The sequence below is a fragment of the Taurulus bubalis genome, assembly GCF_910589615.1.
Source record: "Taurulus bubalis genome assembly, chromosome: 11".
Taxonomy (NCBI): domain Eukaryota; kingdom Metazoa; phylum Chordata; class Actinopteri; order Perciformes; family Cottidae; genus Taurulus; species Taurulus bubalis.
The window spans coordinates 5,802,164-6,090,521 of record NC_136599.1 but is presented as its reverse complement, the minus strand read 5'-3'; the positions used below and the strand labels follow the sequence as shown (position 1 = coordinate 6,090,521).

The 288,358-nt window shown below is 44.6% G+C and overlaps 1 protein-coding gene across 1 annotated transcript; it reads left to right on the top strand.

Moving 5' to 3' along the window:
- Nucleotides 1-55,606: 55,606 nt before the first annotated feature.
- On the top strand, nt 55,607-276,840 carry LOC306743584 (cadherin-4-like; the record flags this gene model as incomplete). The annotated part of the gene is made up of 17 exons (XM_079226112.1): nt 55,607-55,663; nt 56,987-57,098; nt 157,382-157,405; nt 212,257-212,483; nt 220,694-220,894; nt 240,292-240,447; nt 245,308-245,452; nt 248,460-248,632; nt 252,608-252,745; nt 256,727-256,912; nt 260,221-260,477; nt 266,779-266,921; nt 271,448-271,687; nt 272,309-272,545; nt 274,161-274,300; nt 274,405-274,569; nt 276,637-276,840. 17 exons carry the CDS (start codon nt 55,607-55,609, stop codon nt 276,838-276,840), a joined length of 2,805 nt encoding a protein of 934 aa, XP_079082238.1.
- Between the last annotated feature and the right edge of the window lie 11,518 nt (nt 276,841-288,358).

Here is a 288,358-nt window from a genome sequence, read left to right as displayed (position 1 = left end):
ATCACATTTCATATGCACATTGTAGCTGACGGTGCTTCTCATTTACTTCTTAATTAAGCAGCTTAATACTTAAGACCTTGTCGTACCTTGTTTTAAAATGTCAACGTTTTTTGTTGCAATTCCAGCGAATTCGTTGGGGAGAAATACATCTCCACATCTGCACATGCGACACATTTTTGCGTGTAGTTCAACCGTGGCATTCAATTTGTACCATTGATCAAAGAGCAAATTATTTTGACCTTTTGAGGGAACAGGGAGCCAAAGAGTCCAAAAATGGAAGAAGCTGCGGTAGCTGATATCTATTCATCCCTCCTCTGTCTGAATATGCTCCACAAAAGATGAATGCTTTGCAGACGGTTATGAAACAAGAGTCAACGGTACAAATATGGCTTTTGAATAAATTGTATCAATTGCAACTGAGATAAGTTACTGAATTTGCTCACTGGCAGTGAGAAAGCTTTTTGTTCTCTTTTAAATAGTGCCTTATTGAAGGAAATGATGTTCAATTGTGAGGGAAAATTTAGGATCTGGTACAGAGAAAATGGAGTAACTGATCCTTACTTGCATGTTAGGGATTAGCTTGCCAGACCAAGCAATTCATCAACTAGCTCTGCGACAACAAACAACAAAAGAGGTTGCATTACTTAGTTTATGGACGATAAAAAATATACAAGTAACAGCAGGTAGTGGGATAAGAAAAACAAGTGATTACCTATATAGTTCACCCTACGTCCAAAGTGGAGGGTTGTTATATTAATAAACATGCACATATGGTCCTGCCCCACCTTCAGGGAAATATGTATGTTTTCATTTCAAAAGAATTTAGCTCAAGCTCTAATGAAATATTCCCCAATCGATCCCCCTGCGGCTGCACCAAGCTTGACATATGGTCATTGTTCCTCCTCCCCCCAACCCCTCTCCTATACTGTAGTGCTCTGCTTGAGCTTTAGATCCTCTAAAATGGTTGAAGGAGACACAAGGGGCACCTGTGAATCTTGCGTATATTTTGTCTGTGCACAAAATTAGCCATTTCTCATCAGCCAAAGTTCAAGTAAGAGGCGAAGGGCACCTTGGAGCTCATGATCCCCTCCGTTTACAGAGGACAATGGCCTGGACGCACCTTTTCAACTGTTTCTTTCCAAGTGAGCTGGTCATCTCTCCGTCCATTCAGAAGGTTTCATTTTCATGGCCTTTTCATGATTTGAAGAAACACTGCGATATCATGAGTCCAGTAAGAAATGCAATAAAACGTGATGATCTCCAGACAACTGACCTGCCAGTAAATCTAAACGTAATCACTCAGTTTAAACACTCATTTTCCCCGACCTCTTTATAGTCCAATATCCATTAAAGCAACGTTCAGAACATGAAGTATGAATCATACTGTTTACAGTGCTTAGCCAACAACAGCATCGTGATATACTGTTCAACAAAATATTGTCCCCGCGGGCGCTCTTCAAACCCTCCCCTTCTTTTTCCCCCCCTTGACTCACAACACTACAGTGTGCGGAGCACAATCTGCTTAACAGTATAACCACTTTCACATTTGTAATGATCTCCACAACCATTAAGCCTATAAACACACACTTTACGAGGCCATTATATACTCAGGTGTTGTGCACGCTGGAAGCTGACTGGACAGATTTCATTGAGCCGGAGCCTGATGCTGGCGAAGATAGGTCATTTAAATAGGGTAAATGCCATAAATGGGGGTCTCTGTAAGAAAGGCTGTAATGCAGCAGCGTGTTGATTAAGTGGCCATGTTCCCTTTTATCTAGATTGACAGGACACATCTGTGGAAGGGACTGGGTGGCTCCGAGCAGGAGCTGACCAGGTGTGAATATTTCAGGAGGTACGTGGAACATCTGGACAGTTGGACGGAGGGCTTGGGGAGGTGAATAAATACAGGACCGGGGTAGACTGCTGTATGTGCACTCAAATGGTCGAGGTTAAGGTCTGCACTACGATGCGTGTTTCTACAGCTCTTCCCCCAAACACATCAAATGTTTGCGGCTCCGTTTGTCAGCCCTGTTTCCGCCTGTTGCAATGCGATCTGTATGCCTGGATATGTTATCTGGATATGGAAAAATGCATTTTAAAGCTGTAAATACGTCACGATTGGAGTGTGATCACATCTATCTGACCTATAGGCAGCATCCTCCGGTTCTTCTGAGTGAAGCCAATGCGGAAGATGCATTCTCTCTACTGGCCGAACTCCTCCGGTTTCAAAATGTCTATGATTTATTACCTCAGTAAACATTGTGAACATGAGTTTATGGTCTCAGTCGCTGGTTTCAAGTCTTCTTCAATACAGCGGGATGTTCACTTAGTAAATGATGGTCCCTTTGAGAGTGCGTTTTTAATATTTCAAGCCATTACTCAGAGACGGTGTCCATGTGAATCCTTTCTCTCTCAGCAACAGCAACTTGAGCCATATCTCAACCATTTTCCTTTCACCTCAGTGCATGACTGCATCTCTATTGCCCATTTAATTGATTTGTTAATAAAATAGCATTGTACAAGATGGCGAGGAACACTTTTCTTTTTATCCCATTAATAATCAATTAGTAATGAACAACAGATTAATCGCTATACAGTATAGTTGTAACTTTCAGCCCTAATCTGAAATTGGCTAACTTTGATTTTGTTTACAAAATTCATCCGTTGAACAATGTAGCTTTGCTCAATCTGCGAGTGAAAATGGACTATACGAACTTATTTAAAACAATGTGACTGTCACTCCCTCCAGGAAATACACGACACCTTGGTTCTTCTGTTACTGATGGATTTATTCGTCTTACGTGCGCCTCAGTCAACGCCACCGTCATCAATCCACCGTCGAACTGTTTAAATACGTTTCAACATACAAAACAAGTTGGCGTTCACGTTACACAGTAAACAGATTGGACGTAAATATGGCTGCTCACAACCGAGAGGGAAATGAGTCCACTTGGATAACAATATTCTTCGAAAAATCAACACTTTGTTGTCACTTTAACTTATATCTTTTAGCGGAGTAGAAACTTCTACCGTTGCACTTGTCTTCAGGAGCTTGTCACAACTAAAAGCGTCCCAACACAACATAGGACGTAAAGATGGTTCCTATCAAGTGTAAATACAAACAGAATCAATATTCAAGAAACAAGTTGTACAAATAATAATATGTACACAAGCCTATAAAATAATGACATACTTAATATTTATGGCAGTAAACGTGACATATTACTGTTAAAGTGACAACATTTTCAACATTGACGTTTGTCGTAACAATGCAGAAATTGCGTCTTACGAGCTCGGCGTCCTGACCGTGTGATTGGTCACGATTCAGGTTCAGGACGAGGCTTCGAGAGCTTACAGGGGGTACGCTGCCACTCACAGATGCATGATGGGGACTGATGTGCCATGAATGTTGTGGGTGACCTAGAAATGTACAACACACACACACAAATCTGTTTTTCACACATCTATCTATAGATGTCTTATTGATTATTTCGGCAACTATATGATATTTCCCAGGCTGCCACTGCACAATTTGGATTAAATGCAGGTACCTGAAGGTAATATAGCAACTTCCGTACATGGTTGGCATCGGGAATAAACACAGATGAAATGGTGTATTTAAAAGCTGCCGTCAGTACGAGCAACCAGGGACACTTTACTTTCGGAAGAGAGTCGGCAGTTAACACGGTCACTCATTAAAATGAAACACCGCCGGTGTCTTTGGCTGCAAGCTCTTAAACTTGTTGATCCAAAATGCTCATGATAGTAGCGCTCATTTTTTTAAAACTTAATAAACAATTTCCGCTATCATATCAGCATCAGGCTGGTGCCTAAAGGATAGCGATCTTTTCAAAGATAAGAGAAGTGATTTGTGATGTGTCACTCCAAATTAATGTACGGAGATAGGAAGAGCCAGACAAGGTTCTCTCAGTAGAACTAGTTACTTCTGCCACCATTGTTGGGGGAAAAAATAAGCAGACCAGATGTAGGATTTATTTAACATAAGCTTTTTATCTTTAACGGTCTCCTTTGTGCGGCATTAAACACATCTTCTCTTAGCGGATTCAATACCTCATCCACTTGATAATTACACTAATTAAATAATCAATTTAAACTCCTATATAAGGTTTTTCTTCATCTGCACTCATGCTTTTATTGAAATTCTCAAGTAGTTTGAGGCGTACCTCCCACTCACACAACCTGCTGCACGCCATTGATGATTACTTATTTCATACAGTATGCTGTATATCACAGCAGGTGTTCGTCTACAGTTGTTTGTATGCCCATGATTTTGTGATGAGTAGGTGCTTATGCATTCACTTGCTGCATAAAAACTGTTATTGTGTTCCCCGTCATTGCCTCCAGCTGCTCCAGAACAACACAAACAAAATGCTGCGTGGGCCCCCCCAAAACCTGCCCACCTCCCTCCCTCCCTCCTTCCCTAACTCCCTCCTTTCCTCCCTGGCTCCTTTTTCAGACACAAACATCGGCCCCCTCTGGGCACTAGACGCCGCGCTCATTCATTAACAGAGATATCAAGGCGAAAACAAGCATGACCCCAAGGAATCGGAGAAGAAAAGAAGAAGAGATGATGAGGTGTTTAGCTGTGGTATCCTCCTCCACCTCTTTTTCTCGTGTGGTCCTAATTACCTAGTGTCTGATGTCTCTCTCATCTCCCTGTCTGTTCCCGGCTACAATGGGCCCTCGGTGGGCTGAGGAAGCTATCATAGCGCCGCGCTGACCGCGCCGTCGGGCTAAAAGCCTTCCTCCTCGTCTGCCGGGCGCAGCGATGCTCATTAAAAAGAGGACACCAGAGGGACTGGCCCTCGATCCTCGTCTCCTGGCCTACATTACCCCCGCTCTCGCTTTTGCGCGACCCGGCGAGGAGTCGCCAGTTAAAAATGACACAAATTCCCCTCCAGCAACACCTGCCCACTCACCACATCCCTAAACTCTTAAGGGGGGCACGAGAGACGCCGGCTCACACTACCTCACTCCCTGCCGGGGTGGGAACGTGTGCAGCCTGTTGCCTCCCCGGTTTAAGTGCTTTTTATCCTCCGCCGAGGTCTTTATCGTCGCTAATTTTTTTCCGATTTTGATGTCCTCTACTTTGACATTTCTACTCTCATCAGTCATGAGCACATTCAGCGTTTCATTCTTCAGTCAGCCAGTCCTTTGACAAAAGTTTCAAACTTTGTTGGAACTTTTTTTTTTTTTCTGTACTATTGATGCTGGCAGTTTCGAAGTTTTGGAAGGCGAGCAATACGAGCCAGACAGAGGAGAGCGACTGAGCGTGATTGGATAATGATCCTCGGACAGAGCTTTTAGCAGAACTCATCTAAAGGAGACAACTTTTCACGAGGCAAGCCACTGTTGTAGTATATATATATATATATATATATATATATATATATGTTTTTCTCTCCCCAAAATAGACTTTTTTATTGAAACATATGCCGGATATGTCCCTTCCAGAGCTATTCCTCAAGATAATTTACCACCATCCCCTCTGTTTATTTGACTTCATTCAACCGCGTATATGCCCTGACCTGTCGCGTCCAATTAGCCTAATTGGGAGAATAATTCTCCATCTGTCAAACGCAGCACTCGTTCACCTGTGGGGTCACATTGACGTTAGCCCTCACTTCGGCAGTATAACGACTCAAGACGCCGCCCCGGCAGAATACAAATGTAAAAAAAAAAAGTTCCATGCAGTACATCGCTGTCTTTTATGTGTAATAGCACTACAGAGAAGTTTGTGTCACATGGTTTGTCCCCGGAGGGCAGAAAACATACCCTCTCGCCTTCCGAACTGTTTGGATGACACTACATTGAATTCTTTTTTCCTGTGTTGTATTTTCTAATACATGGGCAGCCAATAACGTGGGTGTGCTTGGCCATGAATTATAGATCTGTTGTTGGCACCGGGTGTGTGGATATGAACCGTGCATGCCGGGGCCAGATAAGGCCAGATTAATACCTTTAGCTGCCAGGCGCAGACTCGGGGAGCCAGCTCTCAAATTAAATGGAAATTGAGTTTGAGGGAGCTAATAAAACAGCTGTAGCGCCCTCATACAACACCGTGTCCTCTTTGCATACAATGCATGCATCATGGAAGAACATGCTAAATGATTGCTGTGGCTCTTGATCAGCTTTGTGACTCTTGGTCTGGTGTTGGCATTAGTACATTCCTCCAGGTGGCTGGAGGCTGGATGTGGTCAGAGGCAGCGCAAACACTTCGCTTCATGATTATGAAGACAAATCCTCTGTCAGGACTCTTCGAGCCGTTTGGCCTCAATTTATTTAAAAACTTGTTTAAAGGATCCATTTGTGCCTATTACACAAAGAGCACCATCTATTCAATGTGCTGCTAAAATCATACATAACTGAGAAGGGACACGCTGTTATTACTTTTGCTTACTGCTCTCACTTATTTCGATGGCACTTTCATATTTTTTAGTATGTCTGGCTATTTCTCATGTGGTGGTTCTGTGAATCTTTACACTGAAGGTTGTAAATGATATTTAAAAATGTATATTCCAAAGTCTACACCGAGCTTTTCCCGTCCTTGTCTTTAATCTCATTATTACATCATGCACCAGACATGCTGAAGAAGTTATTGATTTACTTTGTGGTGGGAAGGCGTGCAATTTCACAGATGACCATGCTAACATATTTATACTCAGAAAGTCAATCCCTCTCTTTTGATTATTTCTTTATTAATTTACATTCATAGTCGTACAGTTTCACAGTTGATTCAAAGACTAGCATCATTCCACATTTAAGTTATTACTTTTTATGATAACATTCTGAAAGCCAGACATTGTAAAAAACACAACTCACGGAAATCGAAATACTTCACTCAAATAAAAAGTGCCGCAAATGTTTATTGTTGAAGTATTTATTAGATACCGTTAACTCATATTTAATGACAGAAAAAGCTGAGAAATTGTGGTCCTATATTATATTCAGATATCAAATCAAGTTGCAGTGTAAAGAGGGAGCTAAGCGTGAGTCAGTCATTGTTAAATCCCCTCCCCTTTTTAGACCTGGAAGCTTTTTTTGATATCTCCAGGATTATTCTCTCTGGATGTCTCTCCGCTCCACATAAACCCTCCTCTTCCTGGACAGAGATCTGAGGAAGCATAGGGTGCCCCTGGAGGTCTCAGCTTGGACATTTTGTGTTGTTGTTGTTAATTAATTACCTCCCTGAAGTCTGACTGGGCATCCCATGCCGAAATACCACCCAATGCTGTGTTCTCATTTTTTGCTGCTCTCTCATTGGCCTCTTTTCCATGCCAAGAGCCTGGAGACGGGCCCCAGGGGACCGGGCCTCACGCGTTTCTGAGTGTCATGGATAATGTATGGTACTGTCTCCAATTTATTTATTTATATATGCTTTATATATGTATGTACACTTTTCCTTTTTTCGTTTGGGAATCCAGCCAAGTACATTAATAATTAGGCAAAAATTATCACAGTCTTCCTTGAATGTCATAAAATGGAGGAGAAATATTAAATCTAGACGTGTTCTCATTCATAACTAATTGATGATATTCAGCCAATCCCAAGGGATCCTTTACCTCTCTTTAAGAATTTAAGTGTTAAGTTGAATGGAGACGTGACTTCAACTGATTTAATAGGAATGGATAAACAGTAAGCCAAAATAGCTGAAAATCAACCGAGATCCTGTTTCTAAAGTCCTATTCATCAGTCAATTCCAGAAGTCAGCAACTCTAATGTGCCAAGTCTAAATGTACTTTATTTAACTACAAGCATGGATGCGTGTTTTTAATGCTCTTCGTTTTAGAAAGCAACATGTTTAAGTGGTAGTTCATTGGTCAAAATGTCTGGATGGCTCCGAATGGTAACGCGGCAAAGTAGATTAGACACGAATGAGCTAATTTAAATGGTTTGATGTTCATTTACGCAGTAACTTCATCAAACTTAAACACCCATGTTAAGTTTAATATAGGTGAATTAGCAACTTGTACGTTTTACGGAGCGTTTTTTCCACTTCATTTCCATATATGGCACTGACTCATATGGTAAATTAGGCTGAAATCCACTATATCATACAAGACAACATACATAATATGACAGTTTAATCCATTGCACCTGGAAGTAAAAGTGGCAGGAATATGGTCCTGCTGTTTGACTCACTGATATTTATCCATTTAAACATCATCTGTGGCCACATCCAGAGAATATCTAAATTAATTACTTTGCCTGTGATGCTGAGTTTTGACGTGACATCGCTCAATGAAATGGGTGTGTCTGAAATAACAAACGGTTCCAGTTGAATACACCAGGTGGCTGTCTGAAGAATGCCTTCCGGCCCCGAACATTTGGTTGTAATGATGGTCTGTGCGTTTTTGTTATTCATCAAAATATCCTATACAGGTAGAAGATCTGCTGCATGGCTGGCCATAACGGGATGAAGAAACACTTACAGGCAGTAATGTGCATCAGGCCAATGAGCCATTCATGGGCCTGGCGCCATCTCATTAGTCTTCCAATGACACCGGTAGAAGCATGCTTAACGTCCCATTGTCTGCAGCAGTCAGTGACGGGAAGGGAGACAGCCCGGGTTAACGTTACAGAGAAAATCCTCTCCAAACCCATCTGGTTTTCCCTTTTTCCTCCCTCTTCCTTGTCTCCTTCTCTTTTCACTTGGCATATTCCTGTGGGGTGCCATTTTTTTTTCTTTTTTAAAGCTGCCTTTTAGCGCTAATTTCTGGTGACTTTTTTTTAAAGCGGGCCTCTATTGTTTGGTCCATTACCATTATAATAGACTTTAAGTTCAGATTCTGACTATGAACCTTTATTCGGTCTTAAATGAGGTCCCGATTATCATGATTTTAAGTGAGAATTGAGTCCATTGTATAGCAACCGGCCTACACACTGTACACATCCCAATAATACCAGCCCCTCCCTTCCAACAGTAAGTATAATCTAAGCATATAGCATTGTCCTTATAACAAAATAACATGTTCAGTGTTTCCTTCACATGTATGTTAAATGTCCTCAATTGAGTATTACAAAACTTACCGGCATATACCCCTGTTGTTGTGACCATAGCCTGCCGTTTCAGGGCTTTGCATTTTGGGATACAGTATGGGGGAGATAGACAGCCTGATGCATATCGGAGACTTTTTCCAAATCAGTTTGACATCTGGGTATTTGTACAGGGTTACTCTTGTTGAACTAACATGTTAACTGGCTAGCTAGCTACAACATGTTAACTGGCTAGCTAGCTACAACATGTTAACTGGCTAGCTAGCTACAACATGTTAACTGGCTAGCTATCTACAACTGATACTAAGATTGACAAGCCTGCTTTTTTCTCACTGTCTGGAATCATGAACTAAAAAATCACCAAAAGTTTTGAGTGTTAAAGCCTGACATCATACATTCATGCAGCAACAGTAACTCAGGTGGACGGGGCTCCGTGAGGAGACAGCTACTCAGATCCCTTTCTTTGTTCAGATGAACAATTACATTTCCGCTGTCATTGTCTGACTCACGCGCACAGTGTCCACGCACTCCCGGATAGCGTGCAATCGAATATGACAACTGCCCTCCATTGTGTCAAAAAGCTTAATGGACTGTGTACTTAATTATTCCCTCGACTTGAATGTGCTTCCTTAACTGCGTCACACGAGGTTCAGAAAAATCACCCCAGTGGTGACGGACTCCTCTTAGACACACAGAACAGCCTTGATGTTTTATATGAGACTCTGTGCATCACAATCATGAATTGCCTGTGGCCTCTGCCAGCCACCTGCACTTCCACTTGCTGAATAACAGTAATAAGGTTAACTTGTGGTCACAGCCTACAGACTGCCGCTCTTGCCCTTTCGCTCTGTCGTCTACGGCAGAGCGAATTGGCTCAATTCCAATCCTACAGCCTCCCACTACGACTGTGTTTCGTTACTTGCATCACACTCGCAGCTGAATGAACCTTCTTTAAGGCGTACAGAATAAATATGGCTGTGTCTCCATTAATTGTCTCGACTGCGGCGGCCTGCCAAAGTCTGTTTTGTCCCGCCATAGGTTCATAATGAACCGAAGATATTTTTGACACTTCTCAACCGGTAGGCTGTCTTGCTCTCTCAGGATGTTTTTCCTCCGCACCATAAGCACTCTCTGGGTTTGTGGTTTAATTAGTGACAATATGACAATATTAAATGTCTAGATCAGTTTTTGCAGTTTACGAGTCGATGTTTGTTGCACATGGTCAGTTGGTTAAGTCAGCGTCGATGTAGATTCGCTGTTTGAGGGTTTTCTAAGCCCACTTCCACTCCGAAGCCCCACTAATTGGATTGGGATGACACTAATTATGGCAGAAACTCCACGCAAATGCAAAAAGAGATTGTATGTTGGTAAGTCTTGGATTTGCTCAGTTCACACTCTGTTTTAAAAATGAAATAATAGATTTAACACTTTATCATTTCATCATACAGGTTTTTACATGCTTGAAAAGGAAAAACTGTACACTCACTCTCACCAAAAATATTTAAGTCCTTTAATGATAGTACTCTAAGAGATAAGGCCATTTGATTTATTCATATTTCAGATGATATATTGGATATTAAATGACCTTTTTGCCAGGTTCAAAGGCAGGGCAGTCTGCATGCGATTTAAAAGCAGGGTTGCGATTGGCTGCAGTGGATAATAAAGCTCCTGGTCAGTGATTGACTCGGGGTCACCCGTGAATACAAGGTGAGTGGGAGGGTCAGCGTAATGACGACTGAACCTTGACATTGCTTTTACTGTCGGTACAAATCTGCTTTTCCTTTCCTCTCGCTGCAGCCATGGATCTGTTGGGTAATGTGCTGCAGCATTATGTTAACCGGAGTGTCAGTGAGGAAGGCGAGGGTGTGGGAGGAAAATGGATTTGGGTCATTTGAGCTTCCATGAAACGGAATATGAGTGAGTTGTTGCTAGCTTTGCGAGCTTTAAACCAGAAATGTTCAGCCATTAGATAAGGATTTTGATAAAAAGCCATTCTGTGGGCGGATGATAACGGCACAAAGGCAATTAATTTGAACCCAGCATTCAATTTGGTGCTCAAAAGCTACAGTATGTGAACCATTGAGTGAAATCATTTAACTGATGATGATGTGAACATCCTCACCTTTTTTTGACACGTTTCTGTCCCACTTTCTTTTAATGCTCCAGTCAAAAAAGTTGACAAACTGAACAAAAAACTTTTTTTTTAACCGTTTTGAACCAAAAAACACTTTCCAAAACTCCAATGAAATTGATAATCACCTCTCAACCAAAGTATTATGTAACAAACCTAAATAATTCATGTTTTATGAAAAAAATGTATAATAATTCCAACCCAAAAGAGTCTCAAAGGCAGCCCACAAGCCACTGAGTCACTCCATGTGGGAGGGACGGACAACAAATAGTGGGGAACATCAGAAGAGGTAAGCAACGGCTCCTTACAGCGTTAAGCATTGAACACTATTTTAAGCATGTTGGCTTCAACCTTCAGCGTTATCATGCTGGACCATATGTACATTTAACACACACACTTACCCAGCGCGAGTGCAAAGAAGCACACAAAGGGGATTTTCATTGGGAAGCCTGGACTCTGTGTTTGGTGCTGATAATGGTGCGTCGGTCTTGAGCCGATCGTCTTTACGTGTCCAGAGCTGCGGAGTTGTCGGCTGTAGATACATGATGATAAAGGCCGCTGTTGGGTGCGACGGGCGTGCCAGAAGGCAATTGTTTCTTTATTAAATAACTTGTGATTGGTAGAGATTGATAACAGGGGGGACATAGCTGGGCAATTAATATCCTGATTGAGCGGCTATCGAGAGAGGTATCAGAGTGCCGTTATTGCCGCAGCCTCCAGCTGGCTCCGTAGTTCAAGGAAAATAAATGACTTGGATGATTAACATCACATTGATGGTCCTTGCTCACCGTACAGAGAGAATTGTCAGTCTTTGCACTTAGTGGCACTGATTTATATAATGAAAATAAAGGAGGAAAAAAAATGATGAACTGAAATCCGGCACCAATCGATATATAGTTGAAATATCGTATACTCTATTTGAACAGTACAGAAACAGAAGTCACAGTAGTACACCTGGAATTCTGGGTGGAAAACAAAGAGGCAGGAACGTTGTTCCAGGTGAGAATTAAAGGGTAAGTTGGTGCCAGTGGAAAAACACCCATAATGGTGAACACATGGAAACTACAACATGCTAGGAAGGACTCTCTTCTTCAGATACTCTCTGGATTTATCAGCCTTTTGTTTTCAGGAGTATTTCACCCCGAATAATTAATTCAGCACCCTTTGTGTGTGAGTATGATATTTCGTTATCAATAGACTAGTCGAGAGGAATCTCTATCCACTGCCAAGAATTTGTTGATTTTTTTTTATTCTCTTCTGCGACGGATAGCGAGCCAAGTGCTGTTGTAATTGCATATTTCACTTGATACTTGCATACTGTGGGAAACGTTTATCACAACAGCAAACAATTTTACGCCCTGCTTTTTTTTGCTAATAATGCAAAATTGAATACTGTCAAGTCGTGGCTTATCTTTTGCTTCACTTTCCCTCTTGTGTATGTTTGTTTGTCTGTCTGATGACAAAGACACAGATGCACTAATGGAAAAAAAAAAAAATCCTCAAGCACAGTTGAAATGACCCGTTAGTTTGACAACGTTGTTCACGCTTCACTGTGCAAGGAAGAAATAAGTAGGTGCTTTTTGAACGGTTGACTGTCGCTCAAACAGAAATGGATGACAAGTCATCCGTACAGACATGTTTGTGCAAGCAAACTTCAGATGATGGTTACCCTGACAACAATTAGCTTTGATTTGAGCCGTTATTTACCTCAAGGGCAGCACATGACAGGCACCAATTCACCTGCAGCTGAGAGTCACTAAATATATATGTATAGCAGCGCCGCGCCGTATGGAACACGTCAAACACACTGCATCAAGCTTATGCCGTCAAATTGTTTTCCCCGTGGTTGATATATCCGCTAACGGCGGCTATGTTGAACATTATTGTAATTCAGGTGCGATTTCCCACAATATCGTGTTCAACGCAATTAAGTACACAACTGGCAGCCCAGTTATGCTTTTTGAAATACCAGATGTGAGTCTTTTGCGATTAACACCAGCAGATGGCCACCTGAGGAAAATAAAATGAAAGAAATCCGCCTTGTGGAAGTCTCATAGTAAATAACGCAGCGAGATTGTCTTGAGGCGACCAGCAGCAGGTGTTCCTCAAGCCAATCTCAAGGGAAGGCGAGGATGAGATTGAGGCAGAGCTCAGAAGCAACAACTTCAAGAGGGCCTCGACCTGAATGGGAACTACGACGGAATCGCAGGGGAGGGCAACAGGTGGGTGGTTTTAGTTCAATAGCGCAAAGAAACTATTAATTAGATTCACAAAACGTCATATTTATCGTCAACCCAAATAGTACTGAGCGATATACCAGTTTGATCATATACTCTTTAAACTATAATGTACTGCCAGGATCATCCACTGCTGAAGGAGTTCTCACCTTTCGTGTTGCTCGACTTATTGTCGTCTGTTTTTGTTGCGAAACCCCTGGCTGCAAAACAAATTTCTCGCAGCGGGACATTAAAGAACATATGCTGCTTTTCATCTCTGCTCTCGGAGAGACATTTGGATTTATCTGATGAAAATACTCAACTGACTGAATGCACACAAAGCGCCGCGTGAAGCAGGTCAGAGACCCGCTGCGCACAATTCCATTCATCATAGACTAACGCACCCGACCGCCAGCACGCTTCCATTTACCTGTCTACCCTCTCTTGCTTCTGACGAGATGAATGATGCGCAGTGGGTTAAAGAGAGAGGGCGAGAGAAGGGAGGGAGCCACAAGGACCGCGACAAGGATCCACCTCCAGTACCCGGCTGCACCGAGCGTCGTGAGCACAGCAATACATTGTGCTCATAACGTCTCATTGATCCCTCATGCCGGACTTTGCAATAAGGCAATGAGAATGCAATAAGGCGTGATGAAGCGCATGCGTCGTCAAGAAAACGCAACGTGAGGCGCCATTTTATCTGGCATTAGCAGAAAGGGAGATGAGGCGTTGAAGCTACCGGGTAATATGGATATCTCTGTACGAACGGTGCAACGCTCACTGGTTCTCAAGGAAGTGGTCGTGCAGCGTCGAGGAGCTGGACTGGCTTCAGTGTTTGGTAGAGGATCCTGTCTCACTATGCTGATGACTAGGCTAGGCTGATGACATAGAGATGCATTAATAGAAGTTTTCTTGGACAATGCTAACTTGCTGATTCCGAGAAAAATATAAGTTCAAGCGTCCTGGAGTCCCATAGTCGTTATTTTCATAAAAAGACACACAACTCAAGTGATTAGGAAATACATGATTGTGTTTTTTTATTTCAATATTTGCTTTGATTAGAAACTAAACTTGGAATTAATAGTTTGAATTATACATTATGATCTGCTCAGAGTTAGTGTTAGGATGTTAAACATGTCATAATTCCATCTATAATATCTGTTTTCCATTGCAGTAAAACAACTGTATTATTTCAAGTTTCTCGACTAAAACTAAAGATGAGAAGTCTCATTTACATTTACATTCGCTCAATACTCTCTTTTACTGAGTAGAACTTGAAAGCATCATAATGCAAGTCAGAGGAACCTCCGTTAACGTTGGCTGTTAGGCTAGTTTAGTTTGACCAAATGTGTCGAGTATCTGGATGAATAGTATACTGGCAAGTTTTTTAAGAAATATTGAAGAAGAAAAAAAGTTCAGTTGTGTACAATTACTTCTGCTTCCCTCCGACTTCGGCTGGACAAAAAAAGGGGGCTGCGGTTAGAAGAGAACAATTTCAGAGTGTTATGATTGTAAATGGACAAATGCCTTTGTGATGATAAAAAATAATCTTTCACATTCAGAAGTTGTTAGTTGAAAATTCTTTCGCAGCAAAAGTAATATAATCTTGTTCCTCTTGGATCACTTATTTTCCACTCGCTATATGGCCAGTGCCTGTTATCTGTGTCAGAATTGGTGTTGTTGTGTAAGTTGTTACAAACCTGACCATAACTATAAAAGATACAACTCAGGTTGTTAAAGAAAAGAAATGTGTATGTGTGCGCATGCAGACATACATTTGTGTCTTTCCATTTCATGTCAATTAGCAGGACTTTGCATGAACTTACATTTCAATGAGAAGGAAGACTTTGGCGATTAGGCCCATCGGTGTGAAGCTTCTTCATTAGTTTCGAGCCGATATGGAGATGAGCGCCAGGACGGGACCCCCCGGAATCCAGACGCTGGTGGTGATGGAGTGAAGCCAGCAGGCGGTTGATTCACCTTTCAAGTTGAATCTCCTTGAACATCCTGGGGGTAATGACGGGGCGGCGGTCTTGTAAGCTGGCTGGCAGACGAAAGCAAAGAACGAGGCATCCAAAAGCGGACTGGGGCAAGGTAAGATCTTTTTTCCCCCCCAAAAAGTCTGTAGCTTAATAAAACAAATTAACCCGGCTGAGGAATTAGAAAGTAAAGCGGTCTGTTTGCATCAGCGGTAACTAACCGTATAGAGTGAGGCTGAAGCCAATGAGATGAGAATTTGTTGAATGCCGACACGCATCATCGTTTTGGAGACTTCTAAGACAACTAATACAAACAATCTAGAGAGATAATTACTATAAATACATTGAATGCTTATTGCAGAAAAATGCAGATTGTAACTTCAGCAATAAATGTAACTCCAAGACCAAGAGCCTAGAATTAGTTTACCTTAAAAGAAAAGTGTGTTTTTTGAGTGAGTTCCCCTATAAAATGACGGCATTGAACAGATCGTTGTCTTTGCAAGGTGATTAAAACAAGCGCACATGTTGCACACATCTGGTTGAATGCCCACTGAAGTAGTCGTGTCACACATTGTGCTCCTGAAGCCGAGTTGTTTTTTTTAGGATAAATCAAAGCACAAGAAGTCCATGATGTACTCTGTGGTAATGGACTGCATTGCATGCGCAGTTCACAACTTCCTCTGTGATTTACACATCTTGTTTTAATTTTGGGCGTGTGACTTTTTGCGCGGTCAGCTTTTTCCTTCCCCGATATTTTTGAGAGAAGCAAGTGTGTCCTAAGTGCCGATGCTAAATCCTCTTGTTTAATAGCTGCTGCTGCTTTTCACTTCCCTTAATCTTGGGTGTAAATATTGACTTGAAATCAAAGCTGGCAGGAAGCTGTTGCATCCCTGATTCATTTGGCTGTTAAAACGTTTTATCCTCCAGGGCAGAGGAGGAGGAATACAAGTACATGGCAACCGTCCAGCTGTGGTGGGATAGATATGGACATACAGTACACCGCCCACGAAAGCTTTAAATTAACTATGTTTGGCTTTTTTTTTTTTTATGAAGCCAATCCTGTATATAAGCAAATAATCATTAAGGATGATGGAACGATCCAAGCAATCCAGGAGGTTTTGTGTGAACTCTATCTCACCAAAGTTTAAAAAAAAAGAAGCTTAAACAGGCCACTGTTTAATTTGTACATCCAAATCAGGCCATTCATTTTACTTGGAGGTCATTTTAATGTCCATTGAGGTGACAAACATGTGGGGAAGCGAGGGGTTAACATCCAAAGGGTTTTATGGAGAAAGTTAAATGTCAGACGAAGTGTTGCATCTTTTTGACGGGACATGTCAAGCCAGGACTGTTTGAGTTATGAGCTATTAAAAATATGTAGATGTGACAGGGCTCCTCAAGAGGAGGGCTGATGTGAATTCTCTGTTGGTTGCTTAGCCAGATCCATAAATAAATGAACACATCAGTGAATGAGTGAAGGGAATATCAGAGGAGACACGCTCCGTGATCATAGAATGAAAAACAACCTCAAACTGTATTATTTCTCCAGGCCTCGGCCGACGTTCCTCCTCTGATTGTTTTGCAGCAGACGTCCCTCATTGAACAACGTCAGCTGGGACAAAATCAACTTGACAGCGGTCTTGTCCACTGGAGATTCTTGATGTCGCGGTGATAAGTAGCCAATCAGACAGCTGCTCCTTTGTGTGCATGAGGGACCTCACTGACAATGAACCCGTCTCCTCAATAGTCAGTGACCGTGTTGGAGTTTTTCGCAAGTTGGATCGATGAGTTCAAGGCTACATAGTTGTTTGATGGGTGACGATTTTAATCTTTAATCATCAACACTTACAGGAATAGTTAGCAATTTGGGATAAAAATGCTTATTTGTTTTAATGCTGAGCGTTAAAGGTGCAATATACAGGATTCAGAGCATTAATATAGAAGTACGCAACGATTAGCTATGTAGAGAGATATTTAAAAACATGCTTTATTCTGTCTGTATATGCCCCACTGCGGGACTAATAAAGGATTATCTTATCTTATATTATATAGTGGAGTAATGTCACTCTCCCTTTGTCACCATGTTAAAAAGCCATTCAGAAGGACATAGAATTTCCACAAAGGCTTGATTGGAACTGGAATACTCTACAGGGCTCTCAAGTGTCACGCATTGAGCGTGACTGTCACTCATTTCGGTCTTAAGTCACGCCCTCCTGCCACAGATCGTATTTCTCACGCTGAAAAAAAACTCTAGGCTATTTAATGTGCCACAGCGCGCAAACATGACCTGGTCGCGCTGCCCTCACCGTGGAGGAATCAAGCACGTCTCCCCCGAATCCCCTGGAGTTCTGCCGTGAGGTGCCACTCATCAGCCAATCAAAAAAAAAGAAATGGGCTACACAAATAGCCAATCAGAAAAACGACTCTACATTTCAAAAGGGTCTTTTATGCTATACGATTTTAGAAAGTCCTTTTTTTTTTAACAAATAGATGTTATTTTATATGAAGGGTTTGCAAAAAAGTACCGTAAAAGTCGGGTTACAAGCCGCTAATGCGTGCGGTGGGTGTCCCCGCTAGTTCCCTGATGTAGCCAGCTAGCGCTGCTGCTAGTTCCCCGCTAACTTCCGCTAGCTCTCGCTACCAAAGGTAGCAGGACCAGCCCCGGCTCGACGCCCGACTCAGGCAGATGGGACGTGGGCAGTAGCAGCAGCAGCGGGGAGCTAGCAGCAGCAGTGGGGAGCTAGCAACAGCAGCGGGGAGCTAGCAGCAGCAGTGGGGAGCTAGCAGCAGCAGCGGTGAGCTAGCAGCAGCAGCGGGGAGCTAGCAACAGCAGCGGGGACAACAACCGAAGGTAGTAGTGGCTTGTAACCCGGCTTTTACGATAATGCTTTGCACGTGGAGAACAAAATGCTGTACATTGGGTCAACGAGACCGACATTTGAAAGGGAAAAAAAGAGGGGTAAGAATTTGAGAAATCTTCAGTTGTTGGTAAAAATACATTGGAAGCTCAGCATAGAGATGTGTGCAGATTTAAATAAGAAAAAGTTACTGTTTAGAGTCAAGTGCACACTAACTATAACAGGGCTCTCAAGTGTCACGCATTTCGGTCTTAAGTCACACCCTCCTGCCACACATCGTATTTCTCACGCTGAAAGAAAACTTTAGGCTATTTAATGTGCCGCAGCGCACAAACATGACCTGGTCGCGCTGCCCTCACCATGGAGGAATCAAGCACGTCTCCCCGAACCTCCTGGAGCTCTGACGCGAGGTGCCACTCATCAGCCAATCAAAAAAAAGAAATGGGCTACACGAATAGCCAATTGGAAAAACGTATCTGTGGGGGGGGGTCTTTTTAAAAAAAGACAAAAAAAGACAAAAACAAACAAACCTGAGAGCCCTGCTATAACGAGCTGTAAAGCGCCAGGGAAGTAACTTTGGAGTTCAGGGTTCTGCGTGGGGGGGGGACACGTGGGCAGCTGGTGATCGAACCGCCTTGTGGTTAACGTTCAATCCGCTCTGAAAACTGTCCGGGCCGGAAGCAGATCGATCGGTGTATCTCTGAATATATCGTTACTTATTCATTTGTATGAATTTAATCGTGTAATGTGAAACGAGCCGAGGCGAGTGGTTGATGGCATACAAAATGGATGGGGAGGGGGAACCTGCACATGAATGTGGCGAGCAGAGTCAAACTTTAGTGACGAGAGATGTCATGGCATTGAGCTAGAGAAACGCTCACCTGGAGATGGAACATGGATTTACTCCACACACACACACACACACACACTCCCACCCCCATTCATTTAGAATGACCGATAAATATTGATCGGACGCAGGCCTTGTCGCTGCCTGACCTGATTCTGCGGTTGGCTCCCTGATGTACTCTGAGAAAAGATAATCCACTGCAACATTCAGCACGGCGGCCTGCAAAACAATCTGTTTTCATACTGTAGCTTAAAATATGATCATGTGAGGAGGAAGCTAGGACATGATTTCACTCTCACCACCTTTCCTGTAGTGGAATCACAGCTACTTAACCTTCCCTTCACTATCTTTTTAATTTTTTCGTGCTCGTTGCTCGGCTTCTTTTATAAACTTTTCAACCCAATGCAACAAGTACAAACAGGCAACTGCATGGACTGGGAGCACTTCACGACAATGTGTCAGATTTTCAAAGAGATGCCAATATAATTACTTTTACTCCCACATTAATAGTTTCTGACAAGCAGCTACCTTACCTTTCATCTTGCGAGCACCGACAAATATGTGTCTGTGTCCGTGTCCGTGTGTGTGTGTGTGTGTGTGTGTGTGTGTGTGGAAGTCAAAAAGATTACGTGCTAAAAAGATATGAGTTTGGCTTCAAAGTGAATTTACTTATGCAGTTTATGTGAGAAGTTTAAATCTGCTTTCCACTCAAATGAAAGCCGAACCTCTGCTTATAATGAACAATAAGCTTGAGCTATTAACGGTCGAAGCTGACAGAACAAAAAGGGGAATAATTGGAGCTCAAGTATGTTGCCGTATGCTCAATTAAGCTATCCTCAGATCTCTGTATGAGTGTCGGAGGGGGCGAGTGAGCAGTCAGAGGAATCTGGTTCTGGGGTGTGCGATACAACATATTTTATTTCTTTAAAAAAACGGCTTCACGGTGCTCTCTAGCTCAAGCTCTGGAAGATGGGCTGATAATGTCTTCACGGCCAAACACATTTGCATGTCGAGCATCGCACAGAATGTTCTGATGTCGGAAAGATTTATGCCCCAAAAAAAAAAACCCATGCCAGGGGTGAAAAATCCATTCCGGGCTTATTTGATGTCAGCCGGTTTTATTATGTACCCTAAAATAATGCCTCGCCCCCTCGTTAAGAGGGCCGGTCCTCGATTCCTCGGCACAACTGCAGTAATTTGAAGATATTTCTCAGACCCATGCTGTTCACCCTCTCCTTTGAAGCCGGGATATTGATAAGCCTCTCAGTGGGCTGTGATAAGATCCTCTTTTTAGCCCTGATTAGAATGATTCATATTCATTAGCATACTGTACACATCGGAGCATCTTCCCCACCAAAAGAAGGCAGCGGCTGTAAAACCAACACTCAAACAGTGTATACAGTCCCTACAATGTGTGTATTTAATTGCTCTTGTTCACTCTGGCAACAACAACATAGAACAATATATAGTTTTTTAGTTTCTGTGCTCCTAAACTAGTGGTTCCTCTTATTTTTTACTTTTACTTGTTCAGTTTCTGTGCTGCTGTAACGCCTGGATTTCCCCTCTGGGGATGAATAAAGTCTTGTCTTATCTTATTTTTCAGTTGTCTTTTCTCCAATACATATTACTATATAATGTGCATTTGTTTGCTTTAGGCTTGTCAAGTCCATATTGTGCTACACACCAACAGCAATGTACACATTTCTCTCTGTGCACTCTTGTTTTTGTTTCATATGGATGACTCATAGACTTTTGACCAAACAGAAAGTGTCTCTCCAGCCCAATCTCTCCAGAGCAATGCGCAGTACAAATCAGTTTGAACAAGCCTCGGGACAAGAGTTGTTCAAGTCACACAGCGCTTCGTAATCTCATCCCCTCCCTTTTCCCAGACAATGCCGATGGCTTCAGCTCTGCTCAAATAATATCCAGTTTCTCTGAGAAAGCAAATCTTACGCCATCTCCCCAATTATGTCCTACTGAGACGGGAGCAAGGAGGGAAACTGCTGCTAAACAACAAAGTCAATAAATGATTAGGGACGTCTGAAGTTTTTGGATTGGGTGTTAAAACTAGGCCTCTCACGCCGACTAGGAGCTGGCCTTGTCATTGGGGATTTTTTTGGGAAGGTGACAGCGCAAAGCTCTGGCATTAAAGTCCCCACCCCACACATCCCTTTTCTTTTTCTCTGTAGTGACATTAGTTGTGGAGTGGCTGCCAGACTGAGAGTCACCAGCAAATAGGACTATGAACTGGTGGAAATTCAAATTGGGAGTTTGAAAGCTGCACAGTCAAGTCAAGGTCAAGTCAAAGGGAAGAGGTTGTGCATTTCTTCCTCGCGATTTGAGTGTTATGATCCATAGAATGTGTGGTTGCTTAGTCTAACGGGTGATGCAAAACTATAACCATGTTTACGCATTTCCCAAAAATGTGACAATTTATTTTAGTGTGAGCAATATGGCAACCAAAAGTCATTAGTGGACAACATTATTTCATTGGTGGATGGCATCCAATTCCTTGTATTTTGTACATTTATTGCTTTTTAATATGTTGCATTTATATTGAACATCAGTACAAGATAACAATGGCTACTCAACACAAATTATTTAAAGGGGTAGTTTGGATAATGTATTATATGGGAGGGGTATTTGTTTTGTGTTTATTTTAAATCTACTTTGTATGGTTTAATATGCACATGCATTTGCTGATTTATTTGCCAAATAGCAGACATCAGGCAAAGAAAGCAGTATATATATATATATATATATATATATATATATATATATATATATATATATATATATATATATATATATATATATATATATATATATATAAAAATATATATATATATATATAAATATATAAAAATATATATATAGTTTAAGTATATTATTGACATGATATATTGTAATCACACTTTGGAGAGCTTCGTCCCGGTACATGTTGCAGGTGATCTCATCAGGAGCCGGTCACTTGTCATTGCGTCACATAGAGGAACAGATGTATGTTCACTTCTTTAACTTTCCCCTGAGGAAGACCATCTGTGGTTGAAGTAATTCATATCCATATCAAGTAGAAGACTCAGGGGGGACAAAGACAGTAGTGTGCTGGTGTTTTTCTTCTTTTCTTTTTGTATTATATTTGAAGTTAGTCGCTACTCAAGTCATATTACTAGTTAATACTTTTGTACTCTTACTCAAGTAGTTAGTTTGATGACTACTTTCACTTCTACAGTACTTTCTATCGACTTCTCTGCCCACCACTGATTATATATGTTATATATATAGCATTAGATTCTAATAAATGGTCAAATATGCATCCCACACTCCCACCCCCTCCACCCTCCCCACATGATCACCAGCATAACTGACAATTGACATGTGGCGTCCAGCGTGAACCCGGCGTTGCTCTCCATCTCGAGGAGGCCTCATGCAGCCAGGAGTCGCCCCGGGGGATCTCGGGCGATATCCAAATGACGGGTACATTGTAAAGAAAAGTGCCACTTTGATACAAGTCTGCCATTTTTAAAAAGATGTTGCCGCTCGGTGCCATGTCTTTAAGGAGAACACCAGGTTGTCAACAAAAGAGGAAAGACGGAGAAAGAAAGCAAAAAAAAGAGAAAAGAGGACGCATGAGAGGAAAAGAACTCTCGCACAGTTCTATGTCTAGCTTTTGATTAGCCTCCGCTTCTCCTAATTGGGAGTGTGCCCATTAATGAGGCAGACGCATCAGCGAGTCTCACCTGGCATGTTCACAGGAGACATGAGAGGGTACCTATTCTCCTCTGTTCTCTCCTCTTCCTGTCCACAGATGAAATGGATAAAACAGATATAACAGGTGCACTTAGATGGATGTCTCATTACGGGAACCATCCTCTCACTCTCATCTGAGTTTCAGGACGGTAATACTCCACAGCGGTATTAATCTAGCTAGCAGGCTAATGATTAAGACTGCCCTTTTGAGTTTGCCTGCTAGGATCAGAGATGAAGCGCACAGCCGCTCGCTACGCCGGTGTTGAGATCAAGGATTAGGAGCACGGAGTTATAGATTTACATTCCAAGTTGAGATGAGAACTTGAAGAAGCTGAAGGAATTGTTGCATTTTAGGCTTTAAAATAATTACAGCCTTAGCGAAGGAAACATTGTCCGGGCCCGTCGTGAGCACATTCTGACTCTCAATGTAATTCTCTAAATTAAATGTCAATGTTTTTCTGTATCTGCCGGATGTGTAAATAAGCAGTTTGCTAACACATTGGCCATATCGGCTTCATGAGGTTGTAATGACCTGATTCCCCCGTCTAGGAATTTACATAGTCGGATCTGATTGGTCAATTCTTCCCTATAGTGACTGATCGTCCAATTATATGTATTTCCTCTTGCTCATGGATCCCTGTCTGCTTAAGCTTTATATATTTATATAAAAACAGTAAAAGCAACATTAATGGCCTGAGATACCCGTTACTATTGCTCAGCTGTTGTTTCAGCATAACGATGGGCCGCGCTGATTGTTTTGTGTAGCGTGACTGTGTGTGTGTGTGTGTGTGTGTGTGTGTGTGTGTGTGTGTGGTTGCGGCGCTGTCCGTAGTGCTGAAGGAACGGAGCTCATTAAGGCAGTGAGGCCCGCTTTCTATCCTGCTCGCTGTCCTTGGTGGTAAAGAAAAGTTTGGGAACTGTCCTAAATTCACCCATTTCTCACATTGTAGCAATGGAAGTGGAACAAGAGGAGAGTGAAGGGACAGTCAACAGACACACACACACGGCTGTTTCCAAGCGCCTCCCCAAGCTGATTATAAAGAATCGTTCATAAATTCAATGAATACCTAGCGGCCCGTTCTTTTGATTTTGTTATGAATGATCCTTTGGTTTCGTTAACACATTTTTGTGGCGATTCCACTGTGAGCTGTCGAATCCGGCTCCTTGAGATCGAATCGCTGTGCTCCCTAAGTGGCACAACCACTTTTTTTTTGTAATTTAACATATTTTAAACCATGTAGCAATTTCTCAAAACCTATCTATTGTTAATATGCTACATACTTTCAAGAAAAAGTATGACATCACACCTTTTTTACAGGTGCTATAGTGCAACAATTGCTCTGCAATAGCAGTGTATTGAGTCCTGCAGAGAAGAATCTCTGCAAATGTAAAGATGGCCGCCTCTACTGATTTCTTTTTTGCATCCCTTCATCTTATACACCGCGGGTCGAGACGGATGTCATTCACTTCGGCTGCTCGGCTCGATGATCAGATATAAAGATGGAGTGTTCAGTAATCACCAGCAGCCTCCTGGAGTGCACCACACACACACACACACACACACACACACCAGACACAAGATAAATGGACGTGTGTGTGTGTGGCGGTACTTGAGAAAACGACTGCTCTTCAGGAGTGGCAACAACATCACGAGCTTGGTCGTCAGCCGAGACAAGGGTTAACACTACCTTTTTTATTTATGACCTCCATGAAAACAGGAGATTCTTCTTCTTTTTCTTTTTTGCAGTCGAGGTCAATCACCGTGACATGCTTCCAGGGTGGAGTCAGTAAAAAATATACGAGCATGACGCTCCCCACCATCCAGGTGTGTCAATCAGAAAGACACTGATGTAAGTGAGATGTCAGCTCATCTGCTTGGTATTCATGGAGCCCCTCCTCCAGACAGTATGTTATCCAATTGCTTAACATCACTCAGAAGGTGAAAGCCATCAGCACCCGCTACACCTTCCTTTGGTTGTCTGCACCATCGCCAGCCAGGAATACATACATACTTGCTTTGAGTGATTTTTTTCTCTTTTTTCTTTCCTCTGCACCGAATAAAAATGCTTCCATTTCCAGTCTGAGTTGACTGTGTTGGACCACATTTTCTTTAAGCCGAGCTGACTGCTGCGTAGCTCTCCCTTTGCTCCTCCCGGCTAAAGACAGCAATCTGTAATCTTTTGTTCAGTCACCTGGGAGAGATTAGGGAGACGGAAAAAAAAACAGAAAAAAAAGGGCAACAACAAAAAACAAAAACAAAGCGAGGCGATGTATAAGCCAGCTGTGTGGGGAGTGCCTGTGTGTGTGTGTGTGTGTGTGTGTGTGTGTTTGTGTGTGAAGGTGTGCAGAGGTAGATGGGGCTGATGAGCATTATGGTGTGCTGAGAATAGCCCTGAGAGGAACACCACAAAATTATTATTTTCTCTCTCTCTCTCTCTCTCTCCCGGCTTTTTTTTTTTGCTATTCATTCAATTCCACAAAGTACAGTGAGTTCCTGTTAAGCCTCTCGGACACAGCAGGAGATCATCACGGCAATGGGCAGATGCACACAAGCATTATTATCGTCATGCATTGTTTTGTAAGGTGGCTGTTTTTTCTTCTTTTTTTTAAATCTGTCCGTTGTGTCTGCTTTTTGGAGAAAAAAAGATGATGTTAATTGAAATTCAGCAACATGTACTCGTCCAAAGAACAGCATGTTCTACTCCAGTCATACCAGCAACGATACACAGGCCCAATCCCAGTGACGTCACCAGGTAAGTGCTTGAGTGAGGCTCGAAATAGGAACATACGAAGGGGACAGAACTTTGCGACTTATCACAGTACCATGACAACACCGAGACACGGGAAGTGTTGGGCCTGCAGGTCGAGGTTTCCCCCGGGCAAGATACCCGAACCCTTAAATTACTCCCGAAGGCTGTGCGAAGGATTTAAATATTTGTAAATAATCTATTTACGTACAAGACATTCAAACATAGCCTTAAGAAATGGCTTGTTGCCAATCAGGTGTGCAATCAATAATGCACTGTCTGTCCTGCCTGCTTATTTGGTGTATGTGTGCATTTGTCTTGCTTTAGTGTTAATGTTTTTTTTATGTGCCTCCAGTGTTTTATATATGCATCTATTGTGGATACACTTTTCTTTGATGTGAATCAGTTGTGTCTATATATTACTATGTGTCTAGCTTAGTTGCATTGTGTTATTGAAAATGTATTTTCAGGCTGCCATAAAAAAAAGAAAATCTGGCCAGGGACAGCAGATGAAAATTAGCCTCTCTGGCTAACTCTGGCTCACTTACAGTTGTTCTGTTGATTAGTGTGCATTGTCCCTGTAAAAATAATTCGTGAATCAAGTCACCAGTGCACCCAGTACGCCCAACTAAACACACGTTTACTGGGTTTTTCTTAATAACCACCCCCTTAATAGCCCCCCTGTTGAACGTCGCAAACACTATTAATTGTGGGTAATCACCTCAGGCAAAGTCTGCAGAAAATGCAGACGCATGGAAAGCGTGCATAAAGGTCTCAAGGTGTTTGCAGGAGCGCCCTCATGCACTTGACGGTTTGACAGCACGAGTCCGTAAGTGTGGACGCCGGTATTGGGCCACATACTGCACATACTGTAGTTGTGACCTGTACTTAAGAAGAATTATAGGTCTAAACGGGCGACGGTGTTACTGTAGCCTCTGTGCTACGAGGTTGAATGCTAACTCTCTACAGATTTGTATGTAGCCTTCATGTAGTTATGTGCCCTATCATCAACAAGACATCTGCTGTCAGAGAGTCAGCAGCATTTGCAGTAATCAGTGAGCTTCCTTTTCCACCTCTCTCTGGGCAACCTCGATAAGGGGAAGGAAAAATGTGGTGTCATATTTATTCATGACCAGCTTTTCAATTCTACATTCTTCGGTCCTCCACTGAGGCTCTGCATGTACAGCCCACTCCACAGCCATCCCGAAAAAACAGACTTATAATAAATGGCTTTCTGGTTATTCTCTCTCTCTCAAAAAAATGGAATCATCATCATTATTGTTTTTGCTTTGGTCCGTTGGAGAATACAGCAATAATTCAACCTGACGCTTTTTTTTCCACCTGTGTAATTAAGAAGATGTGGATCCCCTCTGTGGATAGCCAATCATTTTGTCATCATCACAGGAGAAGACAGAGGGACTAAAAGGAGATGGGGAAATTGAAAAATGCAGAAAACTGGAGAGGATATTAACAGAAAATAGAAGGATGGAATGAAAGACCAGTAGGAATTATAAATATAGCTAATAATAGGAGAGGGCCAGGGAGAATCAAGAGAAGACGAAAACAGGACATTGTAATGTGAATAAATATAGTTTTAGTTTTATCTGGGCAAATGTTTTGGATACACATTAGCATTGCTTTCCGACAGCGACGGCAGTAAAATACATAGCTTCGTGCTGCAGGAGGTTAATATTCATTAAGCAATATGTATTCCTCTGCTTCTCTTCTTTTGAAATGTGGGGAAACTCATACGACCAATGAGAGAGAAGTCTGAGGCAAATTCCTACCATATGGTATTCTATTATTCATTATTTTCTAACGTAACCCCCAAAATGACATTTGAACCGAGATCATGTGTTTGTTTTCCACCCTCCCCGCTGCTGCTGGAACTCCAGCCAATCGGCCGTCTGAAATGCTCAGTTAACGATTCGGTTTGCGGGTTACTGACTTAGCATTCTTCAGTTTTGGCTTTTTTTTTATTACATCCTGGACATTTTGCTAAATAGTTGGAGTGTATGTAAGAGGGGCTTGAATAATGTAGTACAGAACTGCTGTGCTGCGTTGCCTGCGAAAGGCACTGCACTCAGAATGATTAGTACAACACACTGAAACACAACTACTTATTTCCCTGTGTGATTATACCGGGTAAACAACTTAATCTGCATCCGTAGTACACATTTATTTATTTAAGGAACAAACTGCGAATAATTTATGACAATATCAAGAAAGGCGTTGTTGTGAAAACACATGGCTAATGGACCTAAAAGTGAAATAACTGAGTGTGTGCTCACGTGACTCATGCATATTGTAGCGCTCCGTGCACCATTGTCTCCATCGCTTGGTTAGTCGGACATAATCGCCTCTCCCTCACTTTAACACTCGCTAATCCACACAAACACACAACCACAGTTGCTTACTGAACAGCCTCGTCCACGCTGTCCCAAGTCCAAGCCATAGGCTGTATATATAGAGACATATATAAGAAGTGGACAGAGTCGTCGGTTTTGTGGACTGCCGTTTTTGAAGCCTGGCGTTCGGCGATTTGTCCGTCGCCATCTTGGCTTCTTGCAACCACTGAGTGTCCGTGTTTGGACTGCGGAGTGACGTAGAGACGCCGTCTACGGCTCTGGTAGAGGCGGCGACCTGTCAATCACAGTAAGCCCGCCCTAAAGCATACTCTTTATGGACTATTTTACTGTGTACGGGACCATAATTTACTACATTAACATGTTGTATGGAAGGAAACTCAAAACTAGAGATTGAGACCATAAACTCATGTTTGCAATGTTTTCTGAGGTAATGAATCTAGTGAGAAGTAGAGTCATTTTCTCATAGACTTCTATACAACCAGACTTATTTTTGCAACTGGAGACGCCCCCTGCCGGCCAGTAGAGAGAATGCAAGTTGAAGACACTTCTGCATCGGCTTCACTCGTCAGAACCGGAGGCCGCCGCCGGGTCCAACCAGCCGGTGCCAGATGAAGCAGACACAAAAGAGAGCAGTGATAAAAGCCCGTCTGCAGAAGTCGTTCACCAAAACCACTTTGGATCTGGACAGCGCTGACGCGACGATATCCAGCCGCCAGCTTTTATCTCGTATTGACTCATCGCCTCTCCTGCATTCCTTCTACTTCTCTGCATATCTGTGATTCCCACCAAGTGAAGACCATCTTTTATTTTCTCACACGGAACAATGTGACACCATATTTTATTACTCCTCCGTTTGATAAACATTAATCTGTTTTTTTCCTTTTAAGTGTTGAGACTGTTTCTTTAAACCTGCCTTTGTTCTTTTCTCTAATGGCTTACTCCTGTAAAGGCTGAGGAAGAGGAGGGGTGTTAATTGCTACACATGCAGTGTCTCTTTCCACCTCCGTTTTAACAATAAAGCATTCACGTGTGACACAAATTCTCATTCACCTCAAAGCGAGACATATGCATGTCACTCCTGTTTACGCGCACTACTTTCCGCTGTGTCTATAACGTGTTTACAACTCCTGGAATCATTTTTGATTTGTGTGAGCTTGACAACAGAGGAAATGCAATTCCACTGCAGCAGTTGCGCCGCGTTATCGTCCTCACGGTGAACGTTTTAATGTTTGTTTCTTCTCCTTGACGCGTAGTTCTCAAAGGGAGCGATGAATGGTTCCGCTCAACGGTGTTTTCAGTTGGCTCCTTTAAGTCATTAGCCGAGATCAGACTTGAGCAGGGGAACACTGTTAATGAGGATTAAGATAAGAGAGCAAATTTGACATTAAAACGAATACAAGGGAGTAAAGCAAATCGGTAAGACAAAAGGCGTTTTTCTGACGCATCTCACGCTCCTTTGGAGGAATTGTGGAGTGACTTTATTGGTCCTTTAAACCTCTTCCTCTTTTCTGGAGTTTAAATTGAACATGCAGCCTTTTTTTCTTCTTCTGGGCCACAGTTTAATTTCCTGTAACGTAATAAACAGGCAATTTATTACAGCCGGCAGAGCGGTGCTTCCTCGGGAGAGAGCTCCTCGCTGAATGCTGCTGCAGTCTCTTGCTTTCTGCTCATTTCCCAACAGCCAGTGGAAGACCGCTATCATCACTATACGATTCTTTTAATACACGTTTATTTAACTGCCAACAGTATTAATCCAACAGAAATGAGTTAGAGCACATTCTTGCTTTGCGTTGTTAATACCTTGAGTATGATGAGAAAATGGAACAGCATTTATTTGTATTCTCGTCTTTCATTGAAGGCTATCACTTTCAGCAGGAAACTATTGTAATAATGAAATCCTCACATTCTACCTTAGGCATGGTATTTGAAATGACCAGAGCATGAATGCATACAACACATCAGTCAAAGTGCACGTCTACCGTTAGTAACTTAAACCGGCATTTTCTTTACTGGCCATTAGGGGGCGACTCCTCTGGTTACAAAAATAAGTCTGGTTGTATAGACGTCTATGAGAAAATGACTCTACTTCTCACTTGATTTATTCCCTCAGTAAACATTGTAAATATGAGTTTATGTCTCAATCGCTAGTTTCAAGTCTTCTTCAATACAGCATGATGTTCATTTGGTAAATTATAGTCCCATTTAATAAAAGAGTAGACCATAAAGCAGGGTATGCATTCAGGCTGGCTTACTGTGATTATCAGGTCTCTGCTGCTGCCAGAGCCGATACGGCGTCACTACTCCGCAGTCCAAACAGCGTCACTTCCGTTCACTGGTTGCATGAAGCCAAGATGGCGACGGGCGTAATCCAAGATGTCAGCGGCCAAATCGCTGAACTCAAGGCTTCAAAAAGTCAGTCCACAAACCAAACCAACGGGGGACATCATAACGGCAGCGCTTTATTACCAGAGCCGTATGCTGCGACTCTACCACAACGTCACTCCTTCGCAGTCCAAATATGTCCACTTCTCATCACTGGTTGCAAAAAAACAAGATGGCGACCGCGCAAATGCCAAACTCAAGGCTTCCAAACGGTAGTCCACAGACCGAAGGAAGGGGAACGTCACGACGTATATGGCGCTACATAGATTGTGTCCCGTGCAAAACAGGCAGCCCTCTACTGTGGAAATGTAGGAAAAAAAGAGGAGGAGGGATTTCAAAAATGAATTCCAAGGTGACACCGAGTGCACCCAGGTGTGAATGCTGTGTGCGATGTTGGGTATGTGGAGCTTTCATGTGACAGGCACATACAAGGTGTAACCAGGGCAGAACACTGAAAAATCGAGAAAGGGAACTTTATTGTTCACGTTACTGCATGCTTAATTAAAAGAAAACACATTTCCCACAAATTAAATTCAGGTAAGTTACTCTATATGTAGATTCATAACACCTCTATCTCAAAAAGCAATCAAGCAGTTCAATGTTCTAATATGTACGTGTCATTGCATGTGCAGGAACACAGGGTCACAATGTATAGTGGCATTGACAGATGTTTGTGAATAGGTAATCCACACGTACTTTGTACAGGTTAAATTATTAATAGGATAGCGTTCATACAAACAGTGATTGCTTACATGAGTGCAACAGTATGTCTTTTCATTTATTTATATTTAATGATCTTGTTTTCACATTTATCGAATACATCACACTTATGTAAACATTCTATTGCTTAGATTGCAATTAATTTGAGAACATCACAAATATGCTACTGACGAAAGCAAATAATTAAATTAGAAAGCTAAATAATCAAAATTAATTGTTTTGAAAATGTCTTATCCAAGTGTTTGAGAGGGGATTACTTAAAATACAGTTATATTTTATATTCCTTGAAATATGCATCAAAACAGGAGGGGATCTACCTTTTGTGTAAATAATATGTTGCAAGCTCAGAGAATCAAATTGTTTTCTAATATATTTATAGTCTATCAGTATTTGTGGTCATATTCTCAGTCTCAAACTAAGCTTAACCATGTCGTGGGATATGCTTCGTCAGTACACTAAGTATACTGGAACCGTTATTACTGGGAGCACTACAGGAACTTGCAGATGGACATTTAATACTACTGACTATCACCTAAAATATTACTGGGATCACTACAGGAACTTGCAGATGGACATTTAATTCTACTGACTATCCCTGTGACAATTTGGCCAAAGTTTAGCACAAACGGGGTCACATGATCAGGGTGACACCACCTCCGCCTCAATACGGCAGTAAAGACCCAGCCATCATGTTGCTTTGTTTGTGTTGTGTCAGCCGTCGGGCCGTGTGCAAGTTCTGACCTTTCAAACCGTTGTCAGTGCATTCTGTCAAACTTTTGCTCAACTGAGTGGTTTGATGCATATGAATACAACCATTATGTAGCCAGGGTCTTTAAGTATGCCTATTTAAATGAAATCCTTTTTTTTTTTTAGCACTACATTTGTGATATTCAGCTACCGTCAAGGCTTAAAAGCTTGAGGCGTTCTGTGTATGACAGACTCAAAGAACTAAACACAGAATATTAGGAGAACATTTATTGGCAAGGACTGTTGCTTCATCTCGATGTACTCTTTCTTAAATTGACTTCCATTTACGTTGATTTCTTTTGGCTGAATGATTATGAAAAATGTGAGCTGTGCTTCTTTTTGTAGCACGCTTTATTTGGATGGAGGGCAGAATATTTTGTTTAAAAAAGACAGTGGTGAAGTAACCTGTAGTTTTGTAATTTAATGAAACTTAATGAAAAGTGTTTCCACTGCAGCTGCATTTTGGGTGTCTTATAAACCCATGAGGGTTGGGCACGATGTGCATGACACGGACATAAAGATATTTGTCTATCCATCCATCAATTCACCCATCCACAACTTGAGTATCCCGGAGTTTAGGATAATGTTGTCATTGGGTAACATGTTGAAGTTTGAGTGAACTTTATTCCTCATCCTACCAACTGGGATCCACACAGAACCCAGATGTATAGTTTCAGTCACATTTTACAGGTGCTTTATTGCAACTTTTAATGACTTTGTCACTAAATGTGTTCCTAATGACTTCATATAATTGTTTGCTGTTTTAATTAGCGCTTTACAAATAATAATTTAAAATATCAACGTATTGTCAAAAGCGCGCAATTGCAGCTGATGCAGTTTTAATAGATACACATTGAATAGATTAAATGTTTGCCATGGGTCCTAATTTAAAGCACCACATGATATCAGAGGTGTTGGCACAGATGACACAGAAACAGATTTCCCCATGTGCTTTTGCACATGGGGAAACATGCAATTCACTGTAACTTTCCTCAAAAAACAGATCTCAGCCAGGTGCGTCTGTGACGACCGCTGCTATAATGTATGGTTGAATGAACACAACCTACAATTGAGGTAACTCGCCGTCTAGACTGCAGGAGCAGACGTGTTCTTCCAATCAATGCAGATGTCTGCAGCAGCTCCGTGCAGACGCTCGTCTCAGCTCCGGCTCTCTATGGTCGCAGTGCAGCAGCGATGCAGTTAGCTGTGTGTGTGTGTGTGTGTGTGTGTGTGTGTGTGTGTGTGTGTGTTGCCGCTAGCTGTTAGCTCGTTGCCAAAGACACTAAAACTGAGAAACTGTCTTCCCCCACCAGAGAGTGAGTCAATCAATGGCAGTATAGAGCAGGCAATAACAAGTGTTTTGAGAAAGTGTCCTTGAGCATACAGCCATAAATGAGCACCCAAATGTTAGATGCAGCAGTAGCAGCGAGATTAGCGGATTAGCGGTGGACGGACAAAGATGCACACACACTTACTTACTCACTCACTCACTCACACACACACTCGCGGAATATTACATTTTCTCCTGGCAAAGATAAGGTTTTGGGAATAAATAAATTAGCATTTTACATTGATTTATTCTTGGGTTTGGGACCCCATCTGGTAATCCTTGTTTGTTAAATATGTCGGTAGGATGAGACTTAAGTACCATAGTCACCGCTTGGTATTGTTTTAAATGAAATTGTATTGCCATTCAACTCGTTCTTTCCAGATGATTTGATTATCAAGGTTAGGAGTTAGAGTTTTTCTTAAGCTAGGGGTTAACGCAAGCCATGGGCCTAAACCCTGTCATTGAATGTATTACTTTTTGCGTTTCCTATTCAATGATTGTCCTCAGTAAATTGTCTGATATTCAGTGGTCACTCTCCACTAATCCAGTTCCATCTGTCATTTCGGTAAACAGTGAATCTCCCTCTCTGATATGTTTCATAGCCAAATGAGTGGGTTTGGATTTGAGTAAAAAAAAAAAAAAAAAGAGGTCTTAGAAAGGCTGAAAAAAAAGGTTCATGGTCTTAATACCAAACGGTTTATCCCAGTGGGAGCATGAGTGTGGTTAGCAGAATTAATGACATGGTATATAGGCTGGTATTTATGTGATATCATGAAGTGTGCTGAAAAGGCTGACCATAAGTATCCAAGCTGAATGTGGTCGTCGGGGTGTTTTGTGAGCCACAAATGGTTGGGGCAGCCACCCAACTAGCTGAAATCAAAATCACACAAACCACATTTTGAAATGCGACGTCACAATAGTCATATAAAGCTAGACAATTCATACTAACGAGTGCATGTGCATCCAACAACGTTCGCCAGGCTCAGCAGAGCTGCTTGTATGCCATTGGTTCCTAATGTCTCCAATGTCTGGGAATTCCCTGCAATTGCTTTCTCAGACAAAACATTTTTTATCCACTTCACCAGACGAACTAATAGTCATTGTTGATTGCTCAAGTTGAGTTGGCCAGTCCTTGTTTCTGTGGTAAAAGAATTTATGAAGAAACCTAAATTATGAAGTCCTCAAATCAGTTTTTAAGAGTCAAAGTAAGCCACACCCCTTTGTCTCAATTATTATTATTATAGTTTAATATTCTTTACCATGACACTTATAAGACATGTTTTTAGCATTCATATCTGCTGTACATCTTAATTAAATTACCATAATCAACCATAATACAATAAATACATGTTTACTCTAAACACATTCAAGCTTTTAATGATTAAGTACGCACACTATTTCTTGCAGCTACAGTATCATCAGTTGGTTTATAAATGAGAAAGTACAATATCTTTCTGTACCTCATCCACAGTCACATATCAATGGATGTCTGAGTGTCGGAGACGGTGTTGTCTGTAAGAATGTTCAATTTGACAAAATGAGCAGATACCATTTTGACCTTTTCACTTCTGGTTGTCCTCGGGCTTACACTGCAGGCGTTTGGTCAGTTTTTTGAAAGACACATATGAGTAATAAAGCTGAGTATATTGAATTGACCCATCTCTCATATTAAATGCACCTCTCTCACACAGATTTAACCCAAATGGACATGCTTTAGTAATACTTGGACTTAATCCAGTGGGTGATTTTCATCTCCCGCTCACGTTCCGTTGCTGTGATTCATGAAGGAGAGCGGCCTTAATGTTGGCTCGAGTCCGCACCTTCCCTTTCATCTCCTCTTAATGTCCGTCAGCAACATCGAAATCTGCTTCCCCTCCAGAGACTGTGAATATTACTGATTAGATATGAATTTTAGATATGATTTAAGTATGCTGAAATACTAGTTCTACTGTGTTTTATATGAATTTGCGGCGATTCGAGCTTGAAGAATAAGGTACACAATTACCAAAAGGTAAGTAAATAAATACGAAGCCAAAGTTGTGAAACTCTTGAGCAAAGTTAAAAGTTAAAACGTGAATAATAGAACAGGGGAATACAAAAGAAAAAGCTTGCATTATAGCAATCTCGATGTGAAAAGAGCTGCCACGGGAGCAGCCGAGTTGGAGCAGATCCCAGCCGATGGAGAATGAATATTTAATGATCCCAACCAAGATGCAGTAATTACAACGGGAGCGGACTGTCATGCCGGGGCACTTTGTGCAGAACACCCTGGCGTCTCCTGATTAGTGCTCTTTACGGGCCCTGTGCCTCAGGTGTGACGCCCCTCTCCGAGTTTGGCGGGAAGCGTATCTGGAAAAATCTTGTTTCGGGTAACGTAACGCGAAAAACACACTAAGATCTGGCAAGATAGGAAGTGAAAGGAGGGAGATGGCTGACTGTGTCGTGGCAACTTCAGTGTGAAGATGTGTTTGTTTTTTCTCCCGGCGTACTCTCACTTCAGGTCATGTGGTCATCGCAGGATTTATGGGAATTTGTTCTTCAGGGGCGAGGGAATAAATTCTAATCCGGTGTGAACACGTTTAAAGCACATTACAAAGCTGACGGGCTTCAAAGACATATTCCTGACATCAAAGCACGCTCACCCACACTCACCCTCTCCCCGCTCTTTATCTGCAACCTCTTGCAGCAAGACCAGGATAGCATTATGAGTATGACAGTAAACATATTTTTGTTTTCACAAAACGCTCAACGTATCGATAACAGATATAAGGCGGTAGCCCCGGATCTTCCAAAAGAAAAAGAAAACTCTACGGCAACAGAGAAGGGATCCCTCTCCTCGGGCGGACAGACATGAAATAGATGCAAACAGAAACATGTCGGACCAGAGGGACACAGCCTCTTCTACAGACTACACAAACAGAATAGGCAGAGCTCGAGCTCACCATTCACTCAAGGCAACAGTCAGAGAACTCACAGTATTCTTATGAGCATGACAAGTAGTACAAGAGCTGTAGTACAAGTACCTGGCCTGAAGGCCTGAAGGTATCGAAGTAGCTGAAAATTAGGCCAAAAATACAGGTTTTTTGTTTGGATTCAAAGGTCTCAAGGATACCGAGCTCATGTGGTCGTGCACGTGAAACTACTCTGTTACAACCACACCGGATACCACTTTACTACAATGTGCCGTTAAGCTCTCATCAGTTTGGCCGATGCACACGTAAAAAAGCCATTATTTGTCGCCAGCTGCGGAGTGTGTGCGCAGAATCGGGGGCAGCTGTCACCGGGTCAGCCATTCGGGGAAAACATCAAATTGGATGTTCAAATGTCAGTAAAGAGCATCGTGTTGTACATTTGATTTGTTACAGTCAGAGAGAGAGAGAGAAAGATTTGGTGGAAATGCAACACAAGACACTGTGAGAACTTCAAGCTCTCATATCCGTCTTACCCAAAATGTAAGCGCTTGTGCTTGTGCGGTGCATCCGGAGTCTCCACGGAGTCGGGCTGTCTGATATCAGCGGGGAGGTTATTCCAGAGTAAGGAGCCGCGATAGGAAAAGTCCCCGCAGCTCTCTGACTTCCTTTTTAACTCTAGGGACCGACAGGAGCCGAGTACCCTGAGAGCGGAGAGCATGGGATGGAATATTAGGTTCAAGGAGATGAGACGGGTATGAGGGGCCATGCCCATTTAGAAATGTTTAATTCAAGCTCAGCCCAGACTTCAGTCCGTGACTCTGACTACAGCACTGGTGCCAACATGGATTACGATGTTTGCTGAAGCCGGTGGTGGTGAGTGCCTGGCTGGGCGTCGACAGTAAACAGGCCTTGGTTTGACATAATAATGTGAACCAACAAATGCAGATAGCTTCCCCATCTTAATACAGTTTCCATCTCCTCTGTGTCAGCTGAGAAGCCTTTATTTATATTGCGAAATTAGCATTTGCATTAATTTTGGGCTTAATGTCGGCCTTTTTCGTCGGGTCATGGCCTTAAACTTGACTGCAGACACACTTAAGGGCGTTTTATTATACTGGTGGAGATTCTGAGGGGTCAAAACGTCATTAAAACTACATTGAAACTAACATCTTATCTCTTACATACATGTTCATGTATGTAAGAGATAGAATTTATACTCGTATTTAGACTACCGACACTAAACGCCACCGTTTTGACTATTTGGTACCTGCTTTATCATGTTTGTTTATTTTTATGTCAAGGAGGACTCTGATGTGATGAAAACACAAAATAAAAAGTTCAAAAAAAGAAACTAACATCTTCCTTCAGTACAATGCTCCATTTTTTATTTATGTTTTGGTCAGAACATAAAGCAACGAGAACAAAACATTTATCCTTTAGAGAGCGCATGGCTCAAGTAGACGGTGGATGTATGAGGCTTTTCATGAAGAATTGCATGCAGGGTATAAGGCCATTCTTACAGCTTCAGACATGCGTTAGTAGGAAAACCTTGAGGAGGCACTTATTGATAAATGCTGTTTTATTCTGTATTTATGAGGACCGTGACATATGAGCGTGGGCTAGATTTATTGGCCTTGCAAACATTTTGCACATTTAACTCCGGGGTGTAATACATTTCTAAAGCATAACCTCAAAAGGTGATGCAAATCACAGTTTATTAGTCATTTCTTTTTACTTTTTTCAATATATATATATATATTTGCACACCCATATTTGTCATCCCTCTGCAGAGGACACCGGAGGGAGAGCTGGTGTGTCTATATGTACGTGTGTGTATATTTTCCCCACCAGTCATTCGAGTGTTCGTGGTCGGAGCATGGTCATGACTTTTACAAAATAAAAGCGGCATAAAGGAGAAAAGACAAGCGAAGGCTGCAGCAGACCTGCCGCCATTAAAATAAAACATCCATTAAGGTCGTTTGACTTGTTTTGTAGAAATCTAACTTTTCATTTCAGGTGAGGAATTTGTAAAGATTAGGATTCATGCTTCACACGGCTGAAAATGAAACTATCAAAGAAAAGAACAGTACCTTTTCTTCGACAGTTGGATCAGATAGGTATGCTGCTTTAATTTATTTTGAAGTCCGCCAACTGTTAAGAATAAAGCGGGGAATATGGAACAATTCAGTCTTTGTGGATTCAGGTTATGCTTTACATTCAAAGGGTCTTCTCATATCTTCCTCATTAGCCCCAGAAATGTGCATTTGAATGACCTCCTGAATATCTAGAGTAGGAATCGACTCATATATTTGTGTTTTGCGTCCCGGCACTGCTAAGTGAATTACTCCAGCATCTGTATTTGTGCACATGGTCTGCTGATTTATTGCTGCACTCTCAGCCAAATGCCCTTTTTTTCTTTAATAGAGATGACACTGAAACATACATTATACTTATCAAACAGAATTGCAGTTGCATGTAATTTTAGAGAGATTCGCGAGGCCTCAGGTGCACCACCTTCTCTATCCTTACACCGGCCACCAGTACAGTTGTGTCCAGTCGTTTTGTCAGCTGGAAATGGCGGCACCTGGTTTGTTGTTGGCACGTTTCAACCACTGATGAGTACTGATGAGAACAATATTCCTTTTTCCGTTCACATATTTTTGGAAGAATCACATTGGAAAAACTGTGTGGAAATGGTCAAATGTAATAAGACCTACTTAAATATGGCCATGGGTTATGCAAACTTTCCTGAGTAAATTCTGACGTCGCGAACATTTAACACATTGAAGAACACATATGAAAGAACAATTCAAAACATGGCAAATTGAAAAATTATTCTATTTAAGTGTTTTGTTTGCCGGATCGCAATCTCGACCTCCATTTACTGGCGGATTACATTCACATGTAGCCTTCAACGCCGACTTTTGACAAAACAACGAATTTAGCCGAGTTCATTCACTCCAAACCAGGAGATTGAAAATGCGTCCAGTTCTTTTTGTGTTGCAACAATTGGATCGAAAACTGCAACTACCACCACCCACCCTTTCACATCCGATGCTCTTAAAAAATTGTAGGTGTCGAATAAAGAAATGTAAACCACAGGCCTGCTTTTCATTTGCAAACATAGATCCGTCTTCACAACCGCTGCAGGAAGCCGCCACAAAAGCAACGAGTTCTGCTGCGCATGTCCTCGTTGTAGAGCGCTGCTTTCATGTGGCTCGGACAATATGCATGAATACATAAAGATATCATTATGAAGCAAGCTTATTCTATGGACGACTCGTGTTTTATTCATAAGGGTGGCACATATTAAAAAGCAATAAGCAAACACCAGCGCTATATATTCACGCTACTTAACATTTATAACCTTATTATGAAAACAAGGGTAAACTCCAGATATTTTTCCACATAAAGAGTTTATCAATGCGGCCTTGGGTTTATGCACGTATGGGATTTATACACAAAGGCGTGTGTGCACACACGCAGGAGTTCACGCTTTGCATTCACTCACCTTGTCGGAAGGGAATGACTTCACGACCTCCGTGTTGAAGTGGGCAGCTCCACCGTGTGCACGTTGCAGTCGAGGTTCAACACGAGCCTCCTGGTCTCGGGGAGTTCTGTGGCCGTTAAACACCGCCTCATACATACGGACTCGTATAACGCACCGTATGGGGTCAGACTACCTATCAGGGCTACATGGCGGCACACCCAGTTTAAATGGATCTGAGACTGCCATTAACTGTCCGACTGACCCAAGTTCAACTTCCCAGGTGGGCGGCCGGGCACTAATAAGTCTCACCGATCCGAGTTCAAGCATTAAGTAGCCGGAGTCGCAGACACCAGCTGGGTTTACAATCCCAGCCAACGGTGTCACTGACCCGAGCTCAGCCGGAGTTACAGGTGCCAGACGGGTTAATCACACCGCAAGCGCAACAAAGAGACATCTTATTGACCCCGAGCACACCTGGCCTGTCTGCTCTCACGCTACGCTGCAAAAACATCAGCGACGACAGACCCCCGGCAGCTCAGCCGGTTTGTGAGGATCCGCCAAAAACACGTCGCCGTGTCGTTTCTCGGTTTTGTGTCCGTGTGCGCGGGAGGGGACACATTGTTGTGAACTTTGAGTATCACACGGCTGTGTCGATACGAGTCATGTTAGACCGCTGTTGTTGTACGAAGATAAAAAAATATGTCTTTGAAACTGCACTATAACCCCTCGTTGCTTTAAGCCAACAGCTTATATTTATTTTGCCAGCAAACTGCGGTTGTATGCCGACATAGAAGCGTTTGCTAATTGACGCATTCATTATCTTAATTACTGATTATTCATAACTGGCACTGTGTAATTGTGATTATAGCAAAGTAAAAGGAACAGTTTCTTTGCTGTTTTCCAAGGTTGAAACAAATAGTTAATTGGTTTAAAGTTTTCCTACGCAGTGACAATAGGTCAGCCAAGTTTATAAGAGCTTCTTATGCAGCGCACTTTGTAATTAAATGTGTCTCTGCTCTATCTATCAAAACATAATTCTCATATTGAGATGCAGGAGTGTGAGATGGAGTTGAGAGGAAAACCAGCCGGGTCCAGATGCTAAACTTCTCTTTGCTATCCCATAAAGTGCAGCATCACTGACAGTGCCCCAAAACAGCACAGCCGTGATGCATAATTCATAGGCATGGATCGGCAATATGTGTAAATACATTCCTGCACACATATATACGCACACGGATATGAGCAGAGGGAGCTTAGACAGGATATATCAAATCCAACCCAGGGCCGGGGCAAAGTTTCTCTTTAATTCCAGACGAGTGTGTTATCTGCCAAAGGTTAGAGAGGAGAAAGCAGAATCTCACCTCAAGGTGGCAATGCTGCAAAAAGTTATAATCCCAAGTTTTCTCAGGTGAAAATAAGACCTCCAGAATCTGACAGGAAAATAAATAAACCCCTCTTTTTTTTCCTTCCTTCCTTCCTTCCTTTTTTTAAATAACTTGATCTCTTCATGTTTTTCTGTAGCACTGACAAACAGTACAGCGGGTGTCAGCGTTATTGGTATTCTTTAAATGTCACTATTTTATGCGTTTTTAATGCAAAGCCCGAGGGGTGAAATAAAAACACAGAGACAGAAGATTATAGTGAGCAAACCTCCGATGTAGTATGTAGAGGAAATGTAAATGTGGACACAATAATACATGCAACTTCTTTGGTCTCCCTCAAATCCCGTTTGTCTTATTATGTTCTCTTAGGTTCCACTCTTAATTATCTGGTTCATGGTTGCCCTGATTTTTATCTAAATATGCCCATTTACAGACAAATGAATCCTGAAAATTATTACCTATCTACCTGAGAAAGATAGTTTTTTTAAATAACTAAACAGTTACTAGTTGATGAGAAGCATGCGTTACATTTAAAGGTAGGCATATTGTCTAGCTGCATCATGTGAGCTGAGCTGTGCATTACAGTGCAAGAGGAATGGCCTTAAACCTTTTAGTGAGTGAATCTCGAGGAACTGTTGCGTAATCTCTGTTTGCATCAGTTTGCTGTGTTTCCACTGAAGACGTGCCGTTTCCTTTGCCGATGCATGCTAATACCAATATTAGGGTGTTAAAAAAAAAAGATAAAAATGCTACTGCTACTACTACAACTAGATGAAAGAGGAAATTGAGAAAACTAGAAAAATTAGTAACATCTGCAAGATGGCCGCCTGGTTACGCTTCCCGAGTGCAGGCAGAGATTACGCTCACCCGTCGTAGCTATTTTTAAATAGCGTGTAGCAGCGATCCACAGGGTTTATTAATGAACAGGGGGAAATGATGGAATTAACTTTCCAGCAATATCTTTCACAAACTAGCTCCTAACCCAGCGTGACTCTCCTCCACCGTCAGCTCAGCTGTGATGCACACCCCGAGTGAGCGGTTTGTTACGTTAGCTGCTTTATGTTCGGCAATGCACGTGTTGCATTTTATTTGTGTGTGTTTGATAGTGCTATGTTCAGTTTACAGTGGTAACCATTAGGCTGTTGATGCTGGAAAGATCTGCTTCTTGTCTCTCATTCATCGTTGCTAGCCACAGTGTTACTAAGTGCGATCTGTTGTGATGACTATGTGATGACCTCATTTCTAGTTTTGAGCGAACAAATAGTAGTTGCAGGTCCAGACATTTTAAAAACAATATTTAGAGCGGCTTGTGTGTTTTCATGTGGGGGAGAGCAGTGTGTCGTGATCCATCAGGTAGATGCAGCAACACACATTGCAGTCGGTGGTGTTTTCACTCACAGCTGTGAAACGGCTCCAAACAACGCTCCTCTTTGCGGTCGGCCATCACAGATTAACGTAGTCGGGGTGTTTTTTTATTTTTATTTTTTGAGGGCACGACAACAGCAGTGCGATTCTCTCACGGGGACAACGGGGCGTTGTTTTTCCACGACCAGCTCTGCTCGTTGGTGAAATACAAAGGGCACAACATCGAAGAGAGAAATATGGACCCCCCCTTTTATGGTATCAATCATATTGATGCTGGAATTGATCTTCGAAACGTGACTCGGTATCGAGGTTTCGGTATTGATCTGCCCACCTCTGACCTTTTCTAAAATACAAAAGCATCTGTTTCTGCATTATCTTCATGAGTTTTCCAATCGGTAGTATCTGCAACAGACTCAAATCGGCCCAACAGTAAGTCGCTCAGCTCTATAAAACACACGTGTAATACTTCTCCAGTATATTTGTGGAACATGGATCGGCATAAATGCTACAGCAGTCTCGACACCACCAAGGCTTTGATGGCTCGGCTGATAAGCAAACCCAACAGTCCCAGCAGGAGCTACTGGGATAAAAGCAGTAAATTGAAGCACGTTCAAGTCAGAGTTGGAGAGTTGGGCAAATTGAATTAGACGCACGCTGTGATGTTACTGCCCAAGTTTCAGTCAGCCAGTACAGTTTACTGTGCAGGCGACGTGAGAATACCCAAACTCACTGAATCAACTGCAACCACATGCAACATGTGGTTTGTCGAGCTTTGTGTTATTTAAAATGTTATTTATATTACAGAAGGTGATATTCGCCCATGGGGCAAACTTCTCCACATTGCCTCTGTGAAATAGAGAATTTCAGAGAACCACGAAGCACGACTAGAAATGTATTCTTGATTCAGAACATAGGGGTGATAATGTCAGGGTCTGCTCCAGTCCGATGTGCGGCAATTAAGGCCCCATCGGCAAATTATGGCATGAGAGCAGAGCAAAGTCTAGATAATGGAGGGTTTATATTTGAATCAACTGATTGCAATAATGTAAAGAGGCAAAGTCTAAAGGTTGCACGAATACTTTTTACTTTTTCTGAAGAATTCTTTAAAAAAAATACCAATTTGAAGTTATACAAAAAAGTATCTTTAATAAAATGTTAGGTCGAAGCTAGCTGCATTTTCTATTAATTTTTTGTACACAAAATAATGCTATAAAACTGGTATTTTTGTGTGTTGTTTTTGACAAATCTTTGAATTTGACTAGACGTGTAGGATTGCTGTCCATCAGTAGTAATAAATACTTTTTAAGAAAAGTTTAAAAATCTCATTTATTTCCCGAAGTTGTGAATCGATTCAGAATCTCGGTTCTTAGGTAAAATAGATTCCCCCCCCCCCCCCCCCCCCCAAACCCTGATCGCTAACATTACCATGCACCGAGATGTGCAGGCCTGCGTCTCAGTGTTTACAACCCGGCAATATAAAGCACAATGCCGGCACTGCGCTCGATCGCCCCAATTCTACCCAAGGGTGAAATTGCCTTTTCATAATTTCCATTATACTTGGTGTTTGAAAAATGGCTCTCACGATCTGCGGTGAGACTGGGGAAGTTATTTTTCTTTCAAAGCGTGTTTTGATGATGTGCTGCTTGATGGAGTGTCTGAGCCCTTGTTTTCCAAAATGCTGGTAACAGTGCTTCGTTTTTTTTTTGTGTGTGTGTTTCATTTCCATGCTAGGTGGAACTGATGAAAGAAGGATCTTATTGTGAAGCGGCCTCGCTCAGAGACACCTGAGCCCCGTGATCTGAGAAGGAAGCGCCATCAAGAGGCGATGCCTACTGACGGGCCTTTTGTTCAGCGCCTCATCAGCTCGTTCAAGCTGCTGAGAACATTTCAGATTGGTGTTTAAAAGTGTTACATGGTTGCGACGAGAAGAAAAGAAAGGGCTTTGACTGAGCGACGCCATTTATTGATGCAACTTTCTCTCCTAAAAAGCATGTAAAACAAACTATTGTGGCTACTGGACAAATTAAGCAGTTCCACTTAATTAATTTCTTACATTAAGTGCCTTTTCCTGTCAGATTACATCTTTGAAAAAGCTTCACACAGGATTCATCTTGATCTAAGCCACACAATTTCAAACCAGACTATAAGTGCAGTAAAAAAATGTTTTTTAAAAGGTTCGCTTTTACCAAAAGTACTTGCAGGGAAGTAGAAGGGGTTGATACTGACTCATCCAAATCCCCAGAGAACACAAACACACATGTCATCTCTAATTCAAGCTAGTCAGTTTTCTGGGGGAAAAAATGGCGCCGTTTCCTTACGAGCGAGGTGCAGAGCAGCAACCGGCTGACCCGGTCACCTGCGCTGAAACTGCACTAAAGGCAACTGTGCAGCCGGCCGAACGAAGGAGAAGCTGCAACAGCGGCGGAGCGTCATCCTCCTCTCAGGTCGACATCGCTCCGCTATATCGTATAGGGCTAAATTGTTTGTTGCTATATTCATGTTGAGAATATGATCTAAACATCTCCTTCAAAGAAGCAATCATTGTATTTACACATTCCGACCAAAAAAACCTCTAATATTATTGACATGACATCGTTTGAATTCTTTGAATGTTCCCTTCTAGACAATTAATCTAGTCTGAATGCTCGTATTCATTGTGAGAAATCTGGTGAAATGTCTTTTTTTTCGCTGGCAAGGACATTTTATGAAGGCTTTTCAGGTCGAAACTCCTCTCACACAAAGCTAAATGCTTTTGAGACGTCAAGTATACTGTGTGTGTGTGTGTGTGTGTGTTGCCGTGTGTGCTAGTCAGGCGGTTTAGAGGCGAGTAGTGTTTGCACATTGCGGTGCCGCCATATGTTCACATTTTCATTTGGACCCTCCGGAGGGAGTGTGCCAAATCACTGAGAAGCGCTCCGCTGTAGGTCTGTTGTCTGATAGAGCTGAATCTGTGTGAGAGAGAGCAAAGAGTGATTGAGGTCATGTTGAAGTATGTACTAATGTGGTGGAGAACTCTCCCTGCCAAATACATTATGGTGGACGGTAATATACTGAAATCAGAAAGCTAATATCTCATCTCCTCTGACCCTGAGTTAAGAGGAAGCCCGAGCATTTTTTTTCTTCTTTATGTCTATCCTCGCTAGTTAGGCCTGGCCTGTTAGTCCAGGAAATGTCATAAACTGTTCGGGCAGTGGAAAGGAAGCGAGGGTCAAGTGGCGGTGGACCCTGTTTTCATGTTCCTGTTGGGAACCCTGTCGCAGCGTTCCAGGCAGAGACGATTTAAGTGCGTCTGACGACCAGAGGCTCGGTATGAACCCCATAAGTCTGCCTCATTTAAAGGGGAATGGGGACTCGTTCACTGGGAATAGTTTAATAATTTAGTATGGCCTTAAACTAATCTATTTCAAGCACCCAGATGGTATTTATATTGAGCAAATGCTCAGATAATTGAATGGAATAATTTACTCACTACTGTTGCTCAGTGTCAAGAGAATCCCCACGCTGCACCAACTCTGGAAAAGACATAAAGTGAACCACTAAACCAAATCCCTGGCAAAGCATTTCCATGAAAAATAAGTACGCTGCCGTGAAATCCAAGCAATTGAAACGTCGCATCGGACGGCACAGAAATCTGGAATCGGCCTCTAGCCGCCGCTCAGTATTTGTATTTGCCTTTGTGCGCATTAATCGTACCCGGATTGGATTATAGCGATTTATTAGCGTATGTGTATTGTGAGCGCGGGCCTTATTAACGCTGCCTGTCTTAGGGGTGCGACGGGAGCTCCATGGGCCATCTGCCCGGTTGCCACCGCCTCCCGCGAGCATCGCCGAGCCACCACCTAGGGAGCAGGGATGAGCTGGAGCATGATGGAAACTAGACGGCTGCTCTGACCCTTTGGTGTCTGTGCATGTGTGTGTGTTTCTGTAAGAGAGAGACACAACGTTAGAAAGAGGGAGATGGAGGAGAAGAGACTGAAGAGGTAGGGAAAAAATGTGCAAGGGAGAGATGTAAAGAGAGGAGATGGAAAGACGAGCGGTGGAGCGGGAGAAAGAGAGATAGAGAAAGAGAGGAATACAAAGAGATGGAGGGGGAACGGGCGGCTGCTGACTTTTAACAGGCGTGTCCCTCCATCTCTGATCAAAGCGTCCTATCAGCCTTCGGGGCATCTGCACTGAGCGCCTCCCGTAGCTGCTAAAAATTCTCCCTGCCTTGGAATCATTTCAGCACCTCTCCTCTCGTGGCCCGAACATATTTGTCCATTCATGGGCCACGGCACATGAATCATGCCTCCTGCACATGAAAGCACGGCGAACATGTTTCCAGGGTGCCCACACGGGCAACAATATGTGATAGGGCCTTTTGTTTATGAAAGAGAATACGAAATGCCTTGCAGTCGGTGGACTGGCTTGTTCCCTTATTCCTGAAGGTGTGAAAATGTGATTGGCAGATGCACATGAAAGCCCCACGCCAAACAATGGGAGATAAGACCGCACCGTTTATATCGGTTTCCTTGTCTCAGACCTCCGTTCTGATGCCTGTGGGATAGTAGTAGTGCAGGAGTTTCAGAGGATATAGGTGTAAAATATAATGCAGCTTGAATGTACAATTTCACACGTACAGGACCACACAGAAAAAAATTGGGACCTTAAGGCTCTCAAACACACCACAGGAATTGCAAGATTAATTTTAGAGTTGAATATGTTTTAATGGCACAATGCCACGTTCCCCTGACCGTTTTTATTCACTTGCCATGTGGGTTTCTCGGCCTCAGGACTCACCCGCCGCTCCGCATTGTTCAGCTGACCATTTTGCAGCTGGCTTTGTGATGTCTGAATATCATACGGCTTCATGCCGCTGTGAGGCCACTGGGGATCTTCAGCTGCATTTTTCCTTCCACTGTGTCTCCATCAAAGATGGGAAATCAAACAATAGTATTTTCCATTGCTCCAAGGCCAGAATTTCCCCCGATTCCCTGCCCGGGTCATTGTTCCAAAAGCTGTCAGCGAGTCTTTGAATCCGTCATCAACCTTTTTGAGGGCCTTGCCTCCTGAGTCAACCATGGGCAATACCACAGGATGCCGGGACGAGGAAACCCCACCGGCAACATTATCCAGAAGGAATGGGTTGGATCACATCCTTGTCCCACAAAAGAATCCAATTTTCCGTTAAAGACGAAGTAGTGGTATTTTCTGACAAGCGAGTCCAGCGGGTGACAAGAGGATCTCTGTGCCTTGAGTGACTGTTCGGACACAGAGGAAGGTCCCCGGTGGCACATGAGGAGAAGAATAATTTAATCGTTTTTTTGTATGGAAAGATTGATCCGGCACTCCATGGTTTTACCCTTTGCACTTTTACTTTTCTCAGTATAATTTGCATTAATGGGATCAGAGCGAAGTGGAGCCAGGAATACAAACGTTAAATCGAAACCGCGACAAAATCCCTTTACTGAGATGGAGAGAGAGAGGGAAACGGAGAGAGATCAAGAACTAATGATTTTAGTGTACAGGACATGCCATTCCGATGGCTAATGAAAGCATCGCTATCAGGGGAGGAAGATGACCGGGCTTCTGAGAATAGACCGGCAGCTTGAAGCGAGGCTGCCTTCCTTTAACTACCGTTAGACCCAGGCTGTCTGGCGGATTCCTACGACCTAAGTCTTGACATTATTGGAGTATTTTGAAGGCAGTGGATTAATATGAGATGACAAAATGAAGCACCCAGTACGCAGAACAGTGGCGAGCTTCAATGGGAGTTTGGCAGATGGATGCTGTTCCCGGGCTCCCATAGCTCCCATAGCTCCCATCGCTCCCATAGCTCCCATAGCCCCCATAGCTCAAAGTTCTTTGTAGATCTAGCATTATAATTTTGCTCTCAAAGTGCACCAGATTTATGCATTTAATGTACATTTTCTTTTTAACTATAGGTTTACAAAATCATTGAGTATTGTTGTTGAATAATCCTGATCTCAATATCGACCAAAATAATAGTAATTAGGATTTTTGCCACAGTCTAGCAGCCCTTGAATCTATATACTGAAAATGGGATTAATTCAGTTACCAAGCAGCAATGCTACTACCTTCAAACAAACAATAAACCTTCAAGCTGGCAAATATATCTTTAATTATAATACGGGTAGATCAAATCAAGCATTCTGATTGGTTGAGAGTGAGTCACAGGGTGTACTTTATTCAGCCATAAAGTACTGTACAGCCTGTTTACATTTAGAGCGTTCCATATCAGTGCGCACTTAAAATAACAGGTAGAAAGTGAGCAGTGCAAGGAGCAGCAGCAACGCTAAACTGATTGGAATACTTCTGTATATAGCACGAAAGACTATTCTTAAATTCTGGATTTCTACAGATTCCCCTTCTACGGACGACTGGTATAAGGGGATTATGGAAGTCCTTCCTCTGGAAAAGTTGACCCACACCCTCCATGACAATGTCAAGGGATTTGTCAAGACATGGAAACCGGTCTTAGACATGGTGGATCCTTCCGGACTGGACTTTGCTCTGCCGGATTAGAAATACTGGCACCGATGCTGACTTAAACTGACCAAGATGTGCTTATCTCAGACTGATGATGTGCAAATGTGTTTATTATTTGTTGTGGCTGTCTATGTATTCTTATTTTATTTGACAAATTATTATTATTTTTTTCCCTTTTTGTGCTGTTTTCTATTTCCATCTTTCGTTTGTATTGTATCCTTAAAGTTATTTCTTGCAAAGTTGTAAAATCAAAATAAATCTTAAAAAAATAAAATAATAACAGGTAGATTTAAATTGCGCAACCATTAGTTGTCATTTCAAGCTTGACAGTAACCAAACATGTTTTGTGTAAACTTTGATATTGTAACGTCCGCAGTAACGACTCACAGACGTTGGTTTCCTTAACTTGCAGGTTTATTGCTTGAGTGTTCACAGTATTGCAACGGGGCTCTTCGCTAACAGTAACGTTAGCTCAAACGGAACAGCTAACAAGCTCACTTAGCATCCCCCACACTAGCATAACGAACAACACACACGCCACTTCCTCCACACACGGCAAGTTCTCTAAACATCATGGAGGAGAAAAGACGGACAGAAGCAGCAAGAGCACTTCTTTATATCAGTGGCTGCGTGTCATCCTCCACCCTGCTTCCAACCGGCAGTCAGTTTTATAGTCCCGTACGTGCGTTCTGTATGTGTATTTTCTCTGTCGCTGAAATGCGATACACAACGTTTGGTGGCTACAACTATTTTGTGCTGAAAGGGAGCTTACTATTATTCTTCATAAAGTCGCAGGTACCCGTATTATAAAAGCAATAAGGTACTCGAGGCAGTACTGTGTCTACAATAATGTACAGTTCAAGGGTTTGCCGGCCATCCGCTGCGTGTCGGGCCTAACAACACCCTTGAACAGTACATTATTGCACAACACAGTACTGCCTCTCGTACCTTATTGCTTAAATATAAACACCAGTTCAGATTTTGAGAGATTCAAAGCTACCCAGAGTTGGAAAATAGTGCTAGATCGTACCAGTTTTTTCTCAGTTATACTGTGATTAAAATCTAACCATTTTCAGCATTATCACTGTATAATAGTTGTTTGGCTAACGCTCCATTAGCAGCCTAAACAATGAACAGTGTTACTCTGAAACTCTGCCAAAGACTTGCTGAAAAATTGCCCCTACTTAACATCACTGGCAGCGAGAAACGAGAAACGTGCTTTGACAGTGTTTGAAATCTTTTTATTTTTGCCGTGTTTACAAAGACCTATCCAGAGCAAATAATGCTGTAAACTCATCTTCATTTGGTATACTGTTATTGCAGATGGTGCACAAGAAATCAACACACACATCATTCTCTGCAAAAGAAATGTGACTTTGAAAAGCTACTGCCAATTCATCTCCACAGAGAGGAAGAAAACATTTTGTTCTCAGGATTTGTTTATTTTATATTGTTACATTGAGCAATAAGTTGTTTCTGGAAATGTCTCATCACCATTTTCAATTTATTATCATTTTTTTCAGCTGCGTCTTGATTTGTGCTATGCATTCTGGGACGTAAGTTGACGTCAACAACGAGCTACAAATTCGAGTAATTGTTGTTTATTAATGTTTCCATTGTGAGCCCGGGTTTAGTATTAATATGTACTATTGTATGGATCGGATCAGCACAAAAGGAAAAAAAAGCTACCTTTTAGAGATTGTCATAACAATTGTCATACACAATTCAAAGGAAATAGAGCTTTTTTTTATGGCAGACATTTTGACATGTCATCGCTGGAATAGCACCGGTTGAATGAGTACCGGTCCTTTCAGGTCCTTTACTTGACAGTCAAGAACATGGTGTACAAGCCACCAAACCTGTCAGCACTGGTTTAGATACTTTTACCATTTGGCAAATGGCAAATTAGTGCTATTGTTTGCTTCTCAAATCTGTCTTTGTTCAAGTCTGTTTTCTTAAAGCTGTTGTGAAATTTAAGCCGTTTTTTAAATTATGTTTTATTTACTCCACTCTTACTGCTGTCCATGTCTGTGTTCTGCAAATTTGTGTCGTGCTGTCTGTGCTTTACTTTTACTGCAAATGATATCTCTTACATCATAATTATTGCTTTAAAACTCATTCCTTGATTTGAAGCTTTACACTTCACACCTGGCCGGGAGCTACGGATGAAAACTAGCCTCTTGGCTAATTCTAGCACATTTACAGTTATGTTTATCATAACATGCACTCCATCTGAGAAATAAATTGAATATATGAAAAACATAATAATGAATGATGGATGCATTCCATTTTCAGGTTGTTGGACCCTTGTACTATGGTTGTTGGACCCTAGTTGGGATATTTAAATGTCACTGAGACATTGTTAATATTTTTGTTGACCGGCGCTTCGCCTGCCAGGTCGAGGTTGTTTTCTATTCTGCCGCAGGTACAACCAAAGGTAGTTTGGAAGTGCTCTACGTCGGGACTCCATCGTTCGCAAAAGGTACGTAGAGAGAAACATCACAGAACAGACACAAAAGAACGGCTCACTATTGAGTAAGTGAGCTAACGGTATTCATCAAACAATGTTACAACGTCGTCTTCTGAGCTTATGCGGTTACTAGTGTTGCTAACCTAGCTTAGGTAGCTGCTAACAGTCGCTAGTTTGCTGAGCTAGCTAGCTAGTTTGCTCGTTACTTTATCTGAAATGAAACCTGTAAAATATTTTTCTAATATTACAATTTAGAAAATTGAACATAAACATCAAGTTGAAGAGCCTTGCTGCGCTTCTGGAGACTTCTGCCTGAAATTTGAAAGGCTGGCACAGTCAAACGCAACCCAGTGTGCTCAGGAGTTATGCTCATGTTAAGCAGCTCTGCGGCGCTCCATTTCCATCCTGAGCCAACATTCAATATAGAGTTGTTCACTACGTGTTCTCACAAATCCCTAAACCGACTCACCTTTTGTCAGCTCGGTTGTGATAAACGGTGTTAACAACATGGTTAAAAGCATACTGCAAGTTATAAAAAAAAGTATTAAGCGATAACTCTGTTGCAAATAGGTGTCCGCTGAGCTATTAACCTTGAGAAAAAAAGTGCTTGTATATGCCTGAACTTAACCGACTGAATGCACAACTGAACTGAAGACATTCACAATGAATGATCCTAGCCAGTGACTACAGCAGCAAGCTAGTGGAGGTCAGGCTGGATGGACGGGCATGGAGTGAGTCAGACTTTCACAGCTGAGACCAAAATTGAATTTTCATCTCTGAGCTGTTTTTTTTTTTTACCACATGCATAGTGCGATGCTGCTATTTCTCAGTAGTGTTGTTGACATGTCTTTGCAGGGTAAACACAGGTGTAAACTGATGATGTGAATTATGGCCCCGTTATATTTAGTGCGTCACGGCCGTTCCGGTGATCCAGCACCCATAGCAGCGGGGGCCCTGGCCCAACTAAATGGAACGGGGCCATAGTTAATGTTATTAATTACACCTGTGTTTACCCTGCAGTGCCCTGTCAAAACGGCCGCTGTGAAAAGGGCCCACCGTGCCATGCTACGCCCCACCGTGAACAAGCGCTTTCCCTTTTGGCCTCATAGCAAAGGGGTGGTCCCTCTAACCTACGCCGTTGTGGTCTTGCTTGTTAGGGCCAAATGCATCCACCCTGACACGGGCGCTGCCCTCAAATCAAAGCTCTTTCTCTCACTAAACTAATTGGCTCAACAAATATGTGTCCATGCAAATGACTAGAGAGATGGTAGAGAGAGTTTGAAAAGCTCTCTGTGCTTTAGCTCTCAGTCCTTTTGCTGCCTGGAACTGAATTTCTTGTTTTTGGAGGTTTCGATTTTCAGCTTTATATCACGATCACATGCACATCGAAGCCACCGCCTTCTTATTCTTATTCAGAATTCGGTTTTACTTCGCTCCCCCCTCGCGTGTCACATCTGGTTAAGAAAAAAAAAAAGAACAATATGGCAACACCAAAAGGCAGAATTAAAGGCTTAAAAACCATTGTCAACCAACCAATGGGTGACGTCCTGGTGACTACGTCCACTTCCTATATACGGTCTGTGAGCAGAAGCTAGTACGCAGTGCTATTTCTCCATACAAACGTATAAACAACAAGATGTAAGCATATTGAACAATGCACCATTCGTTTCAGTGGATTTGTTGTAAATATCACAGCGGGAAAGTGCAAGCAGAGACAGCCACAGTGAATTTGGAAGAAAGGATGCAAATGACAGGCTGCACTGTAGTGTGTGTGAATCGGCACTTCTCCAACACGTCGTCAAGGTAAACAATGCCTTTTACCTGTGTAAACCCTTCCCACTGTGCCAACACAGCTTGAACGGTTGCTCACGGCTCGGCTCAGTGCGAATATCCCTACACTCAAACCACGGCCACATTCTTTTAATCTATCCTTAAACCGTAGCTTATCCCTACATTAACCAATGGCATATTTGCCGTTACCAGAAACTTCAGTTTTAGTTGCTGAACCTCAGCTACACACGGTGTAGTTGCCATGTAAAGACACGCAGGAATTGTCCAGAATTCATGTTCTCATGGGGGATAGCGTTGCACTGACAAAAACACATAATGAATCCTGCCACACACACACACACACACACACACACACACACACACACACACACACACACACACATAGACAGAGAAAGACACCTGCCAATCTCAGTGTTTAACGGGACCAAAAAAAAACCGAACCATGTCACAGAGCCCATCAGCAATAAAAAAAGGAGTAGATAGAAGTGTTGAAGCTCATCCTTGGGACCGAGGGATTGGGATGAGAGAGGTGGTAAAATGCCTGGATGTCACACAGAGGAAATTGGCTGAGCCGCTGCCCACTAATGCAGTCATACTCTTTTTGATAGGATTAAAACCCATTGGTTCACTAGGCATATATATATATATATATATATATAGACCAGGTAGCCAATCAGAGACAGGAGAATATAAGGGTCATTAGTCGCTCAAAAGGTCTAACAGTCAGGCCAACCTCCATGTTATGCTGCTTTTGTTCGGGGAGAGGTTTTTATGGAGCCACGAGACTCTGTTCAGGCACACAAACTGCTAATGGTCAGAGGTCCTTTTGTACTGCGTGCACACGGATGCCAGATAATACTCAAACGTGGCCTTCTCAACCCCCTTTTTAGTCAAACCGGACATTTTTGGGAAACTGAAGCGTTCCCGCTGAAAAGCTTCTGAATCGACCTTTTTGCTCAACTCGTCTTTTTGATGAAATTTCCCTTTTCTCAGTCTCGGACACAGTATTAGATTTGTTGCCAAAGGTATAGGCCGAGTGTTCGGGGGAGTTGGCCGAGGCAAGCCTGTGTGATAATCAAAATCCAACGCGATTAACTACGTCTCCGCAAGAAGAAAAAACGGCTGTTGAGCATGACTTGGTTGATAAATGGAAGGATCAAATACCAAAGGCCTATTAAAAGATTCAAAAGCTCCCACCAAAGCAGAACGAGGGGTCCACGTCCAGTTCTGTATTACTATGAACGTTTCAATTACACACACACACACACACACACACACACACACACACACACACACACACACACACACACACACACACACACACACTGCCCTTTTTGTAAATACAAATCCTAGTTGTGTGTAGCATGGGAAGCTGTGGGAGTTGCTGCAGCCTTCAAGTCAGCATATTTATCACAGAAAACCAGTAATCACAAAGTGCATCCACTGCTATACGATATCGCAAATCATCCGTCGGAAAATCCAAACAATTGGAAGTATGGCTCGTGATGCAACCACGACATCACAAAATGCTATTCATATACATCTTGTGTTTTTGTTGTGTGTTTTTTTTTTTCTCTCAGACAACAGATGTTAAATATGTCGGTGGGCACTCTATAGACTTATGGCATTATCACAGGGACAAGATTAAGAGCCCATCAACGTGATGAGATGCTTTGCTTTTGTTGTTGTCGTATAAGTAAGTGGTCTCTAGGTGATCAAGATGGGAGAGGAGGGGTGGGGATTATTATATTTTTGTTGTTGTTGTTGTTTCTCCCCCATCGCTCCCCCTTCTTCACCTGCAGGTCACGTGGTAACACCCAGCCGCAGACCTGACGTCGGCCAAGTTTGTCCAAATTGAAACTTTAAAGCATTCTAAAAGCAGAATAATGGAAAGCAGACACGAGCCCGTCAGGGTTTTTGAACGCTGCGCACGTCTGCCCGATTAGTTAACTGTCGAAATCCAATAATGCACATATCAGATGTGGAGGCTTGCGTGTGCCCGCGAAGCAGCGTCGGAACTTTCACGGCTGCACGGTTAACGACTATGACACACACACACACACACACACACACACACGCGCGCGCGCACATAGACGCGTATAGAGACTCGACTCGTGCTTAAAAGAACCTTTCATTCGCAGCCATAAAACTCACGGAGCCGTTTAGGTCGCCACGGGGAGAGATATTAGAAAAAAAAGGAAGATTTTTTTTATTACTATGTGAATATATATATCGGGGGACCTCGGAAAGACGTCAGTCTGCGTGCTCGTTTGATACAAAAAGCTCCAACGAGTGTTGCTTTAAGTGCGCGTGCGTGTGTGTAGTTTTCCTGCACCGGGTGAGAGGAGGGGTTGGAGAGAGTGACGCTGGCTGCGCCTCGGTGCTGAGCGGAGCGCTTTACCTGCAGATGAGAGAGCCGGGGAGGGGAACTCGGGGGCAGAGCTGCAGCAGCACACTCGCGGAGCGCCAGAGAGGGACCTAACGGAACAGTCCCGAGCCAACGAGGGGGGAATTAACTCGCACTATTACCGGAGAATCATTCCGCATCTGCCCTTTTTTTTTTGTATCTGGTTTTTCCTCGTCCAGGCAGCCCTGGCTCGCTCGCTCGCCACCATGAGAACCGACTTCGCTCTGGTCCTGACAGCAGCCCTCCTTCTGGACTCATTCTGGGTGAGCTGTCTTCTTCTTCTTCCTCTTATTACAATTATTACAGCTGGTTTGTAAGTTGTGAGAGCGCGAGACGCCGCAAATAGCGCACGGGCTTTGAGTAAAGTCATGTAACGGGGGGTCGGATGGAGTCCGGTTGTCGGTGCCGCAGCGGCGCAGAGCTGCTCCTCGCTTCACCACAAGTGCGCTAATTGGCAACGCTAATGAATTTGGGGACGTTTCCGAGAGATACATACATAACATAAATAAAGTCTGCGTTAACAACGTCCGCATATGAGCCTCTGGACCGCTGCGGGGTTCATTAGCGGGCTACACAATCCCACACAAGTTCAAATAACAGCGCGAGACGACACCTTTTTTTAATTCTGCTTCTTCAAACACATTGAGTCATGCCGCTTGTGTGAGCGGAACCTTCCTATTTGAGCAAAAAGCATCCGCCTACAACAAGTTAACCTTTTTTTTTTAAAGTTGTACGCTGCTCTTTACCCCCTTTCCCCCCTCGTCGGTTAATCGTCAGATGTGAGCAAAGTCCGCGGGAACGGCGCGCGGAGCAGCGCGCGCACCGGGTGTTCGTTCACGTCATGTGAACGGAGGAGAACCACACAACGATGTTCCACTCCTCCGTTCTTCCTCTCCCCGAGGAGGAGGAGGAGGTGAAGGAGGAGAGAGGGCCGAGTGCCTCCTCTCCATTCAGTCTCCTGCCCTGGCATCCACCGGTGTGTCTGGATGTGTGCGCGCGCGTGTGTGTTTTTTGTTCTTCTGGTGCGCGTGCACGTTCACTTGTGTAGCGGCTGCAGCGGGTCAGATGGTTCAATTTCACCAGCAGTGAGCACTTAATGTTGGGTGCAAAGTTGTTCTGCAGGCTCGTTCGAGTCCACACACACACACACACACACACACACACACACACACACACACACACACACACACACACACACACACACAGTACTCTTGACCCTGGCTCAGGATGAGACAATTCTGCTGCATTCACGCTGTTTTATTTTCTCTGTGTGTGTCTCACTTAACCCCGAGTGCAACACTTAAATAATCTCCTCATGTCATCACGGGCTGGCTTTCTTTATGGAGCGAGTTCAACAGAAACATATTTTCATCATATATTATCCGAGTGTGGGTATATTTAATCAGCTATGTGCCTACCCCCGGGGAGCATGCAGTCAATGAACTTGTTGAATATGTATAAATATATATTCCACTAACCGCTGTACACTATGCCGCTCTCCTCCCAGGCTCAGGGCCAGAGAAGGAGCAAGAAATCGATGGAATCCATGTTTATCGATGTCTTGCTTTGTATTCTCTCCCTTCCAGAGGAATAATGGCGAGCATGCTTCCAAAGGTCCCTGCCGACCTGGCTTCTCACAAAGCTTCTACTCTGTGCTGATTTCAAGGGATGTACTGCAAGGCCGGGGCATACGCAAAGGTAAGGGCTTTAATTGGAGCAGCCCGTCACCATGGTGTGTGTGTGTGTGTGTGTGTGGCAATGTGTTGATGGACGACACGGGAAAGAAAGCAGAGCGATTGAATACTTGTTCAAGGATCAACTCGGTGCTGTGGAGTTATTATGATCATCATCATCATCACTATCGTCATCATCTGTCACCTTCACACTACGTCTTCCCCAAGTTGTGTTGCACCAATTACACAGTGGGCCGACCAAGTTCGAGGGGCCGATAGTGCAGGAAATGGAATCGACATCCTGTGTCTAATCTGGCACAGCTGCTGCCAATGTGGGCTAATTGCAATTCTCTATTGATCCCAATGGTTGTTTTTTTCTTCTTCTTCTTTTTCCCCTCCCTCCCTCATAGCTCAGCTAAGCTGTATTGTTTTGCTGTGGGCGCACAATAGCTCTTTTGTGAGTCGACGGTGTCTTAGGCGGCTGCACAATATATATGTCTCCCTCTCCTTAGCAGTGAGAGACCTGGTGGGGATGCAGCTGTCTAGACTCTCTCTCCCTCCTTCTCTTTTCAGTGTGTGTGTGCACATAATCGGGTTCAGCATATTATTTCCCGTGTCTGTATTTGTGTTTTTCGTCTTTTCCCCCCGGAGTGACACGCGTTCTTGGAGGACGTCGTCGGCTTGATTGTAGTGTTTCATTAACTTCGGCGCGTTGTCGCCCCGGCTGCTGCTGAGCTCTCTCTCCGTGTGGCAGTGATGTCTTCAGCCCAGCAGGGGGTGTTCACACAATCACAAACAATCACAGAATGAGCCATCAACTGCTGCACAGGAGCCGCGCGTCTCAGAGAGCATTATTCATCTGGTTCGGTCTCTCCGAGAGATGGAATTGTCTCCGCGTCGCCGCTCTCGCTCACGCACACACACACGGAATAATCGTCGGGAAAGTCTCACAGGGTTGTTTTCAGTATTCATAATTCAGTTTACCGCGAACACACAAGGTTTTAGTGCGGTTCTTCCAACGTAACGCCTCGCAAAGTGTCAAACGTCGCTGTGGTGTCAGATCGAATAAACCTCGACAGTCCACACTCATAGACACGTAGGGACTTGTAATTAATCTGCTGTTTTCCTCTTAAATCACATTCAACGCGTATGCTTTTTAATTTGACATATCACCATTTATTTGTGTCCCCTGCGCTGTTTGGAAGGATCTCGACAAAGTAATATGTGCTCGTCTCTGCCGCCACACACTCACAGCTGCAATGTCATCTTCATGTGCATCCGAGTGCACAGCTGCAGTGGCCAGACACACACACACACACACACCCACACACACACACACACACACGAGCGCCTGCTGTATGTGATTTACAGGGCTCAGCCAGTTGATTTATAGAAGGTAAGGGTGTCACTGGAGGAAGGCAGGACTACTCTGGAAAGGCTTTAATAATAACATTGTTTAACCCAAAACCATCAAGTGGGGGCAGGAGTAATGACACACACACACACACACACACACACACACACACACACACACACACACACACACGGTATATGCCACTGGGGGAATAATGGGAAGGACAGAACTAGGACCTTGGCCATGATGGGGAGGATGTGTGGGTCTAGACAGGAGGTCGGCGGGGAGGAGGAGGGTGTTACATTTCACATTTTATTATTTTGAGTCACTCTGAAGTGCCAAACTTCATAAAATGTAGAAGTCTAGTGCAGTTATTGAAACCGCCACAGCAAATAGGAAAGCCAACAAATCCGAGGCTAAATATTTGACAATCTCATCCGGTGATATAAAAGTCGTGCGACACTGTTTGTGCATTTTGATCCGTGTTTTGACAAAACGGCGCCTCACTTTTTCATCACTTCTTCAGCCTCTCAATGCGTTTGTCATCTCGTGAGTCGCTTTCTGCCTTGTTTTAATCAGCGGAGATGCTTATTCAGATCACTTGCCGAAACGCTTCTGTGTGTTTAGGCCGACAGAGTTTCCATTGACAAACGCAGTGTGTCCAATGAACATTCCTCCGCTTAAAGTCTACACAGGGAATTATTCCTGCTGACTGAATTGATTTGCTCTCTATTCATCTGGGTAAAAACCACAGTCTCCACGGTTAATGACTTGCATATCCTACCGGAATTTAGGAATTTGGGTCAAACAGTGTTTTATATTTATTATCATGCCTCTGCGAAGGCCGCGGAGGCGTCGGGTTGTCCGTCCCATTCTTCAATGGAGGGCCTGGAAGGAATTTTTTTCCCTCTTCAAATTTGGCACAGATGCCCACTTGGACTCAAGGATGGACTGATTATAATTTGGTGGTTCAAAGGTTAAGGTCACAAAAAAAGTGCTTTTGGCCATAACTCAAGAATTCATATGCTAGCTATTATAATTTCACACAGAGGTCTAATAGGATGAAATGATGACATTCTGGACAGATACAGATGTAAACTTGACTGGCTCTGTGGCGGCATGTAGCGGTAATGCTAGTTTCACAGTTGTGTGTCTTTACATGAACTTAAGTAGAGAAACGTGGTGGGAGTGTATGTGTCATGTACGTACACGTGCTGTATGTGTGTGTGTGTGTGTGTGTGTGTGACACATTCACTGCACAGGAAACCCGCTGTGTTTCATGCCGGCCTTTTCACACATCTACGACTGCTTCTCTGCCACTGGAGCTTCGCCAGGCCCGGTTACCTTCACACAAACCGAACGGCACTCCAACGGCGGCCTCTGCGCCTCTGAGAACTGAACATTTTTGAGTGTTTTCTTGTGAGTGAGTTGGGGACTCGCCTGGATAAACAGAGCCGGCTAACGTGACTTCGTCCCGTGTGTCGTCCTTCGTCCCTCGGGGCGGATTCCTTTCTGCCAGGGAACGGCGGTTTCAGCTCAGCGAGCCCACTCTGCTGACCTTGGACTTTGTTTGGGTTACCGGTGGTTTTTGGGGCAGCTCTCACTTTCACTGTTGTTGTGTTTTCTTTTCTCTGAGTGTGTGTGTGTCTGAGAGAGGTAAGCGGGGATTGAAAGACAGATTTGGTGAATTCACCCCCGCCTCCCTTCGGACACGTCGGTACCTGAGCTACAACAATGCTGACGTCCACAGTGCGGCTTCTCCGATTTTCTCTGCAGTCATCACATTGTTTTTTTCTAGGAACTCCACTGATGCCTGGCTTCAGTTGGAAAATGTGATCCCCTCCGGTATCTCATCAGCCAGAATGAATGGCCCCAATGTCTGCATTTAAAGTGACCATATCTGGCCTCAACCCTCCGGGCCTGCCTCGGGATTGCTATTGTACTCATAAATGCATTTTCTGATGCACTGCAAGCTCTCTCTCTCTCTCTCTCTCTTACACACACACACACACACTCAGTGCCTATGACAGTGTCCTTATACACTGCCATGCAGTACAGATTCACGTTGCAGCGGATGGCATTTACGTCTCTGCCTCCCTGACCCAGATCCCGTCTCCCTCCCTTCAGTGCCACCTTGTTTCTATATTCACGGCATGGCTGCTGCCCACCGGCAGGATGAGCAGAAGAAATGGATGAGAGAGAGCGAGAGAGAGAGGGCTTTGCATTCTCAATAAAACTAATTGTTCAGAGCTGTAATTTCCTCCCGGATAATATTTCCAAAAGTCTCTTCCAGCGGGCACACACAAGGCCCCGGGGGTGGCGAGTCCCACTTGCCTCGGTTGGTGAAGCTTTTCTGCGAGGTTTTAGAGTTTTTTTTTTCATTTTTTTTTTTCCTCAAACTCCACAAGCCGGTCGGTTGCTCCTCTGCGAGCTTTGTATTCTGAACATAATTTCCGCAACATAAAGCGCAGAATTTGAATTCCAGTAAGTGTCAATTTCACCCCTAGTTTAACTATTTTCATAGGAGGGGTGAAAAAATGGCTTCATATGGCAAAATAGCCTCACAGGATCCTCAGGCCTTAGACGTTTAATAATGCACCAAGAATACGAGTAAAATTACCTTCCCCTCGTCCCCAAAATCCGAGCTGACGCACAGCCTTCAGTGGCTCGGCGTTCTGCTGACGAGGGGACCGGAGTCCACTACGAAGGAGGGACTCATAGGAGCCGGAATAAAAGACGGCGGTTCCTTTCACACGCTCCATAGGGATGGACAATACATCAATTTTCTCTTTCTCTTCACGCTCAAACAGAATTAGATAGTTTTGATTTGCTGTTTACCTTTTGCCCCAAATCTCATGATACACAGCCTGCAGTGTTATCTGGGTCGATAGCAGACAGGCATCCTGGTGGAGAGCAGGCATTGTTGGAATAGAGCCTCCTTTGTGTTGTTGTTTTTTCTTCCTGTTCTGCCTAAATAACTCTCATTGTTTCTTCTCATTATTAGTTTGGGATCTTGGTGTCTTACTTTATTCTAAGTCCTATCTCTCTATGATTCTTTCTTTCCGTTGTTGTCATCATTCTAGTCTCGTCTCTGCAGCCGCCTCCAATATAAACATCTAATCTGCTGTTATAATGCAAAATAACAGCACAAATCCGGATTTTCTCTCTCTCTCTCTCTCTCCCGCCGCCATCTGTTTGAACTATTGCATGCTTTATGGCTAATTTTTTGTGAGCATTCTCCGTCGCGGAGATGCATTCCCCCCTTTTTTTCTTGTTTTTCCCCCCATGGTTATTAATTAGAGAGGGAGCGGGAGGCTGACATTTGTTGGATGTCTCGTAAAGCGGCGAGACACTCTGAGGTGCTGCTTTATGCTCTTCAGGCCAAAGGCTAACCTGACCCCGGGGAGCTGTTACCAAACGCCAGTTGACACATATTTACTTAACGTGTAACCCCGAGCCTGATGTATGTGTCCAATAGTTTTCAAGAGTTGTGCGTGGATTTTCCAGAGAGGCCCATATAGATGATTTAGCCACATGGCGGAGCGTTTCTTACCCTGTTAAGGTCTAGACATGAGTGGTTTATGGGATAAGCAGGGTGGGGCTGGGGGGGCTCACACCTGCAGGAGTTCCTTTTGATTAATATTGTGAGTCTCGGGGGAGGCCGTGCTGCTTTTGTGCGCTTGTGCGTTTTGGTGGCTGAGTGCACCGAGGTAGTCGCCCGGCGCTCTGTCGGGTGCACGCCAGGTTTTTTTTTTCTTCTTTTCTCCAAGCCGGTCATTAGAAAGCCAAGCAGGACAGGATGAGAAAAGAAAGAAAGCAGGTGGAGGGCATTATCTTTAATGAGATTTTTGACATCTTGTCCCTTTTGTTTTGAGAGGAGAGACAGAGGAGAACGGGGAGGGAGGGACGGAGGGAGGGGGGCGAGTGGATGAACAAATGTGGGAGACTTCCTGCAGATTGAGTTACAGTGTGTGTGTGTGTGTGTGTGTGAACCCTGCATACTTGTCATCTGCTTGGTACATTAAGAGACCTCCTGCCTCGGCGTGATGGGCCTTCTGGGGTCCTGCAGGACCAAGGTTACGGCCCTCCTGAAGACATTAAACCCGTTTAAATACTTTGCTTGGGCTCCAGCTCTTTAATGCACAGATGGTCTGCACGGGCCGGGAGATGACACAAGGACCCTGCTAGCTCTCTCTCTCTCTCTCTCTCTCTCTTTCTCTCTCACATACACACACACAGTCACATTTTGTCTGAAGTTAGGAGTTTTTCTGTTGTTGTTGTTGTTTTTGTTGGCGATGTCAGATTAAGACTCCACAGTGGCTGCTGTAAGGTGTCCCTGCTGTCTTTGGTATAATAGTTTGTCAACAGGAGCAACAGCAATGCAAGGCGCTCCTCGGGCTGTTCTTTTTGCCGGGATGCGGCGGACAGGGATTACACCAGCTGGATAACGATAAGCCTACAAGGCTGTTTTCTACTTCGCTCGAGTGTCACACTGACCATGTCCTTCAGCGAGGCCACTGTCAGAGGGAGGGTGAAATAAAGGGTGTTGTGGAGGGAGAGAGAGACAGTTTCCTCTCAACGGGGTGGAAGAGGAAGTATGAGATAAGGCTTTGTCTCCCGCAGCAGCGAGCACAGCATCATAGATGTTGCTCTCGCCGCTTTTTTTGCACATCCGTGCAAAACAACACGAAGAAACACAGAAAGCCATTTTGGCTCGCGGAAAACCAAAAGGGATCGAGATTTTCCCCCCTCCTCCAGTGCAGGGTTGGCCGGGGCCCAAAACACTGCCGTGTCCTCCGTCTTCCCACTCACTCCGCCGCCGCCGCCGCCTGTGTTTTGTCTACGGCGGCGTTTTAATTACGGCCTAATTGATTACGTTAGGAATGAAGCCGCCGTGAAGGCGACCAATAAAGTGATGATTTCAATTTGCCGGTGTGCCCGGGTGACACCATTTTGAAGTTTGAGATTATCTTTGTCTTCCTATTTCAACTTTTCTATTCAAGCACGGAGCAAAAAAAATCGAAATGCATGAGCTCAGTTTTGGCAATTCTCCTCTTCCCTAAAATCTCAAAAAACATAATTAAAGAGGAGCGAACTAAAAGCTAATTTACAGCCATTGTTATGAACATTCCTCATAACAGTGATATATATATATATATATATATATATATATATATATATATATATATATATATATATATAAGGAATATAAAAAGGGCTTCAGCGTCCTCACCTCTAACCCAGCCCTCAATTATCTCCTCCTTCCTATAGTTTCCCCGGACCAGATCGTTACAGTTAATTAAAAGACTTCTGTCCATTTCTCAGACTTTGCTAATCAACCACAAGCGGTCCATGATCTCTCTGAGAATGTGGGCAGGACAAATCCGAGAGCATTACAGCCTCATATGCTATTCCTTTTGCTTGGAGATCCCTCGTCTTTGTGAAGGGAGGATGAAACGATGGAAAGGGAGCCCTCAGAAGACACGGCTGTCTGCTAATCACTAATTGTGTCCTGAACTCCCTGTGAACGTTCCTCCATTAAGTTCTTTTGGTTCAGCACACAATCGAACCGTGGAAGGAGCGCAGGGGAGGAGAGGAGGAAGGATGGAGGAGGGAGGATGGAGGAGTCGGGGGTCGACAAACAGTGTGGCGGTAATGTTAATTAATCAGAAGACAATGAAGGATCCCAGGGTGTCCGGGCCCACTTTATTAACCAGGCTAAACGCTAATAAGGGCCCAACAAAGGCGCTTCCAGAGGAGCTCTGATCTTTGCAAACCGCGTCTGAAGATCCGTGTCAAGATAGATTTTTACTTTATTTTTATTTGTATTGATTTCCCCAATGTTTTTTTCTTCTTTTCTTCTCCTTGTAGTTTGGGGCAGAGGGAGCTGGCTTGTCAAGTGATGGTTCAATCGTTGCTCAAGGACATATTTGGCAGAGTTGGTTGCCGGGAGCAATTAGGTGTAGACCTTCAAAGTAAAAGCTTTTTTTAATCCGCTAAACGCCATTGATGTCACTTATTGTCATCTAGGAATACGTCAGTTGTGTTTTCAATTGACAAATTGGATGACGATGGGTTGTCGGAAAGTGGTGGTAAGTTACTATCACAAGTTTTTTGGAGCCCAGAGCTACAATTGTTTTAATATAAAACGGCATCAAATCCTCAATTTTTAGAAGCTTGAACTGGTGGATATTTTTGCTCAATATTTGACTCAAAAGATTGATTGTTGTTCCTTTTCTGTTGATCGACTGATTACAATTGACTATTCGTTTCAACACTACACGTCATGTTCAAGGTCCTTATTTGATGAATGTGGTATTGTTTAAAGTGGTGTGTCCATCACTGTGTTGATGGAATTGTTTAATATCATGGCAGCGGAGAAATTAGCCACTGTTCAGAATATCAGAGTACGTTGATCACGCTCAACTCGCTCGAATCTTTTCAAAATGTTGAAACCTTGATGCAAATAACTCCATGTACTACTCTAAAGTATGTACGTATGTTTCGGAGCATGCATCCATTGTCACGTATGGCGTTGTAAGGCATGCTGGGACATTGCCAAAAATGGATGCACGTGCCGAACAAGGCTATTGGGCGGTTGAATCTGCATCATTAAAGTAAAAGCTGACGTTGGAATATTCAAGACACTTTCAACCTACTTTATCTCCTAAAAATCACTGTTTTTTGCAGCAGATCACCGTAGCTGTGGCAACGGTTGTCATGGAGTTTTAATAAATTGCACACTCTCAATTGCTCAGATTAAATTTGCATTGAGCAACGCAATTCATTCGCCTCTAAATTGAAGATGTCTATTCATGGTTCCAATCCAACCCCACAGTGTTGTAATTTCCACTGCACTGGAATCCGTTCAAATGCATCACTGTGATGTACCAAGAGCATCAACAGTAACTTTAACGTTACGGGCCACGGCATTGAGAGGCTTCTTATAAGAACCTGAAGAATCAGAGGAATGCGGAATATTCATAAGATCATTTCAATATCAAGGCTTCACACTGTTCAGTGCGGCGGGTGACTGCCGTGGAGAGGTTTCATCATACTTTGGCTGATATTCTATACAACTCGGAGCCAGGAGCTGAATGCTGCAGATGTGTATGTGACTCTGCAGCATTTCTCCGTCTGCAAGGCGAGAAGCGGCCTTTGTAACACTACTGGTCAAACTGCATGATTAAATGGAGGCCAGACCGGCCGTTTCAAGCCTCGGGACCGACACGCTTTTAAAAAAAAAGCACACTGGCCACAGTTCCTTTCTTCTCCCTTCTCTCCCTGTCAGTCTATTGTCTTTTCCTGCACATCAAGGAAAGGCGCCCGCTCTCCTCCTCCGGGCCTGGGAGAACGTAGAGAAGCAGATAAGTTGTCTCGCTCCCAATCTGAGGATGATCGAAAAACAAAGTGAATCCTGCGGCCGCGAGGGAACAAGCCTCCTGTGAGGGAAGAAGGGAAGAAGGGGGGAGACGGAGGAGGAGAGGGCGAAGGGCTCGAGGAGAAAACTGTGTTTGCCCATCTCTGTGTTCAGGACTACTTTCTCTGCTCTCAGTTCGGACTTTGACGGACAGAAGACGGGTTCAGTCCACGCCACTCTGCGCTTTATGGACGATGGAGCAGAGGGTTGGTGGTCGTGCACGATGACGGGCATGTTGTTGGCCTCAGTGCACAGTGGAGATAATGAACGCTTTATTGCCCCTTCTATGAACTCGGCTATGGGAGTGGTTAGTCCCACACAATTAGATATTGCACATGCATAGGCATTTACACCGCACACACATCACCGGCTGTCCCCAGAGGCAGGGCTCTGGTCTAAAGGGGGGTTGGTGGGGCGGGCGGGTGGATAATGCTAAACACAGAAATAAAGGGATTACAAAGCAATGGTGTAATCCAGCTGTCAATCACACCTCATTAGCAAACATAGGTTTCAGAAACAGCGACAGGTAGCAGGTTGGGGTGGGGGTGTGTGTGGGAAAGAGAAGCAAAGGAGGAATGATGCGGGTATGAGAGAGTGGGAGGAAGAGGAAACCAAAGAAAGCAGGGGAGGAGGAGTAGAGGTAGCAGCCTCACTATTCCGCTCAGGGGGCTCTGCGGAGAGTTTTTATTAAGCTTTCATCTGCCTTTCCTCTCCTCCTTTAACCCCCCCCCCCCCACACACACACACACACCTCCAAGCAGCAGCACTAACACAAGCAGATGCAGGGAGCCCTCGCCATGTCAGTCACGTCTCAAACCCACAGTTCTACTTGTAATTCCCTGATTAATTAAGAACAGTGATTTAATTGTAGGTGTTGGGTCGGTTTTTTTTCATTTTTTTTATCTTTCATTGCACTCTCTCTCTCTCTTTGTCTCTCTCTCTCTTTCTTCTGACGCTTGCTCCCTCTCATCCTCTTGGCAGGCTAATTTGCCCTGCAGCTTTGAGGAGGGGAAATGAAAGGTATAAGCAGAGGAAGCCTTCAGATGGTTTATTAAGAATTGATTTGCCACGGTGGCAAAGAGAGAGAGAGAGAGAGAGAGTGAGAGACGGACCCGTAGGGAGATAGATGCAGGCTGACGTGCCTCCCAGGCAGACAACCCCCGGGCTGTGTGGGAGAAAGACAAGCAAGACGGGGAGACGCAGAGAGGGCATGGGAGCCAAAACCGGATTAGTGTAATATTGCCTGGGCGTCGTCATCTCAAAACCACCTCCACAAACTCTGGATCCACCCGACTCGCATTCAGCTTGTGGCTAATGTCGCTCACTTGAGGAATTAGTCGGCGGGCTATGTGCAGGTTACTATGGAAGCCCATTTCCGTCAGTAAAATGAAAAAATAAAATGAAAATTTAGCTGAGATACAAAAAATATCCCCATGGTAAATCATAATTATGAGATAGAAAGTGGAAATATGAAATAATAAGTGTGCAAGTGTGCTATTTTTTCTTCTTCTTCTTCATGTTATCTTCCATGACCATACAGCGCAGAGATAACAGGAAGAACAAAAAGAAGGTACTTTTTTTTTCAATTTTTCTTTTAGAATATTTTATTTTTCAATTTTTTTTCATGCAGAGCAGACTACATTAAACGTTACAGAAAATTACACAAAAAAATACACAAGTAGAGGAAATAAAACTAATTAAATAAATAAAGTAAATAGATAATTCCCCCCACCCAAATAAAAATAAAAATAAATAAAAGGTTGGTGCATAGGATGACACAGCACAGAGAGAGATACCGCAATGACACAAATGCATAATGTTATTCAGAGCTCCAAATAGTTACAGTCCTATGGTACCGTTAGTGATGTACCCATGTACTCCAAATAAAGCTGCCAGATTTTCAAAAATAACTTATATTTCTTTCTGAGACTATATGTGATCTTTTCAAGAGGAATACAACTGTTCATTTCCACAGACCATCTGTCGATGAGAGTGGGGGAATCAGACTTCCAAGTCATTGGTATACATTTCCTGGCCACACATGAAGCAATTTCTGCAAAATTAATTTGGAGCTTCGTTAAAGACCCGTTGAAAGTTGTGAAGTTTCATTTTTTTCAAATGTATTGTCACAGCTACATTTTCCTTTAATCTTTTTTCTTTTATTGCCGGAAATGGGCTTTCACAGCATCCATTGGCAAATGAAAATGTGCTGCGTAACAAACAAACAAATAAAAAGCACACATACACACACATTTCATTTTTTGTTTTATGAATGCATATCGCTTCAGAAGCTAATCTGGGCCAAACGACAGGCGTCGCACAGCGGCCACGGGCAAATATTTGGCTGTCGCATAGGAACCATAGGTTATGTTTTTAATTAATTTGACATTAGCATAGCCTGCATGCTCCAAAAAGACACCTTTACCAACTGTGCGCTGTGGCGGTGTCCGAGACCGCCGGATAGCATGGGAGCAGAGAGACAGATGACTGATCAGAGGCATTAGCGCACGGAGAGAACAGAGAAATGGAATGCACCCCCCCACAGCTAGGAGAAATGGCTAAGGAGGCGGTGCGTCGTATCTTTACCCAGAAGCCCCCTGCACCTTCATTTGCAGCTGGCCAGACAACCGGAGCCATGTCAGGTTTATCTGCCTCCCTCGTGTCAGGTGGAGGTGGTTGTTTCTCTATTTCTAATCTTCACGAGTTGATTGGCCACTGCTGCGTTTTCATTTCCTCTCATCACAGAAGCGTGGCGTTTCTCATTATCCCCTCGCCTAATTTATGCACAAGTTATTCATAGTTTTTTTGGGAAAGCACTAAGTCTAGCGATCAACAATTTGACAGTTCCCCCGTTGTGCTTTAAGGAAACGGGTCTCAGGGACCTGCTCTTTGTTTCTACCTTTTATGCATCACTGTGTGTGTGTGTGTGTGTGTGTGTGTGTGTGTGTGTGTGTGTGTGTGTGTGCGCATACGTCGTTGTTGTTGTGTAGAATCAGGAGGTGGCGGTCGGTGAATACTGAACTCGAGAAAAGTTTGTTTCTCGCCTGGGCGAGTGAGACGAACAGAAGAAAGTGGAAGCTGAATAAAGACGCTCATTGGGACGACGATAAAAGACGACAACAACAACAACAACAACAACAACCGCGTCTCCATCCATGATGAAAAAGATTCCCGGGAGAGGAGCCGAGCGTAGTAACGCCACCTCAGCCGTGTGACAGGCGGACACGTATGAGCGTGAATTGGCTGCCAGTCAGAGAGGCTTTATATAGCTTCACACATCCTCATCGCCCATGACTTACATTACGAGGCACGTGACAATGTAAACGTGCGCACACACACACACACACACACACACACACACACACACACACACTCCCATCAGCCACGATGAAGGCAGAGTCGTCGGCGCTTTCTTCAAATGAAGACCACCGTTGAGTTGACGGGGCCCGGTAAAGATGCAGGAGCTGCTCGAATGAAAAGACTTTTCAAAAGCTTCTCGCCGGTTGATGCTCGCTTCCACGATGAAGCGCTCGTGCTTGACGTGCTGCCGGATGATAACTGTGTTAAGTAAATAAGCATCTTAGTGGGTTTGGTTTCTATGCCCCAGCAACCGGCAGCATTTTTGATCCGGAGGTTTTAAGTCGCTGCGGTCTTCTACCGTAACTGGAATCTCGCCTCGGGGGCCACAAAAAGCCCTGCAGGAGCGCTCGTCTTCTCAGAGAGAGGGTGCGTGGAAATGCTGAGTCGGGAGGATACAGGTACCCGCTGGACAGAGAAAATGGAGACAAATGAGGCTGCGTTGAAGGGCACAACTCTGTTTCTATTACAGCTAAGAAGGTAGAATATTCTCCCCTCCTTCTGGAGAAGACGTGGAGGCGTCCTTCATCCATTTGATCCACAGCTCCACTCGAGCAGAGGTGAGGCCGAGGCGTTCTCAACGGAAGCTTTGAAGCACACACACACACACACACACATTTGCATACACATGATTGCTGCAGTGTGCATTGCAGCGCCGCTTAAGCCGCGTAGAGATTTCAAGGGGAGCGAGCCGAAAAACAATTGACAAAGTTAAACGCCACGTCACATCGAATTCCTCAAATCGAATATTTTCCGGCCTTGTTTGTCGCATGGCGGCTCTCGCCAGGCATGATCCCGCTCCGCGCGTGTGCTGCTTTTTTTTTTTTGGGTATGTCAGCATCGGAGTAATTTGTCCTGCAGATGCGGACTAATGAATGAGGCATCCTGCTCGTGGGATGATATTAGCCCGGGTAGCAGTTCCTTTGATGTGATTAGCTCCATGCACTCTCTTGACAAATTGGTCTGTCCTTACCTCACAGCTGAAACACTAATCTATGCCAGAAACACAAAGAAACTCCTTCCGCTTAACAGAACACGAAGCATTATGTGTGTGTGTGTGTGTGTGTGTGTGTTTGTGTTCAGGAGAGATTGATGAAGAGGGATAAATGAAAAGATAGAATTGAGTTAATACTGAAAACAAGAGTCTGCAGCCACACTCGTGTCTCTGTGAGGATGCTGAGCACAATGTTTTGCCGTTATGGCCTTTATACTCCGGGGGCCACGACGAACAAACAACACATGCATATATCCGGCGGCGTTGTGAATTTGCCACACTTTTTGTTCAAGAACACGTCCCGATAGATTCGCCCAGGCAGAGCACCAACTACCAGAACCCTATTGACCCAGAGCAGCGTCTGGCAGTCCGTCTTAGGTAAATAGTTTTATAGCCTAAGCTACTATAAGCTATTTTATTGAGTTTCCATTTAATGAAGGGCTCTGAGTGAATTTGAGTTCCCTCTGGTAAACAATTAGGCAGTGTAATGTATATGTCCAGTAATGGCGCTTGCTGTCTTGGTTTAGGGCCGCGGAGCTTTACTGGCCTCTGTTCCGCACAACGTGATTGTGTTGATGCCTTTTTTTGTCTACAAAAGCCCAGAATAATAGACCTTCAAATTGTCGCTTTTTTGTGCTGTGATGTTTGCAGTCATTGTGACAGAAACGGCATTAAAATACGTGCACAATATTCACACGGAAAAAACGCTTCCGGTGTGTAAAGACCTTCATACCGCAACTATCTTATCATGTTCACACAGAACAGCTAAAGCACTGATGGACGTGTCTTTTGTTTTAGTACCACGGTACTGAATAAATAGAAATGTTAACCTGATGATAATGTTGCATTATATCATGAGGGGACCACGAGTGTCTGTGGGAAATCGTCTTACTCGTTGTCATGTACTGACACACACACACTGACATATTGGAAAGCTTAATCACACACGACATATAAACACTTAAAGTCGTATTTTTCACATCTGTAAATGATCAGAGCTGTGGAGAGACGATGTGTAGCTCAGCGTGCAGAGAGAGATCTCATTAACCTACTCTCACCAAGCTATCTTGTGACTTTTTTTTTTTATGAGAAACTAGTCTGAAAAACGTCCTCTGATAATTGATAGATGCCAGCAGCCAAGCCAGTGAGCAAGCTTTGGATCGTGGTTAAGAAATGAAAACATTTTTAACTGACTCCCCCACCTTTTCTGTTTTTTTTTTTGTATTTCTTTCCGCCCTAGTTTCAAAAGGGGAAGCATAACCCGAGGACAAACCAGCAAGTTTTTGTCCACTCAGCTGCCGCTTGTACTCAAGTGGGTGTTTCTGAGGAGGAGAACACTTGTTAGTCATCGGTAGCCGGGATAAATTCTGACCTTCTGGCCCGCGGAGTAATTTGGGTCTGCACGTTGACGGCACCCCTACACCATGCCAATGTCTGACTCTCGTCAGGCCGCAACGAGTAAAGCAAAATCTGTTGGCTCGCTGTGCGAGAGGCCATCAACAGCTGCCTCGCTGTCTCAAGTAAGGAGCTGGAAGGCAATTACGTGTCTATGACTGGAGGGTTTAGACTCTACCCGGTAACGAGAGTTGGCTCCTTCTGCAAGCCGGTCCAGCCAGTGTGAGCGTGCCCTTCTTCACTGGCTTTTCCGACTGTTTAGTCCAGTCCTCGTCGCATCCAAATACTTGGATCCCCTTCACATTCTCTGCTGTGGTAAATGTGTGTGTGTGTGTGTCAGTATTTGAATGTGAACACGTAGAAGCAGCATGCTCGTCTAATGTTTGGACAGAGAGCTAGCAGATCATGTCCTCAGTTTATCTTGGAAATAAACACATCCAACATGTCGTTCCATCCCTCCAGCAGCAGCTTTGGGGTGAGATTTTCTAAATATTTAACTTTAATTTAGATACCAGTGCACAGAGGTAATTGTATTGTAGGATTTGGTCTGACCCTTTTTTTTTTAAATAATGGAAGCCCATCAGTTCACCCACTTAAGATAGTGTTTAATGAATTAAGCAGGCTCTGGATGGGTGACCCGAGGTGGAAGACAAAAAGGTTGTATATATTACACCTATCTGATGGGACGTCTTCAAATTAAGCAGAAAGTATTCTCATGTCATCATCAGGGGAAAAGGGATTTGCTTATCTTGGAGGAATGGGCTCCTCTTCTCTTTGACATCTGTAATTGAGTCTGGGTCTGCACGACATTGGAAAAGACTGACATTGCAATATCTTTTTTTCCTGTGATATAAACACAGTATATATGGCGATATGAAAAATGAAGAGGCTGGATCTATGAAGAACCTTTGTGCTCTAGTAAACAATTCAACCATAAACACACTGGTTGTATTGACGTTAATTGGGATGACGGCAGAAAAGTCACACCCACAAAGTTTTGTGCAACAAAAATGCTTATAATAATCCTTTCTGTCTCAAGTCGTGGAAGTCGTATCAGGACGTGTTTCCGGTTCATTCGCAATGATGACGTCACGATGACGAGGATGAAATGATGCCCGTCGTGTTGATTGCGCCGCAGAGAGGACTTGCTCGGGACTAAAGCATGAACAAGGTGTTTACAACACTGGGCCTCGTGTGGTGACTTGGTATGCGGACATCAGATACTCCCCCCCCCCTACCTCAGTCCTTTACTGTGGCAAGTGGAGACTCTTATCATTGATTTTCTCTTTTTCCCTCCTCTGTTCACTCGCTGCAGCGCTTCCCAACTTATCTGGCTCTAACAGAACAATGCTGCAGTAGCAGGGGCACTCAAGGACAGATTAGATGTTTTGGGGATTCTCATTCCTCATTTCCCCCCAAACTCCTCGGCCCACGTGTTCACCGTTCTATCGCGCTTTCCTCCCCTCTGCGATATCGCGCATCGACCTCCTACCACCTGCAATTGCAACTACTTCAACTCGGCTTCCGCTCCTCGGCCCGGAGACTAATCGCCGCCTTGTCGCTGTATGTATTCCTCGCGTGACGCTGTGCGTTAGTTAAAAGAAAGGTTAACGTGCATGTGTGTGTGTGTGTGTGTGTGTGTGTGTCGGCTCATTTGCGTGCACTTTGCTTTTGTTCCTGTGGTGGCGGCGGCGCCTCCTCTGTCTGAGCCGTGGTAATTACTGTGCTTCACTGCCTCTGTAGAAGTCAATGAAGCTGAACTCATTGTCTCTCTCTACATGGAAGTCAACAATTGTGTGAATTCCCCAGCGACATCGCAGCCACGGCTAAACCATCTTCCTGCATTTTTTATCAGTCAGTGTGTCTCAGTTTGTCCTTTTGTCTATCTTTTCTCTCTCTCTCTCGTCTGTGCCTGTGTGTTTGTGTGTGTGTGGTTACTGTTTCCACATCCCATTGACTTCTAATGGGCGTAATTGAGCTTAAGAGTGTTGTGATTTAATTCCCATGTATGTATTTCTGTATTTAATTTGAGTCATGGAGTCTATTTAAGGTTGCTAACAGCATCATAATCTAATTTCCAAACAACAACAGCTAGAAGGCATCTCAGTGAAATTGTAATGTTTAGTTTGAGTTTTTTCCAAATGGGTTTTAGACATTTAAAGGGATATTTCCTTGCAGACTTAAAGTCACTTCCCCGTCTGTTTGTGTCGTTAAAAACATGGCAACCCACGCCACACTCTGCCTCCCCTTGGCTGTGTGTACAGTAACTGTGTCCCAGTGCTGCGGGAATGGAGAGAACATGTTATCATTAACTGTGCTGAAGCTAAAACCACTGCGACCACGGCGGCAACTTAATGGCCGATTGCCAGTTGTCCTCAACCCCATGCTCCCTTTTGATAATGTTTAACCTTCACGGAGCACATTAAATGGAGGATGGGTTAGCCTCAAACCCAAGCAACCTCAATGGAGTGTGTGAGGGGACGGGCTGTGTCATACAAAGGAGGTTAGCCGCGTGGAATGTGTGTAATGGGGACGGTGAACCAAAGCCAAAGATGCCGGATGCGATCGGCGGCTCGGGTTAGCTGATTGCTGTCTGGGACAGGCTGAGATGAGATGGATGGCCTCTGAGCATTTGGATGGAAGTGGACTCCGACTGCTTTTTTTTGCCCTTTCTGAATGTGGATGTGGAAACACAGCGAGCGATATGTCGCCATGGCGGGAAAACACAAGCCAAGGCTCGTCATTAATTCCTCAAACCGGATTTGTTCTTTTACGAACAGATTCTGCTGGTATTGTACGGGTATGATAAGTAAGGTACAGACAGCGGCATGTCTAAAATCACAAGAGACACAGCGGTATGCAGGCTTTGTTTGGTTCAATGTATAAAAAAGAAAGAAGCTAAACCGATGTTCTGAGGTGTCTTGTAATCCTTACACAAGTCCTGTGGGATCTCTGCACAAAAGGGGCCAATGTGTGCAATTAATAAACATGATACTTTGATGATCTCAGGTTTAAAACTTCATCAACAATTATTGTCAAGAACAGTTGAATGAATAAAATAATACAACCCGATTATTATAAGGCTGAAAATGCACCAGGCGATCCCGATTGGCGCGACCTCGTGAGGATGAGAGTATTTCAGGTAATAGATGCAAAGGAGGAGAAATAAACATTCAAACCAGTAGTATATACAAGGCGTGCTGCCAGTAATGCTGGAGAGAGAGAGAGAGAGAGAGAGAGAGAGAGAGAGAGAGAGAGAGAGAGAGAGAGAGAGAGAGAGAGAGAGTTACAGTAACGGAGAGCAGGGTGTTGGTTGGAGTACAATGCAGATGTTGTTAATGCAATTCTATTGTCCAACTAATTGAGTATACTTATGCCTGCTAAAACTGCACCCATGCAATTACTAGAGAGAGAGAGAGAGAGAGAGAGAGAGAGCTTTGCATGCCAGTTGCGTGCTGTGCGAGTCTTTCAGCATCAGTTAGCTTCTGTTGCCATGTTTAGAGTATAAATTGCTCCGCAGTCGTGTTGGCTCACAAACTCTCCTCCTCAGTGTCCATTTGTTTCCATCTTCAAGGCTCTTTAATAGGCTAAATAGCTCGCTTTGCAGAGGTTTACTTAAAGCTAAGTAAAAAGATTTTTCCCCTTCAAGCGGTCTATTTAACCTCAAGCATGCATAACGCCCGGACGGCCCTTGAGCAGTTAATAGTACTGAGAATAGGGCTTACAGGAAAAGTAAGAGACTGAGAGGCCGTTCTCTCCACTCTTTTAGTCAGCAGAATTGGCAGAAGGACAAAGAGATTTTCTTGCTGCCGCATTAAGAATCTGTAAAGGAGAGATTAGGTTCGTCATCTCTCACGGAAAGGAAGGTAGAGAATTTGTGTTGTTACTCCGTGTGGAGATGCTTTTGTTTACGATGGCCTTTACCAGGAAAATGTCACACAAAGCGCTCGGGCATCAAGGGCCACTCTCTGGGCGGGGGTCCCCCCCTCCCCCCCTCCGGGCCGCGGCGACCGAGATGAACACGAGGCGCACGGGCGGATGCAAAATCAGAACCGGTGGGATGGAAGTCGAGCTAAAAGCCGCCGGCTCGGTAGCAACGATGCACGTTTGAGTTTGAAGAGGTCGCACAAAACCCCTGTATAGTCTTTACTTCAATCGGTTGTGAAACAACATCTTTTCTCAAAAGGTTTACACATTTGCATCAACAGCAAGAGGCAAGCGAGACAAAAGGATTGTGCTTCATCGTAACAATCCCACAGGGCATTTGTTTTCTTTCTCCTGCATCTGTTTGTATTTTTGCTCTGTGGGTCTCGGGTCGGGGGTGTGGGGGTGTAGCCTGCTGAACTAGGCCAGTGGAGACACTGACATTTAGACTCAAAGGCTAATGCGATGCCCGAGTCCGCCCCTGCGCTTGTTGGCTCACGGTCGGCGTTCCTCAGATCAGGACACGACCAGCCCTCGCTCCTCTTCCAGACCGCCTTGAGACCCTCCCTCCCTCCCGCCTCCCCCCGCCCCTCCGATGCAGCGTCTTTCAGATGTGTCAACTGTTTCGTCTCCGTCTCCGGCGACCTCAGCTGAAGGCTCAACTCATCTCACACTGAGAGAGGCCACAAGGGAGAATATCATTGTCTCCTCTAATGGAGGCCGGGGACACGTGGAGTGTTTCTGCCCTCGCAGTCGTAAAGCGAGGCCTTCTCCAGACCAGTCATTTGTTCTGTCCAAAGGCTCATTTATTCTATCCCAAGGCTATGTTGTGAAAAACATCTCTAATGATGATAGCAATACCCAGTGGGTCGAGATGTTGGAACGATCTTCCACCTCCCGCGAGGTGTCTTCGCGTGACCTATTCTTTGACCCTCAGGGCCGACAGCTGCCTATCGGAGCCAGAAGACTCATTTGCCGTGGCTCAAAGGCTATTCTTAACCCCCGCGGTGAACCCATACATCACCAATGCACATCCTCAGAATACTCTTAAATACTCTCTCCACCGCAGACGTTGTAACGGATGCCGCGGCCAAAGAGCCTGGAACACATTAGAAAAAGTTCAGCTTCCGTTTTTTGTATTATATATTCATCCTCACTTTAGAAAAGTAACGAGGAGGGAGGACTTCACTTGAGACTGGAACAATTGGGATAAAAAAAAAAAAGGATTTGAGTTGTTGACTCTCAGATTCCGATCCACAACTGTTCAGGACATTATAGGCCAGGATGTGAAAGGACACCTGTCATAGGAGTGTTCTTAAATGTTAGATTTAAGTGTTTCACCGTGCTAATGGAATTGCTCTTCTCCCCAATAAGGCGCTAACATTTAAAATATAAAAAAAAGAAAGAGGCGGAGGAGAAACGCAGTGTGGTGCGAGACAGGTTTGTTTTTGCTCCCGTGAAATATCAACTTAATTAGGAGCAGCGTATCATTTACAAATCCAGCCTGACATTTAGGGCGCTTGCAGGTAATAACGGAGAATCGCATTTCCACTAGCGGGATGAGAAAAATGCCTTCTTGATTGAAGAGGGGCAACGTGTACGCCGTGGCCCTTTCCCCAGGTGTCACAATCAGTCCTCGAGTGCCAGATGTTGCGCAGAGTCCACGTCCAGGTTTGCACGAGTGGTGACTTTGACGAAGAGACGAGGCCAGAACCCGGCAGCTTCAGTCATCTCTTCAGATCCCTTAATGCGTCCCAGTGTTTCCCCGAGAAGACTCGCGTAATCTTCGAAGACACGCACCTCTCAGCGAATGTCACCGTCGGCATTTTCCTCGCCCCCTTTCAGACCTTCTGTTCTATTTCGGGCCCGCGCAGGAGGCCCGAGTGGTGGCTGAGCGAAACCTCCAGTACGACCATCTGTTCCAATCCTATCACTTTATCTGTGATCCGTTTCGGCGGCGGCGTGTTACTAAGAGCCGCGCGTCCCAGATAGGGCATAAAACATCAACGCCGCGCAAGCAGCGCTACAAATCTCCCCCGGCACACGCGGAGACAGAGTGGAGCCGGCAGACGTTTTCTTCTCGACCACAAAAGTGAGGGCCGTGCCGCACAGGAGGCCGACGTACCGGCTCTTAACATGGTGGAAATTGCCTTTGTGAACAAGCACCAAGGTCCACTTGAAGAAAAGAGATTGGATGGATGCTGAGACGGAGCGGTTCGTCATCTATATTCAGCGTTTAAAGGAGTAGCGCTGGCCGCCGGCGGTCCACGATTCAAGAGGAGGATCTGTGGGATAACTGGGATACTTCCTCCGCAACCCCCCCGCCCCCCACTGAAATGTACCTCTCTTACGGTGCGGTAATGAATAAGCTCCCCCCCTGCAGTCTGCAAGTGATGAATACACATTACTCACAATTACTTCTGTGCTTCATCACTGCGGATTTGGTAGCAAGAGCGCGCTGTGTCTCGCCGTGCTGTTATATTATAATTTATGACGGCCTCTCATGGCACCGCTTCAGGGAGCCGCTTTAGCAGTTATATACTGTACATCCACTGTAGTGTGCAGCTGAGGGAGACTGCCACGCCGCTCTTCTGCCGGTTGATGAATGTCCTCGGCTCTCAGGTTGTGAGGGCCTTCACTCTGGCTTTATCTCGGCATAAACAAATGTGAATAAAAGCCGCGGAACATGAGTTGTTTCCCATTTTAGCTCTGCAGCATGCACCCCTGATATCCATACACCTACTTGACTCATTTAAAAAAAAAAAAAGTAAGAAGAAGAAGAAGAAGACGGCTAAAATTGAGTTCACATATTCCTTTCAGCTGAACGGGATTGACAAATTCAGCGTTTTTCTCAGACAGCAACGCTGAACACATTGCCACGCTGTGATAGGTAATTTTCTGAGGAAGCAGCCTTATCTGTCTTCCCCTCCCCTCTTCCTCGGGGAAGGGGAGAAAAGTGGAAGAGAGAGGACAGGAGATGAGAGCAGTCGAGAGAGGAGGTAGATACATGCGGTGCGATCTGAGCTAGCTGTCTGACAGAGTCTGCTGCTTTCGTCCAGCAGAGGCTGAAGCTTTCAGACCCGCGCTGGAAGAAAAAAAAGAGCGCTGCCAGCTCAAATCCTGTCAGGGAAGAAGTGACACGATGGGATTTGTGTTCACCGGGCCTCTCGATTTTGTACAATATGGTCGCGTTCCATATCGCATTCCAGCCGTGAACCGTGGAAAGTACCGACGTGGTCTCCGTGACGTCACCCGTAGGAGTCGATGTGAAAGCTCAAAGGCCTCACTAGTGGCTAATCCTAAAAAAAAATACGGTCGAAGAGATGCAGCCGAGGAGACAGCTAGCGACCTGGCACAGTGCCCAGGTGTCAACTACAAGCAGCTGGGCTCTGACGCACATTTGTAGCCAGCCTCGAGTGGCCGTTTCAGGGAACTGCAGCGCCGAATATTAAGCTAGCACGCACTGCTTACGGCTAACGGAGTTCACGACTAAGCACGGCATCGACCGTACGACTGCTCATACTGAAGCACGCCGCCGACACGTCTCCCTCAACATCACACGACCGTATCAGTCACATCAGCGCTTTGAGTGAATATTGTTTATCACAGATTCAAATCGGCGTAGCCTCCTCCGCTCCATTTAGTGTGAAATTCCTTTTTCTACAGTACAATGATCAGTGAGCCCGCGCGTTTGATCCTCTTAACTCGTGTTAACCGTCTACCTCGGCGTCTGAGGAGATGCGAGGCGTTTCAGGGGCGGATGAGCGTGTCCGGTAAGCTCAGAAATTCCTGGCAACGCAGAGTACGACTACGCATTCCTCACGTGCGCAGAACCCACACACTGTACTAGGCAGTCGCACTTTATACTCATACATAAACATACAAATATGCGATTTAAAACAGAGCGTATAACTCCTACATTTGTCGTATATTTGTGTGCATGCCTGCATACATAAGCACATTATGCACTTTATACACTTAATACTTTTACATCTGCTGAAATGTGTCGCTCCAAACTGTGGGAGAAAGGAAAGAAAATAACTAGCTGCCCACACAGCAGCTCAAGTGAATATCTGTCGCAGCTTGTTGCTAAATTGTTTGTGAAATAATGTCTATCTGGTTCGTGCATCTATTGGACAAAAAGCGCTTTACGGGGAAGGACACAGTGAAGCGTCTTTGTTTCATTTAAATGTGCCGAGTGTGTTGGCGTGCTCCATGAGCCTCTGTGTAACAAGCTCAGAATAGATCATTTGCCCTTTTCGCTCCGAAGCTCTAACACAGACATTGCAGCAGTATCGTTGGTGAGAACTACTGCAGGCCGTTGGGGGTGAGCGAACACATTTGCATGCTCACATGCACGTTCACTGCTTAGTGGACAGACGCTAAGGCGTTTATTAGCCGTCCATTTACACGTCTGTCCATGAAGAATTTGGGCTTCGATAAAGTTCATCAAGCCCCAAGACTGGTCCTGCACTGTATCAATACGGCTCTTAGTAGCTCACCAATCGGGCAAGTATAACTGGCTTAAGTGTGTGTGTGTGTGTGTGTGTGTGTGTGTGTGTGTGTGTGTGTGTGTGTGTGTGTGTGTGTGTGTGTGTGTGTGTGTGTGTGTGTGTGCATTGGTTTGACAAATTCCAATAAATTACTTTTCTTTTGCATTTTGTGTGCATGTAACGTTTCAAAATGATCAGCTGAAAGTAACCTTGTACCTTCACACTTTTCTCTGCTGGAGTGAGATTGGTTTTGTTATTATCAGCTGCAGACGCGGGGCTCCAACAATTGGACATTTTCACTCAATTTTTTATTTTTGAAAGATTATTATGATTATAATTTTTTTTCTCGCTTTTCTTGGATATTGCCACGGGTTTGGATTTGAACCCGAGCCTCGTTGGGACTCAGGCTTGGCACAAGTGGCACACTGAAACCGGGGTTAATCTGCATGTAAAGAGAGCCATCTCACGTCTGCAGCAGACAGTATGTCCCACAGCCTCACATCACAAGATCTAGCCTGCTTCAGAGGCGCTCCACAAGGTGACCTACTGGGGATCCCAACATTTTAAGGCCAGGAACCATTTTCAAACGCTCTGGACAAAGAACATGATTGAGATTGATTGTGTTTTTTTTCACCCACCTCTCTTAGTTAGAGGGGAAGTTCCTGTTCCTCTCAATGAGCCGAGACTTCCGGGACCGTGCAGTTTCAGTGAGTCCATAATTTGGGCTTCATCAGACAACAGAGTCTCTCAGCACAAGCTGGCTGACTAATTTGCATGCCACTCATGCTCTCTGACTGCGTCATTCGAACAATAGAGGAAATTATGAAACTCTCCCTTGAAATTAACTGCATGGATCTCATCAATAATAAAGCCTGGACTCCATCCCCCCCCAAAAAGGAACGTTTAAATCAAATTCTTTTTGGAATAAAAAGTGGGCCTTGCATGGACCTTGCTTTCTTTATCCAATATATTTACATATATGTTTTATTCATCCACAACGGTTGACACTTCAGCTGAAATAGAATGAGTGTGTAATGTGTATTGAGTTAGTTGTGCAGTTATAACCCGCAGCAGGTGCTACCTGGTTAAATGGTCTGTATGAGTGTTTGTGCTGCAGTGCGTAGGTCATGGCTAATTGCACAAACAAATTCCAATAACACTAGTGGCCTCCGAAGGGTTCAGTTTCTAAATCCTATGTGCAACAGTGTAGTCTAAACTGTCATTTCATGTGCATAAGTTGTTTAATTACGAATACTTTTCCTTTATTTCTGTCACTGTATTCATATTTTTACATCATGTACATTTTGTAGTACCCCACTCCCCACATTTTAGCTGTATAGATATTTTCAACAACACACATTCAAAAGCTTTCTGTTGTCGCTTGAGAGGAAACGGATGCTGCTGACTGTTCCCTGTTGACTGAGGCGTTTCTGAGAAACTGATAATCTCTTTAGTTGCGAGGAGAGGATCAAAAGGAAGGAAAATGCCGAGAGGGCATTGCTATCTATCCATCTATTTATCTGTGTTTCTTCCCCGTCGCTTGATCCGTCTCTGCATATCCACCGTGTCCCGCCTCACTCTTTCTGGCCGTTCATCATATTGCTGTCCTTTCGCTTTTCTGATCGCTCTCCTGCTCTTTTGTTTTGCCCATCTCGCCTCCCACCTTTCTTCTTTCTCTTCACCGTCTCCTGTCTTATCCAACAGGCCTCTGGGGTTGTTGTTTTTCTTTTGGCCCGTCAGAAGAATTTCATTATTCCCGATCTTTCATCCCCCCCCCCCCCCTCATGCTTTCTCCCGTAAACTGGCCTGGGTGGATGCGGCGCTGGGTTATGCCGTGGCCTGTATGCCATTGCATCACAGCCGCTTAGATGCGGCGACTCCTCCGGCTCTCTGTGGCAGCGACCCTGTCAGCCAAGTCATGGATTTCCCCCTCTCCACCCCCCCCCACACACACACACACACACACACACAAAAAACAGTCACATGCGCCTAACCTGTCAGTGTGGCCCAGAAAGTGAAGTCCAGAAAGGTTCCTCCATATCAGAGAGAAAAAGGCAAAACCAGTGCAACCGCTGGAGAAGAAGATAACACGATTAAAATCAATAGACAGAGGAAGTATGTGTGTGTGTGTGTGTGTGTGTGTGTGTGTGTGTGTGTGTGTGTGTGTGAGGAAAAAGAGAGGGAGGGAGAAGCAGTGAGTGAGTGACATTGGCAGAAAAAGCCGATTTGATGTTTCTGTCGGCACTCAAGCTCGGGTATTTCCTGAGGAGCTTCTTTCTAGGCTTCCTGTCAGCTCCGCGCTTCTCTGCGGTCTGACATATTGAGAGAGTTGGAGCAGAGAAAGACGTAGAGCAGAGGATGACGGAGAAAAAAAAAGAGAGTGGTCATTAATACTCGGAGAATTGATCTACTCGGGCCTCCACGGGTTTGCCTGTCTGCCAGTGATTGTAGTGTGCTCATTATCCATCCCTGCTCCAGGTAATTACCGGCTTGTTTTGATCGGAAAGCTTTTAATTAGATGCTCATTAGCATTGTTTAATTAAACTCACCCCATGCCTTTTATAACGCGGGCGTGTTGTCTCCCTCCTCCAGTAGATGTTGTTGGATGAGGTTATAGTGGGATCGAGAGACATCGGGTGGACGGGACTTTGTTTGTTTATGCATTATTAGCATTGTTGATGTTTTCTTTGCGTGCATTGCATTATGTTCAATTGTCATCTATTTTTTGTTGTTGTGGGCGGCAGGGACGGGGGGTAGACTCTTCATTGCCAAGGTGTCGTGGTGAGAAGAAGAAGAAGAAGAAGAAGAAGAAGAAGAAGAAGAAGAAGAAGAGGAAGAAGAGGAAGAAGAAGAAGAAGAAGTGAACGAAAACCGCATGCAACTTTTCCCGCCGTGTAAAAAGTGTTGGGACGCTGAGGAGGGGAGGTGGCAGTGGGGGTTTGGAGACGGAGAGAGTAAGCTTGAAGTGGGAGGAAGTGGAAGGGGGAGAAGAAAAAAAAAAAAGGCTCTGTGAGAGGCTTTTTGAATAGCTAGGCCGCGCAGTCGAGTAGCTGGACAAGACGCAGACAGGGCAGCGAGGACAATGCCAAACGCAACGACTCATACTCTGGCTTTTTGTTGTGTCCCCTCCCCAAAGTCCGTCGCTCTGTCTCCGTCTATTTCAGAGCCTTCTCTCTATTCTTGTTCTTTATATTCCTCCATGTCGCCGTGCATCTCTCATGCTGCCGTCCTCATGAATTCCCCCCCCCAACCCCTACATATTCAATTCTTTATCTGAGCTCATTTTCTCTCCTCTGTCTATCTTCCTTTTTTGCTTCCCCTCTCCCACCACGCAATAGCTGACACAGTATTCTTCCAGCTGAGTAGTTCACAGAAGGAGGGGGCACTATATGGGGATGTGTGTCTGAAAGTGTGAGAGTGTATATATTTTAGGCCTGCATGCATGTGTGTGTGTGTGTGCGTGTGTGTGTGTCCGTTCGCACACCGGCTGAGCAGTTAGTGAACAGTCGTAGTTTTGTTTTCTTCGCACGTCCTGGCGGAGTGTGACAGTGAACAAAGTGTCAGTGTGTGAGGGTGGAACGAGAGCCAGCGCAGAGTGTCACGGCATGCCCCAGATCTGACACTCGGGAGCCCGCAGCCGAGGACGGTGGCTCGATGTCTGCCCCGTTTTGGACCAAAGGGGCCGAAGGGAACGCTAACGGGCGACGTGGCCCGACGGCGGCGAGAGGCCAGAGGCGTCACGTGGCTCACTGAGTGTCATCGCAGGAAGAAAAAACACACACACACACACACAAAAGCAAACAAATTCCTAAGTCTTATTATTATTTTAATGATTGAGCCTTAAAGGTCAAAGGAATATTTGCTCTATAAGACTTTAAATTTGAAGCTCATGATGCACAACAGACGGTCTCTGTTCAGCACAGCTATTTGTTTTGAGTTTCTTTAGCTTTAACAAAGAAGAAACAAATTATGTTTTGTTTTATTTTTATCTGCTTATCTCCTCCTGTCACAAGAAATCAGCTTTTTATGAACCCCGCAGCAGCAGCAAACAAACAGCCAGCGCGTGCCATCCGAAAGCTTGGCGGCTGTGCATTTATACTCAGGTAGTGATATATTGAATTACCCCGTATTATGTCTCCTCTTTTAGCCTTGAGATAGCTGCGGTGTTCCCCTGCCTTTCCCCTCTCATTCCTCTCCGTATAGTGCATTTATATACATTAAGCCGCCATCTCCTCAGAGGTGAATTAAATCACTCATTGCTCTCCGCTGCTCCATCCTCCCGCTGCTCAAGTCCCAGCAGTGGTTACCGCTTCCTCTGTCGGGGGAAGTAGCAGAGAGCCGGCAGCGTGGCGAATGCTCCCAAAAAGCTACGGGGGTGCTCTTCTTCTTCTTCTTCTTCTTCTTCTTCTTCTTCTTCTTCTTCTTTTTCTTTTTTTTGCCGCTGGGACACAGGGGACTCTGGCGCAGTGATTTTGGACAGCCGGATCCAGGAACTGGAAGACCCATGGAGCCATTAGGGAGTGTGGAAGTTGCAGAAATGAGCCTGCTAGGCATTGTGGGTAAAGAAGCGGGCTGCACTTAAGTATACTCACTCGAAAACGGTAAAGTGTCTCATGTGCGCTTATGTGTGTGTGTGGGCAAGCATACCTAGATGCACACACACACACACACACACACACACATGTACATTTGCCAACATGCTTCCACACACACACATTCACTGAGAGAGAGAAGACATAAGACAGGAGTGAGTCTGCAGGGGTGATACAGAGAGGAAGGTGGACGAAAGAAGAAGAAAAAAATCAATGGTTTTATTCCTATGTTTGAAAAAGGAAAGTGCACGGTGAGTCGCCGACCTTCATGTGCCCCGGCGCCTTCCTTTCATGTGCAGAGCAGATTACCAAGTGATTTTCAGTGGAAGAAATGAATTCACTGATGCAATGCGCTAATTTCATTTAACATTTACAGAACTGGGGAGAACAGGTCCCAACGAGTTGCCACGGGCGAGGTGGAAAGAGGGGGGGGTGGGGGGCGGGGGGGGGCGCAGTCAGCAGTTTGTGTAGAACGGAGTGAGAATGAGAGATAAGCCGGGAGCCATCAATTCATTACTCCACATATTACTCATCTTCAACTCTCCCTCCACCTCTCCTGAGCGGCGGTCCGTCGGCTCTTCCCCGGGACGAACACCAGCGCGATCCGGAGGCGCGTTTAACGCACAACGCACCGGGCGGTTGATCTTCAACGCAGCAGACAACACACACGCACGTGTGTGTGTGTGTGTGTGTGTGTGTGTGTGTGTGTTTGAGTTCAGAGGGCGAGAGCCTCGGCGTCACGGCGCAGGTTTTCCGGCCCGTTTTTTGCAGCATCAGCACAGCTGTGTTGCCTTTGGCAGAGATGCTTCTCAGCGATTTCTGCAACACAAAGAGTTAAGATGGCTGTGCTCTTGACTTGTGCTAATCCTATTACTCGAGAGTGCTGCTCTTAGAGGGCTCCAACCTCACTTTTATTGGAAATCCTTTTGCCGTTATAAAGCCTTTTAGCCTTTGGCTGGGCTATTGCTCTCATAAATCTAGTTCCTGGTCTTTGGGCAATTCCCTCATGTTTGTATCATTGCAATGCCACTTGCAGACATTTGTACGCTGACAGATTCCAGCACTGTTATGATTGTCATAAAGCTCGCATCATTCACACGTTCACAGCCGAGAGCAGCCTTTTAATGTGTTTTTTCTTTTCTTTTCTTTTTTTCTAATCAGTCGCCTTCCAGTTCTGCAGTTTCATTAGTGTCATTGGGACCGAAACCACTAAAAGTCAGGCTGAGAGAAAGCTGGGAACCAACCAGGACTGGCTGTAATTTCCTCCTCAGCTGATCTCTAAATGTTTGTGCTTTGTCACTGCCACTACACCACCGAATAAATTTACTCTTTCACCTCCCTCTGCCTCCTCCTCCTCCTCCTCCTCCTCCTCCTCCCTGCTCTCTAATTCATCTCATTTCCGCCGGCGTGGGTTCGGCTCAATCCCCACCCTCCTTTCAGCGCCGGCTCCTCCGACGTCGGGGGCCCCGGCGCTGCTGCTGGCTGCTCCGTATTCTGGGGCCGTGTCTCCGGTGGAGAGTGATTGTGCCGGTGGCGGGGAGGTCAATTGGAAGAAATTGCGTTGCAGCCACCGTGGAGCTGAGGCGAGAGAGAACAAACTGGATATTAGCCCAATCCATGTAGGCTGGCGTGTTTACACCATCTCCCCCCCACCCCCACATGCACGCTCACACACATTCCTCCGCTGTGGTCGCCGGCTGACTGCTGAAGTAAAAAACGTGGCGCTATTATACATTATCACGCATTCGTGCAAATCCAAATTTACATGTCTGGATACACTGGAAGCACTCAGTGGGACAAAGAGAAGTACAGATGGTATTAATAAAAGGGCATTTCTGCTCTTTCTGCATTGTGACTCTCCAGTGACTCTAAAAAATGAAAAATAAACATTTGAAAGGGTGTTTGTCAGAACATTTTAGTTTTTTGTGTGTTTTTTTTGTGCCTCCTATTAAAACAGCAAACAGTTACATGAAGTCATTAGGAACACATTTAGTGACAAAGTCATTAAAAAGTGCAATAAAGCTATACATCTGGGTTCTGTGGGGATGAGGGATGCATAGATGGATAGATATATGGTTACAGGTTTCTTCACCGCTCCATCTTTTTTAAACAAAACATTCTGCCGTCTCTCCAAATAAAGTCTGTCACAAAAAGAGCTCACATTTTTCGACGTGAATGGAAGTCATTTTACGAAAGAATGCATCCAGATGAAGCAACAGTCCTTGCCAATAAATGTTCTCCTAATATTGTGTGTTTAGTTCTTTGAGTCTGTCTCACATAGAACGCCTCAAGATTTAAGGCCTTGACGGTAGCTGAATATCACAAATGCAGTGGTACAAAATAAAATGGATTTTATTTAAATAGGCATACCTTAACCTTTTAAAAAGAAAGCAAATGCTTTTACGATGTCACAGACAGTAAAGTTACCAGATATACAGAAACCAGTCAGCCACCATAAGTATGTCAGTAGGAAAGTATATATACATGTATATATTTAATATTTAATGTTTGCCCTTGTTTATGTATATAATTGTACATGTGTGTGTGTATGCAATGGTGCGTAATGACATCTATAGTTCCTTGACATTCATACTCGTATGAGACAATATGAGAAGATTTGATGGTGAAATTTCACAATCAGATCAGAAAAATGTCTTCATCAGGAGAACAACTTTATACATTTATCATTTTAACAGCAGCTCCGCAGACACATATCTGCTCGTTGATGTATTTGATTTGGCAGCAGACATTTCTCAAACATTTCAACGTGAATCTAAAACCATCTGCCCATCGGGGAGGGGAATCGTGTTTTTTTTCGGTGAACTGATCACAGAACCTAAACGCCTTGTGCTGCCAGCAGTCAAAATGAACGCTACCTGACTCTTAGGCATCTCAAAAAACATTTTTATTTTCAGTGTCGGCCTGCCAAAAGTGAATCCGCACATGCCAAACACACCGGTTCAGCAAAGTCTCGGAAAACCCCGTTGCCAGTTTAGCAGATTGCCGCTTGTGCCCAAAAGGGAGCCCGTGCACCGGTGACACACTTTGCAGCACAAACCCCAGACGTGCCGCCACCCCTCTGATCTGATAGCGCTATCTGCTCGCCTCCTACACATACTAATGGAGGTTGGCATTGGCAATTTCCGGTTGGGACCTTTTGTTGTTGTGATGAGTAATTAACAATGGCCTACAAAGATGTTGCTGTGAATATTTAATAGTGACAAAGCGGGGGAAGGGAGCAGACAGTGTTAAAACTACGGCTCATGTATAATTCATGTAGTCGCTGACAGTGATTGGACTATCTCGCTTCTCTCTCTTCCCCTCACCCACATCCCCCCTTTCCTCCACCATATATATCCCAGGGTACACTGGGCTCTCCTTGCGCAGAGGAGAATCCAATGTGGAGTGGCACTTCATATCTTGCTATGCGATTTATTCGCGGTAATGAAGGGTTTTAATGTACTGTACGCCGCGGAGCTCCGGCTCCGGTTGTAACGTACTCAGCAGTGATCTGCGGGATGGATTATTTGAGCACTGGCTTTGATTTAGATTCAATTACAGGGCTTGCTGTCGTAGGACGGGACGTGACCTCTAACGTCGGCACGCCGCCTCCGCCTTGAGCCCGACGGCGCAGCACCGGTTGGAGCTTTGCGCCGGTCAGGTCCAGACGGCCTGCTTTTCCCAGTTATTCATGCCCACCCTGTCTATTTCTCTCTCTCTCCTTTTTCCATTACCTGGTCTGACTTTCTGTTTGCCGTGGCTCTCTTATCTCCTTGGCCTCGCCATCACAGCCTCTCTCGGTCCAGGCAACACACTTCTCCTCGTAGTTTACCGTCACAAACGCACACGCGTATTTATACGCCAACGCACCTTTTAGACGATGTCCCCTCCCTTCACTCTTTGCTCGAGAGAATAACACACATTTCCTGTGCGACGCGGCCTATCGGCAGGCAGCATCACACGGGTCCAGAGACCAGCTTTTCTTACCCGATTGGTTTCCAGCTGCCTGCTCACACACACACACACACACACACACACACACAGCACCGTACAGCATACAGTATGCAGCGTGGGGAGCAAGATGGATGGAGTGATTATAAAAGAACACATGGTTTGACATTTATTAGTTGCTTTTTTAGTTCAGATGTTTTCTCATTTCCTCGTAGCATTGGACTTGGATTCTTTCTTTGGGTTTTTTAGTTTTTTTACAACTGAAATTGATTGCCTTGTTACTCAGCATCTTTCTTTCACTCACACACATTCTCTCTCTCTCTTTCTTTATCTCTCTTTTTCTTTTTTCCCCTCCCCAGCCAGTTGGAGGGAGTAAATAACTATTGATTTCGGGCCAACTGAAGCTTTCTAGCTAAGATGCTATTGTGCTCGCTGCTCCTTTTGTCTCGTGTCCCTGTAGTTTCTGTGTATCACTCGCTTTGTGTGCGCATGTTAGACCTTCCAGGAAGTTCACTTTGTTTGGAAATACTGACAATGGTGGCTTGTGTAGCACTTTCATACTCCTCTCTTATGTGTCTTAGCACATCATCGCCCTGTGCACAGTACAAAGGGTTTTTTTTGTGGCCACCAGCTAAGGTTAAAATGTGTCCTAAAGTTTCCTAAACTGCTCTCCATCTGAAAGCAGCGGCCGTGCGTTTTAACGCAGACGACCCGCTGTCGACCTTTTTTGGAAACGCATCGGTTTTCCCTCTCATCCAGCGAGATGATTCCTTATCACGACAAGCCGCAGATGTCTGTGCAGACGCTTTATGGCGAGTGTGCTGATGTGCTTAATGTGCTCATTAAATCAGCGACAGCGACACATGTGTTTCTGCTCATTCTGCCCACATGAGGCAGACTGGTAATTCAATCTACAGCCTCCCCGGTTAGCCGCATGTGCTAATGCCTGCACCGGGGCCGTGATGCGGCCTGACACCGCCGCGCTGGAGATGCAATCTGTATGGGAGCTGTGGTTGCCAGGATGGCTCTGGGAGGTTGTGAGGTGGACTGGGGGAATGTGTGTGTGTGTGTGTGTGTGTGTGTGTGTGTGGGGGGGGGGGGGTAACTTGAGGCTGAACTCTTTCGCACAGAGAGATGTCAGTTTCATTAGAGTTGTCATTTTATTTTTAATCGGGTAAGAGAGCTAAAATAAAATTAATAGAGACACACGTCGTCCACCAGGATCTGCATGTCCTATAGCAGGGACCCCACAAAATAAACATCCCAAAAAAACATCCTGACAAACCAGAGCAATTATGTTTTTCTCCACAACCTTTTTAACTTTTTTTTTTTTTTCTTTTTATATATCTCTCTCGAGTCAAAACAAATTAACTCAGAGCTGGCAAATGCAAATGACTGATGTTTTCCTGCACAGCTTGAACATTTGAGTCATCCTTGTTATGGTGTCATCCCTGTCACCTTTGCTTTGGCACAGGCACAAGACAAATATGTGTGTGTGTGTGTGTATGTGTGTGTGTGTGTGTGTGTATGTGTGTGTGTGTGTGTGTGTGTGTGTGTGTGTGTGTGTGCGTGACCTGGCACTGGCCTCAGTGACTCGCCAGTGATTGAGACAAGGAGACAATGGGATCAGCACGACTTATGTTGGAAGGGAAGGCGTCATTAGAAATTGTGTCTCACGCGTCTCCTCTCCGGGCGAAGGACTAATGGCCGAGGCTCAACCTTTCAAACACGCCACCGCCTCTCTCTCCCTTCTGTCCATTTTTCATTCCCACCTTCTACTCAGTAGGTTCACCATAACACTGTAAACCAAAGGAATAAATGGAAGAGACACCCCATGTATCCTCCTGTGTGACCTCAGGCCAAATCCCCTCTAGAGCATATCAGCGCCTCCACTGCTCTGTTGCCTGTCGCAGCAGGGAAACGACTCGACTCCAACGCTTTCTACATCCTCTCTGGTGTTTACAGGTGCGACGGGTAAGATCCATAGACTGTAGTGGACTTGGTCAGTGTGACAGCACCCATTGGTTTGAGGAGTCGTTTTGGTTTATGCCATCTGAGTTTTTCGCTTGCAACCACACGTGACACGAGAGGGTGGAGCTAAAAACAGCCAAAAGCTGAACATTTTTAGGCAACGGGAAACAATGTACTTCATGCACGAAAACACTGTAAACGGTTTAAAGTTGTAAAAATAAACTCCACGACCGGACAACGGCGTGGTGGTGAGCTGTCATCACCAGGCGGCTCTGCTTTATGGTCTATTTCACTCTAAATGGACGATTGCGTGATTAGTGGTGCAACGGATCATGAAACCCACGGTTCGGTTCAGATCCCGGTTCGGATCAGCACTGAGGTAAAGAGGGAGAAAATATAACTTAAAGAGATCCCTTTTTTTTTGCCGCCGATCATTGATGATGCATATTGGCAGATACAGATCCCTTTGTTGTTTTGATTATAGCCGCTAGTCTACGCGGCTCCAGACTATTTGTTCTTACCATCGTCCCAAAATTAATTTAAACTGCTCTGAAGTCTAAAAACCATCAAAGATTCTAAATCTTATCCTTTTACTTTGTTATCATAATTTATAGTGTTCTTTTTCTTCATAAAACACCCACAATTCAAATGATGGGAGGAAATCAAAGATTGCATTATGAATGATTGACACAATCATCTTGTCATTAGTAGTTTTAATGATGAATGTTATTAGCAGCTTAGATTTAGTGTTGGAAAGTTAAACAAGTCATAACTCATCTCTAATGTCTATTTATGTTGTTGTGTGAAAACATCTCCTATAAACAACTGGATTTATTCAAGTTTCTCCACAAAACAACATTTTACGAGATGACTTCATAATAACGTTTTAATTCACCTTCGCCCAGTACTCATTTTCACTGAACAGAGCCTGAACGCATCATAATGTACGTTAGCGGTGCTACTATGCTAAGACAACAATAGACTAACAACAATTGACTGAAAATATAGTTAAACACCAGATTTTGGAAGTTGAATGTTGGTTCAGTGGAGGATGAGAACAGTGTTTTACAGAGTTTCACCCTAAAATAAATGTAATATTAGTCTTTATAACACTTATTTTTGACTTGCCTATGGTTGTTGTTCCATTCTGTGCTGCGAGACAACATCTCTCACTGAAGTTTACAGTAACAGAGTCCCTCATGGCAAGGACAGCTCAGAAAAAGAAACTTTCAAATCCCTTAAATATAAAAAAGCAAACTACACAAACTTTACTCAACAAATATCAATCTAAAAAATCAATTCATTATGACCTCAATTTCCTACAGAGATTTGTGTCAACTCCTTGTGTGTTGTATGAATAAATGCCACTTCCTGGATGTCTCCTCACAGACAAAAAACTGTAAACACAACGATCATGCCGTTGTATTGCGAGGGCTCGTTCATCCCAGTCCAAGAAGCTGACGTAGAGGCGTGACGATGCTTTAACAAAGACTGCAAATTGCTCCGATTTCCTTTTCCCGCCCCGTGAACGAGTGTCTGTGCTCTGCTCGCCACACTGCGCTCACACCGAATGAGAAACAGAGGGCTGCGGATGGATTTCCGTCGAGTGCGTATCTGAGCAGATCTACGGCCCAGCGTACGGCTCAGTGATGCTCTCCGCTTGGCCCGCCGCCGCCGCACCGCCAATTCACAAACACCGGCATATTTCACAAACAAGCATTGGCTGGCGCGCTCAGTCTCGGGCGCCACCTCGGATCAACAATATTAATGCACTCCAAATATTAGTTTTCTCCCTCATTACCAAGGCTGGGGGGGACTACCCACAGCAGTCCTTGAGGATGGAGACAGCAGGGAGTGCTGTGTGTGTGTGTGTGTGTGTGTGCTAATTACACGGCACTTCTTTTGCTCGGAGAGAGCATTTCCTGCGCCTTTTTTAATTATTTGTTCCTGTAGACGACGGGGTAGCCCGTGCGTCGCCGCTGCTACGAATTCGTATCGCTGCGCCGACGTGTGTCGCACTTGTTTGTGCAGCCGAATATGAATGTGTTTAGGCGAGAGCCGCGCCAGTCCTCACTAAAGAGCTGCTTCTCTCTAAGCCTAAGTGGGAGACTAGTAAATACAGAACGAGAGGAGCGATGTGCATCGTGAAATCCCCATCTGCTGTAAAGTGGGGCGCTGACACTTTCAATCTGTTCGACTTTCGAGTTCCGTCCCCCTCTCTCTCTCTCTCCTCCTCTCCATTATTGCTCTCATCCTCGATCTTCCCTCTGTGTCTGGTTTTGTTTCTCTTGGGCACAGCCTCCTTCGGTCCTCTCTGTACAGTAACCACGGATCCATCTCGGTGACGAGGCCTCGGCTCGAGTAGGTATAGGTAGGCTGTAGGTATTCGCTGTTGAAAGTAAAGAAACGTCCTCAAATCCTGGGAGGTGGTGTCCAAGAATTATTTCATAAAAGAATGATGACAGAACAGCTTATGCAATCCTGATCGAGGCCCCATGCAGTTAGTTTCTATTTCCCAGTCGCGCAGCCTAGAGCCCTTCCTATTGGTTAAAAGTCCTGTTTTAATACTTGGAGTGTCACTTTACTCGTTCATTGGCCCGCAGTTTAAGTGGCGGAGCTATTCTTCTTCTTCTTCTCTAGAAAAGGGTAGATTCTATCATCTCAAAAGTCAATGTTCAGCTCCGCCACCTCAGGCGAACAAGAGAACTACAAGTCCTTAAAGTGACTCTTCACTGGCTCCAGCGTGCAATATTTCTAACTTCCATTCACACATTAATAAAAACAGTGACCTTAATATGCATTACAAATTACAAATTACAAATCCTTGTCCAATATCCCTTATTAATTATCATGCATTGTAATGTACTGTACACATAAACAATTTATGTTTACACTGTGCACGTCCAATTTTGACAAACTGAGTTATTAAACTCTTCAAAAGCAAACTCATGTCATGAATTAATTCCTTTGCGTTTTCGGGCGTCACGGCCAGCGGGAGGCATGGTGACGGTCACCTAAAGGTCCTCCACCCCATTGTTATGTCAAGGACCACGGGAAAGGATTCGGGCCAACGCAAGTGATTTTTCCCCGGGACAAAGTGCTGGGATTATTTTCTGCGCTTTAAATGCTCCCAGTCTTTAGCCTCTTCCCATGGTTACGAGCACCGGGGAAGTTGTGGGTGCAAAACAACTTGACGTCTTCTCAATTGAGGACGAAGAATTCGCTTTTGGCCTTCCCCAATGTTGAGGAAGGAAGCACTTGAAATTAGGAGTGGATGTTGCCACAAAAGCTTTAACTGTCGCTTTAAGCCCACGCTATCTGTCTTTGTGAGGGAAATGTCTCCCGTGTCCAGAGAGCGGGAGGTAAATTCATTCAATTATCAGCCTTTAAAAGCCTGTTAGGTCGAGCAAACCGTTGCATCAGATCCAATCTGTGGGAGATATTTGCTGCTCTGGATGTGGTCTCTCCACGTACGTAGATAAATATCACTCCTTGTGGAGATGTATTTCCTTTCCACGCATTTAACCTAAAGAGCTTGTTTATCCAGAAAATGATGTGTGGAATAGAAATACCAGGGGGTCTAGATGACCTGCAATTTAGAAAGAAAATTGTCATGTAAATAGCTTTTTCTAGTATTACAATATACAATTAGTATGATTTATTTTATATACCGCAGTCTCTTAAATGTTGTCATGCATTGCCGTGGCCTATAACAAGCTGCTAATGCATCCGCTGGGGAACTTATGATGCTGGTTTTCATTGTAGTGAGTGGGTCCCCAATAAAGTGTTGGTTCTTTGTAGGGCGACCCAGAGGAGTCGGCTATTTGAGAATTCAATCTAAGGAACCAGCCAGTCCCGCAGTCGAAAATGTGGTAAATACAAAAGGATGATTTGTAAAAAAACATGGCTTTTACTAAATGAAATGCAATAATCGAAGCATTCACATCAGAACGTAGTACTATCGGAGCGCTCTTTGTCTAAAGATACATAAAGATTAAACAAATAGGGGGAATTTTGGCCTATGACCAATCAGATTCGCCGATGTCAACTCTTAGTCAGGGTCCAGTTCTTTGTTAAATTCCTGTTTGATGCTTAGAATTATGTTTACGTTCATGTATGTGGAACACGTGCAATTTAAACAAATAACATCCCAGATCTGAAAACTTTAATTTACACATATATGTACGAAAATGTCAGTGAACGATTCTGAAACTTGACTATATAATAGTCGTCACCGCGAAAAGAAGATTTAGGGATTTTAAAACGTGAGAGAGACGCAGGATGCATACCTAGCAACATCCATGGGCTACTTATCCACAGCTGTGTTCCACACACACACACACACACACACACACACACACACACTGCTGGTTGGTCAAGGGCTTTCTGTGACGGAGAGAGAGATGAGGTTGTATAAAAACGAGAAACTGCAAGCGAAAGACGGAGCGAAGGGTCTCTAAAAGGGTCACAGCGACCGGTCTGCCATGTACAACCAGCTTTCATTTGTCTCCTGGTTTATATATAGGTGTGCACCTGCTGCTTTTCATCAGGCCAGGGGCCGGGTACGTATCCTTGTAGGACGAGACCTTATTCTTGTTCCACGCGTTTCCACGCGTCCGTGTACCATTTCCGCTGTCCTCCGCGGCGGATTAAACCCAAAGCGCAGGACGGGAGCGATGACTTCCTCCTCAGCGTGTGGCGGAGGGAAGGGTTGAGGGAGCAAGTCCAAGCCCTCGCTGGCCTTTTTTTCTCTCGCACCTCTGACTTACGGTGTTGTTCCAAATGAGAGATGGCAGCATAAGGGGCGCCTAGGAAACGGCAAGTGTGTGAGCTTTCAGCGGTCCGCGCACAGACACACAAACACTTTTTTTCCCCCTGTGCCGGGACATCCTGAGGGAGAGCCAATTCCCCCGGAGACTGTGGCAATAAATGAGGTTGGGATGGCGGTGGAAGTGGAAGGGATGGAGAGGGAGGGGGTGCAGGGAGAGCAAACAGGAGACACTAATGAAGTATGAAGGGCTGAGCATGGCCGCATGGTTCCTGCCAAGCACCAGCAGGCCCTCGCTCCACCTGCCCCAGGGACACAGAGAGGGAGGCGGGTCACTCTAGTGAGTGAAAGGGCCGTAAAGCTCATGCTGATTGAAAAGAAAGAAGGAAAAAAAAGCAAACAATTACTCTTCGTCTTCCGAGCGTTTCATTATAATTACGCGGCGGTTTCCATCCAACATTTAAAGTTTACTCCTCTCTCTCTTCTCAGCGCCGTCTCGCCCCCCCTTTTTTCGTACCTGGCACTTTGCAGAGCTTCGGAGAAAAATGGCAACGCAATAATGTCAAAGCCATTACTTTACCGCTCGCACAGCCTGCGCTCAACCGTGCTCTTTTCCTGTTATTTAAACATGCCTGTCTGGTGCCCACGCACTTGTGCATGCACTTAAATCTAATGTGTGTGTGTGTGGCGCCACCGATGTCTTTTCGAGAGTCCGACCTCCAGCCTGCCTGACCGCCCGGTCCACTCTATTAATGCATGCTCGCTGCTAAAGCAGGAAGTGAGCTTATTTAGCTAACGGGCACATCATCTGTGGCTGCTTCATATCAGCTTCATCTGCCCATCTTTGTATCCTTCAGATATGAATCAGATCCACCGTCATGGAGGATACTCCAGCGAGAGAGCTCTCCAGAGGATTTATGCATATCTGCTCCTCATGCTGCAGCTGATTGATCTCATTTGTTTACTTAAAATGTGTCCGTGATCGGCCTGAATCTTTAAAAAAAAAAACACCCTCTTCTGGTCCCCACACTGGCATTTTTTATTCTTTTAAAAGGCTTCCTCTTTTTTTTTTTTCACTTGGCAGGACAAGACTGAAGCAATAATGATGCTAACTGTGCACTCTCACCACTTTGACAGCGCACCTCATTTATTTGTGCAAATACAACCTCGCCGATCCAGCTGTGCGCCTCAGAGGAAGCCGGAGTGCCGCTCCCGTCTCCTTCCGTGAGAGTCGAAGAAAGGACGTGGACGGAAACGTGGAGATGTCAATTCACTGTGGGTTTCTGTCAGCTGAATGACAAGCTATGCCCCTGTAAAAGAGAGATTTAAGAGTTCCGCTCACGGTAATTCCAGGTGTGTGTGTGTGTGTGTGTGTGGCGCCGCAGTGCGTAGACCCGGCGGTGCGTAGACCCGGCGGTGCGTGTTCCTAACACACATCGGTGAATCCGGGGCTTTGTTGTGACATGCCCCGAACATGTCAGCGGTGCGGTCCTCGCCTGTCACCGGTCTGTCGGCTGCAGCGGATGCTGCAGCATGATTTTTGACGTATCCCTTTTTCTGACCCCCTGACCTTCTCGTTTGAAAGAAGAAAAAAAGAAAAGAAAACACCCGATTCCAGTGTTCAGTCGTATTCATAACCCAGAACACGCGACGGACTTCAACTACAGAATTCCAAAAGGTCTCTAGATGCTTTATTAAAATAAAATAAATGTATTAATGTGCGGGTTAAAGGTGCGTATTAAACATAAATGCACTGATCGACGGCCTCCGTGTGCTCTGCATTGGTTCGCTCCAGCCAGCCGTTCCATTTTTATGCATTTTTATGGAGGTGCATGTAGCGTGCATGCGTTCCAAGCTTGACAGTGATGGCGGTTTGGAGCTTTAAGAAGAGAAGCCTGCAGCTTCTGCTCGGCTCCGTGCCAGACAGCGGGACAAATAAATCTCTAATGGGGACAAACATCCCGCTGAGGATATGATACGAACATCAAACAGCCCACCACACTTTGAATTGAGTCCAGGTTCTCCTAAACTAGTCGGCAAAGCTGATGACGGACTGGAAGTGCTTTATTTGCTTACAGTGCTGACTGCAACGGGCAATCAGCTGCCGCCGTCCCCAAACTTCCTCTCCTCTTTTTAAAGACTTAAAACGTCTTGGTGTCATTGTTCGCGTCTGGATTCGGGTACCGCGACACGTGGTCCCGTCCATCATGTCCACATTAAAGAGACGCAAAACAAACGTTGCTCCGAAAGCGCAGTCCTCTCTCCCCCCCCCCAAAAAAAGCCAAACAGGCAGAAAATAAAATGCCCGTGTGAGCATTGCAGACCCATGTTGTTTGTGTATGTGTGTGTAAGTGTGTGTGACTGATGAAACATGATCAAATAAATGGGCTCGCAGTAGTAGGTGGAACACCCGTTTCTCTTCCAGTTTAAGTGCTAAATTGTAATAAGTGCTCTGTGGCCTGTTTTCCTGATCCCACCCTCATTAAAATGTCCTTAATATGCATTCTCTCCTTCTTATTTTCCCCTTCTCTTTCTTTTCTGTGCGCATATTTGAACCTCTATGTGTATATATGTGTGTGTGTGTGTGTGTGTGTGTGTGTGTGTGTGTGTGTGTGTGTGTGTGTGTGTGTGTGTTCTTGTACATGTGCCTGTGCACTGGCTCAGGACTTGGCCCAGCGAGAGACAATTAAATAATAACCCTTATCTAACCACCGCAGACTGAGTGGAGCTCTCTCTCTCTCTCTCTCATTCTCTCTTTCTCCACCTCTTGTCTCCTGGTTCGATTCCCGGACCAGCGGTTGCTCCAGCGGTTGCTCCCGCGGCGGCCGCATCCCGATGCTCACGCATGTGGGCGCCGTGCGTGGGTCCAGTTGGACGGTTAAAGTCACACTGCAGCTTTTGTTTACCGTTTTTTTAAATTTATTTCTAACGCCAAGATGAGGGGGTCTTTAGACCGCGGCGGATGAAAGTCTCGCAAACAGTGGCCGCCGCCTCATTATGGATCCAGAGCTGCTCCTCATTCCGAGGGATGAATTATTCAAAACATGGTCCAAATGAATAATATTCCTTTTAAACTCTCTGTGCATCCCTTTATCTCTCCATCCCTTCGAACCGCCTTGCCCGTCGTGGGGGAGGGCGTGGGAAGTTGACTGCGGTGAGAAACCCGGCGCCGGAACCTTAAATAAAGGTACCGCTCGGTGTCGGCCCTCTAATGAACAGAGAGGGTTTTATTACCAGCGCGTTAATGGGCTTCCTCTGGTTGCTGCACATCTCATTGCGCTTTACGAATATTGACCGGCACAATCAACCGCCCCCCCCCCCAACTTTTGCTTTATATTTTCTCTGGTTGAGTTGCAATGCAATCCCCCCCATGTCCTTTCACTTCCCCCTTCTCCGTCTCTCTTTCCCTCCCAACCCCATTTATCTCCGCTCTATTGTCTTTCCTCGCCGCTCATTCACTGCCCACTTCCTCGCCTCTCTCCATCTCTATCTCTGTCCTGTCTCCCGCGGTGGCCCGAACCATTTAAAAAGAACGTTTAAAAAAAAGGGGAGGGAGGAGGTGAGGGAGGTTAGGAGCGAGAGAGAGAGTGTGATGGAGTTGAAGGAGCGAAGGTGAAGGAGAAGGAGGAGACGGCAGAGGTGTGAGGCAGGGAGCAGTGGAGGCCTAAGCAATGCTGACAGGGACACATTTGCTCCAGAGCTGTGGAATTGTGTTGTGTGAAATTGAAACGGCGGAGCATCAGGAGCAGTTATTTGCAATAAATCTCAACTGCTTCACCACTTTAAAGGTGCCTTCCCTCCTCCACCACCACCACTGCCATCTCCACCATCCATTCCTTCTCCCTCGGATTTCTACCTCAAGCTATTTTCTCCCTCTCTCTCCCTCTCATTCACTTTCGGTCTTCATCCCTCTCCGTCTCGTTCTGTTTCCCTTACTCCACTGTCTTCGCTTCGCTGCCGTCCTCCAAGTCTTTCCGGGCGCCGCGTCCAAGACGCTCGGCCTTCTCTCATCCTCACCTCCGCCTTTTAGCGTCGCACTAAGCACCCCGAGGCTGTCAGACAGTCAAAGAGCAGAATTCATTTGTTTAAATTTCCTACCTTTTCACTTAGCCACCCACTCAGCCGCGTGGCGTGTCAACGCATCCAATCCATTTTGAACGTGCGCTATTGTTTTTGTCGGAGGTGTTGAAAGGATTCTAACCGAGGAGGAGGAAGAAACAACTTTAGCACCTTTCGTATAGTCTATTCTAATCTTTTTACATTAAGATGTAATGGAGAATTTCTACCAATTAAAGGCAATTCTTTCTCAATAATATTCCCCAGTTGATTATTACTCAAGTCCATGTGAGCTGGAGTGGAGCTTGTTTTAGCTCCGCCAACAGGTTTGTTCCACAGGAAATGGGAAGTGACATGAAGTTCAGCACCCTAAGGTTTTTCAAGGTAGCTGTGATTAAAATATGAATTATTCTTCTCCTCTTCAACCATTGTCCACACACACACACACACTCAGATGCACATGTAACGAAACACAAAGAAAAAGAAACAGATGTGAAACTTCCTATCCATCGTCTGCACCAGGAACGGCCTCACCGCCGCTCCAGAGAGCCGTTCTGAGGGCGATAACCAAGCTAGCCGGTGAATTTATGCTCTACTTTCAGCCACAGCCACAGCCGCCCAACGGGCATAATGGCACATTTGAATAAGATGTAATGAATTAGATCTATATTTACTCGAGGGGGGGGGGGCTCGTCTCACTTGGCCGACGGTTTGCTTTCCCGCTCGGGGCCTCGGTGCTGGCATGGCGCTGAAGAGTGCGTCTCACGCGATGATTCCTCCAGAATCGAACGCCCGGCTGGCTGTGGGCATGTTGGACTGGTGGCAGTGGAATCGGGGGTGTGGGGATAGTATTATAATAATGATTCATTTACCCAGGGAGTGTTTCTCAACGCTTTGACTTAAGGGCCAAGCAGACGGGCAATTTTACTATTCAGCTTTAGTCGCTCTGCTGACATTCAAGTAGTTTGTGCAATTATGTTTGTGTTTGAGATATATAATATATTCTTTAATCAGCCGCAGAGTATAAGCCGGGTCCTTTTATATCCTTCATATTATGCAAGGTTGAGTTGTTATTTGCCATTTGTAAATGCACACAGGAGGTTTTGCATCTTGTTTGGATATATAGGAATATCTAAAATGGTGTGTGTGTGTGTGTGTGTGTGTGTATGTGTGTGTGTGTGTGTGTGTGTGTGAGGTCTGTTCGTCCAAATGTTTCGACTTAATTACTCCACGTTTACCAGCCCAGGGAACTCTCATTGGCCGTGTGACGCATTCAGGCTCCTAAGGGGAATGTTAACATGCAATATAAACTACAATCCTTTCCATTAATTATACCAGACCACAGAAACACTTGTATCAGCAGGCATTAAAGTTGTGTTAATCCACGCTTCTGTTTTTGTATTTATATTGATGTGTTCATAAAAAAAGAAGAAAAAAAGCCGGGCTCTGATTACTAAGACCTCCAGGCTTTTGATAGAGGGCTGTGGGGATTTCTGAAAAATGCATGAAACATAAAAGTAATATGAAAAGTTTATTAACTCTAAACATCCCAGTGCCAGCCTCACTCACGGTTACACACTGCTAATAAAAAAAAAACCCACAAAGCTTTATTTTACAAGCTTCTGTTGTCGTTTCCTGCATTTCTTTGTGTATACCTCGTGCTGCGCCGCGAAGATGCACGGAATTATTTATTTATTTATTTTTTTAAATCAATTTGCATGTTCCCTAAGCACGCTCCCTGGAGTTCTGTCACTTTTGTCTTGAACGACGCTGGGGAGGCGGCAGAGGTGGCGCGTCGCTGACAGGCCGGGCGCTAACGGTGCTCTAAAAGCACTGCGCTCGCTCAATGCGGGGAGCTAATGCGTTTGACCCCTCTTTCCCCAAAGGAAGTGCTTCACTACGCCTGCAGATGAATGAATCAGCATGTTTATAAGAGCTCCTCATCAGTCACACCATTTTCCTCCTCCCCGTTCTTTTTTTTTTATCTTCACGGTGTCCTGACTCAGTGATACTAAACAGTCACTAGCTAAGCTCAATATATTGTCGGGGTGGCGGGGTTGGGGTTGCTGTGATGTCATGCTTTTGATTCTAAAATAAGAAGCGTAGGCGTAGTAGTCAAAGTGGGGATCGCAGTGGGGGGAAATGAGAAGAGTCGCGGTGCTGGTCTCAGATCAGTGTTCAGTAAACCATCTGGCCTTTTGGATTCATTCTTAACCTCCTCTGAAAGGCAGATATGAGCTGTTGGTCACTTTTTTTTTTCCATCACCTCTTTTTCTTTCGTCTGTTTTTTCTACGAGGCGCTGGAGACTGACGTTTTAATGCTTCTCCCATATGGATTTTTTTTTTTTCCACAAAGGCACCAGTTTATTCTCGGCGTCTCTGCACACGTAGTGACACAAAGAGTTCATGAAACGTTAACTCTTCAGGCTCGCTGCCCCCGATCTCTCTCGCTCTCTCTCTCCATCCCGTTTCCAAGACGCTCTCTCCATCTCCATGTTGTGATCCTTTTCTGTTTGGCTCATTTTCATACATATTACATATTCCCTGCTATTATCCATTTCCTGCCTCGCCTCAAGAGTCACTCCTTTCTCTCTGCAGGGAATGGCTTTACGATGCAGCCAATGGCAGCTGCATTTTCACGTATGTGTGTGTGTGTGTGTGTGTGTGTGTGTGTGTGTTTGGGATGGCATGTTGGATGCCAGTTCAAAACATGATGTCACCTTGTAAAAAAAAAGAAGTCCCGGAGTGTGAATCCCTGTGTTGGTGTTTTTAATGTGTGGTTTTCAAGGTTTCCCTGCGGTTGCGTCAGAGCGTCCCTTTCAGTTAAACGGGCAGAATGATAAGCATTCGCTGGTTGTGGTTTGTAAACACAGCGTGTAAAAGTTGCCCCCAACGGCGGTTACTCTTGTGTTTCTTCGGCACTGCGCCCGCCGTGCCTTGGCTGCATGCCTACGACCCGCCACGCTTTCCTAGAGGTCGATGCCCAGCAACCTCCTTTCTGTCTGTCAATCATTTTAGTTTAAGTTTGTAGAAGTTATATATTACTAGAAAAAACAACAACAAATAAGTCAAATTAAAATATAATACTAAACAGCGTAACAACCAACTATACGAACAATCAGACAAGGACAGAAAAACTCATAATTCAAACATAGATCATCATAAATCTTCCTCCTCCATATTGAACCTACCAGAACAATTGTATTTATCTCATTCTTACCACCGTTTTATTTTCAATTCATACAGGCCAGCAACCTCCTAAACCAGTGGTTCTCAAACTGTGGGGCGCGGAGGTATTACAGGTGGGGAGCAGATGCAGATAAAAAAAAAAAAACATGAACATGATAACTTTACAAAAAGTACAAAGTACACGGGCATAAAACATCATTAATAAATACATGGAGAAATGCCTGTACTTTCATGGAAATGGAAATGTTTATGTTACGCCATTAACAGGTTATCTTGTTATTATCTTGAACATATATTCAGTGCAAAACAGGTTATTTGCAGCCATAATAGGTACTTTTTTTGCTAGAACTTTATTTGCATTGTTGTAACAAAATGATTGCACATGTTTATTAGTTTCTGTCTGATGGAGCAATCTGGTTTACTTCAAAGGGTTTTACATTTTCTCTATTCTATTATTTGAAAAAGCACGGATGGAGGAGTCACAAAAGTTGGACCATTTTAAAACAATTTTGTTGGGGCGCGAACATTGTTCTTCCTCCAAAGTGGGGCGTGACAGAAAAAGTTTGAGAACCACTGTCCTAAACACAGCAATGAAAAAATGAATAAATATATGTTTAAGTCCTTTATAAACATTCTCTACGTCGTGTTTTTTGACCAACGAGTTTGTATTTCAGCTGCTGAATATCTACTCAGTACAAACATGAGTATTTTGATTGATAATAATTTAGCTGTGTATCCTTTAACCGACGATATGAATAATCAGAATCAGAATTAGCTTTAATGGCCTTGCAAGTTTGCACATACATGGAATTTGACTCCGGTTTCACTTTGCTCTCCGTACTTATACACACACAATATACAGTAAACAGAATAAATATCAAAAAGATTAAAAAAATGACCGATTTTAAAGCAGTCCAACGGCTAAAAGGCCTGCTAACACTTGCTAACGCTACGCCTGGCTTGTAATAGACGGAGCGTACCAGGCAGCCACACAGCTGACAAGCTCACAGCTCAACTAATTGATGGTGGCGGCGGCTCACTGGGCGAAGTGTCCGCATGCGTGCATTATAACGCACGCAACAGCGTGGCTGCTAATTCTCTGGGACGGCTGAACCGGGGACTGCGAATACACTGCAGCTGGTGGCGGATGACATAATTTGTGCATCGGTTATCGCATCCATTACATTCTGTTTATGTTTTCACAGAACTATTACTCGTTGGTATTTCATCCTGTTGCGTCACCGTTGAAACATCGATATGAAACAATTTTTGAAGCGTGCAGGAGAGAGGTCGGCCGTAAAATGGCCAACTCGTGTGTCAGAGATAGAAGGGACACAGGTGTGTTTTCTCAGAGGGGTCTCTACATCATTATGCGCCCTGAACCTCTTGCAAACACCCTGTTCTCTTCCCGTCGCCGCAGCAATGAGCGATGAGGGTCAGAGCTCGGGTTAAATGACAAGGCTCAAAACCTATTTCTATAGTAACCCAGTAACGGAAAGAATGGCCGCAGCCCGTCGAAATTCATCCCACTCCCACCCACGTATTAACATTCACAGGTGGAAATACAGAACACAGTATCACACACTCATCCAGAGAGGAAGAGAGGGATGGATGTACATACAGGCTCAGGAACAGGTAAGTGAGCCTATCCCCCTACGGCAGAGGCTGAGAGGCTGCTCAGCGATCAGTGAAATGGAGTGTTGCTCAGCTCAGTCGGAGGTTCATCCTCTGGTCCGTCTCCCACCGAGACAGAGCCGTGTCCGACACCACCGCCACACGGGTCCTAACACCCGGTGTCACACCTGCCTGCAAGAGCAGCGCGCTGTGCGTATTTACATTTCCTCCTTTAATACTCTAGAGATTTGAGGTCTTGACTTCTTATTTAGACAGTGGAAATGATATTTTTCCATTATATTGCCATTATACCAGCACCATAACCACAGTTTCAACTAGGGCTGTGCGGTATACCAGTTCAGGTTTTCCATACGGTATGCATTTTTCATACACCGTCATACCGGTCGCCCAAATGACACCGCCCACACAGGAAGACTTTTCTTGTGCAGGAAGAAGTCTTGACCACGAGTCAACTTCTATCCGTGAGACGTAAGTAGCTCAGACCGCTGTACACGTATCTGTGACTGTAAACATTAAATGTTGCTGCCTGCCGAAGAATGACAATAGTCGTTACGGCAGTGCATGCGCCACTAGTATCAAGGGATTCCCCTGGGTCCTAAATCCCTCCAGTTTAGCTCCCTACGTACCAATCAAAACAGCTGCTGGCCAGTTGCGAGCGAGTGGTGAATGGCGGTGGCGGTGGCGGTCCTTTTCGGCGTCAATAAATTAATGTGTTTATTTGGAGAAAAAAATACCGTGATATACCGTGAAACCGCCAGAATCTTACAGAATACCGTGATATGAATTTTTGGCCATACCGCCCAGCCCTAGTTTCAATGTCTAAATCTGCAGCACATGTCACAGACAAAAAAACTCACACTTCCTGTTTCTGTTTCAAAATAAAGGCCCTCAAGTGTCTCTCTGTGGACAGAATCCCTTCATTTGTTCACACAAGGCTTTTATTTTGAAATGGTGACTGCTATTGGTGCTATTTACAAATGAGCACACGCCTCTTAACTTTGTATTATTCAAATCAACTTCCCAGTACAAACATTTAAAGAGCGTTGCTGGTTGTGGGAGAGACGGTTGGTGAAGTTTCGGTTCATCGACCTCGAGTAGTTCGGGTCCGGAGAGCCCATCGGTCAGGAAGAAGGACCCAAACGAACCAGGTCACCAGGTCACCAGCACCAGTACAGCGACCATGGACGTCTTGACCAATCATAGAGCTTGACCTGCTTCCCAGGGCGGGTCCAGCCAAGCAAAGCGGTGGGATTCAGAGCAGCGCGGCCGCAGACTCCTTAGTTTCGTTGGATGGAGTTGAACGAGCAAAGCTTCTCTGTGAGGTTGAGAAAATGATTCAACCTCAACTCCTTTTAGAAGGTGCTAAAAAAAAACAGTGAGACATAAGGCCTTTCACCAGTGAAAATGTGTCTGCACGCACGTGTTTGTCTCCGTGTGTGTGTGTGTGTTGGTGTCAGTATGTGTATCAGTTTGGTCTGTAGCAGAGGGCGGTGTCAGTTCTAATCTGGGACAAAGCAGGCATGGAAAGGTCAACTCTGCGGTGAAACACAGAGAGATAGAGACACACACACACACACACACACAAGATATAGACGCAGACTAGCACACACGTAGACGCATTGAAAAGCAAGCACACAAAAGAAGATATTCATGGGAAACATGACTCATGAGAAAAGGTTAAGATTCACACTGGGGATCCGCAGGTGTATGCCACCTATATATGCGTGTGTGTGTGTGTGTGTGAGGGAAGAGAGTGCTTCTGGAACCTTGTGATATTCCTCATGGGAGGCAAAAAGACAATGTAACAGTGGAGCAAGAGGGAAGCGGAAAAGAGAGAATGGGAAAGGAAGAGAGCCGAGAGAGTTGAGTGTGAATTTCCTTAAAGTGCTCCATTTGGTGAATCATTATTTTCACTAAAGCTGCAAAGAGCATTTATTTCCCCAAAGGAGTCGTTGCTATACCCACTCCATCCTGCCTGTCTCCTTTCCTTTCTTCCAGAATGCCACCTAGCGTCTATCCATTTTTTTTTTTTTTTACGGATGACTTTTCCACACTTGGAGCTTAAGAGAACAACGTCTCTGATATTTTAAGATTAACCTCAAGCCTTTCAGTGTATCCTTCATAAATAATACATCGTAAAAAGAGAAAAAAAGGGGATCCAAATTACCATTCCATATTCATAACATTGTCTGCTGCCCCTCTTTGCTTATGTTTATTCTTCCCAGCGAGGACTGCTGATCCGAGCTGATAGATCGTGTCTGCGAATCCACAGAGCCGTATTGCTTACTCATGCATATCTGTCGCGGCGGTGATTGTGTCCTCTCGGCGGGATCCGGGCCGCAGCCACACAATCAGCTCCGTGTGATAAATAGGAACACGGAGAGAACAAACCTTCGCTGTCACTGCAAATAGACATCTGTGGGGGCGCCTTAAGGCCGGCAGAGGCTTCCTCTTACACATAAACACTCCCGATACCACACACACACACACGATCCGGCCTTCCTCCCACTGATTCAGTTGTTCAGGAGGGTTACTATCCTCTCCTGCGTATTATTTCGATCTGCGGGAAAGAAGGAAAAACAACAAATGCCTGCGCTCCCTCTGGATTTGGAGATAAGCAGATTGGTCTGTCTTTTCGGGGCGAAGACAAAAAGGAGCTCAGTCAACACAAAGGTTTTTATAAAAATGGCACCGGCCGGGTGGTGGAGGAGCTCACAGGAGACTCAATAGCTTACAACTAATGCCAGGAAATGTCACTTCCCATATCAAGTATAAAGATATGCTGATTCCTTCGCAGGTAGCCATGGTTTCTCTCATCTGGGGCTCCATGTGACTGCTTCACAGGCCGATGGCTGCTTTAATGCTCGCTGGAGTTCTTCATTTTTTTCATGAAAAAGACATCAGCTTCCCCTCCACTTTGGTTCATCGGGTGGCAAACATTTCATTTCTGGTTTAACTTGGTGTCGGCCATGTTTCTGCTCTCCCGCCTCGCTCCCTCTGTCTCTCTTCATCTCCGAGAACAAGGCGAAGTTCGGCAGACTGCGTGGCTCCTCCGAGCGCTGGAAATGCTAATCAGAATTGATCTGGATGTGGATATTTATTTAAAAAAAAAAAAGAAAAAATCTCTGCGGTGATTGCTGTCACAGTGCTCAGCGTGGGGCTGATTCAGAGCATCATAAATATTAATGCTGGACGCCCATCAGAGGCGGCAACGACGCTGACAGTCCCGTGATTACCCGCTGAGCAACCTGTGCGAGCCATTTGTTCACACACACACACACACACAACCACACACACACACACTGCATTCGGCGAATGAGAGGCCTAATTGAAAGCATAAACAGTGGCGGTTACGTGTGTGGTGACGGGTTGATTAGGCTGCACACTCTTACCTGGTTGAGCTTCATGAGGAGACTTAATGGAAAAGGTCCAGTCTGTCATCGGCACAGCTGGAGACACTGGAGGGTGTGTGTGTTTGTGTGTGTGTGTGGTTTTAGACTGAGAGGCCATATATGTTCAATATTGACAAGAACATTTGTATATATATATATATATATAGTATATATAGTATATACATTTATACATTTATATATGTGTGTGTGTATATGTAGGGCTGTGCGGTATACCGGTTTCAGTTTTCCATACGGTATGAATTTTTCATACACCGTCATACAGGTCGCCGCTGTTTGGCAGGCAACAACATTTAATGTTCACAGCTTGAAGCTGAAGGAGCAGCGGACCGAGCTACTTACGTCTCATGTTAACTCACTTGACTCATAGTTTGTAAGAAATTACATCGTCAAAATGCATGCTGGGTAAATGACACCGCCCACACAGGAAGACTTTTCTTGTGCAGGGAGAAGTCTTTTCCTGTGCAGCTGAGTGGGCGGGCTTTACCCATCATGCATTTTGGCGATGTAATTTCTTTCAAACCATGAGTCAACTTCTATCCGTGAGACACAAGTAGCTCAGACCGCTGTACACGTATCCGTGACTGTAAACATTAAATGTTGCTGCCGGCTGAAGAATGACAAGGCTGCGCATGCACCACTAGTATCAAGGGATTCCCCTGGGTCCTAAATTCCTCCATGTTTAGCTCCCTATGTACCAATCAAAACAGCTGCTGGCCAGTTCGAGCCAGTGGTGAATAACAATGTCGGTCCTTTTCGGCGTCAATAAATGAATGTGTTTATTTGGAAAAACATACCGTGATATACCGTGAAACCGCCAGAATCTTACAAAATACCGTGATATGAATTTTTGGCCATACCGCCCAGCCCTATGTATATGTATATTTAATTGTATTTAAATACCGTGAGAACTGTGACCCATCACTGATGCTTTTGTCACGTCTTGTTTACATAGAGAGATAATTCATTATTCTAATCTGGCCACGGTTTAGTTTACATTTGGATTGTGGCTTGTGTTAGTTGAAGTACTCAGCATCTGCACACTGTGTTTTTGTTTACTTCTCCACAGCAGGCGAAAGAGACGTCTTAATCGTTAGTTCAACACAGACAACTTTCAAGTCTCACACTGGCTTTTGAGCATGCTTTTCTTGTCTCGCTCGCTTTTCTCACACACACACACACACACACACACACACACACACACACACACACACGTTCTTACCAGCTTGAAGTGGGGCTCAGCGATACGGGGGAAAAAATCATGTCAATCTTTTTTTTTTAGCAAATACCCTGATTTCAATGTTGCGATGCCATTGTAGGGTTGACACACAATATTTACACATTTACATAATCATGAGTAACGTGGATATAATCACCAAGTAGTTCAAGGCAACAGAGACAACAGAAATAATAATGCGGCCATTGAAACCAGGAAAGAACATCACTTATGCCATATTACAATATATTGATATCGATAGTCTAAGTCGATATTTCATCTCATATTACGGTTTTAGGGCTGCCCCGGCGCTCAACAAAGATTTATTTTGATACTTCCTCATGACTTATTTCCGAAAAAATGTATGAACACATCTCTGGTAAAAAAAACTTTCTTGGAGGACAGCCTGACACGATCTTGGTATATATTCCCCGGCTCCAACTTAGAGACACAATAGTTTCTCATCGACTCCAAAGCGGGGCAAAAAAAATAACGCCTTCAAAAATGACCCCTGGACACAAGCAGGCTCCCCACTCTTCCGCCTTTTTGAAGGGTGCCATCGGCTAAGCAAGGCACGTCTGTATTGATGCACATCGTTGGCAGTCTGCGGGTGAGATCCACAGAACGCATCCAGGGCCACGGAGGAAATCAATGGCTCCCATCTCTGCTCGCTCCTAACTGATTCGAGGGCCGGGGATGGATGCTGTTTATTACCTCATTATTGGCTCTGTCCAAATTATTCATCGAAGGTGCAGCATCATAATCCACTGCCTCCTATAGGTCAGGTCTCATTGTCCAGAGTTCACGCTACATTAACTGCAAACTGTCTTTTGACCTACTTTTGGCATCAGTGATCGAGGTCTTTTTTTCCCTCACATCCAAGCTCAAGAGAAGCAGGACTCGTCTGGGATGGAGGGAAAACAGCTTTGCCGTCTTACATTTTTGAGTCCGAGTCGAGGCCGTGCCCGAGAAGAGGAGATAAGTTGTGCACAAATAATTTGACGCGCTGTGCAGTCGCATAGCATAAACGCACAGGTGCGTTCATGCGATCGGGATTCGGGAGTTGTTCTCCGTCTCGCTCAAGGACACACGAGACGCGCGGATAAGTAGGAGTCTGGGAATCGAACCGGACGACCCGCCCTGCCCTCCTATGACTGCGACGGTTGATCTGTTTTTGAGATCCGCCAGGCGCTCGCATTCCCATGCAGGGAGGAGCGACCCAGAATGGTTCAATCATTGACGCCGGTAGCTGTAAACAAGCTACCAACCCCGCAGTCGATGTCAGCCCCTCCTCCGCCCGGCGACGCTAGCCGCGAATTGGCTGTGATGTCGCCGGCGGTGGAGAGCGGCTGTATCTGCCTGTCGGGCCTCCCTGCCTGCCCCTCCAGCTGTCAGCCATGGCCCTCTCTAACAAGGAGAGGCAAGGCTAATTGAATCCTAAACACTTCCTCCTTCTGCTTATCCCCGTCTTTCATTGCCACCGCTCCTGACTCTCCCACCTTCGCTGAAGGGATAGGTTAGACCTCAGGCTTCTCCCGGCACGACGTTATTACTCTGTTTTCCCCCCCTTCTCTCCACACATTCGCCCGTACCCCTCTTCCTCCTCCTCACTTTTATCTCCAGTGGTTCCGTCTCTCCCATGGCCCTGGGCTTAATTGCTGTTATCCTATTACTGTTTTAATGGTCCGTTAGCGCTGAATTTGGTTTGATGAAAATGGATGAGCGTAACCGTTAGTGCGTTGCTCTTGCGGTGCTTTTGACCGAGCATAAACAGATGTCAGCACTACTACCGTCTCCTGCTTTTCTTCTTTTTCGCGCGCGGCGTTACGGGAAAAAGAAAGTGGGATTCGGGCGGTCCTCTCCAAAGCTGCCGGGGTCGCGGTCTCAATCTTGGCACAGCTTCGCCGCGGTTCGCCGAGGCCCCCAAATGCCAAAGCGCTTACGGAAGTAAAAAAAAAAGATTTTCAATGAACTAAAGTACATTAATGAATAAAACAACAACAGTAATTGGGCAAAGACGGAACTCTTTGTGCTTCTCGCGGCCTTTGTTTGGAAACAGAAACCCACGGCTACAGCGGACAAATGGGAGCTGCTTGAAAGAAACCTCTATGAATATCAATCACAGTTGGGAGTCCGAGTCAAACCCGGCTCCTTAGGCTCTCAGATACATCGGTCAAGGTGGGCCGAATTACAATTGATTAAAGTTCTCTGCCGCAAAGGTCTGATCGTTTTTTGTATTATTAAAGAAAGTAAATAAAACGCGTTTTTGCTGGGCAGGAGGGACCGCTGCCGTCCTGACGGTCAACTTTTCAGTAATGACAGATGAGCCGAGGCGCCACTCTTTCCCCCCACGCGCTCGCTGCGTCCTCTGATGTTAATGGCCTCTGATGCTCTGATAGACAGAAACATGTCCAGAGATAAATCATTCAGAGGTCATCGGTGAAGCTGTCACTCATGCGCTCTGACGACGACCTGTCTGGTCCTCCGATTCCCCCGTCTCGTTCGCCCGCTGTCTGTCCGTTCTTTTCCCTCCTCTCTCTCTCTTCTCTGGTTTCGGACCTTTCTCCGCCTGCTCGCCGCTCACTGTGCTCGGCGCTCACTGCTAAATCGGGCTTCAGCAGGACGTGATGTCAGATGCAATGGGAGCTTTTCATTTTTATTAAACACACTCCACGTCCTCTGAGGAAAGCACTGTTGTTTTGATATATAGGGGATTCATTATTAACGAACAACGTCATGCTTGTTGCAAGCTGATGAGTACAAGTGCACACACACACACACACACACACACACACACACACACACACACACACACACACATACACGTACACATTCACACGCCTTGCAATTTCTCACGACAAACACATCTTATAAAATGGATTTCCAGTAATTACTGCTGTCATTGCACATTCCCCCCCCCCATCTCTTTATTTTCTCCTGGCTGTTGTGGGTTTAAGTGGCTGTTCTGTGGAACAAGACAAGCAGTGCCCCATAATGAAGTGTTTAATATTTGATGCCATTGGATTTCACAGCTAATAAAAGCTGCGTGTGTGCCTCCATTAGCCCTCCGTCCGGGCTTGAGAATAGTGCTGCATGGCTGCACAGTGTAAATCACAATCTGTCCACCGGCCAGCTAATGGGGCAGCCCCAAAAAAAAAAGAAAATCTGTTATGATAGAAAGTAACAATGCATACACTATTTTAGAGTTTTACTAAACTAAATTATTCACACCCTGTGCTTTATGGTGTTTTGGTGCTTGGCTGTTTGCGCCACGGGGAGATGGAGATATTTAGTTGGAGGAGAGCTATCTGTGAAAGAATATTCCAGAGGTGTGAGACCATTGTTGTGTGTCTGTGTATTTAGGAAGAGAGAGAGAAATGTGTGAGAGAGAGAGAGAGAGAGAGAGAGAGAGAGGGAGCAAAAAGAGGAAAGAGACAAGGGAAAACACAGGGGCTTGATCTTATGCAGTATTGATGCTGTTCAGCTGCCAATGCAACTTTCAGGAGAGAAAAGAAATCTAACTAAGCCGAGGCAGACCTATATTTATGATTGGAGTCAAGTTGATCTGTGTATAAAGGTGTGTTCCTAACTGAAACTCTTCTTTCTTTACATGTCTTTCCACCACGTTGCCGTCATCTTGGAAAACAGGTAAGAAAACTATTATTTCATTATTTAAATCCTTCTGTCTTCACCCGCCTCCCCCCTGCCTCCCACAGCACTAACATCCCAAGGGAGAATGTAAGTATGTAAGTAAAGTGCCAACAAATGTCGACGCTAACAGCGGTGTGTCAAGTCATGACCGCCATTGATTCTGGACTCTTTGAGGGAAACCGTAGTTTCGGTGGTTAGGTACATGATGGGCTGAGTCGAGCAGATTGCAAAGGCTTGTTTTCACCGGCTCTTCACCTCTGTGAGGAAATGAGGATGCATCAGTGTGTAAAAATGGCAGCCGCAGCCGACACATTCTCACGACGTGGAAGGTCTTTTATCGGCGGCAGCGATGGAGCCGTACCTTCCCTCCTCGTCTTTGCATTTACCAACTGTTTGGTATTCACACGTCGCGTTCCCGTCCCGCTTTTATCTGGAGGAGCTCCAACAAACTTCCCCACCGCGGGAAGATCTTAGCGCCTGCTTTCATACGAGTCACCGAGCAGTTCACGCACGCACCACGCCGCGTGGGATTCTTTATTTAGGACGCTGAAGTGTCGAAGCTGTTATATTGTGATAAAAGCAGAACCCTTCAAATCAAATCACCCTGAACAGCCAAAGGACCTGGACTAGAAGTGCTTTTGATCATTGTGTATTAACACATAGTGATTGCATGCATCTGAATACAACCAAACGTAGTATTATGAGCTAAACCGGTGCACCAATCTCCATTTTCTTTTGGGAGAAAAGAAAGAGAACTCTCCGTTTGCCGTCTCTCGTGCCGATGCAATTTATATCTGCTGAACAAATGTGATATTAGTGCAGGTGAAAGTAAAACGCCTCGCCGATCCGTCCCACACGTACGATCACAGCCTTCCCCGACTGCGAGCTGCGTTTTGGGGGCGATGCCGGTCACACGTATGCGGAGGGTTTTAATTTGAAGATACTCGCTGTAAAACGCTCGCGCTCCCCGCTAAGGAAGCGGCGCTCCCCCTCCAATTATATTTAGATTACAGAGTTGGAACTAGCTGGCGTTAGAGCTATTATTTAGGGAGGAGTAAAGGTTAGAAAGACTCCCCGGAGTCGCCACATTCAGCATAGTCATTAGCTGAGCGACCAAGGGGCATTACAATGAACAGTTTATTCTCATTCTCTCTTTTACATTCTCTCCATCTTTTGCACGAGGCAACGCAGCCGTGTGTGATCACTGTGGACTGTAGACTCATTAATGCAGTGTTTTCAGCAGCTTGTTGTGCCTCTTTGGTGCTGGAAGTCAACTCTGACCAGCACTTTTATTTATACGATGAACGATGAATACATTTTGAAATGCAGTTTTTGCTCGTTCCACGTGTTACGACGTACAGAGGACGGCTGCTGGGCTCCCACCACTGACTCGCCATACGCACATGCATATCTATTTGTTTATTTTGAAGGGACAATGCAGTCTTTCTGTTTCGTATATTATATAGAATATTGTATTGTAATGATTGACTGAATAAAACATACAAACAAACACTAATCAACAGTAAAACAAGTGAGCCAGAGTTAGCCAGAGAGGCTCATTTTCATCTGCTGTTCCTGGTCCGATTTTTTTATGGCAGCCTGAAATGACAAAATTTCCAATAACATAATGCAACTAAGATTCGTCGAAAGACAGACAGTAACGCATAGACAACTAACTCACATCAAAGCAAAATAAAAGTGTACCTACAGTATAAGCACATATAAAACACTGGAGGTGCATAACATACATCAACACTAAACAAGACAAATACATTAATGCTTGCACATCTGCATCTGCGTGTGTGTGTGTGTGTGTGTGTGTGTGTGTGTGTGTATCGTAGGCAATTGCTAAAATATTGAACAAGATCAGAGAATTCTGAATAAAAAATCTCAGTACTCTTTATAAATAAATAAAAAATGAACTCTGCGAAGAAGTTGGCGAAGAAGTTCGCTGAAAGTGAGGATCATGAAATGATTATCAGAGCGCCACTGATCCAAACTCTCAGTCAGAGAGTCAATTGCGAGTGAAATACTGTGAGGGGGAATCATGTGATTGAGGTTGTGGAGAGACTCGGAGAAGTGAACTCAACGACGGGCGCCAAGGCCGACAACACACTGGAGCAGACGTAGAACTGTTTGAGGAATCATTTTTAAATGTTAAAGCGTAGTTCAAGTTAACAATAGAAGCTTTCTGAGGCACCGTTTTCTGGCACACAGTTCTGTATGTGGTGGACCGGTTGTAATTCTGGGAAGCCTGCACGTTAAAGTGCACTTTGAGTACAAAATGAAGAGGCTTGAACGATGGAAAACATTGTGCTCAAGCGAACCATTTAATCGTAAAAAAACATTTCTTTGTAAAGATACGAATGCTGACAACAGCAAAAACAACACAAAAGGCACGGATAAACTTGAGGTCGAGGTCTTTCCAAGATCCGAGCCCTGACCTCGCCGAGTCAAGGTGCTCACTAGAAGAAAAGGGGTGCGTTGGATTTGTGACGCTAGACAAAAAACGAGGGCGTCGTTACAAAATGTAATGCAGCAGTTTAATGCGGATCATCTTGTTTATCATAATAGGTGGAAGGCCAAAATCATAATTAGGCCGTCCCTGCTGATATTTTGTACGTTTTTACATATTTCCCAAAAATCATCCATCTTCTCTAATTTCTGACGCGCCGGCTGTGTTGTCCTGCTGTCCTGTTCCACGATGCGACCGCAACGCCTCTCTCTCCCGGAGCCTCCGGGAGGGATAACCGGCCCTCTCGGAGGGGGTTATCGCTCAAAGTTAGCAATGACGGAGGCGCAACAGCAGCTGTCTTTGCCGAGCTGTCGGTCAGTCACGAGTGAGGAAGACCAAAGGTAGTTGTGGGGGTCAGGGCGGGTTACTCCGGATCGTCTGTCGGACACGTTGGAGAGCGACTATTACGTATTCCGATCGCGGGACGTTACAGAAGGCGCGGAGCGACTCATCCGTCTGCATTTCGCAGCAGATGTCCAGCATGTTTCTCACCAATGCTGCGACACGGGGACAACAGAGGGGCCGGGGGAGGGGCGACATACTGTAGAGTGAAGGGATGTTTACAGTATAAGTGACAGCGTGTCCACAGAATCCTCAAACTGTGATTGAAGACTCGAGGCCCGCGAGTCTTCCCAAAAGCGCCCAAAGCGCCCGAAAAAGGAGAACCGGGGATGCCTGCGAAACAAAAAAATCAATAAGCCTGCGGGGACGTTCGTCAGCTCCAGCAAAAGGCCTCATGGAGAGAAGTGTGATATTATTTGTGAATCGCAACAGTGTCCGTTTTTTGTTGTTGTTGTTGTTGTTGTTGTTGTTGTTGTTTCCCCCAAACCAAAATGCAATTTGAAGAGGAGCGGCCGACCCACCCTCCACTGTAACCGTCAGGGAGCGCAGCCCTGTCCAAACACATTACGCACTCACTCACACTCAGTCACACAAGGTTATTGTTGCCCCAGACGTCAGCAGCTTCATCATCCGGCCCTGACATATTTTACACCAACCGATGGCTTCAGACTGATGAATGAGAGATGTCGCTCAATGGTAAACTCTGTGATTTATGAAGGTGATTTCACGCTCTGCTTTCACTCACGGCTCTTCTAACTGCCCTTTATTCCGCTCTAATATTTATATAGATTGGAGGTGCATACAATATTTGCACAGCCACATCTACGGTTAGAAAGGTGACACATCTTCTCTGCTCGGCACTTAAGTTTAATATTTAATACCCGAGCTCGGCTCCGGCGTCGCAAAGCAGGTAAATAGGTAATAGAATATGTTAATGTGGAAATAGTTATTCAGCAAAACAGCTCCCTCGGTAACGATGACTGGAGAGAGACGGAGTGAGGAAGAGGAAGAGGATGAAGGGGGAAGAGGAGGGGTATCGCTCCACATGCCAGAATAAGCACCGTGAAACATTTCCTCTGCTCTGTTTCTACAAGTTGTGTTTTCTCCCATTTTTCTTTTTTTTTTCTCCCTGACTTTTTTTTTTTTTTTACGTAGTCTGAACTCGAAATAACAGACGAAGGCATCCTCGGTATGTAAGCCGAGTCAGACGTGAGAGTTGTGTGAGAAATCCCGGAATAGCTGCTCTCAAAGAATGACTTGCATCAGCGTGTGGAGGGAAAGCAGGGGCGGAAATATATGCAGTGAGCGGAGAAACATTAAGAGCCCCGCCACCTGAACAAACTCACAATTTGGGTTATTTATTGGAGGAATTCGGGGGATTTCCGCCTGCTGCTGTGAAACATGCAAACCTTTGTCTGACATGTGTGTGTCGTGAGTGTGTGTGTCGTACGCGTGTGATTAAGTGTTTATTTATGTGCCTCTGAAACAACAGCGAGATAATCTGCTCGGCACCACTTATCTGTGGCTTCCAGGAAATGGTGGCGAATGCCCTACGGCGGCATATTTGTCGCTGACACATCAGTATTTGCATATTATGGAATATAATGATAGTAACAATCTATAACACACACACACACACACACAAGGGAGAGGAAATAAGTAAGAACCTGGGAGGGAAGGAAGGAAGCAGGAGATACCTAATGCTTTCTAATGAAAGTATAAATCTGTATCTACTCGGAGGGAGGAGGAGGAGGACCGCGTAGTAATTACGGAATTGCCAAGTTCTGTTGAGTTCAACTATTGATCTCAGATTAGTTGATAATGAGAAAATCATTGGCGGGGGGAGGGGAAAAGCCGTAGTCCTGTTTGAACCTGTATACCAGGCATGTGCAGCTGAAAAAAAGGCACGTGTGTTTGCACCAGTTAGCTTTTATTTATTTTAATAAGCTGAGCGTCTGTGTTTGTGTTCCCTCAGAATCCTCGGCTTGATTTACCGAGCTTACTGCAAATTACCTCCAGAGTCACAAACGTATGCGCGGCCGCATGTTTTCAATCTGGTGGAGTGTTTACGGACACAGAGGATGCACATGGGCACAACCAGTGGTTGGAGTTGCTTTTCGTTGATTAAGAGAGCTTTGCACATTGGTGGAACACACACAGACGTATGGAGCGCTGCAATGGTGCTCTTCTTTCTGTCGGAGGAAAGAGTCTGGGAGGAAGCGGCTGTCACCTGACTGTAATGTCGGCGTCACAGAAACGGATAAAATGAGTTTGAAACCTTGAGTCTGAAGCCTGTCGAGTGGTCCGTCTGATTGTAGCCCACAAAAAAGTGACGCGTGTTTAAAGATTTGCTCTAAACGAACAGCAAACGTACATCCAAAGGCTCTCAAGGTTTTGCGGAGGTTGCTGGGGGAAAAAAACAACCTTTTTTTGTCGTCGTTCTATAACAAAATATCTGCAGCAGAAAGGCTTTTTTTTTTAACAATCGATAATGAGCTCATCCAATCAGAATGTTTTGGACTGGAGCTGCTGTCATCCACTGAATAAGAGAAGAACATAAAAAAGAAGTGGAAGGCCATGGAGGAGGAGCTGTGGTGAGGCAAGAACATTATCACACGATGTTAAACACGGATGACTGTCGCTGGTCTTTTTTTGGGCCTCGAACATGCGCCTCACGCCGCGCACTCGCCCATGTGCGTGGGCGCCGCCGGGCCTCTCTCTCTTTGTCTAAGTGGTGGCGCGAAAACACAGCAGCTCAACATATAATTAGTCAGAAAAGCAAAGACAGCAGCTGTGAATAATTTAAGATGGCAGTTTATGCAAATGGTTCAAATCTGGGACACGGTGCAGAAGGTGTTTGCGTTTTACTGCTGACGGGATGAAACGCCGCTGAGTCGGCGTGCACGAGCGGCCGAAGCAAGCGCAGACTTTCACGTTTTGGGGGTGGAGGATGAGGAGGATGAGGAGGGGTGGTATCTTTTGGCGAGGATGCGGTACCCGTCGTGTGCTACTGCGCTGCCCTCTGCTATTAATGATGCATTTAAAAAGGCAAAAGAAAACACCCGGATGGCCTGAGATCATCCCGAGACTGATTGTCACACTTTTTTTATATACATTTTTAAATAGGATACATCTTTCATGAATACAATGTTGTGTAGTTTGTGGTTTCATAGTCATGGCACGCTGATGGCAGTCAGCGTGACCGAGGGTCATCCCGCATCACTCTCCTCCGGGTCCCCTTGATGCCGACGGCCTCTCTTCGCGAAGCGGAAACAAAAGCTTGGAAGTCTTCTTAAAAAACCCGAGCGCTCACCTTCTCGTGACGGCAACATTCAAAGGGGAACTCTGATCTGAGAGCGGAGGCTGTTGACACACCGAAGGCACCTTCTCTTTCTATCTTCAAGGGCCTCGCGGAAGAAAAAGTTCCTCACCTCACTCTGCTCAGAGACGCCCGCATTAGAGTTTGGAGCAGACTTTATTACCTCTCTAATTAGACTCCAATTATGGAATTTTAATACGGATTATTACATGCAGTACCCGACACACATCACCACCGACTGAATTCATTTGCCGGTGTTTAGCCGTGCTCGGAGAGCTGACGGGATGCAATTCAAAATAGGAGTCGTGAGAGAGAGAGAGAGAGAGAGAGAGAGAGAGAGAGATGAAGCAAAGTGCCATTTTCCGTTAATATTCCGCTACTATTGAGCCACTGTCATTTAAAACGTGGGGTTGACAGTTTATGTAACCAGAGACGCGGCATATTGGCTTGATAGGCTCAATAATTATTGCCCTGTAGCGATCAAGAAGAGTGCTGAGCTTTAGCCGGCATAAAAGGGCCTTTGTGGCCCCGTCTGCGACGCTGACAACCACATTGATTTGCATGAATCAAGCTTATGTGCCTTTTGAAGCTCAGACACAGCGATACACTCTTAATCTGCTCCATCTTTCCACTTTCTCTGTGTTTTTTCTTTCTTTTTTCTTCCCCCCTAGATTTTTTTACTTTCCTTTTTCTCTCGGTGTTGCCGTTGGTCTCTCGTGTGCTGCGCTCGTGGTTTTCCCTCAGCTTAACATTCAAACTGTGTCCATAAACTATGCATCCGCTCCCACCGCCCCTCCGTTACAACATGTCAGCAGAATGAGGTTAAAAACATCAATGCACATAAACCCCTAATATTTGATTATGGATCGCGGAACAAAAGGGACGGACTGCAGTAATCACAGCAGCAGGGCCGACCTGTGCGTCCAAGCGGAAACCCCCCACGCCCCCTGAACGCAACGTTATCTGAGTGTTTCAAAGCCTGCCAGAGCTGAGCTATAGGGTTTGCTTGAGGATGAATGGATCGCAGGGCAAGATCCTTCCTCAGCAAACTGCTGAAGAATTCACTGTTGTAAGTATACTCGGCGATATTGAAATTAATTTCCCCACTGTCAAATGTGGGGATGTTTCCTTTGAAAAAAGGCATGCAAATGAGGGGGGGGGGGAGGAGGGGAGGGCTAGAAAGGCAAGGATAGATAGCAGAGAGAGGGAGAGAGTGCACACTTTACACACATCCTCTCCCTTGTAGGTACCTGCTCTCTCTCTCATTTCCTCTCCCCTTTGTTTCTCACTCGGCCCTCTCTCTTTACGGCCACTTCACGCTCACAACAGAGGACTATTTGTTTCTCTGAGTGGATTTGCCTCTCTCATCTGAGAGAACGGGAACCAGGGTGACAGAATGAGCACACACTCGAGCGCGCACACACTCTCCCGGAAACCGCGTTTTTGTAGCGAGCAATAAAACGGCAAGCGAAGGTTCAGGCACGGTAAACGTGCTACGGTCGTGCTACGGTCGTGCTACGGTCATGTACGGTCGTGCTACGGTCGTGTACGGTCGTGCTACGGTCGTGCTACGGTCGTGTACGGTCGTGCTACGGTCGTGCGACCGTCGTGCTACGGCCGTGTACCGTCGTGCGACCGTCGTGCTACGGTCGTGTACCGTCGTGCTACGGTCGTGTACGGTCGTGTACCGTCGTGCTACGGTCGTGCTACGGTCGTGCTACGGTCGTGTACCGTCCTGCTACGGTCGTGTACGGTCGTGCTACGGTCGTGTACGGTCGTGTACGGTCGTGCTACGGTCGTGTACCGTCGTGCTACGGTCGTGTACCGTCGTGCTACGGTCGTGTACGGTCGTGCTACGGTCGTGTACGGTTGTGTACCGTCGTGCTACGGTCGTGTACCGTCGTGCTACGGTCGTGTACGGTCGTGCTACGGTCGTGTACGGTTGTGTACCGTCGTGCTACCGTCGTGCTACGGTCGTGCTACGGTCGTGTACCGTCCTGCTACGGTCGTGTACGGTCGTGCTACGGTCGTGTACGGTCGTGTACGGTCGTGCTACGGTCGTGTACCGTCGTGCTACGGTCGTGTACCGTCGTGCTACGGTCGTGTACGGTCGTGCTACGGTCGTGTACGGTTGTGTACCGTCGTGCTACGGTCGTGTACGGTCGTGCTACGGTCGTGTACCGTCGTGCTACGGTCGTGTACGGTCGTGTACGGTCGTGCTACGGTCGTGTACGGTCGTGCTACGGTCGTGTACGGTCGTGCTACGGTCGTGTACGGTCGTGCTACGGTCGTGTACGGTTGTGTACCGTCGTGCTACGGTCGTGTACCGTCGTGCTACGGTCGTGTACGGTCGTGCTACGGTCGTGTACGGTTGTGTACCGTCGTGCTACCGTCGTGCTACGGTCGTGTACGGTCGTGTACGGTCGTGCTACGGTCGTGTACTGTCGTGCTACGGTCGTGTACCGTCGTGCTACGGTCGTGTACGGTTGTGTACCGTCGTGCTACGGTCGTGTACCGACGTGCTACGGTCGTGTACGGTCGTGCTACGGTCGTGTACGGTTGTGTACCGTCGTGCTACGGTCGTGTACCGTCGTGCTACGGTCGTGTACGGTCGTGCTACGGTCGTGTACGGTTGTGTACCGTCGTGCTACCGTCGTGCTACGGTCGTGTACCGTCGTGCTACGGTCGTGTACGGTCGTGCTACGGTCGTGTACGGTTGTGTACCGTCGTGCTACGGTCGTGTACCGACGTGCTACGGTCGTGTACGGTCGTGCTACGGTCGTGTACGGTTGTGTACCGTCGTGCTACGGTCGTGTACCGTCGTGCTACGGTCGTGTACGGTCGTGCTACGGTCGTGTACGGTTGTGTACCGTCGTGCTACGGTTGTGCTACGGTCGTGCTACATTCGTGCTACGGTCGTGTACGGTCGTTCTACGGTCGTGCTACAGTCGCGCTACGGTCGTGCTACAGTCGCGCTACGGTCGTGCTACATTCCTGCTACATTCCTGCTACGGTCGTGCTACAGTCATGAGGTGATTCATTGAAGTGGAGGCGTTCATTTATATATTTTTTACCAATGTTGAGGGATTTGTGGTACCAAGTGTGTGTGTGTGTGTGTGTGTGTGTGTGTGTGTGTGTGTGTGTGTGTGTGTGTGTGTGTGTGTGAACACCAGACGTTCATTCTTTTGCAATTCAACTGTCAGAAAACATCAATACCATCCACGTTCTGAAGTAAGAGTCATACTCACTTCATTTTGGCTCACCTGTGACTGCCTTGGAGAAAATGTTCCTTTCCTAGTCACAAAGAACATGTGTAGAACTAATGTCCATGAACTATACGAGTGATGTGACCCTAAACAAATGCTTTTGTGTGCTCGAGTGTGTGAACTTGTGGTGTGGGTTCCGCCATCCACTTGAGTCAGAGCAATTTTTCAAGTGCCACTTTCTTTTTTGTTGACATGATAAAGAAATTTCAAACTTCTAAGCAATACCTTGACAAAGACATCAATATTTTATAGAACCTTTGATACTATGAACCAACATGACATAACATTTTTGGTTTAAAAAAATTATAGAATGTGTAGTCAATTCATGCAGCCGGTACGTTTTTGTTGGTACCGCAGAAAGTATGCAGTATGTCGATATGCATCAATACTTTGATGCATATCGACATACTTATAATTATCTTTCTTGGTGTTGATGTCCCTCTGTGGCTGTGTTCATTTCACACAGTCTATGTAAAAGTAATTAAGAAAGCTGTCTCTCGGTTAAGATGCAGGTTCTTTTTATTTAGAATAACAAATTTAGGGGTTTGAGTTACAGGCCTCCTCTAGTTATGACTTTAATCCTGTTCCAGTAATCTAGTAGTTTGTGTTTTATGAGTTTTGAAGATATGACTTTTCTTCATGACCATATTCATAATTTGTATCCACAATTTTTAAATCGTATTCAGCTCATTGTCTCACGACTCTCAAGGGGCGAACACTGCTTTTGGTGAAAAAGATTGGCTGTTGCAGAGCTCCAGTCTTAATTTAATACACATTCAATTTTAATTTACAACATTTCCGACACAATTGTTAAAGGCCACTGAGGTACAGATGTATCTGCTATGGTGATGATTTATAGCAATGGGATTTATGGAGAAGGGGCCTCTTCTCTCTCGTCGACTCGGTGCACTAATGCAGCCCTGTAACTTTAACTTTGGAGTAAACAAGTACTAATACTTTATACACACACACACACACACATATGTTCAGGAGATGGGTGGGATCAAAGATTTGCCAAGCCTGTCCCGGGGCAGAGCTCTGCATGCTGCCCCGCTCTGCATTTGAGGGCCTGGAGGAGCTGCACTGGCTGAGCGGGTAATGAGAAACTAAGGATGAAATGCGTGGCTTTATGTTGCCAGAGTTTGTTCAAGTCAGATTAAGTAAGGGCGAACTCTGAGAATATCCCCGGCCCTCAAACTATGCGATTTCTGCTTTTTTTTTTAAAAGGGAGAAAGAGGCAAAAACAGAGCCCAGAGCACAATATAATAGACCTAGCGTGTTCTTTTCTTTATCGTGCTTCCTAAAGTATAGTTTCCATCCTCTCACTCGGCAGACTGTCAGAACCTGAGTGGCAAGATATGGACATGAAAGGCCTCGTCCGAAAAACAATTTTAAAATAAATTAGGTTTAATCTATTGAATTAAGACAGTCAGCACACTTAACCGTACATGCATTGCTTCAAAAGGTTCCATTGCAGGATTTGATAACTGTGTCTATATATTTTTATATATATATATATATATATATATTTAATGATGCCATTACGGAGCCGGGGCTGTGTCATACTGAGTCATACATGCATGGCTCGGCACACTGGAGGAACACAGAGGTGAGATGAACCGGTGAGGTGTAACTCATAGGCCATAATTGTATTTTCTCACTAAATTGCCCAGAGGACAGGAGCGGCGGCTGCTTGGGGATTAATTCAGTCTAAACTGATTTAAGCGCAGTGCATTTCGGCAGTTGATTAATCATCACCTATGAGCTCTTGATTTTATGTATCCATTAGCTTTTAATATGATTGCCTTGTTTTAGAGACGTAACCTTTTCCGAGATTGCATTACTTATCGGAGGCCGCGTGATGTTGTGGAAAATGAGAGCGGGGATGCGGGGGCTTTGCTTTCAGAAGCTACAGACTCTGATGATGTTAATATGATGCTTCATGTGCGATGAGGGAAGCATTTTTAAGCAGCTTTGCACACTACGCTTCTCAACACATTCAAGGTATCTCACCGGGTGGTCGTGATGAGGTCATTCGTGATGAGACGGCGTTTTTTTTTTCTTGCCGCTCCTCGTCATCGTGAGCGTTCACGTTGGCGCCGGGGCCGTAAATGTGCTGGAACACGCCCAAACGGTCAGGGTGGTGAACACTCTGCTGGTTAAAGCGCTCGCCTCCACCGACTGGTGTGTGAAAGGCTCATTTTACTTGTACATTACTTGTACTTTTACAGCAATTGGAAAATAAAACAAGGTGTGTTTAGTGAGGATTCTTGTCAGTAAAGACCTATAAAATGTACCGCGTCTTTAACACAGGTTAAGAGGGTTGATTTGATCTCATTTCCGACTTTGACTTGTAAAGCTCAGTGCAGTAATGTGTACATGCAGTATGCGACAGAGACTCGCTTATTTTTTGTCAGTAAAGATTTAACGATGTGATGTTGGCACTCTTTGGAAATATGCACACAGAAATCATATTGCTTACTTTCGCCTGCATGACCTTCAAGAATGGGACCGTAGAAAAAAACATTCTAGGTGATAGAAATCAAAGGTTCATAAATCAAATTCTACAACTGTAATGTGTTGGTGCGTTTCCTCAATGAACACACAACCTGTACATTTCTAGCACTACTTTGTGTGTGTGTGTGTGTGTGTGTGTGTGTGTGTGTGTGTGTGTGTGTGTGTGTGTGTGTGTGTCACTAAAGGGGACTGGTTGCATGCAGGTTGAATTATTCAGGTAGTATGATGCTAGTTTGAGCCTTCCTTAATTAGCTGACCCATCAGTCCACTAATGTACCTCCATTAAGGGTTCACTGAGCAACCTGCACTCTGACCTCCATGTCCTCTCTCTTCTCCATCATCCTCCGTCGGCCATTTTTTTTTTCACATCATCGCATCATAATGAAGCAGAAACAGTACAACTAATTTTTAATGGCATGATAAGCAGCCCCAAGATGTGGATTTCAGTTGTAAACGTATGTTTATCAGTAAGAATAAATAAATAAACATTTATATTGTCGACATAATGACAAACATTAATTCAGCGGCTAATCAAATAGTTGATCAACAGAAAATTAATTGGCAACTATTTTGAATATTGATTAATTGTTTAAGATAATGTTCTTTTCAGCCTCTAAAATGTCCTGCTGATGCTACACTATGATTGGCCAGTCTGTATTGGAAGGCGGGACTTAGTGACGGGGTCAATTCTTTGCAAGTTCCAGCACTACGAGCGACTTTTTTCATATTGTCATATTGTTTTGCAGTCATTTGATAAATCATTATGATGAACATGTCATAGATGCTTTACATTTAGTGACACTGGTTACCACAATAAGCACCAATAAGTAAATCCATACTTCACCCAAATACGATGTATTGTACGTATCAAACTCCTACAGAAGGCTTGGAAAATGGCACTTTTTTTGCTTCATAGAGAGTACAAGTGTGTTAAACTTTCATTCAAAGCAGTCACATTACAATGGATTTCACCAAATACAACCAAACGTCAAGACCACATTGGAGCTATAGCTAAGGCTATATATATATATATATATATATATATATATATATATATATATATATATATATAAACACACACACAGTAGGTACACAAGCCTGCAAGTACACTGTGGCACTATAGACCTACAAGCCCAGCAGTGTTCTCTCATTTTGATTTCATAAGGGAGCATGTGGTTATGAATTATAAAGCATTTGTATACACATGAATAAATTAGATGGCTGTCCCTGGTCTTGTGAATCCAACAACCGGCTAATCCTGAACGCCACCTGCCCTCAGCCGCAGCAATATAATAACAAACATCTTTATGAACGGCACTTTCAAATAAAAGAATACATGAAAAAACGGCGGACATGCAACACGTTATAAAAGCAAAACGTGATCTTAAAATGTCTTCAAGTATTCATTTTTACAAATGGATAAAACATAAAGCTACACATTCTCACATTTTCAAATATTCACGCTTGCAAATATTCTGTATTTTTAGTTGCTATGAGCCAATAATAATAAATAGTCCAGATTGTGATAGATTTTCTGCAGCTCAGTCTGCACATGCAAGACACTGAATCCCTTTTTACTGTGAAATGGAGGTCAAACTTCATGTTTTTACTTTTATGTAAATGGAGCTTCTAATAAAGTTAACTTTATACATATAGTATAGAAACCTCAGCTTTACTGCAGGTCCTGCAAACCCACGCTGGGTTTAACGCTGTGCGTGTCTCCTTTTATTACTTATCGCCTCGGGATCTTTATGCACCTTTTACCAGCCTCTTCCTCCCGCTGAACTTAGGAAAGCTTTCATAGTGAGTCGTTCGTGGATGAGAGCTTTCACCCAGCAACTAAATTAAGCACAACAACATCATCCAAATGAACCCAGAGGAGGAGTGCAGCCTAAGTTTGTTGTCTGCGGCAACGATTTGATGGAGCTGTTTGAGATGTATCCGATGTTTGAGCATCCCCATAACCCTAAAAGAATATCTGTACATTATTATTGGGGAAAACGCACGTATTGCTCTTTTTCATATGGTGAGATTTTGATTTGGAACAATCTTGAATGTTGTGTTTTGTCCCAAAAATGATTGCAACCATGTGAAGATGGACGACAGGGCGGCTCCCCAAACGTGAAGCCAAAACCTCTCGATCGCCCCCTAGTGGCCGGTCGTCGTATATATTATAAACTCCGCCCCCTAAATGTTGAGGTCCACGTCAAATAGATGGTTTCTATCAATTTATGTGTTCAAATTTGGTTTGAATTTATCCGATGTTGTAAAAAAGGGGTGTGGCGTCATGTCATGGCCGACAGCTGCTCTAAGTGAAGTATTCAGTTGAATTAACTCGAATTTGGTGGTCAAAGGTCACCATGACCGCACATGACATGTTTTTGGCCAATTCACATGCTAAGTATGACAATGTCTTGGAGGATAAAATGATGACGGATCCACTTCCCTATGGACAGACGTGGATGTGCCTGCAACATGACTGAAGGGGAAATGAGCGAACACAATCTACGGTTGCAACTTCATCCTGTCACAGCAAGAGATGCCAAACGCTGAAGCAACGTATATATTTTGTACGTACCTATTGCTGTTGACATCTTGAAGCATTTTCTGCTAAATATATTCCTATGCGAAGTCCCAGCTGCTGAGGCACAAAACATCTATTTCATTTCTCGATCTCGATTGAGCAACCCATACGGTGGGACCGGCGACCATTCCCACCTGAGGCGTTGGTACAATTAGGTGCCATGTCGGGGCCCTGTCCTCCACGAGGGTCACTACAGTGTGGCCCGATTGATGGCTGTCCCCAAAGCACAAAGAGGAACACCAGCTACGTGGTGCCCAGCTGTGCTGTGAGCCTTCATCTCAGCTCCACCTCAATTGTTCGAGTGGCTGGAAAAATAAAGAGCTCGGGTTAGACATCACCCGCTGCTGCTTGTCCAGCTGTTCCTTCGTCTTCATCCAAACGAGACTCAGCCCCGTCCTTCCTCTTTGTCGTAGTAAAGGACACGTCGCTGTGGCTCCTATTCAGGAATCATCCTCTTTTAATCTGAACTCGACCGGTTGTTGTCGCTTCATTAATTGGACGAATTGGCTTCACCCAGGCTCTCACGTTTCCCCGGAACAAAGACCTCTTTTAGGTCCCGTGGCACGACTGCTGTTTTTCACTTTCACTGTACAAGCCGTGATATTTTCAGGCCTGCAAGAAAACTTGAGACATGATAATTGCTCCTGTCGGATGCTTACTGTGGTTCACGCTAGCCGCAGTAGAACTAATTACTAATCTGCATGCTTTTTTGTCCCCAATTAGCTGCACCTGCAGCGTGCAGTGCTCCTTTTGGCACCTGATTTTCATTTTGTGTGAAGGTATGGCCACAAAGGCCCTTTTCGCATCAGCCATGTTGACGTGTCATTACAGGGTAAACACAGGAGTAATTAATGACATGAATTATGGGCCTGTTCCATTTAGGTTGGCCAAGGCCCTGGTATTCTGCGGGCTGGCTTATTGAAATGACCATAAATTATTTAACCAATTACACCTGTGTGCGTACCTGGCTATTACGCGTCGAAATGGCTGCAGCTGTGTAAAGGGCCTTTTGTACGTCTCCACGCAGTGGTAATTTCCTCACACTTGGTTCGGAAAAAGGACATTATGATGCACAGAGCTAATACATATTGATCAGAGAAAACACACAAACTGTAACTAGTGTGTGAGAGGAGATACCCGGCCCTCTATGAGAGTTACGCTACAGTTGAGACCATGAGAGCCACTTGGGGAGTTTCCTCATGATGTCGGCATTAAATGTGTTTCCCGTGGGAACAATAACAAGTCGACCTACTGACCCGTTTGTCCCTCGTGAGAACGGAGAGACAGATTAAGGTGGCTTTCATAAGGAGACGGGTTAACTGCAGGTCTTGAAGTGCATGTGAGTGAGCTCGTCTCCACTGTCTCAAGACTCTGGCTTTGGGCGCACAGACTGATTTCCTGTCAGGAGGCGGTCCCTCGGTGGATGATGATGATGAGGAGGTGGACCCCATCTGGACTCTATTTGGGGAAAGAGGAAGATCTGTTTGCCATGAAACACACACACACTCTGCACTGTTTGACCAGTGAGGCTCTGGAACCATGAACACATGGAGCGAGTGCCAAGCCCAAGGATTCTGCCGTCAACTGCAACTGCATCTGGTACTTGGGCATGACACAGTGGTCAAATGCATTGTTGTGAACAAATGCCAGGATACTCAATACTTGTTTAATAGTGTCAGCTCCTGAAATATCAAAATATGCCAGTCAATGACATTGTATGGAGTATATTTACATTGTAAGTACATCAAATGACATCTATGGTTCAAGCGTCTGAGGTTGTTTGCATCAGCATCCATATTAAGCGTCTTCAAGGGATCCATGCACATTGCTATGGTATGTTCTCCATACTTAAGATGGCACATATGAGTGGCATGGCCGATGTGCAGTGTGACAGGTTTATTGATTTTGTGTATGTGCTTCAATCTTCTGCCTGGGGTTTTCCATCAAATTAAACACTGTCAGTTCTCGCTATTTACAATAAAAACGAGCAAAACAAATCCACGTCGGTTCACATTTCGCTTCAATTCACTTCCAATTCAGCAAAAGACAGAAGATGTTAAACATTTTTTCGCTTGACCCAGAATCTAAATGGGAGCAATGGTGCATTGTTTCTTTTTTTATGTTTTTTTTTCACAACGTCAAGAATCCAATGCGGTTGATTCTTCTAAATATGCGTTCACACATTCCTTAAATGAGTGGGTGGGACAAGGAGACATTTATATACGCAACTAGCTGATCGTTAAGTTTGTCATGATTCATCACTGTCTGAGAGTGTGCTACATAACTAACGGTAAACAGAGCTTGGCCTCTGCCATAGTAGTATTTGAATTGTTCCATTATTCATCCTGCCCCTCCCCAATAAACTCCAAGGTGTTTCTGAGGATTAGCCGCAGATTGAGCGTCGCCTGCTTGAAGCTAACAGAAGTACGTCTCGTGCTCATTGTCTCATTCCACCATCTAGTTCCACGCCCTGCGGCGGTGTGTGTGCGTCCGAACCGTATACGTGCACGTGCGAGCGTAGGGGCTGAGTGTATATTTGTTGCATTTCTACGCCTGTCACTCATTCTCCCAGTGGTGGAATAAAAAAGCCAGACCCCCGACGCTATCACAGTGTCAGATCCCCCGGCCTCCTTCCCCCGTGGAGAAAAAGGCAGAACGAGCTCCAAAGCCTCCGCAGCAAACGGAATAATTAATTCCCTCCACCAAAGGAGATCACACCATCAAGGGTTAAGCGAGGGGAGCTCTGGAGGGAACGTGTGTTAATGTCGTTTATGACTTTACAAATTATGCATTATGGGCAAGAGCAGAGTGGAGACTCGGAACGTAATTGCATTGATTTCTCACTGATGGCTACAAATAACGACATTTCTCTTGATCCGGGGGAAGAACAGGATGGACTGTGAGGCCCGAGGGCACGCATGCAGGCTCTTACATGCGCTTAGACTGCGGCTCATGATGCCTTTTAAAAACATTATATCACACAGGCGCTCTCACACACACACACACACACACACAACACGACATTTGCCTATACACATTCAGGTCATCATCTTCTCCCATCTAGCCCGGATGCAGAATAAATACACACTTGAATATACGCAGAACACAGGCAGACAAAACGACACACACACACACACACACACACACACACACACACACACACACACACACACATGCACACGTAGATCTTTATTGCTTCATCTCCTCCCTAGCTCTTAGTTTCCCCTGGAGGGTTCAGTTTAGATGAAATGTCAGTTTTAATGGAAATAGGGAATGGAATAACAAAAAGCACGTTTTCTTGAATTGCATTCCAGCCAAGGTGTTTCTGCTAGATGGCATAACTCCGGCATTTACAAGTGGCACGTGTGGTATGCGGCGTTATATTCCAACCCCAGGCAAAGGACATTGCTTTTATAGCTGTCACTTCAGAGTGGAGAGCGACAGCAGACTGCTGAGAGAGGGCAAGCTCAAATTGCGGCACAGGCATCTTGTACAGGCACTTCCTGTGGCACCGCTCAGTTGCCACAGTGCTGGAGGCACATGCCGCGGTGCCGGAGGGAGGTGCTGCGGTGCCAGAGGGAGATGCCGCTGTTCCGGAAGCTGCCATTACTTTAGAGGCAGCATTTCCGGTGGCACGTCTCATGTGCCGCGAGCTGCCACTACTTTAGAGGCAGCATTTCCAGTGGCACGTCTCATGTGCCGCGAGCTGCCACTACTTTAGAGGCAGCATTTCCGATGGCACGTCTCAAGTGGCGGGGCACTTACGAGTTGCCCCTCGTGTGCCACTAGTCTTTGAGGCATCTGCCTGTGTTAGAGAGAGCGGTGCCGCAACTTGCTTAAGGTCCTGGAAGGTATATATTATCAGAGCTACCAACTCTCACGGTTTCGCCGTGTGACACATGCTTTTGCATGTTTTCACACGCACTCACGCCACACAACCAATTTCTCACGGCAAAATTTTTTTCTGATTTTGGACCGAGGCGCGTTCCTTCCAGCGCGCGTTTGCTCCAGACGCGTGTTCGTTCCAGGCGCGTGTTCGTTCCAGGCGCGTGTTCGTTCCAGACGCGTTCGTTTCAGGTGCGTTCGTTCCAGGCGCGTTCGTTCCAGGTGCCGGTTCGTTCCAGATGTGTTTGTTTCAGGTGCGTTCGTTCCAGACGCGTTCGTTTCAGGTGCGTTCGTTCCAGGCGCGTGTTCGTTCCAGACGCGTTCCAGACGCGTTCCAGATGCGTTCCAGGCGCGCGTTCGTTCCAAGTGCGTTCGTTTCAGGTGCGTTCGTTCCAGACGCGTTCGTTCCAGACGTGTTCGTTCCAGACGCGCGTTCTACCCAGCTTTTGATCTCCTTCTAATACCTCATTTTTTGTTATTATGTTATTTATGTGTTGATGTATTGTTTTGCTTTAAAAGGCTACTGTTTAAGCACTTCATTTGTTGCACTTTTTTGTTTGATGATGAAAAATATTTTTCCCTAACTAATCTTGTGTCATTTTTTGCTGAACATAAATCATTAAGTGCTCTTAAGAATACAAGTATTAGCAATATAGGTTAGGTTTCAGTTAAGAATTAGTTGAATACCATTGTAATCAAAATGTCAATCAACCTACCTTGGTCAAATCTTAAACACAGGTCTATTAATTAGGCTATATTGTGGTACATAAACAGTCATTGAGGCACAACAATAGTTTTCTGGTTGAATGTTTCGCTCAAGTCTAGAAGGCCGCTGTGGCAGGTATTTGTGGCCACAGCTGTCATCGCTGCAGGATAGATTCAGAAGATGTTTTGGCAACTGCCTGCCACTATTTGTGGCGTCTGGTGAGATGCACAGTTTAAGGATGTCAGTCGTTTTGCATTCATTTGCAAGGTTCTTTATCATTATTTTTAACAAGGCATCCAATACACGTACATTGTCCCTCTTGAACAAATGAAAAGAAAAGAAATACAGTTTGTAAAAGAAAGGGAAAATTAAGAGCACAGAACAGCCCTTTCTCTTTCACCAGGGCAACTCAAGGTTGTGTTTCCATCCAAACCTACTGTCCGCTGTACTGTTGAGAGTGTTGGAGGGAGACACTGAGCCCCATTAGAAGCCCATTGGTAGTAATGCTTAAGAAGATTAAAAAGCAAGGCCAATTAAAAAAATAACTTCATAATAGCAGAGAAATATTTACTGTTGTTACAGTAAATATAAAACAAAAAAGTTGTTGTAAACAAATGTCATTATCTCTACATACAGTCATAAAAGACAATGACAAATATGCATATTCAAATGTGGAACATAAACTAATAATGTTTGATTTCATATAATTTACAGGGTGGCAGTGCACATATCATTAATATTACTACTACTAATTATTATTAGTTCTGTTACAGTAGGACATTATGGATTGTATTCATTATAATAATAAAAACAAGCTTGAAAGTCTTTGTCTGTTGAGTTTAAACCAATGAATAAAAACCTACCTAAAACGTTTATTTCTTCTGATCCAGAGAGATTAAATTAAAAAGAGAGATTCAATTAATAAATGCATTATTTAAAGACCGATAAAGACTTTGTACATAAATGCATACCTGGCTTATTTCTCAATTACAGCACAGTCAATTAATTTTTTTTGGTCTGATTTAGTAAGGAGTTAAAAAAAATTAATGGCTTGATTAAAATTGACAAAAGAATATCAATTATTATGAAGGCTGTATGACATTATTCACATTGCAATACTTAAGTCTAGCAAAAAAATGAATAGTCCTACATAATAAATATTAGATTTGGTTGGATAAATACGAATGATGAGTTAAATTAGACAAAGAGGCAGATATTTGATTCAATAGATATTCAATAGCCAGAATGCCAATCTTTAATTTATTTAACCAATATCAAAACAGAAAATGAATGAACGGCTATGCTAACGAATTACAATGCACAGTGGATTTATAAATTCAGAAAAATAAACATTTAAAAGAGAAACATACCTGCATGTGTTTTCTCCTGACAAAAGCGCTCACACAAAGGTAAACTCCCTCTTGTGGCCAAATGGGTCAATAACACTCATCTTCAATATGTGCAGAAATACTGGGTTCAGAAGGAAACCTTGCAAATGAATGCAAAAACCACTTGATGGAAATGCTACTTCTAGGGAGTACAACATTGACTACTGACATCCTTAAACTATGCATCTGGGCATCTCACCAGATGCCACAAATAGTTGTTTTTCTTTGTATTTGATTATTGTTTATTCAAGTGTAAAAATATTGTACATGGTTGTGGCAAGCTGCCACAAAAACTAGTGGCACCTCTAGTTGCCACTAGTTTTTGTGGCAAGCTGCCACAAAAACAAGTTGCACCTCTAGTTGCCACTAGTTGTTGTGGCAGCTAGTGGCACCTGATGCCTGGTGCCACAGGAAGTGCCTATACGAGGTGCCGGTGCCACGATTAAGTTGTGGCAATGCCGCAAAGTTGTGGCAAGCTGTCACAAAAACTAGTGGCACCTCTAGTTGCCACTAGTTGTTGTGGCAAGCTGCCACAAAACAAGTGGCACCTCTAGTTGCCACTAGTTGTTGTGGCAGCTTGCCACAAAAACAAGTGGCACCTCTAGTTGCCACTAGTTGTTGTGGCAGCTTGCCACAAAAACTAGTGGCACCTGATGCCTGGTGACACAGGAAGTGCCTATACGAGGTGCCGGTGCCACGATTAAGTTGTGGCAATGCCGCAAAGTTGTGGCAAGCTGTCACAAAAACTAGTGGCACCTCTAGTTGCCACTAGTTGTTGTGGCAAGCTGCCACAAAACAAGTGGCACCTCTAGTGGCCACTAGTTGTTGTGGCAGCTTGCCACAAAAACCAGTGGCACCTCTAGTTGCCACTAGTTGTTGTGGCAAGCTGCCACAAAACAAGTGGCACCTCTAGTGGCCACTAGTTGTTGTGGCAAGCTGTCACAAAAACTAGTGGCACCTCTAGTTGCCACTAGTTGTTGTGGCAAGCTGCCACAAAACAAGTGGCACCTCTAGTGGCCACTAGTTGTTGTGGCAGCTTGCCACAAAAACCAGTGGCACCTCTAGTTGCCACTAGTTGTTGTGGCAAGCTGCCACAACAACTAGTGGCAACTAGAGGTGCCACAGGAAGTGCCTATACGAGGTGCCGGTGCCACGATTGGAGCTTGCTCCTACTTAGACTGTTTGCGCTTTTTTTCCTTTTTCTCCAAGTGCACTGAATTATGTAGAAATGGGGGGAGAGAGAGAGAAAGAGAGAGAGAGAGAGAGGTTAAAGTGTCTCTGAAGGAGAACACACCAATACACTGAAGAGCTGCCTTTGGCATCGCACTCCACTTCAACATTCCCGTTCAATATTTAGCTTCTTTTTTTTTTTTAAACGCCAAGTAGAGCTTTTAAGATGACACCAGCGGTGAGATAAAAATGATTCTTTTTCTCTTTGCATTGACAACGGAGGAGAACCGCTGCAGAGACACTTGGAAGTGGGAGATCAAAGAATGGAGAGGATGACACCGGACAGGTGTGTCAGTCTTCATAGATACTATTGAGCAGATCCGTCACAGAGACACAGGCTCTCATCTCTCTCACCCTTCTGAAACACGATAAGAGGCCGGCGAGCTCCTCCACACGCCCGTTATCTCCACGCCCGCATAAATATATATCTATCTCCGCTCTCTCTTTTTAGACAACTGCTGTATCTCTCAGCATCTCCAGAAACACCCTCCTCTCCGAGAGGGGGGGATATCGTTTCCATCGCGGCTTCAAAAGACCCGATCGCGTTCCCGGGGAAAAAAAGAGAAGCGGACTGTCGTTGCAAACCTTTTTTTGTGTGCTCGGCCCCCTCTCTGTGACACCGCATCCTAAAGTGTCGTTATTAATGTCAGACTTTTGATTTCTGTCCATGCTTGACCTTTCTTTCATCCTTCCTTTTCCCCTTTCTTTCCTCATTGTCATGACCCAACGCTACTACTGTGTGTCTGCGTGTGTGTGTGTGTGTTACTGTGCGACACCGCCTCGCCTTTCTGTTTGTGCTCCATTACCTCCCTCTTCTAGTCTTTAGCTTTGTTTGGATTGGTGTCATGCCCCTAATCCCCACACCGCATGAACATGGACCCCGTCTCTCCCCCAATTCCCCTCTGCTCTGCTCCGCTTTGCTCTTTTCTTCCGTTTCTTTTAGCCTCTATTGTCCAAATCTATTAATCCCTTTCCTTTATTTATTTATCTTTTTGGTCACACCAAATCTCCAAAGATTATTCCACACTGTAAAACATAGGGTATGCTATATAATTCAGAATTGAGTCTTTTTTTTTTAGCAAATCACAAAGATGATTTCTCTGTCAGCACAGCGCCACTTTTTTCTTCTTCTCTCCAATAAGATGTCCTATTTTATTTAAGTTTTTTTCCATCTATTTATTCATATTTCTTTCGTTTTGCCCCGGGATATTTACACTTGTTTTGTAGGAAACAATCTTAAATCAAGTGAGAATGCATTGAAAAGCAGGTGGAGTTCTCACAGCCCATTTGGCAGGAACGTTTCACTCCTCTTAATTGAAGCAGGATTTACGACAGATTCAAGAATGTATGTGAAACTAAACGAGCCGTTAAGGGTATTTTGCAGTGCATTCTCTCTCTCTCTCTCTCTCTCTCTCTCTCTCTCTCTCTCTCTTCTTCTGTTCATCTTTCTGCTCCACTAACTGCTTTTACTCACGGCCCTGCACCCTGCTCTCATCTGACAGTCTCTGCTGAGGAGGGAGACCCTTCAATCCCTCTCTGTCTGTCCACTCTGCCCTTATTCTTTGTCAGTTTATTTCATTTTTATTTATTTTTGAAGTTGCCTAAATTACAGTAGAATAGCACGGCTACACTACATCAAATCAAATCCTCTCTTTTCTTCACTCCTCTGCCTCTGTGTCCATCTTCTCTCCCCTCCCTTGCCAGTTTCTCCCTCACTGCTTCTCCTTTCTGCATCCTTGTCGCTGAGAATACGCAGGAATCCCCCCGTTGGCCCGTCGGGGTGGTCCCAGTGCTCTGTGTGCAGCACCAGGACAGACACAGCCCCAAGGTCACTCTATGTAGAGCATTCCTCAGGAGACGGGGAACACCTGCTCGGACAGAAAGACGCACAAACAAACACACACACACACACAGTCTTTTTCCCCATCAAAAGTAGCAAACCTCGCCTGACACTCAAAGCCAAAGGACACGATGAATCGCCGTTAAAAGCAAAGCTGGCGTCGGGTTCCTTTCGTGGTTTATTCAGCCGTTTCCACGAAGAGACGGGTCAAACGCGATTAACCCTGTCCTTTTATTTTGTTGACCATATTCTGAGCTCTGATCTTGATACCTTGATAAGGTCAGTATGGGCTATAATAACCAGTTTATGCAATATTGATTTGCTATTGAGCCTGATTGTTGCCAGACGGCGCCCAGCAGGTGGCCTTGGGGCATAATCAATTTATCAGCAACTTTAATCGACAAGGACCTCTGCAATAAAGACAGACAGTGTGTCCTCAGGTAATCCAATAGAGCCTTGCAGTGTGTGTGTGTGTGTGTGTGTGTGTGTGTGTGTGTGTGTGTGTGTGTGTGTGTGTAGCAGCTGTGTCTTGTCTGTTTTGGTTGTCCTTTCTTATGAGAAAACAGTGCACAGTGTATTTCATGCAAAAACCAGCACCGGTCGTATTTAAGCGAGGGCACCAGTGAGCCTCCTCTCCACTATCTTCCCCTCTGCTTTTTTATTTCCTCTCCCTCCACCTCCACATATCGGGCTGTGTAGGTGAAGATGAGTTATAGTGGTCACGGCGATGCCGCTGATAGATGAAGGTGAACTCGGCTCCGGCCTACAACAGGAGACTTTAGAGGACACAGAGGCTGCCATCCATCCTCCCAGCCACCTACATACCCCGAAAGCTTCACCGCAACCCTGGAAGTGCGTACTGGAAATGCTGCTGTGTACTTTTTATGGAGTGCCTCGGTACTCTGCAGACACACTGTAGCATCCTGGTGTGCCTTATAATGCGTACAAAAGTAATGCAATATAAGCAGGATGTAACCTTTTTGCTAAATGTCTGAATTCATCTATAATTCGGTGTGTAAACCCCGGGTTTACTATGGTATCCTTCCCATGCTCTGTGCATTAAAAAAAAGCTTTCACACTTTGCCGTCTGAACTTCCCAGCACACACGTAACCTCACAAGATACCAGTCTCGTCCCCCCCGGTTGCTCTAATCAACCCAGCGACTCCGAACATATCCCATCCTCAGTGTTCGGGGGCAGTTCGTCTTGTCGTTGGTTTAAAGGACAACCTCCTCTGCCTGGTATTATCGGTTATCCCGCTCCGGCGCCACACCTGCTCCTTTATCAGCCGCGCGATAGCAGGAGGGACGGGAAAAGCGGCGCCGCTGGGGGAGCCCAGAGTCACCCGCTTCCTTATCCCGCGCGCCCAGGTGCGCTCCTCTCCCCGCGTCGTCCGCTATCGGCAGGAAATTACACGCACCTTAAGCCCATTACGACTTCAAAAGGAAGTGGCACGGAGGAAGCGGAGTGGAGTCGTCCCATTAGCGCCCTGCAGCACGCGGTTCTGCGTCCTACCTGTTCCCACTGTCGGGGAAATAATTAATAATGGCAAATTCATTAGGCTGGCAACAAATAGCATATAGGTCATCCGGGGGTCTGTCGGTGGAGGTGAAGACAGGTGCAAGCGTGTAAATGTCAATATGTCTTATAGCATCCACTGTGTTGAGGTGTAAATCTCTTCCAGCAGAGCAGGTGTGTGAGAAGAAGAATCCTTCTCGGGATTTATTGCTCCGCTTGCAAAAGCTACGGATTAGAATTATTTACTGCTGTGCATATGTGGCATGCAGGCTCCATTTTCCTGCAGTTTTGACGGCACACCAGAAAGCCTGATGATTATACTCGTGCCTGTAACTAGATATTTTACCACTGGCTGACACGCACTGCTCTTCAGTATGTAAGATGCATATCCATCAGCGCCAGATATGTTTACATGTCAATGAATGGATGGTGTGGAATGCAGATTATTATTTTTTTTAATATACGGGCAGAGAGGGGAGTTTGAGGCTCAGGAGGAGAAAGTTATCACCGCCGTCAGCAGAGTTGATCTGCGTGTCATCATGGCTGCTACGTTAGTTTAGAATCCATCACTGCAATTTCATCACTGAAATGTGCCGCCGCAGTCACTATGGAAACAGAAGCAGGAAGTGCAGACGGCGGTGCCCCAAAGTAGACAGAGTGGTGGGTGAGGACACACATAAAATTGAAATTTCCTCCCAAGTGAAGAGAAAGAAATAGAAAAAGAGATGGAAAGATATGCTCGGTTGGACAAGCAATGCGATGCTTGACTGAAATGATTAAATTGTAACTGGCGGCTGAAGTGCACGTGCGTGTGCACGTGTTTCGGTGCTCTGTGCATGCGTGTTTATCTCGTGTCTCAGTGCCGAGGAGATGAAAGCATCCTTGGGTGTCATAAAACATTAAGGTTTTCTACTTATCTGGCTCTCATCTCTCTCTGTGTCCCGGCTAAACTGACTCGGCCCCCGGGAGCATCTTAACGCAACACACATGCTCAACCCACTGCATATTTTTCCATGGGAAACTTGGCTCGGCGCCGGCATGGGATCCACCCTGACAAAGGTGACATGCTTGGCTCGCCATCATTAGGCAGTCAAAAATATTGACTGATGAACGCCTTACATGGGAGGGAGGATCCCTGGACCAGATCAAACATCTGGCTCTGGTAATCGCTGTAAAACAAACCCCTCTTTCCATCTCCTCTCAGTCCTCAACTGCCCATCAATCACTGATCCGTGTTTTGATTCCACGACGTCTTTCGCCCAGAACATTTCGGTACAGTGTGCGGAATGAAAAATCCCATTTCCTGTCGCGACGTAAACAAAGCAGTTTAATCTCCTCCATCGGCTCCTCCATCCTTCTTGATTGTTTAATGCCCATAAAGGCGGAGAGATGGTAATAGGGCCGCTGGTCCTGGCGCCTCCTGCTATCAGCTGACGGATTCTACTGTGCCGCGCCATAATCACAATATTATTCAATGACAACAAAAAAAAGGACCTTGGCGCCCATCAGGCACTCTGGATGGTTGGATTTTTATCCAACTCCTGATGAGGTTCATTTTCCTTTGGACGGTCAGAACTCCAATCTTTGTGAGGAAAGTAGAAAAAGCTAAATACTTAAATAGGGTTGGGTTCCAACATGTTCAGTACCTACCGGACCAAAAAGCAACACAGATTTTCGTGCTTCCTTCCGGTGCCTGAGCCGATTTAAATACTTTTTTTTTACACTACTCTGTAATGTTGCATGGTATATAGATACTAAAAAGGTAGCGCGTTACCCGTACGTTTAAAAATATTGATGTTTCGATACTTTATTAAATTAAAATAGCGCGGATCAGAGCTGCTCCGCTTTCTACTCGTCCGCCTGCATGCAGAGCGGGGCTCAAGTATGACTCTATATTGAATTTAGTTTATGGGAATTCATATCTGTTAACCATCACATTGCATAGTGAGAACCCAGTTTAGACGCCCTTCAAACAAGGCTATGGTTTTGCTCTGTGTTGGGAATAGCTGCTGGTTGAGGTTGTGACTGTGGGATCTGTTATGTTTAACTAGCGGTGTCAGTTTGGGTTTGAATACTTCATACAGTCCAGTGGCGGTTCTACATGTAATTACGCCCCGGGCGAGCCCCCCGTCCCCCCGCCGGGATTTTTTTTTAAATTTCTTTTTTTTCTTTTTCATTATAAACTTATAAACTTACATTTCTCAATTGCACAAATCCTTCAATAGAACATTCAATGTACACAATTCTGCATAAAAATGCCAAATATATATACAATCAGATATAGAAAAAGAGCAGAGATACAATAATATAAAATATTAAGAATAATATACAAATACAATTTAGAATAAATAGACACACATGTAAAAACACACTAAAGAAAATCTAATTAATACACTATTGCACTAAGAACAGAAAACACAAACCAAAACCAAAACTAAAACTAAAACTTAACCTTTCTGGCCTTCCGTGATGCAAAATCATCAATAATGTCATCATATGAAATCTACTGACCTACGCCCACTAGTTGCATTAGAGCAGCGGTCTCCAACCCCCGGACCGCGGCCCGGTACCGGTCCGTGGGTCCCTTGGTTCGCCCGTGCCCAAAACCGCCCCTGATACAGTCGACCATTAGGCAGAACATCGTTTAGGATACTTGATGTGCTCATTTCGGCAGAATAAAGATAATTATATCGTATGGTCTGAGTGCGGCACATTCCCAAAATAACATGACACTTGAAAGCATTCTTAAAGAATCATTTGAAAGTTCAAACAACAGTTGTCCGGGCATAACTCCAATGATCCCTTGATCTTTACAAATAAAGACTCTGTGGTCTAACACGGTGCCGAAAAGAAAAGGAAAGCGATTTAAAAAAACGTTCAGTTGCAACAAAAGAACATATACAAGCTGGAAATCAAACCTTTATTTATTAATACCAAAATCCTTTCCCCGCAGTATGTTCCATCTGTCACAAATGATTGCATTCTTTCTTTTGGACGTTTTGCATAGCAAGACATCTCTCAGCGGAACAGAAGGGTATAAATAAATGCGCTCGCCTTGGATTCTGATCACTTACGGTTGCAATGCACTGGCCTGCTCTTGGAATGCACAGGCCCTCGGCATCATTAAACTCAACATCAATACTCGCCAGTCCACAAATACATTGTTAATGCGCCTCTATTGATTGACAGGAAGATGCTGATCTGTTGAACCCCGTATCATAATCCATAAATCTCCCTTTCTTTAGGTGTTGCCCTCGTTCGCACGAGCCCCGGCATTACCGGTCGGCTTCCATTTGCAGGCTTCATACCCACGCGCCACTCGAGCTCCACCTAAAATGCGTCGGAAAAAAAAATATTTGATGGAACTGCCTCTCGTTTGCTCAATAAAAGAGAGGCATCGGCATCTTCCAGCTGGTCTGCAGGGCTCATTTAGAAGGCCGAGGGCTACACAATGCCCCGTTTCTCCACAGGCTACGCTTCCTGCTGATAATTATCCTGCAGGCTCTGCACAACAATCCAACATGTTGGGCTCAACAGCGAGCCGCCTGTGGATCCCCTCCAGCTGTAATCCGTGATTCCTGTGTCTTTAGGGGATTATACGGTGGCGTTTCACTATCTGTCTTGCTGGTGTAGTAGAGGACAAGAGCAGATGCGATTAGCCACATCTGCATCGGCGTTATCTCTAAAGATATCCTATTGTACATTTCCTTGAAAACGCCAGATCAACATTCTGGTGCAGCGCGAGTCTCTTTCACCGCATCAGCTGTGTTTAATGTTGCAGCAGAGAGACGGGTAAATCGATTGAAGTAGTGCAGTGCGCCGCTGTCCCAGTGTGTTTATCTGATGAGATGATCTCCATCTGTTATCAAATGCAAATGTTCTGCGTAATTTATTGTCTCTGGCACACACCGAGGTTTCTTGGAAGATAATCTCTTATCATCGGGCAAATGCTCCCCGCTTTATTATTCGTGAGTAGTGAGATCTACGGTTTAGCGGCGGGGTCCCGTAAAGTCGTTCGGGACGGGCTTTCCGTTCCAGAGCCGTACCCAGGATTTCACACAGGTTTTTACCCAGAGACCCCCGGCCCCAAGGGCTTTCGGTGGCAGATCTTTAATAAAGAGCGAGCCTCCCGGAGTGTTACTTATGTTTTAGGGAGGAGAGATTGGCTTTTTGACGGCGTCGTAACAAACAGTCGCCCCTCTCCTCGCTCTCTGCGGGAGCTAAGCAGGGTGATGGATTAGGCATGAGGAGTGTCCGCTGCTTCAATGGCAGGTCCAAGGCAGCCTGAGGAGAGGGCTTTAATCATATTTGCCTCCTCATTACCCTCCCGTCTGCTGCCCTAGTGCAGCGCTGGGACGCCATTGGCAGCCGACTACAAGAACAACACACCTTCGAATGCTATACACTATGAAAGCTCATTGTTTAACTGGTGCCATTTCAAAGAGCTTTGCTATACTGACAGAGTTTCCTTGATATATGTTAAGCCACTACAAGGGGCTGTATTGTGTTGTGTTGTTTTTGGCGGTCCCTGTGGACGGAAGAGGTAGTGTTTTTACGAGCAGCAAACTGCCTTTAGGAAAGCTTGATTTTACTGCAACCCTGGGTGACTTCATCTTTTCTGAATCTGACCCGTCGACGACGAGCATTAAGAATAAGTACATAAAAATAGATAATTTTCTCGCTGCTGGTCTTAGTTGCTTGCGAAGGTCACACAGAGGCTCAGTATTGCATTTAGACCGTTTCATAAGCAGTTACAAAGTTCCTCAGAGTAACTTTAAGTGGAAGCACTGTGCAAATGGTGCTGAATGTGTTTTAGTATTAAAAGGATTCACTCATGAGATCTTTCTTGTTATTGCTGATGAAAGAAATGTATATTGTGATGTCTAAAGGAAAACAGCCAAAGTTCATTCTATTAACACAGATTTTTTGTAAATGTAAGGTGTCGGGGGTCAATGAGATATCTCGAAGCGACAAAAAGAAAGTCATTACTTCTCCCTTTGCCAAAGGAACAAGAGTTTTGTGATTTCAGAATCGGCTTTCCCATAATAAGCAGAGGAGTGACCTTGACAAGCGTGTGTTGGGGATAGACAGCTGGTTCTTATCTCTGAGGAGACCTGCTGAAAGTCTGCTGTGCGACAGTGATGCCTATCATTCATTTAGCCGTGACCTCGTCCTCCTTCACTAACATTTCAACAAGCGCAGTCTCACAGCAACTGAACGTTGGAGGAGGAGAAAGGGGCCTTCAATATATTTACACAACAGAAGAAGTTTTGCCTTTGTGAAAGTCAAACGGCATTAGCAGCTAGAAGGATTAAAGTCATTGCAAGACAAATATCTGTCTGTCTAATTGTGTGTCTGTCCTTCTCTTTCATTGCTGTGGAGCCTTTAGCTGTTCCACCTGCATTCTTAATCTGTGGTTCATGGACACGATGTTTTGTTGTTGGGGCAAATTAAAGGGTTTGTTGTGCTTCCGTGTTCAGGTTTTTCAGGTTTTGGGCCGATCGGGATTTAGCTTAAATGTCCAATGTGTCAAATTTGGCCCGACTTTCAGTTTAAAACATTCAACAAATGAAGAAACATTATCAATAGAATGTGAAGAAGTACGGGTTTTGGGTTTTGAAAGGATCGGCAGATGGGCCTTCGGTTAGCGGTTAGCTGTAGCATCTCGTATCTCAGCCAATCTCATGCCCCAGAACCGGGAGACCCAGCGGGCTGCACTGGGTCCAAAGTGTTGTGGCAGCAACAGAAAGTGTTGCTGATCCAGCTGGGAGTGAGACCCCCACGGGGATCAGACCCCCGACGCTCGGGTTTGAGATTGCTTATTTCGAGTTGCTACAGCTCCGCTAACTAGAAGGTCTCCCGGAGCTGCCGGACAATCTCCTCCAGGTGAAGCAGTCTTCTGGTGGTGGGGGGGACAAAACAAAAAAATAGTCAGTTAGTTAGAACTTGGCTTTTCTTTTTTTAGGTATTTTTACAGTTTAACAAGAAATACAACCATCAAAGGCGAGAAAGAATATAAGAAATGGACCATGCATCTGGCCAAGTAGGGCCATAAAAAAAAGAAAACAAATAAAAACATATTTAAGCAGGTAAATAAATTAAAAAAAAACATGCAACACTTCAAAGGCATCGTCACTCAATTGTGTCCACTATAAATTCAATCCAACATACAGATATATTACACAAATATATATTCAAAGAGTTCTATTCACAGGGTTTCTATGAAACATAGTGCTTGTCTTTTTAGGAGATACTTTACCGGATGTCTGTACAGTGAGATCGTCTGTACCCAGTAGCAGAAGTGAACTGCTGCCCCCTATTTGATTGCAGCATGTGGCCAATTATTACACATTGCACCCAAATTAAATAGTTCATTGCCGATGGACTCGGAGTTTATTGTCGATGCTCTCTCCTCCTGTCATATCTCCGTTGTCGATTTGAACTTAATCTATATTTCCCCTGAAGTTTGTTCAGCCTCTCTATCCTCTTGTCTTTTCGTATTGTCGGGGAGTGCGACATCCTCTCGGGTCCCTCTGTCATTTTTCTCTGGTGGTATTTATTTCCCCCCTGTTAGTTGCCGTAAGCAGTGTGAGGGGGCTAATTGCATTTCCAGCAACCTCGCTAATGACAATGTTGTAATGGCTTTCAGCTATTATTGAATTGACTTTCAACATTGCCATTTTAGTTTACACAACTGTCATTTGCTTAAAAGCTTTGGCTCTGTACTTGTGGACAACTGGCACGGTTTTATACGTGCGTGTGATAACGGCTTTAATGCTGTGAATAAAATGAGTTTCCAGAAGACTCCATGGGGGCACACCTCTCAAGTGGTTGACTTTGGTGCAGTGCACATTATTTTATGAAGTGCGCAGGTGTCACTGTTGTTTGTCAATTGATGCACTCGGAGGGAGGAAACGCAAAGAGAAAGTAGCAAAGGTCCATTAGAGGTTGGTTGTGGTTATTTATTCACAGCTCATGTTCCATTCATTTTTACACACATCTGTCATGATGCAGTGTCTCTTCCTGAATATAACAATTAAGTGCTTTTTCGTGTTTTAATCTCAGTTCATGTGCATCAGCATCTATCAAAAACCTATTTAAAAGCAACATAACAGGGACATTGCATCATTCTATGATTCTCCTTTATCTGGTGCCAGCTCAATGCAGTGAACAATGTAAAGCAGTGGGCAGCAAGCTGAAAGTAATGACTACTTTTATCACTCTGCTCTGGACGCCGCAGTTCGCGTTCTCGCATCTCTCCTCCGCCGTTCATCATCCTCTGTTTCCTTCACGTATTGACGGCAGAAAGACGAGCCGCTACTATTGATACTCGCACAGTTCCAGATGCAGCCAGCTAGTATTTCCCCCTCGTGGCCCGAAGGCCTTCTGGTTGCCAGCAGCCGGCAGCCCGCCAGTTCCCAGCCATCTTCCAGCCGCTGGGAGTCCCTCCTCCTCCGGTTTCCCGACAGTGGCGTGTCTAGATCCCACTGTAAACACAGTACTCTCTTTTCTTTGTTTCAGCTGAATGTGCATACAAAAATAGAAACATAGAGAATCGTTGAAGGCTACCAATGCAGTCTTTTTCTTTATACTGGAAATGCACAATGTTATGTCTTAGTTCATGAGTGTGCACTTTTTTTTGTGATGGTGGACCATTTCTCCTCTGTAACACTTCCCTCCCTTCTTTTCCAGCTTGATTTACTTTGTCTTCGTTCCACCGGGCTAATACGCCTCGGTTGTCTTGACTTCCCGTCTTTTTGTTGTCCTCCAAAGGGTTTTATCGCCATTAGCCTCCCTGCCATCTCAGTCTAACCCTTCTTCCTCGTCCCTGGTCGTCGTAGGCGTGCTACACTTCTCCCTGCAAAGGACAGCATAGAGAGAGAGAGAGAGAGCAGATAGTCCTCCAACAACGTTGTTTTTTTTCCCCGTCTTCAACCTTGAAAACTGGTTTTGCACCTGAGTAAGGATGGATAGAGTGAGAAAGAGAGAGAGAGAAGCGTTCGATTGTCAGCCCCAAAAACACAACACAAAAAAACTCCAGGAGGTCCGCCGGCTTTCCAAGATCGTAAATGTTGCATCTGAGCTTCAATAGGACTCGTTCACTTGATCTGTTGTTGTTGAGCTGTTGGCTCTTTCTTTTCCGACTCAGCAACGATTATCTCCACACGCTGGGCAATTTAAGGCTTCATTCATGAGATGATGGGCCTCTGGTGTGTCCAGGTCTGCAGCTTGATTTATTCTCCCGCATCGGGCCGAGGCTCCTGCCAGATCGGACCGGCATCTCTCAAAAACAAAAAGTACAATCAAGATACCGCATGGAGAAAGGCTGAGTAAATGACATGTATGTATGTAATATTATTTTCAATCGTACATCCAGCTAAATGGATGTTATGAGAGAGAGCAGCCTGGCAACGGCAGAAGGAAAGTCCCGAGGATTGTCTGAGGACATCTCTAATTACATCTTCTCGGTTGCCAGACACACATCTGTATTTGCAATCTAGCTAGCAGAGCTCTTTCCAGTTCAGACATTCCCTTTCTTTCTCCCGATCAAAAAGTGAACGGAAGAAACGCAACCACACGTTTCTTTAGGTATGATTAAATGCACAACATTGCCTAATGATGCATGGTGCAATCGTTTTAATGTTACAGCGACCACAATGATTGCATTCCCACGACTGGGAGACCTTGAAGACCTGAACCGGCTTCGGGAGCCGATGGCCTGCAGCACTCCGAGTGGATCGTATCTCCCTTCAGCCTCCTCGGTCTTGAATTAGGCATTCAGGTAGCAGACACTGTCGCTACTTTTTTGCTGGCCCTGAGGCTGTTGTGTGGCTGTTTTTTTTAAAACCACAAGTGGTTTAAAGGATCTCAAACACAATACTGACTGGAAGTGTTTCACTGCACTTTGCGTGCGTCGTCTATTCGATAGACAAAAAGCGGATTGTGGAAAATGTCCCGCCGGAAGTCACGCTGACAGACAATCTGTTGTTATCTACTTTTTTGTGTGGGGACTTGAAGGAAGCATGTCTAGACGGCTTCTGTTCGCTCTGCCTCTTTTGACTGCGTGGAACAAAAAAACATCAAAAGCACCAACGTTGCAGTTTTGTGAGGATGGGGGGGGGGGCGAACAACAACAACAACAACATCAACAACAATTCTCTTCCACAGCGGTGCCCACAGGCTGAGGATTTATAAGTGGCGGTCATCCCTGTGAGGGAGCGGGTAATGTAATGTAGGAGCTTTGTATAGGGAGCTGCATTGGATTTCTCCAGTCTGCAGGATTTCACGTGAACCCACCAATATAGGTACTTTAACTCCATTTCAATTCTTTTTCTTCTTCTTTTTAAATGATGAGAAATGCAATCATTCAAAAGTCGCATCTCCAGTTGATATTTCCAGTTTGAATTCGCCTGTCTTTGGTAACGCACAGTACACAGAGGAAACTTTAAAAAAGAGTTGACTTGACCCGACGGGAACCTGTAAGTCTGATTGACTTTTCCACTTCACTGGACTGAATGCGAATTGAACCCGATGGCTTGTGAATTACATGCAGCTCCGGGAAGCTCGACTCAATCTTAACACACACGTGGGCGGGTGGTAGTTTGGCCGACACGGTTCCACCAGACTGGCTTGCACCGCTGCTGCATCCTCCCAACACCCCGGAAAACCAAAATAGACACATATATAAATATATTTTTAAAAAAAAGATGTTGTCTTTACAGTGGGAAGACCTTGAGACGAAGGATGAGCTACTTTAAGCACGCCAGAGATTTTGTTTCAATATAAGACAATGGACTGGATTGACATTAGTTTTCTCTCATAGATTTAATTATAGTCATCAATTATTACATTTGTTGAACCCCAAAACCCGACTGTGGTGTGAAAAGCATGTTTTCTTCAAAAAATAATGTTTTAAATCACCCAAAATACACAGTTTATTGGGGTATTGGGGACAGTATTGTCAGATTATCAACTTTCCGACAGTCCTTGAACACATCATGTGTGACAAAAGCTTCTTTCAGGAAAAGCAAACAAATCAAAGCAAAAAAACAAAACACTTTGCTTGCACAAACCTGATCCAGTAAAGAACTTTAAATTCAGCGCTCATGACCGGGAACCTATGAGACCAACAGTCATGTGACAAAAACTCTAAACTGCAGGAACACAGAGGAAAGGACAAGTTAGATCTTAAATAAAAGTTGTAAAAATGTAAATAGTTCATATGATATAACTATAAATGTGTTTTTACCAATACCGGCGAGCACAGAAGGTGTAGTCGTGGCGCTTACATGTCATAACTCTCGGTTAATTGAGGACATCTTGCCTCAGATTAGGAGCTTGATTTTGTCCATTTTGCTGTTTTTCACAATGCATCTGCAGCGACCGTTCCTGGAAGTGATTACATGTGTTCGCGCTCCCCGTAATTCCGTCTGTCGGACTAAAAGCTTTGACCTTTTACACCGACACTGGCAGCGCGGTTCATTTCGCCCTTTTTGTCGTGCGTTATCATTAACAAGAAAAAGACACTATTTATGCTTAACGGGAGCCGTGTATTTAATTCCAGACAAAGGATGAACTCCTGATGCGCCGCGGCTCCGCGTGCTCCGACTGAACGATGAGGCTGGAGATGCACGGTGTAGCCCGAGGCCGAAGTAATTCTCTGTCTCATTCTCAAACCTCGTCTTTATTATTAAGGTTTTACGGAGGAGCGCATTGAGGGTGAAAGTGAGAACATTTGTTATGAACATTTGCGGGTGTGTATATGAAATAGTGAGCAATAAAAAAAAACATTTAAAATAAAGGCAATAATCCGCCGAAAAACATTTTCTACGAGCTGTTTTGTGCGTAAGTGCTTCCGACGGAGATTATCGCCGTGGATATACTATTTTGTGGAATCATTTATTGCAACATGAGCTCCCAAAAATGTAGATTACGAGATGCTGAAATAATGTGCAACAGCTGTTGAACCCTCAGATAATTGAGTGGTCTTGATTTGAGGCTGACTCTGTTCATCCTTCTCCTCTTTCATCCTCTCACTCCAGCATCATTTAATAATAATCATAACTGAAGAGCATCTATGGCTGTAGCATCATCAGGTTTACCTTTCGTTTAATAAATTAAAGCAGAAAAAAAGACCATGATGAATCCTGATAAAAGAAGCAAAGTGATAAACACCATCAATAACACATAATGCATCAATAACACAAATAAATAAGCATTTTGTCGTCGCTGCTGTCTTTGCTTTGATATTGCAGCTTTCTGTCAGTACCTACAATGGATTTGTATATGTGTGTGTGTGCGTGATTCTGTCTGTGTGTGTGTGCGTTTGTGCCGATTATGAGCAACGTGCCAATATTTGATGTCCTTCAGTACATTAAGCGGCGTTTTCTGGAAGTGTCACCTGCTAAATATGTGTTGTTTAGCAGAGTGTGAAGACTCTTCATGTCTGTGTTTTCACACAATATCTTTGATTGAGTCGATTCGAGTATCAGTAGGAATTTATACTTACATCATATATGCCCACTCTTAACTATTGTGTGTTTTTGAAGACTGTAATCAGACTAGCTGACAGGACTCTTCAGTGGCTACTCGGATAAAGTGTTTCCTTTCAGTATTTGTAATCATGTCCCCACTTCCTCGTCCTCATTTTCCTCCACCGCGAGATCTATTGTTTGCGTTGAAGTGCAGCATGTATCCATTATTTTTTCCCAGCGCTGCCAAAGACCTCACGCAGAGAGGGAACAATGGGGAAACAGGTGATGAGAATGAAAAGCATCAAGAAAGAAAGGTGCCACATAAAAGACGGGTCAAGGGTACAATAAGGAGAGAAAGACAATACAAAAAAGAGGCAGAGTTAAAAAAAAAAAAAAGAGAGATAAATCTCCTGTGGACAGCTGCGGGGGAGGTTAAAAAAAAAGGGAGAGCGAGATGGGCGAGCGGGACGGAGGGTGCCACTGCTTCTCATCCTCTGTCTGATCTGTGGGTGGCGGCGATGACTGATGGAGAAGCACTCAATCTGAAGGTCATATCCGAAGCCCTGCCATTTAGATTTTGGAGGGGTTTAAAAAAAAAAATTAAATGTATTCCTGTTATTTAACGATTTGTACATCCGCCTGACATTCCTACAATAGGGACGCTGAGTGATGGGAATGAAAAGATAGCTTTTCTTCAAATTCAGCTCAGTGGGATTTCGGTGATCGGTGTGATTATTATTTGTCGAGAACAGACAGCGACGGCAGTTACACAACCGTTTTGTCATCGAGTCGTGGACGGTTCCCCGACTGGGGGCCGAAAAACAAATTCCTGGAGGGGAAAAAGTAAACTGCAGCAGGACACCATGTTTTTCCCGGGTTTGGTTTTGCCCAGATTGCCACGAGACTGAAGGACAGCAGTCCATCACGGCTCCAAAGTCCCCGCAGGCTGGCTGAAGCACAGAGACATTCGTCTGGCGAGCTGGAGCCGGACGCTCAGATGGGAACGTTGTCCTCGGGGCCGGATTCTTTCGGGCCAGGCGACCTCGCTGCCCGGGCTCTAATATCTGATCAAGAACCATCTGCTGGGGCTGCCAGAGCCCACGCGCCACCCTGGACCTCTCCAAGGAGAGCGCCCGATGGGAAATCAAGCTATTAGCAGGCAATTAGAAGGATTCTGATCACCATTTGAGAAGCGACGCGGCGCGACAGAATCACCACAGGGATGACACTTCTGCTGCTGTATTGAGTTTGGAGGGGAGGCCGAGCCGTTGGTGATCACATGATCTGCCGGTTTTCAGCTTTTTATTTGTAAATCTCGCCCCAAAAAGGCAGTTTTTGCGTTGAAAAAGCAACAACTGAAAAAGCTATATTCAATACTGGAATATAGCTTTTTCAGTTGTTGTTTTTTCTTCTATTGAAATACATAGATGCCAACACTTGGGCACGCAATACGGTTCGATGCTTCACCGTCATCGTATAACACAGGGTTGCGCAACAGAATGAAGTTTGTTCTCCCAGTTTATTCCACGCACAAAACAAGCGAACCTGTATTATATGTGTAGAAAGAAGCTGCTGCAGCTGATACTTCTGCATCTCTTCCCAGAAGGCAGCAGGGGGAAATGCGTCTTTGTAATAACCCTTGGACTCTCCGCGGGCATCTCCTGTCACCAATATCACTGAGGCGCGGTGAATCGGCACCAGAGATGGTCTTAATCACCCGGCTTTAGAACCCTCTCCACATCTCGTGCCAGTTTGGGATGTTTCCAGTCTGGATGCTTTCCATTGCTCCTCTGTTAAAATCAACAATAACTTGGCAGGGGAGAGTTGCCTTCTTAAGTTTCCTGAAGAAATATAGCTGTTTTTTCCATCCACAAGAATGGAGATGTGTGATGACCGTGCCAGGTTGTTTGCGATGCCGATTCCCAGAAACTTTAAACTTGCTCCACCTCGGCACCATTGATGTAGAGAGGAATCCTTCCAGCAGCTCGCTTCCTGAGCAAAAAAAACTTTGCAGGTTCTGCAAAGAAAAAGCTTTTGTGAAATCCATGCCGTGCGGCAGATTGCTTTCATTACAGCAAAAAGCGTTTATGTTACACTGTCGAGAGTGGACATGTATGACAATAGGCACAAAGTATGCAGAAGGTGGCAAAAGTCCAGCGCCCGTGAAGTTTTAATGGCCCGTGCGATCGGGTTCCTTCTCCCGGGGCGCCGCCATGGGCCGGGTCGCGTTAACAGTTGGTTAATGGGTAATGTGCCACACAAGAGTGATGCCACACTCTCTGTTTTCATTTTGTTGCTGTAGTGCAGTAATTAATCCAACTGAACCCTTTGTGCTCACAAAATAAATGCTTTCCATTTTCATTAATAGACAACTCATTAGTACATAATGAGCAAGAAGGCAGCGCTCCCCGTGCACCACGCAGCAGATGAGCATGCGCTCAACTCGACTAATTAAAACCCAGGATTGTGTTCCGTCTCCTTCTTTCTTTCTGTTAAGGCGTCTGCTTTTAAAACATTACATCAATGAATCGCGGCGTGTGAAGTGTCTCACATGTCTGGGTGAAAAGACGTAATGCAACCGCCAATCTCAAAGTCAGCACGGTATATAAATGTATGTCTAAAACACATCTGGATATCGCTTGTGCTTTGTATTTTTTTTGTTTTGTTGCACAAACAACTTTGTCCAACCTTTCCCACAGACTTTTAAATATAAGGATTACAGGCGGCGTTCAGCTGTCAGTGACTTTTCATCAAGGCTGTAATTTGGAGCTTTCTGCTTCAGGTGACATCATCCTATTTCCTCCTCAGGAGAGGAAGTCACCCGAATCCACATTGCCGGGAAATAAAGCAACAGTGCAGACATTCAGCCCAACACATATGAATCATATCATGTTTAGGATGTATAGAATCATCACCTCACCTATTTAAATCTGCTTTTAACCTGTGGTGGTAGTTCAGTATGTTTCTGTTTTGTTTCTTACTGTGATGTCATCTCTACCTTTTTAAAGCGCTATACAAATACAATTATTATTATTCTCAAAGTCAAATCTGATATTTGTTTCTAACCTAAAAAGATTGAACTATTAGGACTGAATTGGGGAGTTAGACCTTTGAACAGTTTTTTCAAAATGTTGGGGTTTTCATTTTTTTTTGTGGAGGCCATAAAGTTTGGCTGGATGACGCTCTGGAGTCCTCCTTAGCATAACCCCTCCCATAGCACTATACGATCAGAATTTGATCAATTCGGTCTGATAACATTTGGAAAGTCTAGACGAATTTCAGGGCGTGGTTTCTACTACTTATTTTCCCCAAATTTCGAAACACAATCTTTTAAACTTTAAACTAGAAAAAAATCAGATTCGTCTGCGTGGTTAAAAACACAAACTCAGAACACACATTAATTGTTTTGCCCCCTGCCCAGACATTTTTCCACCACGTAGTCGCCGCTTTGCTTCGTAACTTTAACTGATGAGCTGTCGCCGTCCACCGGTGAGCGAGATAAAGAGGCCAGCGGCTACAGCGTTGGAATTTATCCTAATTACATTACAGAGATGATCTATCGATAGCGCTTAATCATCTGAGGACAGACGCATTGGTTTCCTCTGCAGTCTTGCACTCTACGTTCTTTACGCGTTTTTCTCTCTTTACTTCCACACTCGCGCAACGATGACATATTTAACGCACGCACACTTGCAGTGTGATGCCGCAGGTTTTTCATTTGTGCGGATGAAGCGATGATTAGGCGTGAGAATTCCTCACTTCATGATGGGGGATAAAATCGAACCCAATTTCTGGCTGTAATTAAAACTATTCCCCGAGCGCAGCGCTGGAAGGCCACAACTTTAAGAGGTCAATAGAAGACAGGTTTCCAATAGCAGTCTAATTCAATCAGGCTGGGATGTATCGTGTATGTTAGAGATCAGGAGGTGATTCCTTAACACATTGGCCGTACCAGAGAGCCGGCATGCATCTCCAGCCTCATGGACCATCTGCATTACAGGATGTCAGAGACTGCTGCGGGTCGATGTTAATTAATAACGTCTCCAAAACTGTGGTTTTACTGAGATTTGTTTAATGCTAATTATCAAAAATCCTGTGTTCACATTATCTTCTGTGCACTGAGTTTAATGACCCGAGACCCTCCGAGTAACTTGAAATCCATCTGTACGAACTTTTGAAATGCTGCTCGGCGATCGGGAAAAATGAACCGCGCCCAAAGCGGAGGATTTCAAAGATCTGACGGCGTAAACAAATGCAGCCCAGCCCTCTGAAAAGAGCTGCTGCGCGATACGTTAGTGTCAAAGTGATCCAGGCCTGGCCTCACATCGAGGGTCACGCTGCATATGTGGAGTGCAGTGTTTGTGACGGTTCGCAAGGTTGAAAGAAGGTGAGCGTAAGAAGAGGGGAAAGGAGGTGAATCTGAGAAACGTGTGCTACCCGCCCCGGTATGACTTGTTTTCTCTCTCGCTGCCATCATTAACTACAGTTGTATCCATCACGCAATGTTTGTGGCTTTAATCGAGTCCTGTGCAGGTGTGCCGATCGTTCATGTCGACGCACAGCGAGGGGGCAGAAAGAACCAGCTCATTGGTCACAAGAGAGAGAGGAAGGGTTCTCAATCAAGTTGACGCTTCCCTTGCATACGGTGCTCTGTGTTTTGACGCTCACGAGTGACAGATGGGACTAAATGTGCCAAACCAGCGCAGAAAAGTGCTGACGGCAAAACTTGACGCCGGCGATCGTGTACGGAGCAACGCGTTCGTCAACAGTTTCCAACGCTTCTGCGTTATTTGTCACGCGAAAGTGTTCGTGGGCGAAAAAAAATGCAACGGCGACTAGATAGAGAATTTTTTTTTCTTTTTTTTTTTGGGTTTCTCCTCAAAATGACCTGAGACAAAGGGAGACCCGACTGGTGGAGCGCAACCTGATGATGATGAGGAAGCTGAAATCGTTCCTTCAGCGAGTGTCGTGGTTACGACGGCCTCCTCTCGCCCAGGCGAGCAGAAAGAGGTTGGCACGCTGCTTTGGTAGAGGTTCCCATTTCCTCGCTAGCCACTTAGCATGTCATTTAATGGCGACCAGAGGACCGACACAGGTTGATTTTTTGACGCCGCTGAACAAGGCCTGAAGCCGGGTTCTTTCTTTGGGCTTGTGTAAGTGTCTGATTAACGAGCTAATGTGTAAGTCTCGTCTCCGATGGACGTGCGCCGCAGGGGGCGGAGCTTAGCCCGGTTATCTCTCAGACAACGTGGGTTTTAGGCCCTGCCAACTGTGTGAACGCATTTTCTTTTCGTCTTAATTTTTTCTTTTCCTTATCCAGATCCAGAGATTCTGTGCAAAAAAATGCAGAGTATTCACTAATTCAAGCGTGGCAACATCCCTCTCTGCTTCAGTGTGAATACATGAACTCTGGCCTTGAGTGCAATTTCAAGATGACAGTTTTTCATGTCTTGACTTCTCACTTCTCATCTGTTTATTTGACCGTCTATGTATTGGAACCAAAACGCGGTAAACAGATGTCCTTTGAATGTTCTTTGTTTGCCTTTTGACTTACTTTCCATTTAAACTACCGCCATCGTATAACATGAAGGTGCAAGGATCAGAGTGAACACGTGGGCTGAATAATGAACTGTCCTCTCCATTGTGCTCTTCTTCGGCTGTCATCGTCTTCGACATTTCAGAGACGTAGAACTTCTGACAAATGCAAAGCAACACAGTTGGGGGATGTTTATTTACTTATTTGGAAACCCGGTCTTCATAATGTAGCCGTTAGTGTCCTCGGGCGTGCTTTTGGCCGATTCTTAACTTTTGCAAGGCTTCCATACATACTCTGCTGTATTGACATTCGGCCTACTTTGCATAATACTCGAACCCATGGGGGCCGCTGCTGTGGGTGTGCGGCCACATCAAAACACCACTCACATATTCATTGCAAATTAGCCTCCAAATCCAAATAAACCACTGATAGCTGGGAAGAAATGCAACAATCAATGACGGAGGTTTTCTTAACCTCCCTAAACAGCCGAGTTATTTATGTGTGCTCACACCAATCAGCATGGCGGCTCTGCTTTGACCCAGCCGAGGGAGGAAGGGCTCTTTTATTCTAATGTATTGTCAACAAGCTGGTGTTCATGTGTGTGTGGGTGTAGTCATTATTTATCATTGTCAAATGATAAATAAAGTTTTAATAGAGAACATGTTGTACATTTTCTTCTAATTTGTCTCGCCACCCAATACATTGCATCTCCTTGCAGAGAGAGAGACTTGTATGCCCCTGCTGTTTTCTGCAGGTAACTATGCGTCAGGGGAATTAATTAATCCATAACAGAAATTATGCCTTGTTATATTAAAATGTAATCAAGGCGAAGTCATGAAGAGTTTAGCCTCTGCAAGCTCGTTCCCAGGAAGCCTGATGGAGCTACACGTTGCTATGTGCTGTGCATCCACTGTGCTGATACTCAACAGTCACTGGGTTTACCTGTATGATCACATTTCATCTGAAATGGAGGGTTCTTCCCACGAGGAAGGATAGCAGCTGACAGCAGGGCAGAGCTAGATCTGTAGGCGGGAACAGACTTTCCTTTAAGGATCTCCAACAGCAGGACTTCATTACATTTTAGTTGACGCTTTTATCCAAAGCGACTTACATGTTTGCTTTATACACTGCAGACACAGCAAGCGGGAGCAATTAGGGCTTAAGTGTCTTGCTCAAGGACACAACGACATGGACTAGCAGAGCCGGGGCGCGAGCCACCAACTCTATGATTGAAAGACAGGCATGCTAACCACTTCACCGTACAAAGATAAAAGAATAAGAACATGCAGATCCAATGGAAGGTTAGTTTGAGACATCATGAGTTTGTAACCCTTAAACGCTTGAACTCAAAGCACTACACTAAAATATACCCTTCATTACCTCATCTTATGTTGGACATTTGTATTATTTTGAATGTAAAATCAGGTATTTTAATCACTTCCCTTTTGTCTGTGTTTTTCTCAAAATGTCTCTTAATCTTTAGAAAACTGATCATCTACTTGGAGTAGTTAGCTTTCAAAAACCTTGAAGACATTTTTTAAAATATATATATGTATATACAATAGACTAGGAGGAGGATACGGGCCGGTGATCGTGACATGTCGGGTAATATTTTAGAGTTTGTAAGCCTTCGGGGTAAGAAGGAAATGGACCAAGGATTTTCTTTTAGTGATAAGCTTGACTGCTCTGGACTGTGAGAGTGCTTCACTAGCTAATTATTTGAAGCCTCCTCTCAGATTAGGGTAGACATGCAGAGCTTACGGACAGTCGCATAGCAGACAATCAGACCATGTAATAACCGGAGGGCCAATATTTGCTGAAATCCACTGTAACACCTCACAAAACAAAAGTGTGTAAAGCCCTAATGCTCAGTCCAATCCCATGCCACACTGCCTCGATAAATAGCGAAGCCACCCCCACAATGGGCGCCATCTTTACTCTGGCAATTAGGCAGAGCTTTGGATTATCACTTCCTCAGCCCAGCAGGCCACAAATCCATCCGGATTCAATTATTCCCCTCCCATGTCTGTGACCATTTGGGCTTCTTTGGGCACATGGCCAGTCGAGAAATGTTCTAAAGGATTTCCAGTGCTGAAAGTACAGAGTTATTATTATTATATAAAAAAGAGCTTTTTCAAATTTTTTTACCCCTTTTCTTTTTTTTCTTTTCTTTTTTTTATTCCTGCATCCCTGCAAGTTTGACACATCTATTGACTAAAAATGAAACCGTGGGAGGTTACAAACACTGTCCTGCTGAATATTTTATGAGAACTATAAGCAAGATTTACTGTATTTTTCTTGTATTAAAAAAAAAAAAACGTGTTGCAGTACATCCTTCCCTCCCAGCAGCCCGTGTTTTGATCCACGCCTTGTGGGCCTATAGCGGTGTCTCTGGTGGGCTCCGGCGTAGGAACCTAAAATGCTTACTGAAAGGATGATTTGCACTGTATTATTTTATTTTTTTGAAAGTCTTCATTTTTTTTCTTATTAGAAAGCTCACTCACGGTAAATCGTGGAGGAGATCAAGGGTTCCCAGGCGTCTGGAGACTCTCGTCGTTCTACTCCAGGCCTCTCTTCCATGTGTTCGGTCCTTGTTTGGCGTGCATTAATCAGACACACACCTTACTGAGCGAGTCCCTGTGTGTGTTTGCACATTCAGGCACAACTGAGCGTGCACAAGAGTGCTTAAGTGTCCGTTTATCCTCCCGTTTCCCTCCCAGCAAGCCGCTGTCATCTCCTGTATTTCATATGTGTGTGTGTGCCTGTCAGCTGCTAACAGATCCCTCTCTTTGTGTCCTCTCTTTTATCTACAGATACCACAGTGTCCTCACAAAAAGGTAAGACAGCACTCAATCAGTCACCTTGTGCACCCCAATGCATCTTCAGACGGGCGACGTGCGCTTGTGTGTGTTTTTTGCGTCCAACGAGATGAAAAAAAAAAAAACAACCATTTTCACGGCGTTGTTGATGTTGATTTGAATTTGAGTCGTTTGGTGTTTCTGCTGCAGAACAATCTGTTTGATTACAAACTCAATCACTCACACCCACTGACACCTCGACTAAATTATGCCGGGGAGAGAGAGAGAGCGGCTTCTGTGAGTCCTACGTTGAGACTAATCACAGTTCTGTTCAAGACTCCTCCACGCTTTCATGTGTATGTTAATGTGAGGTTGGGATGGGTGGTGATTGTTTTGCATACGGGATCTTCAGGGAGAGAGTGGAGGTGCAATCGAGGGCGGGAGCCGTTTTGTAGGAAGGTACCTGGAGGCTGTTTTGATTTTTTTTTTTCTCCGTTAGATGATGGAGGGGGGGCACGCAGTCAAACTGTCTAAACAGCTCCAGGGGGGCCTCGTTCTGAGTGGCAGCCCGCAGGTGTCCGCGCCCCGGCACTCCCCGAACCCTCCCGTTCCTCACAGGCGGCGGCGGCGGCGTGCGCTACCGGCAGAGGGTGCGTGTCACGCGCCGTGATTGCAAAGCGGGAGCATGACAATCACTCGGGGAAGAACTCCCCGCTGATTTTGTTGAAACTTTCTTTTGACTCCCCGCGGTGCTCGCGCGAACTTGGGTTGTTGGTTTTCTTTTGTTGCTGTTGTTGGCTCTTAACCCGAGCAGAACAGAAGATATTCTCATTGTCACCTGGGTCTGATATAATGTGCACGACGTGTATATTTGAGAAACATTAACAGCAGGGGTGGGGGTGGGGGGGTCTTTTGGGAACGTGGCGCCATTTATTTATTTTTGCTTGTAGATTCTGTGCAGGAGGCCTTGATATAATACGTCTGGGTGACAGGTTGCACTTAGAGTACCCACACACACACACACACAGACACCGATGAGCGTGACGACTATGAGGTGTACGACGCTGTCAGATGGGCCCCATAAAGGTAAGTGATGTGGGTTTCGGAGGCCTCACTCCCTGATGGATGTTGAAAGGGAGCAGAGGCTGGCGTGGTGTACATCATCCCCGTCCACAGCCACGCGCCCGCTTACGCTCCTGAAGGAGAGGCAGATAAATAAGGCCACGCGGCCACGACAGTGAAGGAACGCTCACTTTTTCTGTCAGGCCCGTAGGTGTCTGACTCTCGCGCGTTCTCTCTATGTGTCTTTTTTCCTTTTTCCGCCCGTCAGATACCTTCTGATTCAAATACGTTTAGCGAGGAGCATGGACGGGAAGAAAAAAAACCCACATTCACCGTCGTCGGCTCCACACATCGAGAGAAAGATAGCCGGCGGAGTTCATTCACACACCGTGAGTTATATCATGGCTGCGCAGCGACGACAGTGCCGTCGCTACTGAAGAGCCATGGGACCTTGAGGCAAAGATAGTGTACATAAAGCATGTGTCTCTTAAGAGACTGGCATACAAGTGTGAGTGTGTTGTGTGTGTGTGTGTGTCTGAGCATGAAAGATGGAGAAAGCAAGACGCTTGGGCGCGACGTCAATGTCAATTCCCCACAGTTTCAATCTGTTAATATTCAACATGAGAGCCTCCCATATGTTAAATGAATACAAAGCCACAGTACATGTTCACCACTGAGGGGCATCGCGCAGGATTTCGGTCCAGGGAATTTTCCCGTGTCACCTTTCCTCGCGCTCCTCACCAATATCATGATTATTAAGGACCTCATTATAATGTGACCTTATTCTTTAATTCACTCCTCCTGTGAAACATCCCCCCCCCTCCTGCATGACATCCTTTACCCAGCACCTCTAAGTATATTTATGGCACCTGTGCTGGAAAAACAGTCTCCAGGAGACGTCCCCACTAATTTCATTTTCAAAACGCCAGCGATAAATTTATCAAATGGGCTGGATCGAATCGGAGTCACACGCAGTGCCATCCGTCACGGCTGTCCCTCAGGGGCCCGTGGGCGTACTTAAGCCAGCCAAAAAAACCTCTCCTGGCAGGAGAGAAAGACTGAGTGTTGAGAAAACGGGGAGGAGTGTGTCTTGATTGGAGGGAAACCAGATGAATGCGCTGGAGAGAAAGAAAGAAAAACAGCGAGCAGGATGATGTGCGTACATATCTTTGCGCGCTTAGATGCTCGCGCTGGAGTGCGGACGCACACAGAGGTCAATGCTAATGCTTCGGCACGTCGGAGCCTCACGATGGAATCTCAGCTTGGGGCACTCTGGCCGTCAATGCAGCCGGCGCAATGATTGATTCATTGCAACACGAGTTAATTGATTTGTTTGGCTCGTTTTTTTGTTTGTTTTTGCATTCGTAAATCCCTCTCGGGTTCAAACGCCACTTTGAACTTCCTCCCCTCCCCTGCCTCTCAAAGGTTCACACGCCCTGTGCCCTCCCATCCCTCCTCTCATCTCTCACCTCCGCATCCCTTACACCTGACTTCCCTCTTCTGCCTCTCTCTTTAAACGCCTTTGTCCCGGCTTCCCTTTTGTTTCCCCGTTCCCTATCTTCCCCTCTCAGCATTCATCACTGCGCAGGTTAAGCCGGGCGTGAGTGAGGGTAAAGCAGCTTAGCACTAACAGGGCTAATGAAGTCGGGCCCCGTATTCCTCTGACGGGGATCAGTGGCGCCACTCTGTGAAGCCTGTCAGCGTTTAATGATTAGATGAAACATTCAGACTCCCGCTCCGAGAGGACCGGGGCCACTGATACGGGGTAATAAGCAACAGTTGTCTCTCTTACGCGTGATCCCCAAAAACATTTATGCATGTGCACGTAGATGCTGATTTATGACTCAAACATGACACCGAGGGTGTGTGTATATATATACGCCGCAAAGTGATGGGAGAAGATGAAAATAAATAATAAATACGAATGACAGAGATTCAGAGAACAATCTGGGTATTGATTCCTGTCAGGTGGAGAGGAAAGAAAGAAAGTAAGCTGCGAGCGAGCGAGAGAAATTTACCTCTCGCATTGATGAGCAGATTGTAAACAACTCCACACGCTCTGTTCCAGATGCACGCTGTGATCTGTGGTTTCTCTGCTGCTTCTCATTTCTGCTGGAAAGAAAACTAAAAAAAAAACTGATAAAAGATCAATCAAGAGAAGCCGACGTCTCTAAACCTTTTTTGAACATTTTCGAGTTCATGTCTGATTCTAAATCTTATCAGATAGATTTTTTATTTCTCTTCCCCCTCCTCCTCCTCTGGTGCTCATAAATGAGGCAGCTTGATGTGTGGCGGTGCCGGAATGTGTGGCGTAAGTATGTCAGCAAGTGAGTCACTGTCAAGTGTGTGTGTGTGTGTGTGTGTGTGTGTGTTTACTAGAGCTGAGGGATGGAGTGACAGAGGCTCCGGTTGGGTCAACCAGCTGCCTGCTCGTCACAGTGAAAGGGTGCCTGCGAAGGGCTCGGAGGCCTTTTTGCCCCATTAGCCGCACATGCTAATTTACCTGTCAACTTACATCTACACAAAGAAACGACACAACTCATCTCTCCGTTTCTCCCACTCTACAATTTCCACATTTCCTCTCGTTACACTTTGTTCGATCTCTTCCCTCCATCGCTTGAAAATGGAAGCATTCTGTCTCCACGCCGGCGGTTTCTCTCCCTCATGTGAAATGACGTGAGGAATTTTAACACACAATTATTAATAAATGTACGTGTGCGCTTCTGCCTGCCGGGCAGCTGCGGCTTCCCTCCTCACGCGTGTCTCTCTGGTTTTTCTGAAGCCTCCTTTCGCGTACTCGGGGAATCTGCTTGAAAATAACATTTTATACAAGGTTTGAATCTTAATTTGATCCAATGATTGATGCAAACGTTGTAATTGTTCATTCTTTTTGGAATATGGGGCATCTTGCTCCTCTGGGCAAGACATCTGAACCTGATGGGCAGGTCCGTCCTGTGTGTGTCTGTGTGTGTGTGTGTGTGTGTGTGTGTGTACACACAAATCTCCTTCTCTGTTAAGGTAGACGAGCGCTATACATGTGCAGATCAGTCACCATTTCTCCATGTTACATTTCGCCTGGAGCTTGCTGAGAGTTTTAAGTCTATTAATAATTTACCTTCAACTTTTCCTCCCTCCTCTTGTGAGAGTTTGGTAACTCACCAGTTGGCTAAAGGCTACGTCTGACAGCAAAGAACTCATCCAAATAAGACTCCAGAATTAGGGATATCTATAACCCCAATGCAGAACATCTGAGTGCAAAAAAACTAGGCTGCTGGTTTATTTTGGCACTCGAAAAAGAGCTCATCACTGTTTAACAGGAGCAATCAGAGATGCCCGCAGCTTAACTCTGAAAACTGGTAACTGGTAATCACAATGCAGTAATCCTCATGTGATCTCCTCGGCTATTAACAGCCTCTCGAATCCGGCTCCAACCGGCCGGTCTGACTCCATCGCTGCACCGGAGTGTGAGGCGTTTGTTGATGGTCAACACCAAGTTGAGTACTAGCGGCTGTAGGGCGTCAATTGGTTTGTGAGCTCTTTTAATGTGCTCATTAAAAACATAATAATGCAATTAAAACCTCATCATGCCCACCTGATTCAGCCCAGACCACTTTTATCATGTTAAATATTTCAGAGTTCAGAAAGTGCTTGGTCGCTACCTAAAAGCTGCCATTTTAAAACCCATCTCTTAACCTCTAATGTTCTTTATGGCCGTTTACATTTTGGGTTCATTTGTACCTTATTGTTGTCAACAGATGTGTCGACAACAACAAAAATCCTATTTCCACTTTCCTCTCATGACATTTAGTTGTGATCATAGTTTTTCAACTTAAAGATACATATCGACACATCTGTATAATGTATTGTAGAGTTAAACAGGAATTAGTAAATGATGAGAACTGTTACCCTGTTGGAAGTAATACTGTTCTAAATATCACAATATATATATATATATATATATATATATATATATATATATATATATATATATATATATATGTGTGTATATATATATATATGTATTTAAGTAAGATTGTAATATTTTGACACCATTGTAATGTATGAGTCGTAGTGTTATTTCTTTAGTTGTCAAAAATAGCTGTTGCAGATTAAATATGTATGCAAGCACCATATGATGTATGACAGTTCTTATTTTGTAGACTGTGAAATCCACTTTTATTCATTTTACTTAAATTGCTACAAACACATGTATTTATAAGTATGTGGGCTCTGTTTTTGTTTTATTCCATTAAAGATGATTGTCTTTACCTCACAACTTCAAGTATACTTTATGTTAAGCCCCAAATAGACTAAACTATCGTCAATATGTTGTGATTGTCATTCCTTTGTTGGTTGACCTCATGGTTGACAATAGTTACACGCGGTGAATATTGCTAACGACAAGCCGCTAATGGGAACAGAAAATACAATCTGATAAAAATAGAAGTCTTCTTTGTGTCGCGTTGTCAACTGACTTCCTTCATATCCTTGTGAAAACATTATAACATCATTTAATATTTTGATTATTCTCAGACGTCTGCGTTGATAACTATGTGAATCTGAAGGGCTTTGTTGGTCACTTGTCTCTCATATGGTGGTACAGGTGGTGCTTTGATTCCTACGTTTCCCCAAACCGTCTTTACTTTCATGTGTTTATGTGAAGACCGGCGCATTGTCGGGAAATGTGTTGTTTTGAAGACGAACGCAAATGTGTGAACAACATCCTTTTCTTGAATGCTTCCGACTGCAATATCTTGGCATCCATTGGATCGATCGGCATGACATTTGGAGGATATTCGGGGTCCCCAGAGGTTGAATCCTAATGACTTTGATTGTCCCCCGACTTTTAAACCGGCATCACGAGCAGAACAAAGCTTTAAACCAGGGGTGTCAAACTCATTTTCACCCCGGGCCACATCAGCATCATGACCGCCCTCAAAGGGCCGGTTGTAACTGTACAGTGGCGGGCCGTGGATTTTCTACCTATGCATTCAGTGGATCAGCTGTAATTCTGAGTCTTCATCACCCGAGTCTCCCTCGCTATAGTACAGCAGAAGGATGTTGCGTGAACACAAGCCCCGCCGGTTATGCAAGACGAATTTGAATGACGAGGCACTCTTGCAACCTTCATAAATGGGCTTTTATAAAAATCACTATAGTTGAAATTGCATTTTAAGTTTCCCTTTTTCCGCTCAGATCTTTGTGCCGCGGACGTCCAAGGCTGCCCACACAAAGAAAGCACTACCATTCTTACTCTAATTGAATTTATTTTGGCTACCATCAACCCACTCCCACGGCTTCTCTTGGATGCAATTAAACAGCTTGAAGCCCCGAGTGTGCTGCGGTAAAACAAGTTGCTTTTCCAGCGCAGACATGCAACATGCATGTTCACAGATACTCATCCATTCATTAGTGCCACGAGCAATACAGACTGAGAGAGTATTTGTCTTCCTCCCTATGTCCTGCTCATGCCACTCTAGATACCTGCGCTAAGGACCATGATTACTTTGACTTTAAAATATATATATATCATTTTTTTGTGGTCTATTGTGTGTACACTGCAGGAGAAAGGGGATCGTTATGGACATGATCTTGTCTACTAACTCCTAATAAGGTCCGTGATATACAGGATTTAAAACAAGCATAATTGAAATCTCTGCGCCGTGATTGGTGGAAAAAAGAAGAAAAAAAAGACGTTGTTTGTGAGCGGTGTCACCTGTGCGTGAAGCGGAAAGTAGCCGTTTATCTGCGACAATAACGAAAAGGCTCTTTCGTTATTGCTCACTGCTCACAATAAGCCTGATGATGCGTTTTGTTTTGCCGTGCAAGCTAAAACCCTGCGACATAACACAATTGCGTTAGCCCGGGATGAAGATGAAGACAAAAGCTCCGCACAGAGGGAGCCTCAGCAGACCCACATCCTGGACTCATTAGGGCGTTGAAACATTTCTCAGACAGAGCGCAGATGAAGGCAGAGACAAGTATAACAAAAAGAATGGAGACGTAGGTAAACTGATCGCCACTCTTTCTCCTAGAACATTGTTCTTAAGCCTCGGCTGCCAATTAGATATGAGAGCAGCCTTTTCCCTTGACGGATGAACTTAATTTGATATTCGGTAGTCTGCTCAGCGGGGTGCCACACTGATTGCACTGGTGGATGGAGTTTTCAGACCATCCATACAGGCTAAGTGTAATTGACTGATGTCGAGATAGACGTCGGCTTATCATAACCGCTCTCTCGCTTTGGTAGAGCGGTTCCATTTAAAAAAAAAAAGAAGGTGGATCAGCTCTGTATCTGACGCCGGGTGGCAGGTATCTGGAAGATTAGAGCGAGCCGAGTCGAGCCAACGCTCGTACCCGGGGGAACCGAGCGGCGGCGGCGGCAGCGTCCGATCCCGCGGAGCTAATAAGTCTTCGTCGGGATCCGAGGAGCCTGTTATTGTCACGGGAGAGCCCGCGCCGAGTCACTTAGGTGAATCATGCATCTTTGTCTGTTTACTGACAAGGCGCCACAGACCGGCTCGAAGCCCCGCGGGGGCCGGCACGGCCGGGGGGAGGCGGGTGGCATATTGCACCCAGCGGGACGGCTCCTATGTGGGCCCTGCTCGGCAGAGGGGTTTGGCCAGCTTGGATTAGCTCAGCGGGGTGAACCAGAGGGACGTACATCCATCTCTGCTCGGTACATGGACACCTGAGAAACATGGGGAAAAGCTGGTGGCGAGTCTTGTTCAGACACACCAGTGAAACATGACACCGCCCACTCCTCTGCCATCGGCTAAAACCCCGAGTCACATAAATCGTCAACAATCGCACCCATCAGAGCCCACATTATCTTTTTACAATAGTTTAGACCTTTCCTCGCACTTTATTATTTTTTTATCTCTCCCATTTACATTTAAACCCAGCTATGAGTCTCTCAGCGAGGATGTGCGAATATTCATTCAGACGCCCATAATGAGATAAACACATCTCTTGACTCCGCAGTCTCACTAATTAAGCAGGCTTCTTTTTTCTTCTTCTTCCCTTCTACAGTGTTGTGCTCTCAAACCTCCGCCTCTTTAAAAGCATGTCACCGCAGTAGCAGCAGATGGGTGTTTTAATGCCAAGAATTAATAAGAAAGTTGAACAGTTGAAAATCCACAAACGGGGGAAAGAACGCCGAGCCAGTCGCCTCTGACAGACTGCGGAGGATACGTGTCTTTATTCTTCGCTCGAGCTGGTTCATTTCTGTCCGAGGGATGGATCGCGGCCAAGAGTTTATTCCCAAACTTCAGATGCAAAGTTTTCTGACACCAACGAGGGCCAAGAAAAGGAATCGGGGGGTCTGGACAAATTGGCATCACTCACACAAGCCCAGAGGGAAGACATTCTCCAATGTAGAAGTCATGTCTTGCTTCTCCCCCAGCATAGTTCAGACTTCCTCTGATAGCTATTCTAAATTTATACCATTCACACATTCACACTTTGCTCTGTTGAGTATATGTTTTACAGCACACGCATTTAAAGCAAATCATTACCTTACCGCTGCCGTCCCTTCGGGCTCATATAATAACATTGTGTTGCGTATAGAGAGAGCAAGAGAGATGATAAAGTATCGCACTGTGAGGTGCGTTTGCCGCTTCAGGTATTTAGGCCCACCACACTCCCGTCTCCGAACATCGCGGAATTCCCACGGTTCCCTTTCCTCCCTTGAAACCAAACAAAGAGAAAGAAGTGCCGGCGGCGCTCCCGTTCAGAGACAGAAAATCTCATCCTCAGCAGAGGGAGCGGGGAGAAGGACGTGAAGATTTAGAAAGAAGAGTCCCTCCATAAATCACATTATAATGAGTTAACGTAGGGATGAGGGGATGACCGCCAGGGCTCTTTGGGAATGTTGCTTCGCTCCCCTGACGCCCTGATGGGATCAGGAATCACTCGTTGGCAAATGATAACAAATATTTGCAAAATGATTAGCTCGCTTTTATAAGCTCAGATCATCAAAAAAATAAATAAATTGTAAATTTATTCATTTGTCATTATCCATGCATGTCTTGCGTCTCCTGCGGGACGACTAAAGCCCTTTGGTCACCGTCCCGTCGCCTGACTTCTTAAGCTGAATTTGTGTGTGCCAATTTTAAGTAACCACTCAGCGGGAATCCGGATAACAAATTACCGCAAAGCTACGTAAGTTTCCAGTCAGCCTGTTTACCCTGGAGAGAGACGTGGCACCTAAGAAGCCAGATAGGCCCAGATGGATTATTCTGGGCTAATTCCGAGCACAAATCAGCTCGCAGCCATCAATAATTCATGTGCAAAGTCTTTGAAAAGTAAACACTGCTTAGCCCATTAAGAACCCAGATTGGCACGACGCCACGGTGGCACGAATACTGTACACAACCTAACCGCACACAGTCACTGTAGTCACTGCAGAACAAACAAAAAAAAAGACGGTGCTCTTCTGTATATGGAAATGCAACGCTCATTAGAAGAGGACCCATAACCAGTTCTACCTGGTGCCGCATTAGCGTGGAACTGATGCTGAAGATGACAGTAGAGGGAGGCAATTAGAGTGACAGCTGGTGCTGGGATGTGTCGAGTTCTGTGGATTGATCTTCTCTGTCGGCTTTTGTTTTTATTCTGCGCACTTCAGACACATGGGCGACTCGCACGCTCAGTAAACGCACGTAGCTTTAATGCTAAAGAAGATCACGCTCCCGCTGTATACTCTTCTTTTTTCTTCTCATTTGCATATTGACTTTGCCTCCCGTTTACCCTCGGACAATTACTTTTTTTGTACATGAAAGACACATGTACTTCTTCAAGGTCTGTTTGAGACGACAGGGAGTTGCCGGGTGTGCGATTCCCTGTCCTCAGCGTTGTAATTCCCAGCTGAGCGCGACAAGATAGGGAGTGGTCTCTGTCTGTGGAATGCTCATTAGATAAAGAGGAGGTTCATGTGCTGTATTTCCCGCCAATTGTACCACAGTCTGTTTGTCTGTCTGTTTATTTCTCTCCTTCTCTCATCTGGCAAAGCTCTGGAGATGGTCGACTCAGTACAAACAGCATCTGTCCGGGAGAATAATAACATCTATAATCGTTCCCCAGAGTGACAACAGTGGAAAACAGACTTTTTCTTCTTTTCTTTTCAACTTTGCAGCTCAAAAAAAAATCTGATACATGATTCATGGACACCACAGACTGGATTTTCCCCACGAAAAAGCATCAGTTTCAAGTTATCAGTGCTAACAATAATTTAGCAACCACTCACGTGTGATACTCTCTTTCTGCATATTTTTTATATTTCCTTCTCCCGACATCTTTTGAAGCGTAGCTCATCAGTCCGACAGATGGAATTTCATGTGGAGTTGAGCCTGAGAATTTCCACATTAGATAAAACCACAAAACGAGAGGTGGAATGGTAGTTTTCTTGCTTTTTAACATGTGGCATTCATTCCTTTTACCTCAACCCGTCCCTGGACGTGGGAAATAGTCCCTGAACGCTACCCTTTAACATGTAGCAATCAAACAGCCAGATGCTGGAGGGAGCGGCATCGCATGTGTGGGAAAAGTATATCCACACGGGATTAGGGTTATTATGGCAGGTTTTTAGTCATATGTATTTACGTCTGAATGCAGAGAGGCGTTGGGGGTCCCGTGTGGTATAAAAAGCTTACTTTGTACAACGGCACAAAGTAAGCATTGTGCACGCAGGTGAGCGTGGGCACACTCGTCTGTGTGTGTGTGTGTGTGTGTGAGCCAACATGGGTGCACACACTCCAAGTTATCACTCTTGTGGCGGCTCACTCCATTAGCGGGTAGCTTGTGCTCCTCTCCCAGCCAGAAGAGACCAATTAAAGCCATCAGGCGGCGCCGGGGGAGAACCGGGCTGCTCTCGGCGCCCGCGGAGCTGGAGAAGAGAGGGGTCGAAGAGCGGCCTCCATCCTCCTCCTCCAGCTCGGCGGTACCCGCAGACAGGCGGTGCGGTGGGAGGGATTCTGACAGAGGTATACGCTACTAAACGATAGCAAGGTGCTGAGGAATCCATCGCTTTTTGTAGCGAGTTCTCCTCTCTTGTAAATCGTATTGCATCTAATGTGCCTTCAACAAAGAGTATTTAATTAATTAATGCAATCATGGTCTCCACGGTCACAAGAGACACGGTTGCGGCGTTCACTAGAAGGTCAGCTCTGTCTATTACGGGGGTTAACACATGCACACAAGTTATCGCCCATGCTGATTCTTCAATCTAGGGAATTTGGGCTGTGAGAGGTTGTTGACATTTCCCACAGAGCTCTGTGGGAAATGCTCTACCTTTTTATTTATTTTTGTATGTATTCCAGTTCTTTCAAATGCGTACATTTCTCTGCTGTGAATCACGAGTCTTAATCCAATAGAGAATGAATACAGATTTAACTTGCCCCCCAGTGTTCATAAGAGGAAAATCACGGCCTACTTTGGCAACTCCAAACCCTCCTTTTTGCATGACCTTATTCCGTAAGACCGACCAAAACGTATTGATTTAAAAAGAGAAGATTTCCACGCTGCTCGGATGCTTTGCTCGGATGATTTTTTGAAACGACCCCGTCCTCCCAACAGGAAATGCGGAGAGAAGTATAGCAGAGTCGAGGTCTTTCCCAGTGGGTGTTATTATTGTGCGCTTTTCCTGCAGCCTTCCAGCCTAATGCTCCTCTCGTCAGCGATGCCCGACCACGCTCCGGGGGCTTTGTTACAGCACGGAGGCCAGATATGTCATGCCCCGTTACAAAACAAGGCACCAAAATATGAACTTCATCTCCTCTCGCCTCCCCCCCTGGCCTGAGGATCAGTACCGTGGAAATGGCGCCCGCTCCATAGTGTCTACTCAGTAGGTAATAACTCGCCGCTCAGACTCAGATAAAGAGGCTCCGTTCATTAGAGTGGCCGCTCTCTCTCTCTCTTTTTTTTCTCCTCCACACAAGTGACACCTGTCCCCCGGGAGAGCAGCGGGTGAACTACGGGGCTGGAGCTGCAGGCACAGCCTCCGCCGGTCCTGATTGCCTCCCTCCAAGCTATTTGGAGGAGCCTAACCTCCTCCACACGCCCAGCTCCCTGAGCCTCATCCTCCATCTGATCTTCATTTCTTTCAGCGGGAATCCCTAATCGTTTATTTTTTTTTACTCCATCCTTCATTCCACCGCCTTCCTCTTAATACACTAACTCACCTTCACCTGCACATCTCCATCTGCTTCCCTGATACACACACACACACCGACATACACACACACGCACATACACACACACACACACTGATACACACGCACACACACCTCCACTCTTTTTTACGCCCTGTTACTTTGGACGCCCAACCCCCCGCCCCCCACACACTCACTCTCTTTGACTTTCTCCCTCTCATGTCCATTACCGGCTTTTAATGTTTCTCTTCCCCTCTGTCCATCCGTTTGCCTTCTCCGCTCTGCGCCGTCCGCGTGTCTTCGAGGTCCCGAAGCACTGGAAGTCGCTGATGCATGTACCGGTCAGCGGTGCTCATGGGTAATGTGTAGATCAGTCATCTTCTGGACAGGTATGTATTGGAGGCGGAGGACGGAGGGGAGAAAAAGGGGGCGGGGAGTGGGAGACCTCTGGAGGTATGAGAATCAATTTCATTGGGAATCACTGGAGCGTAGCAGCAGGACTCTTCTCTCTCCTCGAGCTTCTCTCTTTCTCACCCTCTTTGTCTCTTTCTCTGTCTTCACCCCACACACACACACACACACTCTACTATCTCATTCCTCTCTGTCTGCTCGTGATCACACTCGTTAGCATTGCGGCGCTATAGCCGAGCAGCGGGATAAATCCCGACACAAATTAGAACACAGTAGCCATTATTTAAGTCAAACCCTTTCTCTTGGTTCCAGCGAGAAAACTATAGTGTTCAGAACTGCAGAATAAAGGAAACGCACTCTCTTTTCTTCCCTCCAACATATCTCAGCGGGCACAGTAGTGCATCAGAGCAAACACAGAGAGAGAGAGAGAGAATCCCACAGCGATTCCCCCTCCAGTGCTACTAATCCATGGCAATAGACCTGCTACACTTGTACTGGCTTTCCAGTGGAAACAACCAGCAGTAACATGCGTGCATGCTCTTCAAGTCACCTGTGAAATGGAGCCGCGGTGCATGCGCCCGGTACCTGTAGCGAAGGGCGTGCATGCTAATGTCTTTTAATGGCATGAACATCCAGGTTCCACTTCATAAACCGAAATGAATGACTATTGGCTGACTAACACACACCATTTGACCCAGGCACACCAGAGGAAAACGATGATGTGGGAGACAAGCACAATTGCTCATCAATCACGACCACGGATGGTCAGACGCTCCCATCGTGTAGTCGTAATGTTCCGTGAATTGATTATGGCATGATGAGGTGGAGTAAAAAATGCTGCGTCTCGCGCGTTTATTGCAGACTGAACTTTTTTTTCTTCTGCTTCTTCTTTTTTTCTGCTTTATTTATTCATGACAGCCATTACAGGTTTGCACAGATGTTAATGTTTATACACCATCCCTTCAATGGAGTGTCAATACTGTGCATTATGCATTTGGAAAGGAGACAGTGATGACGTGTGTGTGTGAGTGTGTGTGTGTGTGTGTGTGTGTGTGTGTGTGTGTGTGAGAGAGAGAGAGACGGGGAGAGAGCGATAAAGTGAGTGAAAGACAGAGAGCCATGGGAGGTTCTGCCGAGCGGGCTTTCCAGTCTACCAGTACAGAAATGATGCATATCTCCACAGCGTACGCTTTAATTGCCGCTATTAATATCAGTTAAAGTTTTAATACCTATTTATTAAAACTTTAACTTTTTTCTGAGACCTAATGTGAATAGCATTATGAATCTCAAGGGCTGTGCTCTATAAAAAGGCTCAGGCATAAATTATTAATGCGCTACCACTTCATCTGCAAGATCTCACTCCTACAAGATTTGTTAAAAAGGAAATAGCCCAAAGGTCTAATATTAGGATGGATTTTCAACATTAGACACTCCACATGCAAGTTCCATATTTCTGGAATAAATTTTCCGTTAAAAGCTGTACACGTCACCTCCGCGTTGCTGGAAAGTTTCAGTGGCGCCTTTTAACCTTCTCATCATTAGCTTATGGAGCATGGCAGGACGTCTGCAGTCCAAATTGGTCATTTATAAAACGTAAACAGAGTGGGGAGGAAGTCAGAGAGGAATCACATAGTACACAGCGGCCTAATTTGTCGTTTTGTATCATTAAAATGCTCTCCTCTGTCAGATAATGCGTGGTGGGAAAAGCCCTTGCACTTATCTGCTGAAAAGAAGAAGGGAAAAAACTGCAAATATGAACCGAGAAACATTTTTTGGAAGCGGCGGAAGCAGTTATCCCCTGTTATTACAGTTAATTACGGTTCAAAAGATTAGAAACTTTCTGCCTTGACAGAGTTATCTGTGCTTCATAGTTTGAACTTTACAGAAAGTTTTTAAGTACTTCCAGCGGGCAACCGGAGCACCAGCCGTCTGAAATGCCTCCGTGAAACCGGAGAAGGGGAGATAAAAGGAGTGGATGCAGGATAAGCAGGGGAGAGATCCGTGAGGCCATTTGTGACAACACAGTAGTGTGTATTGCATTAGCAAGAGTAGGGGAGATGGATTATTGCACCAGACTGACATCAGCCTGCTAACATTTAAGGGAATTATACATGCCTTATATCTTATGGAAACAATGAAAAATGTGGAAAATTGACATTTTTGGAGATACACAAATAAGTTATTATGCTTATTTTACATAATACATGCGTGAATGGACGTAATGTGTAAGATGTCGGACAACAATACAACTTTCATGGCTTGTGATTCGGGTTTCCGTGTGGGTCCACCACCTCCACACATATATAAGTATTTCATGGACTTATCTGCTTCATCTTGGCGTAATGCCGCCTGCGTCTCACTCCTCCGTCTCACTCCTCCTCGCTACGCTTCTTTCTCTTCCCCGTATCCTCGGCCAACCCCTCCCAGTGTTCTATTTCCTCAACTTTCCTCATCGTGGTCCCCTGCACCTCCATCTCCACCGCACGGTTTCAGCTGGAGAGTATGAAATGAAGCTTGTATAATTAAATATTAACAGCCTGCTGATGAGGGGATTGAGAGCGAGGGTGGGAAGAGGAGCACAGCGCCGAATCCTCTGCCCTACTTTTTACTGCTAATGTCCACTGGGAATTATGCATGTATCCGCTAACCTGCACTGGCACCTACGAAGGCACAGGGGTAGCAGCGAGCTGTGCCAGAGTGGCACTGAGTGAGCCAGGGTCAATCAACATTAATAGAAATCCTATTGGGGGAATAGAATTCCAGGGTGGAGGGTATAGCTTTCATTATTAATTAGCCTGTCAGATGCTTTTCTTATCTGTTTGGGGGAGAGTTTTCAAACGGGAAGTGGCTGCAGTATAAAGTTTTAATCTCCAGTGCAAATTGAATAGGTAACTGTCAACCCACCAGCGTCTCCATCGTGCCGGGTATATTATTTGATTCAGAAGTGAGCAACCGATTAGCTCAAAACACGTCAACAAGTCCTAATTATTCCTCCACATGCTCGTGAAAAAATGCGCGCGCCCTGACGTTTACCCCCCCGAATCTGATGTTGGCAGTCATGAATAAAGCCAGATGACTTTTTGAAGAGGGAGCGCCAATTTTAATCCACTCGCTATTATCATATTTGTCTTCAGCTGACTCGCAGCTTAACATGCACTAACAGCGGAGGCAAAGAAAATGTGTAAACCCTCCTAAGGGACAATGCATGTTCCAGTTCTGGTGTTTGTCGAGGCATTAACATACACGAGTCCTCCTAATCTCGTCAATTAGACTTGATTAAACCGGGGTTTATGCAGTATCTGAGCAGTCGGAGTGGATCGGCATAATGTGCTGCGCGGCCTTTTAGTTTCATTGTACGCCGTCGTAATGCGCGACAGAGATTAGGTTTTTTTTCGGAAGCGGGTCCCCCTTCATTTCAACACAGTTCATTAAAAGACTCGGCGAACTTGAGGCGGAGTCTTCGCCGACTCGCGCCCGCTGTTTGAGCGCCAGCTCACTCTCGGGCTATTAGCCGTGTGTTTGTTTGCGACTCGCTCCTTTGGCGTGCGTGCCCTGCACGGGGGGGGTTGTCTTTTCAGAAGTGCACATGGCCAAATGTTCCCTGCCACTGCCCCTTAATTTGTCTCCGCGAGACGTCCGTGTTCAGAGTGAACGCATCACACGGCTCGAGGAGGCCGCGAAGCAATTAGGGCTCTCCGCCGCCCTTTTAAATCGAGGTCCCTGCAGCCCCTGGGCGAGCTCTGACGGGAGAAAACACGGATCAGACCTCAACTCCAGTCGCTCCTGGAATTCAAAGGGATGAACACACCCCCACCCCCTCTCCTCTCCCTCCTTCTCGGCTGATTCGCAAAACCCAGTGGAGGGGAGTGGGAGTATGGCGGCTGTGTGATCTTCCATTTAGGAGTGACCACGCGGGGAAGCGAATGCCTCTCGTGCTTTCTGTATCTCCAGCTGGGCGTTCAAGGTCCACCAAACCCTACACACACACACACACACGGCGTCCTTGACATGACAAACATGTCTTCGCGCACTCTAGCTTTTTTATTCCCATGGCTTTCATGTACTTCTTAACTCTCTGAAGCGGACGGTGCCTTTTCACGCTGGACCTGGTTTGCTGGGTGGGCGCCGCTATCTGCAAACATAAAAAGACCTAAAGCTTATCAGAGATCAATCCGCCAAAACTGACAGGGGACTTTTTTTCTCGATCACTCACTCGCTGCCCCTCGCTGAGGACTATTTATCTATGCAGACAGGCACCCCTTACACACAAACACACAAACACACACACCTCCGCAGGATGCACGGCAAGCAATTATCCCGCCCTGTGGTTCCTTCTGAAGGGGCCACAAACTCACCTCTGCACTTGAAACTTGAAATAGCTGATGAAGGTCCTCTGCATGACAAAGAATTGTGTCCCCCTTTGGAGTTTTTAATTCCAAATGTGTTCATTGTTTGGCTTTCAAAGGCCTCCCAGCAGCTCACAGGAGGTATTTGTTATCCATAGTCTAAGGAACAAAGTTTAGCCAGAGAGAGAAAACCCATTAGCAGAGAAAGAGAAGAGAGTAGATGATTTCCCCCGCTGCTACTCTGGCTTTAAAGAGTAAACATAATAATAGTGCTCACCTATTGGTGTCTGGGGTTTTTTTGGTGGGCCCGGTCACACTCAGCATGACTCTCGGATACACAGCCGAGGCTCCCATCACACCACTACTGATCACGCCATTACGACGACAACCGTGAATCATCAGCAACATCATTGTTTGGCAAGGCCACTTTTTAAAGCAACTTAAATGACCAAATGGTAATACAAACGATTTAACAGGATTAATAGGAAAAAGAAGGAGGAAAAAAAATGGTAATCATTAAAATAAAAAAGGCAGTTCAAGCACTATTAAGTAAGGATAATTACGTAAATGTTTGTTTTAAAAGAAATGGGCTTTAGGAGATGATACTGACGGAGCCTGAAGCCATTAGGAAGGTCATTCCGGAAACCCGCTGATGGCAAAGACAAGGAAAACATCTTTGACAACATATTTCATATTTGTAGTCTTTTTTCCTCCTTCTATTTTTAATTGTGCCGATTGATCTAAGTGTGTGTGTGTGTGTGTGTGTGTGTGTGTGTGTGTGTGTGTGTGTGTGTGTGCTGATGCCAGTACTTCAGCAGCGTTTTGTGTGGGATTAGCAGCAATATCGCTTGTTTGGTGTTGTTGATAATGTGATTCTGCTAATGACAGTGGTAATTGCAGTGGGAGAGAGAGGACTGGCCTGTTTGTTGCTGAGCTTGTAAAAGAGTGGCTGAACATGCACCTGCCATCTCCAGAGATGCTCATTAAAGAGGAGAGATGCCAAGGCCCAAACATCTCAGTTCCCCTTGCAGACACACGGTGGTAACTGTCCTCAGTGTAGTCGCACACACACACACACACACACACATGCTTCCTTGGTAATCAAAATGGGATTCATCCCCCCCCCTAAGTTTATAATTCTCTGTGCACATTTGCCGATTCCTCAGAAACAAAACGAAACATTTCTCTCTGTGTTCGCCGCCCAGCTGCTGTGAGAGTAAACGGTGTGAAATTACAAGCTCATGCTTTCTCCTCCTCCTCCAGCTAAAAGAAACGGGCCACCGGCTAACGCCGCGGAGCACTGACTCACCTAGCTACCGTTAGCTGTGTTCAGAAACTTCCCCAAATATACACTACATTAAACAAGAGGAGTCCGCGGCCCTCCCCTCGTGGGCCGCCATGTAGATTGGTATTGGCAGATCAAAGCCAAGAGTGGATAGTGTCTATGGAGTGAGAGAGGATGCGCTCGCTCAGTCCCGACTGATTTGCCAGGGCTTCCGATGAGATCGCACCTCCAGTCACAATTTGCACTCATTTGCATGTGCCATGATTAATTTGGGGCTGCACGCTGGTGTAGTGGCTAGCACCGTCGCCTCACAGAGGAGCCCGGGTTCAGATCCCGGTCTGTGCAGTCCTTCTGTGTGGAGTTTGCATGTTGTCAGCATGGATAATGGAATTGAATGTTTAATTTGTGTTTATTCTGAACGCCGCATGAAAGAACCGGTACGCAAATAAGTTCGTCCTGTTACAGCAACTCGCTCTAATGCACCCGATCTCACCTAACAAGCGCCCGCCAGAGGATGTATGTGCATTGGTGTGTAATGCTTTGAGGCATGTGTGTGTGTGTGTGTGTGTGTGTGTGTGTGGGCCCATGAAGCCCGAGCATGTGAATGGAAGGAGGATTTTGAACTTTAGACCATTTCATCTAATTGGTCCGCCGATTCTTCTGACTTCCCGCTGCGTCTCTCCTGTTCCACCGCGAGCCCCGAAATAAAGAGCGCTCTCGCCCCTTCCGTCACCTCGGTCCTGCGCTGTCAATCACCTCTCTCGCTATTCTCTCCTCCCCCTTTTAACTTCCCTTATCTCTGTCTTTTAAAGCTTTTTGTCTCTTTCACCCTCGGCCCTCCCCTCCCCCCGCTCTGAATCATTTGTTCAATGCCTTTGATTTCCTACTTGAAGCCAGGAAATGAAAGGTTAAGCGCTGCGATTGTGAGCCGCTTGGTTCCGGCGTGGCCTCCTTCAGGCCCGTCAGACGACCTCTTGAAAGGTTCGACAGGAAGAGACACGGATGAAGGAGCAGAGGCTGACATTTGTCTTTGGCAGGAATCAAGCGTTGTCATTCTCGCACGTTTCACTGTTTTCTACGCCGTGCCCTGTCCCTTGACAGCATGTTTTCCATCTCACGTCTTCAAACGGTGTCATAAATTATAAGTATGTATCTGACTGTTTGTGTTTCAAACGGTTTTTCGTCTTTAAATGTAGGTTTCACTTTCTTCCGCACTCCTCAAAGGAATGGAAATGCCCAGGGATCTTTGTTATAACCATCTTCATGGTTTGCAAAAGAACAGATTGATCCCAGTCACTTTGTGTCTTTGTGCTGCCTGTGATCAAGACATCTTAAAAACTGAGAATAACACAAAAAGGAAGTAATGAGGCACAGATATGGCAACCAGAGGTTAAGAATGTAAGGAATAAGGGAACAGTGTTAGGATTCAGCACACAAAGCTTTGTATTTCAAAAGGTGTTTTGTATGTGTGTGTGTGTGTGTGTGTGTGTGTGTGTGTGTGTGTGTGTGTTTTGCATGGGCATGAGTGGAGTGTTTCCTTTTGTAAAAGCAGTAACACAAATGGAGTGAATGTCCTTTAAAAAGACCAATATGAAAAACTGAATATTACCAAATTATCTTACCTGCTTTTCAAATGAACATAGATTATAGATGGATGGATTGATAGATAGATACATCAGTTGATTGATCGATGGATAGATGAAGGGATTGATGGATGGATTGATGTATGGATGGATTGATATATAAAGGAGTAATTTCACATTTCAAAAAGTGTTATTTTTTTGATTGAAACTGAGGAAAAAATCTGCCACTCTCTTCTTGTCTGGCCCCGTCTGGCCAGGGCTGCTGGTCATTTGGCCGCCATGACAACGAAGAACTTTACCCTCTTCCCATATCCGCCCCAGACTAGTTCACCCTGAAAATGTCATATCTAATATTGACTCATTTTAGCATTAAACTTTAATAAGCTGTCAGAGAGGGGAACCCGACCAGACACTGTCCATAAAGGGTGTATCCGGTCTCAAAGTATTGGCTTTGTTCTTTTCTCTCTCTCTCTCTCTCTCTCTCTCTCTCTCTCTCTCTCTCTCTCTCTCTCTCTCTCTCATTCCCTTAATGTTTGTCTGTGTGATCTTTCATATGACTCTCTTCATCCCATGTTGCTGCACATTACGCTTCCATCCCCCTCGGTTCGGTTTCTACGTTTCTTTCCGTTCCATCCCTCCTCCTCCTCCTCCTCCTCCTCCTCCTCCTCATCCTCCTCCTCCTCCTCCTCCTCCTCTCTTTCCCTTTGTTGTCTGTCCTCCCTCTATCATCTGACGGATGCCTTTGCCAGTGTGCTGCGTACTTCATTACTCTGATTCCACCACCTCTCAGGTGGGCCGTGCATCGGGGAGACTGTGGGGAACTGGGGACGTGTCGGAGGCGGTCGGGGGCATGGCGCCCCGCTGAGCAAATAAAATCCCCCAAATAACATCACAAAATTGCCTCCTGTCGGTCCTGTGACAGCAGACGGGAGGAAAAGGGTTGCGCGGAAACCATTCGAGGACGCAAATATTCACCAAAGGCCCCCGGGCGGAAACCTACGGACCAATTCTCCAGGACACACAAATAATATCCTATACAGTAACAGTATATCATATTTGACTCGGATACCTTTATCTGTTGATCGTGAGTGTTTTATATGGAGCTCTCAGCACCATGATAACATTTTTTTTAAACCCTCTCTGCAGACTTGTGTGCAGTGTAATTACAGAGTTAGTGGAGCTCCAGCACTCTCTTATCTCTTCTATTGGGACAAGAGCCCCATGAATGGACTCCTCTGTTCCCCCGTCCTCTCCACCAAGCACCACATCACTATCAGTAATAGATTTGCTCTCCGTCTCCCTCCCTCTTTATCTCTTTCTCGACCCCTCTTTCTCACGCTAACTCCCTCCCTCTCCCCACTTCTTTTCTTTATTTCTTTATTTATCTCGGTCACTGAGTCGGTAGCACATCTGTTAAATGGATGACTTTCAGGCTTTCACACACAGGTGTCTGTAATGGAAAAGTAGCCTGTTGACTGTTTTTACAGGCGGGGCCGTTATGGAGAGAGTCGGGGAGGGAAGTGTAATGTTTCTTTCTTTTTTTTAAAGCAACGAGTCGCTAAGCTGCCTGGCTATCTAACCCTTAGCGCCGAGGGGGGGTAGACGTTCTCCGTCATTTTTTACTCAAGTGGTGCAAAAATCTCCTTTTCACAGTTTCAACCTGCCACTTACACACAATCGCTATGATCAAGGAGCACTTAACGGCATAATGTCCTCACCCGCCCCGACCTAACAAAAAAAAAACACCGCTAAATATAAGCGTCGCCGAGTCGGTATGATGCGACTGCTTTTATTCATATTCCGGGCCTTGTAGCAAAATGAGAACATGAAAACAGAATGCTTGAGCACCTTCACAGAAAACTCAATCATGAATTGTGAAAGTATTTTTCTGATTGCAATGAAAAAGGGACTTATGTCTGGGCTCTTCCCTCTCAAGTGTGTGTGTGTGTGTGTGTGTTTGCGCGCCTCACTGCGAGGTCTGTTTGTGCATTCACTAGGAACTAAAACACAAATGGACTGTGAATGTTGTGTTCTACAAAAGCCCTCGCTGCTGTTTTGCCTCTTTTTTTCTTTCTGCTGAGGACAGCAATGGGTGTCAAAACATAGTGGAGTTTGACATCCTGACGCTGCTTGAATCTCAGGCCAGAGGCTGTCAGTTCACGAGAGGGAGAGGGAGGCTCAGTGCCTCGTTTGAAGGCCTGTCTGTTTGACATCACTTTCCCTCGCCATCTGACTGCATTATCGCTATTCTCATGCAAAGCCTGTATACCTCTGTCATTCAGGGCGCACAGCCACTGCGTTTGTATACTTACGTGTGCATGTGTGTGTGTGTGTGTGTTTTTGTTTCACCTGCTCACCTTTAAAAGGATCGGCGAGACCCGTGTAGTGTTAAGACAGCAGTTTTATTCAGCAAAACAACCCAGAATGAAGTGCCGCTCCATGTTTTTCCGTCAAAAAAGAGAAGAATTGTGCTGCTGGAGGAGGGCTGGAAGTAATGCCGGACATGTCTTTCTCTGACACTCCTGCCTGAAATATCTATAATGGATGTCTTCTTGCTACACCGAGTGCTGCGAGAACGAAGAAGTCAACCACAGTGTCTGACATTCCCTCAGCCTTAATTAGGAGCCACAAGGTCAAATAACAGTTGAGTACGTGGGAATCACTTGTATTTCCATATCGCGCTGTCACAGGAAAAACTGAAGCGCGCTCGACTCGACTCCGCCGACAGCTTCCTCCTCGCTGCCGTGTACTAACTTTGACAATGTGCTAACAAATACGGCCCTCCGCCGTATAAAACGTAACACCGCGGGTCGGGGAAGGTAGCGGCCGACGCCGACCCGGTGGGAGGGGCGTCGTCTTCAAAGCATCGCAAGTCAACACCGCCTCCGACGTTAACCCTGTTAAAAATCGGGGAGGGATTTGCGTGCTTGTTTTATTTTTTTCTTTACTATTTTCTTTCAAACTTTTTTTTTTCCCGTCTTCCAAGCAATTAACGTGTGAGTGAACTTGCCGCCTCTGCGGATTCCTAATAGCCTGTCCTTGACTCGCTGAAAAGATAGATGGAAAAAATACTAAAAATACTAAAAATAAAGTGCGCTGGCTGTTTTTTTTTTGGAGAGCCGGAGACTGTTAATTGAAACCAGGAAAAGGGGGAGCGAGGCGATGTGTACTGCATATCACGGTTCTCTCCAGAAGCACTGTCAAACAAATTGTCTGTCGGCTAATAATGTAATGACACAGCTGAACAAAGCATTCTCTTCAAAGACATGGCAGGAATAGGATGAGGTGGAGAGAGTTGTGTTAGTTTAATTTTACCTCTTCCCCCAGACTTGACAGTTTTTTTTTTATCAACAATGCTTCAGCGCGGATAAGAAAGTCATGTTCATAGGCGGTGTGCTCAATCTGCCTCCCGTCCAACTATTTGCTGAGCTGCGCAGCTGGAAATGTGTTTCCCCTCGTCTTAACTGCCATAGAAGGAGAATTGTGCTTGCAGAGGCGTTATTTGAATTGCAGACATTGAAATACATCATGCTCTACCTTTCAGAAATCAAATTAAAGAGGATCTGCCCCAGGGATATATTTAAATGTGTTTTTCTTCTGAAAGGCATCGTTTTAAATTGAATAATATAACTTTTCTTCTAATTTGTTTTCATAATTAAAATGCATTTTTTTTTCTCTTACTGTCATTTAAGTTAATTTACCTTTATGTAAGCCTTTCTCAGCATTCATATTATACAGACCACAAAAACAAAACACCCGACTGAAGAAATGATGAAGAGAAGTTAGAGTGAGAGTAGACTGTTATATACATGCTTGTTCTTTTAGAGTGAGAGTAGAGTGTTTTATACATGCTCGTTCTTTTAGAGTGAGAGTAGACTGTTATATACATGCTCGTTCTTTTAGAGTGAGAGTAGACTGTTATATACATGCTCGTTCTTTTAGAGTGAGAGTAGACTGTTATATACATGCTCGTTCTTTTAGGCTGAGAGTAGACTGTTATATACATGCTCGTGCTTTTAGAGTGAGAGTATAGTGTTATAGCCATGCTCGTTCTTTTAGAGTGAGAGTAGAGTGTTATAGTCATGCTCGTTCTTTTAGAGTGAGAGTACAGTGTTATAGCCATGCTCGTTCTTTTAGGGTGAGAGTAGAGTGTTATAGTCATGCTCGTTCTTTTAAAGTGAGAGTAGAGTGTTACAGTCATGCTCGTTCTTTTAGAGTGAGAGTAGAGTGTTATATACATGCTCGTTCTTTTAAAGTGAGAGTAGAGTGTTACAGTCATGCTCGTTCTTTTAGAGTGAGAGTAGAGTGTTATATACATGCTCATTCTTTTAGAGTGAGAGTAGAGTGTTTTATACATGCTCGTTCTTTTAAAGTGAGAGTAGAGTGTTATAGTCATGCTCGTTCTTTTAGAGTGAGAGTAGAGTGTTTTATACATGCTCGTTCTTTTAGAGTGAGAGTAGAGTGTTTTATACATGCTCGTTCTTTTAGAGTGAGAGTAGAGTGTTATATACATGCTCGTTCTTTTAGGGTGAGAGTAGAGTGTTATAGTCATGCTCGTTCTTTTAGAGTGAGAGTAGAGTGTTATATACATGCTCGTTCTTTTAGAGTGAGAGTAGAGTGTTATATACATGCTCGTTCTTTTAGAGTGAGAGTAGAGTGTTATATACATGCTCGTTCTTTTAGAGTGAGAGTAGAGTGTTATAGTTATGCTCGTTCTTTTAGAGTGAGAGTAGAGTGTTATAGTCATGCTCGTTCTTTTAGAGTGAGAGTAGAGTGTTATAGTCATTCTCGTTCTTTTAGAGTGAGAGTAGAGTGTTATAGTCATGCTCGTTCTTTTAGAGTGAGAGTAGAGTGTTATATACATGCTCGTTCTTTTAGAGTGAGAGTAGAGTGTTATAGTCATGCTCGTTCTTTTAGAGTGAGAGTAGAGTGTTATAGTCATGCTCGTTCTTTTAGAGTGAGAGTAGAGTGTTATATACATGCTCGTTCTTTTAGAGTGAGAGTAGAGTGTTATATACATGCTCGTTCTTTTAGAGTGAGAGTAGAGTGTTATATACATGCTCGTTCTTTTAGAGTGAGAGTAGAGTGTTATAGTCATGCTCGTTCTTTTAGAGTGAGAGTAGAGTGTTATAGTCATGCTCGTTCTTTTAGAGTGAGAGTAGAGTGTTATAGTCATGCTCGTTCTTTTAGAGTGAGAGTAGAGTGTTATAGTCATTCTCGTTCTTTTAGAGTGAGAGTAGAGTGTTATAGTCATGCTCGTTCTTTTAGAGTGAGAGTAGAGTGTTATATACATGCTCGTTCTTTTAGAGTGAGAGTAGAGTGTTATAGTCATGCTCGTTCTTTTAGAGTGAGAGTAGAGTGTTATAGTCATGCTCGTTCTTTTAGAGTGAGAGTAGAGTGTTATAGTCATGCTCGTTCTTTTAGAGTGAGAGTAGAGTGTTATATACATGCTCGTTCTTTTAAAGTGAGAGTAGAGTGTTATAGCCATGCTCGTTCTTTTAGAGTGAGAGTAGAGTGTTATAGTCATGCTCGTTCTTTTAGAGTGAGAGTAGAGTGTTATAGTCATGCTCGTTCTTTTAGAGTGAGAGTAGAGTGTTATAGTCATGCTCGTTCTTTTAGAGTGAGAGTAGAGTGTTATAGTCATGCTCGTTCTTTTAGAGTGAGAGTAGAGTGTTATATACATGCTCGTTCTTTTAAAGTGAGAGTATAGTGTTACAGTCATGCTCGTTCTTTAGGGTGAGAGTAGAGTGTTATAGACATGCTCGTTCTTTTAGGGTGAGAGTAGAGTGTTATAGTCATGCTCGTTCTTTTAGAGTGAGAGTAGAGTGTTATATACATGCTCGTTCTTTTAGGGTGAGAGTAGAGTGTTATATACATGCTCGTTCTTTTAAAGTGAGAGTAGAGTGTTATAGCCATGCTCGTTCTTTTAGAGTGAGAGTAGAGTGTTATAGTCATGCTCGTTCTTTTAGAGTGAGAGTAGAGTGTTATAGACATGCTCGTTCTTTAGGGTGAGAGTAGAGGTGGAGCCAGCATTCAAGAAGATGCTCTCTGCCTGTGTGTGTGTCTGTGTGTGTGTGTGTGTGTGTGTGTGTGTGTGTGTGTGTGTGTGTGTGTGTGTGTGTGTGTGTATATGAATCAGGGATCGATACACAACTCATTTTTCACGTACGATTACCATTGTGAGCTGGCACGGCCTCTGTGCTCTCATAATAACCCAAGTAAGTTTTCAGCCCACCTCCTGATTGTGAGCTGAGGTCTCTCAACATTGGTGATCCTGAGTAACTGGTATCTTGGAGCTGGTTAAAAACATAATGCATATAGCTGGAGTAAGTGAGAGTAACATGAAAGATGTGTGCTTGGTAGTAAAAAAAGAGGGAGCGCTACAGATTACATCTACATATATTATAAAAAGGAATAGTCCATGTGCTTTATGGTTTCAGAGCTTTGTATTACAGAGCTCCAGTGTCATAGTTATTCCCCAGTGTTGAATGAACTGAATTAACGAAACACATTTCCTATTACATAATGTAATAAAATGGCCGCACGTAGCATCCCCACTTCTTGTTGTTGCCGCTGAGTGTCTGCATGCTACCGCGCGGTACGAGGAAGCGGGCGCCTGAGGGCAGCGAGGACCAAAAGGTCGCCGGTGAGATACGGCGATGACGTGCAGCCTGTTCAAAACTAACTTGTCAGAAGGCTGTTAATCATTGAACTTCCGAGGCTTTTAAACTCTTCCAAATGCGGAGGTGATCCTTCTTGCTGCGAGAGAGCAGAGGATGACTTGGGGCAAAACATTCACCTCTGACACGGAGAATCTATTATCTTAAATACAGCATGTCTCCTCCTCCGAGCGCTCGGGTCTTGCTTAACTGAAGGCAGGCGGCAGCACGGTCGCTCATTAGAGTACATTTTAGGTGGATTTTTTATTTTTTTTAAAGCAATTGGATTCTATAGGACTTCAAAGAAATGTTGTATACATACAAAAATTGCATACAGTTTGCAAATACATAGCTGCCAGCTGCTATTTCCAACAGCGTCCAATATGCAGGGTGTCCTATATTGCATATCTTCTATAGGTTGGCTCACTTATTATTCAACCCAATATGCTAATGCTGGCATACGTCCAGCTAAGTGGATGTATGCCTTCCTGCTGGGATGGAGAGCCACAAGTGAACCAAGTTTAGCGCTGCACTAATGAATATTTTTTACACGAATAATCGCTCAAATGGTTTTGTTATGTGAAAAGGGAGGGAGGGGGTTGCTTTGTGCTGCAGTAATATCTAGTGAATGTGACATGAGTTTAGTTTGGTTTATTTTTTACTTGGCCATGCAAGCGTTTGTATTGGAAATACTAGATTACCTGTCCACATGCGGCTTTTAAAAATAGAAAAATCAACAAATACAGACACATAAATATGTCCATGTGTGTGTGATACCACGACAAACTAGAGCGAAAGATAAGAGTCAATGTTGGACTCATGTTGTCGAATGGCCAGATGAAATGTCTCCTATATGAGTAGTCAACTGTTTGCCACAAACACTTTATAAGATGATAACATGTCACCGCTGTGTTTATAGCTCACCGCTCCGACCACGCATTGGATGACAGCTAAGAAAAAGAAAGTTGAACAATGCAATTACAGTTATGAGCATCTTTGAGTGGGTTGCTCATTCACAGAAGAGGTATCACAAATCGACATGTTGACAGCCGATTTCGCAGCTGCAAAATATGTGTTTCCTCCTGCATCCAGCGGCACCGTTTGACGTGACAGTGACATATACTTGGATGCAAGAAGGGACTTCATGCTTCTGTTTCGGCTTTGATTGCCACTCAGTAACCGAACTTCCTTGTTCTCTTGTTTCGCAAACTAGCTACATTTCCTCCAGGGGAAAAAACAAAATAGCTTATTTTTAAGCCAAACCATGACCTCTTATCTCACCCTAGCGAAGTGGTTTTGTTGCCTTGAACCTGACCGCCATTGTTTCACAAGGTTACGACGTTAACAGAGACTTGTTTCTCAGCGGTAAACGGGTCTTTTGTTTGTCACTCCTGGCCAACACATCATTTGCTCTAATCTCTCTGTAATTGCATTTTCTTACTGCACACACACACACACACACACACAAACACAAATCATAGCACCTGCATCAGAGGAAATCCCACTGCCCTGAGAGCCGAAGGAACAGAGGTGTTATGTGGATTATGGTGTGCACGCTGTCTCCAGGAGTAACCTGAGCTCCAATGAAGGGATGGAGCTGTGGAGGAGGTATATCCTGGATATCCGAGACATACAGCCAGACCGGACTTAACCGCTGCCACCGCACACTCAACACTAACACAGCAATCCCTGGATGGATCAGAGCAGCCCTGGAGATCCTTCTATCTTCCCCCCACCGTGCACACTCACACAAACGCTTGTCCATCACAACAGTGTCATGTTTCTAGGGAGTCAGCGGTTATCCGGCCAGGGGCCAGACATGAGAGTCCACAGAGGGACGGGCAGCGGCCTGTCAGCACAGCAGGCTCAGTTAGCATTGATTTCTGCAGCGCGTGAAGCAAACTGTGCGTCTGCGCCGATGTCTCCTAACGCCAGACGACACTTAGCGAAGCAGAGCCGATGCTTTCTCCATGCACCGCGTTCCAGTGAACCGTCTGTTGGTTCGTAAGCTGTTTTTTAAAAGTTGCCGTCTAGACAAGCAATTACACTGAGAGCAGGCAGAACATGAAAAAAACACAGCTTGCTTTTTCAGTGCTTAGACGTACGTTTAGGTATCTGGAGTGCCTACCAACCCCAAAAATGGGAAATAACTAAGACAACCAGTTGTTTTGCCCGGAACAGAAAACATGTGACGGATGTATACGCGTGATATATATGTGTGAATATACCGAACCCATCTGACGAGCTCCATCCACGACTTGAGAACTACTTTTAGCAAAGGTGCTTCATATTCTCCTCACAAGCCAATCGCAGCAGATTGGGATTTTTCTGGAGGCGGTCTTAAAGAGACAGGCGCTAAAACAGACGGACGGTGAATGCAGGGATTGGAAAACTGAATTAGAAAAATAATGTTTTTTTTTAACATTAAAGTATGTAAACATGTTCCAGTAGAAACCCAAAATACACATATGGACCTAAAAATGATATGTCCCCTTTGAACTCTGCATGGCAACTGTGATTGAATGTGATCAGTTGGGATCACTTTTATTCAAACCACTATTCGTATTTTAGTAGTGTTTCTATCACGATGTCCAAATAAGGAAAATTAAATTCTTATTTAATGCAAATGTATAATTGGTCAAATAAATACATAAATGCAATATTCCCTCTCAACTAGAGCCTGAGGCGAATTCTTAAAATCACTGATGTTAAGCACAAAAGTGTGGAAAAGACGCATTTTTAACGAAGCAAATTCAAAATGGTATCGCTACTCTCAGAATGATCAGATCAGTCACCTGCATAGAACAATACGTCAATTAGATGATGAGTTGTTTCAGCGTTAACCAAAACATTTGGCATGGAGAAAAGATGTGTTTGATTCAAATATCAATATAAAAAAAATAAAAAATCTGAAATCTGTTGGGGATTTTCGTCTTCTCTGTGTGAACACAACCAGTTTTATCTTGGCTCAAACAGTTACTGAAACAAACGTGGGAAAGTTTTAATGAGACGGAGAGAGAGAGAGAGAGAGAGAGAGAGAGATATCCTGCTGAGGCTGCGTTCGTCAGGTAAATGGTGACGATGACAGCAATAAAATAGAGATACTAATGGTCATGAAGGCAATAAAAGAGTGTGTGAAGTAGCCCTCCCAGCAGACTTGGAGGTTGAGGTGGTACTAAGACTAACTGCTTCAGAATGGTTATGGCTGTCATTACAACGCCTCTGCATCTTTAACAAGGATTATTGTACGGAAAAAGGACGACCCAGGAGACTCCTAAATCAGCTTGTGTGTGTTTGTGTATGTGTGTGTGTACAGTATCTGTATCTAAGTGTGTTTTATGCTCCACAATCAAAGACCATGCACTCCTGTGTGTTTTATGTGTGTCTGTAGTGCTCTCTGTTTCTCAGTGAGTGCTCCCTGTGGTGTGTTTAAAACTGACAGTGTGGAGGGAGGGGGGCGGGGCCTGGGAGCGATGTGTGCTAAAAGTACATGTCATTTTCAATAAAGGATGACAGAGTTCACAGGTTCTACAACTGCATCCCGTTCCCCACTGCACTGAAGAGTGCCTCTTCACAACAGCGATGAAACATTACTCTATTCATGAAGCGGCGGTTTGAATGCCGCTGATGTCAGGGATGAAATTATGTATATATATATTAATGTGGTGCAAACTGTGTTCACTTTGCCAGATGTCTGTGGGGGGAAATGTGAGCCGCTCTTTCAGATGTTTCGCCTTCATGCTCTCACATTTCAATTCTGGAAAAAATTTGCATGTAATCCATGCTCTGAAAACATAATTTCTTTTTCTTTTTTCTTTTTTTTTCCAAATGGGGACTTCTGTGTGCTATTTGTCAGATATATTGTTTCCTGCGCAGGAATCAGCAAGCCAAACACACTCACACACACACACACACACACACACACACACACACACACACACAGACAGACTGTGTAAGGCATAAAGACAGAGACGGGAGCTCAAACGGCCTCATGTTCCCATCATCATCTCATGCCATTGTGCATGTTTTAGGGAGGAAGTTCAGTTATGTACTTTCAATCAAAGAACAGGTTGGCAGGGTTTAGTTTTTTTTTGTTTATTGTGCACACAAAAAAACTAGCAATAGTTGTACATGTGTATATATGTGTGTTTATTTATATATATATATATATATATATATATATATATATATATATATATATATATATATATATATATATATATATATATATATATATATATATATATATATATGTAGTGTCCAGCTCCCATCTGGCTCATGAGGCAGCAGATAGCCACCTGACAGCTGGACATCTCAGCTCTGTCTGTCTGCCCACATGTCTTCATATCCTCCGTTTTGTACTGCGTATAGCTCGTGTGTACACGGTGCATGCTCACACACGCACATACACACACACGCACAGACGCACAGATACAGGCACACACTTGTAAAAAAAAAAGACGCACGTTTGTGGGAACAAATATTCCGGCACGCAATCTCCGTCTCCAAATATTTTTCCCGCACATTCGCTTACACATGCAAACTCAGGCTGGCGCCCGGAAAAAAAGAATCACACACCTGCTGACACGGGCCGCACCTATATACACACGGAGGCTGCCAAGCTCATCAGAGCCCGGTATCGTCTGGAGATCTTTCCATTTTAGAAAACATGTAGCCAACTGGAAATTGGCAGATTAAACTCTTTGGCTGAATGTTAGCATGAGGCAGTGGAGTTTTTTTCTTTTTTTTCTTTATCGGTGTTGGGGAGAGAGATGGAGAGAGAGTGAGAGAAAGAGAGAGGAGCGTCTGTATCAGACTTAGACTCAGACTGTGATTCATTTCACTTCCTGGGGCTCGGTCCTATCTGCTCCTGTTTACTGTGTGCAGCTCTGATAGCATCTGGACAGGAGGCAGACTTAATTGTTCTGCTGTAGCCTGTAATTCTTTTGGCTCCTGAGATCTGATGCAAAGACAATTCAAGTATAAATGAGAGCGTCAGCTCTTCAATTAATCTCTTTTCACATCATGGAGAGCAGACTGTTTCACTTACCGCCCGTCTGCTTACCTATCTTTGAAGATGTAAAGCAGATACGCAGATATCTGTTTCACATCTTTCAATATATTTAGCAGACTTGTGTTGTGGTATCTGGTATATATATATATACCATGCTGCACACATTCATATATATATATATATATATATATGAATGTGTGCAGAATGCATTTGTCGAATCAAATGTGCAGATCATGAAATCAGATTTCCATACCGGATATGCCGATGTTTCATTATATACACAAGTACATAGTTGAGATACAATACAGAAGCTATATATATTCTATTCAAACTCAGTCAAAATGTAAATGGTAGCTATCAGATATGTGCATCGTTTTTGCTTAATTAGTCATTTAGATGGTCAATTCATTGTTTATTATGCAAAAAAAGTTAAAGGAAAATGGGACTGTGCTCTTTATATGTTTTATATCATTGGAAATGTCATTTATTCTGGGTTTGGTCGAACATTAACAAGCTCGTGGAAGACAGCACCATGGATATTCCAATTAGCGCTTCTTCTTCTTTAAATGATCCATCAAGCAATTGTTAAAAGAATCAAAGGGAAAATCAAAGGGAATCGTAGATAGGTAGTATTATATACATCCATTCATGCGTGCACGCTACACACAGACACACACACACATACACACACACGCACGCACAAGCCAATGAGCTCACTCGACCCCCCGCCATGTTCTGATTTAAGAGTAAATGCGGCATCATGTTCCCCGCGGCGATAGTGATGGGTAGCGCTGCGCCCGCCACTGCGCACTCCTCATCTCTCAGCTCCAGATTCGGGGGTTTTAACAGAGGTGGACTCGGGGGCGGCGATGGAGGGGAGTGGGGGGGGGGAATCATCCGCGCCGCCGTCGTCTGGTTTGCCTCTCAGCGCCGGCTTCACTCTCTGAATAATGATGCACCGCCTCCCTCTGATTATACTCCCCACACGGTGACCCACTGACAGACCACACCCCCTCCCCCGCCCGCCTTTCCTCCACTGCAGCGCTCCACTTATTTCATGTTTTTACCTTTCCCCTCTTCCCCTTTCTTTCTCTCTTTCTGGCGTCCATTTCAGAGTTGACTTTGGCCCCGTTCAGCCCTGGCATTGACACCCGTCTCCGTGGATTCGTTCACAAATGGGCAATCACAGCACAGGTGTGAATGCACCCAAGCGTAATTAGGGAGTCCATTGTGAGCGGATTGTATAGTCGCTCTAAGCTGGAAGTAGGTTCTCATTCGCTTTGGCCACGACGTCTGAAAATGTCCAAAAAAAGCCCACAGAGATTTATTGTGAATGCGTTAAACGTCTTGAGTCCAAGCCTATAGAGGTAGCTCTCTGTATTTTGGCCCGTTTTTCTGGTATTTTTTTTAAACATTAGTATTTTTGAAAGCACTTCTCATGTCACAGAATCCACCAGAGAGCGAATCTATTGCTGCGGATGTTTTTATCATGCAGTTGGTGATGTGTCGGTGTTTTTGTTCCGCTTTTCTGCACACTTCTGACACCCTGCCCATCCGCTCTTCATCCCCGGGTCTCTCAAGCTCCGTGCCACCAGCCGCCGCCGCTACAATAACACATTTTGTGTTCATGAAATGTACCCGGATTCACACAAAAAAAACATTATTATTGCCGCCTCCCGCTGGCTGGAACGCATTGTTTGTCGTTGATTGAGTCGCACCAACCAGGATTAATTTTTAAACCCGATTAAATCCTGGTTTCATTTTATATAACATGCACTAAACTTTTAAACTATCTTCAGATTCAATTGAAACCTCTCTTTAAACATTAGTTAGATTGTATTCTGTTTATTCTATACCAAACTTTCAACTCCAATTGAAAATGGGATCCAGTATTAACTCTAAGCTGAGCCTAGAGGAGGTTTAACTTTTGACATGTCTGCCTTTTTCAGAAGGATTGAGCAAAATAACAGTTCCTGAAAGGAAGTTAAAGGACAAACGATAAACTCAACCCAAGTTGTATGATGCTGCTGCTGCTGCTGCTGCTGAATTTCTCTCAACATATACCGCTTCAGCAAGGAAACTGAACAGGAAGATTGGACCAACAGGGAGCCTCTTTTTTCTTCTCCTTACTGTAGAAAAAGTTTTACTTCCTTTGCTGTTCCTTTTTTATGATTCGGGCGTATCGCTCCATTCATTCGGCCGACAAGTTCCTCCCAGATTAAATGAATCCTTGTTGGTGCAACCCAGCCAACGTGTTTAATTGCATACTGAGAGGTGAAGTGAGATCCGATCACAAGGGCTCGGCCGAGACGTGGGGACGCATCCTAATGCCCGGCGGGAACGGGGCATTGTTAATACTAATATAGATTGGCTATAATAGATTCAGATTACGCAAAGCTGACTTGCCTTACCTTCCCTTTAACTGGCTCATCATTGGTAGACACAGGGATAAGAGAATGCAGACGGAAATCCCTGCGTTATTACCATGGAAATAACGGTGCGCTCTCTTCACATATTGGATATTGCACCTTGTGCATCCTCACCCCAACCCTTACACCCTCAATCCTTATGCCCTTTCCACCTGCAGTCTGCAGTCCAGCTTTTACAAGAGCCTTGACCTGGTCTCATTCTTTATTTATCAGTCTCTATTTGTATGAGACAGCGACAGGAGTTTGATTCTATTCCCGATGTGCAGCGGTGTCCAGCAGCTTTTTGTCAGTGACGGCTCTATTCTGAATTGCCCTCGGAAGGATTGTCTTCCTTCTTCTCGTCGCTGCTCCATCAGGGCAACGGCAGCTGACTAATAGACAGTTCCCTCCACCGCTACTTATTGTTACCGCGCGGCTCGCCGTGTGTTTGTGGGAATAGGTGAGTTTTCACTCCGAGAGAAGAGCTCCGCTGGGACCATCTTCAAATTTTGTAGTAATTGGTACTTAGGATTGGATTGCTGCTAAGCAACATGGTCTCCATGGTCCCGGCCATGGCATTACATTTGATGTGGATGATAGCACTGATATCAGGTTTGTATGTAGTTTAACTCTTCGTCCTTCTCTCGTGTGTTCGCGTTAATGAACACTTTTAATTAATATGAGTTTTGCATCGTGGCTTTGACGGTGTTAAAGGGCCAGTGTCAAAGAATCCCTCCATCCTTTATTGCCATGTTATTCTTCAAGGGAGCTAGGGATTTTTCTTTTCACCCCCTAAAACGTGAAAATCAAACTTGACAATAGTTTGGTAATTTATCACTGAAACCTGTATTACAGTTGTCTTTATTGTGTCTTAAGTAAACATTGCCTGACTTACTGAAAAGATAACTCCTTGGAGATGAAAAATAACACATTTTATTTCCTACCCCCAGTTCTCACTTGATATTAAACTCTTTGATTCATTAATCTCACAATACCCACGTTTCAATATTTATGCTATATTGTAACACATTACAGTCTGATGATTCCAGCAGTATATTCACAACATGTCTGCCTCCAGCCTTCACTGTGGGAGGATCATTTGAACCCAGTGTGCCAAATAGTTTTTCCAACTACACAGAAGCATCTTTCTTCCTTCAACTGGCGAAGACAGAGTGAATGAAGGTTTTTCGAGAGGTGACTGCACTGTTAACTAAATATAGTATGCCCACGGGGCAAAAAAATAAAACAGCATCAGCCAAATAGAAGCACAGCTTACCTTTTCTCTTACAGCAGATCGCTAGATCTTCATTTGGTAATTGAGCCGCATTCACTAATCCTGTTTTGAGCCATATCAATTAGATTTTGCTTCTCACCTCATTTTCCCTCCAGCACTTCCATTGAGTAGTCGAGGCCTATTGTCTGCTATCCCCCACACACACGAGTACCCTGGACTATAACAAGACATAGCCATTTGGCTGATATCGACGTGGCCTTCTGTCCACCCGTTTTCTGGCCACACAAGCTCAACATTTACGGCAGCATAAACAAAAGTGCTGTTTTCACCTTCTGTCCGGCTGTGAAGCAGCTGAGTGGACAGATCAATGATCGTATGAAAGCCCATTTTACTCACTGCTCCCAGTGTGTGTGTGTGCTGGTTTCTAAGTGTGTGTGTTTCTGTACTAGTCTTCAACCTTGTGTCTGGGTGGAATCTTACCCTTTCCACTGTGTCAACGTTTTTTTGTTTTTTTTTTGCACCCAGTAATTATGGCACAAAGATGCACTCATTATGTCTCTAAGTGTGCGCCACTGCTCAAACCCACTGTGAAGGGAAATAACAGATTAAGCATGCAGAATACACAAAAACAAACGAGCACACAAATTAGGCTTCTGCAGCTCTTTATTCCGTTATTGAATAACACCATTTAAGTGTGAAAACCCAATTCAATATGACTGGGGACTTGGTTTGCTAATGTAATTTGATTTATAATGGACTGCAGTGGCAAAGGGCTTTTCATCTTATATCGCGAGTGCAGTAACCTCCCACAGTAGTTTGAAGCCACAAGCCAGCGCAGAATGGTGCCCACAATTAAGAACGTATATATTTAAAGAATGGTTCATTCTTCATATTTTCTGCTTAAAGAGGCATGGATTGGGTCTCCAGAGGTGAGGATGTATGAGGTACGTATCTATTGTCAGTGTATCACTACAGACACTGCTGTGGACGGCGGGCGTCAGCAAAACGTTTCAGTGGACACTAATTTTAGAATATCTTTGCTGGTTTACTTTGCTAACTGTGCTGCCATTCATGTCTGCTTCTCTAAACTTGGATGCATGTCGACGGCCGTTCACTTAAGACTATGCATAAATACCTCATACAATGCTATACTTCAAAAGAACCAAACTATCCCTTTAATGGAAAGCCTCACTTTTTAGTTCAATGCACTGCAACAAAAGAACTTTGCAATACTGCGGGTAGAGAGGGAAAAGTAAAACCTATGAAAATGTAAATGCCTGCAGTGTGGGGCATTAATCACCCCCTCACCTGCGACCCTGCCTTTTAATTGCATCCGCACCTTCTGTTCCACTCCTGCCTCCTGCTGGCTTTCCTCACCTTGCAACTGGTTTCCCCTAAATAGTCAACGTGTCCACTGGACCGAGTTGATGATTCTTGAGATCTATGTTGTGATGTTCACATTTAGATTTGAACCTGCCTCCCATGCCCCTTTGACTACTTTTCATTCACCTCATTGCAAGGCGCTTTTTTTCCATTCCCAATGTCCAATCGATACGGATTTGCAAAGAATTAGTTTCAGTGTTTGTTGCCTTTGCTTCTCTGTAAACAGATAAATGACGAATTAAAGGAAAACACAGACTAATTGAGTGAACTTGGAGAACTAGGCATTACAAATGTAGATGTTTCCATAGAGGGCAGCAGGGTTAGTTTAATGTTTTGATGAGTATGAAAAAAGTGCCGTCTTGGATGCTCTTTTGGTAGATACAGGGTGGCCTCCCAGTGGAGAAAACACAAGGGGCCCATTGGGGTTCCCTTCCAGTAGAGAAAACATGACGAACTGTTCTCTGGGGTTTCTTTCCAATGTAGAACACATGATGAAGTGCCTTCTGGGGTGCCCCACCAGTGGAGAAAACTCTAGGAAGAGCCCATTGGGGTTCCCTTCCAGTAGAGAAAACATGAAGTACCCTGCAGTTAAATGGAGAAAATGTGATGCATTGCCCCTCAGACATCCTCAGTTCCCCACTGACACCAGCCACCACCATCATGCACTTAATGAGGTGTTGATTTTTTGTGAACAATGGTGCGTATCCCTCCAGTAGTGTTCACAGACTTGTCGAATCAATGCCAAAGACCACTGAAGCTGATCGTATGCATTGATTTGGCTCAACAAGAAAAGATGCACACACAAATACACAAATGTTGTGCACTTTAAAAATCTGCCGTAGAAAGACATAAAGGTAGAGTGAAGAAAGTCATGGTTGCAGCAAGAGGCCATATGTCTACTGTTTAGAGTGAACGTGATCTGTCCAAAATTCTCCTGAGGAATATGGATTTCTTTGAGAGAGAGATGTGGAGGGAGGTTTATATGCAGACTCGGCGTGGCTGCCAGGCAGATGGGTGCCAACCGCGAGGAGAGAGAACTTGTTCTGGCAGAAGCAGACGGTGCCACCTCCTAAACACACGTCCTCCCTTGACCGCAGCCGATACTGGAGCGCTCGGGATCTGGGACCCGACCCACCAGACATAAACACTGTCAGACCGGATGCGCCTGTGATTGACAGTTGCCAATATGTCTTTGAAGTGATGTAATGTATGCAGTAATGATGTGTGAACACATTATCCAGCTTGCTCTACTGTCGTTCAAAACATCCCTCAGTGAATCATTGCACTGTTCCATGAAAAGCAAAAACAAGTGCTGGCAGTTGAAGGATCGAACTGCGAGGTTCAGGCTCAATTATACTGGCAGGAGCCTGCAGCCAAGAGTCACGTGACCTAATGAAAGGGAGGGATTCACAGCATCAAGACGACGCAGAGTCGGATGTCAGAAGAGGGGAGGTTAGCCGCGCAGACAGGGCCCGAGGCTGTCTGACCCCGGGGTCGGGTCGTCGGGTTCGAACCAGTCAGAGAAAATGTAACGGAACTAATAATAACGCACCCAACTGACCTCGAGGCCTCGGCGAGCGAGAAAGCGAGATAGAGAGAGATGACTTTGCCTTGACTCGAATGGTCAGGCATGGAGAATGTTTGAGTGTACAGCCAGCTTCTTAATGAGCAGCCTAATGAGGCACTGACGGGACTTTTGTCTCTCACTGTGCTGTTGTTCAGTCGGTGATCGGCTGTGACAGAGGGAGCAGTGCCGAATGACTCAGAGAGAGATTTGCCACACACACACACACACACACAAAAAAAAAAACTGATTTATTGAACGATAAAACTTTTCTCCATCTCCGCATCGTTACTCGTATTAGCGGCTCACGTTATGCGAAATATGACTCATTCGTCGAATGGGATATATATTAGAGCTGTTCAGACAGGCGCATTGTGCTGTTGTCTCATGCAATGCGGGCTTTTCCATCCCCGCTGACACTGTTATTGTGCTCTGTTGTCACAGATCTAATTATCTGCTTTCAAAGCTTTGCACTTTATGATTTTTTCTCCCAGCCAATCGTTTTTTCTGGTACCCCGCTCCTCCCGGTTTGCGTGACTGTACCGCTAAGTGTTGTCTTTACTGGTTTAGTCGTGAATAAGCATCTGCCGTGGATCTGATGCACAGCGCAGGCGTTTCGCAGCCACAAATCAAGTTCCAGCAGGACTTAAAATAAATGAGGCTCAGTCTAACCCGTGGAGAGCACATTTAGTGCTTGCAGTGTGTTTGTTTGTTTGTTTGTCTGATGTTAAACAGCACTGATAATTAGTACCAATCCTCGCTTTGATGGTTTCATTTGGTTAACTTTTCACAGTTTGAATCGCAGCCATCGTAACCAAACGCAGGTCCTCATTTTCCCCCCACGGCGGTCAAGGCCAGTTCACTGGAGTTCGCGCAATAAAACAGAATTCCCTCGTAGCTCACATACTTCTCACATCATGCTCTTGGAAGGGAAACTTTTTCCCTTTCGCCATAATTGCTCACAGCTCCGCCGAGCCGCGGTGTGGATGGAGAGAAGCGGATGAGGTTTCTGACCACTGATACTCTTGACACAGTGTGAAAGCTCTCTTAGCTCTGTTAGCTGTGTTTGCAGTAATCAAACGCCCGCATCAAATGCTCTTCTGTCCTGTCCGCGGCAGACGCCTGGAGATTTGTAGAAACGCCCGCTCGGCACCGTTAGCTCACATCCACCGAGCCTCTCTTCCATCATGCTGTCCTGGCGTCTTCCTCCTTCTTCCGTGTGCCAAGAGATGGAGCTTCAGGCCAGGGCTGACAAAACGCCGTCATTATCTTAGCGTTAACGTCTGCCCACGCTCTGCCTCTCATTCATTTCACAGCTAGCCTTGCAGCCCCGGAGGGAGAGATGGATCATGTGGGCGAGGAAAGAGAGTCCACTTGAAAGACAGGTTCCTCCGTCCGTGATTCTACCCTCCCCATTCTTCTCATTCTCTCTCTCCCCCCACTTGTCACCCATCTACTGCTCCCTCGTGGATGACCAAAAAATGCGCGACGCCATTATTTCGGACTCCCGCTCGCCCTGAAAGAAGCGCAGAGAGAAAAGGAATTGGGATGTTTCAGGGAGAGAAAGGCCGCTGAGCTCACCTAAGTGGAAAATAAAGACTGATGAGCTCTGTGAGAAGGCGCCAGTCTTTCAAACTAATGTGGTGTGTTTGTGTTTCACACAGTCAATGCAATCATGCACTTCACAGCTCAAGGTTCCCTCCATTCAGAGCGATGCCAATAGGTGCATGAGCAGAGAGACATCCAAAAAGGAAGCGTACTGTACTCACAAAAGCGCGGAAAAACAGAGCGCAGGCCACGCGAGTCTAGCGGAGTGTTTGTCGCCGGAGTAAGCGTGGGCAGGAAAGAGAAAGGACAGGGCACAGCAGTCGCGGCCCTTTAAATCCAGCGGTGAAGTCTGAATCATTTGCTATTTAATGGCAATCATAACTCATTGTGCCATTGTAATGTGTTCCGCATTAACAGTGTGGGAGCTGGTTGGGGCTCATCTGTGCCTAATGCGCTGTAGCTACAGGCTAAGAGCGCTCATCAAACACTGTTCAACTATCACTTCCTCCTCTTAAAGTCTTTTGTTTACTTTGTGCACTCCTCACGCCCACGCCGCGGCGGAAACTTCTCCAGGCCCGAGACACCTCTCGCCAGTGTACGCTTTCTGCCGCGCGTCTCTCGAGGCCACGGTTACCTATATTTAGCCGTTAGAGGTTATATTTGCTCATTATTTCGTGCGAGCAGTGCAGTGAAGTCTCACTTGTCAGGGAGCAGAGCACCCTCTGATGCTAATGAGGTGATCCTGTGGCCATGCCTATAGGCCATATCCCAGGAAAGTGTCAGTCTGGGTTGTAAAGGCTTTGTGCTTTCGCTCTACTGGAGGCATCCGACGTCTAGGAATAGAAGCAGCACAGGTGAGGCTTTGCAACCAGACAGAGCTGAGAATGAGAGGCAAGCCCGTGTGTCAAAAGGAGTGATGGATAATGATGAATGTGTCTGGATACAGACGCTAGCGTGCACGGATTGAGCCGGAGCAATGAAGCTATGCAAACAGATTCAATATGTGTGTTTGTCACTCCTGCTTTACAAGTATACGGCCGTGGGAAACACTTTTCATGGGAGGCTCCATAAAAGCACAAAAACACACACAGAGTGCTGAATATAATACACATACAGTAGGTATGTGTTTTGGCTGCACACAATTCATTCTGTCCAAGAAACGATGAACCCGAAGCGCCTCGTGGAAACGTGTCCTTTGATTTCTTCCCCTTCACATCTTGAATGCATTGGATGCACTTGTGAGAGGACCATAGGTGGGCATGTAACGCAGTACAAGCAGAGTACTCCCACCCTGACCATTTAGTTTCCTCCCCCATCACCCGGGGGGGTTAAAGAACCACCCCTTCACTCTCTCCTCCACGCTTGTTTGCCTGAAGCGTGCGAGGATTAGCTAAAGCGATTATCACAAGCTTTCGCAGTTTTGTGAAGATGAATCATGGTAATGCTACACGCCGAAGCGCCTCATGCATTTCTAAACCCCTCTACTTGGTTTGTGATTTTTTTTTTTTTTTTTTTACCAACTCATGAACAGCCAGTTGGCGTCGCCTCTACTAAGCCAGGTGCAGATGAGTCAACTCTGGCCAAATTGGCAACTTATCACCCGAACTGTGTGTGTGTGTGCGTGTGTCAGATGATGTGCAGCACACACAGATATGCATAGACATTGAGCAGCATGTGCACTCACACACAGTATGTAAATCACCGGACACTGAGTAATGTATTCTTTCACGTTCCAGACTCTCAATGCGACATTACGGCTTTGTCATCCAATGTTTGCCTCCGCTTCACTCAAATGGAGCCGTCACACATCCTACGGGGACAACACGCCTTTGGCAATTTTTGACATTGCTACAATGCCGTACACCGCTAAAGCATGTTTGCCTCGGGGCTTTCTGACTTCCAAGTGCCCTAAGATATTTTAATATTACGAGTGTGCAGATGTCCTGGCGAAAAAATACGTCGACGTCAAACTTGACTCTTTAAACTTTAAAAAAAAAAAAGTGGTTTCTCCTCTTCCCTTTTCCACCTCTCATAGTTCCACCCAGACATTAGCACCTCTCCTGCAGATGACATGGTCTAATTGTGCAGGCTTTTCGCCGTTCTGCAGCCTCTCTCCCTCCACGCCGTCTTCCAGGCTGAACAGATGATCACGGCCTCTGCTTTCTCTCGCCGGGCCAAAAGGCTCTGGAGGATGTTCTCATTAACAGGACTTGTCAGAGCAACCTGCTAGCACCGCTAATTTATTTCGCCCCGTACACACAAGCCATACCATGAGCCTCTCACACACACACACACACACACACGCGCTAAAATCCCACTGATACACATGTGCTTATTTATACGTGTATCCCTCGCACCAACTACACGCTTGCCCTCCTCTCATGAAAGCCCTCACGTCTACACACTCCGCATGGCCTCTCCGATCAGCGCTCCAGGTCCTTCTCCCGCTAGATTGCACAACAATTAGCTTCAGTGGAAGTTACCGCCGCATCTGACAGTCTGACAAATTATTTATGTGCATTTGTTTGCAAAGCATATGTGTTTTTTTTGTGTGTATACTGGAGGAATTTGTTTTTTTTTGAGAGGGTGGAGGTAGTGGAGAGGGTGGGCTGTTAGGCTGCTGTCTTTGTTTGTACCTCTGGGAGACCTTCTCTGCCAGCATCCTTCAGCCTCCGGCTCCTGTGATTCTGTGTGTATGTGTGTGTGAGAGACGCTTTAAGGGTGTTTGCGAGTGTATAGGTGTTACCTGACAGGCCCGTCATATCAGTGTGCACCTTATCAACAGTTGCAGCAAAGCGTTCCTGTATTTCACACTTTAACCCACAGGAGAGATATTTGGACTGTTCAACCTGTGTGTGTGTGTGTGTGTGTTCATGCATTCATGTGCACACATAAACATACTAAAACTGCTCAGCTCTGCCGTCCTTTGGGCCTTGCCCTGTTATTGCCTATGAGCCCTTAGAAACATTTAGCTGACAGTTTTAACACCCATCTGTCACGTCTCTGTAAAGGCCGCTCAGTCAGCCCACAAGAAGGTTCAGGGCTGCTACATAATAGGAAAACATCATGTTCTCACACACATAATGACACAGATGCCCTCAGGAAGATGTTGTTAGTAATCATCAGTGACTAATGTTTCTCCTTTAGCTTGCTCAATGACACTGTTCTAGCTTGCAGGTTTATAACACACATTCCTGTATATACTCCTGGATGTTCCCGCAAACACACACACACACACACACACACTGGCTTTTACCTTTCGTTATGTGTTGAATCTCAGTATCTTACTGCAATAAGATTCAAGTGTGTATACAGGTCTTGGGGAGTATAACTGCTTGTGTGAAGAAAAGTTGTATATAAAGCCTATTGTGGCCTTGGAGAATTGCCTGAAATCTGATAAACTGCCTCAAGTGATGTTGAGTCAGCATTGGTCAGGGCTGAAGACCTAACGTTTGTTAAAAAAAAAAAGATATACACATATACTGTATATGTATGTGTGTATCTATACACATATATGATATGCATGTATGAATGTATAGTATGTATGCATTTATGTATGTTTGCATATGTATGTATATATATATATGTATGTGTATATCTAAATGTATATATGTATGTATTTTTGTGCATATTTGTATTTATATGTATATAATAGTTATTTATTATTAAAATGATGAATTTTGCATTAGCAACTTGGTCAAAAAAATCTTCAAAATTAACAGGAATTGCAATTTGAGTGTAAACCTTTTTGACAAATTGGTCAAAACATAAACATGAAATTAAATGTCAGTGTATAACATATGCAGTTTATTAACATTCAAATGTATTAACAATTGAAATGATGGTCACCAGCTATAATGAGTCAGTATTGGCCCGATATCCGTGCCGGTACCAGCATCCTCGTGTCTGCTCGAGACCACGTGAGCCTAACACACCGGAATCAAGGGGCACCATGGGTAATGTAATCTCCATGTTATGACAAGGAAGAATAGCAACAGGCCGCATCTTTAGTCATTAGCAGTGACGGATAACAACTCATTCCTCAGGAGTTCATGGGCCTTATAAAGTATTATTTACCACAGGGGTAGTCATCTTTTTTGAAAAGTAGAGTTTTATCCAGATCTAACTTCAAAGCGTAAAAATCAATACAAAGGGCGATGTGTTAAAAAAACGAAAGTCTATGGATCATTTACTTCATGGTGTTCGAGGTTCGACGGTCACCGTTGATAATTACTGCTCCGTTGTATTTCGAGTGTTCCTCCTCATGTCATCGATTTGGCCGTTTGCTGAACTTTCCGCTCAGCTCCTATCTCACTGAAACTTCACACCCACTAATTGCACGGTTCAGCCTTCGTAGTCCACCATCAGCTCCGGGATTTCAGGGATCACAGCCTGATGGCTATCTTTCAAGGTAAAAAAAGAAAAGAAGCGATATAACCTCTTACGACTGAAAAAAGCCACGTTCCTTGTCCTCCATACAGATTGTGTAATTGCATGTATGCTTCTCCGCGGTTTAAAGGCTGGAGGGAATTCTCTGCTTCATGCTCTGACCCCTACAATTGGAAAAACAGAACCTTTTCTTCAAGTTTTGATGGAGAGATGTTGATTAGATTTGAGAAATACCGCCTCTATTTCCTCCAGCATGTTGGGGAAAGCAATTTTGTCCTGTTTGCTTCCGAGGGGAAGCAAGAGAAAACAATATGAAAATCATTTATTTTTCTTTACAACACGCATATTTGATGCTTGCAGGCAAACAGTGAAATAAAGGCAAAGTTGAAGCCTTTGTTTGTGATGACCTGTACAAAGCTGCATTTTTTATACAGCTGTATTTTCATTCTTCCTCATGTTTTCCAGTGTGACATGGACTACAAAGCCATGCACTTGTTGGTATAGTAGATGGGGACTCGGCGATGACCGGGGACCTTCCCCTGGAGAGATTAATGGACATAACCGCCGGCGAGGAAAAGCACGGACACACACGTAGATGCGCTGACCTTGAGATTGCTGTCTGAAAACAAGTGGCACCTGCATGCTGGTGGCCCCTAGCGGGTGGACAGAACCGACAAAAGGGGTGGAATAAGGTTAGCCGAAATTAGAATGCACGAACGCAAACCCAAATCCTGCAGAGCCCGACGTGATGCAAATTGCTGACGCCGGCAATCCCTCTCAGAGACAAGACCCCGTTTCCTCAGTCTTTCTCCAGCCTATATCAACACCACCTCCAACATTATCTCACATGCCTCAAAGAACCACGAGCAGCCCTGCAGACGCCAGACCACGTTACGCACACACACACACACACACACACGCTGACCTCAGTCTGCCGCACTAGACTGGTCGGACTGTACCGGATCTCTGTTTGCAGGGTTTTCGGCGTTACAGCTGGAGTAGTGATTCAAAATCCGGGGCCAAGGTCTGAGACATACTGTACGTTTGAAATCTGTCATTGGATTTGTATCGATCCAGAACACTCTTTGAACCGCAACCACCAGAACGCTTTAGAGTTGTTGTTTTTTCTCCCCTTATAGCCACAGAGAGAGGGAGGGAGGGAGGGTAAAAGGCCAAATGGCTGCTGAGAGGGAATGCGAGGAGCGTAGGGATATGAGCTGTGGTTTGCCGGGTAAATACCTTTTGACTGTGTTAACCGTGTGTGTGTGTGTGTGTGTGTGTGCGTGTGTGTGCGTGCATGTGTGTGTAATTGTTCCAGAGCAACTAAACTTGCTGCACAGACCGCTGCTGTAAAGAAAGTTGGGGAAGTTTGTGCTTACTTTCATACTGCTTTTATTTCCTCCTCTTCTTTTTCTACAAAGGGGTTTTCTCTTCCTGGGAGAGGCTTTATTCTGCTTGATCCCTCTCTCTCTCTCTCTCTCTCGCTGCCTTCTCTTCTAATCACCACTAAAGCCAGCCCTAATTGCCAAAAGACATGATTTTCTCTCCTCCTCTCGTTCTCTCTCTTTCTTACTGTCTCGCTCTCCTCCATTCTTTCATATCTCACCACAAACACACAATGCTGCTGCAGAAGAAGAAGAAAAGGGTATGGAGTTTTTAATTCATAAAAAACAACGCCAAATGAAGCGAATAAGAGTGGATTTGGTTTTGAATAAGCTGAACCTGGAGCGACATCATGATACAGGACGTCTTGTACCCATTGAAGTGTTGGTGTCAAACACTTTCTATCGGTGGAATAGTTGGTTTGATGAGTCACTTTTCATGAAAGTATTGTTTTGGTCATGGTTGCGGGCGTTTGAAGGCATTCTCTGATTCATACAGGAAGTAACACACTGTGATTGTTTTGAAGGCCTGGTATCAGCTCAGGCAACAATACCGCCTTGCTGGGAGAGATGGCTGAGAATTGATGAAGGCCAATCAAGCATCTCTGTGCTTGTTTAAAGGAATACTAATCAGTCATTCGAGAGATGCCGATCAGCCACAAACAATTCTATTGTGTTTGGTGTCTGCAAATGTGTGTATGAATGTGCATGTGTCCTCGTGCATTGCTGATTTTTGAGCGAAAGGATTTGCAAGGTACGAAATTGGGAGCATTTTCGATTGCCTCTCCATGGCTCTCAACATGGCTGCGCCTGTAGCGAACAGTGCTAACAGTCCAAACTACGGCTAACGCATTGGAAGAGCTAACAGTGTTCACTTGAATATATTACTAATTTTTTTCCCAGCCCCTAATGTGCACAAAGAGTCTTTGCTCAATCATCAATAGGGTTGCAAAATTACGGGAATATTCAAAGTTGGAAACTTTCCACAGGAATTAACGGGAATAAACAGGAATATATGGGAATTTACGGGAATTAACAGGAATAAACTGGAAATTTTGGGGTAATTTAACTGTATTTACCTTGTCATAAGCAGACATGCATGCAAACATTAAAATTTAATTTAAAATTTAAAAATGTCATTTTTGACTTTTTTGACATTTTGTGAGTAGAACTTTATTCTTTCATCGAACAACAAAAACATGAACATTGAATAAAAACGGTGTATTACCTATGATCACCACCCCCCAACCCACAAACTTAGGCACGCAAAATTCCCGTAGAAACTTTCCGGAAATTTAACGGAAAATGTCCGCGCCTTTGCAACCCTAATCATCAATGACTTTATATTTTCCCTTAAGCCTGTAGACTGCACAGTTTAGTTCAGGTTCTTTGCTTTGTATGCACAACAATTAGTTGCATTAGTTGGCAGTAAAAGTCTGAGTTGGTGGTGCAGGACCGGATAGAACAGTTTGTGGCTGTGTCATTTAGCTTCCTGATCATCCTGTTGGCCTTCTTCCTGCCCTGTTGGGAGGAGAGGTCCATGGATGGCAGCACCATCCTGGTGATGAGCCGCTTTAACTCCCTTCATAGAGCCGTATGGCGGAGGGCGGTGCAGCTGCCACGCAGGCGGTGATGCAGCCGGTCAGAGTGTCCTGAAGTCCATGTTGAAGTCCATTTACGAGAGAGAGCTCTTTCCTATACTGTAGTGAAGATTTGGAGAAAGAAAACAAAAAAAACTCACTAATTTTGTCGCCTTTTAGCAGCCGAGGAAATGTCAAAAGATGAAAAACATCCTTTTCGGCCTCATTGCTCCACTAAACTGAGTACTGCTGTTGCTTTCTCAGCTCCGCAGAGCAGAAAGTTTGGACAACTGACACACACACACACACACACACACACACACACACACACATACACACATCTGAAAGCTGAGCTCAAAGTAGGTGTACAGACAAAAATAATTAAGTCTGTTACCAGCCAACTGTGTGCACGCCAAGTCTCCAGCAGCTCTGAGATCAGCCAGCCTGTTAGCACCAGCCGACCCCCTTCCAAGACCGTTCAGCCAGAGTTGCGGCAGCAGCCCCTTGATTAGCCATCCAGCAGAGCCTCGGCTCTCAGCAGAGCCAAGCTAGATGCTCAGGTAGGCAAATTAATTTGTTTTTACATAAATTGTGTAGTGTGCATATTTTAATAGGAATAAAGTTTCTCTGTAAAGTGACGGACACCATTTCCAGTGCTTTTTAAATGGAAGAAATTTGACTTTGCATTGCAACTTATTAGATACTTCACTTAGAGCAAGTCAGTCAGAATATCAATAGCAATATATATATATATATATATATATATATATATATATATATATATATATATATATATATATATATAGCTCTTGATAGCTAAAACACGTCTGAATATCAGTTTCAATGTTCAATGTAATTTAAATGAGGAACATCTGGAACATCAGTTTGATATATATATAAATAATATAAAGATTTAAAACGAAAGCAACATGCCGTCCACGCCTCAAGCCCTTCCCTGTTTCTGAGCTTTCTCTCATTCATTCGGTTAAAATTTAATCAGGAACGTCAGTAATAACACATAAGATATTCCAGCAAAACCAAGAGAGGTGTTCTGGAGTAAAAAGTTGCAGCCTCATATTGTATGCTTCACTCAGAGGAGTAGAGTGTGCTGGTGTTCACCAAACAAAGCACAGAGTAAAGCTGCTTAATTTAGCATCAGACGCCACAGGCGGTCCACATCCAGGACGCGGACTCTTCCACGTGCACGTCGTGGTGCGCCGGCCTCCGCAGCAGCACAGCAGCGCTGGATGAGCGAGGCCGGGCACATTTGAGAGGAAGTGAATCCAGGAAACAACAAAGTTGTTACGTAATCGAAATTCAAAACAACAACCTATTCGTGCCCAGAATGAAAGCATTATTCTAAAAAGTTAATGAGATCGCACTTTTTTTCCCCACCTCATTCCCATTCACAGCGAACATTCAGCTTATGCCGACAAACAACCTTTTCCTTTGCGAGCGCTCTCTCGCTCTCTCGCTCTCTCACCCTTGCTCTCTCTCTCCCTCTCTCCCGCCCCCTCTCTCTCTCTGTCTCCCTCTCATCCCTCTATCTCTCTCTCCCTCTCTCTCTCTCTATCTCTTGCTCGCTCTCCATTTCTTTCTGTCTTTCTTTCTCCCTCTCCCTCCCTTTCTCTCTCTCTTGCTCTCTCTCTTTCTTTCTGTCTCTATCTCTCCCTCTCTCTATCTATCTCTGTCTGTCTCTCTCTCTCTCCCTATCTATCTCTAGCTCACTCGCTCTCTCCCTCTCTCTCTCTATTTCTTTCTGTCTATCTCTCTATTTCTTTCTGTCTCTCTCTCTTTATTTCTTTCTGTCTCTCTCTCCCTATCTATCTCTAGCTCGCTCGCTCTCTCCCTCTCTCTCTTTATTTCTTTCTGTCTCTCTCTCTCTCTATTTCTTTCTCTCTCTCTCTCTCCCCCTCTCTCTCTATTTCGTTCTGTCTCTCTCGCTCTCCCTCTCTCTCAATCTATCTCTCTTTCTTTCTGTCTCTCTCTCCCTATCTATCTCTTGCTCGCTCGCTCTTTCTGTCTGTCTCTCTCTCTCTATTTCTGTCTGTCTCTCTCTCCCCCTCTCTCTCCCTCTCTATTTCTTTCTCCCTCCCCCTCTCTCTCTCTCTCTCCCTCTCTATTTCTTTCTCCCTCCCCTCTCTCTCTCTCCCTCTCCCTCTTCCCAACCAAACAACGCCTCTCTCCGTCTCTCACGATGTGAAGCTGTGATCCACGCCAGCCATCCCATTTGTCTCCGTGGGAACCAATAAAAGCAGAACTCCATCACCTCATAATAATCCTTTTAACTCGTGTTGACTGTGTTGTTGTCGAGCAGACAGCCGTTCACTCATTTCCCCTCGGTGCACATAGACGTAAAAATTGACTCAAATCACAAAACGGCCCGATAATTGACTCTGGTTTGAAAAGTTGAACTGTTGCAACAGCTTTCCTTTGATGCATATTTGACTAACGAGAACCTGTTTTACTTTTGTGTCATACATAATATATTTGTACTCCGTACAACCTCTGGTTCTTTCAATGAAAAGGGTTTCAGAATACATATTTGGCTTGATGTGCGGTCTCCACTCTATTTCTGGGCGGTCATACCGAGTTTGGAGCGACTCTTTATCCAGTGCACGTTCCCTTCTCGCTGTGTGTGTGTAACGTGTGTGAAATGTGAGCTGGTCACCGCCATCGAGCGTTTGCATGAAAGGATCGGAGGGACGAGCGCTTCCCTGTGCCTGGCTTCACTGAACCAGCTCCCCGATGGGATTTGAACGTCGCTTTAAACGCCCTGCCCTCACAAGTTTGTCTCCCTTCATAGTCTATCAGTGGCGAGCGGCGGACCTGGCTCTGTTTCGCCCGTCAGCGAGGGCCCGGCCCACCGTGGCGCTGCGCTCCACTCTGATTAGACCGCGCGCTCCCCGCGGTGCTTCTGATCCGCGGCCATGCTCGTCTCTCGCCACCCCGCCCGCTTCATCCTGCCCCTGTTTCCATCTCTCTGGGCTCCATCGCTCTCCCTTTGTCGCTCTTTTTTGCTCTCTCTTCCTCTCCTCTCCCATTCTATCCATCTATCCATCTGTCCCCATCTCTCGGGAGGCCAGCCCAATTAACCTGTTTAAACAGGCATCTGAGCATCCCATCCATTGCAATGTGGCCGTGTGAGAGAGCGCCAGTTCGCTGAGCCAGGATCCCGGCGCCAGCCTCCGCACCTCCCCGTCCCTCTCTGCTCCTCCTCCTCCTCCTCCTCCTCATCTTCATCCTCCTCTTTCTACTTCCTGCTCCCTTGTCCTCAATGGGCCTGATTGTAGCAGACGCCGGGACGGGCGAGAGTGGTTTCTTTACTCCTTTGTAGGGCAGGGTGACATCTGATGCATTCACTGCACCATACTTTGAACGATTTAAACGGCTACAGCTATAAACCGTGCTGCCTCTGGAGATCTCCACTTTCGCAACTGCAATCTGCCTATGAGCGTCTTTCACCTCTTCCCTTTCTCCTCCTTTAATGGTCTTTCATTCATTTCGCTGTCTCTCTGATTGCCCCCTCCTCCCCTCCACACATTCACCATCCTTTCATCAATCTCTCTTTCTCTGCTCTTCCTTTCTCACCCATCTTCTCTCACCTTCTCCCCATCACTCCTCAGCTTTCTCACTCTCTCCCTTCAATGTATCCCCTTCTCCCCCTTCCCTTTCAGCACTTGTCACCTACTTCCTGCCAGGTTGTCCAGCGAACACGGAAGGAAGGTCACAGCTCTTTTCAGCGTCGCTCTCCTTCCTTGTCCTTGTCTCGTTTTGGAGGGAGAAGGAGAACTTTAATTGGAAAAAAGCCAGGGCGGGGACGTGAAAAATGCGGCTTCGGAGGGTGTGATATCATCCAAGCAACGCTTGAAGAGCCCCATTTCACCGCCTTCCAAGCTATGGTGATTAAGAAAACACAGAATATGAACGTCAAAGCGTGGGAGCGCACGTTGCCCGGCGGCGTTCGTTACATTTCCGTGGGTGTGACCGCTCACGTTGACTAGACAGTGGCGAAGTGCCGGCTGCTTGGCACGCCGGGGTGTCTGTGTTATTTGCCAGATCGATGTTCAAACCTGGGCCCACTGCTTTAGACGACTTGTTAATGTGCAGCACTGCGCCGTTGGGCCTCACTGCTCCGTTGTTGGGCCGATTTTATAATCTCTCTTATAGCGCTATCGACCCGACGGAGTGAAAGAGGAGCTATCGGAGGTTTCTGTGTCTGTGTCTGTGTGTTGATTGAGGGGTAAAATTGGCACTGTCTTTTTCTTTTTCTTTAATTGGTGCAGGAACAAGACCCTCTGGGCACTCTTTGCGCAGCCTGTCACTCCATTTGTGTGTGGGTATTGGTGCAGTTAGTTCAGCCTGTCGTTGTCGAGACATGCAGGCAATCATAGAGAATGAATGCCTACATCAACACACACGGGGGCCGATTACACCCCTATCGCGCACGCTGCTACTTACCTCATTTATTGGCTCGATCAATTTTGGCTTTTACCGATTTTCAGTTTTTTTTTTGGGGGCATATTAAATCAGCAAAACAGAGATCCTGGCTTAAGGGGCCGCTCACATGTTGTATCTAAAAGCGCCAGCTGTGCCGCTTCATCCTTTTATCCAAGGTGCTTGGGAGGTCATTACTAAGCAACCGCCACCTGCGATGGCGACGAGGACGACGGTGATGACGTTTAGCGGTAAGCCTCACTGACTAAACTAAACAAAGTCAAAGCAAAGATAAATGGATCTCCAGCGCGGTAAATCCCTCTCAGTGTAGCGTTACTGCTCCATCCGTCTGTTGTCGGTTCCGTCTGACGGAAAGAAGGGTGAAGCACGTGAAATAGTCCGTGGGCTCTGGGTACTAAAATGATGAACTTCTCCTGATGTACGTCCTGCAGACCGAAACCTCCGGAAGAAGGAAAAGATACCGAGGTACCGACTTTGTTGCAGACAACAAACCACCTGCTGCGTGCTGGTTTTCCCCCCCACTGTTTACAGATATAAAGACTTGGAAACACACTAAAGCATGCTTTGAGTTAGATTTTTGATTTTTCTTTTTGTCATTATAATCAGGCAGCCTTCCAAAACCCTATTTGTACAGACACGTTTGCCAACTGTCGTGTTTGTTATGGTCCCTCCCTTCTCAATCTAATCAGAATCTGCAAAAATAACAATGAAAGAAATGAGAGATGGGATTAGACAAAAAAAGAGAATAAGACAAACAGCAAGCAGACTTTTTCATTGGTTTGTTTGTGTTCGAAATGTTCAGCGACACAAAGAGAGCAACTATTTGATGAACAGCGGCGGCTCTTTTTCTGTCTTTTGGATTGATGCAATCCATCTCGCCCGTCCCGTCTCCCCACTCGGGCAGCACCTGCTCCACTCAGTGCCGCTGAAGAGCCGTCCCCTCTGACTCGGCTCTGAGTGGCTGTCTGGACATTTGTCCGGGGGAGAAAGGGGACTTGATCACAGGCAGATGTAGGGCCAAAAAAAAAATCCGTATTTCCTCGCGGTTTACTCTGTGTAATGGAAGCCTCGTGGGGACGAGAAGATACGGCGGTGAGTTACGTACGGCCTTCAGTTCAGGGTCTGCTGCGATGTGCCGTCTAGACTTTGTAATCCCCGGGAGGAAAGGCCGCCGGCGCCCGTGAGGGAGGAAGGAGATGAGGGACGGGATGCCAATATGGGTTACGCTCGTCCGCGACTCGTCTTCTCGTGAACTGTCCCATAAGGGATCAGACAACCAGAGGGCCAAAAGCTCCACACCGAGCTGATGCCATGCAGTGCCATCTTAATGTGATGGGAACAACTCTTTCCTGCCCTCTGATTACTTCACTGTCTGCGTTCTGACTTGCTAGAAATGCTTATTTTTTATGGTACTTAATGTTCCGTTATGACGGAAGTGGATAAGGACTAGTTTACGTTTCAAGCTCATTTTCTGCGTATTAGCCAGCGTTTCCGATGGTTTGTGTTTAGCGTTCAGATGCTTTGATGATTTCATTCAGCGCCGTCTCTCACAAATTGCTATTATGGTTCATTTCATTTTCAGTTTGAAAGTATTTCTCTCTCTCTCTCTCTCTCTCTCTCTCTCTCTGAGCCCTGTTTCCAATGTTTCTGTAGAGTTCGTCTTTGTTGGATATTAATTAAAACAACCTTTGTTGTTCACACATTTAGGCTTCACAACAAGTCTATATTGTATATGCGCATATTATTGTGAAACATTCATTCACACTTTTTGCGGCGGAGTTAGAGACATATGTTGTGTAAATCAAAAAATCCTATAAATAAAATTTATCTGACTTCTACTGTATGATATTACACATACGCCATCCCTTCTAGGAAGACCCTGCAGACTTGTTATGAGCACTGACTTGTTTAGTGTGACTGTATAAATGGTTATAGGTTTTAAGTTTCTTCAGGCACATTGACAAGCCCCTTTTTTAGAAGATCCCCCCGGCCTAAATATATATTTCACAGCGAGATATTGATGTGACATGTCAAGCGCTGCGCCGAGTATTTGTGGTTCTCGTATGTCTCCAGTTTATCTCATCTCAGTGTAAACACAAAGTTTAGAAAAGAAGAGGACGGGACCGCGATCACGGTGACCTCATGGCTGAGAGCTGAGTTGGGCTGCCAGAGATAACTGGAGGAAGACTAGAAATACAGCAATTTGGCCTTCAGATTAAAAGCTAAAAGCATAGTTTTGTCAGTCAGGGAGAAAAAGCATAGTGCAGTTAAAATGCCACAACACTCGTGGAATCAATATTTGTTGACAGGAGAGTACAGCTTGTCTTTGTTTTATTCATAGGTATAAATATACTGTTTAACCAAAACAATGGCAATTTGAATGTTTGCCGACGTATATTGTTTCATTTTCTTTGTGCTCTGCATTTCCTTTAAAGGTCAGCAGTTTTACTTATATTAATATCACAGATCTTCTTCTGAGGAATTGTAGCAGTTAACGACGAGATATTCTGCTTTGTATGCCTCCAACAAAGTCTCTGTAGAGACAAAGACCCCTCCACAATAACAGCAAACCTCACCTTCACATGGCAGTTTTTACACCTGGAGAGGACAATCCTCAAGAGTCTCTTCCTTGTGATGTTTTACCGAGAACTAATGGAGACTAATGGTGAGATGTACCAGCTTGGAACACATCATAGTGATCCAATCTTTCTATCAGGGACGTAGAATACAGACGGTGCCGCCAGTAGCAGGTTCACCTCCAACGTGTTCAGTGAAGGACGAGCTCTTGCAAGCCATTCAGATCGCCACCCCAGAAAAACCCACATTGAATTAACATTGGTTCCATTATACTACGATATTACTATACCCTTGGGCAGCCCCGCCCTAAAGCATACCCTGCTTTATGGGCTGTTTTACCAAGAGGACCATCATTCACTAAATGAACATCATGCTGTATGGAAGAAGACTTTAAACTAGAGATTGAGACATAAACTCATGTTTACAATGTTTACTGAGGGAATAAATCAAGTGAGAAGTAGAGTCTTTAAACCTATTTGAGCTCAAGAGAAATAGTTCTTGACTCTTTTATTTGACTCAGTTCTAAGTTCTCATTTTATCATAGTTCTAACTTCTCATTAATTTACTCAACCAGTAAATTAAGCTTAGACTTTACAGTAACACAATTCATTTGCATTGCCGGTTTGGCACAAAATCAATTCACTCATAGACTTCAATACAATCAGACTTCCGGAGGAGTCGCCCCCTGCTGGCCAGTGGAAATAACGCACATTTCCGCATTGGCCTGGTCATAATTGTGTGCCACTGTCTGCTATGTGTTTCCTATACTGAGCTCTGTGTGTTCAGCCGCTCCACGACGAGGAACTCCAGGCTTCAATGAATAGTAGATTAAATCTTTGCAATTCTCTTGTCCACAGTGAAGTTCGACGACTGCGTGGGGAATGAAGCCGTGGTTTTCCAGAGCAGCGACCCGATCTTCAGCGTGCGGACAGATGGGTCCGTCTTCGCCCAGGGAGAGGGAGCCAGCCTGGACGAGCCGGTCCAGTTTAAACTGACAGCGAGCGGTCAGCACACGCGTGTCTGGGAGACCGTGGTCCAACTGGCCCTAATTGACCCGCCAGCACTTCAGCAAAATGGAAATGAGGTGAGTTTTACTCGCACTGAGCACGAGCACAGACAGGCAAATATCATGCTTCGAATTTTTCAATTATCATGCCGGAGTTTTCTTCGTCCTAGCAAATTTTCTCCAGCGGTCTGGATGATAGCAACAGCCGAGAATCAGGTCAAAACTCCTTGGGGTTTGAGAGAGGGAGAGGGAGAGAGAGAGGGACACATGGCTCAAAGTGATAGAATCACACTGCCACAGGGGGAGAGTATGATTCCCCTCAGCCATAAGCTGTTATTGGAAAACATCCTGTGCCTTGGATACCCCCGGGGGTCGCCGACTCTTCCACCTCCATTTAAGAGCCGTCAGAGGTCAGGTGAGGACCTGAGCTCAGCCGTCCCCGTGACTGCAGATCCACGAGGCCAGATCCGATGAGCAAATATCAGATTAGGTGGCAAAAACACACATCATTATGGGGTCACTGACACAGTGCAATCCTAGATATCATGCAGGAGGTGGGCCAGTGAGTTCCTGGCGAGGGATCCACCAAGTCTCAGGAAGCAAACGTGGAACTTCCTCGCCATAAAAACATGCTCAAGTTCTGTAAGCTGTGTGTAAAGGTAATTGACGTGAACGTTAACGCTCCATCCAGGTAAAAATCAATATGTCCATGATGACGTACTTCAGTGGCGGCTCACAGAATTCCAGTATCAGGACTGCGGTCCTCTCTCAGTTCTACAGAGCCTCAAAACTTCGACTCGGCCTCGCCGCTCTCATCGTGCCGTTCAGTGGAGAAGCTCTTAAAAAGCCATTATGCACACACTACCTCCCAGCAACCAGAGGAAGGAAGAAAGAAAGAAAAAAGTTGGCGACTAGCTGGTGAACGTAGTGGAGCGTGCAGCCGCTGAAGAGCCAGATATTTTTCTCAGGAGTTGGTGGAGTATAAAACGCAGCATGAAGGAGAGCGAATGTTGTGTCTATCCATTCATCACGTGGCCACAAACACGGCTCCAGATGCATGCTAATGCTGCTCCGTATGGGCCGGATGTATGAGTGGGTAACCGCCTGGAAACGAGTTTAAAGTGGACGATATGTCAGTGTTCATAGAGGTTTATAGCTTGTGGGGGGGAGAAATTGACAGAAAGATGCAATTCTGGGATGTAATTAAACTTTATTGCAGCGCTAAGCCAGATACACAGGCAAGCTCCCTCACACACACATGAGTCAGATATGTAAACAGAGATCTTCAGATGATGAGTTAATCATAACTCATAATACACTCTGAACTTTACATGCAGGAGATGAAAATATAATTAACAGAAAAAGCTTCCCAAGGCTGGTGAGGTTAGTTTAAAATTACTTTTCTAACAGTTTAACATTTTTGATGAGAGAGGATTTTATTTCGAGAGCGAGCACTTCAAACTATTCAAAACCAGAAGATTTCAGCTGAGGTTTCTTTGTATTGTGAAAGGCCAGAAGAAGAATGAAAAAGTGACGGCTCAAAGTCAGTGATACAATCATGGAGACAAACAGGGAGGCGGAGTCATGTACCGGTATGTTCTTGCTTCAGATGACTCACCGGTCCTTCGGTATCAAACAACAATGCGGTAAAGGTCAAACGACTCCCTCGATGTCAACTAACGCGAAGGATCCCGGAGGAGTCGTGAAGAGGGGGGCGAACAGGGGGGGGGTCAGGGGTCAGGAGCAGCGCATTTGAACAAACATGTACGCGAGCGGAAAAGCCGGGACGCCGAAACAAACGTGATGTTTCATTATGGAAATGGCTGCTTTGTGGCGTGCTCTGTTGAATAATAACTTCCAGATGTCTGGGTAGCCGGGGGAGGGAGTGGGGGGCTGATATCAAAGCGCGCAGGGTTTTGGGGAGGGGAAGAGCCGGGACCACCGCCAGCTGGCTACGGCATCGGGGCTGGGGGGGGGGGGGGGGGGGTGGGGGGGGGACATCCATTTCACACTCAGTGGCTCCTGTTCACATAGCGTTAGAGTGTGTCATGTGTGTGCGCGCGCGTTGAGTGTTGTTTCTGCTTTTTAATTTTTTATTCTTTTTGGTTTTTTTTTTACGAGAGAGAGATTATGTCGAATCAAGTGTGAATTATGCAAATTTTGAGTATGGTTTTAATTGCCGCGTGCGGTATGCGTCTTTGTCTGGAAGCATAAAGAGTCTCCTGATTAGAGCCTATAGATGCTATCTGCCGGATCGAGGGAAATAACACGTTCGTATCGCTGGAATCCGCGAAGCTGTCGTGAAAACTTCAGACGGCGGCTTCTTCTTCTTCTTCTTCTTCTTCTTCTTCTTCTTCTTCTTCTTCTGCTCCTCGTGCGCTGACGTCTCCACTTAACCTGTTTTTTTTTTTTATCAATTTCATCACCTTCCTGTACTTTCTCTCTTCACTGCGCGAGTGTGAATAACAACGAGAGCATCGGAGCCGCGGGGTTTGATCAGAATTACACCGCGGCTCAAGAAAAGCCCACTTAAGCCTTTTGCAGCAGCGATGGGCACAGCCCTTTCTCCATCTCTGTTTTTTTTTCCTTCTTCTTCTCCTCCCTCTGTCTTTTTCATTCTGCATCCCTCCTCTGGGAACTCACTAGTACCTGTTAGAACGTGTAGATAAAAGGATTTGGAGCATGACTTATTTAGGCAAGGGGAGGGGATGGGGTAGCCACATCTGTTTCTGTCATCCCTTCCCTCAAACCCCCCTCTCCTGCTCACTCCATCCCAAACATGTCTCACCCACCTCTGCACTGGTGGGATGTGGGGCAGCCATCCCCTGCAGTCAACCCCACTAAGCCTTCCTCCCTCTGAAGAAAAAGAATACATTTGTCCAGACCCAGCTCACATCTGTCTCATGCCGCTCTGCTGACAAACCCTGTTTGTGCACACAGGCATGTTGCTTGGCAGAGTCCGGCCCTCCTGAATATGGGGCTGAACGCAGAGGGTCGTGTGCATGTTTCACTGAACTTGTCACACAGTACAGCGAACATAGAATGCGGTAACACGCGTACCAGAGGAGGAGGAGGAGGAGGATGGAGAGCTGGTGCTTTTTTTGGGGGGCCGTGAGAGCAAGCTGCACAGGTTGAGAGATGTAGTTTGTGTTTGTTTCAGGGAGTTTTTAGCTCCCCTAGTGGCCACAAGAGGAACTGCTGCTCAAGTAAAGTTGGAGACAGAAATAATTTGAACATGCAGTATTCTGTCATAGCTTCGCCATTTTTGTATTTTACTGGACTCTGATTAATCGTATTTCAACATCAGTCATTTTTCTAAACTGTTAAGTTAAACATTGAGATTGAAAGTTCACTCTTGACCCCAGAAATAGTAGATGACAAAACTGTCAAGTTTATTTTTATTTTTTTATCAACTTTTCATTGACTTTCTAGACCAGTTTATTACAGCACATTAATTTAAAGTATCATCAATATTTCTACATTCACACATAAATGACGAAGTTTATGTAAAAAGTGACCCACAGAGAATTATCCCCTTGATCTGGAGCATTTTATAAACGATTGTTTTGGCTGTACAGATCACAACTTTACTGTTTTGGTTCTAATCAGCATTGTTTCCAGATGCAGGCAGCTGTTGTCTCCTATAAACCCGCTATACTTGCCCCATTGCCCGGTACCAAACAGAACAGCCGCTAGCTGGTTGAACATACAGGAGCATTTTGCAACTAAACAGCCAGATATTTCCTTCAGGACTTGGTGGAGACCAAAGCAGAGCTAAAAGGGGAATTAATGCAAAAAAGTTACATTCATTGAGGGATGCACCAAAAAGAGTAAATATTTAAAATTACAACAATTCGAGTCCAAATGTTGCAGGTGGTAGAATCACTCCTAATGCCCCGACAGAGCAGCAAATCCCGTCTTTCTATCGGTCTAATGCCACATGCATTTATCTGTAGAAGGCCCTGAATGCATCATCTTTTAAGGGGCCTGAGTCACTAGTTATGAAACACACACACACACACACACACCATTAGGTCAAACAAGTTACTTTGGCAATTTTGTTGCATAAGTAGAGATTTAAAAGATGAAGCTATCAGGATTAGCGACCATATATCGTATCATCTTGTCACGTGATCAAATAGAGATTTGACATTGGACTATATCAACATACATATTACCCATAAATCATCTTCTGTGTATCACGTTTTTTTATTTTGTTATAGATTGCTAAGACTTCACTAAAATAAAAACCATGACCGACTTTTTGACTTTTCGAGGGTTAATATGGTGCAAACGGCACAATTTTTCAATGTAATTCTTCTTTGAACACGGGCATATTTTCCTTTTATTTGAATCATTTGCAAGGGCTCGCTCTCTGCACAACCAACACGCCTATATCTACTCCCCTGCTCCTCCTGCGCTTCCACTGAAAGTGCCCTGGATCGCACAGTACATGATGTCTGAAATGTAGCGTCTGGTTGAAGAAACCAAACATGACAACTTAGCCCCTGCCCACCCACACAAACGCATACACACCATGTGCCAGGTTACCTGCCACATTTCCTTTAAAGCAGCCTTAAAAGCTTTTCTCTTGGGCGTCCGTCTAATGAAGTCAGCCTTGAAAGCATTGTTTCCGCTGGCAGATACAAGCCAAACCTCTGAGGGACGTTGACCAGGCAGCAACAAACACAGAGAGATGAAGAGAAAACACTTTTTATAGACCGCATTGTACAGAGACCCTAAACTTTCAATATGTGCCAAAATCCATTGCCATCCTCCAACACTGTAGCCCTTGCACGCCTGTGTTGTATTTTATTTTTATTCTCAAAATGTCAACTGCCGGGGAAGAACTATTAGGCGGCGTATTGCACAGAAGTAATATAAAATGCAGAATTGGAAGAGGTATTACAAACACCACCCTATTATTATGTAAATGTGTAGTGATTGAACCTCTCTCACATGCTCCCAAATTCACAAGACCAGATTTTTCTTGTACTCTCGACATGAGAACCCTCCCACCCACACACATGGAGCAAGCATACACTGTGTTCCTCACTCTCGGCATGGACCATAATGAAACTGAACAGGTGTTTTTTTCATCTCTAGTGTTTCCAATTGTTTTTTTCCCTCCCCACCTCTTCTCTTTGAGTCCCGTTAAGGGTGCAAAGTTGCTGCTGGAGTCTTCAGCGTGAGCGTATAGCTTCTCTTCAGAAACGTGTGTAGTTTACTCACAGTTTTATTTATCTACAGTATGAATCAATTCCGGGGACTACTTGACCTAGCAGACGCACAAGCAGACACTTAATCAAATACATTGACTACAATCTCCCTCGGCCAACAAGAACAGACGCCTTAAGGCTAAACAGATGTCTAATCACAATATTCATGATTGCTTAAGTTTTGCTGGTAAAGATGAAAATAAAAAGATGTAAACAGCAGACCCATACCTCGACTGCATCTAATTTATTTTTCGCCTTACCCATAAATCAAAATATTTTTACCTTTCATGCACTTTTTTTATTTAACCCTTTCTACTTCTATGTTTCATTTGCAATTTTACCCATTTTAACCATCGCGTTTTGTTTCTGTTTTTTCGTCACCTTCCTAAAATAATGGGCGAAGTCATTTTTTCAGGTTTTTCAGAAAAAACACAAAAAACTAATAGCAATGTAATAGGGGTGCACAAGCTGCCTCTAGACACTGCACAACAGGCATACTGTAATAATTATGTTACGATTACTAATATTATGTTCGAGTGAGATTTTCATTGACAAAAATGCTAACTAAATTGCTAGCTTAAATGCTAGCTTCAAAATGCCATATTAAACAGCTTGTAAAATGGCCACAAGTCACATTGTCTTTCGACTTAGGCCGTTACACTACAGGGGTAGAATCACATGATCTGTTCAACTGAGGATGTAGGAGATTTTACCAGAGGAGATGATTTCGGCAAGAAAATTAAGACGATTTGTAGTCCTGTGTTTGCAGAGCACACCTTACAACAAAGCATGAGCTGCGATCGTTGTCATTGGACCACCTTGTATAGATAAAAACCTTGAATGAGTGACATGTGCTGGGGCCTGGTGGTCCGAGGCCGTTTTACCTGCTGGGCTCGAGGACTGGGAGGAGAGACGGAGAAAACAATAACACAGCCAGAGCAGGAGGTAGCAAGGGACTGTGACTGTATTCTCCACATGTTTTCACTGGCTTTGCAACCCTGAGATATGTTACTTCGGAACAACTCTCCAGATTGCCAATTTATGATAACCTTTATATCACGTCCGCTGTTGCCCCCGGGACGCTCGGCAAGCGGCCTTGAGGCGTCGGAGGCCATGTAGCCTTGACGTCGACGCGCCGACGCGCCTAACATGAACTTGGATTGAGAAGCAAATCGATTATCCGCTCTCAGGTGCCGGAGTGCACAATTAAAGGGCTCTTACTGTATTTTCAATGATTGGAAGCGTTGGTAAGGAAGGAGAATCTCTGCAATTCACCGAACCGTGTGTGTTTGCAGCATTTTGTTCTTCTTCGAGTGAGGTCATTAATTCAGATAGAGGTGATATGTCTGATAGCGTCGGCGTTTGACTCATGGGTGAGTTAATGTTCATGAGAAGATGGAAAATTGGCTCCTCTCAGGTTCCTTATTTGAGCATCTTTCAAAAAGACAGGTTTGTGGCGGTCATTTCTCTTCGCCTGCGGGGGAGCCTTTGAGGGAAATGTATGACGGGAGAATACCGTATGAGATAATAGGCTTTTCACACCCGCTGTTGACAAAATCCATAGTTTATGGTCTCTTCCACACATATGCTCACATGCACATGCACATACAAACCCTCAGACACGAGGGATTCACAGAGGCTGCCCGTGCGTGTGCTCCGTCCGGCTCCTGGAGCGCGGTGACACAAATGAACCAGCCGAGATGTTTAACAGACGTTTATTACGCTGTTTATGTTGCGTATGCGGCGCTCTGCAGGCGGTGTACTTCATGCTTTTGTCAATATCACAGTTAACTACTTATCAACCGCGTAAGAGCAAACGGACAATGGGATACAGATAGAGGGAGGAATTGTGTGGATTAATAATAATAACACATGATGTGTTTATATGTGGAGCATGAACGCTTTAAATTGCATTTAGTTTATATTTTCTCACTGTAATTAATTTTCTAATGGCTGTGTAGCTTCATCTAATATGGTAAAAAATAATTAAAACATCAATTAAATGCCTTTTATTCAACTCTTGGCCAATTTTGAAAATCTTCTATTCAGCGTCATTGCACACAATAAACAGTGTATTATAAATATGTATATTTTTTTTCCTTCTTTTTTAAATATTATTTCAGGCATTTATTATTAAACTGTTATTAAACTTAATGAGTTTTAGTTTTAATTAACTAAATCCCAGCACATATTATATGATGCTGTATCTCCTTTTTTCTTTTTTTCTTATGATGGGTTATAAAAGAAAACTTGCAGGTGTATGAATACGACCTTGATGCAGCGTTTGGCAAACAGCATTTCTTTTGTCAAAGAATCCACACGTGTAATGCTTCCAGTGTCCTGTATGAAGGCTTCACCAAGGCCCTGCATCGTGTTTCTGAAATCTGATATGTATATCGGAGCACGAAGGAGTCTGAATGATCCTCGTTCTGGTGGCCGAGCTTCTTAATATCCCATTAGGAGACTTAACTGTGAGCGAACATGTCAGTTATTGAGCCGGCGAGTGAAAGGGTGAATCAGCGGATTCGGAGCACTCTGTTTCCATAGCAACGTTAGAAGTGCTGTACGTTCAAGAAACAGATCTTAGATGCACACAATGAGAAAATAATTCAGAAAGGCAGAAATATTTTAAATATATTTAATCTTGAGAACGATACTGAAATGTTTTTTTCTTCTTCTTCTTCTTCTTCTTGTTTATGCTTCGAGACAGAAAATAATATATTAGTATAGTTAATAATTATATTATACATTTTTAAATATATATATTTATATTAATTATTATTATTAATATTATTATATTATTATATATTCTTTTTTTGTGCAATAATGTTATATCTTTTGTATTTTGTGCCTTATTTTTATTTATTTTTTACCTTAAGTTTATTCTAATTCTGTGTGTTAGGAGGACCCAGCAAAATAAGCCTTTCATTGTATAGAATAACTCTGTTATCTGTGCATATGACAGTAAAACATCTTGAATCTTGAATCTTGAAAAGACTCGGACGGCGCACATCAGTTACCGTTATCATTAACAGCATATCTAAATAAAGCTGTGTGTTGTTTTTAAAGGTCACGGAGGAAGAGGGGAGGAAGGTCGCGGAGACGAAGGAGAGGAAGGAGGCGTCCCAAGCACCGCCTCCTGTCATCATGTTCTCGGGTTCCAGCCGCAACAGCTCCAAGGGCCTGCGGAGGCAGAAGAGGGACTGGGTGATCCCACCAATCAACGTGGCCGAAAACTCTCGAGGACCGTTCCCTCAGATGCTCGTCAGCGTAAGTGACAGTTTTTGACGAGCCGCGTCACTGATTTGTTCTGAACGTACAGCTGGGGCTTCTTGAGGGCACAAACTAACCCGCTGATTGGTGGAGTGGAGGAGTAGAGGGTGATAAAGAACAGTTTGTTCCCCACATTCTCACAGATGAGTAATTATAGCCACACACTCTTAAGGTATTTAAACAGCCCTCATTGGCCCTGAGGAGTTTTCCCATCAGGCACAGCGGCAGGCTCCTCAACAGCTAAGCAGCTCAGCTCTCCCACCGTGCGACGTCCATTGGGTGCACAATGAAAAGAGTGATTATTTTTCCTCCTCTCTTCCCTTTATCGGGGCCATTCCAGAAAGGTTGCCCCAAGTTCAGTACTATTTTAATGGCTCCTTTATAACAATACGATTTGTCACAGAATCTTCAGTGAAGCCATAACTCTGGGTCTCCTGCGACGGATAAAGAGAAAGTATGAAAAGCTGATATTTCCTGGCCTAAAAGAGCCGGGCGGTAGTTCATCCTCTAAGCCCCAGTGAAGACGTGACGCCGTAAAGGTGGAGGAATCAGAGGTAGAAGCATGGACGATAAACTGCATCCGTGTCTCAAGGATATACAAATAGTAACACCTCAGCTGCTGGTGGCTAATCATTATTCAATAAATCTGTCTTCATTTAGGATTGTAGATTTGAATGTGGCAACAACAACTGACTCCCATCGCTACACAAAAATGCTAGTTTTGACAAGTGCAAAATAGGAACACAACATGGTGACAGGGTCGGAGGTCGAGCCTGTGCCAAACCTCGCCTGAGAAGAAAAAGAAACATGAATAAATAAAGGTTTGAGTAAAGGTGTTGTTGTGCGAAGGCTCGAGCCGCAGAGTGCTTAAAATTCAGAGATTCTGTCACAACAGAATGCGCACTTTGTCTCTCTCGTGGCGACGCTGGAGACTCTTAAGCGTGTGATGTGTGTGCAGTAATTCATCAAAAAGCATCATTCCAGGAGACCACTGCTTCACTCCCTGCACCCACTTCCCTTCTGTCTTTATCTGGGATATCTAGCTATCAGCTTTTCCTCGCTGTTTACAAAACTCTCCCAGTTTATCTCTTTTGGGTCTTAAATAGTGCGAAAGAAGCTTTTTTTTTTCTTCTCTTCCCCTTATTGTTTCTGCTCTTTGTTTTTCTACCAGGGTTTTATCCAATCCCCAGGGAAACGCCTGGGGAGCTGCTTGAAGATCCTTTTTTTTATTTTATTTTTTATGATCCTTTTCTTCACAGCGAAACAAAACTATCAATCAAAGAGCGGTGAGTTTCTAAGTCTTTGTTCTGGAGCTGGAGTGGCAGAGCGTGGCACTCTCCTCTTCGCCCGCCATGACGCTACGGTCAGAGAGAGAGAGAGAGAGAGAGAGACAGAGGGGAAGGGGCAGGCAGAGAGAGAGAAAGAGAGCGAGAGAGGGGGTATCAAAGGAACATTTGGAAGTATAGTGTGCAGCCAAACACAGTCCACTTTGTGCAGTAAATAAGTCTGTCTGGAGCTGGTGGATTGTTCGGAGCGGTGGAGAAGTGATGCGTGTTGATGCCTCTGTTGGCCTCTCAGGCTCCCGTCTTTCTCGTTAATGATGACTGGAGGGCAGGCCGGGCCATACTGAGAACCAGAGATTTTAACAAGGAGACGGCTCGGGGGTGTTGGATGGCATGGGAATGATTGTTTTTTGCCATACTTATTAGTCCACCATTGTAGCCTCTTTAGTCCTCCGTTGAGAATGGTTTGCATCTCCCTCAGTCGCAAGTTTTTTTTTTTACTCTCTGACATTTAACGTGTTAATAAAAATATCAATTTGTATAAGGGACGTGTTGCAACGGAGCTCGGAGGGTCTTTCTGTCTCCTGTCTCCCTCCAACTGTGCCATTACTCAGTGCTCCGTGTCTGTGTGATGCCTCCCCTAATGGCCTGTGAAGTCAGTCCCATTCCTAATGGGCTGTTCTGTCATCCGGCGCAGCGCTGAGTGACATGCGGGCAGCGGACTTCCCCCCGCCGTCCCGCCGCTTCCCATTCCTGCCCCGACCAAGTTGCCATCGGTTGGACAGGCCGGGTGACAGCAGCCCTCACCTGTATCTCCGCGGTGTCTGCAGCACTGTCACTTTGATCAGGCCGGCACCGGATCGGGCAGATGTCAGGACGGCGGCCCCGCTGACTGGCCCGGGAGCTCGCGGGCCTGACACGGCTCGGGGGAAATGTTGACTGCTTAGGTAAAGTCTTGGCAGCACTGTACTCCCACCGCTCTCACAGGCCTTGATGGTGCCGGAGCTCAACGACAGGTTATTGACTGCTTCTTTATTAATAGCAGCTCTGAAAATAATTGCTTCGCGCTCTTTCTCGCCGTACACCAAGCGGTGTCGCGCGCCTGCTGTAACTCTCCGGGGCCTAATATTAGACCGTCTCAGCCTCTGGTGTCAGAGAGCTGCACCGGATGCAGCTCGGCATCAGCAGTCGCAGATGCTCCGTTGTTTTTGTCCTCGCAAGTGATGGACAGCAGAGCGACGTAGGAAGAGAGACACCAGCAGACCAGCAGCCTCTTAGCATAGTGTGCATAAATGCATAACACTACGAATTAATCAAAGTAGTGAGATGAATTCATTGCTTAATTAATTGCAGCGGAGCAAAAGGAATACATAAAGAAATATAAAGTATTTTCCTGCATTAAAATGACTCTTTTTTTATTAATTAAGTACATGAAACAGAGTAACTACCCATATCTGCTTGGTGCACAATTTTGAACAAAAAGACAAAATGTCTTTCAAAGACAGCCATGTTGAGGAAGACTGTTTTCCAACAAGGAAAAAGGAAAACAAAAGAGAGGAAAATATCCAGAAAGACTAAAAACAAAGAGCGGGGGGAGTAATTTTTCACAATAAACAGATGTTCTTTGTCGTTCTCTATCTTCCGCGGCCAAGCAGCCATCAATAGCATGTAAGGGACATTGATTTTTTACAGAGGCTTTTTGAAACCTCCCATTGATCCACACACTTCTCCTCCGGCAGAGAGGCATCGATTTCCTCTGCTCGGGTAAATAAAGACTCAACGTAGCCTCCACCAGCACCACCACCCAACTCCCTGAACCCTCTATTAGAACAGCCGTCAGCAGAAAAAAATGAACAAAACCCTGATGAAACAACAATTTAGCCGAGGAGCAAGACGAGCTATGGATAAATGTTTGTCCAGTGAAATGCCTTTTTCAGCCCGCTGTTCGCTGACTCTCGTTTGTGAGATAATAACGGGGGTGGTGGGTTTGACCGGTGAAGATGAGGTCATGTTACTACATTGGAAAGAGACGTTGGTATAACATTGGTAAATATTCAACATTTAGAGGAATACTTTTTGAGAAATATGCCTATTTGCTTTATGAGTGAGCGTTAGATGATTGAAGTGATGCCACAGTTTTATCTCTACTAGAATTAAGACTGAAAACATGGAGTCAGGGTAGAGCAGCCACAACCCATTATGGTTTAGGGTAAAAAATCATTTAAAAAAATTTGATTTAGATTAATCTTGTTTTCATATGAGCAATAAACGCATCTCTTTTGAATGAATGAATATATACTTTATTTATCCCAAAGGGGAAATTTTGTGTCGAGTAGCAGTCATTTACACAGAAAATAACATAAAAACAACAGGGATGAAAGATATATAAGATATATGCAATAATAATACTAATAAAGATACAAATAGCAATAAGAGTATTAATTTAGGAATTGCATTTTTACACATTTTTACAAATGAAGACTTGAAGTTAGCTTCTAGGTCCTACCGGGAAGTTAAATATTACAACTCGCCCCACAGGTGGGTTAAATCGTAACGCTTGATTAAATAAAAGTCTGTTTCAAGGTGGATACCGTGTGTGTCTTTCCATCTATGTCATGAATGGTTAAGTTTCCATACAGGTCTATTTATCTGTTAATCTATCATCAAAGGATGTAGATAGAAGGACTATACACATACGTCAAAAATATATATAGAGACTGCGGGTCAAATGTATTTTTGTTCACATCGGTCAGCTACTTCCTCTCCTCTGATGGACTGGCAGCTCTCCTCATCCCTGGCAGCGACACACAGAAACATCCCGTCTCACTCCCCCGCTGTGTTTTTCACTCCCGGCGTCTCGTTCTGTGAACAAGAAGTTCACAGAATGAGTTGTTTTTATTTAATTGTTGTTGTACACGCACACGGTTGTGCCACCGCGTCACAACTAATCCGCCGAGCTTTTCTCGAGCCAAGAGCCGACGCCGGCTGCGAGGCGCTGACACGAGACGGTTGTTAAGATAATAGAAGGTCGGATTCTGGGACTTGAACACATCGATATCGGAAAAAACAAGTAAGATACAGAAATGTACTTACAAGGAGAGCTGAGTCCCTCCGTTTTCATTGTAAACAACGAGTTGTCTCCTGGCTGTAGCTTCATATTTCATGGAGAGATGTAGGTACAAAAAAAGAAAAATCATCTTTTCATCCATCATCCATCTCTTTTATTCAGTTGTAAATCCATTGCATCACTTCTGTACTTGTCCTCAGTCTCCTCTCTTCTTTTATAAAATGTTCTTACATAGAAAAACATATCCATCCATAAATACACACTACATCTACATCCATATGCACGATACCAAGACAAGAAATAGAGCACACAAACCAAAATAAGCCAAACTTGTGATTTTCAGATTCAGCAGATCTGATGGAATGGGGAAGTTTAGAGTCTTCTGAAACCTGTTTTCGAGAGACAAGACTTTTGGGAGCTGGGAAAAAGGTGAAAATGTTTTATTGGAGGATATTTCTTTGGAAGAACTTTTTAGTTTTTTCATGTCTCCTTTGTCTGCCGGCTGTCCTTGAGACGGCGACGGCAGATATTTCACTAAAGTGCGGCTGCATCCCTCATAATAATAATCACAGGGCATCATTGACATCAACACCAGAGACCTGCGAGAGCAATAAGCCACATAAATGGATACTTATCTAAAGCCCTTTATTGACTGATATAAAGAGAAAGGGGTTCATTTGCCCTGCACTTTTATTGACAAGTCATTTGTACCAGTAATTTGTTGTAGGCAATTTATTTCTCTGTCGTAGCTTCAGAAATTGCGTCTAATAAAACGGAGAATACCGCACGGAAGAATAAAAAATGGCGACATTTGCATCCGATGTGATGTGCGCCTGCAGTGCATCTGGCAGTGTTTACTGTACCCGCTTGCAGCACCTGTGCTCCAGTTTCTACATCTCTCTCCGCGGAGAGCGTTAGAGGAAAGTGTCTGCATACGTTTACCAGTGATTAATGACTGCTCCGCTCCGGCTGACAAACAACAAAAAACAAAAAAAACGCCACAAAGACGGAGAAAAGAAACGAGAAAGATCTAAAAAAGAAAAAAGCAACATCCTGTTTCAAGTGAACTGGAGCTGATTGCATGTGGGGGGGTATAACGCTAGAAAGCAACGGAAAAGAAGGGAGAAAGGGAATGTAGGGCTAGACCGGGATTAGAGGCACGTCTGTGTTTGTGTTGAGGTCTGATAGACTTCCCGGAGGATTGGCCTCTTCCCTTCAGTCACCGCACTGCTCCGGTCCCCTTACCCCCCTCCTGCAGAGACATGCGCTCACAAGCACACGCACTCAATCACAAACAAACATACACATGCATATGCAAAGCGGAGAGAAATGACTTGTCCTAGGCAGGCGGCAAACAAAGGATCAGCAAAGCGCATGTTGCCTTTTTTTTTATATATGCTCATTGTTTGGGGGTTTTGTTTGGTCGCATTTCTGCTTTATCCCTGAACAAAGAGAAGAAAAGGCTGAGGCAGAAAAACAGGATCCCATCTTGTTTTTTGTTTTTTTTTCCTTCTTCTTTTTTTTTTCAACCTAGTCCACCAGAGAAACCGCAGGATGGTGAACATTGGGGATGCAAAGTATTTAAGGATCACGGTTCCCGATCCGGAGCGCGGTCACGAGGAAACGGCATCGCTGCCCACGTGGAACGCTTTACCGACGCTGAACTGCACAGAATTCATTTTCTGGGGTTTAATAAATGCAGGCTGTGAAAACACTGAAATGTGTGGTCACACTAAGTCTATCAAACACATGAACTGTACAGGATGTGCACAGCTGTATATGTATTCAAGCGTGTTTTCTTCGGGGCTATGTTTCAGCCTCCATGTTCTCGTGCGCTGCCGAGGTCCTTTTCTTGGCAGGCGCACGGCTTCACACACCTTCTCCACGAACACAATCAAGCCACGGAAGAAGAGAAAGAAACAATAAGCGTCTTTCAGATCGGGGTGGACCTCCCATAGAGGATGAAGAGGGATGAAAAAAAAAAATAGGAAGGAGAGACCTTGGCGTACTCTGGGGGAAGAGCGCAAACAGTTGGGTCAGCGTCTCATTCGCTCTTTGTTTTACTCAGTAACACATCTTGGCTAGTTTAAACTCTTGGCTTTTTGTTTGATTTCCCCCTCCTGAAGAACTCACACGAGGTATTTGCTTACTTAATCCCGGCTGTGAGTTTTCTTCCAGAACAAGCAACTCCCGTTTGGAGACATTTGCAAATAGTTTTGGCCAAATGTTCAGTTTGATGCTCACTGATACTCTTTGTTAAAGCCATGCTAGCTCCATGATGGTCCCGACTGAAATATCTTCACACCTATCGGATGGATCACCTTGAAATCTAATACACTTGTTTGTGATCCCCAACGCATGAAGCATACCGACTTTTGCTCTAGCAACAACATTGTGGGATTTTAGTGTAACTTCACCCTGAGGTTTGAGCCTCAGTCCACGCACAAAAAAATGTGTTTAGTCCCAAACGGCCAACTATTTCAGAATTGGCCTTGCAAGATTCTGGCTTAAATAAAACCATAAATTGCGTTTGGAAGTGTTTTCAAACATGAAATGGAGAATTTAATAACTTTGGTAATACATTTTTAACACCTACATTGATGTGTTTGAACAAAATACCATTTTATGATTTATTTTATCGCTTTAAAACCACGTTTAAGTGTGCAGTTCCTCTTTATATGTACTGTATATCTACATCTATTGGCTGGATTGGCATGAATTTTGGAATGGACATTTACAAAACCCACAAGATGTATTGTAATAACTTTGGTGGTATCATAACCCATTTATTTGTTTTGTTTTTGGGGTTCACCATCAGATGAACATTTTAGTATTTAAGCATTTTAAAGACATTTAATGATTGGAAACTTGCTGAACTGAGATGTGTTTCATTGAGCTCAGAGCATCACTGCTTAAGTTCAGTCTCACAGAGACTGAACTTGTGGATGTAGATTCTTTGGCAGTAAAAATGAAAACAACATCCCATGATCTCAGATATTACCCGTTCTATTCATGCACAAAGGTTCGTCACCCCTGGCGCACACTAACGTAAAATAGAGCTATTCAAATATTGGTTTATTATTTATTTTTAAAACCCAAACGTCTGCTCCTGTGACCACTGGGTTGAAGCTGCTGGACACATTCCTGACTGAAACAGCAGAAGAAGTGCAGAGTGCTTTACATTGTTACTCTTGCTAATGGAGACTTTGTGATGGAGGAACATGCTCACTCCTTTCCTGTCTTCTCTTGACATGTCAGATCATTAATGAAACATTTGAACATGCAAATTGACCTTCTCCTGCATAGCGTGTGACTCGGGCCTCTAAGAGAAGAGGTGTGGGCACATTAGCGCCGCACGCGACGAGGTGATGCAGGGCGATCGTGAGATGGGAAGAGGATGCTTCATGGACAGATAGCGGGGTGCTTTATTCAGATTTTTCTTTTCTCCTCAACGACCCACTACCTCCCTAAAAGCCAGACGGCCCCCACTCTTCATGCAGTAGTTTCGTCTTGGCATATAACAAATGCCTTATGAACTTCATTTCCTCTCCTCTAATGAAATTAGCCAGATCAATGTAATTACATTTATCAGCCCCAGGAAATGGAGTCTCCTACAATCTCCTGGCATTGACAAGAAAAACTAATTGTTCCTACATTTGTCACAAAAAAAAAGAAGCATTTGCCCTTTGTTTCCTGTTGTGTTCAGGGAAGTGAGACTGAAATGTAATTTTCACTGTTTAATATCTAATTATTTTTAAATTAGGGGCGTGAAGTCCCCGGTAAACATGTTCATCAGGCGTTCTCCGCTTCGGTTTTTATTTTTATTTTTTTGAAAGAGAAAGATTAAGCCGTGGTCTTGTTTTGCGTACACCAACCCTAGAGATGCTACTTCTAAGGAAGGCTTTACAGTAACAAAACAAACTACAAAAAAAAAATACAGCAAATTGGCTTAACCACCCACTCACTCACACAGGCACAGACAGCACGGATGCAAACACACACACACACACACACACACACACACACACACACACACACACACAGAGATAAACACATACACATGTTCACAAATCCCCCCCAACACTTTCCTCTCTGATATGACATCAGGCCGCACCAGGCGGGCTCCCTCCTGGGTTCAGTTGGTGTTAAATTAAACAGTAAATCATCTCACCAAAAGACACAAGAGTTATGTGTGAGTCAAGGGCAACAGTTCTGGGCTCTTTAATAGGAGATGAGGAGGACTTTATGAAGGAGATAAATAACAGCTTAACAAACAGCCTCTGTCTGGTCCCCTGGAGGTTGGCCTCGGCGACCCCGTGGATCAGTACGATGAAGGAGAGCCAAGAATCTCTTTTCCTCTCAAGACATGAGAAAATAATGCGCAGTGAAATTGGAAGAACGGTATTCGGGAAAGGGTGGGCGGGCGGGCTCAGGGAGGTGGGGACCAGTGATGAAGCTGAGGGGGACCGAGGGTGGCAGTGATCGCTGGTGATATGAGAAGGTCGGTCAAAAGGGAAGGACGTGTCGCTGGCAGTCAGACAGACGGAGAAGTAGCTACACGGAGGAAGTCGAGCAGACGGAAAGACGGAGGAAGACGAAAGAGAGGCAGGCATGGCGCTTTTCCCATCAGGTGTTACTTCCCTGCCACCTGTGCTCAGTCATGTTTGCCTGAGAGACAGATCTAACGAATTAAATCTGATTCAACACAAAGCAACAGCCTTTAAAGCAAATGACAGAAAAGAGTAATTGCGAGGTGGGCGAGGTGGGGGAGGGGGGCCTTAAGCATGAGATTGAATTGAATCAAAGCGCTTTTGGGATGTTATGTGTCTGGAAATTCTAATCTCACTTAATGTGCTTGCATTTTTCCATTCTCCTCTCTTTGGCGCTTTCTTTCCTGGAGGTACAAAAAAAAATAATCAAAATCGAGGCCTGCACCAGAATAATCTGATCCTATTTACTTTGTCGTTTACAGTGAAAGGCCTCAGTCACAATCTTTTCATGCAAGTATAATGAAAACTGTCATGGGGTGATCAGGTTTTTGTATGCTGGTAAAATCCTTAACCACACACACACACACACATGGAGGAGCACAGACTAGCACACGTTAAGATCTGGTACAAGCATACAAACTCCTCGCAGTGCAATGAAATGCTTTACAGCATCACAAGATGAAACTGCTCTTAAGATAAACAGTTTAGCGCTGGATGAAAAGTTTTTATTTTTTATAACTCGTTCTTTAACGTCGTAGGTTTTTCTCATCGCTTCCCCTCTTATGAGTATTTCTGGCCAACTCTCCCTGATGCTGTTTACACGTTTTTTTATTTGCTCTTTATTTTCCAGGAGAAAAAAAAAAAGAGCATTTCCCTCCGAACGCTCCATAAAAGCTTTAACATCCCCTCATTGTTCATAAAAACCAGAGTGATGCATCGCTCCGTGCTCAGCGCCTGGCATATCGCGGCAAACTGGGGACGACGTTACGGTTCATCTGAGGCCGTGCGAAGCGCCGCTATCGCTTTAGAGAGGACTCAACAATATGCGTTCCTAGATTCTTTTCAGCAATGTTTTCAAGATGACTTCCGGGAATAGAGCGAGGTTCGCGGAAACTGACCTCGGCTGTCTCTGATCTACTTTATGATCGCTATCAATCAAGGAAGGACGGGCCAGCTGCTTTTGAAAAAGGCTCCCAAAAAAGAAGAAAAAAAAATGCACAACAGCCACCGGTGTGTGTGTGTGTGTGTGTCATCCTGGTGCTTGTGCTCAAAAATACACGTGATTCCACACAGATGCATTGCTCCACAAACACACACACACACACACACCTCTTCACTCTTCCAAGGTCCATTTGTCAACATGACAGCTGGACTCTTGCTGTGCTGGAGTTTGCCAAGCAGAATCCCTCGCTTGGTTAGTGGGAGCCAGAACATCCTGGGAAGCATTCTGACACACACTTAGAGGCTGGGGTGCGTCCATGTGTGTGTGCGTGTGTGTGTGTGTGTGTCCACGCCAGTGTCTTTGTGTTTGCGTGCGAGTGCAACTTTTCAAAACACCCAGCAGCAGCATGACGAGGTCCCGCCCCTCTTCAGTCTCTGCCCATGCTTGGCAGCGGCCGGCCTGGCAGAGAGCGGCCTCCATCTTGTCAGGCGTCCAGCGGACATCAAACGTGCACGCCGCTCCCGCCTCTACCTGAACACCATTCCCCCTACCATTTTTTTCCAACTCGCATCTGGGTGGTTCGACATCTGTTTACCTCACGATACCCCCCCGAGGTGTTTGCCCCCGTTGGCTTGGGAGGGTGGCGCTGTCTGCTGTTCCATCCAAACAGCCCTTCAGCTGTGTCCACAGGAAATGTGTTCATCCAATGAGGTAACTGACTTGAAAAAGACAATGTGAGACCTTTTTTTTCCCACAAAGGTCACATGTCTTGTCTTGGGGTGGAAACTCCTCTTTCCAAGCGAATGTCCCATCAAACAAGTCCTGGCGACTTCTCTAAACTTCCTGTTTCCAGGTTTCCAGCCAAAACGGCTCGCGCTCTTGCCACAGAGTTTTTTGCTGATGCAGTCAATTCACAGCCACTTTCATTCCCCCCCCCCTTTACACTCTTCACACTCTTTCTTCCCTCCGTTTTCCCTCTCGTCTGCATTTCTCCCCTCCACTGCAGCCTGATGGATTTAGAAAGGGAGAGAGAGAAAAAGAAGGATGGGGACGGGGAGAAGAGGGAGAAAAGGCTGCTTGAAAAGTGAACCATACAAAAGGATGTGTGTGTGTATGCGCGTGTGTGTGCGTGTGTGTGTGTGTGTGTGTGTGTGTGTGTGTGTGTGTGTGTATTGGGGTTGTGGGGAAAGTAAACGGCAGGGGAAAATGCAATAGCAGCAGATTTCGTGCCACTGTCACCCCTCTCTCTCTCTCTCCTACAAGTCGCCAACACTCTTTCCTCTAATTACCCAGATTGGGTTTCCCGGGGATGAAGAGACGAGGGAGTAGCAGGGGGTCCTTGATATTGTCCTTGTCAAAGCCTGGGGGAGCGACTGGAGAAGTCATTCATGCATCCATCACACTCCAGATTTCACAATTTAATCAATCCCCTAATGAAAGAGAGTTACAGAGAGGAGAGAGAGAGAGATGTAGCCCTCACACTCTAACCCTGCAAAGCCAAAGCTAAGGGGTGCGGCCGCTCTTTGTCTGCCACCACAATGGCCGCCTTATTTTCATTCTCCCTGCCTGGAAGAGAGGAGCGAGGAGGGCGAGTCGTTCCATTGTTACGTCCAGGGAGAATAGCACCTCTAATTTGCCATAAGCCGGCACTATTAAAGTCCAGGCTCCTTTCACACTGCAATAATTGGAAAAGTCATTCACTGCTTAACTTCTATTACTCCATGTTATTTTCACTAATGAGAAGGAAGGTTTTTTTAATAATCTCACCTGCGTCAGTTCTAGCTATCATTCAAATGACAAAAGCGCACATCTCTCCATTAGGTTCTGTCACACACTCGTCGGCCACTAAGCCGGATAAATCATAAAAAGCATCTTTTTGTCCCGTTGTCCTCTCTGTCCCCCGCTGAAAATCTGAAAATGGCATTTTCGCATTTTAGTCCACAAAAGCAATGACATAAGACTTAGTCTATACATGACTGGGAGCTGTGTGGCGGTCGCGGTAAAACGACGACTTCCTCAGTAACACTGTGATCATTCATTTTGAAACACAGTCGATGGCATTGTGCGGGCGCCGTACAGTAAATCACGGCTATTCTGGAACACAATAGCGGTGATTGAGGACACAACTGAGATCCAACAAGCTGGGGACGGAGCAGACCGGCCTCCAAGCCGACGTTCAGCAGGAACACATCGCTCCGTGTTCACCGAGTCGGTGTAGCGCGTTAGCATGTGCTAATTAGCGATAAGCGCGAAATCAGAGGAATCCAAATCCAAAAACTGATGAGACATTCTGGATCGCCAAAGTTATGACAAGTCATCATTAGTTGGACTTGAATTTTCACGATAATCCTTCCAATATCCAATAGCTGTTGACATATTTGGCTAAAAAAAGAGGTCTCGGGACCATGACTGTGGATTCGAAGCCACGTGGCAAACCATCCGCTAGTTGTGGAGATATTTCAGTCCGACTGACATCGCCATCCCTGGAGACGAGCCACGAGCGAAACGCGCATCATTCTCACTCAATTTGCCACGTCTCTGTTTCGCTTGCACACCGTACGTCAGGTACGTCTGTTCATGCAATCTTCCCCCAGCTGTGAGTGCAAGATGTTATGCAGCTTCTGTTTCATGTTTAAGTTAGTTAGTGCATACTTTTTTTTGAAAATCCCAACTCCAGACTGAAGACTCGACATCAATCCCGTGCTACCTTTTGAAGAGATACAATGCTCAACATCAAAGCCCCAGCAAAAGTCTGTGTTTTAAAAAAAGGCTACAGGAAAGCTTTTAATGCAGACACTTTGCTGACTCACAGCAAAACACACAAGGTGTCTTTTTTTCTATTTCTTATCTTTTTGCGTGCACACCAGCGCATTTTGACAGATGGAGTTTGCTTGAGGTGTGCAACGCCACCTAGAAACCTCTCTCTTGTCGAGGCTCTTTCTCTTCAGAGATAACCGGTTTGCTTGTGACCTGTTGGCCGATACCTGTATTTCACGCCTGCCTGTTAGGCTTTACTGTACCATTGAAGGAACACATCTCTCTGTTCCTGTCGGCGTTCGCGTTCGGAGCCGCTATCCCTGTTTGTTCGGCTTTGGAGCCGTGAAAGGCCCGGCTTTCAGCTCTTCAGGGGTTTACTGTTACTTTGCTGTCTGCCAGTGACTGTTTCTGCTGTCCTACTGCTCACTGAACCAGCGTCATTCTCTGCACAAGCAGCGCACTACGGCGCACCTAATTGGCTCTCTCATGACAGGCCTGTGTGTGTGTGTGTGTGTGTGTGTTTCTTTTTATGTTTGTGTCTAGATCATGCATGAGCCAGATAGTGATACTTTTCACTTTGACGATTTTCTGGAACCGCCAACTCCAAGCGGCTCTAAATGCTGCATGTATATGGTCATAATGTATATCTTTTCTTTTTGTTTATTTAAAAACCTCACAGTAAAACTGGAGGTGTCTTCTATTTCCAAACTGGCAGCCTCTGAATCGTTTGAAGCCGTCTGAAAGATATAATGCACAAAGTTGTATTTGAAAGGTTTCGTGTAACCAAATGCAGACTGATTTGAGGGAAATGTCTGTCTCGCATTACTTTTTATACATAAACCACTTCCTGTGGTTTGTGTTCTCACCGCTTTCCTCATGTTATAGAACAATAACATGCGGTGGCTTTGTTTCCATGTTGAAACCACTGTCAGCCACATCTCTGATATGTCTGGTGTCATGTGTTTCAGTAAAATAAACAAAGTAATAACCAAATAGTCCTGAACATTAAGGCTGCTTTAAGCCCAGCATGGAATAAGCAAATGTACTCGCGCCCATCTGTGCGCCCTTAAAAGGTCTTAAAGTGAGGTGTGGTCAGGCACATTGTTGGCATATTGCTATCTTGAGGCTTCAGAAAGCGATGGAGCAATTGACCAAAAAAAAACAACAACATCACAAGTCAATAGCAGAGTAATCTTTCGGGTATTTAAAGGCCACACCGGGTTCACAACGAGCATACGCTCTGCTGTGTTTGCCGTTTGTCCAATTTGCTGCACCTTGCTTTTAAAGTTAATGAGAGATGACTGGATCGATTCCTGTTGCGCCCCAAAATGAATAATTAAGAGACTAAAGACTTGCTTTGTGCCCAGATTATGAGCCGTTTATAGCAAAAGTAGAGTTGAACACCCCCTGAATGCACTTGCTCCATGACCTTTAGACTGTGCCCTATAGATCATGTAAATAGGGGCCATCCAACTTCCTGAATACACAAGGATCTAAAGTACATCCCCAAGACAGTATCATTGTATCATTTCTATGGTAATTGTTTCTCCTCCACAGTGCTCCAGGAACATTACTGCTATGCATAATGCTAATTGAGGTTCTATACATGCTAAACTGCAGATTGCCTTCATTCATGTCCGTACTTCGAAAGCTTCCAAGTATGTGAAACGGTCAATTGTGTTGTAACCTATAGTATAAATATATACTTGGACCGGCTAACAAAAGAAAAAGAACAGAAATACCTGGTCAGTTCTTTTATTTATGTCAGGTAGCCTACAACACAGATGAAAGCAGAGGTATACTGGTAATCAAATATAGAGTATAGAAAACTAGCGTAGGGCAAAGCTTCAATGTTTGAAATGTGGTCCATATAAAAATACAGAATACACGATACGGCCAGCCTTGTGAGACTGCCGACCTCCAAGCCCTGGCAGAGAGCTGAGCACCGGCTTCTACAGCATGATGGAAGAAGCCCTGCAGGAGTCTGCTGCTCACACATCTCCTCAAGAAGTCTGCTCTGTCCTTTCCTGAAGATGGTGCCAGGGTCCAGACTAATTCATTTTTTATTATTTGGACCTCAAGGTGCTTGTATGAGTCCGACCTCTTCTCTTCCTCTCAGGTCAGCGGGCAGTCCACCACCAGCTCATCGGTTCTGCTGATATTGAGCTTCAGGTCGTTGCACCATGTGTTGAAGCTCCGTCCTCTGAGTGGAGGCGGCTTGTTTCTCACTGGGAATTATTTACCGGAATCACACAGGGCAACAAAGTGGCGACTTCCATTTGGCCAGAAAATGCACCACATATGAGTCCGGACATGGATGTAAACTGCAACATGACTGTTTGGTGAAGGAATACAACCGTCTAGGGACTCGTCGCTTTCACAGCACCTCCCCGCTCTGTTGAGGACAGAGCTGCACACACCAGGAGTATACTGGCATAGACGGGCTCTATGAAGAACGCCAGATTGTATTTCAAATGGAATACACTGAAGCCTTAAGCCTCTCCGTGTTCCCTCTTTTTTTTTGTTTACATACACCGCCTTCTCTCCTAATCTGCCAGGGTGAGCGTTGCGTGGGCTGAAAGGCAAACAAGTGCAATGGTAATGTGCTGAGGAACGCTCCGGTATCACACGGAGCAGAGAGGCCCGTGGACGCCTGAGTTTGAACTTGAAACAGTGAAAAAGCCATCCGAGACGAGCCAGGGTTACTGGAGTAGAGCGATCTCAGCTTGTGTTACAGGGGCAGAGCGGGAAATCACTGTTTCAGATTTTCTAATGATTTACATGATAAAAATTCTATTGAAATACAGCAATACAAGGCAAATCGAAGAACTCTTCTTTTATTTTACCCTATAGAACTTCTCATAAAACGAAAAACAGGTATCATGGGGGGACGCTCAACATCGCGGGAATCGTCGATTTAAAAATATAAATAATGGAGCTATGAACTTGTTCTTTGGTCCACCCGCTCCTGGGACATGTGAGCCTTGTCATGTGAAGGAAAAGTCTCCCTTCAATGGTAAAACCCATCAGAATTGGTTTTACCGTATATCACTAACGTCGGGTATATTTTCCCCCGAACACGTGCCTGTAACCCCTAAAAAACAGGGATTGGAGCAGGAAGACACTCCAACCTTCAAAAAAATAAAAGAATGGCCTGTTGCATCCAAAAACTATGGCAGTAGAGTAATCCAATTGATCCCAAACTATAAATCATCTCTGATCATTTTTTTAGGCTGCACTGTATTTATTTTCTTGTATTGTTTCTAACCCCCTTGTGTGCTAATGGTGGATTAAATATTAGACTCATCCATCTGTATTAGATTGCGTGCAGGGGGGTTGATTTCTGATCACTCAATATAAATAGCTTATTAAAATGTAAAGCCACGAATAACTCCAGCATGCAGCTCAGTCTAAATAACAGTAGTTTGATACAAGTAGTCAACATGCATTTTAAACTGGGGATTAATTCCTCTGCTCCCCAGTAGCCGTGGTGGTACAACGCCGCCTCTGTGTTATTCACTCCGCGCTCTTCATCTCCTCTTCCCTGTTTTCCCCGAAGACCCGGTGCCATGATAATTTCTCATTTGATTCAGTTTTGCCTGGCAGAAGGGAGCTAAGCTCACTGATAAGATCTCCTTAAGAACCAGACAAGTTGTCAGTAATGAAGGGAATTGCTTTGATCCGTCGACAAATAGGTCATTTAGACAGTGTCTGGTTTCTGATGCCGGATGATGCAGTCATGGCTCTCTCTCTCTCTCTCTCTCTCTCTCTCTCTCTCTCTCTCTCTTTTTCTCTCTCTCAGCATCAATCTCTCTTAGCTGAGCGCCTCTCCTCCTCTCTCTTTCTCGATGGACACACACACAACAATAGAGGGACAATTAGAAGGAACAAAAAAGACACACACACAAAGAAAGAAAGACATTTTTTATTGTTATTATTATTGACTTGGAGAATTCCCTTTTGTTATTTGTCACCCAATGGAGACCTTGTATGTGTAAGAGTGAGTGTTATTGTGTTATATTGTGTGAGGTAGCCAAGATGGCCGTGTAGCAGGAGAGACAAGAAGCTTCCTCTCTCCTTTAGAGGAAATTAAAGAAAAAAAAGTGCTAATGCAGTTATTAGCAGCTCTTGGGCTTTTTTTCAAAATGATCCCTCCCTTTCTGAAGAGCTAAAATGGCAGCATGATAGCGAGAGCTGCTCACGATTTGAAATGACATCTCGTCCGTCACAATGTTCTGTGTAAAGAGGAGGAGACCGATAATATGCAGCGGCAGCAGCTCGCTAACATCCATCATTGGATCCATTAATGCATAAGCATGGCGTGTGATTTTATTTGCATTATTAATCACGAGCCAGAGGAAAACTTTATGCATGCTTGAAAGCGCACGGCGGGCATGTGTGCACATGGAACCACCCACAAATGTTTGGTGGGAAACAGATGAGGATGAGGACTCTGGCACACCGTCCCTGAACAATTTTGAAAAGCGTTTACGTGAACGTTGTGGGAGGGAGAGCTAATTGGCTGGAATGGCTGTGTAGCCGAATACTCCTCCAAGCAGGACGGCTTGGAAATGGGTGGGAAATCCAGGGGGCGGGGAAAACCGAAATGGAATTATGGAGAGCTATCACTTCCTAACTGGTGAGGATTTATACGCCACTGCCAAGGCCAACGGATTGAAGTAATTTCATTTTTCATGCATGGCTTCTGTCCCCACGGAGACCTGAAGCAAAGAAAGAGAGAGAGCGTGATGAGAGAGAACAGCGGACGGTAGAGATGAGAGGAAACTGGGAGGAGTGGAGATGAGAGAGAGAGTTGGAGAGGAGAGGAGAGGAGAAGGGAGGGCAGAGGAAGAGGAGAGACAAGGCGAGGGGAAGAGGAAAAGGGGGATGAATGAGAGGGGGAGACAGTTTGGCAGTGGGATGTGTAATAATGGCTTGTATTTTCTAATGCGACAGGAGAGGTAGAGAGCTGCAGTCTCTTTGCTTTGCCTATAGCGGAGGGTAATGGCGGTACACTGGGAGTTCAACTGAGCTGCCGGCTGGATATTTGTTAGTTTGTTGGTGTTTAACGGGGAGAGTTTCTTTGAAGTAATTGCAGTCGATGCCCGCAGCTCGTTAATTATCATAGCTGTCAGCACTAATTCGCTGAGATATGTGCAGAGCCTTCTGACAGTCTCCTCCTCCTCTATTCCCCAAAGAAAACACACATACAGACATGCACAAATTGCATTAGTGGGCTGTTGTGACAGCTCGTCTTGTATCCTTGCAGCGAAGGTGTCTACAGCTGATCACATTTGTTTGATTGGAAAGACACACCTCCACCGGATCTCTCTGACGACGACGACGAGGCTGATGAAGAGGAGGAGAAGCAGAAGGAGAAGGAGAAGGGAATTAGTGGTGATAGCGGTGTCGGTGCATGGAGACAGGCTCCACCAGCAGGACGAGTCGAGATGACACCTGTCTCACACTCTGCGTCCGTTCCTCGTCCTTGTTAGTTGCTCCAGCTTTATTTTTTCTCAGCGGGCAAGAATTCCCGGTGTGTGGAAAGTGCGGCTAAATTGGTTCCTCGAGTGGTGAAGAGTGGTGAAAGATGGAGACAAATTTGGACAGGCTTACTCTTACTGGTGCACTCCACTGAAATTGTCATTGATGAGAAGAAAACGGTTGTTTATTCACCCTGTGTGTGTGTGTGTGTATGTGAGCACAGTGTGTGCCCACACTGGTGTATGATTGAGTCATTTTTGATACACCGGCTGATGTTCACGGGTTGTCATGCAGTTAATGGACAGAGATGGGATGCTAGGAGGTTCGGACTGTATTTGGGCACTAAATTGAAAAACTCTTCCAAATGAGGTCCAATTACACAGCACTTCAGTCCCAATCACAGGCCTAGCCATGCACTAAATGCACCTGTTAGCTGTCTATCTGGAAAGCAAAGCCGAACCAACATGAGCAGGCCTACTTCTTAAAAGAACATCCTGCTTTCCGTCACGCAGTTATTAAATCATTCTCTCCATGTTGTGCACCCCTAGATTTCAGACTATTATTTTCTTTTCCGGCCCATTCTTGAAAATGTGTTGTTTGCTGTTATAAAGCCTGTAGTTGCTTTCCTAATTACACAACAATTACAACCTCACTCCCCAATCTAATTGCCATTTTGTGTTCACAACCTCTCTGTATTCCCCGGCTCGGCTCCAGCGAGTCTTAATAAATCACCGCCTCACTCTCGGTTAACTGTAAATGTATGTTGATTTCATTTCTCCCTCTCCCCAAATATTCAAGTTTCTCTTTGAAGCGCTCCAATTCTGCCAGACAGAATGCATAGGGCTCCCCGCGGCCGCACTAATAGAATCCCTGAGTGAGTGGTAGCTAGAAATGCCAAACTGTGATGAATATGTGTGTGTGTGTGTGTGTGTGTGTGTGTGTGTGTGTGTGTGTGTGTGTGTGTGTGTCCTATGTGTGTGTGCGCTCGTGCATGTTTTCAAAGAATAATGTGCAATATCAGATTTCTGAGGTTGTGTAAAAAAATGATTAAACTCGGAGGCTGTATATCACAAACTCGTCCTCGTATATTAACAGCCTCACAGCAGATGTTGCACCATTGATTGACTGTTCCTCTGTTTGTTGTGATGCAGATCCGCTCGGACCAGGACAAGGACATCTCCATCAGATACAGCATCACCGGGGTGGGAGCGGATCAACCGCCCAATGAGGTGTTCAATATCGACCCCGTGATCGGAAAGATGTTCGTCACCAAACCTCTCGATCGAGAACATCGCTCTTCTTACCATGTAAGTGTCTCTCTCTCTCTCTCTCTCTCTCTCACACACACACACACATATATATATATATACACACAGAACAACCATGACCTTTGAAATGAGATCCAAAAATCATTATCATACGGCCAGTTAACCCTTTAACGCAGAAGATCAGAATCAGTGCAGCTCTATGTTTTAAAAAGGCCCTCCAGTGTGAATAATTTACATCTGATCAACGGATTTATTTCGTCGATACGTCGTGCTTTTTTTCATTCTGAATGATTTATTTCCCAGAACACATGAACACATCTCTGGTCAACACAAGACTTAAAGTGGTGCTTTTGTGAGATTATTTGTGGAGAAACTCGGTTGAAGAGATCTGTCTTTAAGATCAATTTAACCATTACTTGTAAAAATCTAACAGGTCAAATATATATATTTATTTATTTTGATTTATTTAATATCATTTCTCAATTTATCATGGTTTTTCAGAAGAAAAAAAGAATCAGCTTTATAATTAATTTAGTGAATAATTTAGTTTAATAAACATAAAAATTGTGCAATATTGTATTGTTACATTACAGTGATAAAGAGTAGTGAAGCATGAGCAGTAAACACAGAGTTGTGTTTGTCTTTGTGTGTTCTTGTTCCTCACCTCTTCGTGTGAGGAGCAAATAAATGCAGTGATGACGAAATGAATGATGGAATTTGCATCATTTTCACTCGCTATGTGGAAAGCATCTGGATGTAGTGAAGCATAAGTCAAAGAATGTGTTAAATACTCATTAAGCTCTCACTCAGCTACATTACTTTCTTATTACTTTAAAACCGCTGGGCCAGAACAGCGAGGAATAGAGAGGAGGAAAGGCAGAGTGAGATGTGAGATGGGAATACAACATGATGGGATACACTCTCAAAGGACAAGTTGGGATTTTATTTGGAGTTACGTGCTGTCACCATCTCCGTCTGGAGACTTCCTGGATTCTTGTTGTCACCGTGTAACAAAGCTTGCATTGATAGGAAGTCCATGCAATAAATCAAGATGTAAGAAACACCAAAATGAGGAAGACTAAAGGGAGTTTTTAAGCTGTGGACGGAGGCAGGTTACCTGTTTCAATCCTTATGCTAAACTACAATAATAATCTCTTGGATATAGCTTTATATTCATGGCACACTCATGAGTCGTATCTATCTTTTCATCTAACTCTCAGAATGAAAGCAAGTACGAATAATCCCTGACATGTTTAGATATTCATGTTCTTATTGTAAATGAGAAAGCCAGCTGACCTTCTACATTTGTACAGCCAGCAGTAGAGGACCGAGGTTGGAGAATAGCATGAAAACTGAAAGACTAGCCTTCCTCTTCCCGAAGGTCAAAACACACCCTCAAAAGTTGACTAATTAACACACGGTGTATTTCTAGTTTTTTCAACATGTGCATTAATGGTCATGCATGGCCAACTGGTCCCGCCACGCTTTAATGGCCCAAAACCAAACTGGACAGGTCACCTGTCTTGATGATTCCTCATTAGAAGTCAGAGCCGCTCACCAGTCCTCCTAATTACCTCACCTTTAATTAAATAAAAGCCAAAGCGATGGCTTAAAGCAAACTAATCCTGGTGCTGCTGTTGTATGCACTTTTGTAATGTATTTATGTATTTTATTGTGTTGTGTCGCAGTGTTTGCTGTTGAACTGGACTGATAATATTCGGCCACTAAATTGTAACAACCTGCCCGGGGACTGCAGACGAATATTAGCTAACTCTGGCACAATTACATTGAGGTGGAAACGGAAATGCGGATAAATGTGCACTGTCCTTGGTCAATAGATAAATACAAATAAATGCATACAAATAGGAGGACATTTCCACCAGTGGCTCTCCTCTCACCTTTGTGCTTTGCATGGGAATATCAAACAGGCGGGCAAAGTGCATTTAAAGTTTAGGAAAGTAGCAACTTGTTGTATTGCTGCCTAAGCTGGTCTTTCTGCTGCTGTGGAGGGAGCACTCCGAGGCTTTGATGTAGTGAGCAACCACACTGAGTTCATCACTTTCCGTCTCTGGCTTTCTTTGTCTCTGTACCTGCCGCTATCCTCGTATCCATGTGGGAACCCTGGTCTTGACTTACAGTGTTGGTGAGCTGGCAAGCACAACCTTTTAGTGGGAGCTGAGCAGATTTACACCCTGGAGAAACTCCAATCAATGAGGTGATTTGTTAGGAAAAGCAAAGGGTTGCTAAAGGCTGCTTAACTTAAACTCCATGTTTGTTGTGGAGGAAAAGAGCCGGCTGGTGTGGAATACAAATTTCAAAGGGAGAAACCAGATGAGACAACTTAAAGATGCAGGAAGGTGTTGCACTTCAATTAAAGGCCTCGCACACTCGATGCTTTTAGAGCAATTAAACCGCATTGTAGGAAACATGAACATCATCAATCCAATAAGTTAAAAGGCAGCGAAGGGTTTATTTACTCCGCGACGTCATCCTGGAAAGCTGCAGCGCACTGATTTAAAATGAGACTTTGTGTTCTTTTCTTTTGTTGACTTCATATTTCACACAAGGACAGAACAAAGTTACGGTCCAGTTATTTTTATATTTTCGAAAAAGAACGAGCAGTCGAAAAAAAAAAAAATTCAAAAGCGGCCATGCAACAAAACACATTCTTATGAGGGAAAGAGCCTTGGAGGTTCTGAGTTTGTTATCTCGATCAGGACGCTTCGCCAAAAGCAGAGCGCCCCCCCCCCCCCCCCCACCACCCCTTGCCTTTCAAGATAATAACTCAAAAAATGGACCCGGAATTACATTTTGCCTTCTTTAAACATGCTGGTTATCTCTGACTCTTGCTTTTATTGAATTAGGGTGTGAGTCCAGATGCAATGGCGGCGTGCAGGACAGATCAGACAATGAAAAAAGAAAAGTCAAATTAACCTCGAGGAGACCTGAAGACGCGCTTTTGGTAGAGGTGCAGAGTGTAAGGGGTGGACCTCCACCCATCTGAGGCGAAGGATGCTATGGAGAGAATGTAAACTCTATTCATTCTACTTTTCTACCACAACAAGCCTGGAGGCTATTTCCACTCATGTGGCTCTCGCGGCCTCACAGGGGGGCCAGGTAGCAGTTTTCCCATCCGGCGTGTTCAGATGTAAAGAGTACCATTCCCTCTATTCTCCATACATGACAGCAAAAAGACGACGCTCATGTTGCAATTTCTCACCTTTCTTCTTTATCTGTTCCTAACATGTTTTCTTATTTTTCTCCAGCCGCTTCCATTTCCTCCACTTTTCCTTTTACCCTTCCTTTAGATGAATATCCCAAACATCAAATAAGGTGGAAGGGGCCTGAAATTGATTGCTGGCCTTTTAACTGAATAAATATTTACCAGCCTATGCTGGATATAGATAGTATCCCCGCTGTATAATGTAAACTAAACATCCCCGGTGCTTTCAGCTGACAGGATATATCACTGAATAAGTCATGTTCAGGGATATAAACATTCCCAGGTAAGGCGAAGTGAATCAAAACAGCTTTAGTGAGAACCATGGAGTTCATTTTGAAATGCCTTTTCAGTCTGCTTTTTTGACCTTCAAGTGAAAATACAAACCACAAGTATTTAAACCCAACATTTCCCTGGTAATTCAGTTATTTTCTCCGCTCTCGTTTTTATTTTCCTCCCGCAGACTTCACAAGAGAGAAAGCAATCGAGATACATCTTACGGCATGTATTGATTCCAGTAATAACTCCGTGTCCAAACTTTGTGTCGGTGATTCCATTGATCTGAGCGCAGCTGAGTCAAATGTTGAGATGGGCCGGCTGCTTGTGGCTTCAGAGGGAAGCCAAGAGATTTCAGAACTCTTCTTTTCAAACGAAACCAGACAGAAAGTTGGCCCGGGATCCAACGCTGGCGATCCCGAAGCGGACACCTTGCCTTTGCAACCCGGGCCAACTTCCAATAAAATAAGACGTTTCTTGTTTCTGGTTTTCTGTGAGATAACAAAAAATTGCGGGGACGAAGTGTAAAGGAGATAAGAAAGTCTGGAGAAAGTGCACGATCGTAAAAAAAAAAAAAGGCAATTTATCTGCATGGAAAAACATCCAGAATTTCCCTTCTGACCCTCCCTCGCTTTGTTTCGGAAATATTGTTGAAACTTTTATACTGTTTAATTCAATAATGCAGATTGTATCATTCAAGAGCAGAGTTGAAATTCGCAAAACAGTGCAGGGGTGAAGGTTTTCTTTTCTTTTTCTGTTTAGTTTGAGAGGTTCTGTGAAACTACACAAGTCACCTTGGAGCGTAAGAACACATTCGGTTTCTTGGTGTTTTATTTACGTTGCTTCTCTCTTTCTTTTGTCCACTCCTGTGCTGAGAGGACGAGGGCGTCAATCCCAGGAGTGAAAGGAAGAAGGGATGTTCGAGCATGCCAACAACTATTAAAAAATGCATTTACATCTCTAACCACGAACCACACTGAGACACATTTAAATAAAACTAAAATAAATAAAGCATGCAAAGACTAAACCAGAGAACAGAATACGTTTTACTGATGACTGATGAGGCCGAAGCATTAATTTCTCAAAACAAATTAAAGCTGTCATAGGGCTAGAGACAAAAAAATAGGATTTAAAAACGCACAAGGGCCCCACATCATCCGAGGAAATTGCTTCCTCGATGTAAATATGTGTTGTTAGAGGGATAGGCCTGTGTTCCTTCTGTGAGGATTCACTTTTTTTCATCCATCAAACACCAAATGTTTTCCCTAAATAATGTTCTCCATAAAACCAAAACAAGCATTCATCGCACACTCATCATACATTATTCATCAGTTCATTACTTCCTGCTTCCATCATGGAAATAATGTAACCTCATTTCTGGTGGTTTTTCCCTTCCCTCCCAGCTGCGAGCCCATGCCGTGGACATGAACGGGAACCAGGTGGAGAACCCCATCGACCTGTACATCTTCGTCATTGACATGAACGACAACAGACCCGAGTTCAAAAACCAGGTCTACAATGGCTCCGTGGATGAAGGCTCCAAACCAGGTGAGGATGGATGGATGGATGAATGCATGGGTGGATGGATTGATGGATTGATGGATGGGTGGATGGATGGATGAATGGATGAATGGATGTATGGGTGGATTGATGGATGGATTGATGGATGCATGCATGGATGGATGGATGCATGGATTGATGCATGAATTGATGGGTGGATGAATGCATGGATGGATGGATGGATGCATGGATGGATGGATGCATGGATTGATGCGTGGATGCATGGATGGATGGATGCATGGATGGATAGATGGATGGATGCATGCATGCATGGATGAATAGATGGATGGGTGGATGCATGGATGCATGGATGAATGGATGGGTGGATTGATGGATGGATGGATGCATGGATTGATGAATGCATGGATGGATGGATGGATGATGCATGGATGGATGGATGCATAGATGGATGCATGCATGGATGGATGGATGGATGGATGGGTGAATGAATGCATGGATAAACTGGATTGTCAATAAAATGGATAGACTTAAAGCGTCTTTGAGTATTTAGAAAAGCACTATATAAAATTAAAGTATTATTATTATGATCATGGATGGATGCATCCAGAAGCACAGTATGAAGCAGGAGTAATTCCAAAAATGTGCGGAGGGGTGACACGTTTGGATACGGCTGGATGGAGGAAGAGCAACTAGTCCATCAGGAGAGATTGGTGTCGTTAAAAGTACGACCACACCACTGAATCTCTGCAGAGAATTTTCCATTCCCCTTGATTTAGCAGAGAGAGGAAGAATCCGTCTCCCACGGTGGCTTTTCCATTGAGCCGGCTGCAGCAGCGGCCATAAACCAAAGAGGGTGCTCAGGCTGGAGAGGAGATTGAGGATTAAATGTACCACGCTGTAGCACCACTGGGTCATTTTATGGCTAACCTCCGAACGGAAGAATCTGGGAGATGAGCTCTCTGTGGGCATGGCGGTGTGTGTTTGTGTGTGAGAGCCTGATGAGCCAGATTTTATGGCTCCAGAGGTGATCTCAGGAGGCGTTCAGGTTCCCATTTCCTTTTTCTTTCTTTCTCTTTTATTTCGCTCTCTGCCGCTGTCCCGTCCCCCGCGGCGTTGCCCCACTCAGCAGACAAGTCTCTGTGGCATGCATGACATTCAGCTGAACAATAATCATAAAAAGAGGAGAGTTTCAGAGTTTAGAGCTCCAGTGGTTTCAATGCAAGGCCAATTACAGACTTGAATTAGTTTGCAAATTAAAGAGTCATTATGGAGACCTAATCCTGTCAGGCACAGCTTAGGACGCCTGTACAAAGGGTCCACATTAAACCCCCTAAGAGTGCAGCTTAATGAAATTACCCCGGCGATGTGTGACACATTGTGATTCTTCATCTCCTTCTCCTCTATCCCTCCATCTCTAGAAGAAGAAGAAAAAAAGGCGATGGGTGGAGGACTGCGAGTCACTCCACTTGGAATCAAACCAAATATGGAGTCTGTCCTCTATTTCTCTCTCCCTCTCCCTCCCTCTGTTCCTGACGGCTTTTTCGTCTCGCTGAGAGGCCTTTAGAGTGCTCCCTGTGGCCGAGTCATTGACAAATGTTGCTTTGAAATGTAATGAAGTTTGAAATGGGAGCTGCGGTTACAATTATCCTCGGACAGGGGCTGTCACTGGCATGATATCACTATCTCTGGCAATTAGAATCGGCTGCAAGAGAGGGAGAGAGAGAGGGGGGGGAGACAGAGGGGGAGAGAGAGAGATGGAGAGATTGTGGGTGACAGGCAGTGATCCCACAGAGTTATACGAGTGTTTTGGAGGCAGCAAACAAGTGGAGCATTCATGGACGGATAGTGGCGTGTATTCTCTCCAGCAGAACTGAGTCAGCTTCATACTATACGTCTGTATTACTGTCTACTATATTATCAATCACAGGTTTCAAACTGTTCAATGAATGTAGACAAAGGGTGATCAAATCTATAACAATGTATTACTTTATCAGCATCAAAACAATGTGATTCACAATATCTGTCACCAAAATCTACTTAATAGAGCTTTCTATTTAGAAGAAATGGGAGACATTTTATTTGCAGCCTGTTCGATGTGCATGCAAAATATGCTGCGAGGTCATAAAATCTGAACACGCCTATATCTGAGCATACTGTGTATTTGTGCTTGCTTGTAGTTGTCGGAGTCTTTATTATTCACAGAACAGGTGTGCAACGTGTTCCTGCCGACTTTAATCTGTAAAGATCCATTCACATTAAAGCAGGTGTTAACAAACTGCTATGGAACATCCAGGTGGTTTATTATGCATGTTTATGTACACGTGAACGTGAATATCGGTGTGATTATTATCAATACTGTATCTGTCGTTAACATCTGTTTGTGGAAGGGTTGATTAAGCAGAGCAGCAAATTGAGCATTTCGCGGCGTCTACCTCTTTTGTTTCACTTTAAGCGATCCAATCAAAAAAAAAACACAATAGCACAAAAATAATCAACGGTGCAAAGTGAGCAATATATTTCGAGGAAACAATTATGTATTTATAAAAAAAATTAGTTAGACGACACTCTGAACTGCAGACAATGCGGACGGAAGAGGCAATCTTCAACTGCATGTTTTACTTTTGTGTCATAAAACCATTGAAATGTTGAAGCATTCAGTAACATAGAGGTGAGGCATGAAGTCAGGGAACTGATTTAGGAATGTCAGGTACACAGCATGTATAAGCATGTATAGAGGTAGCTAGCATTAGCTACACATTGCTACTGACCACCAAGTAGCAAAAACCCAGACTGCATTTCACTGAGTACGAGTAAAAGATGCACTTTTGTGAGAATAAAAAAAAAAATGTGTTGTATTCCTGCAGGATGCTATTTGTTAAGGATTCCCAATACATAATAAAAAATACCCCCAAAAAATACAAAAAACTAAGTGCAGATTTGAGGTTTCCCGCACTTTTCCTGGATCGTTTTGCAGATAGGAGGTTTTGCACTCTGGCCATCAATATGTGTTGATAAATATGACTTCCTCCTTCAGGAACGTATGTGATGCACGTGTCGGCGTTCGACGGCGACGACAACACCACGGCCAACGGGATGGTGCGCTATCGAATCCTGTCCCAGACGCCGCACAGCCCCATCCCCAACATGTTCACCATCAACAGCGAGACGGGAGACATTGTGACTGTGGCGCCTGGCCTCGATCGAGAGGTTGGTCTTCTCTCTCTCTCTCTCTCTCTCTCTCTATCTCTCTCTCTCTACAACGTGTGTGTGGCAGAGATAAAAGTCGTGTCCACACAGTCTGATTGAACTAAAACCGGCCAAATGATACACCTTCATCTTTGTTTTCGGCGCACAGGCCTTCGCAGCATCGTTTACTCTGATGACACTCTGAGATGTGACTTGCAAATGATGTCTCGCCATTTGTCTCCAGACACACACACACATTTATCTTTTTATACAGTAAATTGCCTTCTTCTGCAATCACCTTGTTTATGGAGCTATAAAAGTTGTGACAAGATCCCAATGTGTTTATTCTCGCGACATGGAGGTGTCAGTGACAACTCTGCAAAGAATTCTCTGAGACAGATCATCCTCCCAAACCGTCACCAGTGACAGACCTATTAACAACACATCACGCAGCAGTGGACTGCTCATGTTGTGTTGTGTGTGGGTTTGTCTGTGTGTACAGTATGAGCTTGTGCGGGAAAGATAAAGTGGAAATATCTGAGATGGAATGCCCTTGACACCTGTCAGACAAACACAGAAGCCCATATAATCACATCTACACTCTATAAAACACAGGCAATTGAAGGCGGGGGGGCAACAGAGGACTGAAGGGAGCAATAGAACAAAAAGCGAGCTGGGCAGACGGGGTATTACAATGAGTTGGGAGGAAGTGAGTGTGAATTTGGCAATGAAATAAGGTGATGGAGACAGAGAAGGGGGTTGAGGCGTGCGGGTGCCAGAAGGAGGCAGAGAGAGGTATAAGTGGAACACGCAGTAAAAATGTCTCCGCTGATCTGCTGCTTATTTTTACTCTGTTTTATGCTCTATGATGCTAATCCAGCCAGTCACCCCTAATGTACGATTAAAACTCCGATCCACGAATACACACACACACACACATGCGCACACAGGCATGTCCGTGCTACTACACTTGTGAGGACCCCATTTAGACATCATTCATGCAAAGCCCTTGACTTTTTAGTATCCTTATTTACCCGCTGAAGTATCACTGAGAGCCCTCACCTTGCACACACACACACACGTCCCTGGGTTATACACATCCACACCTTGAAGACACCCAGGGCAATTTAACTGTTATGGGTTGGCCTGAGAAGCTCTAATGGGGCTGATTTGGGTTAAGAGCCTTACTCAAAGGTGAGGGAGGGGCGAACACTGCCCTATCAACATGTGAGGATCATCTGCTTTTCTCTGTTTTACGGTATACATTTTTAATTGAATGTATTTGGTTATTGGACTGTTACTCAAACAAAACAAGTTATTGGAAGACGTCCCGGAGGCTTTGGGAACTTTCTGTCCACATGTGTCCTTGGGTTTGGTGCTTGGAAGGCCAGCGCCTAGCATGGCATGGCATCCAGAGGTGTGTGAGTATGAGTGGGTGAATGCAAGGACAATTGTAAAGTGCTGGCTTTAAAGGTAGATAAGCGCTATATAAGGGCAGTTCATTTATCTTTTCCCGTGGCAATGGAACGATAAGTCGAGCCCACGGCGCTGCATTGCTTCCTTCGGCGCTCCATGTTTGGGGACAAATCCGCGAGCACAATGCGGGTCGAGATAACGAGAATGTTTAATAATACCAGATGTAAATGCAAACGTCCACGGTCACATGACATTATCCAGATAACATATCCACATTGCAATCTGTAAATAGGATGGGGTGAGGGGAAGAGACCCTTTAGGCCCTTAAACCATCGCAACCACATGCTAACCCCAAACCCAGAAGCTAATCTTAACCCAAACATTATTCTACCTAAGGAATACTTCAACAACAATATGACCATTTGTATATAGATGACTCAACATCGTGTTACCTTGAAGTCTGGAAGAGAAATCAGTTTTTCTCACATGCCTCCGGTGAACGGAGAATCAAAAAACGGAGAGAGGTTTTGATGAATTGAGGAAAGTGTGTGTGGGGGGGTCATAAAAGCTGAACTATATCAAGACATCGACATCTGTATATAAACCCTCACACAACTCCAGGAGTGTGATCCAAGTCTCATTTATGCAGCCGTACGCTCTCCCTACTTTCCAAACACATTTCTTTGCTAAAACTTTACTCTTTGAAACTGAGACTGTTGTTATGCAGACGTGTTTTAATAGTACGGTTTTAGAGAAGATGCACGTGTTTGGGAAGTAATGATCATACGACTGGATAGATGAGACGTGGATTATACCTCCTCCTTGATATGTTTTGCTATATATAGTTTTGCTGTTGTTAAATGCAGCCCCATTTACTTTAATTCATCATGACTTTATGTTACTCTTCGTTCAAGTAGGTTTCCTTAAATGGCCTTATAAAGAAGTGAGGACCAGCCATGTCTTCACTTTCCAAAAAATGCCTTAACTCTCATTGACTAAAACTAAAAAGAGCCCGCAAATGTGGAAAAATAGTTGCATGTATCATGCATAGAGACCAGTACATGCATCTATGTCTCTGTCCCACACATACATTTGTTTATGCATTTTATGAATACCATCATGGGTGCGCACTTAAACATTATTTTTCTGTAGCATACAAATGCATGCTTCTGTTTTCCTGCAGGTTTATTTTCTTATACAGCAGATAAGAAGTCTCAAACCTTGCAGGAAGAAAAAAAGGAAAAGAAAAGAAGTTGTCTATTGTACATACACTTCACAAAAAGCTGCTACACAGCACACTGCGGTGCTTCCCTGGTCCACTTTTAGTCAGCACTTTGGCCCTTTTGAAACTTTGAAACTTTCTGCTTCTCCCTTCCCTTCTTGGGCCAGGGTGTTGGAGGCGTTAGGTGCTACAAAAAAAAAAACACAGGCATCTATTTTTGGTAGTCCTCCTCCCTTGCGCATTGGCTGCATCCCCTGCTGTCTCTTATCTTCTCCTCTGTTCTTCACTTTTGAAATGTTTTCTTCCCTTCCTTTATAAACTCCCACACTGATTCTCTTCTAAAGGTTTCCACTGGTCTGCTGTGGCCTTATAAGGGCTTGTTGACAGTAACAGACCTCAGTCCTCCAGAGGAAGCTGTGCATGCTGCGGTGTTGCAATGCTGAGAGGTTCAGAGGAGCTCTACATAATTACTCCCTTGTCTAATTAGTGAGAGTGTTGTGTACATGCTGTACACTGGCTGATGGGACAGTCAGCCAAGCGCTGCCGCTGAACAATAAATGGAGAAAGAGAGGTGTGTGTGTGTGTGCGTACGGGTGTTAATGAGAGTGTGTGTACAAGGTTGGAGTTCAGCATCTCGTCGAGCATCGAGATGAGAGGAGCTGAGAGGAGCTGTCTAATCCGCCTGATGTGGCGTCCTGGCCTAATTGGGATATTTACTCGGTAATTAGCAGGTGAGAGAGACACTGGGAATGTAATTGGGAATCTCAGTGAAGAGACACATTACCCAGACAGTCGGCTCCCGGGCTCCATCCTTCCTGCAGCCCATTAACTGCACCGTGGGACAGCAGAAGAGACGGGATGCTGGCAAAGAGGAGGAGTGCACCCTCGTACAGAAATACAAATAAGAGAACCATATTTCAGCTTCTTGTGAAGTGACACTGTGTCATTTCAAAGGGAGGAATGGCATTTATCATTCCCTCGTATGATTGCTCCATAGATAGTCTATTAATCTCTGTCAGTTGGATCATTGTCTTCACATCTGTCCATCAGTGGCGCTGAATAAGTAACGTCTTTGATGACATACCCGCGGGGAGGCTTCACTCTGCAGCCTTCAGACGGTGTGAAGTCTGGATACGTTCCGCCGAGGAGGTTTCAACTCAGCCGAATGAAAGCCTTCACCCTTGTGATTCTGTGTTTCAAATAAGAGCATGGACAGCTACTATAGAACAGAACCCTCCTCTGGGAATCACACTCTGTGGATGTTGCTCCAGACTGTAGGAAGAAAAAGCTTTTTGCAGATGAATAACTGCACACTGTGTTTTTTTTTCTTCTTCTCTGTATTCCTTCCTCTTTCACAGAAAGTGTCCCAGTACACCATCATCGTGCAGGCCACGGACATGGAGGGCAACCTGAACTTTGGCCTTTCCAACACAGCCACCGCCATCATCACTGTCACGGACATCAACGACAACCCTCCCATGCTGACCTCCAGAACCGTGAGTTGCTGCAAAAAGTGGGGAGAGGGCATCAATTTGGGAGGAGGAGAGGGTTCGGGGTTCAGAGAGGAGAAGAGGGTGGAAATGATTAGTGTGGTTGAGGAAAAAGGAAATAAAAAAAAAGGCTGAAGAGAGACAGACATTCAAGAAGAAAGAGATGGAGGAAGAGATGGAAAGGAGAATGAAAAGGGAGGGAGGGATGGAATGAGGAAAGGAGAAAGGAAATGACGACAACGCTGTTATGTCGTTACAAAGGAAGATTTACACAAGGACGGTGAAGGAGGGCTATGAAGCGCGAGGATGGCTGCGCACACACATACTAATCCATACCATTGACTTTCATCAGCAAGAGAACTAGAGCCAGCAAATCGGTAATGACTGTTGTCAGAGTAGTGATATTTAAAATGATGATTACATCACGGAAGGTAATTATCGCGAGCGAGGTAAAACTTAAAAGTCATCATCACAACGTTAATGAGTGCAGCGGGAGATTTCGTGTTGGTAAGAAGTTGACTTTCACTTCTCCCACTCTCTTTTGAACTCAATCTTAACTGGTCAGTTGTTTCAGTGCTGCGTGATGTGCAGTTCATATGTGAGGCGGCAGCTCAATTATGGGCCGATATTTGCATGGTTTTTAATTAAATTCACCATGTGGCAGGGACATGCATTTGTTTAGCTTCACGTTATGAAGAGAACTCTCTCTCGGTGTCCGTTTGGCTTCCTAAGTTGCATCAGTGGCAAGATTAGGTGCTTAGCTCTGCGACTGCGACGGCATCGGCACGACAGCATACGCGCAGCTCTTTGAGGTGGCGGCAGGCGGCGGAGGAGTTAGCATTAGCATTTGCCCTGGGGGCTATTAAGACCCTTCTGATGATGAGTTAGCGCTGGCGGTTAGCATGTGTCAAACCATACAGCTCATCAGAGAAGCTGCGGCATCACACGCAGCAGGGAAAGAAAATGGCCGACGCGGAGGAGACGGTGGGAGCGAGGGGAGAGGAAAGAGGGATGGGGAGTTGATGAGCGGACCACCATGTAGACTCCAAGACAAAAAGGGATGAGAGAACAATGGGGCGAGGAGAGGGGATGAGGGATGATTTGGTCACCGGAGCTATTTTCCACAGTGATAAAGCACAGATATGCCCCGCTGTAAATCAAAGGCCCTTCCTGACTCGGCATCCGCCTCTGATTTAAGATGCTCTACTCATGGTGGCGGTATTGATAATAGTGGCTAGCAATGGATTGATATTCCCTAACTGTACTTCCACCATGTTTAAGTGCATTTCCATCATCGCCACGGAGCGAAGTTAATACGATCATGGATATTGATGATCAACTTTAGTGGAGGTTTTGGAGCCACGATGAGCAGAGCACCTCCACCCACGCCCTTCATCAATCACCCATTTTAGTGGCGGGGAAGCATAAAAGCCATTTTGTTGAGAATGCAGGCCATTATGCAAATATTTAGTGTTTGCAATAAACCCCATAGATCTTTCAACGTGTCCCAGAAATATAAAGTTTGGGGAATTTTGTCTTTAATGCCGATGATTAATATTTCATCACGCCTATCAGAGGCTGCCCTATTTTTCAAGGCGGGCAGAGGGTGGCGCATGTGTACGGATGTGAAGGCTGCAGACATGTTTTGCATTATTTCTGTGATGCAGATAGATGGGATGAAATGAAAAATGTTACTCATCTCTTTTGTTTAGGCCTCACACAGGTGTGTGTAGAGGGGGGGGGGGGGGTTGTAGGGAGACTCACACTCATGCAGTCAGGAGCATCTCATATGCAGGACTTCCTTCAGGATCCTCTCCACAATGTCCCTATGATGAAGTTCCCTGTTACTCCTCCTCTCGCTCTCTCTCCTCCCTCCTCCCATTGCCTCTTTCAGTCTTTGCCCGCTGCCAAAATAATGACAGAAGGGTGAGAGTGTTGGCAAGAGGTGTTTTGTCAAGTGCTGCGAGAAAGCCAAGTGCACTCTGTGCCAATCACAATCAAAGCGTGTCCCTCTGGCAGTTGGGGACAAGATACAGTACCACAGAAAGAAACAACTACCTGATCAGGGGAAAGTCTCTGCTGAAAGACATCGCAGTCATACGTCAATCCCCTGTCAAAACAAACCCCTCCGCAGTATACGCTGCAATACAATACGGCATTCGGCTAATAAATCATTGAGAGTGAAAGAAAGAGACCAACCCAGAGGTTTTTTCTTTCCATGACAGACTGAAATGCTCTCCGTTCAAAATTGCACACGTTGAATCACAATCCTTTTTTGGACGACGACGCTACCAGACGTCAAAGCTCGGCGTTCTCACTCGGATAAAAGATGGGGAGTCTTAAAGAAAATAGAACAACCGCTCATTAAAGCTGAATATAGTAGCTGGCTCTGAGACAAAAACCTATTCTTCATTTTTAACATCGCCTCTAAAAATGCAACCTGTGTCGGTGTTTGAAGCTGCAAAGTTGAAAGCATGTTCTGAACTCTTCACCGTTGCAATCTAATATCACAGTTGATTTAATGTCAGTGATTTGAGGGTGCTTACCGTTCTGCTGGGGAAGTTGGTAGTTACACAGCCTTGTAAGTTCCACTGTTACTTGCAGTGAAATGTCTGAAATTAATTTGCTAAGTGATTGTACTGATGTTAGGGGGAATTAAAAAGCTGGCGTACCATGTAAGATTTCCTACGGGAAGAATAAGACTATTATAACTCGTTGCTCTGGACGCTTGTAACTCCACCCACCTTATAAAGAGCTAATGAGAGAAAGACATCCTAAACTGTGGGGTAGAATAAGAGCTGCGGTTGACCCTTCAAAGTCTCCCATCCTTTGCTTATTACTGTGTGCGGAGAGAGAAGATGCTCAAGGGCCCTCAGGAGCTCAAGAGCCATCTCTGAAGTTGTATTTCATTGAATTGGCATGGGGGAGTCCCTGAACCAAACCGCAGTAATAAACCGCTCAAGCGCACACACGCACACACACACACACGCATACACACACACACACTCCCTCTTAACATACGACAGCCTGCCTACTCATCCAATGGAGGCAGCGCATCATGGCCACCCGGACATGTCTGTTGTCTGAAGAATGTCATTGAGTCTCTGAGCAGCTCTCCTGACGCAGCCCCCTAATCTGCCCGCTGCTGTCGGCTGTTTGCTGGGTGATGCGCGGGTTGCCAGGCAGGGTATTATGGTCTGTTGGAGTGTTTGGTCTGGGGCTTTGCTCTTTGATATCCTACACTCGCATAAGCGGCTCAGCGGCTCTTCCACGCCTGTTACCCGTGTTGACACGGTAACCGTGTGATGCCACACGCCTGTTGCCTCCTCCGCATGAGGCGACGACGCGCTCACCTTCTGACCCCCGCGTAATTGCTGGAGAGTTGACGGGTTGTCCGTGTAGGTTGGGCGCCGCGGTGAAATAGTGTTTTTTTATATTGCCGCAGTCGTTGCTGTTGTTGGTTCGTCTTTGTGGGCTTTATCCCCTGAGCCTGTGCAGCTTTGATCAAGCCCCACCATAACAGACATATGACAGACAGCGGCTCACTTCTCATCAGGCTTATCAGGACAAAGCACATGTGTTTGCACAGCAATGGGGAACAACTAAAAGCCACTCGTATACACTCAAACAGCTGTTTTAACCCTCCTTTCTGTTCAGCCGCTCTCTCGTCCTTTGTCACGCTGCTGACGATGCTCGTCAAGAATGGGCACTGGGAACGCGTAAAAAAATCAGCAAGAACACTGAAACTGGAACAACGCCCTTGTGTGCATGTGCTTCCTGGTGTGCGACTGTTTACTGCTTGTTTACTACTCGGCTGTGGGGGAAAAAAAACGAAATCATTAAACTTACTCTACCTGAAAACTTGAGGGCCGACTCCAAAAAAATGAGAGATTGCCACACTCAAACGGCTCAATGGATCCCAATGGACCTCAGCGACCGTCTCAATAAAGATCACACGGTTTTATTATTTTCTTCTACTTTCTGCAGTTTTCCGGCGAGGTCCCCGAGAACCGAGTGGACGTCGTGGTGGCCAATCTCACGGTGATAGACGCCGACCAACCGCACTCGCCCAACTGGAACGCCATCTACCGGATCATCAGCGGAGACTCGTCGGGGCACTTCACCATCCGCACTGACCCGGTCAGCAACGACGGCATGGTCACCGTGGTGAAGGTAAGGCGGCGGCCGTATCCGGACATGCTCATCTTGGTACCCAGTGTCGCCCTCTTTTTCTGTTCCCCCCGTCATATCCCCTCTGGTTTAAACACAAGCAATAATAATAGACCACGAAGTTAAATGCGGAACAGGCCGGGATCTTTTTGCCTTTCACATGCCCCCTTATGTCCAAATGAGGGATTGGAGGCTGCTGCGCCCTTCAGAAAACAAGCCCGTACACTCACACACAGACTTAAACACAATGGCTGGTAAAACTGCTGTAGCAAATTAGGTATTGATTTCTCAATTACAAAGACGACGTTTTTTATACACTCATAATGTTCCCGCTGCTGTGGTAAATGACACCAACAACAAAACCATGTCTTGTAACAACCTGCTGTGTTAGTGTTCAACCTCTCAGACGCAGATTGTCCTGAGGGCGATAACCCGTTCGGGAAACGAAATAAAAAAAAAGGGAATAGACGACAGAATGGAAATCTGTGCGCTCATTCGGCTCGTATTGTGTTTATGTATGTAAATGTGTAGATGTGTCCTGTTGAGTGGCCTTCAGCGCTTGTATTTCTGTGCTCATCCATGAGTGGCTCACTATAAATGTGCTTATCGTGTCGCGTGTGTTTTGTACCATCTTGTTTATGCTCTTGACCCTGGGGACCCGTGGGTATTCTCCCCGTGCATCCGACTCCCGCAAATCACACCCCGCTTCCTACAATAATGTTTTAAAAAAAAAGAAAACAGCAAGAGCATCGCCCTGCAATTCCCACAGCACCATGAGCAATGAGCATTGGCATTTTGCTTCTCTTCATTATCTCTAGATGACTGCCTTTTATAATCCATTCCTCTCACTCCCTGATGTAAAATTCAGCAGGCAGCCCGAGCCGTGAGCCTCCATGGAGACCCATGGGAGGTTATCAGAAAATCATGAAATAAGAGACAGGACACCCCCTGGGAAGAAATGAGGAATAGACTGTCTCCGCAAGTAAACAGAGGGGGCTTCGGCTCGCTCCGGGAGAAGGAAGCTGGAACGGTTCACATCAGACTCAATATAGGTAAAGTCAAGAAGCCATAGGAAGGAGCTGCTGTACCTCGATGCTCCTATACTGCGAGTACAGAGGCATCGCATCACACTGTCACCGAAGGAATGCGTCACTCTCCCCAGGAGGGACCTGGGCTCCTCTGTAAACAAGGGCTGAGGTCTTAACCAGGACGTGTCACACATTTACGCGGCTCTCCGGGGAGTTTACGAGACGCGTTCTTCATTTTTTTGCCGCGCGGTAATAGAGCCGGTCGACAAACAAGCACGCGTATAAAAAAAAAAGACTCAAATACAGAGCCGCTTGGTTCCAACGAGTCATTAGAATATGTAAATCGCAGCTTATGATAAACGCGGAAATGGAGAGGGAGGAGGGAAGCGAGGCGGAGACAGATTTCCAGAGGATTGAGAGATGCAGGGAGGATGGATCACAATGGGGGGTCTAGAGGTGAGGAGACAGGGAGGGAGGGCGGGGGAGAACAAATTAAGTAAGACGGGAAAGAGAAGGAACGAGTGAAGCGATACAAAGAAAATGGAAGGCTCATGGGCAAAAGATGGAAGCAGTGTTGTTGACCTCTCGCCCCCGCTGGCTTCCCCCCAGGACGTGTGTGTTCGGGTGTGTGTGCATGTTTTAGTTAGCCTACAGCTAGACCCCACCCCTGTGCTCTGAATACCACAGGCTGCAGATCAAACAGCCTTGACCGTGGGTTTGTCTGCAAATGGGTTCCCGGTGCACCAACGGGCTCACACACAAACACACACACCTGCTCGTATCTACGTAGATACACACACACAAACACATTAATTCTTGCGTGCCCTTGTCAACCACACTGCCTGATTAAGAATGCTTTTTTTATTTATTTTTTATATCAGAGCTGTCCACTGATAACACTCAATGCAACATACAGATGTGCTCAAAGTCATTAACATCACCATCAAACACGGCAGACGCGAGGCGTGCAGCGGTAATCATCACCCGCCTGTTTAGAAAATGTGCCGGCAGGACCGGCAAGCACCGTATTTGTTCTCTTTTTTTTTTTCTCTCTCTCTCTCTCCTTGCTTGTTGTTGTTGTCATTTGAACCTGATCGTGTAGTCTTCATTAGGAAAGCTCGGAACTGTCACTTTGGTTTAGGCTCAGCCGGTAAAAGCCCCTGTAGAGTACACATATACACACATATACACACACACACACACACACACACACACACACGCACACACACATGCTCAAATGGCTGAGCCATGACAGCACCCTATGAATAGTCTAAGCCCTTCTACGTGTGTGTGTGTGTGTGTGTGTGTGTGTGTGTGTGTGTGTGTGTGTGTGTGTGTGTGTGTGTGTTGGTTAGTAGTTGAGAGAAAATATAGGAGGTCCATTTCATCAGGGGAACACTTGACACGACATCTGGTCATTTATCATTTCCTTTATCATCAACAACACATATTCCCCAGCCACAAAAGAGAAATATTAAAAGGGTTCACACTAGTATCAGTGTATCGTACTTAAATACATGACATGATGTGCTCATAAAAAGTAATAGGGATAATGATACTAAAAATAATAGTAATAATCAAGAAGATAATATTTTTTATTATTAGTTTCTATACCTGTAAATCCATATAAAAGACTAAAGTTTTAAAGTAAAGAATGCATTCATTTTTTTCTAAAAAAGTAAAGACACCTATTTTTCCACTGAAAAAGTAAGATGTGTAATAGGGAACTTGATACATAAAGTCAAAAACACTGCAATAAATACCATATAGATCTAGTTTATAATATCCATGTTATCATGGAGTCGGTTATTCATTTCTCTGAACTGGATTTCAATGTGTTAGTTATATTGGACACTGTACATTTTCACATTAAAGTCTCATAAAATATGTCAAAGTGACCAAGTGAAATACCAGCAATAAAGCAAATATATAATTATTCTAGTGTTATATATGACCATGGAGGGTATTGGTATAATATTGCTGATTTACACTGTGCAGGGTTTCATTAAAGCATCTATATTTTACATTCTGAGCGTACATTTAGTAGCAAACCACTATTTGCTCTGTAAAGATGAAGAGGAGTAATGTCTACCTGAGCACTTTGTGTTATCACTGTGACCAATGAGCCACCAGCAGGCATCCGCCATGTTGAGAGCCATTTAGAGGCAATCCAAATGCACCCTTTGCTCCTTTTAAGAATTGAATAATGTTGAATCTGCTTGAATTCAGTTTCACTTCCTCTTCTGTCATTCTCATCCTTCCTTCCTTCCTTGCTTCCTCCAGCCAGTAGACTTTGAGATGAACCGTGCCTTCATGCTGACGGTGATGGTGTCCAACCAGGCCCACCTCGCCAGTGGCATCCAGTCCTCGCTCCAGTCCACGGCGGGGGTCACCATTTCCGTCCAGGACGTCAACGAATCCCCTTACTTCCCCACCAACCCCAAACACATCCGCTTTGAGGAGGGCGTCCCGGCCGGCACCAGCCTGACGACCTTCTCTGCTGCCGATCCCGACCGACTACAGATGCAGCAAACAATCAGGTACTGAGTGACTGTAACATACAATCAGAGTACAGCATTGTAACCCTGATTGGGCTGATTCTGACATTTTAATAGCATGCCATTAGTTTAAAGTTCTTCTGGTCCATATGCATTACATATGGATGGTCTCTGGACCCAGAAAAGTACAGCCTGATTGAAGTCTGGCAAGCTGCATTGTAAGTGCAGGACTGGCCAAAAATCCCTCCATATGCACTAACAGCAAGCTAAAAAGACTCTTGGATAGGTTCCATGTCAGTAGTTAGGGGTCAAAGTTCAACAAGGGGACTGTATTTTGGCATCTCCAATCTCTCAAAGTCTTACTGTGGGAGGTTTATGAGCCACCAGAGAACTCTTAGTGAGGAGGGTGAGGTTAATAGGGAGCAAACGCCTCTGGGGTAATCAGAAGCGTGTGCATTCTGTAGATTTCATGAGCGCATACATGCAGGTGCACACATATACACACACACACACACACACACACACACACACACACACACACACACACACATAGGCAGCAAGATAGAGAGAGCGAGAGAGAGGGGGGAGAATAAAGAGAACAGCTGGCTCGAGACCAAACGCCTGACACAGCATTATGTCCACCTGCAGTGTTCTTTCTCTGCGCTAAGCCTCTCTGGATTTTAAATGTAAACCAACCTTTAAATGACCAGCAGGCCTTTCCTCCGTCCTGCTGTCAGCTTGACAGTAGCAGTTGACGGCATTGGGGCCTTTTCTTTTTTTCCAAACGTGGAGGTAATCTATTGCGTACACATTGCTCCGTAAACGATGTTTCAAAGAGAAAGAGCTTTAGATTAGGTGCGTTTCCACTCGTGGTCACATGTAGAATGTCCTCAGATTATAGTGCTTGTGTCGGTGTAATGTGTGACCGGCGCGGCGCTGCAATTGAGTTGATAGCAGGCCTGTGGCATTAATAAGCACCTCCCTCCACGACCCGCTCACACTCCAGCAGCCCCGTCCTTCCCATTTGCTCTTGGGAAAAGATCTGAACAAATTTACCAGCTAATTTCACAGCAAATGAGAGTAAATTGGGTGTATGTTATAATTTAGGAAGATGCCAAAGTCGCCAGCTGGGCTCTCTCTCTCACTCTCTCTCTCTCGCTCTCTCTCTCTCGTATCCTCTCTCTCCCTGTTGAATTCACTGTGACCTCTTTGGTTTCCTCCCAGTTGTGTTTCCCATGACCTGGGCAAGACTGCACGGCTTTACGCCTCGGAAATGAGTTTGCCATTCACGAGCACGCTGTGGTCTGTCACGGTCTCCTTAACACAAACACGAACCAAATCTCCTTCCTCTGCTCTCAGCAGGCGAGGAAGCAGGACTGTGTAGAGATGGCAAATCCACCACCTCATTCATTTAGACCCATCTGGATAGGATATCTATCAATCCCCCTGCTTTACACCGGTACCATATAAGGTATCTTCCCCAGACTGTTATGCAAGGACCCTAATCACAGCTGTTCGGTCCGCCTCTCGAATTCTCATTATTCTGAAGAAAAGGAAATTCAGGGACTCGTTCTTGCCAATCAGCTTAAACCCTGTGCACCTTATTCCTCTTTCAAACTAGTATTGCACAGAGCTGATCTCAGCGTGCATACATCAGAGCCCCATCAATCAAATAGTTTGCTGACGTGTCAGTTTGCATGGGGGAGACGTTTGGATATGACACCGCAGTCTGAGCTACATGTAATTTATGGCGCATGTCTTTGCATTTGACAAAGAGCTGTATGTCTTTGTAAATGGATGCTGGAGACACATAAAGAGAAGAGTGACAAGGAGAAGATTTAGAGGGTGCGGTAAAAGTCGAAAAGTGAAGAAGAAGGGAAAAAAAAGACCTCAGGGATGGTGGAGGGATGGAGGAAAGAACCCGAGGATGGCGAGCTGACTCCGGGGTCAAGGTTTGAACTTGAGAGGCGCTCATCAACACAGGGACAGACTGGCAGTGGGCTGTTGGGATTCGGGGGGAGGCGATGTGGACAGGGAGACGAGGAGGGAGAGTGAGGAGAGTGAGGCATCATGCATCACCTGGCAGACACCCGGCCAGTGAGGTCGAGACGTGGAACTGGAGACACTGGCATAAGTGATTACCCAAACCGCCTTGGCTAAGCTCGAGACATGCATTTTTCATCCTCAGGGTCAGGGGTTTGAAAAATAAATGTCATACCTCTCTCCGCTGCTTGCTGAGATCACTAACCCGCCATGCCTAATCACACATCCGGCCGCACTCGCACACCAACCAAGTCCCAAATGAGAGAAACCTTCAGGTGCCGGAGAGCTCAGGAAAGAATTGGAAATAAGCCACGGGAAAGGAATAATTAAACTTTCACACAAAATATAACATTTAAACCAGATTCATTTTTATTCGAGAGGAGTACTAGAGTAAGGATGTACTGTTTACCTTCGGCAAATTGGCAAAGCACTTCATTAAAAGTTAGCGATGGGGACTGTGCAATTGTCCACAGTGACATTGTTGACAGTAGGGACGTGTAAACAAAAACAGTGGGATTTGTATAATCATAATTCTGGCCGGAGTAGCGCCATCATTCCCACAGTGCTATCGGATAAAAGTGAAGGAAGCGAAAATTACTGTTTGTTCTGACCTTAACTTTTCTGGAGTTTAATAACCCGTTAAGCCCCGTTAAGCACCAAGGCATTTTTTAGGGTTTAGCTCGAAATAGCATACCCAAACTAAAAAGGGTGTATCTCTGCAACCATAAGGGCTATTTGAATCATTTTGGTGTTATAATAAAGGCAACCCTTGTGAGCTTTTGGTCAGATGTGTAAATATTAGTATATATGTTGCTGGCTAAGAGTAAATAAAGATTGAAACACAGAACAAATAGAAGTTTCAGGTCCGCCTATAGAAAAAAGCACTTTCAGGATGATTATCTCCTTGAAATGATGCTTCACTAAGCCCTGAAGCTCTCCCAAATCATAGCACAATATGTGAACAGTCTCTCTGCACTGTTTTCACTTGAAAAAGTGAAGCAGAACAAAGTCAGATAAGGTAAAGTACAGAGAGAATTCAGGCGAGGTTTCCAAAATTTGCATTTCGGCACATTTGCGCATATTTTCGCGCATCTGTGACATTTGAATTTTTTCTTGTAGCAAACCTTATATTTCACTTTCATATGACTTATGATGTTCAATAAACTTGTATCAGTGTGGATTTACTGGGGGAAATGCATTAAAAAAATAAAATAAAAAAAAGTTTCAAAATTTGCTGACTCAGAGATTTATGTTGCTGTGTTCTTTGGTTCGTATCTCGGTGATATTTGTCTTTTTCGGCTGCTAGTTCCGGAAACATGCAGAGTGGGCTGACTCGTGACAAAATTATAACTATTTTAATTTAATAATTATTTTTAGTTTGAGTTGTGTTGAAATGGCTGACTAATTATTGTAGCCCAGGTTCTCTTGTTTAATTTGATGTGTAGCATCAATATATTTGTTCATGATTATTGTAATGTTTTACACAGTTTAAATAAATTTCTAAAAAAGGACCTATATAAGTCCATACGGGGCTTAAAGTACCGGCTCTCATAACGCAGAGGGTTGTCTATTCAGGGAGTTGGAAGTTAGCTTCCCTGCAAAGACTGTTCATTCAGGACTTCATTGATTCATTTGGGGTTGTTACATATGCACTAAAAGCTTCTTGGGAGACTTAATTAAAGTGAAGTGGTGGACAGAGCTCTCTGCTTTGTGAACAGAACTTTTGGGTTTGGGCTTTTATCATCAGAGAGCCTCACGGGACAGAAAAGGTTTGTATTTTATATTCTATACTTTTCCTATTTTTTGGCATTCAGTTCAGGGAAATGTAGTTATGCACGTTCTAGCAGAAAGTTGGACTAGAAGATAGATTCCACTCTCATGTCTGTACACTAAATATGAAGCATGGAGCCAGCATACAATTAGCATAGCTTAGCAAAAAGACTGGGAAGCAAGGGGAAACGGCTGGCCTGGCTCTGTCAAGGAAGGAAAAGAAAAAAGAAAAAAGAATCCACTGATTGTACCAACACCTCTTAAGCTAATTAACACATAACATGTCAGGTGAAGTGAAAACAGCAAGTTGTGGTTTCACGGTGAGTTATGTGGCGAGCTGTTTGCACCAGTGTCTTGTCACTGTGAGGCTGCCAGGCAATTAGCAGACTCCAGGCTCCAGTCTGTGGACGGATTAAATAAACAGGATACAGTATGCCGAGTTCATTATCTACCTTTAAATGGGCTGTAGGCAGATTCTTTAAACTTCACTCCTGCTCCCCATCGTAATGCTAAGGTAATTGTCTGCTGACCCAAGATTCATATTTAAGGTAAATACCGTAAACGTCAGGTTACGAGCCCCGCTACTACCTTCGGTCAGTGTCCCTGTTAGCTCCCCGCTGTAGCCAGCTGGGGCTCCTGCTAGCGCTTCGTTACTTCCCCGTTAGCTCCCCGAAAACCACCGAAGGTAGCAGGACCAGGTTCGACACCCGACTTGGGCAGAGGGGACGCGGGCAGTAGCAGCAGCGCTAGCAGCTAGCTAGCTTGCTACATCGGGGACACTGACCGGCTGTAGGAGCGGCTTGTAACCCGACGTTTACGGTATAGAGTGTGCTATCAATCTCCTCATCCAACTCTTGAAAAGAAAGCCTAAAATGTGATTTCACTATTAATTTTTTTGTATTATACAGGGTGTATATGGAACAATGTTTTGGGTATTTCGGTGACTTGACCCTTTAATTTGCGTATGCTCAGTAAAAAGTGGAGCAGTTGGTCTGTCCTCCACTGGAAAGACACAAAAAAAACACAACGAGATCATTCTCTCAGTAGACAGGCAGTGTTAGTTTGCCATGGCCGAGCCAATGGAGTTGCAGATGGTCACAGAATTGATAGCAGTCGGTATCAAGTCCGCCCTAATGAGGATATTAAAACCAGATCATACAGCCATGCTGCTTCTTCCGAATGTCACCTGTCCCGCTCTCTCCTTCTCCTCCCACCCACTCCTGATCATATTCCCTCGCTCTTTCATCCCACCCTCCCACTGCGGTGGACTCACTGTAGTCCTGGAGGTGATTTCACAGTCCGCCAGTTAGTGGCGGTGGGCTTGGCTAGCCTGTGTGAAACCGTCTAGAGTGTGGGAATGTCATTCCTGTGATCCCCTTCCCCGCACTGCGCTACGCCTGGGATCATGCCTACTGCCTGCTGGGAAAATCCCACCTCCCTCACTGCAGGAGAGAGATTACGCTCCCTTCCCCCGCACCCTCCTTACCGCCACCTTCCAGGCTTCCACTCTACTCCAATGCGAGTAAATGTACATGCAGTATTTAATCAAACATAAATAAACTGGCGGTAAGTACACTGCAATTTAATACATATAAAAAGCAAGGTTAAGGTCAAGTCCATTTCAATTCCGATGGATTTAAAAGCCGTGTTTGCCACATAACATGGCTTTATTGCCCAGGATGACATTCAGTGAATGCAATCGGATTGATGGAGAAACCTCGTTGTGCAGGGCCACGGCGTCACATGTCCACAGATGGTGTTTTCACGGGGGAGAAAGGTGCCACTCGATGAATTCTGCATCACAAAGGGAATGAGACGAGGATGGGAAGATGAAGGCGGGAGGGGGATAAGAAAATGTATGAATAGGCGGCATAGGCCACGAGATCTGATAGACTTGAAAGTGCGGACCGAGCCCGAAAGCGGCGAGAAACAAGAAGAGTTAGATCAGAGCGAGATTGGAATTCAATCCCGGAGATGATCCCCTGTTCCTTCCTTGCCCTTTATCCCGGGGGATGTTTCCACCTGCTACCACACCCAGTTTCCTGTTTGACGATCGGTACCAAGATCCTATCATCATCCCGCCTCCGCCCTACGCACGGCTTCCCCATGCAGACACTGTGACATTTGCAAACATACAAGCACTAAAATAGGCGTGTAAATAACCCTGCCGGGCCGCTTCGCCCTCTCCAACATGAAGCAAACACTTCCTGGAACGTGCACATGCAACACACACCGAGGCAGCTGCAGCCGTGCTTAACTATGGAGGTAATTGACTTCAATGCCTGGTACGCAGGAGTGAAAAATGAGGTGAAATTGACTGTAAGCTGCAGGCTCTGGAGGAGAAGTCAATGAAGAATTAAACTGTGTGAAGGTCAGGATGTGTGTGTGTGTGTGTGTGTATGTGTGTGTGTGTGTGTGTGCAGCCAATCTTTGCATGCACGGACGCATAAGGAGAAAATCTTCAATTGCTCGCAAACACGGAAGCGCCCGGCGCCGACTCCTCTATCAATTTGTCCTTGTGTGTCTTTAGGTATTCAAAGCTGAACGACCCGGCAAAGTGGTTGTCCATCAACAGAACCAACGGACAGATCGTAACCACGGCGATGCTCGATCGGGAGTCTGTCTACGTCAAGAACAATATATATGAGGCCACGTTCCTGGCCACAGACAATGGTAAGCGTTTGTTATTGGAGTGATCAATGTTGCTGCTTCCCACTCTTTGTTGTCCTCATTCCACAAGGTTTGGCATTCATTGCACAGATTTTACAGCCCAAAAGATATTTAAAAATGTTATAAATTACATTACTATTGTTGTAACAATACAGATATAAGTGGATTGACTGTTTTACAAAAAAAGATGCATCGTATTATCAACATATTTCACATTTAAGCCATGACAGTCACTTTAGGTCACCTGTTGAATGCCAAGATTTGAATCATTGTTGGGAAAATGCGTCGGAAAATACACGTCAGAGTCAAAATGTCGCTCACTGTTCGATGAGAATGAAGACATTTGTGTGGATTTGGAGGGATATAAGGACACGGAGGCTCTGCTGCATTCAAGTGCAGTGCAGCTGGGGGAGAGTTAGAGAAAATCCTGGATTCACACAACCTGGTCACACTCGTGATCCTCTCCTCTCATCCTCCTTATCTTCTGTCCATGACTGCCTTCTCTCTCTCCCTCGCTCACAATGTGGCACATATATTTGTTCTGCCTCAAAAGTTGGAACTCAAGTTTGACTGAGCACAAACTCAATCAGAGCAAACAAATAAGTTCCCTTCTTCTCAAGCGGAAGTGAGTTATTTTTGCTCAAGTAGAAAGGGTATGTTTTTTATTTTTTCCCCTCCTCCCCAAATTGCCTTATCAGTGACGTGCAGCGCACTGGTGTGTTTACATTGGGTTGAGCTGGCTTTGAAACATTGGGCTATTTATAGGTGTGAAGAATGATCTCATCCCAAACACATTAATGTGAGCCTAAGTGTGTGTTTCTGTACTTTTATTTCATTTTGCCGATGATTGACAATATCAGACACCAAGGAAGAGGCAGCGGGATTAGAGGTCGACTCGCTCTCGTTGTTTGAACTTCACAAACATCTCATTTCGTTTCCTGGACTTTATTTTCATTTGAATAAACCTTTCCTACTTCCTTGAATAACAAGGAGCTTTTTCCGTCATCTGACCTCTGTTAAGTGCACAGTTTAGAGCTGCATGTCACTGCAATGTTTGTTGGATATTTGGAACTGTTGGAAGTCCAAAAAGTTAGTGTGTGTGTGTGTAATGCATCTTTGTGTGCGCATCAGTCTGACGATGTGGGTGTTGCTGGAGTGCCAGCTGTCTTAACGTGAGAGGGATTATGGTAAGAGGTGCTGCGAAATAGTGATGATAGTGGGACGGGACATGGAGAGGTGGTGACAGCATGGCGAGGAGCACACTCGCATCGCGACCACGTTTTCTACGTCGGCCCCCGACACGATCTGAGACCCTCGTGACGCACAATCACCGATGGTTTTGTTTGTGGTTGTATGTGCTCTCCAAAGAACATGTGGTCGCTTTGCTACAAGTCTTTTCACCGCGGCTCAGAGATGTGAGGCCCATCCAAAAAAAAAGAAGGGGAAAAAATGGAGTTAATACAAATCCTTTTGAGGAATTTACACAAACATAATTATTTATTTAGTTGGTTAAAACCCACATAATTCTCCTATCAGCTGTGGCAAGCTGCTTCCACATGTCCCCCATACATGACTGGGATTAACAAAGCTGCAGGATGGGAAAGCCTCCGAATGTGTGTGTGTGTGTGTCTGTGTGTGTGTGTGTGTGTGTGTGTGTGTGTGTATGGTTCATTATGTATGTGTTAAATTTGCATTTAATACTGTACATTAAATGTTTTTGTGTGTGTGTTTATGGTTCATTTTACTGTACATTAAATATGTTGTTGTGTCTAAGTGACTAATAAGGACAAAAGTATTTGAGATGTGTTCAGTATTGAGGGGCAATGCCGTAACCTGCGGGAGTTCCTCATCCCTATACCCTGGCTCAAATAAACCTCATCCACTGTCCTCTAAATAAAAAGCCGTGACATTGAAAATGTATAACACTAGGTTACACTTTCTATACGCCCGACTGGCACTGGCGTTCCCACCGCTGTCTTCCGGCAACCCTAAAGGTCCAGGTTTAAAAATACAGCGTTTCTCCTTTAAATATTCATATAACATCCGTGCATAACGCCACTTGTGATCAAATTGTTGGATAATATTGAAATACTGACAATCAAATAAAATGTTCCTCTGCACATGCGTAGATAAACCCGGCATTAGGCATATATGTCCGCGGTAAAGCAGCATGCTGTAGAACGACGTGGCTATATATATATATAGTTTATCATCCCAACATGCAACCTGCTCCTTTGCTCGTTAGCTCAACGTTTCAAATGCTGTTGCGCAATCTCAATGCCGCGTGACCGTGACGTCACATCCCGGGCCGCGGTGCGGGTCGTGGGTTTAACTTTGCAGACCTGTGTGTGAGCTGACTGCCCCCCGCTGACAATACACTGCAACACACACTGTGCACCCGTGGAAAAGGTGCCGCTTTCTCGTGGAAAGGTGCTACCGCTACACATCATTTGGCAGCTGTTAGTCTTTTCTTTTTTGTGTGTGAATAGTCTAGTTCAAAACAAAACTAACCATGAAGGGCAGGAAGTGGATTATCTTTAAAGTGACTATTTGATTCATCTCGACTGTAAAACCTTGACCCGACTGGTCTTCTGCACAAAGGCTTTAGAGAAATCTGCAGACTTCTTTTCAGTTGTGTTGTGTTTTTCTGAAACTCTTTGCACTCTTTATTGTGAGACTAGTGAACCACATCCATCGCTGATCCCTCGATTGGTCTTGAATCAGTGGAACTTTATTAAGTCATCATCTGCTATACCAAATCGTAGTATTACCCGTCAGATCCAACTGTCTCCCTTACAGCCCCCGTCTTTAACTGTGTCTCACTCTCCTGGTGGCAAATGTCTTGCTCTGTTGCCATGTTTAATTGGCAGATCTGTCAGCTTTGCATAAATCTTTGTAAATTACATCGCCCTTATCTCCTCCCGGGGATGGGCCTTGGGGTCGCTTGATTCCATCCAATGGCTCAGCCAGTGGGGCATGGCGGGGAAATGACTCGTAATTGGAGGCAGCTAAGGGTCGTCACCCCCTGACACACACTCAATAAACAGCTCGGAGCTTTATACGGCTAAGCGCCCTCTTTTTTTGACTTCAGATTCCTCTGTGCCACATTTTCATACTTCACGTACACAATCATGCCCCCTCCACAATCTACTATCTCGCTCTGATTCTTTTAAGTGTCTATTCTTTACTCCCAATTCTCTATAAATGCTGTAGCTGATGGTCTGTTGCTCTGTTCAATCAATGCAAAGGGCTTCAGGAGTGTGTCTGCAGATGAGGTGTGTGTCTGTGTGCATCAGTGCATGTTATTACAGTCCAGGGCTGACGATATTGTAGTGAGGCAGCACCTGCAATGCCTGCCAACTGTAGCGTCGGATCAAATTTCTCCAGTTGCCGTAATAATTTGCACAAACGTACAAAAACGGGCGGCGCTCGCGCGGCATCGGTGCAAAGTCGATCGTTAATCTGAGAGAATATCGTTGCGTTTATTAGCTGCCTAATTAGCAGCGCCTGTATGTATCGTATATAGATAATAAACCTCGCCTCTGCTAAAGCAACTGCGTGTTGTGAGCCAGTTTCACTTATAGGGCAATTTAATCGCATTTAGTTACAAATTAAACTATTAATTAAAAACAGCGGGTCCACTAACTTTAAACTACTGAGCGGTGAGAGCGGACGGAAAAATGTGCTGAATCCGACACTCCATCACAGAATCCTGGATGTAATGAATGTATATTGTCTCTGTTAAATATACAAAATACATTATGCAATTCGCTGTTAAAGTCTGCAACGTCGTAACCGCCTTCGCGCCGAAGAAATCATTATCCAGAGTGATTGATCGTGTGTGTGAGCAGGGGGGATTTTACATGTAGGCATTTACAGAGGCGAGCATGCAGCGGAGATATATATATATATATATATATGCTCAACGCGCGTGCACGGAGGCAGACAGACTGTGCACGTGTGTTTATGCGATGATGTATTTGAGAATGCATGCACCACAGCGAGAACGCCCTGTTCACCTTTTCAGACATTGCATTGTTAATATTGCAGGCGGACTCGCCTTTATCTACAGAATGGTAGACGGCTCTCCCAGTTGTGTGTAAATACGCACCGACAAGGACTTGTTTGATTGTGTTACAGTCATCATTATTGTTCCTCAGCCGTCTCCAGGCGGTCGGACGTGCCGGGCCTGCATCTGGATCGACTCCGATGGGTTTGATTTTGGCTCTGAGGCTAAACGAGGAGCCGGGAAGCACAACTGTCAAAAGTATTCCTGTCAAGGGCAGATATTCTCCTCTGCTTCTGCAGCATCCGTACCTCTAACAGTGTGAATAGAGCTCCTTCCATCTATTCTCTTTCCTTTTTGTCTTTCTTTTTTTGGGGGTTCTGTTTCATTACTTGCCTCCCCCTCTGTCGGGCCTTCAGCTCCCGTCCCTCTCGCCTCTCGATCATCGCTTTCACAGCGTACACATCTTCCCTCGTCATCTTTTTCCTCCCATCATGATGCTATTTTCTCTCTTTGCTCCCAGGCTTTCCCGAAGCCAGCGGAACCGGCACGCTGCAGATCTATCTGATAGACATTAATGACAACCCGCCGGCGCTCATACCCAGAGAGTCTCAGATCTGTGAGCGGGTGAACAAGAACGTCCACGGTGTGAACATCACGGCCGGCGACGCCGACACCGACCCCAACGCCGGACCCTTCGTCTTCGAGCTGCCCAACTTTCCCAACAGCATCCGCCGCAACTGGACGATTTCTCGGATCAGCGGTGAGGACGCGTCAGCGTAGAACAACAGCACTAGAGAGCATGTGAACGTTCATTAATGAGCAGTGCATGGAGTGCTACTGTATATATATATATTATATATGCATACACGTCTTTACCAGTTATTTCATTTACTAACCGACCAAAATCTCATCAGATGCTTCATTATAAAGCTGCTCACATATTTCTTGCCCATATGTAGTATAAAGTACATTATACTGAATAATTAGGAATGGAAGTAGTACTGTGTAATTGTTCAATATGATCAACTTTTAGTGGATTAGTATGATGTTACGATCATATTTGACCATGTTCTTTTTTTTCTAACAAAATACTTTAAAGCACAATGTCATTTAAAACCAAGAAAATGTGTTTCTGACTAAAAGCTTTTAGATAATGAACGCATAATAATGCAATGTAGATATCGTGTAAATTGATAATGGGAAGAAAAAAACATTCAAATTAATACCATGATATTGACTTCAATCATGTCTATGTGGAAGCAATTTCTAAGAATTTGTTCAGAAGTAGCTATTCTGAGAACGTATTCTGGAGTATTATATTGATAAATGTGGTCACAAGGTGCATTTTATAACTCCTCCCTTTCCTCCTCGGCCTGCACAGGTGACTACGCTCGTCTCGGGCTGCGGTACCAGATATACCTGGAGCCGGGCGTGTACGAGGTCCCCGTAATCGTGTCGGACTCGGGGAACCCCCCGTTGTCCAACAGGTCGGTCATCAAAATCAAGGTGTGTCCCTGCGACGAACACGGCGACTGCACCACCCTCGGGGCCGTGGCGGCCGCCGGCCTGGGAACCGGAGCCATCATCTCCATCCTCATGTGCATCATCATCCTCCTCAGTGAGTATACGAGCGGCTCACGTGGCGTTCACACACCCACATACATACATACATACATACATGCATACACACATACATACATACATACATACATACATACATACATACATACATATATACATACATACATACATACATACATATATACATACATACATACATACATGCATGCATGCATACATACATGCATACATACATACATATATACATACATACATACATACATACATACATACATATATACATACATACATACATGCATGCATGCATACATACATGCATACATACATACAGCAAAAGAAAAGTTAAAGCTGCCTGTGATTTGCTGCTCAGGGCGCCATCATTAAACATTCACCAGGCTGCAGTACGGCAACATGAACAATAGTTTTGTATTATGGATTGATGCCTCAACTGCTGGCATCTTCTCCAGCATCTCTTGACAAGGAGGTTTCTGTCTTCTTTTTCTGGTGGGGTAAATATCTGCTGCTATCTGTCTGCCGGTGATTCATGCCGCTGGCTTCCCTCGTCGCTGTGGGCCGCGCTGCTCATACATATAGATGTATAGACAAAGTGGTGAAGACAAATTCACGCACCGCTGTAGGGTTTCCCCAGCATATTTAAAAATGTTGGATGTTACGTAGTGTGTTAGACATGCTTTTCAATATTGTGACTGGAAAAGGTCATAGGATTTTGAGATAAAGTTGATATTATAATTCAAGAATAAAACAGTCCTTTATTATAATTTACGAATTCAAAGTTGAACAATACTTTATAAATTTACAATTTGTCTTAATAATAGTCATAACAATTGCAACTTAATTCTCCTGGGGATCCAAGCATAAAGATATCAACCTTATCTCAAACAAGTACTCCAGGGAGTTTGCACCAATCAGAGCACCGTGTTAGATTGCATTTTATTTATAAAAAAAATGCAAATTTGAAAGCTCCAGGGCAGCCAGATTACTTAGAGATTTAGAGTAATATAAATATAAACATTTACATATGCATCAAAACCGTTACATATGAATTCAACTGAAATAATTATCTTTTGATCTGCAAAAATACATATATATATATATATATATATATATATATATATATATATATATATATATATATATTTTCTTAATCAATATGTTTCCTGAAATCGTCTCACACAACAGATGCGCTCTCGTTTTACTCTGCAGATGTCTGCACCGCCTCCACTGCGTCTCACTCTGACTTGAAGCGTTTATTGAGACTTCCGAGAACATTTCTTTTTACAATAAGCCCGTAAACATGAGGTATGAAGTCCAATAAAAAGGCACGGAACAACTGTGTCTCTGGCCAAAGAGCGGCGGCAATGCAGTCAGCTGTGTGTGTGTGTGTGTGTGTGTGTGTGTGTGTGTGTGTGTGTGTGTGTGTGTGTAGTCCCGTTAGCCGTTAGCCAAACACAACGTCCAATACAATAAAAGTGAGCAAACTGTTTTCCCCACAGACATACTGTCTATGGTTTCCCTCTATGTCTTTGGCTGATGACATTTTGTACAGAATGGATGTAAACTGCAAGGGTTACGTGTTCAGATTTTTTGCAGTGTTCATGTGTGTGTGTGTGTGTGTTTGTGTGTGTGTGCAGGCATGGTGCTGCTGTTCGTGGTGTGGATCAAGCGCAGAGAGAAGGAGCGACACACCAAGCAGCTGCTTATTGACCCGGAAGACGACGTCAGAGACAACATCCTCAAATACGATGAAGAGGGAGGAGGAGAGGAAGACCAGGTGAGATCCTGAGAGACATGCACACCCACACACACACACGCACACACACATCTATGTTGACCTTTCGCGCCAACTTCCATCTGCTTGCCTGCGTGGGCGTGTAGGACTACGACCTGAGCCAGCTGCAGCAGCCGGACTCCTTGGAGCACATCATCAGCAAGCCGCCTGGCGTCCGCCGGGTGGACGAACGTCCCATCATCCCGGAGTCCCAGTACCCGATCAGGCCGGTCGTGCCGCACCCCGGAGACATCGGGGACTTCATCCACGAGGTGAGTTCACACACAGCGGACGTCTCGGACCTTTTTGTTTTCCTCTCGCTCCCACTTCCCATCGATCTGACGTGTAATGTGATTACTCATTTCTGGATGCTGTTCAATATGTACACTCCAGTATGGTGATGGGGGCAGCAGAGACTTTTGTTTTACAGTACAGCTGCTCTCATGGCGGCAGCTTTATTCACACACACACACACACACACACACACAACTCCAGCGTTGGCACACTGATGCGAGAAAATGCTGATTGACAGACTCGTGACAACACGTTCACACTCGAGAGGTGTTGGCAGCTGTTCAGCTTTGATCCATCCAGCCTTGACTCTCTCTCTCTCTTTCTCTCTCTCTCTCTCTCTCTCTCCATCTTTCTCTCTCCCCGCTCACACATGTACTCACCTGATCTCGCTCCAGCAGTCTGGTAAAACACAAACACAGCAAACACTCCTGCCTCGCACTGCACCCCTGGGGGTTGAGGCTTCTCAGCTTTCTGTCCGTAGCATCTCTCCTGTATTTTGATAAAGGGGATGAAGTCCACTCTCTTCACCCGCAGAACCTTCCGGTTATTGGCCCTCATTTGTCATTCTAGGAAACAAGTGTGGGGTTTGCACCCCGGCGGGAAAAGATACAGGTCTCTTTTTGATGGTTTTGTAGAAATTCAATGAATCTAATGCTCTTACCATGAAAAAAAGGATCGTATTAAGCCCGTCCAATCATTTCATTTGCGTGTATTCTGCATGTGCACTTATTGCTTGTCACTGGAATCTTCCACAAGCTACTAGCATAACAGCTGTGAGTTGTGCTTACATCCATAATGATCATTTTGGGGGCGTGGCTTCCGAGAGAGGCCTGAAGTACAGACTTGCTGACTTTCTTGCTAGATTAATCCGCTTTTGGAGACATTGCTGCTCGCTACTTTTCGTGTAAAATATTTTTTCGGTTGGATGATTTAAAAAGAATCTTGCGTACGTATTTACCCTGCCTTTAATGAAGCAGTAACAAGATATTAAAGAATAGGGTTTCATCACACATTGCTGAATCAAATTCAGACGTGGCCAACCCGTCCCGTTATGTTTTAATACACAAATATGTGTGTAAACTCTACATGTACTACATAATACATTTTGGAGGCGTGTGCCATTGTTTCTGATGCTGTTTGTGTTGACCTGTGTGTGTTTGGTTTGTGTCTCTGTGTCTGTACTCTCTTGCAAAAGGGATCCTGACCTGATTAGATGATGGAGCTTTACCATAGGAACATGGCCTTATGAGGCCTGTAGTGTTTGAACCATTTATTCAACATTCACTTAAAGAAGCTTTTGAATAATTCATTTTTAGAACTCAAGTATGGTGACAAAACATTGCAGGATCCGCTGTTATTGGATTCAACTTTATGAAACGAAATGCAGTTGTGCTTTTGTCCCAGAGTATGAGGACAATACAACCATATTATGTTTTCCCAATAGGTTTTTTATGTGTCATAATTTAACGGTATTTGTTTTTCAAACCGACATGAGACTGAACAAAGGGCTGAACTAGTGGCAGAAAGCACAATTCTGAGCTACTTGGGCATCACCATTATATGCCATTATATGCCATTATATTACCATATACTTCATACCTCTACTATCAACTAGTATTGTACTTTTTACACTAGAAGTAGAATAATCAAACGTTAGATACAAATATCAGCTTATAAAATAGTATGCATTGTTCTAGAGTAAACTACCCACCAGTGCCTCTGGCTCTGAAGGAAATGACACTGATGATGATGTCACAGTGATGTCATCAGGGTTTTTCTCCAGCTTGGACTCGTAGACATTCATAACAAAAAGAAAGACATTGGGCATTAACAGGAAAGGACGGTAGAATAGTTCGCAGTCAAAGTGTCCTTTCATGTATGTATGTAAAATATATGTAATATGACGAACGTATAGGAATAAAGTTATAAAGTTGGAAGGAATAGATGCTTTCCGTTGCATCATGGGAAACGTTGGGTCTCTTTTCCACCAACCTGCAGGCGTGTGAGTGCTGACCGCTGCCTTTCCTCCTCCTTGTCCCGTTTAGGGTCTGCGAGCGGCGGACAACGACCCCACGGCGCCCCCCTACGACTCCCTGCTGGTGTTTGACTACGAGGGCAGCGGCTCCACCGCCGGCTCCGTCAGCTCCCTCAACTCGTCCAGCTCGGGGGACCAGGACTATGACTACCTCAACGACTGGGGCCCCCGCTTCAAGAAGCTGGCCGACATGTACGGAGGAGGGGATGATTAGATCTGACCAGCCACACACACATACACACACACAGAAACACGCACACACACACACACACACACACACACGCCCTCGTCCCGTCAGCTGGCCTGCCATGCCCTGTCCCTGTAACAGTGGGGCTCGTACACCCTTATTGAACACAAGTCAACGAGGACTTGTCCACACTGACCACCTGACTGACCAACCAACCAATCAAGTTACCCACCACAGAGGGCCGGTGTCGTGAGTCCGTTTCGGGACCGTCTCCTGCTCTGGGACTGAAACGGAAGATGTGAAACTGCAGGCTTCTCATAGTTTGTATTTTCAAGTGCTTGTGCTGTTTTTTTTTGTTTTTTTTTCCTTCTTCATTTTAACGTTTTGTGCTAGATGTAGGTTTTTTCCTTCTTAGTCGCAGTTTTTTGTTTTTCCTTTTCAGTTCGTGTGGCTTTATTTTATTTTTTTCGTCACCAGTCCAGCCGTTCCCCCGTCCCCCCCCTCCCCCGAGGGTTTTCACTTTTCCCTCGCCTGCCGCTCTGCAGAAGCTTTAGGTTGAGCCGCTCGCTTTGTCTGAGGGGGAACAAAGGGGAGACGGAAAGAAGAACACAGATATGAAAGCCCTTCCTGCACGGAGGGCCCTGGTTTATTCTTTCTTGAACTTGAATTACTTAGAACAGAAGCACTGTTGTCTAAAAAGTGCCTTCAGTGGTGCGTATTATAGCAGACTCCCGCTAACTCAGGATTGGTTGCCATTTCTCTGGGCTCACATGCCTCCATATGACCCCTGACCCTTTAACTCAGACCCCTTCCCTCGTCATTTCGATGGTCCCTGCAGGGCCGGTGCCCGTTTCAGAGGGGCGTCGTCGTGCTGTACATAGGCCCGCAGTGCGTCTGTGAGTTACGGACACATCATTCATTTTTCAAGTCAGGCATGTCTGTGCTCCTCGATCACAGCCAACTTGAATGGGATTACTGAGATCACAAAAATACATAATGGGACTGTCGTATAGAAGAAATGCATCGCGTGTCTTTGTTTATCGTGGCTTCCATAGCAGCTGTGTTTGTTTTGAGCTCTCAGTATTTGCACAAAACTTGACACGGCTTTTGAAGATTGACAAGTTGCGCGCGTTACCTCTCTAATGTTATTGTGTATGACGTATACGTACGAGGGTTATTTAACGAAGGAGACGTTGCCTTTCAGACCATTTGAAGTTTGCATGTTTCTCCCTTTTCACCCCCAAAAGGTCATTAACATGGCACCAGTTATTGTGTGATTAATGTGTCCGAGAAAACTATATAAACTGTACAAACATGAGGGAAAAGAAAATACTAGATGACTTCAAATAGCGGTAAACATGCAGAGTTGTGAGCTTTCTCTTTCTCTCTCTCTTTTTTTAAAATTCTTTTTGTATTCTTTTCTTGATTCACTGTTGTTTCTCAGTCAACTTTTAATATAGCAACTTTGGTGCTGGTCCCTGTCACAGAAACTGGGTGAAATTGAGCCTCAGCCAGGCTTTTTTAGCGCCTTAACAATCTGTCTCTCTTCAGGCGGCGTTTCATTCATCTGAAATGTTCTCCTGACATTTTTTTTTTGGCGGCAAGTTCAAGAGGTTTTGAGAAGAAAACAGAGGAAAGGGAAAAGTCTCGTTATGAAGTTCTGCATTTTTATCAAAAGCTCCAGTTAAAGACGGACGTTTCTGAGCGACGATGTCGCGTCTTCGTGAAAACGCAGCGCTACAACGCGGGGTTTTGTCATCACATCGCAGAAGGACGACATATAGGGAACTGGAGGAGAAGATGAAGAAGAAGAAAAAAAGAGCTTTAGTCTTTGTGTTCAATTATTTAAATGCGCAAAACATTTCAAAGACAGACCAGGGAGAGGTTTAATCATTCCTTATCTCCTCCGTTGTAGCCAGTTTCAGCCTGACGTGGATCGAGCAGATCTTCTATTAATTATGAATCTGCTGAATTCTTTGCTCTTCAACTGTCACTCACCTGAAGATCTAGCCGTAAAAAACAATCTTTAGTTTTCATAAATGGGAATACATATTGTAAGTATTCTTTCAGAGTGGATTGAAAGGAACTGACTAGTGACAAGATATAAATGGAAACTATGTCACGATGCCATAATCATGAAATACGGATGGGGTTGGAAGGTCATAGTTTAATTAATAAGGTTATAACAGGGTAGGAATCTCCTGATTGAGATGAATACATAAATGGTGGCAAATTGCAGCTTATGGTGCAGAAACTGACAGCTGCGATGTTCAGGATAGCCGTCAGCTCAGAGCGGAAACATAGCAGACACGAGGATCGGAGGAGCTTCTCTCCCGCTCGCTGCCGGATAAGCTCTTATCTATCCGATTGCTCCGCAGAGTACAGAACATCCTCGCAAAATAAACACAGCTGTTACTGTCTGCTATTTGTGATTTATTTCTGACGTATGTTGTATATACGGAACTTTTTTTATACATTCGGTTAACGCGAGTTATCCGTTTCTGTGTCGTCTCTCTGCTTTTTCTTTCACCCCGCCCCCCCCCCCGTGAATACTTGGCAAAAAGGTATATATTTCACCACAAAAAGCCATGTGCATTTTTGAAGAGAATCCGTGTGATGCTCTGAGAGCTTACAGCCATACGCCGCTGTTCAAGCTTGGCTTCATTCGTGTGGCGAGAAGGTTCCACTTCAAACCAACTTGTACAGTCTATACTAGCACACACTCACTCCTCTAGGCCTTACTGTACATACGTGAGTGTTCTATATTATACGAGCCGTCTCAGCATCCTTCTACTTCGGCTGCAGAGCCGGCGAACCTGAAAGCCATCCGGCGTTCATAAAGACTCGCTTAATGATTTTCTCATGCTTTTTTTTTGATCAGGATGTTCAGACCTGGTTCAGGGCCTAACATAGCTAAAGGCCCCCACACACACACACACATATACACACACACTCTTTACACAAGGTAACTGACAATTATAACTGTGTCATACATACATACGTGACACGATTGCCATTATGATACTGAATGTTATCAATGACTCGCAGTGACACGTGACGGCAGATCATCAGCGGAGTCGGTCACACTCGACTCCCCGTTGAAATGCAATTTGCGAGGAGGAGACGACTAAAGGATGATTGATCTTTACTCGTGACATACTTGGTCCACTTGTCTCTTTGACTGTTCTCGTTCTCAAATGAGAGGAGAATTAGTGGAATGAAGGAAGAACTATTGCACTGCTTGTGATCCACCACTGTCTTCTTGGCCCGCCCCGCCTCTCTGACTGCTGGTACTTTAAAGGACACTCGGTCTCACTCGGGACACTGCCTGACCACGGACACACACACACACACACACACACACACACGGCAGGAGGCTGCAGACTTTTGCTCGTTACGGCCAGAACTTACAAATGCAGATAGACGGCAGTTTCGCACGAGTTCTCCCGACACTGCTCAAAGTCCAAGTGTACATAATTTAGTATTTGCTTGAAGCTAAGCAGACGACGTTAGGCAAACATGTACCTGTACAATTGGAGCTTTTTTTGCATGTGTCTTTTTATAATGGACAGATGAGTTCTATTACAGTAACCATACAAACATTTTAAAAATGTGTCGCAGCCCGCATGACCGAGGTTTCTGGTGTACCATACTCACGTAGTTTCAAAATGGAGGAGAGAGGAAGAAGAAGAAGAAGAAGACGAAGAAGAAGAAGAAAGAAAAAAAAAGCTGAAAAAATGATTGCACAGTTATCGAGTCAAAAATACTTTTTTTGTAAATTGTCAACAGCACAAATATTTTGTATTGTTGTTTGTACCATTTTGTAAAAAAATTAAGAGAAAGATGAAAAAAAAAAAAAAAAAAGGGAAAGAGTCTGTTGTTTCAAGCGTGTGTTTATAGTGCCACAATCTTGGTTTCCAAATACCGTACAGTAAATGCGCAGCCTTGCAGATCGACCTTGTAATATAGACGCTGAGCCTGGACTCCCTGTCAGCACCATGTGTTATAAATAAAAATGTCCCCTCCTTATAAGAACCGGTGCCTCCTGTCTTTTCTGTGTCACGCACCGGTTTCTGCAAGCGATGCATTTCCTCACACCCCGAGTGTTATTTTTTAAAAGTGGTTATTTTTGATTGTTACAAAGATTGTTAAATTAACTGACAGAGTGTCCCTGACAGTTTGGGCTGAAAGGTTTTAGTACAGACCTTATTAATAAGTCATGATACATTATAACGAGAACAAATATATACAATATTGCTTCAATCGTGTTCAGTGTGACAGCTCTGCGTCTTTTGAATATTACCCTGACCCTGCAGTATATATATATATATATATATATATATATAGTATAATAAAGATGGAGGTCCTGTGTAGTGTACAGAGCAACATTATGAATGATTTGATTCTGTTACGTAATATGCGGATGATTGAATTTCATATTTAGCAACATTTCAACATTTCCTCATCACACACACATGTGTACACATCAACTACTTTTCGTGAAATATTATAGCATGACCTTCTTTATGACATACCATATTATGACTTTTTATGACCTTTTATACAATGACGTTTTTTTTGCCATACTATGACCTTTTATGCCATATATGCCTTTTTATGGCTATCCAGTAACAAGACAAAAACACAAAAAGTTGTAAAAAAATAAGCATTCCTTTATTGAATTTGCAACAAATGACAAAAGTGAATAAAATCCAAATTAACATAAGAAACTGCAAGAGGTTGTGAGGAAAACTCAAAGGAAGTCCATCAAGCATTCAACAAATATAAAGCTTAAACCTAGCCAGCATTACCACGCAGACCTAACTTCCTAATCTCACACAAGGTGGTGACACACAGACCAGTACAAGCGCTACACATTCAACAACAACAATGAACATCAGACTTAAACACATCCAACCTATGAAAATAAATGATCCACAAAGAAAGAATTCTCTTCCATGGACGTCCTTAACCGCCATATCGTGTGATATCCAGGGTTCTTACGGTCATGGAAAACCTGGAAAAGTCATTTTGAAATGGTTATTTCCAACCCTGGGATAATCCTTGAAAAAAATTAACCCCCAAAAGTTTTGGAAAAGTCATGTAAATGTGTTATATTCATGTGTTCATGATGTTCATTTATGCTGAGTTTGAAATAATTAATATGCTTTTAAAAGTAAGACGCTCAAAATATAAGGAGGCATACATACAGGCATCTATATAAATGTTTATTCTGTTAATCAAACTTTGTCTCATTCATTTGAGTCATTTAAGGTTTACTGTATGCTTTGTGTTCTCATTGTTAGTTTAAATACTACATTTACTCACTTTTTCATGTTTACACCCAGATTTCACAAAATGTTTGGTCATGGAAATTTGGTTTAAAGTCATGGAAATCCATTGGTCAGAATGTGTATGAACCCTGGATATCATTGGGAAACAACACATGTGGAGTAAAAGCTGGTCTGTACTTGGTGAAAGGCTTAGTATCTTGAGCGTAATCATAGAACATGCGGGTGAATGATTAGTTTTTTGTTTTAAATCCCTTATTAGTCCCATGAGGGGAAATGTATTCTCTGCATTTTAACCCATCCTTAATATTTAAAGAGCAGTGGGCCGCCTCGTGAAGCGCCCGGGGAGCAGAGTCTTGCTCAAGGACACTTCAGCATGCCAACTATGGGGAGAGCGGGATCGAACCGACGACCTTGTGGTTTCAGGACGACCACTCGCCCCATGAGCTACAGCCGCCATCTCCAGAGGTGTCCTGGATGAGAATAATAATTCTGTAGTTATTGAAAAGCTCTTTAATAAACAAATGATTCAACAAAAAAGTTTTTTCTGACACAGTGCATGTGTCATACCCCGGCCTTCATCATGTGATCGTGTCCCGGCCTTCATCATGTGATCGTGTCCCAGCCTTCATCATGGGATCTTTTCCCAGCCTTCATCATGTGATCGTGTCCCGGCCTTCATCATGTGAGCGTGTCCCGGCCTTCATCATGTGATCGTGTCCCGGCCTTCATCATGTGATCTTTTCCCAGCCTTCATCATGTGAGCGTGTCCCGGCCTTCATCATGCGATCGTGTCCCGGCCTTCATCATGCGATCGTGTCCCGGCCTTCATCATGCGATCGTGTCCCGGCCTTCATCATGCGATCGTGTCCCGGACTTCATCATGCGATCGTGTCCCGGCCTTCATCATGCGATCGTGTCCCGGCCTTCATCATGCGATCGTGTCCCGGCCTTCATCATGCGATCGTGTCCCGGCCTTCATCATGCGATCGTGTCCCGCCCTTCATCATGTGATCGTGTCCTGGCCTTCATCATGTGATCGTGTCCCGGCCTTCATCATGTGATCGTGTCCCGCCCTTCATCATGTGATCTTTTCCCAGCCTTCATCATGTGAGCGTGTCCCGGCCTTCATCATGTGATCGTGTCCCGGTCTTCATCATGTGATCTTTTCCCAGCCTTCATCATGTGAGCGTGTCCCGGCCTTCATCATGCGATCGTGTCCCGCCCTTCATCATGGGATCTTTTCCCAGCCTTCATCATGTGAGCGTGTCCCGGCCTTCATCATGTGATCGTGTCCCGGCCTTCATCATGTGAGCGTGTCCCGGCCTTCATCATGTGATCTTTTCCCAGCCTTCATCATGTGAGCGTGTCCCGGCCTTCATCATGCGATCGTGTCCCGGCCTTCATCATGTGATCTTTTCCCAGCCTTCATCATGTGAGCGTGTCCCGGCCTTCATCATGCGATCGTGTCCCGCCCTTCATCATGTGATCTTTTCCCAGCCTTCATCATGTGAGCGTGTCCCGGCCTTCATCATGTGATCGTGTCCCGGCCTTCATCATGCGATCGTGTCCCGGCCTTCATCATGCGATCGTGTCCCGGCCTTCATCATGCGATCGTGTCCCGGACTTCATCATGCGATCGTGTCCCGCCCTTCATCATGTGATCTTTTCCCAGCCTTCATCATGTGATCGTGTCCCGGCCTTCATCATGTGATCGTGTCCCGGTCTTCATCATGTGATCTTTTCCCAGCCTTCATCATGTGAGCGTGTCCCGGCCTTCATCATGCGATCGTGTCCCGGCCTTCATCATGCAATCGTGTCCCGCCCTTCATCATGTGATCTTTTCCCAGCCTTCATCATGTGAGCGTGTCCCGGCCTTCATCATGTGATCGTGTCCCGGCATTCATCATGCGATCGTGTCCCGGCCTTCATCATGCGATCGTGTCCCGGCCTTCATCATGCGATCGTGTCCCGCCCTTCATCATGTGATCGTGTCCTGGCCTTCATCATGTGATCGTGTCCCGGCCTTCATCATGTGATCGTGTCCCGGCATTCATCATGTGATCGTGTCCCGGCCTTCATTATGTGATCGTGTCCCGGCCTTCATTATGTGATCGTGTCCCGGCATTCATCATGTGATCGTGTCCCGGCCTTCATTATGTGATCGTGTCCCGGCCTTCATCATGTGATCGTGTCCCGGCATTCATCATGTGATCGTGTCCCGGCCTTCATTATGTGATCGTGTCCCGGCCTTCATCATGTGATCGTGTCCCGGCATTCATCATGTGATCGTGTCCCGGCCTTCATTATGTGATCGTGTCCCGGCCTTCATTATGTGATCGTGTCCCGGCATTCATCATGTGATCGTGTCCCGGCCTTCATTATGTGATCGTGTCCCGGCCTTCATTATGTGATCGTGTCCCGGCATTCATCATGTGATCGTGTCCCGGCCTTCATTATGTGATCGTGTCCCGGCATTCATCATGTGATCGTGTCCTGGCCTTCATCATGTGATCGTGTCCCGGCCTTCATCATGCGATCGTGTCCCGGCCTTCATCATGCGATCGTGTCCTGGCATTCATCATGTGATCGTGTCCCGGCATTCATCATGTGATCGTGTCCTGGCCTTCATTATGTGATCGTGTACCAGCCTACATATTATATATCATCTGATATTATACTTTGACATATTTATGATTTTTTTTAGCATTCTTTATGACTTTTTTGTGACATACAATACTATGATATTTTCTATGACCTTTTCTATGACATTATATTATGAATGTTATTTTGCATACAGAAAATAGCATTGTTATGACACAAGGACATTTCCCAAGACCTGTCAAAAAGAAGAAGTTTTATGACCTACTACAATGTGACGTTTTTATGAGCTTTCTAAGACATTTTTATGGGATATTTTATGACGTACCATAGATGTTTTAATACATATATCACGATTGATGAGGTTGATCTTGCAAAGTAAACATTTAACAAACCATCCCAGCTATTTTCCACTACCGCGTTTTTTTCTATGTATAATTTTTTTAATCTAGCAGATTTGGGATTTTTTTTTCGTAGATTTATGACTTTATAATCTCACAAATGTGTATATTTTCTAGTAAATTTGCCACTATAAACTCAGAGAATAGAATGTTTTGTTTCTCTTTTTTTCACTTTAATCTCAGAAAAGGTCTATACAATGAATTTATGGAGATGCCATTACGGAAGATGTGCAAAATTGTAAAAGAATAAATAAAAATGGTCCAGTTTCTACAGCAAATATTTTCCTTTTATTTGTCACTGACCCTTGGTTGTTGCTGCACAAGAAAAATACTTTAATTATAATAATCAAAGGTTTATTGGCTCTCCGTTGCCAAGAAACAGCATCCACATCCACAGGAAATAGACTTGTATGTTTGAAAAATAAGCACTTTGGTTAAATTATTAAGTCTTTAAAACAGCATGTCATTGTTGCAGATGTTACCTAACTTGCAAAATATCTTTCAATTCTCAGCATTGGAAACAATAAACAAGACAGAATCAAATGCACAGCACGACAAGATAAAATTCAACAGATAACACCAACAAATTGTGACATAGTTTATAGTTTAAGGGCTAAAACCTCCAATACTTTGAGTATAAGTGAAGAGTAAAACTTATTGACATTTCAAGCTGTGTTTGAAATCTTAATGATAGCAATAGCTGCTGTAAAAAAAAAAAACAGGAGGAACCTGAATGTAGAAAATAAATAATGGGCACATGGCGGATGAGTTGACCCTACACGTGTTCTCCTTTAGCGCAGCGGGTCGATGAACCGACAGCGGCCCGCATCCCCTCCTCATCGATTGACCCGCCAGAGCACGTCAATGCACACGCGGGCAGCTGAGCCGTGCTGTGACGCGCCGCTCACACATGAACCCACACATCTGTGTCCTCACCTCCAGGAAGACCAGCGGATACAGTGAAGCCGGCTCCCAACAGCCATGGTCGACAGGATGAGTCCAGATGGATTAAATCAGTTCACAGTCACGTGGTTATTGGTTCTGCCCCCACGTTGAGTTCTCACATGTGGGTGGTTGACGACTGATATTGATCCGTACTTATTTTTACCAGCTTGATCTGTTTCACCCCCCATTTCAGGTATTAATGCTAATCCACGCTAATTGTCTCCTGCCTGTATCTTCTGCGTGTAGGAGGAATATAGTGTCGACCTTCTAAGACAAGAAAGAGAAAAAGCATATTACACAAACAAGTCAAACTATTCCTTGTCACTGATAGAAACTACAATGACAGAAGAACAGCTGGTCTCCTGAACTCCACTCACATGAAGCCCGGTTCTCTGTCATTAAACACACAGAGCGTCAGCGTGAATGAAATCTCCGTCTGGTTGGATTTTTATTCTGGCTGCAGCGCTCACACTCAGATGAGGCAGACTACAGACGCAACTAACGCATAAACAAACAGGATGGGAAGCCTAGACGAGGTGAGATCGTCACATAATGCGAGAGTGGGAGAGATTCAGTGCTGTGTTTTTCCTCCCATTTGTGCACTTGACCCCTGAGCGTCCCATGACGTGTGTGTCACTGACATCACCGGTAACTGCATTTTGTAAAAGCTTTATGTCTGCTGAATGAACGGGTCAGCACTAACAAGACGCTAGACTCCATAAAAGCTTTAATCAATTTTTCCATTTTAGTGAAAAAAAGGCTGCATTTAAAAAAAAATGAAGGTAATATGAATTAATTCACATGTTCTTGTTTCACAAATAAGCACAAAAGAATACTCTCAATACGCTCATCTCTGTCTAACAAGCTTGGTGAACTCAACAAAGCGACGCACACAAAAGAGAGAGTGACTTCATTCTCTGCTCAGGTCGACAATATCTCCACTCACTTCACTTTTCAGGTCCCGGGACAGGGATGTCATGTGTACAGATTGTAAAGCCCTCCGAGGCAAACTTGTATTTGTTATGTTGGGCTATATAAAATAAACTGAATTGAATTGAAATTGAATTGAATTGAATTTTCTTTTGAAATAAAAAACAATATGTATCGTCTAATTTTAAAACTGTGTTTTATTCCCATTATTTATCCTCTCCAATAAAACCACTTGAAACCCCCTCAAAATGATCTCATCTCGCCAGCAGACTCCACGAGATAAAAATTCATAAAGCGAGAGGCTCAGAAATGTAATTATCTTTCATTTGAGAGGGTTTAACTGTGCAACGGTGGGAGAAGATCCTTTACTTGAGAGGAAGTAGAAATAGCTCAGTGCACAAAGTAGAAGCCCTGCCCTCAAAAATGTTAAGTTCAAGAAGCCAAATGTACCTGAAGTATAAGTAAGGACAGAGTACTCCTTCTAAGAGCAGTATAAAGTACCTGCATGCACGGTGAAGGTTTTGGGTCACTGTGATTGATCTCTCTGTCCGTGAAGTGATCCTTTCTTAAAGGGCCAGTGATCCACAAGTCCTCTTTTTGTGCATATTCTAAAGTTCCGGTGAAGCTAAAGAGAAGTAAAACAGATGTTTTATACTCCACACACGTGGCTTTCTGATCTTCCTCATATGAGCTTCAGATGAACCATTCAACACGTTTGTAGCCATTATGGAGAGAAGAAGCAGCAGCAGCAGTGCTGTTTAGATTCTTCTGAATGTAATTACATTTAAGTGATGGATATCCATGTTTTAAGCACTGTACGGTTCTAGTATACACAGAGAGACACATGCATGACATACAGCATGCCCTCAGTATCCTCGCTCGTTGCTTCAGTGCGTCGACATCTGCCAGAGTTTCAAATTCCAAATTCATGCTTTCTCACGACGATGAACCAACAACACGACTGATATGAGATGCCATTACACAAGAGGAATAACAGACTTAGCATCCTTGTTTGTATATCTCACTCACGGCTTTGCTTAAACTAATTAGGTGTCTGAGATAAAACACTAGAAACAGCAGAGAAAGAATCTGAATCAATAAAAAAGCAAAAGTCATAATCCATGTATAACTCGGAGACTGTCAGAGGAGGAGATTGTGTCTGAATACCAAGCCTCAACATCAGAGTCGACGTCATATATCAAGCTGATGTTCCATATGTTTCCCATTTAAATTGCATTGAACATTTTATCTCGGCTTAGAAACTGATATTCAGACGTGTTTTAGCTATCAAGAGCATCAGGAAGTATACTTTTTCAGATATTATATATATATACACGTATACATATATATATATACATATATATATATATATATATA